Here is a 288,358-nt window from a genome sequence, read left to right as displayed (position 1 = left end):
TATTAAAAAATTAATAAATAGTTCAAGCCCATCGGGCTGACCCAGACCCGCCCCATGTATATAACAGGGCGGGTTTCGGCCTGGTAGCTAACGGGCCCGAGCCTAAAACCTTAACCCAAACCTGGCCTATGGCAGGCCAGGTCGTTTTGGCCCATCAAGCCACCGGGCCTGTTGCCCCACCCCTAGATGTACGCACACCGGGTTGTTTTAAATCTTAAAAGTACATGACATTAAATATTAGTTATATGACCAAAAATAAATTAACCATTTTTGTTTTGTTTAGACATTCATGATCAATCGAGAGATTAAAATGGAATTTCGTTAGATTAGATTACGTAGACAATCAAATTCAGTCTTTCTCCCTAACTGAAAGGTAATTTTAAAAATACAATAACTTGATTAAAGAAGTCAACTAATTATATTTCACATATTTCAGAAAAAAAAAATCAACAAGTAGATATTCCAATATTTCCCAAGTGAGCAGTTAAAATAAACGTTCATTACATAGATTGTCAAATCCCCAAAAACGCGATCAAGTTTCATGCCTAAGAACAAAGATAAATAATAACGGGGTCTGCGTGGTTGGTAGGAGCTGACAGTGTACGTCTCCCTGTGGCGGGACGTTGTAGGTTCAAAACCCCAATGGTAAGTTGAACAATAACTGGTGGGATCTGCCTAACCCTAACTTGACTTAAAAAAAAAAAAAGGAACAAGGATAAATAATTTCTTCTTTTTTCTCAAAAAAAAAAAAAAAAAAGTTGGTTATGTTTCACATCGTATGGACTTCAATCCCAAACAAGTTTGTTCTAGTTATGTTTTGCTTTTAAGCCATTTAGCATTTCTATCCAACATTTATCTAAATTAATGAAGTCATCAAACCCAACCGAGTTAAACTGATACCAAGTGAGCATATGGAACCCATGTCAGCGCACAAGCAGAGTAGACGAACCTTGTTCTCAAACTGATACCTAAGATTAGAGCTGGTAAATTAACGAGACTGAACATGGTTGTTTGCTGGTATAAAGCAAACCACAATTTGGGCTCAGTTCGTTAGATAAAAAAATAATTTTCTTTTGTTAAGAGGGTCCATAGTGAGAATTAAACCCCTGATCTCTTACCTACTAACATGACCATCGAACCAATTGGGCTAATATATATTTTATTAACATATAGCATTCGTAAATGTGATATAAAATGAGCCTAAACGTGCCAAGTCCAGCCGATGCAAACGGGTCGGATTCAGGATGTGGCTTTTGCAAATTTTGGCTGTCTGGGATCCGATCCGATCTGATCTGAGTCCTTAATGGATTTTCTGATCATAAATCCCAACCTATCCATCCATTTTTTTTTTCTTTTTTGAAAGAAAACAATCAAATCATTGGCATATAATCAGAATGTTACCAGATATATTTAGGGGACGAGATGTCACCCCAAGAAGCAGTATAATCGAAAATTAAAATGACACACGCAGCAAATCTTGGGAGATTAATCCAATTCGGGTCGGAATCCGGACATTTGAGCCTGCAACACTCTCAAGGACAACCTCCATTTTTGTTTGTATTGTCCACTCTCAAAAGATTTTAATCAATAAAAGGCCTACTTCTTTCCCATACTAGGCCCTAATGCATAGGCAAAATCTAAAACAATTTCTTACTAATCACAAAACTTAATGTCTTTATGTTTGTTAGCCTTTTCACAATGATCATTCAATTAACTTTGAAGTTTCATCAAAATAATAAGTTTTGGTGAAATTATATGTTTAAACTTAACAAAAAGCCCTTTTCTTAACACTAACAGATAAAACTATATTATAAAGTAAAAACTTAGCTAATTAAGATTAAGATTAAAACTTAGCTAATTAAGATTGAGATTAAAACTTTGGTTCTATCTGTTCGTAGGTAACGACATAAATGGCCCTCAATTTTTATTGGGCATACCATTAGTGACTACAAGCTAACAAGTAAAACAAACATAGCCAATTTACTCTTTACTTGACACTTTTGCCCATTTGCTGATTTTTTAGGTGACAATTTGCATATAACTTGAGTTTTCCAGCAGAAAACTTACATGGCGTTTGATTTTTTCAAGTGACACTTACATGACACCTGGTTTTTTTCAAGCGAAAACTTAGATAAGTGCTTGACCAAAGCATCTATTGTTTTAGTTGACAAACGCATAAAACTACCAAGAAAAAAATAATTTGTCATGTTTGACATACTTTGAGTAGTGAATTCACCATGTTTGACATATTTCTCTAGTGTCACCTAAAACAGAAAATGTTGTCAAAGTGCAAATATCGGCAATATGCATGAAGAATATTGTAAGTTTACATCCATGAACTATACTTATTTACTAATATTATGATAAATAGTAAGAATTAATAAAATTATTTTTTATAAAATATGTTATTACATTGATTACAACTATAAAATTATTATAAAGTTGGTTATATTTTATATAAATGAATGAATAATTAGCATATAGTTAATAAAATATTAAATATCATAAATGAAGTATTTAAATGCAATGTAGGTTCAAATAGAAAATAGAATAAAAAAACAATGTAGTTACATTAAATTTTGAAAATTGTCAATTTCATTCAATACCTTACATTAACAAATATATCAAATTTTCATTAAAAATTTATTTATTAAAAAACACCCAAAAAATGTATAAAAAACATGTTATTCAAATAAGGGAAACAAGTTTCCCAAATAAAGTAGGCTTTCCATGAGATGTGAAAAAAGTTTCTCACTCAACAGGATCGTGATGATGATTTTATAATAAAATTTGAAGATGTTAGGCATGTGATAAAACAACTTCTAATGAAATTATGAAAGAACTGAGAGCGATGATCTTCAGTTGTTTCATAATTGCATTTGAAGATGTTATATCACATGTCCAACAGATATATTGTTGTTCATGTAAATTTTTATTGGTCTTTCTATTTTACATATATAAAGTGTTTTCCCTTTACTTTGTTTCAACATTAACCACAATCAAGAGTCGATCAAGAGCATTAGAGTACCTAGGACAAGTGCAAGACTCTAACATGCTAAAGCACTTACTCTTCTTAATTGCATGAAAACCACTAAACTGATACATGCCATTCCTAATTTTCCAAGATATTTTCCTTTATAAACCGAGTGTTTAAATATAGGACACACCAAACACTGCTTTTAGTAATCGGTGGTGAACAATGTTTGTTAAACATGCTACAAAAGGCTTCTAATTTTTCACTCTCAAAAGGTTTTAATCAATAAAAGGTCTCCTCCATTAAAACCCACTTTTCTCATATTAAACCCTAATTTATGGGCAAAATTCAAAATAATCTCTCACTAATCGCAAACTTTAAGACTCTCTTTCCTCGAGTTTAACTTTTAAGTTCCATCAAAATAAGAAGTTTTGGTGAAATTATACGTTTCACTAAGAGATAAAGCCCAAATATAAAGTAAAACTTAGCTAGAATTGAGGTTAAAACTTTGGTTAAGTTTTTCCTTAATTTTTTTTTCTTGGGAAATGACATATATGACCCTTGATTTTATTGAAAATACCATTATTGACTGAAAACGAGAAAGTATAACATAGCCAATTTATTGTTTACTTGACACTTTTGCCTTTTTTCCACGGTAAAATTCAAGCAGCTGTTTTTTTTAGGTGGTATTTACATGTCGCTTGAGTTTTTCAAGAGACAACTTATATTGTGTTTGATTTTTTTCAGGTGACACTTACATGACACTTGGTTTTTTTCAAGCAACAACTTAAACAAGTACTTAACCAAGGCATCTATTGTTTAGGTGACAAAAGCATAAAACTATCAAGAAAAACTCAAGTGGCCATGTTTGACATATTTTGAGTAGTGAATTTGCCATGTTTGACACATTTCTCTCGTGTCAGCCAAAATAAGAAATAGTGTCAAAGTTCAAATATTGGCAATATGCAAGAAGAACATTGTAAGTTTACATGAACTATACTTCTTTACTAGTATTATGATAACTAGTAAGAATTAATAAAATCATTTCTTATAAAATATGTTATTACATTGATTACAACTATAAAACTATTACAAAGTTGGTTATATTTTATATAAATGCATGCATAATTAGCTTATAGTTAATAAAATGTTAAATATCATAAATATAGTATTTAAATGCAACATAGGTTTACATAAAATAAAAAGCAAAAAATAATGTAGTTACATTAAATTTTGAAATTTTGAAATTTCATCCAATACCATACATTTACACATATATCAAATTTTTATTAAAAAATTTATTTATTAGAAACATGCAAAAAAGATATAAAAAACATGCTATCCAAATAAGTGAAACGAGTTTATCATGTGATGTGAAACATGTTTCTCAGTCGATATGATCATGATAACAATTTTGTAATGCAATAAGATGGTGTTAGGCATGTGATCCAACATCTTCTAATGCAATTGTGAAACAATTGAGAGAGAGAGGGTCATGGTTTTTAGTTGTTTCATAATTGCATTAGAAGATGTCGTATCACATGCTTTATATATATATATATATATATAGCAGAATAAAATCCTTTCTAATGAAAACCCTCTCAAACGGAAATTTTTTGGTATTTTTTTGAAAATTCTGACTGTATAGATGTGTTCAACATAGTTGATTTACTATAAATTGATACTTGGATCATGAATTTTGATAGAAAAATGGTATTTGGAGACTCAAAAAATTATGAAAAATGTATGATGATGATTTTGAAACTTATAAAAGCATATTCATGCATCAAAATCAAATGCTCCAAGAACTGATTCCCATAAAAAAACATATAGATCACATTTTTACAAAAAAAACACTAGAAATCCAATAAAACGTTCATTGAGGATGTTTGTGAGGATTTTTCTTTGAGAAGGTTTTTATTTCCCTATATATATATATATATATATATATATATATATATATATATATATATATATATATATATATATATTGTTTTTATGTAAATTTTATTTGGTCTTTCTATTTGACATATATAAAGAGTTTTTCCTTTGTTTTTTTCAATATTAACCATAGCCGAGAGTGGACCAAGGATATTTGAGTATCTAAGACAAGTACAAGATTCTAACGTATTCTTAATGCACACTCTTTGTAATGGCATACAAACCACTAAACTAATACATGCCATTCAAATTTTTCCATGGAATTGTCCTTTATAAATCCTTTTGTGAGTATTTAAATCTAAGACACACCAAGCACTGATTTTGTCACTTGTAGTGAATAATGTTTGTGAAGAATGCTACCAAAAGGCTTCTAGTTTTTCACTCTTAAAAGGTTTTAATCAATAAAATGCCTACTCCTTTAACACATACTTTTCCCATATTAGGCCCTAATACATAGGCAAAATCCAAAATAATCTCACTAATCGCAAACCTTAAGTCTCTTTTTGTAAGCCTTCTCACAATGATCCCAGAGACTAACTTCCAAGTTTCTTTAAAATAAGAATTTTTGCTGAAACTATATGTTTAACCTTAACAAAAGCCCTTCTCCTAACACTAAAAGATAAAATCTTAATATAAAGTAAAACTTAGTTAGGATGGAGATTAAAACTTTGGGTTAAGGTTTTTTTTTCCTCAGGCAATAATGCAAATAGTCCTTGATTTTATTGGAAATACCATTACTAATTGCAAGCTAGAAAGTATAACAAACATGGCCTATTTACTGTTCACTCACTTGAGTTTTTTAGGAGACAACTTACATGGCATTTGATTTTTTTTTGAGGTGACAATTACACGGCACCTTGTTTTTTTCAAGCAACAACTTAGACAAGTGCTTGACCAAGGCATCTATTTTTTAAGGTGACAAAAGTGTAAAAGTATCAAGAAAAAATCAAGTGGCCATGTTTGACATATTTTGAATAGTGAATTCACTATGTTTGATATATTTTTCTATTGTCAACCAAAATAGGAATTTGTCAAAGTGAAAATATCGATAATATGCATGAAGAATATTATAAGTTACATGAACTATACTTTTTTACTAATATTATGATAAATGGGAAGAATTAATAAAATTATTTTTGATAAAATATGTTATTACATTAATTACAACTATCAAACTATTATAAAGTTGGTTATATTTTATATAAATGAATACATAATTAGCATATAGTTAATAAAATGTTAAATATCTTAAATAAAGTATTTAAAATACAACATAGCCTTAAATAAAATAAAAAATAATGTAACTACATTAAATTTTGAATTTTCTCAATTTCATTAAATACCTTACATTAACAAATATATCAAATTTTCATTAAAAAACATTTATTAGAAACATGCAAAAAATGTATAAAAATATATTATCTATATTGCATTAGGAGATGTATGAAACAACTGAAAATGCCGTATGGTGATGACTTATACTTGACATATATAAAGAGTTTTATCTTTGTTTTTTTCAACATTAACCATAGTCGAGAGTAGACCAAGGATATTTGAGTATCTGAGACAAGTACAAGAATATGATTACCTCATCAAGTTTATGGACATTGGTGTTGCATAGTAAATACCTCCTTAAATCTTCCCCATGGTTTGTTGAGCATCCAAACCTTGGTTCTTGAGGTTGGAAGAGCTTAATCAGGAGTATGCGAGTTCTTGAGATGGGTTCTCAATGGGAAGTGGGGGGATGAGAGCAGTATGGATTTTTGGTTTGATCCTTGGAAAGGGCAATACAACCTTAAAAGTTGCCTCACTGAACATAGATACCCTAATCTATATATTACACCAGGCCTCAAAATATCTGAGACAGTGTCAAAGGATTCTGACTTGATTTTTCTTCTTAATGCAGAAAACTCCAGCCAATTCCTTCTTTTTAGAGAGGCTATCGGGCGCATTCAGCTACTTTTGAGGAGGATAGAATCTACTAAACAAAAGAGGGTTGGAATGCTTATGTGGAGGGGGGGTGGGAGTTCATTGATGCTCTTCCTATCTGGTTTCAGAGCGCTCTCCTAATGCTGCCAATATCTTAAATAAAGTATTTAAAATGCAATATAGGCTTAAATAAAATAAAAAATAATATAATTACATTAAATTTTGAAATTTCATTCAATACCTTATATTACAAATATATCAATTTTTTATTAAAAAACATTTATTAGAAACATGCAAAAAATGTATAAAAATATATTATCTAAATTGCATTAGAAGATGTATAAAACAACTGAAAATGTCGTATGGTGATGATTTTCACATAGAGAGATGGTGATGATTTATACTTGACATATATAAAGAGTTTTTCCTTTGTTTTTTTCAGTATTAACCATAGCCAAGAGTGGACCAAGGATATTTGAGTATCTAAGACAAGTACAAGATTCTAACGTATTCTTAATGCACACTCTTTGTAATGGCATACAAATCACTAAACTAATACATGCCATTCAAATTTTTCCATGGAATTGTCCTTTATAAATCCTTTTGTGAGTATTTAAATCTAAGACACACCAAGCACTGATTTTGTCACTTGTAGTGAATAATGTTTGTGAAGAATGCTACCAAAAGGCTTCTAATTTTTCACTCTTAAAAGGTTTTAATCAATAAAATGCCTACTCCTTTAACACATACTTTTCCCATATTAGGCCCTAATGCATAGGCAAAATCCAAAATAATCTCACTAATAGCAAACCTTAAGTCTCTTTTTGTTAGCCTTCTCACAATGATCCTAGAGATTAACTTTCAAGTTTCATCAAAATAAGAAGTTTTGCTGAAACTATATTTTAATCTTAACAAAAGCCCTTCTCTTAACACTAAAAGACAAACTCTTACCACTAAAAGATAAAACCCTAATATAAAGTAAAACTTAGTTAGGATTGAGATTAAAACTTTGGGTTCAGTTTTTTTTTTCTTAGGCAATAATGCAGATAGTACTTGATTTTATTGGAAATACCATTATTGACTGCAAGTTAGAAAGTATAACATGCCCAATTTACTATTTACTCGCTTGAGTTTTTCAAACGACAACTTACATGGCATTTGTTTTTTTTTTAATATAACACTTACATAGCACCTGTTTTTTTTTAAACAACAACTTAGACAAGTACTTGACCACGACATCTATTTTTTAGGTGACAAAAGTGTAAAACTATTAAGAAAAAATCAAGTGGCCATGTTTGACATATTTTGAATAGTGAAGTCACCATGTTTGACATATTTTGAATAGTGAAGTCGCGATGTTTGATATATAATTCATGGATACATCTTTTGAGGAGAATTAGGGTATCCATCAATTTAGAAAATCACTTGTTACTTGTTTGGGCCTGTGTGAACCAATTGCTTGGGGTAAAATGAATACCCGATCTAAAATTCAGAAGCTCAAAATCCAATCTATCCTAGAGAAACCACTTCTGGAGAATCTCACGTATGGGATGCCACCCCATATGATGCAAAACAATATATTTGATGAGGATCCAAAAAAATAGACCCATACTCGCATCTCTGATGAGTCCATGGATGACCAAAAAAGGAGAAAGGCCCTGATGTTTTCTGAGTCTAGAACACGTCAATACCTTCATCAGTCTCATAAAGTCCCCTCATGCGGGTTACGAGACAGGTAGTTATAGCACGGATGAGTCTATCAAAAGATAAATCCCCCTGATATTATATTTTAAAGTTTGGTCTGAAGAACGGCACCCTCACCAATCTCATAAAGTTCCTTATGTGGGTTACGAGATGGACAACTCTAGCACAAGTGAGTTCACCAAGAAATAAACCCCCAGGACCTCGCATTTCAAAGCTCGCTCCAAAGAATATGGAAAAGATTGAGTAAGAGAGATTCAAGAAAGGTTAGGACAAGAACAAGCACAAGCTGAAAGAAGAGCCAGAAGAGCCCACGAATCAGAATATGAAATGGCACAGTTCAATACAGACACCAGAAGAAGGACCAAACAGACTCTAGAGTCATAAGTGGATAGAGAGTACAGTGAGTGGAGAGAGTCCCAAGTGTATGATGTGGATAGGAGAGTCCATAGGTCTAAGCCGACCCATCCAGTCCAAACCATGTCAACCAAGTCAGACCGAAAAATCAAATCACTGGAAGACATGGTCCAGAGCCTAACCTCAAGAATAAGATACATGAACATAGATCAAAGCAAATACTCCATGGATGAATTTCTACTGAAGGGATACGATGATGATACCCCTCTAAAATTCTTAAAGTTCAATGGAAAGAGGGACCCAAGGACTCACTTGTCTCTATTAATGAAAAGTATGGCAAAAAATCAAAACAACGATAGAAGGTTAATTAATTTGTTCTTTAGGAGTTTGAAAGGGGAGGCATTAAAATGGTTTGTCACCCTGAATATCCAAAATGTTAGGGAATTCAAAGAGGTCATCAGCTTGTTCATGGAACGGTTCCACTTTAATGTAGAGGCCCTTCCTACCATCAGCCAGTTGTACAATCTGAAACAAAAGAAAGAGGAAGGCGCCCAAGAGTTCATAAATAGATGGTTCTCTATGGTTAGTAGGATGAAGCAGCCGATCTCAGACTCTCATGCACTGGTCATCTTGATGGACAACTTCTCTCAACCTCTACTAAGCCTCATCAGCATGGCTCAGGTTGAAACCTATGTCGAATCCATCAAGAAGGCTACAACAGCAAAGATAACAACACATATAGGAAGTCAAACCCATCTAAAGGTCAGGTCAACACAATTTCATTTAAATTCTATAAGGCACATAAACTCTTATAAATGATTTTCTCTCAAATTCTTCAGAAAATATTTTCACAAATTACATCCATACATCATCTAGGTTTAGATTACATCATGGAAAGAGTTCACAGGGCCACACGTCCATCCCTTTTTCAATTCTATCTCAGAAAAATTGATTTTCTCAAAGTTACCTGGGTTTTCCTCAAAATCAATTTTTTCAAAACCCTTAGTTTTCAAGAAATTTTTAAATCTTTTCTAAGTTCAGTTCATGATTTTCTAAGTTTTTTTTTCTTTAAAAAATATTTTCCAAATATGAAAAATGATTTTCCAATCATCTCCTTTTTCCAAGAAATTTCCAAGAAACATGTTTCCATGTAGATCACATTGGTTTTATCCACAAAAAGTCTGGATTTTTTTTAAGAAAAAAGTGATTTCTACTCATTAGTTTTGTACCTTCGTTAGTAACCAATATTTACCCATATATGGCAATACATTTAAAAAGTTAACTGATATGAAGAATACATGAAAATAAAATGAAACATACCACTCCATATTGCAGTGTTTAAAGCAAAGCTTAAATATATTTTTATTAATAAAAGTAAGACTAAAGCCTTTTTTTTATAACCAAACAAAAACTACCAAAACCTCAAGGACGTGCACCCATGAGTTTCAAGCTCATGACGTCCTATCGGTAGAAACCTCATAGACAATGATGGAACTCGTCACTATATAGAATTTAGTTTTTATCCATTTTCTAAGTTCTTGCTAACATTTTCATAGACTAAGTTATCAAACTTAATTATTTTCTAAGTTGTTTTCCTTGATTAGAAGTTGTAGGAAATATTAGAATTCTTACAAGTTATAAACCTTCACTTTTTTTAATGATCTTTATATTCTTACCTTTCGAATTGCCTAAATAGGTTTTTTTTTCTTTTTCCTTTTTGGTTTTTAGTTTTAGACATAAGTTGAAGTTCTACTGATTTGGTTTCGGATCTAGTCTTAGGTGGTATTAAGCTCATAATAAATCTTGATCTATTGACTTAATAATTTGTATTTAATCAAGTTGGTCCGGACATGAGATTGAGTAGGCCTTGTTTGAATCTTTTAGGTTTAGATAGTGGTATTCAATTTCAATTTGTATAACTTAGTTGGATTTTACGAAGTTTGGGTTTTGATCACAATAAGACTCAACATGAACCAAGTTTTATTTTGTTTATGATATTAAAGTAGCTAAAGTCGCCATACATTATTATTTTTTCCAATTGAAACAAGTAAATGCATTTCCATGCACTAATTTTAAAATATTTAATTTTCTTTAATTATTAAATTACCAAAAAATGATGATGTATAATCAATATATGGAGATAAAGTGGTGATTTATAAAAAATATTATATTACAGAAACCGTTAACAAGATGATAAATGAAATATTATGAAAATGATTACTTAAAGACATTATATAAATTAAATGTCTAACAGTTTTTATAAAGTTGTCGAAATTGTTAAATAGAATGATAAAAACATTGTTTTGCATGTTTCTTTGAACTTCTTTGCAAAAAGTAGTGGTATGTATACATATATCACTGCATGCTCAAACTACATCTTACAAGGTTAATGTAGTAATTAACATCTTTTCTACCAAAAAGTTAATGAGACAATTTAATTAGCAAAAACTATAGAGAACATGTCATGATCAGCCAACGAGAGAGAGAGAGAGAGAGACCATGTGCGCTTTGTCTTCTTCCACCTGTGGGGCCTTATTCTATTCATCAGCTTGGTTAGGGACAAAGGGGCCAACTTTGTTTGAACCTGGAACGTCCCACCACAAGACGACGTACACTGACAGCTCCCACCAACCACGCGGAGCCGCCGTTGGTGACAAATGAGCTAACTTGACGTGTTGATTCTGCTGAAACTCAGAAATGCTAATTGGCTACTCTTTCTCAAGGGAGTAAATAGGGCAGGGCCCACCACCAGTTTTGTGGACATAAACTGGACAGCCGGTATCAGCCCATGGCCCAGCTTGTCTCCAGCTCATAAAAAATCTGGGCCAGGTTGGGCTCAAAAATCACAACCCAAGCCTGGGCCATTAGTGTCCGGCCTAGCTTGTTTGGTTGGAGCGGTTAATGCACGTCACCATGTGTTGGGACGTTGCAAGTTCAAAACCCAATGGTATGTTGTCTAACTGGTGGGTCTGCCTAACTTCAGCTTGCCTTTCAAAAGAAAGAAAGAAAGGAGCAATTAGTGCACGTCACCTTGTGGTGGGACATTGCAGGTTCTAAAACCCAATGGTATAACTGGATGGACAGGGCAGGCTCAATGGGTGGGTTTTATAAGGTTCAAAAAATCAATGGTCCAAAATCTTTAGAAATGTTTTAGGCTTTAAATATCATTTTTTCATCAAAAACACATGATTCAGGTGTGGATTCTTCGTAAATTGACCACGCCCAACACATTTATAGGGTCGATACTGAGAAAAACAATGCCAAAAGAGCAGAAAAAGCCATCAATCACATATCGCAAGCGCATAATGTTCAAGCACCTACACTATATATATATAGTGATTGGCAGTTGCTCACTCATTAGGTGCTAAATGAGTACGCTAAGTGGGGTTTTCAGTCTTTCATTTTATTTATATTTTTTACTATACCAATGTGATTTATACACTTGATTTTATAGGGATTAACTCTTGAAGTGTTCGATTTCAACCCATGGTAAGTTTTTATAAGGTTAAAAAAATCAGCGGTCTAAAATCTTTATAAATTTTTTAGGCTTCATATATCATTTTTCATAAAAAAACACATGATCCAAGTGTGGATTCCTAGTAAATCAATCATGCCCAACACCTTTTGGGGGTTGAAACTGCAAAAAAAAAAACTGGAATAGCAAAAAAACCATTAAGCACGTATCGCAAGCACCTACGCTATATATATAATGATTGGTAGTTGCTCACATGTTAGGTGCTAAATGTTGCATGGTCATATTTCAATAACTCACACAAGCATGTTGACAGTCATCAATTCAAGCATACACAACATTACAATGCATCACAAGATTTTTAATTATAAGCAGTTACATTATTATGCATGAACAAATAAATATGTGTGCACTTACATTGCATAACAGGAAGTCATTAATGCATGATTGACTTAATTAACTTTAATTAAGTTTTCTTTTTAAATAATGCACGTTATATCTATCTAAGTGTATAAACAATTTTAGGTTTTCACTTCTTATCCTCGTGGGTACTACATAGGCAATAACTTGGATAATGAATATGGCACAAGAGTGAATTCTTATAATTTGTGACTTCATTTTTGGCTGGACACTTTTCATCAGTCTTGGGTGTGGGATGACCGTTATCAAAAGCGAGTTTCCAACACCGTCACCTTAATGCATCAGACTTTCAATCATGAGTTTCTAACCATCTACCATGCGGCTACTGTGGAAGCTTCACTGATCTTCGAGGCTGGGAAGGAGCAATCTTTATTGCTCAAAAATAATATCAACAAAGCCAATAAGTACTGCTTACCGTCTCCTTATAAGCACCAATAGTTTCATGTCATATGGTTAACCTTTTAAATTTGTTAAGTCCATGCAGTTAATCTATGCATAATACAAATCTAATTAAAGATTTATGCCCCCTTCTGAGCTTATGAATGCACAGTTGCAATGCCAATCAATTAGTCATACACAATTGCATATTTTTAACATTTTAAATTTTAAACATACATTCATTAATAGACATTGTTCATATACAATTAGATGCATCCATACACATTCTCATTTAATACATGTTTCATTCATTTTGTTCACAATTTACAATAAGAAATGTACGTGCAACAAACACTTTATTCAGTTCATGCCCCCATATGGGCATTAAATACACACATAATATCAATGTTGAAATTGTATTTACAGTCTCAATAAATTCTTAGAAATGAATTTTGAATACCTTCTATGCATTGTATAAACTAGTGTTCTTATCCTTAGCCAGTTAGGCACTCCTTGGGACCCCAAACTAACATATTGTTCCAACTGTTCTAGTATTGTAGATAGCCTAAGAACAGAGCCTAGTTTTTCATAAAATGTAGAAAATTCTATCAGCTTTTCCATGCCAGAAATTGCTCATAAAAATTCTTCCATACAAGGGAGATACAACCAGTTTAGTGCCCGTCTATACTCTTTTGTTCTAACTATCATTGTTTTCTATCCAACCTGAGAACATATATTAAAATTTCATAGATTATGTAAAATTTTGTTAGCTTTTCAACGTAGAAAATCATTCATAAAAAAACTTCTCGGCGAGAGAGATACTAATGATTTACCGGACATGTGTCAGACCAGTTAAGCATAATAATGGATAAAGTACATTCGGGTGACCATAAATATGCAAACTGAATTAAAATTTTCACCCTAACAGCATATCATATATGATTAAATATAATTCATACATAAACAATACAAAACTTTTTGCAAATTGACCACAAATTCACATCCATTAAAATGGAAAAATGGTTTGTCATCCCAAAAATATTTTCCTCATAAAAGTTTTTAGTATTTATCATACACCATATACATTTATTTTAAACAATAATTATTTTCTATTTTTAACTTTCTTTTATTGACATTGTAGTTCATAATTGAGAGAGATAGCAACATAAATATCAGTTCATTCATGGTAATTAAGTAAACAGCCTTATCAGTTCATTCATGGTAATTAAGTAAACAGCCTGTACTGAGTCTGAAATTTTTGATCGAACACATGTTTTGATCGGTGCACCAGCATGAATATCCTCAACCCCGGATCAGTCTAGTTGTAAAACTGGTTAAGGATAAAAACTTGGACTGATTTAGGATTGATGGATATCAACCTAGAGTCTGATCTATAATCAGATCAGCCCCCTTTTGGGCTCTCGAACCGATTTTAATGACAGTTCTAGTCCATCCAGGGACTGATCTGTAAGTATAAACCTATAATCTTAATTTTTCTCAGAATTGGACAGTTCTAGTCCATCCACTGATCTGGATGGTTTATGAGGTTGATTAGAATTGATCCATACATGGATCAGTTTGGCACATCATCCCATACTCAATTTCGCAAAGATTTGTCTAACCCTTTTATCGATTTCTCCTTTTTTTTTCAATCATGCTTACACCCATACGATTTTTTTTCTTCGCTAGAGACTGAACCAACCCAACCTATGGGATCTGATCAACCCCTTCCTTTATTGAAAAAACTGATCCATAAAGGGTTTTTGCTCAAAATCTTTCATGCATCGAGTTTCGGGCCAATCGGCTATGCTTGATTTTGTCGAATAAGGCTATAATACATCAAAATCTATTTTTTTCTATTTTATAGCCCTTGTCCTAAAGCCTAATATATTCATGCATATATATATATCAAATTAGGTATCTAAATGCAACATAAATATGTAGCAAAAATTTTATATTATTACCGAGACCGATTGGGGTTTGAATCGAGTCATAGAAGCAGTTTTCAATTGTGAAAATCGTTTATATGTTAAGTATGATAGAACCAACAACAAATCCTCATATGAAATGGTTGATGCATGGTTTTACTTATTCAGCCTCAAAATATACTCGTGCATACGAGTTTCGATCTACAGGTAAAGGATAGAACCCCCTACCATGTTTCATCAAAATTGATAGGTGCGAACGTCGAAACGATTGGTTCAATGGCTCGATCTGCGTTACTCCTTCTATGTGTGGCTGCAACTCTTTGATAAGACTACCTTCAATGGAGGTTCAGACGTCCTACACCCAATGGAGACGGAAGAGAAGCAAGGGGGAAAAAGGGAAAAGGAGAGAGAATGAGTGAGAGAGAAAAAAAGCTAGAAATTTTCTAAAGGAGACCAATAAGGGGGGACATGAGCCCCTCCTTGGCTTTTTATAACTCTTCTCCTTGGCTTTTTATAACTCTTCTCCTCATTTCTAAAACCTTCCTGATTCCTCAAGTTCAAGCCCAAACTTTTAGAAAGATATTTTAACTAAGGTTTTTAACTTACACTTTAAAATTAAATTTCAGCATGAAGTGCGAGATAGGATGGGCCCACATAGGCGGATGGACCACCCTATGGACCTCTATCATTTTATTAAACTTAATTAATTTAAGTTTTCGATTCCATAAAATCTATATTTAATAATTTGTATTATTTTAGATTATGGATTTCAAATCTATATAAACTCAATTCTAATTTGATGAAATTACATCACTCACACACATCAAATTAAACCTAAATTCAACTAAAATCTTTTTTTACTTTATTTTGATGAAATTTGCCAAATATTCCATTAAAATTCTGATTTTTCATAAATTCAATTTTGAATGTGAATTTCACTGAAATCAACTTTAATTCTTTATAAAATATCTTTTAATATTCAACTTAGACAAATTTGTATTATTACATTTCTTTCTCATAAAAATTCTTATTACTATTATTTTATTCAGTAAAAAATGCTTTAAAATTTTACAAGTATTACATCTAAATTTAATTTAAATCTCAAATCCAATTTTACAAGCATTCAAATTACTATATAATTCAAATTTCAAATTGACATTCAATTTAATTATAGTTTAGATAAAAATTTAAATCAAATCTAAATCCAATTATAATATCTGAGATTTATTTATTAAATTTGAATTTAAATTTTAGAAATTGAAATTGAAATTGAAATTGAAATTCAATGAGACTCCAAATTTAAATTCCTCCTTAATTCAAATCTCGATTAGATTAAAACTCAAATTAAATTTCAATTAAGTCCAACTTAACTCCTGATTAATTTTAATAAAAACTTAAAACAATTTAAAATAAATTCCTAGTTCGTGATTCATTCCAAATCCAATTAAAGGTCGAATTATAATCAAATCTCACCTTAAGTTTGAATAATATTTTAACATTAAATTCACCTTTTTTCCTCATAAATATATCAAAAAATTATAGGGTTTACATCCTTTCCTCCTTAAAGAAATTCTGTCCATCCAGGAAATTTAACTAGGGTTATTTATCTACAAAATTTTGGGTATTTTATTTTTATCATTTATTTGCTTAATAACTATAGAAAATTTACAAGTATTACATTATTTTTTTTTCAAAAAATAAATTCATTCTCAAAATTCAATATCAAATTATTGAACCCGGGAAATTAAAAATATAAATTATCATGCTTCTATTATGCAGTATATTATATTAAATCTTCTATCATAATCAACATGAGTAATCACAAACATACATCATTAATCTGGTATATCAGAGTTTACTTTTAATGTTTATCCTTAGAAATTCATCATATCTTGAAAAGCAATTTTCACTCTAGTTCACCTGGTCTTGAGAATATATAACCTCACAGGGAGTCTCTACCCTAGTTGGATTACTTGATCTTAGATAATGCACTTCTTCATAGCGATTTACAGCTTCAGCGGGTTACCTGGTCTTGGATAATGCACCTCCTCACAACGATTTATTATCCTAACCAGATCACTCGATCTTGGACATGCACACCCTCACAAATATTTTTTTTGGAATAATTTCTTAATGGATCTATTGTCATACATGTATCAATACAATTGATCACTCCCATGGTCGATAGTCACCAATACGGGCACAAGTATGTATACAATTATTTAGCAAATCACATGATTTTAAGTTACCACTTTGGGGCACCAACACATATCAATTCAAATGACCGAACCCAAGGTTAGGGACACTATCCGGGCTTGAACATTCAATTGATCTCAAAAGGATCTATCACATTTTTCATTTCATGCATCACATCATAGGTTATAATCACATGCCACATCATATATCATAACATTTTAGTCATATCATTACATGCATGATATCGCTAACAGAATTTTAAGAACCATAGTTCAAAATTAACTTAAACATTTATCGCATGCATTCATAATTTTATATCATGTGGTGTTTAAATATAAAAAAGAAGCATATCCTCGTAAGCATCATAACATAGCTACAAAAGATATTGCATTTCATAAATTATACCTTAAAACATGCATAAATAAGACTTGTAATTTCATGTATGTGTACATAAATGTGTACATTCCCTAATAGAAAGCAATTATACCTCAACATATATAACTCCTATATATTTCAAGTTATGCACACAGGGTTCAAGTCATATATACGTTTTTCATACATGTATTCTTGAAAGCTCATAAACATACATAATGCATATAAATTTTCTATCAAAGAATAATAATATAAGTCAAGTTAAAAATTAGAACTTACTCATTGAGCGATGCTGGACTGTTGGACGAGTCATGAGCCAATATTTTTATTTCGCTCTGATGCCACTTTTGTAATGCCCTAAAATTTCAACCCAAAAATTTCAGACATTTTTTTTTCAAACAGCGAAAACAATATTTTTCTTTGGGTTAAACATTCTAAGAGGGTTACAATACGATCAAACATCTTAATTGAATTAAAATGTAAATAACATTCATTATGAAAATTTAATTCAATTTCAATAATTTAAAATTTATATCAGAGTATTTTCAATCCAAAATAACGATAATTATTTTTTTAAAACTATCTTCAAAAAGAAAAATATTGTTTCTTAATGCCGCCCAAGCATTCTGCATCTGCTCCACAATTATACATAACACTTTGCCTAAAATCTCATAAAAGAAGTCAGACTCGTGAAAGCCTGGTAGAGAATACTGATACAGGTAAACCAAAACTAGTATGTATGATCATATTTTGATAACTCACACAAGCATGCAGACAATCATCAATTCAAGCATATACAACAATACAATGCATCATAAGATTTTCAATCATAGATAGTCGAATTATTATGCATGAACAGATAAATATGCATGCACTTACTATTACAGAATAGGAGGTCGTTTATGCATAAGTGACTTAATTAACTTTAATTAGGTTTTCTTTTTAAGTGATACATGAAGATCATTTGCCTGAATTTGGATGATTTTGCTTTCTTATTTTTTTTTAATGAAAAGAAAGTGAAGGAAAAAGTTCATAATGTATTTTAGTATTTGATTGATGATTTGGGGTTTGTAACAATTTAAGTGTATTTTTTGTTTCTACTATTTAGGTTAAGCAAACATAAAATGTCATGTTGAGCAAATATAAGATGTTTGTGTCGAAGGATATAATGCACATTCTTACATTTTATTGATTATCGATGGAACTTTTTATTGTGCATTATTAAAATTGTTGTAATAATTTGAATTTTGGACTGTTTTCAATTGTATATGTCTACATATTTGAATTAAAGAGCAACCTCTATAATAAAAGTAAAACCTGAAATTTGAATTGAAGTTTGAATTGTTCTGTAATAGAAGAGTTTGGAGTGTTATATTTTTCTATAATAATTGAAGTGTTTTGAAGAGCAGATTCTGTAAGAACAGAAAAATTCACATGATTCCATGCCAATTTCTCAAGAATTGAGCAACTTTTCATATAACTATGCAGTTTTTTTATGAAAATTCACATGATTTCATGCACACTTTCTTCTAATTGAGTGAATTTCTATCAAACTATGCAGAAGTTCTATGCAAATTCTCATGATTCCATACGATTTTTTTTTAATTCTGTAAGTTTTTATGAAATTATGTAGAAGTTTTATGCAAATTTGCACTATTCCATGCAATTTTCATTCTAATTATGCAAATTTTTATCAAATAATGCAAAAGTTCTTTATAAATTTGTACTATTCTATGTGTGTTTTCTTCTAATTAAACAATTTTTCATCAAACTATGTAGAAGTTCTATGCAAATTCACATTATTCAATACGATTTTCCATCTAATTGAGTGAATTTTCATCAAACTATGCGAAAGTTCTATGAAAATTTGCATGATTCCATGCAAAAAAAAAAATTGTGCCAATAAAAATATACTTTTTTTTAAAAAGAGACTATTTATTATCAAATATATCAAAGTTAATAGCGATGGCATTTATCATCAGTTTTCTTAATATAACCGATGACATTTATCCTTGGCTATTTAAACATATATGACTTTTCAATATATATATATATATATATATATATATATATATATATATATATATATACGATAATAATTATTATTGAGTTTAATCTATACACGACGATATTTATTGTTGGCTTAAAATAATACAAGCAATAATAATACAGAGCAATGATATTTATCATTGGATATTTTTCACATATATGTTTTTTAATATAAATACGACAACAATTATCATTGCATTTAAGAGAGAACTGATGATAAATATCATTTGTGTTATTAAATATACTCGATGATATTTATCATCAAATTTAATTACTATAACTGGTAATAATATCTTCAGTGTTATTAAATATACTCAACGGTATTTATCATCAAATTTAATTACTATAATCGATGATATTTATCATCATCTATTTGAACATATATGATTTTTAAATATCTCTATGATGATAATTATCATTGACTTTAATTAGTATAGGCAATGATATTTATTGTCGGTTTTAATTAGTATAGCCGATGATAAATATTTTTGCCTTTAATTACTATTATCAATGACTTTCTAAAGCTGACTATTTTATAATGACTATATCATATCATTGAATTTATTTTTAGATACACGATGATATGTAAATATCATAAAAAGTAGTAGTATAAAAGATTTTTCATGCGATTTTCTTTTAATTGAGCAATTTTTCATCAAACTATGCGGAAGTTCTATGCAAATTTCTAAGATTCCATGCAAAAACTATGCCAGTAAAAATATAATTTTTTTTTTAAAGAGAGTATTTATTGTCAGCTATATCAAAGTTAATAACGATGACATTTATCGTCAGTTTTCTTAATATATTTGATGGCATTTATCGTCGGTTATTTGAACACATATGACTTTTTAATATATATATATATATGACAATAATTATTGTCGAATTTAATCTATACTCGATGATATTTATCATCGACTGAAAATAATACAGGCACTGATATTTATCATCGAATATTTTTGACATATATGTTTTTAATATAAATACAACAATAATTATCGTTACCTTTAAGAGAGAACCGATGATAAATATTGTTGACTTTATTTAGTACATGCGATGATATTTATCATATGTTTTAATTAGTATAGCGGACGATAAATATCGTTGCCTTTAATTACTATTATCGATGACATTAATCTAGAGCTAACTATTTTATATTGACTATATCATATCATTGAATTTATTTTTAGATACACATCGATATATAAATATCATAAAAAATAGTAATATAAACAATCGTAAAAAGCCAACGACGTAGGCAATGATATTTATCATTGTTTATGTTATTGGCTACCATAAATCATATATTGATGACAATAAATATAGGGCAATGACCAATTTTCTTGTAGTGTAACCTAATTAAGTAACCTAGATAATTTAGGAGAATAAATAATCTGACACATGTAGATCATCTTGAAAGTTGGGGAGGGGCACCTTGGGGACATCCCACACTATGGAGAGTCCTACTTTAATTCCATAAATTCATAATTAATTAAAATTCTTTAACTAGATAATAATTATAACTATTAACTACTTCAAAAAATTTTATGGAGATTCCAAATAAAATAGGAGATTTTTCAAGTAGGATGAACCCACCTAGGGGGGACGTCCCACCCTATTGATTTTTCACTTAATTAAAATTAGTTTTTTATTAATTAATTAAATAATTAATCAAATTCTGATTTGGGTCAAATCTATATTTCTAAATCCAAATCCACATACCTTCTAGATCCATTTTGGATCCATACTTGCTTGTTGGATCCCAATTGATACTTAATTAGATCCAAATTCAAATCTATTTACCCTTTAAATCTAATTTTAAATTCATGTAAATTTTAATTTTAATTATTTGAAATTCTAAATTTTCATTGAATTAAATTTTAATTAAAACTAATTTCACTCATGATTGACATGTATACTAAATTAAAAATTTCAATCAACTCCAATTCAGAATTTAGACATAAAAAATAATTTTATTGATTTAATAATTATTAAAAAATTGAGGGTATTAGAGAGGGGCACACAAAATAGGGAACAAGGGGGAAATGATGAGGCTTTGTGGCTGCGTGGCTAGGGCAGCAAAAATATCAGGTTGAGAGAGAGAGGTGTGTAATTAAGGGAGAGAGATCGGGTTACAAAGAGAAGGAAAGGGAAGACCAGGGGGTGTAGGGGTCGACCTCTAGCATCCTATCAGCCTCCTACATAGAGGGAGGAGCTTTCGACTGTGCTCAGCTTTGATGCAAGTTTTGCATTGTTGCTCGACTGAGAGGGAGACGAAGAGGAGAGTGAAAAGCGGGTCAAGGTTCGGAAAATTATTCTTTGTGGCACAATAGTTGAGGTGTGGCACGATACTGACCTGAATCGGCTATTTTTTAATAAATATAAAAATAGCTTAAAATTAATTTTTAATATTATTTTAATGGTTTTAACACGTCACATTTTGATTGACACATAATATTTTTTAATTATTTTTTGGCTGATTCAGAACGATACACTTAGTATCGCCGACACACCTGAATCATTGGCCAAACAATACAGGTCCGATTCCGATACTGACAACATTGTATTTAACCGCTTGGGGGTGGGCCATACAGCAGTGTCAATCTCCTTCAGGCTCTACCACCTGAACCGGGGTTTCCCCTTGACATCTGAAAAAGTGATGCGAGATCTTGATGATTTTCCGGGATGTTTCAAAGATCTCGTGTCAAGTTGTAGACAGTATAAAGCTCGTTCAATTATGACATGAAGGACATGTACAGTTTTGCTTTAGAGAGGCAAAGATGGCAACGTCTTGAATACTTCCAGATTCCAGTAACGATGAAATCAGTCATATCTTTGAGGGTGACTCGTGAAAATGAAATTGCCAAACAGTTTGTGTTCTGAATCACCAAAAAATCCTGCACACAAGTCAAATTTTGGCTATTTAAATGTCAATCTTCACTAAACAAATTAATGATATAGATCACATCTGTGAAGTTTGATTTGATCGAAACAACTTGGATCAATGAAATCCCAAGAAGAGTATGAAGATAGGGATGACATAGGAGATGGGTGGAACTGATTTTGCAAGAATAGATCGAGTTTGGACAAATTATTATTCATCAGCTGAAGTCATGACTGTTGGCATCAAATTTAACAAGCAGGGTGGAAGACGGAAGATGGTGAATGAAGATTATTTGCAAACCTTTGAATGGGCAAAAATCTGTTTTTACCTAGATTGCTTCAAGTTTAAATCTATATATGTTGCACAGAACACCCCCAGCATAGGCCCCCATGGGTGGGGGTTCTACCATGAGAGTTTTACACCGCTGGCATGATGGCCATGGGTATGGCAGGCTGAGCCAGTGCAACTAGGTCTTTGTGTCGGGTGCGGTTTCTACATGATATAAATCTTAAAAAACCATATATGTTAGCCAGACATGAGAGGGCTGCAGATATGTTAGCAGATGCAGAGTCAGAATTCCAAATTAGTGTGGGCACATATGTGTGTTTGCAAGTGCAAGCACAAGTGTGTTTATAAATAAATAAATATAGTAATGATAGGGTGCTCCCGGAGTACCTACTCCCACATAATAAATAAATAAAGTGTGTTTATAAATAAATAAATATAGTAATGAGCTCGTGGAGCACGTATCCCTGTGTGGGTTGCATCACTTAGCATCAGAATCTGGTGCGGTTGCAAAGACTTAGGTACCCTTTCCTGCTATGCTCGCCATGAAACGACAGTCACTCGTTACATGGATAATACCAAGCCAATAATATTACACAAGGGGAGAAGCTACGCCTGGCCACATAAATTGTATTCTGGTAAACAATTCACGTTGATCAGCTTTAGCAATGGTGGCTGGGTCCTTATGTCTCCTTATGAATATGTCATTCTGTTAGAGCCAGATTTGGCGCCATATTATAATGACAGAGAAACACAAAGCAAAAAACATGTCTATCCCTAATGATGAATGTGTGAAGCAAGGAAATCGTCCACATTTGCGGTCTTTTGCGTACTATATACATGTCAGAAACAATCTTTCACAAACACAAACTCCCATCCTTGCTTTGGAAAAGTACACAAGCAACCCCCAAGGCCACCCATGTAGACCATATTTTTGCTTGCAAATCAATACCCACGGCTTATCAAGTGTGGTGGTGACCATTCAAAGCCATTTTATAAGCAAGGATTTGTTTCACCTCCTCACCTCAAGGATGCTCACCCACTTAGTGCTAGTAATGGTTTTCCACAAAACAAAGTCCATCCTTACCTTTTGGTTCTTGCCAGACCAAATGAAAGTTTGGAATGTTCTATTGATCCACTTTATCATCTTGCTCCTGATTTGAAAGATTTGTAAAAAGTCCAAAATGAAGCTTACAAGCACGTACTTTACTAAGGTGTGAAACCAACCCATTTGTTCATTTTTGCTAGCACTTTTTCCTCAACTTCCTTTCAAAACCGATCTCTTGTGGCCCCATTGTGTAGTGGAAGACCAAGATATTTTAGGGGCAAGCTTTCAATAATGCATCCAAATAGGGTGGAGGCCAAGGTTGTCGTATGCTCGACATCATTGAATCACATGTGGTTGGATTTGAGGCCATTGATGTTTTAACCAGAGAGCTCCGAAAAAATACGCGGCAACACCCGCAGATTGGCGATGTTATCTTCGATAGCACAACAAAAAATAAGGATGTCATCAACAAATAGGATGTGAGAAAAAATTTGGAATTCCGGTAAGTCCACTCCATGGAACATGCCTATAGTTGATTGAATCATGCAAGAGCTTCCATGACGATAATGAAAAGCAGATGTGAGTGAGTCACCTTGTTGAAGCCCTCTATGAAGGTTAAAGAACGTACCTCACATATCGTTGAAGGTGATCTTGGATGAGATACAAAGGAGTTATTTCAACCAGCTTCTCCCAAAATTCATTTTCTCCATGCAAGCTATATATAAAAAAAATGCCATCTCACCATATCAAAAGCCTTGGTGACGCCCAATTTGAGCAAAAACGCCTTCTCTCGAGATGAGTGAATTGTATGTACAACTTCATGAGCAATGATAAAACCCTCATGAAACTTCCAACCCCTAATGAAATGGAATTGATTTTTGGATATGAGCTTTTTGCACCATTTGTTAGTGTAAAGGCCAGCGCCTTGGAGATGACTAATGCCTTGAGGAAGTTCATCATCTCATATGATGCCAAACATGTAGCAACTGAATATTTCAAAGCTTAAATGTAGTATTTTTTGATGTTCCATATCTTACCAAACAAGCATAGAAATACCAAGCAACGATTTTATTTTTCTCCTATAATAAAACACATGCAAAGCAACAATACTTTAATTATTTCACTACTAAACGGTCCCTTGGCAACGGTGGCACTATCTTTGCCAGCTTTTCTAACATTACAATAGAGGCACTGTATATACATTAAATGAATGTAATACAGAGCAAGCAGGCAGAGCCAGCGCAGCATGGTCCTAATCCCGTGGGAGGTTTTTCGATGTAAACATCCAAAGAAATACAGTAGACCCTTGTCATTTTATTCTCTTCTAGAAATCACTGACATGACATGATAAAGTAGATTTTTGGTTTTCTACTTTTACGACTTTTTTCCTTTCATGAAAAGCTGAGGCGCAGAAAGACAAGCACGATGGATTTAATAAGAATCGCTCCTTGAAAATAACAAAATGTTGTTTTTTATCAACCATTTTTTTAATAGCCAAAAATTCCTGCACATAAGCAGGATTTTAGTGATTTAAATGTCTGACTAAATAAAAGAGGTAGAGAATATCTATGGAGTCCGATTTAATCAAAATAACTTGCATTCATAAAATCTCAGATAGGGATGACATGGGGTTGAGTGAAACTGATCTTGACAATGGCAACACAAATGGGGGGCTCTCTTTCCTTGCAGGAAGGGATTCCCAAAACCAATGGAGACCCCCTCCCCTCAGCGGAATCATTACCCATTTTTTTTTTTTATGAAAGGCAAGCTGGGGTTAGGCAGACTCCTACCAGAACAACAGCCCCCCCATGTAGCAAAAAGATTCAATCTTGGGACATAGGACCCTGTTTACCACATGGGATACCACCTCCCTGGTAGAAACATTACCCATTGATGTGAAGGTGGGGGAATCTAATTAGCTTTATGCAGACCCCTCATTCCGTGGTTAGGGATTGTACTGGACCAGGGCCGAGGCAGGGGACAAGGTCTTCACCCCCCGTCTCAAAATTTTGCCCTCTATCACCACACAGGTTTTGATTTTAACTTTCATCCCTGCCTCCATATCAAAATTCTGACCACCACCACCCCCCTCCCCCCCCCCCCCCCATCTCTGCACCAGTTTTGATTTTAACCTCCATCCATGTTTCATGTCCTCCATCTTCAATTCAAATGGGGCAAGGTGGTATGGGGCCCCGGTTTCTCTCGATCCTCTGTCATCCCTAAAGAATAAGAGAAAGGTTTACTAATAGAGATCGGGGACAGGTCGGAGCGAGGTGGAGGAAAACGTAAGTCTATCCCCGCCTCTGTCTTGCACGGGTTTTAATTTTAACCTCCATCCTCGCCTTCATCCCCGTCTCATGTCCTCCATCACCTGTCCAAACAGGATGAGGCAGAGCAGAGCCCCATTTTCCCCTGGTCCACTGTCATCCCTATTTGTGATACACAAAAGCATACTTAGTGCTAGAAAACCTGCCTTGACTCGAGTCACATTGAGTCTTACCCTGAGTAATCACACTTTTGGTGTAAGTTAAACTTGATCAATCTGATCCAATAAATGTTTTTAGCATAGTTCATTTATTAAAATCACACTTTTGATCCAACTGTTTGACGTAAACTTTCTTTCAAATATTAAATTTCTGTGTATTGTTTATTTTTTATAATGCGGAACCTCACCGAAGCAAGAAAAACCCCAAAGAGGCACCACCCTGCCTTAGGTGACCCACCTATGAAAGCTACAGACACACCTATGTCCCAGAGTGATTTGATCTGATGCCTTCATCTCAGCACCCTCACAACTACGGCGCTGGCCATGTGGGCAGTGGTAAAAATTCTGTGCACGATCAACCATTGTTTTTTGCAGCTCTTAAAAAATAATGCTTATACAATGCAAACAATCAATCTAAAGCATGTTTTAACTAAATCCCAATCACCATCACCATTACGAGCCCAACTCTCATCTTCTCTAGAATTTCAACCGATGTCAAAACCTTTGAGCTTCCAAGCATAAACAGCACTTCCACCAACTAGAAACCAGCTAATAATGCCACCACAACACCTGTCTTCTCAGCAGGACAACATCAACATATTCTGCCAAAGAAACTCCAACCTTCCCAACCATCTCCATCTTTAATACCGAACCCATCCCCATGCACCAAACCAAACAGTTTTAAACTAAACGCAACCCATCATCTCCCCTGCCTGTTGAACTCAAACAAGTTGGGGTTCCCGCCAGTTCATCCCCGAGCCACAACTCTCCTTGAATCCTATGGTGGTGGTGCTGGTGGTGGTGGAAGTGATGGTGGTGGCTGACCAAGAAGATGATTGGTGTGGGTGGTCCCTGGTAAGAGATGGTCAGGTGGGTAATAAGAGAAAATTTTAATGAGGGTAAAATTAGTATATTTAAGAATTCATTAACTATGGTTAAAGTGGGATAATTACTATGAGTATGAATTTGAATAGCTAAAGATAAAACTAGGTGTGCTTTTGAATTACAAGGATTTTTAAGGATGAATCTGAATCATAAAAAGTATTCACACATGCTTAATTAACCTATTAAAAGTAATAAAATTTAACCATGGTTTTATTATATAAACAATTTATATCATAAATTTTCATTTTCACCAATTTTTATATTTTCTTCACGGGGATTTTCCGCGTGATGTAGATGGTTGTGTGGACTGGGGAGGGAGTTCTTGATAGGGCTACGATAACACGCGATTCAGATGTCATAGCACTTTTTTTTTCTTTGCTAACAAAACATGCATTGGTCTTAGGCTGCTTGGCATGCACGATACGCAAGGCAAAGTGACACATCATGTAGCTGCTAAATGCTAAATGCTAACTGCCATCCACATGGCATTTAAGGTGGACTATTATTTAATCTAGAAAAGTTTATACCGTTGGTTTTTAGTATATTGTAAAATTTTATTTATGCATAAAACAATTTTGAACCATTACTAAGTTTTCAACCAGGAATATTACATCCATAAGGTCAGATTTACAAAAAAACGCATGTATTTGATATATGAAAGGGGTTTGGATGGTTTGTATCTTCCTTGCATTGGATGAATTCTCTTTTCTCTCTCTCCTTTTATATATATATATATATATATATATATATATATATATATATATATATATATATATAAAACCATGCTGAATACATGAGATCAACTAATCTTTCTTTATGAGTTTTAGTTAGAGAGTTCCTTACCCATGAGGACAACAAATGATATATATATATATATATATATATATATATATATATATATATATATAGCATTTGTTGTTCTCATGAGTAAAGAACTTCCTAATTGAAACTCATATTGTTATCAAGCTTATGAATATGTCATTTCATATTTTTAGCATATTAGTCACATTGATATTATGTATCGAAGAATATGATTTCTTATCATACTGCATGACGTATAAGTTTGCTTACATGTATGAAAGAGTTTGACCCCGTTGTTATGGGATGCAGGTAATGAAGAAGCAGTCTCAGAGCTCGATGCGTGGTGGGGTCCTAATTCAAACCTTTCTAACTACGTTCTCGTTCTCGCAACCAACTATCAATTGTCTCATTTTAATGAAATATTTTATTAAATCTTTAATGATGTATAAACTTTGATTTATCTACGATGCATGAAATGATTTTTTATTTCTTATAGTTGGAACTCTGATTCAAGTATCTTTCTCATTTCTATAACCCGCTGGAATCGTCCAACTTTTCAAAACCCAAATTATTTTCGTTGTATTGTTTCAAAAAATAAAAATGTAGGATTAAAATTCTATATTTTTAAGTTAAAATTTTTGGGACGTTACAGCATTGATATCAGAGCAAGGTTAGAAAAATTGGTTCAAGCTTCACCGACATCAGCAATTGCATTGTAAGTTCATTATATGTCAAATAATTGTGACTTTATTGCTAAAGAACTCAATAGCTTGTTTATGTAAGATATTATGGGAAGACAAGTGCCATGAATATGCATTTTTCTCTTTATTTGAATTTAAAAAATAAATATATATAAATTGCATGTCTATTGTTTTCTTCTTGAAAGATGAAAAAAAGGTTGTTGTGATTAAAATGCTTTAGGCATGCATTTGAATGGATTGTTTTGAATTCATTTGTTCTGGTGAATGTGTGTGGTGAACCTACAATTCGTTTCTAATTACTATTAAAAAAATTCTAGGTGATTCAATATTCATATACGTGTTCCAAAGCTATAATTTTTTATTTGTTTTCAATATGCATATATGTATTATAATGTTGTCAAAAAGTTTTTAGAGTGATTCAATAAGAAAAAAAATTGTAGAGTTTTTAATATGCATATATATGTTCTAATGCTGTCAAAAAAATTATGTAGTATTTTTAATATGCACATATATATTCTAATACTATAAAAAAAATTAGAGTTTCTAATATGCATATATATGTTTTAATATTGTTAAAAAAATTCTATAGTATTTCTAATATGTATATATATGTTCTAATGCAGTTAAAAAAAATCCGTAGAGTTTCTAATATGCATATATTTGTTCTAATGTTGTCAAAAAAATTCAGTAGTGTTTCTAATATGTATATATATGTTCTAAAGCTGTCATAAAATTCTTTTAGTGTTTCTAATATGCATATATATATTTCAATACTGTAAAAAGAATTATGTAGAGTTTCTAATATGCATATATATGTTCTAATGCTATCTAATAAAATTTATAGTATTTCTAATATGAATATATATGTTTTAATATTGTCAAAAAAATTTGTTGAGTTTCTAATGTATATATATATATATATATATATATATATATATATATATATATATATATATATATATATATATATATATATATATATGTCCTAATGTTGTAAAAAAAATCTATAGTGTTTCAATACACTTATATGTATCTTATTGCTATCAAAATTTATTTTTAGTGTTTCAATGCATAGATATATATACTATGCTGTCAAAAAAAAATTGTAGTATTTCAATATACATATATGAGTTTTATTGCAGTAAAAAAAAAATCTATAGGATTTTAATACACTTATATGTATTCTATGTTGTAAAAAAAAAATAGTGTTTCTAATATGCATATATATATATATATATATATTCTAATGCTATCAAAAAAAAATTATATAGTTTCTAATATGCATATATGTGTTCTAATATTGTCAAAAAAAATTTATAGTATTTCTAATATGCATATATATGTTTTAATGCTGTCAAAAAAATTCTACAGAGCTTCTAATATCCATATATATGTTTTAATACTATAAAAAAATTAGTTGCATATATATATATATATATATATGTGTGTGTGTGTGTGTGTGTGTGTGTGTGTGTGTACTAATACTGTAAAAAAATTATTTGTAGAGTTTTTAATATACATATATATATTCTAATACTATCAAAAAAATTTGTAGTGTTTCTAATATGCATATATATGTCATAATGCTATAAAAAAAATCTATAGAGTTTCTAATATGCATATATATGTTCTAATGCTGTAAAAAAATTATAATGTTTAAATATACTTATATATATCATATTGCTATCAAAAAAAAATTGTAGTGTTTCAATGCATAGTTATGTATACTATGCTATCAAAAAAAAAATTTAGTGTTTAAATATGCATATATGAGTTTTATTACTATAAAAAAAATTATAGTATTTTGATACATTTATATGTATTCCATGCTATAAAAAGTTTATATAGTGTTTCTAATATGCATATATATATTTTAATGCTGTTAAAAAAATTTTGTAAAGTTTCTAATATGCATATATATATGTTCTAATGTTGTCAAAAATATTTTATAGTGTTTCTAATATGCATATATATGTTTTAATGCTTTCAAAAAAAATTATAGAATATCTAATATGAATATATATGTTCTAATATCGTAAAAAAAATTATTGTGTTTCATTAGACTTATATGTATCCTATTATTGTAAAAAAAAAAATATAGTGTTTTAATGTATAGATATGTGTTCTATGTTGTCAAAAAAAATCTATAGTATTTCAATATGCATATAATGAGTTTTATTGCTATAAAAACAAAATTCTATAGTGTTTTAATACACCTATATGAGTTCTATTGTTGTTAAAAAAAAATTATAGTGTTTCAATACATAGATATGTGTTTTATACTGACAAAAAAATTTCTGTAGTGTTTCAATATATATATATATATATATATGTGTGTGTGTGTGTGTGTGTGTGTGTGTGTGTGTGTGTGAGTTCTATTGTTGTAAAGAAAAAATTATAGTGTTTCAATGTTTAGATATGTGTTTTATGCTATCAAAACAAATTTTATAGTATTTCAATATGCATATGTGAGTTCTATTGTTGTCAAAAAAACATTCATAGTGTTTCAATACACTTATATGAGTTCTATTTCTGTCAAAAAAAAAGTAGTGTTTCAATGCATAGATATGTGTTCTATGTTGTCAAAAACAAAAAATATAGTGTTTCAATATGCATACATGAGTTTTATTGCTATCAAAAAAATTTCATAGTGTTTCAATACATTTATATGTATTTTATTATTGTGAAAAAAATTGTGCAGTGTTTCAATGTATAGATATGGGTTCTATGCTGTCAACAAAACAAAATCTGCAAAGTTTCAATACATAGACATATGTTTTATGTTATAAAAAAAAAATATGTAGTATTTTAATATGCATGTATGAGTTTTATTGTTGTCAATTTTTTTTCATAGTAGTTCAATACACTTATATGAGTTATATTTCTGTCAAAAAAATTTATAGTGTTTCAATGCATAGATATATGTTTTATGCTTTCAAAAAAATTCTTTTTAGTGTTTCAATATGCATATATGAGTTCTATTGTTGTCAAAAAAAAATTTGTAGTGTTTCAATATAGAGATATGTGTTATATGTTGTTTAAAAAGAAAGAATTTTACTGATATAATTTCATATGTTGACATGTATATTGATGCATAAAAGAAAAAATTATTTGTAATGTCTAATGTTGACCTGTACGTTGATACAGTGAAAAAAAATAATATAAGTACAAATATACATATGTATACATATGCAAAAAATATATATTATATATATACTTCAGCTATAAATTGCATGGTTGTCCTATATGTTGAAATAAGTAATATATATATATATATATATATATATATATATATTATGTGTATGTACACTTATAAGCTATGCATACTGATTTGATACGATTCATCATGTTGGTTGTTCACCTTTTTGGTTTCAAAAAATTGGCATGAACATCATGTGGTTTGTTAAAAAAAAACTACATATTTAGTTTTTATGTAATCATGGAAGATGAATTTAACCTAAAAAAAAAAGAAAATTTAATGATATTAGTTGATATAGAAAACTAGTTGATTAGTCGTATACATGAGCCTTAGTGGTCATGTATAATGTTTGGGACTCGTAAACTTAAAATTTATGAATGCTCTTAATTTCTTTTCCTATAGTGTGGACCTTGGAAAATAATTGTTTCATGTAAAAGCTTATTGTTAGGTGCAGTAAGGGCTCATAGTAAGGGCTCGTTGAGAGTGAAATGAGGTGTTTATACTAGTCTCGAGAGATGAATTATTTCTTACATTAGAAATTTTAGTGTGTTTTGTTGGGCAAGGTCATGAGTACGTGAAGGAAACGTTGAAAAACTAAAATTTTGCTAATAAATTTTAATTTAACATAAGCTAGATGCACATACTTTGATTACGCCCTGAAAGATGGGGTAACTTGTCACCTTGAATGATTCTTTATTCGTCTTGAGAGCAAGCTTACACCAACCCCATAAGATTATACTGAGTTGCCGACAAACTTCTTCTTAACTAGCAGTGACATATTTCTGTTGTGGGTTCCGCTTTGGTCACTAGGATGGACCAGTCCCCAACCACGGGGGCTTAGGGGATGATGACTCTTTTATTGAAGATCCAACTACGTATACTATCAGTAGTGCACTATAATTCAAGAAAAGAAACTCTTTTACGAAGGACTCTGGACCTTAGTGCTTGCAAACAGAGTTTTTGTGAGGTCTTAAAAAAATATCTAAATTACTCATGGTTGCCTATAGCAACATAAGGCAGTGGTGCCCTTGTGAAGATAATAATGTTATTGAAACCTCAGCTAATTGTTGTGTTCATTGATAAATAGCAAAAGATAAATCTAAATAATATATATATATATGTGCATGCATTTAAGGTCTGCATAGTTGGTTGAGTCACTTCTCGAGTTAGAGGTCTTATCAAGCCAAATCCTGTAGAGAGTCAGGTTTAAGTTTCATGCTTAGCCTTGGACTTTATTGTTATCTAGTTTGGCTTGGTAACCTACCCATGTCTGATATTGTGTAGTGGGTGGTCGTGTTTCTTGCTGGTACTTGTGGTTTGTCTCACCCCTACTTATTTTTTTTTCAAGTACTCACGAATAAGCGGACATGGCAGCGATAGATGCATTGAACTTGAGTATACCTAGAGTTGGATCGAGGATCCATTTCTTCCTAAGAATACTATGTGTTTTAGGGTTTTTATCAGAACTGTTATTAGATGTAAAATTTATAAAAAATCGGTAAGAGTTCACCCTTGAATTTTATAAACAATTAATGTATACATTAATGAAATGATTGTTTTGCTAAAACCATGGGTATGGCAGGCTGAGCCAGTGAGACCAAGTCTTCAATGGCAGCTGCGGTTTCTTAAAGTCATAGAAGGAAAAAAAAAGGTGGTAAATATTTTTAATTATTTAGAATTCTGTTTTCCGGTATAGTGGCAGTGGAGAACCTGTAACTTAAATATGATCATTTTCATGTGATTACATCATAATTTGATGGGAAAATGGTTATGTTAAATCCAGCTGTTTCTGCAAAACCAATCCCAACAGAAATCCAGTTTAGTGTTGCGTTAAAAGTTAAAAACATTAATTTCACATGACTCGTATTGGAGAGGGAAGAAGAGCTATCCTCTCAGCAGCAACTAGAGGTTGCCGCGTGCACCGTTTTGAGCCACGCCGGTGACGATTTCCACCCGTCACGTGAGTATGTAGTACTTTAATACACAAATCGTCCACGTTATGTGGTGAAGAATGAGCCAAGAAGGTTGTTCGGGCAGGGAAAAGAAAATATAAGCTACAATCGACTGTACTGTACTCTGTGATAGCAACCATTTTTGGTTGACGTTTTCATGATTTTTTTGTTAAATTATACGAATATAAATTTACACGGCTTGTTTGCTCTAAGGCGTGTTTTTGGATCGTTTATGATCTGTAAAACTATGCTGGAAGTGAGAGAAAGATGGGAAAAACATGGGTGAGAAAGAAAAAGTGCCAGATTTTTCAAGTATTCCTCCAAACTGGAGAAAAAATTTCTCATGAAAGATATTAAAACCCATGTAAAAGATTTCAGATTTCATGTTAGGAACACTTCTCTCATTTCTCAAAACCATTTTTTTTATGTTATGTAAATAAGTGAATTTTTCATAGATAGAAATTTTCATATGTAAAACTTTCTGTGTTTGTCTCTCTTCCAAACATAAAGCCTAAAAAAAATCAGCAGTTTACAAAACGTTAATATTTTGCGATGAAAAGCTTTATTTATTGGATTTCTGCTATAAAAAAACTTTTTTGGTTTTTTGCGATAAAAAGATTGGCGTAAGCTTTTATATGATGAATAGCGCTTCATGAAATGAATCATAAACGCATGGTGTGGGGTCCGATAGATCAGTTGAAAGTGACACGTGCGAGTTTACGATAAACGAGTGGTCTTTTGGGTTGGTGGGGTATTCACTTCTGGCATTTCAAGGAGTCCGGTCCTCCCTTTCCTTCCTGCCATTGTTTTTTTTTTTATTGAACCGAAACTTGTCCTGCATGACTGCAGTTACACCACGTCACACGTGGCTGTCATGAAGGTCTTTTGTTGCTTTCCGGGTTACAAGTGGCGACCGAAGGCGCACTCCAAACCAACATCATCTAATCCCCCACAGAGAAAAACCAAAGGGAAGGAGGAGATGGAGAACAAGACTGAGAATGGTCGTGGGCATGCAGTGACTGCAAAAGAAGAGGAAGAGGAAGAGAAGCAATGGAGGTTCAAGCCCAACAAGAAGCTCATGTTTGTGAACCAGCAGAGCATAAGAGGCGTCCTGGACGTCGTATCCTCAAATCTCAACGTTGAGGACGCGAGACCCGTCATCCCTCTGGGCCACGGCGACCCCTCGCCGTTCAAATCGTTCAAAACGACCACCACCGCCGAGGACGCAGTCATCGACTCCGTCCGCTCGGGCAAGTTCAATAGCTACCCCCCCAGCGTCGGCCTACTCCCTGCTCGAAGGTTGGTTTTGGTTCGTGGGAGCCAGCAAGCGCCACTTCAACTCACTCTCTCTCTCTCTCTCTTGTCATGTGATGCGTTGTTTTCGTTTTGTACTTGGGTTCTGAGTCCTGACGCCCATCTTCCTCTCCATTGCAAAGTTCTGTTTGCTCCTACTCAAAGCTGTTGTGGAACCCACATAAAGACCCTTTTCCTATTGATGTTTTGGGGTTTTTCTAATTTTTCATTTCTACAGAGAGATCTTTTTTTCATGGTTATGGTGTTATGTCTTGCTCGTTTCTTCTTCTTTCATCTGCTGCCTCTTACTTGGTTGGGGGATATTTTCAGGGCCGTTTCGGAGTATCTGTCTAAGGACCTCCCTTACAAGCTCTCCCCTGATGATGTCTTCCTCACGGTGGGGTGCTCCCAGGCCATCGAGGTCACCGTTCACGTCCTCGCCCGCCCCGGCGCCAACATCTTGCTGCCCAGGCCCGGCTTCCCCCTCTACGAAGCGAGGTGCGCCATCGGTGGCATCGAGGTCCGCCACTTCGACCTCCTTCCCGACCGGCATTGGGAGATCGACCTCGACGCTGTCGAGTCGCTCGCCGACGACAATACCGTCGCCATGGTCATCGTAAACCCGGTGAATCCTTGCGGCAATGTCTTCTCTCGACAGCATTTGGAGAAGGTATGCAGCTTCCCACTCTTTTCCCGACTACTCTGTCTTGGAGTTCCCCAATTTCGTTCGTGATGAATTTTTCCATTTTGGGTGTCGTTGATCTTTTTAGGTTGCTCATGTAGCGAGGAAACTGGGCATCGTTGTGATTGCGGATGAAGTCTATGCTCATCTGAATTTTGGAAGTAACCCCTTCGTTCCAATGGGAGCATTTGGATCCGTTGTTCCCGTGATTACCGTGGGTTCGATATCGAAGAGATGGGTGGTGCCCGGTTGGAGACTTGGGTGGCTTGTAACATGTGATCCGAATGGTGTTCTGAGGCAAAACAAGGTTGGTTACTATCACTATCTGCCTTTTTGGTGATTTAGCATCGACTCCCATTTGACGAAACAAGCCTGCTTTCACCATTGAATTTTGGACACAAGGATCATACTATAATTAGAACTCAACACATTTACACAATTGAGGAATTGTGATTCCTGTAAGAACCTTACTTGAAACTATTTAATTGGTTTGTGTTAAATATAAATAGTAATACTTTTTCTATAGCTTCTTTAAAATATAAAAAAGATGTGGTTAATTTTATGAAACTCAAACGTCCATTGGGTAATTCATCTAAAAAATATGTCTAAGCAAAGTGTTAAAATTTTGTCTTATCACAAGAACATTTGCACAATTATGTTCTTTTATAATTCATGAAACTTTTATGCTAAAGTTAATTTGTTATTTACTATTTATTTGTTTATTATGGTAATGTTCCAACTAATTTTGCCTTTCTATTTAGTGTATGATGTTCCTAAAACCTTTTACCTTTAGTACCACATATAATAGCCAAACTCTATAATTTTTTTTACCACAAAATTAAAAAGTTTATTTCTGATTACATGAATATTGTTTTAAGGTGAAAAAATTAGTTAGTTAATCTACTAGTGTCATAGTGAGACAATTTTGGCTCTTTTAACTTATGCATTCTAAAAGCTTTTTATCAAACGCTTCTTAGTTCCTTCTCAGATTACGCTGGTAGGCATAGAAAACCATCACTTCTTGCATTGCTTCTCGATTTCACTTCCTTCTTTGGCAACTTTGATCTGTCCTGGCCTTTATCGTGTTGTGGTTTATGCCATCACTACCATATGTTATAGAACCTGCTTGATTGGAAGGGAGTGATAACTGGTTACATTACTTTGTTATAGATGTATTTCAGTGATGTGGCTCATCACTCCTTGGAGTGATACAAAATGTAGCTTGATTGTGAAATGATACCTTTTCCTCTCTAACTACATCCCGTTCCATTTTACTTTCAGATTGTTGATTGCATAAAGAGCTACCTCAACGTGTCCTCTGATCCGGCAACCATAATGCAGGTTTACACCTCATGTTTATCCTAAGTCTTTTGTTTTGTGTGTCCACATGCTTATTCTTATTGTTAAATTTTTATCTTTTATATGTTTAGTTGTACATAACAGTGATTCATGGTCTATATCATTGTTCAATAAATGTTTTCTTTGCTGATAAATATTTTTGTTCCACTTATCAATAAATATATTCCAATTTAGCTTCTTGAGGTTTTTTATTATTTGATACATGCATGTTGATTGTCATTGCATACATCAGATTTTTCTGTTGGGAAATTTCAACTAAAGTATTTTTATGTACTAATTTAAAGGAAACTGTGTAGAGCTTTACAACTCAAACATTTGTCTAAACTTGGAATTCCTGAGTCTGTACTGTTTGCAATCTTATAAGTCAAAGAGGGTTTATTTGCATTGGAATCAACTGAATTGATCACTGAGACAACTTTCAGAACTTGAAGCCATATAATTGAATTTCATATTGGTTCAATGTTGTGGAATGTCACTGCCTGGGATTTTATTTTTCCCCCACATCAATATCTGTCATAGTTTTTGTCTGTGAAGCAAATTTTTTCATTTGACATTCTTGAAACTCGTATCTGTAGGAACCATAATTTTAAAATATCTACTTCACAAAGATGGAATTTCCATAGAATGTTACCAGATCTTGTTTTAAAAACTTGGATTTTTAAGCATACTATTTTGGGAGAAAAGGACATAAGTTTTAGTAAATAAATACAGGAGGTACTGTGAGGAATCGAATTGAGAATCATAACTCCCATCAAATCAAACATTGATAGAAGAATTCTGAAAAGCGAATATGGTAACTTAAGATTGTTATATAAGGATGCAACAGTTTCTTTGATCTTATCAGAGACTGTGATTCTGATGCAGTCCACTAAGTTGTATTATGGTTTACTTTTTTGGATATTTTTTCAAGCTTATGGATTGTCTTCTAAGAGGTTCTGTTTACTGAAAGTTGTCTGTGATTAACTGGTTTCTGGATTTCTATAACATTTGTTTAATTTTGTTCGATAAATTTTCAGTTTAGGGCTTCCATTTTCCTGTTCCTTGCAATCCACTGGAACATTTGATTATACAGAACAGAAGAAGACTCTTGTATTATTCTTAATATTATTGGGGATCACCTCTTTTAATCTTGTTTCTAATGCTGCTGATTTGCCATCATTATGATTGTTATTAGTGGAATTACTTGTGTAGAGAAGGTAGTAACAACAATATCTTATTGTTGCAAGTACTCTTGTTTGTACCAATCCTAGGGCTACAACTACTCGATGGAATATTCAACATATCCTATTTACTAGCTTTGTTGGCCAAAGTTAGGTGAACCTCCTTATTAGACTGTTGAAAAAACATTCTTTCTTCCTTATTAAACTTGTGAAGAAACATTCTTTCTTCATACATGAACCTTACAACTTCCTTTTTACTGTAAAGCATATCTAAAAACTAAATGGAACATCCCAAAAGGACATCAATGTTTGTATCCAGATTTTCTTAAATATATGCAAACTAAAGGGTATGTTACGCCATGTTGTTTGTGGTTCTTTATGTGTGTGTGTGTGTGTGTGTGTGTGTGTGTGTGTGCCCGCCCGCGCGCGTGCGTGTATGTTCAAACACATTGCCCTTGTGCATTTGTGTTATTGTGAAAAAATAATTTGAAACTTTGTTTACAGTGTGCTAGTATGCATTATCCTTCAAAAATTTGTCAATCTTTTTCTTCAAATATGGATCAGTCACATGGTTGGTGATCCATTTGATACTCAGCATTTGGATATATACACTTGAATATTTTATTGCTGAGATTTATATTTTAAATTTTATATTCCCGTAAAATGCTATCTTGCATTTGAAATTCCTCGATGGAATGCATGTTAACTATTAAATTGATCATCATCAATACTTGTCTGTTATTCTTGAATGGCAAGATTTGTGATATTTACAAGAGCAGATACCATTAGTCCATTACAGTACAAGCATGTACATGTTCTTGTTGTTCCTTTTAATACAACAACAACACAACAACAACTACGCCTTCATCCCAAAACAATTGGGGTCGGCGATATGAACCAAAAAGAAAATCATTCTGGGTCTTCCACATGAATCCTTCTCCTCCAATCATTTCTATCCAATGCCATGTCCTCGGTGAGGTTCAAAGCATTCATATCCTTTCCTATCACCTCCATCCATGTCTTCCTAGGCCTACCCCGACCTCTTTTAACTAATATATTTTCCCATTTCTCCATCCTTCTAACTGGGGCATCATTAGGCCTTCGCCGAATATGTCCAAACCACCGTAAACGATTCTCTCTCATCTTATTTTCAATGGGTGCAACGCCTACCTTCTTACGTATCTCCTCGTTCCGAATCTTATCTTTTATTGTATTTCCACACATCCATCTCAGCATACGCATCTCAGCTACACTCATTTTTTGAATATGATGTCTCTTGGTAGCCCAACATTCCGTACCATATAATAAAGCGGGCCTAATAGTCGTCCTATAACACTTTCCCTTCAACCGCAATGGCATTCTATGATCGCACAATACTTTAGTTGCACTTTTCCATTTCATCCACCCAACCTTTATCCTATGATTTATATCTCCATCAATTTCTCCATACTTTTGAATGATAGATCACAAATATTTGAAACAATCATCCACCGGTACTTCTTGCTCACCAAGCTTCACTACACTCTCATCACTACTTCGTTGCTTACTAAACCGGCATTCCATGTATTCTGTCTTACTCTTACTCAACTTAAAACCTCTTGCTTCCAATGTCTGTCTCCATAATTCTAACTTAGCATTAACCCCAGTTCTAGACTCATCAATCAAAACAATATCATCAGCAAACAACATACACCACGGCACATTTTCTTGAATTGATCTCGTAAGCTCATCCATCACTATAGCAAATAGGAAAGGGCTTAAAGCAGATCTTTGATGTAACCCAACCGTTATAGGAAAATTGGTTGTCACCCCTCCACAAGTGCGGACATTGGTTACTACTCCTTCATACATATCCTTAATTATACTAATGTACTTGAGAGAAACACTTTTCTTCATCATTGTCCACCAGAGAACGTCCCTAGGTACTCTATCGTATGCCTTCTCCAAATCAATAAAAACCATATGCAAATCTTTGTTCCTCTCTCTATTTCTCTCAATAAGTTGTCTAAGAAGATGTATAGCTTTTATAGTTGATCTTCCAGGCATAAAACCAAATTGATTCTCCGATATCATGACAATCTTCCTCAACCTAGACTCAATCACCCTCTCCCAAAGTTTCATAGTATAACTCATGAGTTTTATACTACGATAGTTTGTGCAATCTTGTATATCACCCTTATTCTTATATAGAGGCACCAAAGTACTCTTCCTCCACTCATTAGGCATCTTATTTGTCCGCCAAATCTTGTTAAAAAGATTTGTCAACCATTCTAAACCTTTCTCTCCCAAGCATTTTCAAGCCTCGATAGGTATACCATCTGGGCCAACTGCCCTTCTTGATTTCATTTTCTTCAAAGCCTTTGCAATTTTTTTCTTTTGAATCTTGCGCATGAAGTCACGATTCATCTCATGAAAAGGAATTGACAAGTCTCCAAGATCTTGAGCATGACTTTCATTAAATAGCTTATCAAACTAATCTTTCCATCTCTCCTTAATCTCCTCATCTTTGACTAAAACCCTTTGCGTTTCATCTTTGATACATCTAACCATACTCAGATCCCTCGATTTCTTATCTCTCATCTTTGCAAGCCTATAAATATCCTTCTCGCCCTCTTTGGTATCCAACTTGTCATAAACCTTCTTATATATCTTATCCCTCGCGTTCCGAACTACTTTTTTAGCTTCCTTCTTTGCTATCATATACTTCTTCAAATTCTCATTATCCTGACTCTTACTTAGATTTCTATAACACTCTCTTTTAACCTTAATAGCTAATTTGACATCCTCATTCCACCACGATGTATCCTTACCTAGCGGTGCACCGCCTTTAGACTCACCCAATACCTCCTTAGCCACCTTTCTCATGCCACCCGCTATCTTATTCCACATTGATTTTGAATCCTCCTCGAGACACCAATCAGCTTCCTTAACTACCTTCTTTACAAACATTCCTTGTTTAGCTCCTTTCAGTGCCCACCACTTAATTCTAGGATCTATCATATGTCTATCCCTTGTGTGGCATTGTCTAATTCTAAGATCTAAAATTAAGACTCTATGTAAATAATGCCCAAGGAAAATTGTAAATAATGTTTTTTTTCTTCGTTTGAGATCATTGCAGCCCCTTTTATATAGAAGAGTATAATATGGGCCTTAAAATAACCGCCTATTGTCCTGTGAACTTCAAGTAATGACAAGGACTCTATTGAGGTTGATCTAGGCCTATGACCGGCCTAGTTTTCTACAATTAGAAGCACTGCACATTGTTGCTGTGCTTGGAGTATGGTTAGAGACTGGTATGTGTAAAGTATATGAGAAGGAAAATTCAATGGTTGTTTCTTGAGATGGTTCAAGGGATGACTTTAAAAGAGATGGATACAATATTTTAGTTTCTTAGAGGCAATATATTATAGACTATAGCAGCAGCTGGAGGCATAATTATGAACTATGTCACATGGATACGGCTGAGGATACAGGGATACAACCATTTTTATGAAGTTTCCAACATGACCTGCATATAAGGAGATATGGAGAGGGAGTCAAAACTGGAGTATGTTTAGGGCATAAATTATAGAGTTGCAGAGTATTTATGTAAATACAACTTGAAAGAGAAAAACATAAAAAATTGTAAAAAGAGAACTAAGAGTAATTAATTACCAGAAAGTTTCCTTTTAAATTTTACAATATATGAATTGTTTTTTTCCCAATGGCAATAGAAGATGCTGGGATCTATGAATATAGAAGTTTCTAGCATGCCACCTAATGAAATTCTTGCTCCTTTTTCACCATGTAAATTATATAAATTTCTGATCTTATCATGATTCAAATTTAAAAAAAAATAAAATTTGTCCCTACATCAAATCAAGTGCTCCACATAATAAAACCAGTGGCCTAGATTCTTACCTACTGTACAGTGTCATTTAATTCATCGATGCTATTCTGAATCTCATTAACTTCAGTCTTCTAGACTACATGACATCCAAGGTTATCAACGTTCTTACTGGTCAAGTTGGTTCATGTACGTTGGTGCTTCAGGACATGGATACATTGAAAAGGTTCTACATCAGATGAGACAGAAATTGTTAGGGGTGAGAGTTTACATGTTTTGTTGGACAATGATTTTGAAGCTAGGGAAATAAAATTTTAGTCTAGATGCATTTGTTATTCAGGTCAAAATGATATGATCTTTTAGTTTGTAGCTCTTAAACTTTAGGTCAAGGCTGTCTTTTTTTTTTTTTGCGCGTGTATGTGTTTTTGACAAACCACTGAAATGGTACATTCATTAATGAAGATGAGCAAGTTGGACTTTGATTTTTTATTGCACTTGTGTATGTGAGAAGATGATATGAATGTATGGATCTAGCAATGATGGTTCATGGCTTAGGGAGCTTACTAAAATTACCTTTTCTAGGTGATGATTATATTGGCTGCATCCAGTAAAGAGAAATCTTTTTGTTACTATCTTTTTCTTGGAGGTTGATGTTTTCCTGTTACTTGATGATCCTGATAAGTATTCAATTTACCAGGCTGCAATTCCTAAAATTATTGAAGAAACAAGCAAGGATTTCTTTAACCAGACAGTCCAGCTATTAAAATTAGCAGCGGATATGTGCTTTGAAGCTATCCTGAAAATTGATTGCATTTATTGTCCACACAAACCTGAAGGATCAATGTTTGTAATGGTAAAAGCTGATTTTCCTTCAGGTTATTTGTTTCAAATGAAAACCATAAAAAAAATTTGTAATTTTTCTGTATGGCAGGTGAAGCTAGATACCCGTCATTTAGAGAACATACAAGATGATATGGATTTCTGTTCCAAATTTGCCAGAGAAGAATCGGTGATTGTATTGCCAGGTAACACTTAAAAAGATCATTCTTGGTTCTCTATTGGTTGCATATTATTGCCCTAGGCTACAAAAATAGATTTTGCAGGTAGTGCACTGGGTATGAGAGGATGGCTTCGGATCACCTTCGCCGTAGATCCTCCACTTCTGGAGGATGGACTTGCAAGGATGCATGCTTTCTGTCAGCGGCATAGGAAAAAATAAGGGAGAGCGGTGTCCTCTTGAATGGGGTGGCTAGGAGAAGTTCAACGGCTTGTTGCATCTCTCTCAAGCCAACAATGTTGTGATGTAGACATCAGGGATTGCTTGAGCTCATACTAGCCCCTTCAGCTGCTTCCTTCTTTATTGTCTGATATATAAACCTAGAAAAGTGAGATCATTAACTTCTCTTCTAAAGGAATGACTTATCGAATTATCAGTATTATAGATCCCTTTTCTTGCCCAAGTTTCTTATTCTTATGCCCTTCATGTTGCATTTCATCAGGCCTTAATGATATTTTATCCTTTATGTATTTATATCTTTTTTCGTGTTATACATAAAAATTGTGATGCATATTTACATCTATATTAAATTGGGCATTCCGTGATATCCAATCCATATATGGTATGGCATGAGGCACCTTGCCACTGATTGGTCAATTAAACAGTATTCTGCTTGTTCATGATTGCAGCAGTTATATTGGATAAAAGATGTTGAACCTGCATATTGTTGTAACTTTGCCCATCTCAAAGAATCAACATTGTTTCATGATTGCAGCAGCAATAGTCACAATATTAAAATCCAATGCATTTGAAAATGTATAAATCGAAAGCTTGAGCTGATAGCAGTAATTGATAATGGAAAAGCCTTCTATTCTGATTTTCAAATTTTGACGTCGTTTTGCTGAGATCATATCTAGGATTCAGAACGTGCATTAAACATTTTTTCAGCATGTTCTATTTTAGAGAGTGGGAATTTATTACCTGTTGCGTGCTGTCACATATAAAGATCTAGTAGCTTTCTAATTCTTTTTCATCTGTTTGTCAATTCTAATAAACCCCTTTTTTTACAAGTGTCTTCAAGATTAATATAAGCTTTATTTTTAAATTCCTTTCGTAGTCATCCTATTAACTAAAATTTAGTTGGTAAAAACTGTTAAAGATTTATCTACAGGCTATAATCAACTAAAATTTCAGAAAAAATTTAGTTGGTAAAAGCTGTTTTCTGTAACTAAAAGGAAATATGCTTGCAGTAGTCATCTTAGAAAAAATATCCCATAAATTTTTGTCGCATGTATAAATGTGGCAGTTTTTTTTTTGTGTTTTGCTAGGCCAAGGGAAAACCCTCTCATCACCGACTGCACATTGGCAGGTTTCTTTTTGCTCCAGCAGATGATGGGTGATCACATTAATTGGCAGCACCACCACAGTTCTCTGCTTGGCGATTGAATTGTGCACAATCATCGTATATCATTATTTTAACTAAGCGATTGTTATAAGTTGGGGATCAGTTGAATTGTCTTATTTGGATATCCCCTCTGACAACTTTTTCTGATAAATATCAAGGGCCTCTTAGGCCAACCTGAGATAACTTGAGTTAAATTATTTAAATGACAAAAATACCATGTTTTTAGACCAAAGGATGTATCCACCTCAAAAATACCCGAACCCATTAACGACTCAAAATGCAGCCCATAATGCAATAAACATACGGGTCTACAATCCTAGTCATACCCAGATGGTTGGGAGGCCGTTACGGGTTTGCTACTCCTGGAAATACGAACTATTTAAGTTTTGCGTTGCGAACCAATTTGTATTGCTTCTTCATTTGGGGGTGCTGCTTAATCAGCCAAATGGTTGATAGACAGAGTTCTCAGAAATAGCAATGCGTCGTCGTCCATCAGCAGAAAGCTAGTAATTTCTACTACTTCTTAACTAGCCAAAAGGAAGAGCCCCCTCACAATCCTGTTGTTTGATTGTACAAAATAAAATAAAGGAAACCCAATTTGTTGATAGATAGTGAGCTCAGAAACAGAAATACATGCATTTCACACCATCAGTGGACATACAAAGACAGTTGATCACTGCTTTCTGTCTGGTTCTTCCTCTGCAGTCTCAACTATAGCCAAGTCCCTGCTTTCAGCTTCACTTTGTGACTGGGAGCATTGCCGGTAAAACCGCAGTAGAACCACAAACACGAATGCTGCAGATATAAAAAAGAAAGAATTCCTTCACCATGTGCAGAATTGATCACGATTTAGTAGGACAGATGTGACGAAGTCTTTCTTTACTTTAGTTGATAATTCCAGGCGTAATTTGGACTATATTCGATTCATAAACATTACCAGCAAAAAAACGTGTTTTCATGCTCGAGAGATTCCAAAAGATTGTAGCTGCAGATGTTGCAAGAATTCTTTTATGGGCACATCCTGACCAAGTTTCCAGCATCCATGATCTGAAGTGCCCCACTGATGGATACAGAAAATAACAAGACATCAGCTCCACTTCTCAATCATGTAGAATACGCATGTGAATCAAGACAGAGAGATGTAATAGCTAACCTTGTCTGTGAAACTGCAGTGCATGACACGAGTACATTTTGGGGACAGTAAAGCTCAAGAAAAACCCTGCACTCATTTCATTACAGTTATGATGTATGAGATACAGTTTGACTTGACTAAGGTAGAAATGTTTCAGCACATAATAGACATGTTAAAGGATTCACAGCAAGTATGTTGAGTGCTACCTGTTGCAAGAAGCCTCCAGAAGGACAGAAGGTGGCCATATTCAGATGCAATAAACAGCACAGGGGCAACCTGCGAGAAGTAGGGATCTTACTAAGGTTAATATTTTTCTCATCTTTCTTTAGTACGGTTTGATAGGGGATCACAGTCATAGAGCTATGCTAGTTCATTTCATATAACAATGAATGGCGACGAAGGGCTCCTCAGAAGATACTTGGAGGGCTCCGTGAAATCCTGCTCAGGTAGGATTTCCTCCCTCTGTTTTTTTGCTGATTGTAAGAATTTAATCTAATTTTGGAAAAGTATCCGCCTCTGGAAAGTCCTAGACTAAAATCATCCTTGAGAGTCACCGATGGATTTAATTTAATCTAATTCAGTACGGTTCATGATCAAGACCTTCAGAGTCACGGATGGATCGCCGGAAAACAGCTCTCTAGTCTTGGAGATGATCACGTTTAACATTGGGACAACCATTTGGATTGCGTAAATTATATCCTCTTGCCTTACCACCACCTTGTTTCTTGATTCGCTAGTAACATGATCATCATCTTTGTCCCTGTATATCAGAAAACTCATGAACAAAGCAAAGCAGCACAAAAGAAACAAAAGAAGAGAGAAGAAACCTCACTGCAAGGCAAGGCATCTATGTTCATCTCTACCTTCTGGGAAATGAATCGTAGAAGAATGCCGTGGCCAAGAAGAGCAGTGCCAGCTGAGACGCAACTGATACAACACTGAGATATGGCAGAAACAAAAAGACTGAAGTCCCTAAACTTAATAGAATTCCATAAAACACTTTATATCGGATAAAGATTGAAACCTGAAGCTGATGCCCCTTGTAAAGCCAGAAGCCAAGAAACAAAGAGACCCCAAACCAAACCAAAGACTAGACTTTGCTACATCCTTCCACATGATCATTTCGTAAAACCATTGCCCCACTGAATTGATGTCATAACTACCCATTTCGCTTTTGTACACTTCTGCAGCAACAACAGAAAAATGTCATCCATTCAGGGAAGGGGGAAAAGGGGGGGAAAACTAAAAAGGTCATTTGCAATCTTTGGATGAAACCAGAATCCTGCAAACCTTTCCTTTCGTGCGTGCGCTGCATCGATTTTTTCAGATTCTGACCTTCGTGAGCGTCGGCATCACCAAATTCCTTCTCTTCTTTCTCGACTGCAGCTGTTGCTGCCGTCGTCGTCCTTCTTGATGCACGCCTGCTGCTTCTTTGCGCTAGAGGAGAAGGACAACCACTGGGGCCACAACCATTCTTGCATTTCTTCGGCCTCACAGGAGGCAAATCGAGGAGCAGGTCATCAATACAGAGTCTGGAGGGTATGATCATGGAGGAGGAGGACAGCCTTTCTGTCCTGTGTCTTGGTTTGCCAAGTGCTCCTCCTCTTCTGCTTCTTCTGGCGGAAGAGGAAGGTGAAAGAATGACAGCGGCTGCTGGTGGTGGTGGAAGTTGTGGTTGTTGGGTGTGAGGGGATGCATCGGCGACTGGTGAGGTGGGAGAAAGAGAAACTTTGGGCGTGGAATGAGGGGTGGGAGGCACAACATCGACAAGATGGGATGGTGGTTGTTGGAGGCTGAGTTGGGAGGCACAGGATGTGCCCTTGCTTCTCAGAGCCGCAGCCGGCGACGTGCGCGGTGGAGTTGCCATTGTCCTCTCCATTTCAGACATCATCATCGCCGGAGAGAGAAGGTGGTTGGGGAGTGATAAGAGGAAAAAGCCCGTACAATATAGCCGTTACAGTGGCTTTCCTCCCCTGCTAGTTCAAAATTTTAAACAGATGTCCTGTTTCCAACGGGCAACTGACAAATGTTGCCGTCCGTTGTCTCAGAGGAGAGAGAGGGCGGATACGTGTCCGACTTATATGTGAGTCCCACAAAAATTTAACTAGCCATGCTTCGTAGGAGACAATAACACATCGTGCAATGTAGGTAGGGTTCGGAAATGAGACAAGGGTGGGATTTGTGTTCGGCTTGTAAAGAGCTCGTTGGAACTCGATGGAATTGGCTCGACAAGCCAAACCCTAATAAACGGGTACCCGGCCCGGTTTGACTCGTATCGTTAACTAGTTACAAATGTGTTCTATGTATATTTTATACCATAGTAAAAAAACGGTTGTAGTGTTTGTCTTGCAAGAAATAAGCTTAGAGTTTCAATTCATGTTGCTTACAACTTTGAAATAATGCAATTATTATGTAAATAAACCAGTTTGAACTTCAATCAATAGGTTTAGAGTGCAAATTTTATTATTTTAATTTAAAAATATAATTTATTTTGCAAAATGAGCCATCTCGAGCCCGGTCTTACCATGAGCTCGAGCTTGAGTCGCTCGCCACGATAAATGAGCCATGCTTGAATACCCTCACTTTGGTTTGCTCGGCTCGTTTACCAGCCGTAAATGTAGGAATGCAAATAAGGACATGGGTCAGGTCAGGCTTGACCCAAAACTGGATTTGATTTCTGAAGGGTGTGCCTGATTCCAAATTTGGACACAACTAGGATCTAACAATAAAGATTCGGATCCACATAGAAAATGAGTTCATGTGACCCTAAATCCACAAAAAGTGGGTTGGACCCATTGCTTTTCAAGTACCAAAAAAGGGTTGGGTCAAACCCAATTCTGATTTGAACCTGACCATATATTTTTATCCAGTTCTGATCTGGATCTGAATAAATCTGAATATATTTGTCTGGATCTGACCCAGATTCAGTTCTGTTGTTTCCCATCAGGTCTGTCAATGGGTTGGGTTTGTTCGGGGTACCTGACATTATCTGAACCCGAATCCTCAGGTATGAGCATAAACAGTGTTGATAGGTTGACCCAAACCTGACCCGGGCAATATATGGGTCGGGTTTAGGTTATGATTTTTGCCAGGTACTTGATCTGAGCTAGCATTTTTACTAAGCACCGAATCCAATCCAAGTGTTTAATATGTATTTCAAGTAAAAGTAAACTTCTTAAGTTATACAGATCTGGGTTAGAGATTTCATTTTCAGGTCCGGTTCGCATAACCTGCCTGAGGAGCATTCTTTTTTTAATGTGTTTTAGGAACTAATCTTTTCTTTGCATTGGTCTCCAAAAATCTTTTTGGGGCTGCAATTGATGGGCTATTTAAGTAATTACCAAGCAGAGGATGAATGCATTAATACATATCTAGAAAAAAGATATCTAAAATTTTAATGTTATGGGTATCTTGAATTTTGAACCCGCTTTGACCCGATCCAAAAATATTTTGGTGACCATACAATGGGTTTGTGGTGTGCTCTTTTATCAAGTCTAGTTTTGTAATTTTTTTTTGTTTTTTGTGTTGGCTTAGAATTTTATGTCCTTTGTCATATATATATATATATAGTAACTTTCTTCTGAGAATTGGGTACGAGAGTTTCAAGTGTATTAGGGATTAGGGTATTGAGGGCTCTATATCTAATTTATCATGGGCATAGAATTTTTTGCAAACCCGCAATGCACTATACTGGCAGCCTAATGGTTAAAGGTCGTGCACCAACACTTTTCCTTGTGCTGATTCATTTCATTGGCTCTTTGTACCACCTTATGTGCAGCTGCTTAGCAGAAGCTCATCAAGCACATCTTCAAATGCATATTGTATCTAGTCCATGCTACTTAGTACATAATTGTTTCATATAAGCTATCACTTTCGAAAAGAGCACAAACTTGCCTTAGCCTTGCGTATCATGGAGTGTATTGTAACTCTATGTGCACACTACAACAATAAGACCTCGTCACTGAAGAAACAAGACCTTACGATACCCAATCCGAAGGCCAGTTGATGATTAAACATCATAGCAAAAAACACTACCCAAACTCATTCATCGGCACCTAGACATTCACTCGTCTAGCCCCGAATCACCATACTCTGTTAGAATCACTTAAAGTAATCCCTAGGAGAATTAGCCCTAACCCATACACATTTTGTGCATCCAAACACTATGCATGTGAAACTCCTGCAAGTCGAGAAGTCCTTAACCAAACCCCCTTTTGTATTTTCTTACATCTTGCTAATAGATTTTGCTCCTCCTTTTGCCAGTGGACGTAGGCTTGAGTGCCGAACACTCTGGTTTGCATAACATTTAATAATAAAGTTAGAAAAAGAAGTTGTTACAAGGGTTTTCATCATTGATGAAATGGGCAGCAATACCTGGTCTCTTTGGAGGTGAGAAAGTCAAGAAACTTGAATTTAAATTTGTAGCTGAGTGGTTAAAGGCACTGTAGGCACATATGCATGATATTAGATCAGATCCCCGAGCTTGAAAATGGGTTGCTTTTAATTGAAGCAACAAGTGAGGGAGATAACCGAAGATCATCAAAAGTAGGGGTGGCAAAACCTGACACGACCCGCCAACCCACCTCTTAGGCGGGTTTGGGTTGGGCTTAAACGAACTTGTTTAATAAACGGGTCGACCCGCCTAACCCGTTTATTAAACGGGTCGGGTTGGTGTTAGGGGTATGCCAACCCGCCAACCCAGCTGACCCGTTTAATAAACGGGTTAGGCGGGCGGGTCAACCCGCCAACCCGCCCGACAACCCGTTTACCCGACCCAACCAGTTTATTAACGGGTTGGCGGGTCGTGTTGGGTTACCCGTTTAATAAACGGGTCGGGTTTATGTTTGCCACAGCCGACCCGTTTAATAAACGGACCGGGTTTGGGTTGAGGTATGCTGATCCGCCAACCCGCCGGGTCGACCCGCCAACCCGACCCGATTGCCACCCCTAATCAAAAGTTGTTGTTGGCGTGTTGCAGGGCAAATGCTTATTGCAAATAGATGGAAGCTAAGGATACCCCTTAAGCTGGATATGTCGAATAGAGTTCCTATATGGATCAGACTTCCCGACTTGCCAATAGAGTTTTGGTTGAAGGATCTCATTGAGCAGGTTGCTGAATTTCTTCCAGGATTGTACATGAGAAATAATGCATTTCACATGCATATGATGTAAATCCAGGAACAAATTTACCAATAAAGCTACCCAACTACGAAATTATCTAAAAATATCTAATAATATCTAGAGAAAATTGAAAATTAAATGAAAATGCTAGATATAATAGGAAATTAACTGAAAACTTAAATCTAAAAATTATCTCATAATCCATCTCTCTGATGTGGACTCTTACCCCTCTTATATAACATAGATGAGATATTATAATCTTAGATGATTCAGGTTTCCTATCCGAATAATCATTAACTAGGAAAGCAAATTCTAATCTTACTAAACTGTTAAAATGGAATGTTGATCAATTACTTGGATCCAATATACATTACAAATGACCCATACAAGAAAATGCCTCTCAAATTATCCAACGAACACACGAATGTGTTGCTGCTGCACCTGCATCAGGATTGAAATTCCATTGAACTTCAAACTTGTTCTGTCAATTGACATAGAAGTTGAGGGAGGGAGAGTGCACCATCAAGTAATAGAATATGAAGGATATTTGAAGTTTTTCTCCAAATGTGGATCCACATATCATTCAGATGTTACATGTCCCTGATATAGCAAGAGCGTATTAAACTATCAACAAGAAGATGATAGATGGACACATGTACGGATTGCAAAATATAACCCAATGAAAAAAGTTAAGTCATAAGTCAACTCGATCTAATCGCTTTGCTGAATTTGTATCTGAAGAGAAGGATAAGTCCATTGAAGAAGCTCAAAGGGAGGAACACATGGAGAGGATGGATGCGGAGGATCATGTAGAACATAATATGCAAACACCGGATGTCCCACCAAGATTTGATTCAGTCAAGGTTGATAAATGATGTGGACCAAATCGTGGGAGAGCCCGACCCAGCTCCACGGGTCCAAAATATGTAAACGTGTCTAAGTGTGACTGATCTGGTCCTGGGATCCAAGCTCTAGTTGCTCCAAGTTGTGGGACCCACCCAAGAGATGCCGCAACAGCGTTGCAGCCACCTTAACTGTGTAGGACTCATCCTTGGGCACCCTCTCATATTTAATGAGGAAATTGAATGAAAGTGAAACTCACTTGGGACATCCTCTCTAGAAGATTGGAGGCACGCTATGAAGCACTCTCTTAAAAGTGACAGTCGACCCCACTGGTATACAATGGGTGTAGCATGTTTCAACATGACTGCTTATGGAATACAACTAAGTCTGCACCTAACTTGCGTTGTGCCGACTTCCTCCTACACTAGGCAAGAAGGCCATCATGACACAATCATTGAGCAACCACAAGAGGAAGAACAAAGAGAGTAGAGAAAGTGAATACACAAAACAAAAAAACCAAAGGTGTTTTAGACCAAGCACACACATGGTATAAATAGGTCTGAAGTGACGCATTAAGCATCCTTCCATAAACTCGCAAAATGGCTAGAGCATGCCTCTTTAATACCCAAGATGTTGAGGCACCTATTGGAATAAGGCGCATTCAAAACAGGAAGAAAAAGACTCTTGACCAAACAATCAAAGTTCCCAAACATTAAAAGCAGAAAGATGCACCCATTGAAAAATAAAATCATTTAATAATTTAAATGTCCTTTTTACAAGTTCAAAACAATAAAAAACTAATAGCCAATAGTCAAACTCAAAAACCAAGGACATGACTGTACCGAATCAAGCCGGGCCAAAGCCAAAGCCAAATTCAAGTCCAAAGCTAAAGCCAAATCTAAATACAAATGCAAATTCAAATTCAATATCGAAAATCTAAAGTCCAAAGTTCAAATTGGCAAGCCTCAGAGGGCATTGCACTTAAGACCAACTCTAGGCAATAAAAACCATATGAGCTTTTAAAAAATTATCAATATAAGACTAGACCTTTTTCAATGTAGTAAAGTTTACCTCCAAGAACATTTTTTAAAAAGCTTAGGAAAATAGGGACAAAATAAAGTTCAAAAGACATTATTCAAAAGTCATCATTTTGAACCAAATAACAGCAATCTTTCATATAGGTCAAAATTATGAAAAGAATTTTGAAGTTTTTCATAAAAGTCATGCATAAATGAAGGTACCTTTGGGGTTTGAAGCTTCACTTAGTATGTATGGATTTTCATAAACTAAGTGGCTTTCCCTTGAACTTAGCCCCCTGTAATAGACAACCTATGTCCATTCACACACATACTCCTTTTTTGGTCCTATGTGGTATCCTATTTCATGAGTGCTATAGAGACAACCTAACCTTATAGAATGGTACCAACACCTTCAAAATTGTATAAGTGAGTCTATCAAAACTGAAAACTAGTTTGAACTACTCTAGCTATTTTCCTGGCCTATGGAGCTCATTAAGAGACACAAGTCACACCCTTTAATCACAATTTTTGAGCACGAACATCGGAATAAGACTTAAAGATACTATTTGTCTTTATATACTTTTTAGTGCTCAATTGATAACTCCAATGACTTATTTTTTCTTATTGAGCCAAGAACTCAAATGACTGAATCACTTGGGTTTCTATAATAGATAATATCTTTGATAGGTTTTAATTGTATTCCCTTCAATGCTTTATATATAAAAACTTGGCTATCACAATGCATAAGGGGGCATCAACTTAATTTCCAATAGCTTTTCCAATAATAGATTCTTAAGCCATTTTGCTTCTATACTAGCATAAGCTAGTTCTATTAACTCAACTTTCATACTGGATTAGGTTATAATAGTTTGATTCTTCGATGCTCAGGACACTGCCCCATATCTATGGGTAAATACCCAACCACTCATGAATATAGAATCTTCTACATCTGAATTCTAATTAGCATTGTTGTATGGGTAATCTCATAAAAAAATCCTTAATTTAAAGTTCTATTTAGGTACTTCAGAACCCTACAAACAACATTCCAATGCTTAGGTCATGGATTGTAAGTGTATCTATTTAGCTTGCTTATGCAAAATGCTATGTCTAATCGTGTTTCATTCTTAGCACGCATAAGACTGCCAATGATAGTAGCATACCCAAGTTGAGAAATATCACTTCCAAGGTACTTAGACCATTTAACATTGAGATCAAAAGAGGTATCTACGAGTTTACAATTAAAGCAATTATATTTTTTAAACAATATGGTAGAGTCATATCATATCCAAAATCATGTTTAATTAGCTTAATGCCTAAAATCACATCACTAGGTTTCATATCTTTCATATCAAAATTAAAGGAAAGAAATTCTTTAGTGTAACGCCTCGAAATTTAACCCAAATTTTTAAGAATTTTTTTTTTGTTATAATAGCAGAAACATTCACTCTGTTGGGTTAAGTATTTTAGGCTCATCACATGAATCATCAGAGCAATAACATTCATTTTATTTCTAATAAATGTGGAATCCGAGTTTTGAATGACATAAATAACAAGAACTCAAACATTATCCTTAAATGACCCGAGAACAAAATAAATCAAACATCCTGATCAACACTTCATCCCGCAACCACTCTTGATAGTTTACTCCTCACCTGAAAATTGATAAAATAATAGGAATTAGTCTACAACTAGTCTAAGTAGGAGAATACCATGATTTTCGCAGATATACTAAGTAACAAGTATGCAAAGGGTTTGATTAATTACAAGCAGTAAAGCATGATACTAAGCATGACATAAGAAAATATACAACATGACTAACTACTGCACATCATAAATTTAAGTTTCTAACTAGCATGTATAAACACTAGCATGATCAAATCAACAATCATAGGTATAAAGGATTCATTTCATATTAAGTCAACTAATGACATGTTAAAGTGCAAGATTTACAACAAGTTACTCAATTTAATGTCTTTCTTGTACCAAGAAAACTGTAATAGAAGAGAACATTCAGAGGGTTTATTATGCGTTGGTATTTTATTAACCCGAACATTCTAACTGAAATTGAAATCCTAAAGGGACGGTTGATTAACTGAGAGAAACTCCTAAAGACCCAAACAACAGGATGCATCCCTAACTTATGCAAAGGAACATGGAGCTATCATCTAGGATAACATTGGTAGTCTGGGTCCCTTTAACTCTAGGAACTGGAGACCAATGAGCATTGTCGCTTGAAGCAAGAACACGTATCCCTAGAGTTGTGTACCACCTACCCTCTCCAAGGTAAGCCCGAATCTGAGTGGGTTGCTCTTCTTATAAATTTATGGTTTTCTATGTGTTCGGGTTTACCTTAATCTGAACCCAATCGCTCAAAGACACTGAAGTTCCCCAAAATTTGATTCCTACTATCGAAGTAGTAGATCCCCAACCATTCATACCATAGGAAGGTGTCTTAACCAAACTTTATCTATTTGATTATGCAGACCCACTCAGAGTACTCCAGTACCTTTAAACTTTCAAGCACAAAAGCCCTAGTACCTTTAAATCAATCAGGCTAAATTGAATTTTTAACTTATACATTTACCTCATAAATTTGAGGGTCAATATTGAATCCTCATTAACCTGGCTTGACAACTCGTATGCTAGCCTTAGATAGACCTGTAGGCTCGGTTATGAGTTCATCGTCTAGCCTCGCATGTTACGACAATGAAGTCGTACATGATACTTCAAGTACAAGGTTTTGATGATGAACAAGTGAATCGACTACATTTCAGCTAAGGCAATGAAGAAAGATGACAAGAATTGAAGAATTTGATGAAGAATCTTTGAAGACTAGTGTGTAAATGTAAAATTCATTAAAAGTCTTAGATTCTTGTAAGAGTCTTACTTAGAGTGCATATTTCGATTGCATTTCACCTAAAAAGTCTTTAGAAAAACTTTTTTAAAAGAACCCTTCATGAAAATCATTTTAAAAAATTTTTTACTTAATTTTTCATGTTTATTAGTCCACCAATAGACTCACCAGCCGACTAATCCTTTCACGCCAAATTTTCTAAGCAAAATGTCATTTTTGTCAAATTAGTCGACTGAAAGTTTTATCAGTTGACTGGACAGAATGTCTATTGTCTGGAAACTTTAGCAGCAGTTGACTAATGATTTTATCAGTCGACCGGACATAACATATATTTTCAGAAAAATTTAGCAGCAGTCGACTTAAGGATTTTTCAGTCTACTGATGATATTATCAGTCGACTAAGTTTCAAAACCTCAGATTTTCAAACGGCTTGATAAACACATTAGTCGACCGACGATAATTGTCAGTCTACTAATAATTAATTATCAATCGACTAACTAATGTTCCAGTCGACTAATTTTGTCATTTTTTTTTTGTAACTTTTAAAAGGCGTGTCTTTTCATTTTTCAAACATTTTGATTATTCAAAATGGACTGTTTTGGCACCCTTTCATACCCTCAACGTATGGAATCTTTCAACTATAAATATGAGTGCATTCTACACTAAAAAACAAATGAAAAACCAATTGAATTACATTGAGTTACAAAGATCAAAATCTTTGCTTTTCGCTCCTATTCATTCTCATATTTGTTTTCTCACTCACTTGATATTTTTCACTTCAATTTTTCACTCAAATTCCTTTGAGAGACAGTGAATTCGTGAGTTGAGTATTTCAACAGCATCAAAAGCCAATTGCATCTCATTTGCATTTATAAGAAGGTCTCATAGGTTGTTTGTAAGTTGTTACTTATTTCATTTTTCTGTAAAAGGAAAGAACTCCTTGGTTTAAAGGAGTTGTTTGCTTTCAGTAGGTGTGTTACTGAAAGTGGGACCAGATTTGGTTTATATGATCTTGTAGTTACACAAGATTGATAGTGGAAATCTCAAACTGGTTTTGCATGGAGACTGGATGTAGGTCGGGAAAGACCGAACCAGGATAAATTCTTGTGTTCTTTGTGTGATTGCTTTGTAAATCTCAAAATCCGTCAAAATTTCAAATACACTATTTAAAAGTACTATTCACCTCCCCTCTAGTGCTCATTGCCTCGATCCTATAACACTTTCATTTGGTATCAGAGTAGGTTAGCTATATTTTGATCTTACCATCATCTAGCATGACAACAACATCATCTCAGCACAAAGAAGAATGCTCCTATGTTCATCCTCCTCTCTTTGACGGAACAAACTATGGATACTAGAAAGTGAGAATGACAATATTCTTACAATCCATGGATCTCAAAATTTGAAGAGTTGTTTCAGAAAAGTACCAAATACCATCAACTGATTTCAATCAATGGACCAATGAAGAAAAGAAGACTGCTTCACTTAATGCCAAAGTTATGAATGCTTTGTATTGTGCCGTTGAAAAGGTAGAGTTCAATTGCATCTCTCAATGCTCTACAGAAAATGAAATCTGGCATACTCTTCTCGTGACTCACAAAGGTATGTCAAAGGTAAAGGAATCTAAAATTGCTTCTTTAGTTCATAAATTTGAATTGTTTAAAATAAAACAAAATGAATCTATATCGGACATGGTAATTAGAATGACCGATATTACTAACACTCTAAAATCCCTTGAAAAAGAATATTCATAAGTGGATTTAGTAAGAAAAATTCTAAGGTGTTTAACTCCTGAATGAGAGAGAAAAACCACAGCTATAGAGAAAGCAAATGATTTAAACACTCTCACTCTTGAAGATTTGATTGGTAACTTAATTGCATATGAAGTCCAACTTCAAGACAGACAAGAAGAAGAACCCAAGAAGAAATCTCTTGCTTTTAAGGCTACTTCTGACTCTGAAAATTCAGAAGAAGATGAAGATATTGCCCTCAATACAAGGCAATTCAAAAGATTCATCAAAAAGCTAAGATTTCAAAGAAAGGTAAAGAGAGCGGATTCTTCAAATCCTAATAAAGTCAAGTTCTTTAACTGCAAAAAGGCAGGACACATCAAGAAAGATTGTCATTTTCTCAAAATCAAGACCAAGGATCAATTCAAGAAGAAAAAGGCATTTCAAGCATGTTGGGATGATAGTGACTCCTCTTTCGATGAAGAATCAAATGAAAAAGTTGCCAACATGTGCTTTGTAGCACAAGAAGACTCGGTAAGTCAATTTGAGTATGATGATTTATTAGAAGCATTTAATAATTTATATGCTAAATTTAAGAGTCTAAGTTTTAAAAACAAAGAGTTAAAAACTTTAAATTCAACTCTTGACTCTCACAACAAAATGTTACTTCAAGAGATAAAAGATCTCAAAAAAAAAACTCTTGTCAAGCATTTGAGATAAAAGAAATTGGAATTAGAACCAATCTCTTACAAAAAGAAATAACTAGTATAAAAGAAAAATCAAATGATCTTTTTTCTATAGTGACCAAATTCATAAATGGACAAGAGAATCTAGAAAGACTTCTTGGTTCTCAAAGATGCTCGGTTAATAAAACCGGATTGGGATATAGCTTCTTTGATACTCAAAATAGACCAAATTATGTGGTGAAGAATCAAAGACAATATTCTCAACCATTTGTTCAAAGAACTAAATTTTCTAGTTATAATAGAAATGCATTTAATCATAGAACTTATAATGCTTATAAGCCTAGACATGATTACCCTAGAAATGCTAAATCTTTTTATAGAAAGAATATTTATTATCAAAGGAAACCAAAATCCAAATGAATATGGGTTCCTAAGACTAACTCTCATAAACCCAAAAATAGAAAAGAGTCAAATGCTTTGTCTTCTAATTTTATTGTAGGTACACAAAATAAGGAGCAAATGGATATTGGACAGCGGTTGTTCCAAACATATGACTGGAAGGCCGGAGTTATTTTTTATCCTTCAAAGTAAGGATGGAGGAACCTTCACCTTTGGTGACAATAACATGATTAAAGTAATCAGTATCGGTAACATTGGTTATACCTCTAAGCGAAGGAGAAGAAGTCATATTTCAAGAAGAACCATTAACAGAAGGGTATTTTTTTTATACAAATCATAAGTATTGGATCAATGAACATGTAAGGGTAAATTCAGCTTGATTATAAAAAAAGTAACAAATATATATATATATATATATATATATATGCAAAAAACCTAAGCATATTAAACCCTAAACGATAAATCTAATACCAAATATTAAATAAAACATGGGGTTACATAAATAAAACATCCAAAACAAGAAAACATACATAATACATTCACAACAAAAAACAAACAAAAACACTACAAGGCTATTAACAACTTATATATATATAAAAAAAGGAAGAAATTGGAAACAACACTAATACCGGAATAGAGAAAAAAAAACTAACTAGAAAAGTTGATGAGCATCTTTATGAAGCAAAAAAACTTTCACAAAAATCGTCACAAAGGTACAAGAAAAGGATTAGATTTCTATACGAAAAAAGGTTACCGCTCTTTCCATATACAAAGGCAAAAAAAAGAAAAAAAATGAATACAAATACCTATATATACACATAAATTTGCATGATAAAACAAAATCTTGCATCACTTGAAATTGATAGCATGCAAAAGTCCATGAATTTCACAAACTTTTCATGAATTCTGCATCAAAGGTAGACTTTTGCAATGACTAACGTGAAACTTTTGATGACATTTATACTCTAATCGCCTGTATATACATGTAAATTCGTATGCTAAAGCAGATGTGAATTTTGCAAAAGATGAATTTTACATCGACGAACAGACTTTCGCAACCACAAACGTGAAACTCTTGACAAAAATCACAAGGGATTTTCACAAAAGGTGTCATGATTTTTGTACTATTTATACAAAAACGTTATTTCTGAAAAAATATCATGTGAATTTCATTTTTAGTGAGATTTAGTGAGATTGAGCGTTGTTATGTAATGCGCAAAAATTGGTGAGTTATGCGAGTGCTAAAGTTTAAAAGGTCCTAAAAAAGTTGAGAACTTGTAAAATTGGTAATCAGACAGATTTTGGTAAATTATAGATTTCTTTTCAAAATGCATCAAATTTGTCATAAAGTACGATAATTTTTTATACTAGAAATCATAGTTTTAGGTTGCAGCTTCTCAATCTGACCTTATGGATGTACTCAACATAGTTTATTTGACAGAAATCTGGGATAATGATTTTTTGACCTATATAGGTTTTTTTAAGTTATGAAATTTTGATACAAAGGTCTTAAAACACAAACATGTATGCTATAATCACATGATCCAAAACTTGTTTTCTAGCAAATAATGTTTATAGATCATATCTATAGAGCCTGATCAACAAAAAAAAGTTCAAAATTTTTGAAAATCTAAAGCTTTTATTAGGTGAGAGTAGCTCAGCGAGCATCCTCTATCATTACAATAATATATATATATATATATATATATATATATATATATATATATATATATATATATATATATAAAAGAGGGAGAGAGAGAGAGAGGCTGGTTTGGGAAGTGGGGGCAGTGGCTGCGGCTGGTTTGGGAGGTGGGGGCAGTGGCTGCCCTTAAAAAGTTCTGTGGTGTTGGTTGATCGCCACATGCAAACTGATCTTAAGAAGACAAGAAGGCCTTCATCTTCTCAGTTTATTAACTCAAGCAGCTTTAGACGCCTTTGGTACTTGGAGCTAAAGTCAAGGGGAACTTAAATAGGTTTTAGAGAACGAGAACAAAACCAAGCTAAGCAAATTTACGAGTTTGCTCTTTGCCTTGTCCTTTACCCGGCTGTGCTGGAGCCCTTGGCCCCGCCCCTTGGGGTAAATACATAATTCCCAGAGAGAGAGAGAGAGAGAGAGGGCTGTTTTTTTTTGAAGGGAGAGAGAAGACCTGAGTTACCAGGCGCATGCATAATTATGTCAAACAGTTCAATGTCTACGTGGTCACGAGGCCCTGTCCACATACTGGCAGAGGAATCTAAAGAAGTTGTGGTTGGCAAGCAGCCTTGAGAGTAGGGTCACCCTCATCTCTCAACAGGATTTACCAACAAGTGCATAAATTTTAAGCTCTTTGGGATGATGGAACCTTGTTTCTCTTCCATTACTAGCAGTACACAGCAGCATCTCTGTTCCCCTCAATTTCACCATGATAGTGAGTAGCGACTCTCTATTTTGAGTGAGAGAAACTTCATTAATAATTGCTCATAGCGACTACTCGATCTGATAGAAAGAAGAAGAAGAAGGGGGGAAATAATTGGAGGCCCACCCAAGAAAAGCAAGTGAGAAGGGAAGAGATCGGTAGTGTGGAATGCTAGCGGTGTCGCCGTTAAGAAGGTCGGGGGATGAGAGAGAAAGAAACCACACGGAAGAAAGAGATGGAGGGGGAGAGGAGTACGATGAGAGCTATACTTGTTTGTTCCCTGCAGGGCTGGAGTTGAACGATTTCTTTCTCAGCATCGACGATGGAGATCTCCTGCCGGATCTGGAAATGGACCCGGAGATGCTCTCCGAGCTCCCCATTGACGGTCAGGATCTTGAGATGAGTGGTGCTTGTGAGGAGGATGGGTCTCAGAGGATGGAGGAGGCCATGCTGCTTGAACTTGAAGAATTTGAACAGAAGAGCAAAATCACCACGAATATAGAAGGCAGTGGCAGCTCTCTAAATGAAAAAGGGAAGGAGAGGGGTAGTGGCTCAAAGCGGAATTCTTCTAGAGAGAGAGAGGAGGGAGGAGGAAAGACAGAACAATCTAGAGTTCCTCAACCAGGCAAGAGAAAAGTTAAGGTAAGAAAATTAAAACCATCTTTTTCCTTTTTTCCTTTCCATCATATTTTTGCAGGACCAACAAGTAGGGGGGAAAGGGTTTGAGATATCTAAAAAGTTTTTAAGTGCATATAGGTGGATTGGACACCAGATCTTCACAGAAGGTTTGTACAAGCAGTGGAGCAGCTGGGAGTGGATAAAGCTGTGCCTTCAAGGATTCGGGAGCTCATGGGAATCGACAGCCTTACACGGCATAATATTGCAAGTCACCTTCAGGTCTCTCTCTCTCTCTCTCTCTCTCTCTCTCCTTTTTTTTTTTTGAAAAAAAAAAAAGATTTAGTCTAATTAAGCAGAATTCCTTGTTAAACTAGTTAAGCACTACACCAGCAGAATTCCTGTAGGATTTAGACCCGAGACCCCATTGCACAAGATGTCAAATGCATACGTTGAACCAAAACTAAAAAAATGGAACTGGAATGCTACAGGTTTATTAATAGAACTAATACCAAAGAAAGCTCAAGCAGCCTTTACTTTTATCAATGCCTAGAATGAGACATTTCGTGTGTTATTTAAAGGCCCCTTAGAATACAAAAAGAAGAAGGTTCTTGGGATCCATCAATCTTCATGGTTGCTGCTGCTGGCTTGTTTTTATTTCTTAATCGGGTGTTCTTTTCCGTTTCGCCGACAACATCAAATTAGCAAAAGAAAAAGTGGCATCGATTTATGGAATCTTTCTTGACAGAAGAAAATGGACTGGATAGGATAGCTTCTAGGAAAGATGCATGTACTGACCTGCAGCAGCTTTCAGAGACACGGGTTGTTGTATATGGGCCCTTAGATTAAAAACATGGCTTTGCTGTGAAAATCTATACCAACCAATATAAAAAGAAACTTGCAACAATGTCTCTAACATGATGCTTTTTGGATGTTTGTTTTTGTCTTTGGTAGAAATATAGGTCACATAGGAAACACTTGCGAGCAAGAGAGGCAGAAGCTGCGAATTGGACTCAGAGAAGGCAGGCAGCGTATGGGGGGAGTACAATGGGGTTGGGCTGCAAGAGAGAGGTGAACCCTTGGGTTGGTGTAGCGGCACCCGTGCCTTCTGTAGGTTTCCCTACCCCACCACCGCCTATACAGCCCTTTTTCAGGCCTCTGCATGTGTGGGGGCACCCCACCGTGGATGTGTGGCCAAAACATGTGGTTCACTCTCCTCCTCCATGGGCAATCCCACCAACTCCACTCCAAACGGACCCCAAGTTTTGGAACCACCGATGTGCTGTAAGTGCTCTCTCTCTCTCTCTCTCTCTCTCTCTCTCTCTCTCTCTCTCTCTCTCTCTCTCTCTCTCTCTCTCTCATTATGTCCGACTTCTATATCGACCTAGGCTTGTTTGAAACTTGCAGGCATCTCCTACTCCGGGAACGCATTTTTTCTCTCAGCCATTGCAGCTGGTACGGCTCCAGTAGCTTTCTATGTGTGTGCGTGTGTGGAATTGAGATCAGGTGCAATGTGATTGAACACTTTTAGTGTAATGCTGCACCTAATCATCCACCATCTTTGGGATACAGCCTTTCAGCCGTGGAGTCCAACAGCAGATGGTGGGTGATCAGGTACAGCTGCACACTTAAAGTGTGCAATCACATTGCACCTGATCTTCCCTCGTGTGTGCGTATTTCTGGTTTTGATGCACATACCTTATCAATGAGTTGAATCCGTGCTGCACCTGTGGATAGTCATAATAAATCAGACTGTTTATTTAATAGAAAAGGTCTCTTTATTTCGGAAAAGTAGAAAGTAGTTCTCACAGAAGCTACTCAGATGCGAAATTGCTGAAAAGTCATCTGTTTGGTAGTTGTTTTTTGGTGCTATATTTTTATTTATTTTTGAAATTGTCTCATCTTAATAAACTATGATAAATACATCTACACAGTTAGATCTGCTTAGCGCATAATGTTCAATGGAATTCTACTCATTGATACAAACTTAGTGGCACGATGTGTTTTTAGAGAGAGAGAAAATCCAATGCTGTCTTGCACTAATGTTTGATGATAAAAAAATTCAAGAACTATGATTTTTTGAAAGCACCCTATATATATGTTAATTGGAAATATGTGAACTGGAGTATGAACTAAGCATTTCTTACAAATTTTTTTTTTTAAATCAGACTTGCAGATGTGTTCCGCATGGACCGTTTGTTTGGAATCCACTATTAGGTCATGTATTTTTTTATGAAAAATGCAAATTTTGAATGGTTGAATATTTTGCAAAAGTTCTAAGCCGTTGATTTCAAGCCTTAAACGATCCTGCTTATGCATTGTAATCAGACGATCCAAGAGGTGGTCATGTCGATCACATTTGCATGTTGAACTTTAAGAAAAAAAACAAAAAACCAATGAAAATCTCAGTTCACACTCCAGTTTACATATTCCAGTGTGTGTGTGTGTCTATATATATATATATATATATATATATATATATATATATATATATATATATATATATATATATATATATATATAGGCTGTAGCAATGAATCCCAATCGTCGAACAAAGCACTAAACACACACTGAACGCTAATCTGGTACAAAAAACATATAGCAGCAGTTGTTGAAAACTGCTAAAGATCCTGGCGAAAAAAGAACATGTCCGACGTAACAGTCATTAGTGGCATTAGATAGTACCAATGAAGACCCCACAAATCACCACTAATTGTGGAGTGGCGATCACACATTCACTATGAGATAGAGTTGAATATGATTATCTGAGTGTGAACTAGGTATTTGTGACACTTTTTCATGAATTTGACCATGTAGATGCATTTGACATGGTTTGTTTGCTAGGGATCGATTGTCGGATCATGTTTTTTGACGAAATATATAATTTTTTTGAATGGCCAAATATTTACGAGAATTCTATGCTATTGATTTTCAAGCCTTAAAAGATCCTGCTTATGCATTATAATTGGTTGATCCGAGGGCTGGTCCCATAAAACTTAGCATGTAGATAACAACAGTATAGTGAGATTTAACAAGAAAGCTAAACAACTCATGAAAATCTTGGTGCATACGTGTGTATATATATATATATATATATATATATATATATATATATATATATATATATATATATATATATATATATGTGCTCAATTCACAAGAAGTTCACATATTTTAAGTTCTCTTATTCTAGTGACCACGTATGTATGTACATATATATTACACCCTTACAAAGTTTATCAATCATTAGGGCCCTTCCAAAGTCATAGCGTCTGGTGTTTTTTCATTGATATGAACTTCACAATTTACTAGGTAGTAAACATCATGCTCAGAGTATGTTATAATTGGGAAATCATCAGCAGTGGTTTTGCATTAAAATTTAATGATAAAATAATAATTTTTTAATTAAATGAATTCGATACAAAACATGTGTTTTTTGTTTTTATTATTTTAGTAAATAAACAATGATAAACACATCTACCAACTCAAATCAAGAAAAGCAAAACACACCTGAAACTATGATTTTTGAAGAGTCCTAATGAGTCATCTTTTAACTTTTTGGAAGAACCTAATATATAAACAACTAAGTAACTAACTAACTAACTAATTGAATAAATATATATATGGGCATTTATTTGCTACTATCGCCATTACCTACAAATGCCCTTTTTTATTTATTTTTTTGGTCGTTTCTCATGGAACAAACCTTACCAATGTGATTTACATGTTTCACTTGGTGGGAATCGGCTTTTGAATCGTCCAATTATGATAAGTATGTAAGTTTTTATATGGTTTTAAAAGTCAATGACCTACAATGTGTGATACTTTCTCGGGTCATAAAATCATATTTTTCATCGAAAAAAACATGATCCAAAATCCGCTTCCCTCTATTTTAAATTTGTTGAATCCATCCGTGGGGTTGGATTGGATCAAAACAACTTTCTTATGAGAGATCCAAAGGTGTTTGTATGTAATGACACCATTACTAAAACAATATCATACACATACATATATATATATATAGGAAAACTCGTAAGAGTGTTAAATGTTGGACACTTGTTAGACAAGCCTCGAGTGTTGATCTCATAAAATTAGCAGCAGTCACGATCACCACTAATTGTCTTTGCAAAAATTAATAAGTAGAGATGGTCGCAACCATCACTAATTGTCTTATTTCATTAAAAAAACCAGATGTTGTTGGTCTACACACAATCAATGACTGACGACCGTTCGTTAATAGTGGGCAATTTGCTCATCCACTATTACAGTCATTATATATAGGAAAATGGGAAGCTACCTGACGTCGTCCATGCCTGACCATACCCGATGGGTTTTTTTCAAAATATTTATATTTCTTTGAAATTCTAAACTTACTGATGTGTTCTACAAGCTTGTTTTCATAGGAATCACGTCTTGGATCATTTGATTCTGAGGTTTCACAGTCAATGGTCTATAATTTTTTAAAACTTTTGACGCTCTAAAAACCATTTTTTTCATCCAAAATGCATGATCCAAGAGTTTATTTTTAGTGAATCGATCATGCAGAACACATCGTTAAGGACAGATTTTAAAAGAAAAGCCCATAGGGTACAGGTCGGGTATATATATATATATATATATATATATATATATAGAGAGAGAGAGAGAGAGAGAGAGGTTCACCCCTTGTCCTCCCCTTTAAAATTTTGTATGTTAGATATGTTTTTTGGCAAATTTGATTGTATGAATGTAATCTTCTCAGTTGAAAACATGTGAATAGACTCTTGGATCAAACTTTTTGGTTGTATAGATAGGATTTTGCAGGGATGCAAAAATCAATAGTTTTGAAATTTCTGTAATGTTTGATGTTATAAAATCTTACCTACACATCAAAAAACTTTTATTCAAATGTTTAATCATATGTTTTCAACCACAAAGATCACATTTATATGGTCAAATTTGCCAAAAAATATATCTAACATATAGATTTTGAAAGGGCGGCCAAAAAAGCATAACTAAATCCATGCTTATATCAGTCCAAGGCACTACTAGAACAAGTAAAGGAAGTATGGTACTCAGTGCCTGCCCTTTTGATAGTTGGCATACCCTCCATCTAGAGACATACCTTATAATATCCATCTCTTATGAGCTTTAATCATTATTATGGAACACGACCCAGTGGTGTCGAAGGTAGCACATTGTCAGGGAGAAGCATTGGCAGTGAGTCTTTCACGGGCGTGAATAGTGTCGGCAGTGATTTGTGATGGGCACTTCTTTGCTCCTTTGTGACCCTAGTACTAATGTATGAGGGGCACAGATTAGGGATGGTAGTGGATCAGGGGAAAATGGGACCTTGCCTCGCCTCGTTCTGTTTGGACCAGGGATGGAGGACATGAAATGGGGATGGTGGCAATGATGAAGGTTATAATCAAAACCTGTGTGGGTATGGAGGCGGAGATGGACTTACGCTTTCCCTTGCCCCGCCTCGTCCCGACCCAATCTCCATTAGTAAACCTTTCTCTCCTTCTTTAGGAATGGTAGTGGATCGAGGGAAAATGGGGCCCCGCCCCACCTTGCCCCGTTTGGACCGGGGATAGAGGACATGAAACGGGGATGGAGGTTCAAATCAAAACCCTTGCGAGAATAGAAGAGGGTATGGAGGGCAGAATTTTGAGACGGGGTAGGGAGGGAGACCTTGTCCCCCCCCCCCCCCCCCCCCGCGCGCTCTACTGCTAGATGTCTTGATTGATCTCTTGACACAAGCACCTCCCGAGGTCACCCCAACCTTATCGATAATTTTGATTTTATTTACAAGAGAAATGAAGACAATTATAGTAGACATCGATGATGGAGGAGACTCACTCGGTGATCATAAAGTTTGCAGCCAAGTGTCAAGAGTACGCTTTTGTTAGTGTGTGTGTGTGTGTGTGTGTCTATATATATTGTGTGTGTGAGAGAGAGAGACAGAGAGATCTAAGCTATTTATATTCTACCATGCTCCGCTTAGGTTTGAAGAATTTAGTGCCTAAATTGGAGTTGATAATGTTGTCTTTCCTTTTAAATTTTTTGCCTTTAAGATCCTTATAAATTTAAATAGATGTATGTATGTATGTTAGCAACATCTCTTTGCCTAGTCGGTTTAAAATGCAAACTGTCCCAATTTCTGTAGCATATCTTACTCTACATGGGATATGATAATGTGTTAGTACTAGTTGACTCCTAATTATTCTGATATAATAATGTGTTAGTACTAGTTAACTCCTAATTATTCTTTGTACTGAACAGTATGCTTCTAACTTCTAAGCAAGTTAGTTTGTTATTCATTTAGTTTTAAATCATGTTTGTAGAGGTTTACTGCTCCACCAGTTCCAGGAATTCCACTTAAGCCTGATAACAACGTATCGGATGCACAGATACAATTCGATTTTCAACCGGTAAAGAAGTCCTTTTCTTATTTTTACTAATATTTTTTAATGCAATTTCATTTTTTGTGCTCTGCAAATGCATATTTTTTAGAACATTACACTCGATGCATTGTCAAGATTTTATTTTTTTAACTAATCAAGCTGAATGTCCCTTTTACGAATTACATTAGAATAAATGGGCAAGAAAATGCTTGATTAAGAATCCATATTTTTGAATTTCGGAGAATTTGCTAAATCTACTCTACAGGGAATGGCAGCAATATGGACAATCTTTATGAAAACATGCTGCGCCAATTAATGGGAGAGCAGATTAGGTGATCGGCCAAATCACCGATCTTTGGTGTTCGGAGATTGCCACTGTCTGTTCTCTTCATCAACACTGTACATTGCGTAAAGAAATCGGACCCACCATGGTGCAGCAGATCTAGTGATCGGGCACGAGTACTTTACAAAGTGTTTGTGCCACACAAAACACAGAAAATCGCTGCATGTATAGCAATTTTTTGTATAAAAGACAAAACACAGAAAATTGCTGCATGCACAGTGATTCTCTGTGTTTTGTGTCGCCCTATTAGTTTGCGAACTGTTCGGGCACGATCACTAACCACGTCAACACACACATGGTTCACATGACATCATCATCAGCCTCACTAACAGCCATTGACCTCTTAAATGGACGATGGGGATCTCAGAACACTGAAGGTCAGTAATTTAGTTGGCGGATGGCCTGATCTGCTCTCATGATATATATGCTTAGTTTACTACTTGCCCTGCTTCTGACATAGAAATGGAATGAGATCCAGTTATCTCTGATGTCATACGTCTATATCATATCCACTAGAGAATCTTACTATTATTTTAAGCTGTTTTGATCAAATCTGACCTCGTATATGTGATCTAGAAGGTTCTTTAGTGAAGATTGGTGTTTGAATTATTAGAATGCAACTTATATGTAATATTTTTCAATGAATCAAAAAGCAATGTTTTTTTAAAACACACAAATTTTATTATTTAAAAACGCTTTTTCATAAAAAAAAATACAATTTTAAGTTGATAAGCACGCTGTATCCTTTTATGTGTCAGATCTGATAAAAAGAAATGTGATTGCACACTTTTAGTGTACTGCTGCACCTGATCACCCGCCATCTTTGGGATACAGCTTGTCAGCTGTGGCTCCCAGTAGAAGATGGTGCGTGATGAGTTGCAGCGGCACCCTTAAAGTGCATAATCACATTGCACCTGATCTCAATTCGAGCACATATGTGTCGTTAACTTATACCGAGTGCCGCTAATTAGAATCTCAATATCTGGGGACTGCTTTCTTTGCAGAAAGCGGCTCCCGAGGCCTAACGAAAATTCTTGTTTGGGAGGTGTTCCTGCAAAATCCACTAATTTTCTGCTCGACACAAACACACCCTAACAAATTGGTTTTCTATGGGAAAAGTGTTATGCCAGGTTGGGATGTGGGTTGTGTTTTGAGCCATGTATTACTGCGTTAGTTTTCTGACGATGGTCTTATTCTTATCAGTCCAAGGAAACAATAGATGCAGCCATCGGTGATATCTTAGCGAAGCCATGGCAGCCGCTTCCCATTGGGTTGAAGCCACCGTGCTTGGAGAGCGTTCTATCGGAATTGCAGAGACAAGGAATATCAAAGCTGCCGCCAGCTTGTGGTTAGTCACATCGAACTCACGATGCCTAACAACCCAAATTCGACGACATGTCTTGTAGATATAACATCTTCTATCATGTTTTCTCTTTTTTCTCTTCGGCTTTCTTTTTTGTCTTCTTTTTTTTTTTTTGGCTTTCTGAATGTTCAGATCCTTGTACCTTTCCTGTAACAAGGCTTCATGGAGGTATAAGGCCATGGTGGAGTTTTTTTCTTCTTTGATAACCAGGAGAATCCAATGTTATAGTTAGGGCATTCGGACTAGCTGTGGGACCCATCAACAGGGTACAAGCCTGTCAGCTGTGGGGGCCTAACAGCAGATGGTGGGTGATGAGGTTAGGAAAACACTTTTTTGTGTGTGTGAATTTATAATTCGAAGAAACCACACCCAGCAAGAAGATCTGACCGTGCTGACTTAGCCTGCTATACCTACTATCATGGTGCCAGATGTGTGTAAAACTCCAAGGGCCTATGTAGTAGCCGCAACCACATTGCACCAAATCTCATTTCATTCCGTTATAAGCTGACAAGTGCTACATTGATTGTGATCTTGCTCTGTTGTCTAAGGAATAAAACTCCATTGGTATTCCCTCAAGCATAGTGACAAAAGTTAAAAACAGCAAAATCTCTAGAGTAAAATACTCGGGAGATTTTGAAATTTTTCATAAATCTTGCATTTTTTTGGGCAAAATCTCAGCAATAAAAAATAAATTAAAATTTTTTAAAAATAATTTTATAAGAAAATATAAATAAAACACATTTGAAAATGAAAATCTCGCGATAAATATCTGCTAAAATGGTAAATATCATGATATTTGTCATGGTTTGGAAATCTCGCAAGAAATTGCCATTTTAAAATTTCAGGCAATTTATCGCAATATTATCGCAAGAATTTTATAAATCTCGCGATATTTGTTACAGAGCCCTCATGTCCACTGGAGGTGGGTTTTATTGGTTTCGACCTTGCAATGAGGGATGCATGGACCATGTATCACAATATCCTTTAATTTGAATACCTTAAGACAACCCATTTAGCCAAGTGTACGGAGTGCTTATAAGCAAGCCATGTTGGGGTATTATATTCTGTTTTTACTTTAGAGAGAATTTTATTAATCAGATCCCAAGTAGGAAGAATGTTTGGGTGTTGTATTCTACCTTGTATTGTCAGAATCGACCTGAATCTGCCTGTATCGGCAGAAAATCGATATGATATTAACCTGGATCGGCTATTCTTTAATAAATGTAAATAATACATAAAATTAATTATTTTTATATTATTTTAATAGTTTTAACAGATGTCACGTTCTGATTGACATAAAATATTTTTAAATTGTTTTTTAGCCGATTCAAAATGTTTCACTTGAGAATCGGTATCGGCCAATTCACCAGAATCGTTGTTGTTGGCGAAACGATTCAGGGCCGATACCGATACTGACAACATTGATTATACCAATTATGCATAGTGACAAAAAATTTTAAATGATAAAATAATTATGACAGTTAGATTCTTGTGAGAAATTACCACTGCGGTGGTTACCCATGTGGTCAACGGTCCTGAGTCAAGCTGAAGACCTAAGATCGAATCCCACTTGCCCATGGGAGTTGCCGTGCTTTCATGGTTGGGGCAATTAAGGCTGGGTGTTCGATACTCAACCCGAAGTTTAACCTCGCAAGGAGGCCGGTCCATTAAGTGACTAGATACGAGTTGGGTCTCGATGAGGGTTCCTTCATCATAAAAAAAAATGTTGGCGGTTACAACAGCACATATTAGCAAAATAAATATATTAAAAAATATGGAACACAAATTTTAAAATATACATATGACCTTCTAGAAAAAACATAAATATGAAAATAAAATCACAATATTTTTATTAAAATAATAATATTATGTTATTTTGGAAATGCTTCAATATACATTTTGTCTGTTTATAAAAATATCGTGTTCTTTTGAGATATTTACATAGTATCACCAATGTTTGTCACTGACCCTCATGTTGTCCCGTAGAAGGGACAGGGGCCTCGAGTCCCATCCAATATGAAATTGGATCAGATAACGGCAGTACCCACTTGCTTCTTTGGATGACAAACAGGACAGGTTTTTTCTTATATATGTTCTAGTCCTATAATAACCTAGAGCAACGAGTTTTAGGTAGGGGTGGACAATGCGCTGGTCTGTACATAATCAGCCCATGGACCGGCTGGCCTAAGCCTGGTTTTTTGCTAGACCTAGATTTTAGTGACCCAGAGACAGGCTGGGTCAGCTTGGATACACACATATATATATAGAGAGAGAGAGAGAGAGCTTATGGTAGCACACACTTGATTTCCATAGATCTAAGCTTCCAAAACAAAATCTAACCATTAGATCATGTTTAACATATTTATTATTTTCATGTATTATCAAATATAATATTTTATATCATTTTTAAAATCGCCTACATTTACTGTCTTCTAAATGTAGGAATGCCAAAACATATTACTGTCTTCTAAACATATTACTGTCACTGTTTGTTCTCTAGTGGGAATGCCAAAACAAGCCTCATAGTTCCATTAATTTAGAACAAAATCCATATAAAGGGAGAATGTGTACATGACATGAAGAATGCTGTCTTTCAAATTGTGTGTTAGTTGCTTATGTTCTATGATAGAACTGTGAGCTTGTATTATTGAAGAATGAAACCAATATCTAGAACTTGGTCAGAAATAACACTAAAAATGAGTAGATGACGGTCTTCAAAATGACCTATAAATTCACTGTTTGTTTTGTAAAGGTCAATCTTAAACTCCAGTTATGTGGATTTATGATTTGGAATCAATATGTGTAACATAGTTATCTCAATAAAGTTGAACAGATCTCATGAGATTGATTGCATGCCGAATTTATTTTCAAGATATGCTCCACCTTCACACTATATCATGCATGACACTTAAGATTCACTTTTTCAATTATAGATGCGCAGAACCATGAAAAAGTTTCTTGAATACTACTAAAGAAGAAATGCAATTTATAAAGTATTTGAACATATAAAAGGTAACGGTTGATCATCACTATGTGCAAATTCCTGGATGGGGGTCAGCTCATATGTTTCAAGTTGAAGAGATGCCATGAATTTGATAATTGCAGGGTATGTCCCTTTCAAGTTAAAGAGATATCCGAGTTCGATAATCGTGCTATCAAGCATGTTCTTACAAGCTGAAATAGAAAATTGTCCAGTTCTGTAGGCAGCTTACAACAACCATTTCTTTTCTTTATATCTTAGAGCAACTTTGTTCTAAAGAATTTGATAGTATGATTAAGATTCTGTTTCTTATTGATGGGAAGAGCAAGCCTCATTGGTTAAGTGAAATCATGGTATGTGTTGACTGTGGGCTGCCTTGCGGTATTGCATGCAGGTCCTCTAAAATGGTAGTGTTGAAACTCTAAACATGGCCTAGCACTGCACATTGTGACAACATGCACTCTTATGCACTTGATGTGTTTCACAAAAGTTCAGCCACTTCGAGGATAGTGTCTTTCAATCTACTTCATGACGATATCCCTATCTACTACATAAGGCTCATATTCACCTCACATTATAACCACCAAGGAAATTACTGAATGCACTTGATGTTTATGTTCTTGTTTGCAACAAAGGTTAGATTGCACATGTTCCTTTTTAGATTTAACATCCAACTGAACATCCACACACAAAATGTAACAAGAAAAAACTTCATATTCACGCAGAATACATGAAAGAGATCAAATGATATGTAACTTTTGAAAATTATTTCATATTACAACTTGACATAGATTTAGTAGGTTCTTCTTCCTAATCGTGGTAGTCACCATAACCACCATGGCTATCTTGACATCCATATCCGCCACCACTGCCACGATCACCTGCATAGCCAGCTCCATCATTGTACCCACTAGCATTTACACAACCATAGACATAGCCACTGTTGGTGCCACTGCCATAGCCGTCGACTCTCTATGCATCTCCAACACAATAGCCTTCATTGTTGGAACATTGCCTGCAAGTAAAACACACAAGCCAACTGCTGCCAAATCAATCATAAATACCAACACTGAGTCTAATGGATCAAGAACTGGTTATAGCAAATCATTCAACCAATAAAATTCCTAATCAAAGTAGACATGGTATTTTTATTGACGAAAACTGAAACTCAACCTTATGAAACATTTATGCTGAATGAAAATGGAAAATGAGTATTGTACGAGTAACTTGACATGTTTTATGAAATGCTCTACAATTTTCAATATTCTTCCCATATTCAAAATCGCAAATAGCTAATTTTATAATGTCCTTTTTACCCTTTGCATGCGCAGAACTCATAAAGTTGCACGAAATGTCGCTTTCTTCGTCGGCTTCTACTCTCACTTAAAATGTGGTCTGCATGTTTTTTTTGGGGACTTCACGAAGTTTTCATAATAATATTTGCGAACATCCTATCAAACTTAAACAAAATGAGAAAGTATGTATATATTTTATGCAAATGTCTTCAAGTTCTCATATATTTTATATGGACTCCCTTAAGTCCGCATATGTTTTGATATCTAATGCAACTTTGGGCAGGTTACAATAACTCAAGTCCACATACACTAACACTAAGCAATAATTTACAAATTTAATATCATTTTAAACTTAAATAATTCAGAGTTTACATTTCAATAAACAAAAGACAAAGCAATCCAAAATTTATGCTAGATTTCTCAGAAAAGAAGAACATGATCATCCACTTGACACCACTGAGCAACCCTCCATCATCGTAGCTTAAGTGTTACCTATAAAATGTTAAAGTAGGGGTGTCAAACCATAACCTCAGTAGATTTCACCAACCACATAAAATGCAAATATCTCTCAAAGCAAGAAATAGGCATTGGCACAATTGCAGATATCAATCAAAGCATGAAACACAGTATATTAGGACATGCATAAATATTTTATCATAATCAATCATGCTTGCTGTTAATTTCAGAACAATTATGCTACAATGCACAAATCCAAAGTAAACCAATAAATTCATGCACAGACTGTCTCAAAATCAGTGATTCTACACTTAATGATTTGTTTCTCTTTTCTACCTCTGAAAGTACACTCTTAGATTCCTAACTCTGATTCAACTAATCTAATGAGGTGTCTGTTATGCCAAGTATTTTATTAGTCTCATCGATTAGAATCTGTGAATTCTCTTCAGAGTTTGTACTGGAGTGGTCCGCGACCGAGAGAATATATGTGGTCCATATAGAATCGATTTTTACTCTACAGAGATTCGGGACATACCACCTAGGTCACACGGTAATTCTGCCCCTTACAACCAAAGACTGATGACTAAAATAGATGCCTAGCTCTCCAAGGTGACAACGGTTAACTGGTCGTGTGCCCCACCACTCTCTTCAAAGTGGACCTAGGTTTGAATGGGTTATATGTATTATTCATTTATTAGGCTCATGAATTAATTTTAAGTCTTCTCAACACATAGGCTCACTAGCCCAATCTTCACTCAAAAAAATTATACAACACAAGGTTGTTTTAACTCATTTAAACAGCTCAAAGTTCAAACCCCATCTCTGGGTGACTTTGAACATGGCCTCCTTGAGGAAATTATGTGATTATATGCATGGTTGTCCAGCCTTTTATGTCCTTGGTACTTCGTAGGCACCCATGGGTTTCATCAAACCCAGGCTCACTCATGAGCTCTGTTTATGCTCATACCATACATTCTTTATTATCAAACATTTATCATATTATATGCACACATACCAACACAAAGGTTGCATACTCAATTCAATATTGAACGTGCCCCAATCAACAAACAACATGTGCATCCATTTATTTTTTCACAGTTCATGCCTTATGATGCATAGTACTCATTAACATATCTAACATATTCATGGTTGTCAATTATGATTGAACATGCAATGCATTCAGATAACATATTTATCAGTCCATAATCAAGTTTAAGCATCCATGATCATGCTGCAATAGTATAGAAAACAACTAGGTATTTACACATGGTAATATGTAAGTTGGGTCATTGTTAACCTGACTTTGGAAAATCCACCAAGACTCACATGATTTGATTTAACTCTCAAAATTTAACTGGGGTTTCCCTAACAGGTCAAAGACACAAGCCAAAAAATAGAACATTAAAGTCAGTTTTAATAAAATCAAGAAAATTCTAAGCTGAACCCTATTCAGAAAATTTTATAAACCAGTTTTTGTATTCTACAGAAAATCCACCAACTTTGAGAATTTTTTGGGACCTACTGTTAACTCTTTTTGCAAAACCCTTTTTACGAAGTCTTCCTCTGTATGTAAACTCTCACCCAGATTTTTTACAGAATTAAATAAGTAATTTTGATTTAGTTTTCTTGACTGTCAAAATAATTGGTTAAGATAACCCCGTAACTAGAGTCAAAAATAGTGTTTTATTAAAGAGGGCATAACTCCCTCAAAACATACTCAATCAGGACAAATAAAGAGGCTAAAGTCAATTCCCGGATGTGTACAATATCTCATTATTTTTATTTTCTTTTTTTAATTCATATTTTAGGAGATATAGATTTATTTCTAAAACTTATCACATTAGAAATGGGACAGTTTCGTAGTCAGTCCTGCTGTCAGGGTAAAAAACTTATGCTCTGCTGCAGAGTTCATTTTGGCATCAAAACTTACTCAAATAAGATACATAAGGGTTTTAAAATCAAGCCTCAGATGTGTAGAATATGATAGTGTCCTTATTTGTATTTATTAGACTCGTATTCACCGAGTTATCAAATTTTTTTTGAAACATGTTAGGTCCAAAACGTGAACAGCATAACAAAAAATTAATTATCACAATCCTTCATTAATCAATGTTAAATTTGGTTCAACATCTAAAAGTTCATTGATTATCATCAATCGATAAATTTTTCATAAAATTATCCTAAATAATATCTTATCATTGTTGAAAAACTCATAAAACTTGTGGGCTTTATAGTTTCTCCCCAACCTCTCATCAGATTAAGGTGATCTTGGTAGCAGTGGAAAGCTAATGTCCTTATCCGACTATTTCTTTTTCTTTTTTTAAATTTCAATGTAGGTCAGAAAATAACATATAACAAACGAAAAAGGCACAACCACCAATCTTATTCTATTTTAGTTTTTGAACTCAGAAACGGGAAACCTAGGTGGGTTTTCAATTCTGAGTCAAAACATGAAAGTTATAAGCATGTATTTCAGCTTTTCAACGACTATAAAAACACAAGTTTTTGACATTTGATCGGAGAGATACATATACAAGGATAGAGATTGTTTTACAATAAACAATCACACATTGGGGGGGGGGGTCGCATATATAAGAGGAAGTTCGCATGTACGAAGGGTGAAAAGGTCTTTTTAAATCTAAATATTTATTATTTTAAATATGAGGAGAATATAAAAAATTATAGGGTTTTTAGAGAAACACACCAAATTAGCTATGGTATGGTCATTTTTTCAGAATGAAAATATGGAAACTAATTTAAATAAAAATAAGATGCATGCTAGAAGATAAGTAACAACTTACTTTTAACAAATTCAAATGCACTCAATCAACTCAATTTCAAAGCAAATAATTTTCAAGATAACTTTCCAGTGATGCTGAGAAAACTCAATTGGTTTCATAACATAGTTTAAAATTTTCCAACAAACACAATCTGAGTATCAAATAACCACATCAACCATTAAGGCTAGAATGTCTCTTAAAATAGGCTTTGGAGCTTCAAGTGCTACAACGTGAAAATCGAAAGCTCTAATAATGTTCTCATGAGAAAAGGATCGAACTTCTACCTTGTCTAACAGGAACCACAATATAGAGGGACAACAAAGTAAAACATGAAACAGAAATTTGAAAACAAAATAAAGATATGGATGGGAATCAAGATGCGGTCAGGCAAAAGAAAACAAGGTCAGCTTCGCTAACTGGACCACCATCACAATAAAAGTACTTAATGAACTTCAAGTGTCTCAAGATAAATGAGCAAAATGAATGATGACCTTTAGCGCAGAAATTTTGTCACAAATGATCAATGGGATGCATAAAGAAACAAGGCTCAAGATCATGGAAAGTACCTATATTTCTCAAATTCATACACCGATAGCAAAATTCCATGGCATCCAACCAAAAATTAGAACAAAATACACATGCCTAATATGAAGTCAAGCATTTCTTCTTTTTCAAATTTTTTAAATTTTTGGTCCCCACCTAATATTAACTTGACCACCTAATAGAAAGTCTAGTTTTTTAAATTTTATTAAATTTTTTGTTAAGATTATATACGGAAAACCAATACAATATTTTCAAGTATTTCTTATTTTAAAAGAAGTTACATTTTTACCATGATATTAACATAATAAAAACACTTCTTTCGCAGATCAGCTTTTGTGTTTTATATTTTTTATGAATTTTATATAATTTTTGTTTTTTATATATAAATTTTTTTCCAAGAAAACTAAATTTTTCAAAATACTGCATATTTTTTTGTTTCACAGCTATTTTCTTAAGAATGAGATTTATGAATATACTTTACACAATACCAATGGTATTAAGATAAGAAGCTCAGCACCATCTCCTCAAGTCCGCATGAATAGGGCTAATGCCTAGGAGTGTGATAGGGAATAGGTCTAGTAAATTAACAAAATAGACTAGGTGAATTTGATATTAATGCATGTTATTCAAAATTTATATATATATATGACATTTTTATATTTTGCTACACGAATATTTACCCAAGGTTTGCTCCATAAATACCTTATTCTTCAATATTCTTGAAAGATTCACTCTCACTGGTACTTGTCCGAGAACGAGATTTGTGACATCGGTCTATACCATAGTGACTAACATAAATATTGCATTTTTTCGACCGTCAAAAGCTCGCAAGATTTTGAATTTTTTTTTTTAAATATCATGTTTTTTGGCAAAATCTTGGCAATAAAAAATAATTAATAATATACAGATTAATTTTTATATAAACAAATAAATAATTTTTTTAAATAGATGGTTTTTCATGATAAATAGCCATTAAAAACATAAATATCGTGTTCAAATTTCAAATCGCCATATTTATGTTTTGCTGAAAAATCATGATATTTTGAAAATATCACAAGAAATTACCGTTTTTAACTTTTAGGTAATTTCTTACGATATTATCACGAGATTTTCATAAATCTCGCGATATTTATCACAGATGTTTATACCATGTGTACAGATCTATGGATATATGCGTTCCAAAGCATGTGATGGTTCCTCAAGGTATCATTTTTGTTTTTTTATACAAAAATTACACGTGCGTGTTGCAAGATTGCTGAACAAATCAATCACAGGCGTTACATTGTGCTGCTTTCAAGATTTGCTTAAACACAGTTTCTTTACTTTTGAAAGAGTACAAGGAGTTTGTTAAAATATGTGCGTAGGAATAGGATGCTCATCCACAAATCAATCACAGCCGTTAGGCTCGGCTTGTTCAAGGATGGACTCCTTTTTCATGCTCGGCTCGTAAGAGAAGATGCAAACGGTTCGGATTTCGGATTCCAAAATATATTGGAGAGCTGGATCAATTTGGATTCGGGAGAACCAAAATTTGCACAATCCCATCCCTGAATCTGACACGTTTGCCACCCTACTCGTAAGCAGCTTGTTACAATCTATGCCAAACTTGAGCTCATTGCGAGATGACTTGTTTTCTACCAAAATTTGATTTTTGAAGTGTTCTTAGAATTTGATTGTGTGTATGCGCATGTGTGTTTTAATGAGACTACATGAGTTGATCGAGCCAAACACTCGGTGTTGACACTCAGCTTGAGTATTCTATATGAGCTACTCGTGACTCGGATACACAAGCTCACTTTATGAGTCTAGATGACTTAACGGGTGAGCCAAATGAGCTGAGCTCGTCTTGTTTGCCTGCTCTAATTGTGAAGCCAAATATACTTTTGGGGGTCTATTACTCAGGGTAAGACTTAACGGGTGGCTCGAGTCAAGGCAGGTTTCCCAGCATTAAGTGTGCTTTTGTGCAGCAAGGAAGGAGGGTCCGTGCTGAGCCTTCTTCTGCCCCGCCCCCACCCCCCATTTGTGTTGTCATTGCTGAAATCAGTTCCACTTGTCCCTTGTGTCATCACTATCTTTATACCCCTCTTTTTGTGCAATCATATTGCACCTGATCTGGACTCTTGGGATTTCTTTAATTTAAGTTATTTTGATCAAATCTGACTCTATATACATCTTTCATTAAGTGAAGATTGACATTTAAATCGCCAAAATCTTACTTTGAAAGGCAAGCTGGGGTCACCAGTTATTCAAAGCACCATTGGGTTTTGAACCAGCAACGTTTCACTACAAAAAGAAGTGAACTGATAGCTCTTACCAATCATTCAGGCCACCCATTGGTACCGAAATCCTACTTGTGGCCATTAAAAAACTACCGGTTGACAAAACACAACATTTGGTGATTTCCAATAATCGATTCTTATTAAATCAGCCATGCTGAATCCATCTGTTTCGTCAGATTTGTTCAAAACAATCTTGCATCATAAGAATTAAGAGAGGAGGTATGAATGAAGATGGGGGATGACAAAACACAACATTCGGATGATATCATATATGTCAGTGCCCTAAAAGGATTAAAGATATAAAAGTAGAAATCTATATGTCAGTGTTTTTCTAAAAGAAAGATTAAAAATGACAATGGTCTACTGTATTTCTTTCAATAATTATACGGATAATATGCTCACAGGTCCAGAGATCTAGCCGCGCTAGCTCTGCCTGCCTGCTGTACTGTATGCATTTAATGTATATACATGTATTGTCAGAAAAATATGATAATTGGAGATATTGTTGCTCTGCATGTGTTTTATTATAAGAGAAAAATAAAATTACTGTGTTTCTAGGCTTGTTTGGTAAGATATGGCCATCAAAAGTACTACATTTAATTAAGCTTGAAAGATTCGGTGGATACATGTTTGGCATCATATGAGATGGTGAACTTCCATAGGCTGGTCAGCTTGGTTTGTGTATTGCTAAAGTTGGTCGGTTAGGATTTTTACAATGATATTAACATGATAAAACACTTCTTTTGAAGATCAGCTTTTGTGTTTTATATTTTTATATGAATTTTATATAAGATTATGTTTTTATATATCAACTTTTTTACAAGAAAAACTAGATTTTTTAATATTTTGCAAATTTTTTCGTTTCACAGCTACTTTCCTAAGAACGAGATTTATGAATATACTTTACACAATACCAATGGTATTAAACTAAGAAAGATGTACGGTGCAAGGTCCACGGAGTAAATTAGCGATAGAAAAAGATTTACGGCTTCAATGAGAGTTATTCTCCACTGGATGGGGTCGCGTCCACACCCAAGCCTTTAAGGAGCACATCAGCGAAAGGCACCCGTGCACTTGGTGAGAGTTAAACCCGGGACAAAGGGGTCAGCACCTTCTACTCAAGCCCGCGTGAATAGGGCAAATGCCTAGGAGTGCTACGGAGTGTGATTGTGAATAGGGCTAGTAAATTAACAAAGTGAACTAGTTGAATTTGATATTAATGCATGTTATTCACAATTATATATATGACATTTTTATATTTTTGCCCAATGTTTTCTCCATAAAAACCTTATTTTTCATTACTCTTCAAAGATTCACTGTTGACTGTATCGGTATCTTCTCAGTATCATTTAGCCAACGATTCTGGGGAAATTGGCCGATACCGATATTCAAGTGAATCGTTCTGAATCGGTCAAAAATAATTTAAAAAATATTCCGTGTCAAACAGAATATGACACGTGTTAAAGCCATTAAATTAATAAGAAATATTAAAAAATTAATTGCAAGTATTTTTTACATTTAGTAAAAAGTAGTCAATTCAGGAGTAAAGCATATCGATCTGATACGTCCTATACGCACCGTTACCAGTGGCGGAGCCAGAAGTTTTTCGTTGAGTGGGCAGACTTCGGGTCTCGAGGACAATGCTATGGTCTTGAAGGACGATCCATTTATTAAGATCAGTGGCAGAGCCAAAAAAAAAATTTGCTAGAGGAACAATGTTCGTGGAGAGATAAAACTTAAATAAGCCTTTGAATTAAAATAACAATTGTTATAAACACAAACAACTAAATTTATAAACATAATAAGATAAAACCTTAAATTGTACTTTTAAACTAAAATAAAGATTGTTCACCTAAGAAATACAAACAACTAAATTCATGAAAATTTTACAATTGACATCTTCTATTTTTCATATTTTGAAAACAATTCATAATTGCATCATCACTGATGGTATCAAATGTCTCTTTTTCTATGTAAGTAATCAAAGCATCATTGATCCATTCATCTCCCATTCTATTACATAGTCGACTTTTGATATTGTTCATAGCTGAAAATGCTCTTTCAATACTTGTTGTTGCAACTGGCAAAGTTAATGCCAACTTAATCAATAGATACACATGAGAAAATACAATGTGCTTTTGAGTTGCTACCATCATCTCTGCTAACTGTGCTAAAGATTTTAAACTTGAAAACCTATGATCTCCAAATTTTATGGAGGCTTATGGGAAATATGACCCACAAGGCCTCAAGAATCAAATTTTTAGCAAGATTCTTAAAGTGAATACTATATATGATATTTTTCATTTAGTAATTTTGAAAACCTGATATGAGTGACCTGTGTGTTGAATGAAAACAAAGCATAGATATTTATTTGTCAAACTAAAATTAAATCGTGCCCAAAACTTTGTAAATTTTTTGCTTGACTGTTGGATATTAGTGGTAGAAAGGTGTAACTTGAGATGAATTAAAAAGATGATTGAACCTATAGAAAAGTGGTTCAAACAAGGAGCTCAATTAGGTCCTACCATAAATCACATCATATATCCAAGACAACACAAAGTGCACATCATACATCTCAGACCTACAAACAGCAGTTATTAAACCACACCAGAAGCATGTGCATGACAAAAAAATACATCTGATGAATTATCTTGGTGAAATTGATTACTGAATCAATTAAATTTCATCCTATACCTTATAGAAAACTCAGTATATCCCCTTTTTCAAATAATGTCCAAGTAAAATCTGTTAGTTTTCAGAAAAGAACAAACATGAAAGACATTGAAAGTAATAGGAAAATCAAAGGGTATTTGGAAACTGGTGGTGTTTGATTACCTTAGATTGAAAATAACAAAGTTTTTAAAATCTCAATGTGAAAAAATTTAGACCTCAAACTCTCATATTTGTAGTCAGGTGTGTGGGAACCCAACTCAAATACAATAGAGTTGAGGCAACTATGGTCAAAACCATTATATTGCTACTAAAATGATAATATCATGAAATTTTGAAAATATCATGATATTTCAAACTTTTGGTAAAATATTATGACATTTAGGGAACACCATAGAGCACACGTATAATACCTACATGCTTAACTCATTAATTTAAGATGGCCATTATAAACACTATTGTTACAATTAAAATAGCACTGCAGAGAAAGAGAGAGGTCATATTTCTAATATGATCATCTTTTTTAGAGGTTGGAACTACCTTAATAGAGATCCAATTAAACTCAACGGCAACAAATCCGCGAAACTGTTGACTGTGGTGGATCATCATGATGCCTCAATTCCCAAGTCCCGACTAGACGGTGTCAGCTAACAATCAACCATCGTAGATATGTCATACTAAATTGAGACACACAACACACACACGGATATAAAAAAGTCGATTTTTCTTCACATTATTATGACTCCACTCTCTCTCTCTCTCATATCCATCCCCTTACAACGAATTACCTGCAGGTGCTCCAAATCCTCCTTTTTCAGAGAAAGACATGCTCCAATTCTTATGCTTACCCTAAAAACTAAAGAATATAAGCGTGAAACTAAAAAATCAAGCAACAAAGAAAACAGAAAGACAAAGGACCATCTTCCAAAGTAGAGGAATATCAGGACAGAAACCATAAAGCTGAAAGCCAGATCCTACCAATTAAGCAGTCAGTTTGGTTAATATGTAGCTTTGCTCATCTAGGTTTAGTTATAGCACTAATCCGTTTAAAGTTGATTCATCCTTTGAGAGAGAGAGAGAGAGTTTGACCTTTCCTTTGATCTCAACTCCTCTATAAACACCTACACCTACCTTTTATCTCTCTTTCTCTCTGTTTTAATTCTTTCTCTCTCTCTAAAAAAAGGAAAATCATTCCTCTCTCATTTTTATAATATTCCATCCATTCTGTCCCCCTCCTCCCCAATTTACCTGAATCCACCCGTAGGCCTCCTCTGTTTCTCCCGTTTCACCACCACCCATCAAAACCCTAGAAAACCAAAACACCAAGAAATCACCCACGAGGAAGAGCAGTACACCCACACTCCAAAAATTTAATTCCCCCATTCAAACCCTAGGAAGATTTTAGGATATGGGTATTGGCAAAAACTGCAAGGGATCCATCACCAAGACCTCCTCCTCCCCTCCTGTTACCACATTTGGGTGTTTGAAGAAAGAAAAAGAAGAAGAAGAAGAAGAAGGGGAAGAGAGAGAGATACCGACCTGCTTTAAGCCTTCAACTGGCGGTCCGGCGGTCCGGCATGACGACGGACGGCAGTGTTTCACGTCAGCACCAGTGGTGGAGCCAGGGGTGGGCATGGGTGAAGCAGCAACACAAATGAAACAGTGAACAATCCCTAATTTTTTGAAAGGTCCCGACTACTGACTCGGTGGGCACCGAGTCGAGTTGACTCAGCCGAATCTCGAGCCGACTCGGTTTCTAATTCTGGGGTGGGCGACCTCCCACCCATGCCCACCCCTGGCTCCGCCACTGACCGTTACTCACAACACTGGTCTAGACCATGTGTACGGATCTATGGATATATGTGTACCAAAGCATGTGATGGTTCCTCAAAGTATCAATTTTTTTATACAAAAAGTGCACATGATCATATTTAAATCAAAGCAGGTTATATGTCTCCCCCCCCCCCTCCCCCCAAGACGGTCGTTAGCTATATCACATGTTCGGGGGTCCCAATGAGTGCCACGTATGTAAGCACATGTGGCTTGTATCCCCATGTTTGTCAGAATTAGTTAGCGTCAAAGTCTGGTGTGGTTGCAAAGACTTAAGTACCCTTTCCTCCATTGGTGCCATAAAAATGATGATTCTAGAAAAGGAAAGGTTACAAAGACTTAAGTACCCCGAAGATGGTTATTTAAGACCCAGTCCTTGCACTGTAGGATTATCCGAGAAAGGAATCCCCCCTGAAGAAGGCCATGAACATCAACCCTCTCTCACTCTCTCACTTCTCTTTCTGCCTCTGTGCACATCCAACACACGATCCTACACTGCTCCATCAAGCACCGACTGACCTGCACACTACCTCTGTGCACATCCAGCAGACGATCCTATATTGTAGCATGGTTCAACTTGATGAGTTGTGGAGCCTGATTCAGAGTTTTTTCCCTTACAGGAGGGGGGTCCGGGGGCTCCCCCCGGCATGGGTCCCTCTTTTAACTGTCGAAAAAGTGCAATAAAGTGTTTTGTTTGATCATGACGCTCATATGTTTCCTTCGGTTGTTTCTTGCTCGAGGTTTTCGTAACACCCTTTCCCGTGATTTTTTGTTTTTTTTTTTTGCTATGCGATTTTCGTAAATCGCTACTCGATTTAGTGATTTTCTAGGGTTTTTTTTACTACGTGATTTTCGTAAATCGCTACTTGATTTAGCAATTTTCTATTTTTTTTCGCTACTCGATTTAGAGATTTACGAAAATCGCATAGCGATTTCCCATTTATTTTCGCTATGCGATTTTCGTAAATCGCTACTTGATATAGCAATTTACGAAAATCGCATAGCAATTTGCCATTGATTTGGCGGGGAGGTGGGTCCTGTCATAGAGCACGGCGTCGGAGGTCGAGATGAGGACCTCGCAGTGCCAAGACTTGAGTGTGTGAACGCCTGTGTTGAGCAGCGTCAGAGTGGCCTGGAAGGCATAGCCCTGATCAGAAGTATTGTCGATGTAGGGGCAGACAGATTGTACTTTAAATATTCTGTTGTAAGTGTACTGGAGGAAGATTTTGTTGTAGGTGTCCCTCGAAGGCAGTGGAGGGGTCGCCGCTGTCGGTTGCCCACTGGACGAGGGCAGCATTCTGACCACTGCTAGCAGAAAGAGGACGACGATCACCATCGGATCGTCAGCTCTTTGCCTCCCTTAATACAGTGTTTCACGGAAAAGGAAAAAGAAGAAGATGACGACGAAAAGTTCAAACAGAAAAGAAAGAGATAGTGTTTCAGGTTTGTTTCGCTATTTGGACTTTGAAGAGTTAACATCATCCTCGAGTTTCTGGATGGAGGATATTTTTTTCCTTTTTTCGAACCGTCGTTTCCCTTTTTTTGAATGGAGGACTTTTTTATCATTTTTTCGAACCATCATTTCATGGCGAGAATAGCAAGAAAGGGTACTTAAGTCTTTGCAACTGCACCAGACTCCGACGCTAACTGATGCTGACAAGCATGGAGATAAGAGCCCCATGTGCTTACATACGTGGCGCTCATTGAAACCCCCCCCCCCCCGAACACACGATGTAGCTAACGGCCGTCTTCGGGGGAGAACACACGCCACCCTCTCTATTTAAATGATGGGATCCGTGTTATTTGCACTTAAAGTATATTGATATCAACCAGTCTACAAGTAAACCTGTTATACAATAACACCACCACCCCAAACCCCCTTTTATTTAAATACCATTGAGTCTCATCCTCACACCGCCATTGCCCTAGCTATTACCCCCATATCCCTCCTCTTCCCAAACAAAGTAAAGCTAACAGCTGAAATGAACATCAAGAGAGAGAGCTCTAAGGCTCTTGAAGCCAAGCTACCACACCCCAACCCACCCTCCTACTGACATCTTCCTCCCTCTTAGTCCCTTTGATACCGTTAGCATCGACACCCACATACCTATGTTGTATGCCTACAGACCACCCAACCCTCCAAACAAGCTCATCAAGCAAGGCCTGTGCGAGGCTCTAGCCGAGTACAGAGAATGGGTTGGCTGGCTCGTCTACGACGATGCAGGCCAGCGATGTATCCTCCTTAACGACGAAGATGTTCGCTTCATCGAAGCCACCTCAGAGTACCCTCTTGGCAACTTGGGCAATCCTTCTCCTGACTACCTGGACTTGCACCCACCCATCGACGGCATTGATGAGCTGGCCCAGGTGCAACTCACTATGTTCGCTTGTGGCTCCCTTGTAGTGGGCTTCACCATGCACCATATGATCGCCGACGGCTTCTCTACCAGCAATTTACTTGTTGCATGGGGCCGAGCCACGCGCGACCTTCCCATGGAACCTCTTCCCTTTCACGATCGCTCCATCTTCGTCCCCCGCAATCCTCCAAACTTCCAATTCGAACACCGTGGCGTTGAATGTGTCGAACGCCACGGTCGCAAACAGTACTCCATAATTGCAGACACCATCGTGGTGCACAAAGCACTTCTCTTCCGAGTTTCTGGTAAAACTCAAGACCAAGGTTCTGTTGACAGTCCATGTACCAAGCCTTACACTACATTTGAGTGCCTTATGGCTCACCTATGGAGGAAGATCGCTCGAGCAAGAGGGCTTGATGCTAAGGCGACCACCAAGATCAGCATTGCAGTGAACGGACGTGCAAGGATGACCAATCCTCCTGTGCATGTGAGTTACTTTGGCAACTTGGTGCTGTGGGCTTTGCCTCAATCTAAGGTGGAAGACCTCCTGATCAAGCCGATGAGCCATGCAGCTAGGCTCATACACGATGTCGTTGCGCATGTCAACAACGATTACTTCTGTTCATTTATCGACTTCTCGAGCTCGAAGGAGAAGATGGAAGGGCTGGTTACCTGCACAGATAAGAGTGAGATGGAGTTTTCTCCAGATTTTTTGGTGAATTGTTGGTTGAGGTTCCCTTTCTATGACTTGGATTTTGGTGCAGGTTGCCCTTATCTCTTAGTGCCTTCGTACTTGCCAATTGAATGGTTGATGATAATCTTCCCTTCCTTCACTGGCAAAGGAGATATCGATGCCCTTGTGTCCCTCTTTGAGAAGCAGATGGATTCCTTCAAAGATAACTACTATTCACTGGACTAGGACTCGGAAAATCAGAGTGTTTATCTTTATTAAACAATGCCCAAGATTTTAAGGGTTTTTATATCAAGATGGGAGTATTATCGATGTTTACATGTATGTAGGCAAGCTGTGATTAATGGGTTTGTAATTGCCTAATGAGATCTTGTCTTTGATGGGTTTTTATTTATGAAAAATACCCTTATTGTATGACAAATATGACATGTTTTTCGAAATGCCTCAAAATTTCTGCTATTCCCCCATGTCTAAAATCTTAAATACCCAACTTCATTATGACCATTTTAACCCTCACTTGTGCAGAACCGATAAAGTTCACATGATATAGCGCTTCGCTCCTTGGGTAATGAAATTGCCACTTAAAAAGAGTTCTGCAAGTTTTTTTTTATGGACATCACGACGGTTGCATAAAATTATGTATAAACTTCATGTTAATCTCGAACTTCAGAACATTGCACATAACTGACAAAGTTTGCACATGTCATGAAGTTTACATAAAATTATGTGCAAACCTCGTCCTACTCACAAACTTCGAAACATCGCACATACCTGGCAAAGTTCACACATTGGTCACGAAGTTCACATAAAATTGAGTGAAATAATTTAGTATAAAAATTAAAACACCATACCCCAAGAATCTTTTTGCATAAGTTTTTTGGGTTCTTTGTAGTTCCTAACTAGTGGTCCCCAACTTGCTTCCCGATGACAACTATTTTAGCGAGATTTCATTCTCGAGCATTCCAGAATCATCGATGGTGATTTTTTTTTGTAAGCACATATTTAGGTTGAACCAATTATTTTTTTTTTAAATTAACACAATTTTTTTTCATTTGTTTCGATGATTCGTATGCTCCTTTTTTATCCTTCAGTTCTGTTTTATAAATGGTGTAGATATCGTATAATAAACATGGTATGTTGGGCACAATGTTTGATTTTTTTATTGTTTCCTTAATTATTTGGGTTTTTGTCATATGTCTTTATTGCCCACATGTTTACTTATATTATCTATATTTGTATTATAAAAAAAAAAAAAAATTTTAATACGCTATGCAAACTGAGAAAACTATATCGAAGGGGTCCACACCCGAATCATCGTCTACTGTTAGAGTATAATAGAAAAAGCTAAAGAAAAAATTTATGAACTCGGTCATCCTTTGTACTATGAAACAAGGAACTTGCTTGACACGTGGATAGAGAGAGACACATCCAATGCCAAGAGTTTGTGTGTCTGATACTTTTTATGAGAAAATCACCCATCGTAAACTCAAAAAATTGCACTCAAATACTCAGCAAGAAATACAAAGAAAGATTGCCAAACAATAGCTAGTTGTTTCACAGTGGCCCATATCCAAAAAAGAATGTGTACAAAAAGTTGAAGGGTTTATGGTTGCAATCTTGTCTCCTATCCTAAAAGCATCTAAAGAGGGATAGGGTGACTCAGTGGTAAAGAAGAGTGACCCATAGTCTTACTCTGATGTTGTTATGGACATGAATGCTCAAATAGAAAAGGCCGGAGATACAGCCAGCTACAGTGGCAATGGTGAGATAAGGATGGAGGTACCTCACAAAGGGGAGGATGAGAAATCTAAGGTTGAAGTTAATGTGAACCATCCTCACAAAGTGGATATACCCTAGGGTCGTGTGACTAGATAGGATGCTAAGGGCAATTTTCAGGCTAAGCTAGAGAGTGTATTAAACAATCATAAGGGAGATTATCCCAACGAGTCCAATGTAACACCCCAAAATTTTAACTTGAATGGTATGTGTACTGATGCAACATGTCAGTAGTGGTGTTTGCTCTTAAGATATAAAGACACTACTTTTATGAGGAACAGTTTGAAGTATTTATTGATCATAAGAGCTTAAAGTATATGTTCTCCTAGAAATATCTGAACATGCAGCAAAGGTGATGGCTGAAGTTCATCAAGGTCTACGAGTTCACCATTTACTATCACTCGAGAAAGGTGAACGTAGTGGCAAACTATCTAAGTGGCAAGGCAGGTGGCACCTTGGCCAGTCTAGTTGGGATAGGATGAAGATTACTGAAATATTTTATAAAGTGGAAGCCTTTTGTCAACAAGCATGGGGCTATCAAGTTTTCTACTATGGTTGTCCAGCCCGAGATTGTTACAAGGATCTTTGCAGCTTAGAAGGAAGACCCTTAGTATAACCAGTTCAGGGCACTCGCTCAGCAAGAACTCCTCTTTTTGAATGAAAGAGGATGGTAGTGTATGGATGGACAAACGATTTTATGTGCCCAGTGACATGCTGTTAAGGGCAGAGTTGTTAGATGAGTCTTAGAAGACCAAGTATACCATACACTGTAGCAACATGAAAATGTTCCAGGACTTATATCATAAGTATTGGTAGAACTACATAAAGCGAGATGTGACCGAATATGTTTTGAGCCCTTCAGCAAATCAAGATTGAGTACTAAAGATTGAGAAAAATGTTGGAGCAGATAGAGATTCTGCAGTAAAAATGAGAGGATATCACGATGGACTTTGTGGTGGACTTACCTAGAGCCCGTAAGCAATACGATGCTATATGGGTGGTAGTAGATAGACTCACAAAATGGGCACACTTACTACCCATTCAAATCAGTCAATCCCTGTAGAGCATAGTTGATTTCTATGTCAAGGAGATTGTATGATTACATGCAGTTTATGTCTCGATCATCTCTTATTATGACCTATATTTTACCTCGCAGTTTTGGAGACAATTGCAGTAGCCTTTGGGTACTAAGTTGAAGTTTAGTACCACTTTTATCCCCAAACTAATGGTCGGTCTGAGAGGACCGTATAAACTCTAGAGAACATGTTATGAGTCTATATGTTAGAATAAAAGGGTGAGTGGGACGTGCACATAGTTTTGGTTGAGTGTGTGTATATTAATAGCTATGACACAAGTATTGGGATGGCTCCTTTTGAGGCATTGTACGGATGACCTTGCAGATCATCAGTGTACTGGGATGAGGTTGGTGAGCGAACAGTTGATTCCCCAATTGTTCTGCAGTACTACACTGAGCAAATACAGATGATACGTGACAAATTGTGTATTGTGCAATGTTGGTAGAAGAGCTACGCAGACCAAAGACATAGGAAACTTGCATTCGAGGTGGGAGATTTTATAATTATAAATGTATCCCCTACTAAGAGTATGTTCCAATTTAGAAAGAAGGGCAAGTTAAGTCCCAGGTTTGTTGACACTTTTGAAATATTAGAATGAGTTAGAGAGGCCACATACCGCATAAGACTACCTCCACATTATTCACATATCCATAATGTCGTCCACGTATTTATGTTGTGCAAATACGTTTATGATTCATCTCATATTATTTGCTATGAAGACAGATATTAAGGAAGATATAGGAGAAGCCGATAGAGATTTTGGATCGAAAGAAACAGGTGCTTAGGTCCAAAACCATTCTTCTTGTCAAAGTGTGTTGGAGACATCATGGCATCAAGGAATGTACATGAAAACTAGAGGCGAGTATGAAAAAAAATATTCCAATTTGTTTGATTAGACCTTGTACCAAATTTTGAGGACGAAATTCTTTTAAGAGGGTAGGATGTAGCACTTGTAATTTTTCTCTAATTTTAAATGAATAAAGATGTAGTTTTATTATCAATTTATACATGTAAATATTTAATTAAATTGTATTTGAATCTCATATAGTTTTTAATTTATGGATTTTGGATCTGCATCTAAACCTCATTATTTTGATTCAGTATGTGATTTGATTTAATTTATGGATTTGGATTCTTAATTAATTTGTGGAATTGGATTTAATTAGTGACATTTGAATCCAATCTCATTTGGATTGGACCCTAAGTGAGATGCCACCTAGGTGGGCCCCAATTGGACCCAATTGCCTATATGGCAATGTAAATAATTTAATTAAATAAAAACTCTAATAGGGTGGGACGTCCCCACCCCTCTCTTTAACATTTATTGAACTAAATATAACAAAGTTAAGAATAAAAAAAGAAAACAAATAAACAATACATAGTTTTCCCAAATAGGTGGGAGTCCTAATGGATTTGTAGACTTTATGAGAAGTCTCTTGGAAATTTTTTAGTATAATAAAAGTTGGACTCTCCCTTCCCACAGGAGTTGGAGAGAGAGAGAGAGAGTCCTCTTTCAATTGGGTAGAGGTGTAGAAGGAAGGAGAAGGAGGTTGGGGAGGGGGCTTATATTAAGTCCCGCTCACACACCCCTCTCATCTCTCTCTTAATTTTCTCTCTCTATTCACACCCCCTAGGAGAAGATTCTCGGTGGTGTAGCAGCCATTGAAAGTGGTTTTGGAGGGAGGAGAACACGGTGGCAGAATTGAAGTCATATTACGCCTACTGATTTTGGTATTCTACACGATTTTCAGGTAGGATTTCATTTACTTGTATGTGTTCATAGCACCAAGGGTGCATATGCATGTCGGATTAAATTTTTAGACTTGTATTTTGGATGTTCTCAATTTTGAACATGTGTTTGGACTGATATCCCATGATTTTGGAGGGCTACGATTCTCCGAATGGATTTTTAACAAAAATGTTTTCTCAGAAAAACCTTAAATCATGTTTGTTCTTCGTAAAAATCATGTTTGATATTTTTAAATCATGATGGATATGTATTTGATATGATCAACATGTATAAACTTTATTTAAATTGATATTTATGGTTTTAATTAAAACAAATTTTGAAAAAGATCGAAAAAACCCAAATAGTGAAAATCGTTTTGGGGATTCAGGGTTTCTTTTTTGAAACAATTGGGTTAATGGTTTTTTGTTGTTATGTTTCATGGTATGATTTATATACTATATGATCTTGACTGTATTCATATTAGATGCATGATTTTATGTATGACTGGATTTATTTTCATAAATAAATTCATATAGATCATACCAATTAGGGCTTATGAGAGCCTTTTTTAGAAAAGTATGATTTATATGAGTTTATTTATGATTTGTGTTCGATTGATTCAAAAACATCCTATAATTTATTCATTATGTTAGATCTGATATATATGTTTTTGATTTGTATTTGATTCAAAATTTATTTTTATTTTTTCAATACGTATTTCAAGTTATGTATGCTTGTCTTTTAAATAAACAGTTTATTATGTGTTTTGGTTTTGAGTTCATGCATTGGATTATTTTGTATACAGCATGAAATTATGTATATACATATTTAAACTAATATTGATCATATTATGATGAGTTGAACCATGAAAATCCTATTTATGTATTTTGTTTTGTGAAAAATATTGATTATACATGGTTTTCAGTGAAAATAACATGTCATGTTTTCAAGAGCAGTCTCAGAAGAAATTTTGGTATGATTTAAATTCTCAAAATTTAGAGAGAAGTTCGATTTAAATTAGCAAGTTTTTAACTTACACACCTTTTAAAAACTTTATCATATGCCCAAACGGTTTGGCTAAAAAATTTCAAATTTTAGAGAGAAGTTTTAGACTTATAGAGGAAGTCACAAAAAATATTTTGACACTGATTGAGGTTCGGATGAGAAAACATAGCCTACGAAAGTTAGAATAGAATTTTTGTCCTGACAAAAATTTTGTATTTGACTATGCTCTTGTTTATTTTGTTTATTTTATTTATTTTAATTTATACCATATTTATGACTGAAATTTTTATGCATATTAGATTATATGTTGATGAACTTTAAATAAAATTTTGAGTTGGTTCAAAAAACATAAAATTTTTAAAGCAATGCTTGTCCATGAACCTAAACAGGCAGTACTCTATAAATTTAATTCACAACTTGGATCGGGTTTCAGACATGTCCATTAATTTCTCTTATTTGTAAAGTTGATAAATTGATTCTTCTTCAAAGGGACTAAACCAGACAGCTCTATTCAAAGAATAAAAAAACTAGTTTTGGTAAATTATTTATTTCTCCCTACTCTGAACTCTGATTCAGTCAAGGTTTATGGTCGTGTTTAGCTAACACATCCGTTCATCGATTGTTAAATTTTTAGATTTTTTCTTGATGTAATTTGACTGTCATAGAATTTATACTGACTGATAAAATTCAGATGTTGCAGTTTCAAGTTGGAACTCTTGTGGTACATGTGTCCTGGTTTTAAAAGAGAACAAATTGGATAAGTCTTGGTTCTAGAACTGAGCCAGGTGGACACACTAATGGTTAGAGACGAGTGTGTATATTTTGAATGATATTTATGATGTGTCATTTTATGATTATGCATATGTTGAATGATATTTACACATTTAAATGCATGCATGATCTATTTATGTGCTTACATGACTATGATATGCAACGTATGTTATGATATGAGTTATGTGCATACATCATGATGATTTATTTTTATTGTTACATTCTATGATATATGAATTACATGATGCATGATTGATTGCTCTTGTATGAGCTCACAGTTCAAGAAACCGATTGATGGTTGAGAGCCCAAATTGATGTATTGCATATACTCATGTGGATGTACCCTGTGTGTGTATAGGACTATGAGGATGGGGTCAAATGATATTTGTGTTGTAAGGCATGTGTGTGGCATACAATCACATGAGATTCACTCAAATATGAGCACCAAATTATGAAAATATATTATTGACTTATAGCCTTAATTAAAGATAACCTCACATTGGACGATTCTTGGTACCTGAAAAGGGGTATAGAAATTTTTTAGATCTAGCATTCTAAGTCTATCTTAGAGAGGGCAGAGGGTACAAGCTTCTGAGACATTGCTTTATTTGAAGAGTGAGGTGTCTCCTTTGGTTCCCCAGACCCAAGGGTGAGGATGAATTAGACTACCGTATAGCCTTGGTGGTTGTTTCTTTGACTTGTAGAGTCTTTTCACAAGATCGATCATGTTTTATGCTAACATTAGGAGATTTTTTCTCAGTTATTAATCATTCTTCTTTTGAGTTGTCATTCAGTTAGTCATCTAGGTTATAATAAAATATATAGCATAATAAACACCCGAATAGTCTCGACCGGATGAAGAATTTCTTCTGAAGGTGTCTACAGGATTAAGCAAGATAAATAATTAATTAGATTATTATGATCATGATACATTATGCAGTTATATTTATTTTACTAGTTTTGTTGAAAGTATGCCAGTGATGTTATGATATTTAATGATAACATGATATGATAAGTGTTTTTTAAAATTAATTGTTGTTGAGATTCAGTTGAATGTCTGCTATTATGTGTGTGTTGTTATTGAATACATGCTTATGTATGCTTAGTGTTATATTTTTTAGGGTTTTTTCATTTTGATTTTTTATTATATAATTTATTTTGTGAATGCATGTTAATTCTATTTTTTTTCTTATATATGATTTAGAATTTAGGGTTTTATATTTTAATTCCTTATTTTTTAATCTATTTAGTGAGTGCATGTTAAATAAGATTTTTTTCTTATATATTATTTAAATTTTAAATTATTATTCATTTTTTAATAGATGAAGAAACCTAGACTAATATCATCACATACATCGATGTAAGAATCTAAAATGTCTGCTGAGTCTTTAAGTATTTGTTACATCATATTGACAATGCAATATTGTTTATGGTAACTAACAAATTATCGATGCATGTTTTTTAAATGCAGTAGCTAGGATGATGCTTGGGCTTCATTTTTTGTATGTATATTCTAAATATAGATATTTTGTAATTAATTTGATTTTAACATTTATTCTTTCAACAATATGTAAGATGCATATATTATTAATGTAGAAAAAAATATAAAATTTTAGAGATGATGAAATGATAGGTGCTAAAGGAATACGCTAGAGCTTGAAGAAACTTCAGGTTGAAGCTTAGGATAATCCACAAGAGCACATAATTGCACGTCCAACGAACACAATAGTTAAGTTGTGGCTAAGTAGTTATGGAATGAGCAACTACTACTTTCTCTCTATATATGTATATATATAGGGTACTTTGGGCGCACCTATCCCCACCTAATTGAAAGGCTAATTTTTCAAAATTCTTAAACTTTTTGTTGAGATTAATTATATACGGAAAAGTTACATTTTTACCATGATATTAACATGGTAAAAACACTTCTTTAGCAGATCAGCTTTTGTGAATTTTATATAATTTTTTTTATACATCAAGTTTTTTCCAAGATGAACTAGATTTTTTAAAATACTGCAAAAAAAATTGTTTCACAGCTATTTTCCTAAGAACGAGATTTATGAGTATACTTTACACAATACCAATGGTATTAAACTAAGAAAGATGTATGGTACAAGGTGCACCGAGTAAACAAGAGATCGAAGAATAATTACTGCTTGGATGAAAGTTACTCTCAACTTGGCCAGGCGCCACTGGATGGGGGTCACCGACACCCAAGCCGCTACGGAGCACATCAGTGAAAGCCATCCGTTCCCTTGGTGGGAGTTGAACCTGGCACAAAAGGTCCGCATGAATAGACCTAATGTCCACTGTATTTCTTTCAATAATTATACGGATAAACTGCTCACAGGACGAGAGATCCAGCCGCGCTGGCTGTGCTTGCCTGCCTGCTGTACTGTAAACATTTACATGTAATTTCAGAAAAACTCGTCCGTGATTGCATAACTGGCGAGCCAAGCCATTAGCAGCTGATTTAGCTTAAACGAGTAGAGCTCAAACACAAGATGTTCTGCTCAGTTTGACTTGGAAGAGCTCGCATATATATATATATATATATATATGTGTGTGTGTGTGTGTGATAGGGTGTTCCGGGAGCACCTACCCCCACCTAATAGAAGGTTTAATTTTTCAATTTTTTAAAGTTTTTTGTTGATATTATATTTAGAAACCAATAGAATGTTTTTCAAGTATTTTTTATTTTGAAAAAAGTTACATTTTTACCATGATAAAACACTTCTTTCGTAGGTCAGCTTTTGTGTTTTATATTTTTATATGAATTTTATATAAGATTTTGCTTTTATATATCAACTATTTTCCAAGAAAAAATAGATTTTTGAAAATACTGCAATTTTTTTCGTTTCATAGCTGCCTTCCTAAGAACGAGATTTATGAATATACTTTACACTTGGTGAGAGTTGAACCTGGGACAAAGGGGCCAGCACCTTCTCCTCAAGCCCGCGTGAATCGGACAAATGCCTAAGAGTGCTACGGAGTGGGATTGTGAATAGGGCTAGAAAATTAACAAAGTGAACTAGTTGAATTTGATATTAAAGCATGTTATTCACAATTATATATATGACATTTTTATATTTTGCTACACGGATATTTTCCCCATGTGTTCTCCATTAAAATCTTACCGAGAACGAGATTTGTGACATTGGTCTAGACCAATGTTGTCAGTGGTATCTGCCTTGTATCGTTTGGCCAACGATTCAGGTGAATCGGCTGATACCGATACTCAGGTGAATCATTTCTGAATCGGTCAAAAATAATTAAAAAACTATTCCATGGCAAACAATATATGACACATGTTAAAGCCATTAAATTAATAAAAATTATCAAAATTTTAATTTTAACTATTTTTTACATTTATTAAAAAGTAGCAAACTCAGGAGTGATTCGAGTGAAGCATATAGATCTGATACGTCCTATACAAGCCGTTACTGACAACACTGGTCTAGACCATGTGCACGGGTCTATGGATATATGCGTACCAAAGCATGTGATGATTCCTCAAAGTATCAGTTTTTTTAAAACAAAAAAGTGCACAATGATGGGATCAGTGTTATTTGCACCTAAAGCATATCGATATCAACCAGTCTACAATAAACCTCTTATACAATAACCAAGTAAAGCTCACAACTGAAATGAACATCAAGACAGAGAGTCTAGCTCTTGAAGCCAAGCTACCACACCCCACCCAACCCACCCTCCTACTGACATCTTCCTCCCTCTTAGTCCCTTTGATACCGAAGCAGGTTATATGCCCCCCCCCCGAAGATGCAGGTGTGTGTTCGGGAGTCCGAATGAGCGCCATGTATATTAGCATGTAGGGCTCTTATCCCCATGTGTGTCAGCATCACTTAGCGTCAGAGTCCAGTGCGGTTGCAAAGACTTAAGTACCCTTTCCCACCATTCTCGTCATGAAACGACGGTTCGAGAAAAGGATAAAAATGTCCATCCAAAAAAGGAAGGATGCCATGACACGATAATTTGAGAAAAGGACAAAAATGTCCTCATTCAGAAAAATGAGGATGATGTTAACTCTTCAAAGTCCAAACGTTTCGTTTTTGCCCTAAGCAGTAAATGATGCACCATCTGTTGTAACAAGAGTTCCCTTTGATGATGCACCCTTTGTTGTCGTCTGCTGCCGTCGGAACACCCTTTGTTGTCGTCTGCTACTGTCGGAGCAACCTTTGTCGTCGTCTACGCAGTGAGAGCATCGTTGTCACCATCAGCTGCATCTACCTTTTGAGTGTTTCTCCTCCACTATCGGATAACCAAAACTCATGTCATTTTGGTGAGTTTCGTCTAAGGTTTCGTTATGTGAACAAATTGATTTGCAAATCTGAATGTTAAATCTTACAACTTGTACTATTCATGCTAAATAACACCTATTTTTATACTAAAATAAATCGATTGTACCTATCCACCTTTTTGGCATCGAAAAATAGTTAGCATGATTTGTTCTTATAAAGGTCAAACATTACAACTATATGTACTTATGAAGGCTAAATTTCTATAATAAATTATATGTTGGAATGCAGCAATGATTTATAGATTTAATGTAGTAGCAATTTGTATGTTCAATGCAGTAGCGATTTATATGTTCGATGCAGAAACAATTTATACATTTGAAGAAGTAGATATGTGTATTTATGATTTATAAAGTTACTACGATTTGTACTTAAGTTTGCTAAATCGTACAGCAATGTTTAGTTATGAAGCCCAAATATTACAACGATACATACTTATGAAGGGTGTGATTTCTACAACGATTTGTAAGTTTGAAGCATGAACGATTTATACATTTAAATCAGTAGCAATTTGTATGTTTGAAGCAGCAACGATTTATATGTTCGATGCAGTAGCGATATGTATTTATGAAGTTATCTCGATTTATACTTAAGTTTGTTAAATCTTACAATGATGTTTAGTTATAAAGCCAAATATTACGACGATTTGTAATGTTGGTGACTGTGTAACGAATATGATAATTTGTAATAATATATACTTGGGGAGGCGGTTGTAACATATAATGATGCAGTTGAATGTATGTGTTGTGCAGGTTAGCAATTACTAAAATTGGTAAGACAAGAAAGCCCCCACTGTTCAATGGGATGACTCTTGAAGAAATTATTCGTCAGACCGATATGTATGAGCGTTATAAAACATACCAAAATATAATGAAGATTGAGAATGATAAAGATAGTGATAAGCATTGGAATTGTATAATGCGGAGCATTATCCATCAGATATTTAAGATGAAGGGCAAAGGAAGAAGGATGAGGAAGAACTAAAGATAAATAAAAAGAAGAAGGATGGTGAAGAGAAGAAAAAGCAAAGGAAGAAGGAGGAGGAGAATAAAAAGCAAAGGAAGAAAAGGCAAATGAAGAACGAGGAGGAGGAGGAGAGGGAAAGGCAAAGGAAGAAGGAGGAGGAGAATGTAAAGTAAAGAAAGAAAAGGCAAATAAAGAACGAGGAGGAAGAGTGAGAAAGACAAAAGAAGAATAAGGAGAAGGAGGAGGAGAGGGAAAGGCAAAGCAAGAATAAAGAGGAGGAGGAAGAGAAGGAAAGGCAATTGAAGGAGAAGAAAGAAGAGAAAAAAAGGCAATTGAAGAAGAAAAAGGAGAAGGAAGAAGAGAAGCAAAGGCAAATGATGAAGATGGAAGATGAAAAGCAAAGGAAGAAGCATCAGGACGAGGAAGAGAAGTAAAGGCAAAGGAAGGAGAAGGAAGACGAGGAAGAGAAGGAAACGCAAAGGAAGAAGAAAGAGCACGAGGAAGAGAAGAAAAGGCAAATGAAGGAGAAGGAGGATGAGGAAGATAAGGAAAGAGAAAGGAAGAAGCAAGAGGAGGAAGAGAAGGAAAAGGAAAAAGAAAGGAAAAAGTAGGAGTAGGAATTGAAGGAAATGGAAATGAAGGAAGTAGTAGAAAAGCAGAGGAGGGAGGCGAAGGAGTGAAGGAAGGAAGAAGTACAAAAGCAGAGGAGGGAGGCGGCGGAGTGAAGGAGAAATAAGAAAGGCAGAGGAGGAGGACAGAATGAATGGGGAACAAGATAGGCAAAGGAGGGAGGAGGTTGTGTAAATGATGGAGCAATAGGAAAGGCAGAGGTGGGAGGGAGGGGATGAAGAGGAGAAAAGCGTGATCAAGGCACATAAATCAATCTTGTCTGTTATGATTTATTGTCATAGGCATTATTATGTATAGCGATTATTGTGATAGCGATTACTATATATAGCGATTAATGTGATAGTGATTACTATGTATAGTGATTACTATGTATAATGATTATTGTGACCTATGTATAGTGATTACCGTAACAACGATTAGCATGTATAGTGATTACGTAAAGATTTACTGTGATATGTATTATTATGTATAACAATTACTGTGATAGCAATTACTATGTATAGCGATTACTGTGATAGTGATTACTATGTATAGCGATTATTGTGACCTATGTATAGCGATTAGTACGTATAATGATTACTTTGATATCAATTATTATATATACGATTACAATGATAGTGAATATGCAATGATTATTATATATAGTGATTATTGTATATAGTGACGTATAGAAGTACAAATGGAACTAATTTTGATTTGATTCGAATAATATGCTATTTTGTGCTATAGGGAGGTCAGAAGAGAAGTAAAGCACCAGGTGAAAAGCTTAGAGGCCGGTGTCAAAGGCCTATAGTTCTATCGTGATATGGATAGCTGAATGAATATCAGAAGGACCAATTGTGAAATATGCACTTCAGCGGCCTTCTAGACCAGCATTATTTTGAAATGTGCTGGAACACCATGACCCACCTGGTCAATAAGTGGAATCAAAAGACAAACACATTCCAGTTTGATTGTTTTAAGATCACTATGACCTTAGAAGATGTGGCATGAATTGCGGGTCTTAAGTGCCATGGAAGTGTTGTCCTAGCACGGGATTCAAACTATAACGCAAGGAACAAGTGCACGGCCCTTTTAGGAATGTCGATGGAGGATTGTGGTCAATGTATTTCTCGTGGAAGCAATTCTACATCGATGAAAGTTTCTTATTTTCGTAATAAATGGGAAGGTCGGTCTACTACATGTGCATCTGAAAGAGCTAACCAAGAGTTGTGTGGCTTCTTTCTTTATTTTTTTGGACTTACTTTATTTTTGAATTTGTCTGGTTCGAGGTTAAGTTACCTATGGATGCAGTTCTTAGAAGACTTAGATGAAGTCAACAACTATGGATAGGGTGCTACTATGCTCGCACACTTGTTCAGTCAACTTTACTGTGCGAGTAAGGGTACAAAAATCGTCAAAAGGGTTTTGGCCATTTGTCGAGGTAATTGTTTATTACATATTTGGTAGTTATAGACTAAGATCGTTGAAGGTTATAGTCTTACTAATATATTATTTTTATAGGCCTGGGCATGAGAGCATATTATTGCCTTGCGTCCTTAGTGTGGCCCTGCGATTTGTGGTTTTCCCAAGATCGGCCGGTGGGCTATAATAAATGTCAAGGAGGATAATGCTAAGTTCATTTTATATTGTTTGCAATTAAATGAGGTAAATAGTTTAAAATTGTTTATAAACATTTTAGCATTTATCATTCATTAATATAAATTGTTGTGAAATGTTTAGCATTCTTAAGTAGTCATCGCTGCAGGATTTTATCTTCGTTAATACAAATCGTTATCGTATTAATATTTAGCATTCATTAGTATAAATCGTTCTAATGTTTAACATTCTAAAGTAATGATCGTTGCAGGATTTTGTATTCCTTAGTACAAATCCTTATCGCTTTAGCATTTAACTTTCATTAGTGTAAATCATTGAAATGTTTAGCATTCTTAAGTAATCATCGATGCAGGATTTTGTCTTCGTTAGTACAAATCATTATCGCATTAGCATTTAGCATTCATTAGTATAAATCATTCTAATGGTTAACATTCTTAAGTAATGATCGCTACATGATTTTGTATTCTTTAGTATAAATCGTTATCGCTTTAGCATTTAACTTTCATTAGTGTAAATCATTGTAATCTTTAGCATTCTTAAGTAATGATTATTAAAGGATGCGTTCTTTGTTAGTATGAAGTGTTATCGCTTTAGCATTTAGCTTTCATTATTGTAAATCATTGTAATATGTAGCATTCATTATTGTAAATCATTTTAATACAAAGCACTCATTAGTAACAATCGTTGTAATATATTTAGCACTCGTTATTATAAATCATTTTAATATTTAACATTCATTAGCATGAATAATTATGTCTAAATCTAAACCATAATCTCCAATATACAGGTTGTGTGGAGACCGTATGGAGATGAGGAGGACGAGGACCAAGATGTTGTTGTTGAGGCTGTGCGACTGTCTGGCTGCAATATTTGGTTGTTTAGCAAATCTGAAGCCGAGTTGCAGAATGGTAGTCGAGTTCTTCTACAAGCTGACTTGAGACAGTCTACCTCAAAGCAGCCTCTGGAAGTAAGAAGGAAGGTGAATAGTGGTGGGGCCAGGAATGTGAATTGGCACGAACGCTTCAGGAAACAATTAGACAGCTGGAACAAAGGAGGTGTTCGTGCTATAGCATATGATTATAAAAACGACAATATGACCTCAACTATTTGAAAAAATATTGGGAACCCATGCATCAAAATCTGGAGATTAAGAAGAAGCAACGTAAAAATATTGGGAACCCATGTGTCCCGCCTATCCCCCAGCATGTCGTCTCCCAGCATAGAAAAAATGTCCATCGTGTCCCTCCGGCTACAACTATGATTCCCTCAGTTGCAGTACACGATAAGGAGCCAACACAACTCACAAAAAAGAAGGTAGTCTCCACCATAAGGTTAGAGATATTAGAAAGGGAGAATAAGGAGTTACAGAAGCAAGTGCAGAATTTGGGAAGACAAATGCAGTCACAATATAGTACATTGGTAGAGATGATTACCAGTGGTTTTAATAAGATCTAGGGAATCAAGAGGCCACCGAGAAAAGAGAGTCCACCAAGGAAAAGAAAGAGACGATTTGTATGTCATAGTCCATTTGAGTCATCAAGTGCCACTGAATAAACATTATGTGATTTTTGTATCCCGATAATTATTTGTTGTAATTCTATAATTCTTTGTTATAATTCTATAATTCTTTTTTGTAACGTGACATTCTATAAATGTATAATTTTTTTTAATAAGTGTAACACATGAGTGCTACTGAACGAATCATTGTAATGTTCGGCCTTCATAAAAAAAATTTGAATAAGTGTTTAGTGTTGTGTACTATGGAAATTATGATTTACTTTTATGAGTTGTCTTCCTATCAGGATTTACACAATGATTGATAAAAGGTTAAAACGATTTGTACGTTTAAAGGCTACGTGCTATCGCGATTTGCTTGATACCGATTGGCTTGCAACTAGTTATAATTCTTTGTTGTAGCATAACATTCAATAATTATATAGTTCTTTCTATAAGAGATCATGATTCGTTTTTTAAAGAAGAAGTGTTCTATGATTCATAAAAGGTGGAAAAGAAAAAAAAATGGCATGATGTTTAGACTTAGTAAAGTACAAATCGAGGTAACTTCAACTATATAAATCGAGGTAACTTCATAAATATAAATCGATTTCTTTCACAAAGACATATCGTTGTCGCAATAACTTCATAACTACAAATCGATGTGATTTACAACCGCATTTATTTACAAAAAATATTTGTATTTAGTTACAATACATCATGACCAATGGTTTGGCTTAGATACAATACATGACCATCATGGATATGGAATGAGTTTAGACTCAGATCAGGGTTTGGACCAAACCTATAAGAGATTTGGATCTATTTAAGACCCAAATAAATCTAATCTAATGTAAAAAGTATTTTAGATCCATTTAGAGACCAAATTGGATCCTACTAAAAAAATAAGATATCGAATCTACTTGAAGACTCAATTAGATCCCATTATGTAAATTAACATTTGGACCCATTTGGAGATCCAATTGCATTCCAATAAGTAAAAATGGCTTTTGGATCTACTTGAGACCTAAATGGATCTCATGAAGGTAAAATGAATTTATTTGGATTTGAATTCAATTCGAGACCCAAATAGATCCTACTTAAGAAAGGAAATTTTGGATTCACTTATGATCTAAATGAATCTTTTTAGTGTACTGTGAATTTCACTAGAATATAATAAGTTTTCAATCTATCTAAATTTCAAATAGATCCTACTTAAAATAATAGAATTTGGGTTCATTTGAGACACAAATAAATTTAATTAACATATATATATATGTAAATGTGTATCTCTCTCTCTATATATAATAGTTTAGATTGGGTTTTGATTTGATGAGAGCTAAATGGGTCTCACAACTAACCAAATCCAATCAATCCCCCACCTAAACCCATCAATTCAATCGAATACATCCCATCCCACCAAATCTGTTTGATTGTCCTATCGTGATTTGCCTTTACGAGCTTTGTCTATGTGAACGATATGTTCTATCACGATTTACACAATGATTGATTCATAAAAGGCGGAAAAGAAAATCAATAAACAAATCGACATGATGTTTAGACTTAGTAAAGTACAAATCGAGGTAACTTCAATGATACAAATCAATTTACAACTTGATACCGATTTACAAATCAAGGTAACAGTTGTAAATCGATATGAGTAAATGAAACGATGTTTTTTAATTCATGTGCAGTGTAATTTATTTATTTATTATATACTTTGCATGCAATTTTTGAAAACGAGCGGTATGTGAAACGACGTTTGATTTATAAATGAATGACACATCGCACAAGTTCAGAAGGGTGTTACTTTGCTTTGCTTCGTGAGTAAGGAACAAATGAACCAATGTTTCTTTTATAAACGACGTATTCTTGGGCCGAAGATATAACCTGCTTCATCGCAAAAGGGGTATCAATGGCGAGAAAGGAGATGACGACAACTATACGGCTAACGATGGTGAATCAGGCATATATTTTCTAAACCACGTGATGAGTTTCTTCAAAATTTGTCTCTTTTATGTCGTATATTTAATTTATTTTGTGTACTATAAAAAGGAATTGCAATATAATGTGACAGATCATTTATTGAATATTATGCTAATGTCAGTGGAACATCCACAAAAAAATGTGCCTTAAAACTTAGTAAAGAGCTCCAAGAGAACATCAATCGGTTGCAAGATGAATTTGCAGAATGAAACACTATAAGTAATTTTGTACATATGAAAATACTATAAGTTATACATTTACATATGCTATGGGTATGTATGTTAACACATGCATATTTGTTGCAAACAAACTATATACGATTTTATCATATATATTCAAAGAAACGCAACAACCAATACTAGACGCGTCGTCAGCCATTATTTCATGATATATCGGTTCGCTTATATGTTTATTATCTTTTTTTATTTACTCTTGTTGCTTCGTGTTTTAACCTTACTATTATCACTGTTTTGTTTAACAGAGTTTCGTCCACCGACATCCATACACCATTTGATTTCAAGATGGACTATAATGTTGGAGTAACGATGATCGTTGTGGAGACTTTTGATCAAGTGAAAAGGTAAGTGAAGAAATCTGTTGTCCAAGGTTTATGAGGCATAACAGTCCTAACATGTTTTGTACTATCGATTTGTAAGATATTATATGCTTTTAAGACAGTGTTTTGATTCTTAATATCGATTTGTATGCTGATTCTTAATATCGATTTCTAACCTATCAATAGAAATTTCCATATTGATTTATAAGATATTTTATTATCGATTTGCAGATATTGATTCCTACATTATGGCAATCTTTTGAGCATTGTGTTTTATACGTGATGGATTTACGAAAACAAAAACTATGGTGCTACAACTCATTAGACTTTGACATTGGTATACCACGTGGCATTACACATTTGGTAAGTTTCTATCTATAAGTGTAACATATCTTGTATTGTAGCCCAGAATTTACTTGCTTCTACATTAACCACATGTGGGATTCGTCAAAGACGTCTTGGGTGTCGACATTGGTGAGTGGAGGTTTCACTACGCACATGATGCTCCTTTACAAAATAATGTCGTCGATTATAGCGTATTTGTAATGAAGTATATTGAAGTAATATACAATGGACAAGAACCTGATTTTGACCCTATATGCTCTACACTTAAACATATTTTATTATCCTATATTATTAGGGACTCAATTTATATATTGGTCTCATATTACCTTTTTGTTGCAGGATGATATACCTGGATTCCGCACTAAACTATTGAAAAATTAATGGATTTTTTAATTACAAAAGATAAAAAACCCAACCGACAAGAATACCTAGAAGGCAATGAACGACGTGACCCCTCCAAGAGTAATATGATGTACATAGATTTGTAACAGATTTTATAGACTTTGTATATAAATTTTATAAGACTGTATACAAATTTTCTACGATTGTGTATACAAATTATGTAAATCTCTCTGAGTTGAAATAAAAATTCAAAAATTACCCCATCAGAGTGGGAAGGAACTTCATCCTACTCAAGAGAAGACTAGAGAGTCTAATGACAGACCTATTGACTAGTCGATCTCCCCTACCAGGCCCAAGGAAAGCGGGCAGGGCCCCTATGCCTTGTTCTTCGTATATTCCTAGCTCTCCTTTTCCTCAGGCTTTGAAAAAACTGAATGATTTTGGCAAGAAGAGGGCTAGAATGCCCTAAGCAGGAAGGCTACAGTCTCTTGTTTGATCAACCAAAGATGGAGACTAGTAGAAGAATTGATTGCATGACATCCATTCGTGGGTGAGTCAGGGCAAATTCAGTGTTTGAACTTGGGTGCACAACCTAAGTTGTTTTCTAGAATCACTCAATTGCAGAAGTCAGATGTGGAGTTCGATAAGTTTTTTATTACATCGATAAGGGCTGCTATCGACATCCAATTCCCCGCTCCCATGTTAGTAAATTACACCTTATGGCTTGCCATGATTGATTTTTTATTTAAAATCATATATATATATATATATATATATATATATATATATATATAATTTGTCATCGTCGTTGTCACTACCGATGTCGAAACTGCAGCATAACCATTAGAGTCCCTGCTATCACACGATAATGCCTCCAAGGAGTGATTTTCACCTTACAGAGCTACCAAGTGGGTCTCATCGGTGCCAGAGTTGTGATCGTTTGCTGATTCTCTAAGCGGGAAAACTATAGCCTCCTATTTGATTAGCCAGAGTTGGGGACTAGTAGAGGAATTGATTGCATGGCATCCATTCATGGGTGAGTCAAGGGAAATTTAATGTTCAGACTAGGGTGCATGACCGGATTTGTTTTCTAGAATCACCTAGTTGTAGAAGTCAGATGTGGAGTTCGATAAGTTTTTTATTATTTTGATAAGGGTTGCGACCGACATCCAGTGCCCCTCGCCCCTCCCATGTTGGTGAATTATACCTCACGGCTTGCCATGCTGGGTTTTTTATTTAAAATCATATATATATATATATATATTATTCAGTATAGCAATTTGTAGTGTCTTCCGCAAATCACTATAGCGATTTGTAGTTATTTGAGTTGCACAACACAAAAAAATAGGGTTTTGGTTTTTAGTTAAAATGGAGAATTAAATGACCATAGAAATCACTAAAATTTGACAAGAATAAACTAGACTCAATAACGAAGACACCACTTTTTACGGATTTGGAATATGACCTCCGGTTAGGGAGATATGACCCTGACAAGTTGATCTTAATTCAGGTAGCGATTTACGCCGTAAATCGTACAGTGATTTACTGAAAACACTATAAGTCACAATAGCGATTTATACATAATGATTTACTGAACAACACCACAAATCGCTATAGTGACTCATGAAATACACTAGTGTTATTCAGTAAGCCATCACGCGTAAATCGCTATTTGAATCAAGACCAACTTGTCAGGGGCGTATCTCTCTAACCGGAGATCGGATTTTCGATCCGTAAAAAGCGGCATCTTCGTTATTGAGTCTAGTTTGTTTATGCCAATTTTCAGCAATTTTTATGGTCATTTCATTCCTGTTTTTTGTCGAAAACTAAGACTCTATCACACTCTATATCGTTTGAGTTACTCAGGTTTTTAGTTCATTTTGCAAGAGTCATATCTCCCCAACGAGAGATCATTTTCCAAATCTGTACAAAGGGTTTTCTTTCTTTATTTGTCTATTTTATATCTAGAAATTTTTATAACTTTATATATTTATTTGATATTTCAAATCTGTAAAAAAATAGAACTGTTTTGTTTAATCAGGGTTAAATAAGATTAATCTATAATCAGTCCTGAATTTTAACAAATTTAAAATATTAAATATATATAAAAAGTTATAAAAATTTCTAGATATAAACTAGACACATATAGAAAGAAAATCTTTTTTACAGATTTGGAAAATGATCTCCCATTGAGGAGATATGACTCTCGCAAAATGAACTAAAAACATATGCAACTCAAATAATGCAGAATAATAGGGGTTTGGTTTTTAATCAAAATGGGAAAATAAATGACCATAAAAATTGTTGAACATTTACAGAAATAAACTAGATTCAATAAGAAAGACATCGCTTTTTACGGATTTGAAATCCGATTTCTGGTTACGGAGATATGCCTCCGACAAGTTGGTCCTAATTCAGGTAGCGATTTATGCCGTAAATCGCACAACGATTTACTGAAAATAGTATAAGTCACAATAGCGATTTACACATAATGATTTATTGACCACCACCACAAATCACTATAGTGACTCATGAAATACACTAGCGATTTGTAGTGTTATTCAGTAAGCCATCACACGTAAATCGCTATTTGAATCAAGACCAACTTGTCGGGGGCGTATCGCCCTAACCGGAGATCGGATTTCCGATCCGTAAAATGCGGCATCTTCGTTATTGAGTTTAGTTTATTTATGTCAATTTTTAGCAATTTTTATGGTCATTTTATACCTGTTTTTGGTCGAAAACTAAGACCCTGTCACACTCTATATCGTTTGAGTTACTTAGGTTTTTAGTTCTTTTTGCAAGAGTCGTATCTCTCCAACAGGAGATGATTTTCCAAATCTGTAAAAAGGGTTTTCTTTCTTTATTTTTCTATTTTATATCTGAAAAATTTTATAACTTTATATATTTATTTAATATTTTAAATCTGTAAAAAAATAGAACTGTTTTGTTTAATCATGGTTAAATAAGATTAATCTGTAACCAGTCCTGAATTTTAACAAATTTAAAATATCAAATATGTATAAAAAGTTATAAAAAATTTCAGATATAAACTAGACACATAAATAAAGAAAACCCTTTTTACAGATTTGGAAGATGATCTCTCATTGGGGAGATATGACTCTCGCGAAATGAACTAAAAACATGTGCAACTCAAATAATACAGAATAATAGGGGTCTGGTTTTTAATCAACATGGGAAAACAAATAACCATAAAAATTGCTGAAAATTGACAAAAATAAACTAGACTTAATAAAAAAGACACCGCTTTTTACGAATTTAAAATTCCTTCTTCGGTTAGGGAGATATGCCCCGACAAGTTGGTCCTAATTTAGGTAGCGATTTACGCTATAAATCGCACAACGATTTACTGAAAATACTGTAAGTCACAATAGCAATTTACACATAATGATTTACTGAACAACACCACAAATCGCTATAGTGTAGCGATTTGTAGTGTTATTCAGTAAGCCGTTACGCATAAATCGCTATTTGAATTAATACCAACTTGTCGGGGGCGTATCTCCCTAACCGAAGATCGAATTTACGATTCGTAAAAAGCGACATCTTCGTTATTGAGTCTAGTTTATTTTTATCAATTTTCAGCAATTTTTATGATAATTTCATACCTGTTTTTGGTCGAAAACTAAGACCCTGTCACACTCTATATTGTTTGAATTACTCAGGTTTTTAGTTCATTTTGCAAGAGTCATATCTCTCCAACGGGAGATCATTTTTCAAATCTGTAAAAAGGGTTTTCTTTCTTTATTTGTCTAGTTTATATCTGGAAATTTTTATAACTTTATATATTTATTTAATATTATAAATCTTTAAAAAATTGGAACTATTTTGTTTAATCATGGTTAAATAAGATTAATTTGTAACCAGTCCTAAATTTTAACAAATTTAAAATATCAAATATGTATAAAAAGTTATAAAATTTTTTAAATATAAACTAGACAAATAAAAAAAGAAAACCCTTTTTGCAGATTTGGAAAATGATCTCCCGTTGGAGAGATATGACTCTTGCAAAATGAACTAAAAACCTGTGCAACTCAAATAATGCAAAATAATTTGGGTCTGGTTTTTAATCAAAATGGGGAATGAAATGACCATAAAAATTGCTGAAAATTGTCAGAAATAAACTAGACTCAATAAGAAAGACACCGCTTTTTACGGATTTGAAATCCGATCTCTGTAACAGGTTTATTTTCTGAAATTGAACGGTAACTTTCAAAAGTCACCATCTTCAAACAAAAAAAAAAAACAGAAAAATCGTGGGAAAGGGTGTTACGAAAACCTTTAGCAAGAAACAACCGAAGGAAACATGAGCACCACGATTAAACAAAACACTATATTGCGTCGGGGGAAGCCCTCAAACCCCCTTCCTGTAAGGGCAAAATCTCTGAATCTGGCTGCACAACTTATTAAGTTGAACAGTGCTACCCACACCAGTGAGAGCCCCCAAACCCCCCTCCTGTAAGGCCAAAATCTCTGAATCAGGCTCCATAACTCATCAAGTTGAACCATGCTACAGGTCAGTCGATGCTTGATGGAGTAGTGTAGGATCGTCTGCTGGATATGCACAGAAGCAGAAAGAGAAGGGGGAGAGAGAGAGTTAATGTTCATGGCCTTCTCCAGGGGGAATTCCTTTCTCAGATAATCCTGCAGTGCAGGGACTTTCTGGATGGAAGACATGTTTGTTCTTTTTTTGAACCGTTTGTTTTCCTTTTTTTGAATGAAGATCATTTTTATCATTTTCTCAAACCATCGTTTTATGACAAGAATAGCAAGAAAGGGTACTTAAGTCTTTGAACAGCACCAGAGTCCGATACAAAGTTATGTCAACATACACGAAAATACGAGCCCCATGTGCGTAAATACCTGGCGCGCATTAGTTTCCTCGAACACAGACGTGTGAATCATCGGGGGAGAGCATACACCACGCTCCCATAAAAAACTATCATACGAAAAAGGAAAAAAAACCCTCTTGGCATCGGGAATCCCGTGCATGTTGAGGGCAGTAGCGTCATAGAGAACCGCCAAACCTATGCAGGAGGGAAATTGCAACTCTCCCGCAAGAAACCCGTTGCCTCGACCTTTTTCCTTCCCCCACGAGAGCGCGCGAGAGGGAGAAGGAGAGGGAGAAGGATGAAGGGTAGCAGCCCCTGAGATACAGCAACCTGCCGATTTCCCATTTCCTAGGTTCCTTTCTTGATCTGCAACGTCTCCCGCTGAGAAGATGGTATCGACTCCCATCCACTCCCATCGCAGCCTCCTTCTACTGAACGCAGCCCCTCCTCCCCTTCTCAAGCAATGCTTCAGCGTCGCCCCTCGCCGACCAGCATTGGCAGATCCTCTGCTTCCGTTCCCTTCTGTTGCAGTTCGCGGGAAATCTCGCTCCCTCCCTTCTGCACGCAATCTTCCCCGATCGTCGTCCCAAAGCGACCGAACGGTGTCCGCGGAGGCCATCGACGTCGACAACGACTCGTCACCGGACTCCACGGCGATCGTCGTCACCGCCACCAACCGAATCGGCCTTCTTCAGGTCATCACCCGCGTCTTCGGAGTCCTCGGCTTGACGATCGAAAGGGCGAGCGTCGATGAAATCCACAGCGATTCCGTTGTAAAGCGGTTCTGCGTGACGGATAGCCATGGAAAGAAGATCGAGGACCCCGAGAGCTTGAAGAGGATCGTGAAGGCGCTCGGGGATGCCATTCAGAACGAGCCGGTGAGGGTGACCGTGCCCCCGGTCTCGTCGGGCAGGTCCGCCAGGCAGCAGCAGCAACTGTTGAAGCTTAATTTGGGCCAGACAAGGCTGCCGAGGGCGGAATTGATGTTCGGGATGATGGATGGGTACCTCAAGAACGATCCCCTCAGCCTTCAGAAGGATATTCTAAACCATGTGGAGCACACGATTGCAAGATCGAGGTTCAGCTTTAACGACTTTGAAGCCTATCAAGTAAGCCTTTTCAATCAATGCAGATTTAGTTAATTTTAATCTCAGACTACGATTCCGCTTGTGCGCCGGTCACATCCTTTTCGCTTTTGCATTGACATGAGAATCAGCACAGATTTTGTCTCTCTGAATTTCATTCTACAGAAAAAAATTCTTTAACCAGCTTCATCTTTTCCTTGGTCTTATGCGCAATGTCTGGCGTGATCATTCAACAAAATGCAGCATTGTTTTCTTACTGTTGATGTTAAAACTTCAATTTTAGGCATTGTCGCATAGTGTGAGAGACCGGCTCATCGAGCGTTGGCACGATACTCAGCAGTACTTCAAGAGGAAAGATCCAAAGCGCGTGTACTTCCTTTCATTAGAATTTCTTATGGGTATGTCATAGCTGACTATGTGCACATTAGTATGAATTTCTGGTTATTATCAGCTTCATCTTCACATCCATGTCATGCCTTAGCTAAACTTATCATGATGATGCTCCATTCAAAGGAAAAAAATATATATTGTTTTTTGGTAGCTGATAATATAATGAAAATCTTGATTGTTCCGAAGAGGATACAAAAAACAGTTTAGTTGATGATATCAACTATTATATAATGGTTGTACAATGGATATCTGTATCCTGCCTGCCCATGTATTTGCATTAGAAGCACTATGCCATTAATTGGATCTATTCACTAGGCAATCTGACATTCTCCTAAGAGCTTTATTGCATTATTAATGTAAATTCTAGGCCTTGTATCAAAACTTGTCATTTGCTCTTGGATTAGGAATGCCAAAATCATCTACATATTTTAGGTGCACTTGTAAAATTGAGTAAAAACACATGCCGTTTGAAATTGGTATTCATGTCTGTCACAATTGGGTGAAAATATATTTTCCTTCCATTTTAAGAATCAAGCTGAGAGTTAAGACCCCCTTTGTATCATCATATCAATAAATATTTCCATTTGCATCATCACCCTCCCAATTAGGGATTCTATCCCCTACAACCTCACAAAGTTAACAAACATGTAGAAAAATGAAAAGTTGTTTGAATACATTGGAGAAATTCCAATTAAATCTGTTAAAAAATTTGTCAGTACCTTGCCTTTTCCCTTTTCTTTCACTATGGGTTGCAAAATTGCCATAATTGTCATTATAAGAGTTTTTTTCCACTCCCAAATGGGATGCAATAGCTTCAATGAGTTGATTCATGCCTTCGAGTTTTGAAGGTGTTCCTAGGTGTTGTATATCATACACTCCAACTTTTAAAAATTGCTCCTCTCTCCATCTAACTTTGATGTAATTTTCGAGGTTCTAGGTAGCGAATTAGTTTGGTCCATGAAGCAGCAGTAGGTCCTTTACCATCATTCTTTTGATTTCTCCCTCGAAACTCTTTGTTCCATCCTAAATGTCTATGCATTTATTTGCATGCATAATCTGCTGATGCTTCATCCTTTTTTTTGTTGGCATGATTTCTCATTGATCGTTGACCATATCTGTAGTCATCCATTTTTTCAAGATAGCAATATGGAGAAAACTTCAAAGCACCTCTGATCAATACAAATTATGCTCCACAAAGTCACCATTTAAGCATACCTTTCATTGATGTCCGTGCGACACAAAGTTTGTTAAACCTTCTTATTAGTGTTTAGCACACATTTGTTGCAAATCAACAATTAAGAAAATAGATGTATGTGAGTTTCATCTTGTTATTTACATAACATCTATTTGGTAATATGATCCCAATTCTTCTGCAGTGTCATGCTGTTTTACTTAGATGTAGACACAAGCGTCATTGTCAGGCACGGGTATGAAGTGTCAAACATGTTGATGCTTAAAAAAATTATACACAAACTTTATATGTGAACTTCAAACTGTGAAGAGGGAGACATTAATCATATTTAAACATGCTGATTTGTTTTGAATTTTTCACATTTCAGAGGATCCACTTTCTTTCTTAGTTATTTTCAGATTTCAGCCTCTCTAATAATTATATAATTAAGCAAGTTCATGTGCATCCAATTATCTGGAAAACAAGGATAATCATGGATAACACATTCCAGAGCACAATACACTTTTTCAGCTTATTGGGAATAAGTGGGTCCATGCAGGCAACCCCAAATGATGCTCTCTACTAATCTATATTGTTTAGAAAGAGTTCTTTAAATCCCCCAATGTAATGGGCTGTGCAAAATAAATATGACAGCTGTCTAGGTTCTTTACAATTTGTAAATATAATGCATGATTGGTACCAATATCATTTTCTTATGAGATATTTTTTTAATTTATTCTCTGGGACATTCAGGTCGCTCTTTGTCAAACAGTCTCATAAATTTGGGGATAAGAGATCAATATGCAGAAGCAGTAAGTCAACTTGGATTTGACTTTGAAGTGTTAGTGGAGCAGGTATGTAATCTTTCATCTTTTCCTTGTAGGTAGTCTTTGCTATATTGAGTTAATGTGTTCCTTGCAATAGCTGTGTAAAAAGAATTGCAAGCATCTTCCTTGTGGTAGTAGGTTCATGTAGATGGGTTTGTAAGTCCTAATGCAGTAATCATATTATAATTGGATGCTAAAATTATTCAAGTTAACATTAGAGAGTATAAGAAAAGGTATTAATAGGTATTCAAATCCTTATTTTGCAGTGCTTTCTACATCAAAGGGATGTAAAAGATACCTTTCTACATGGTGATTATTATATACTGTGAAGGAGACTCATTCAAAACAAGATATGCAATTCATTTTATGAATTAAAAGCAAGATTCTAGAGCTTGGTTTAAAATTTTCAGGCTAGATCAAATTGTGCTGTTTCATTAGAGGTCCCATTGTGCATTCTTTATTTATCAAATACTGACTCTGAGAGTCATGTAATTGTGGAATTGCAGTTTTACTTATCTATGTGGATGATATAGTTACTACAAGCTCCCTATGGGTAAAATTGTGAATATGAGTGATAATATGAAAAGCTAACTTAGTAATCAACCACATATATGCTTTTGGTTTACCACAAAAAAAATGAGGTGTGCATTTGAATTACCAATTATTTTGGGTATGAATCTGAATTATACAAAATTTTTATGTATATTTTTGTAAATACCCTTATAGTATATCAGGTCCAAAAATTATGAGGGCTTTGATGGATTTATCATGCACTAGATGCAATTTGTTTGAATAAAGATTGATAACATTGAGAATCCACTCGATTATGAAAAATGAAATTTGTGGTGTAGATATTCTCTACATCAAAGATTAAATTATGGCAGAATGCATCACTTAACCTTTCACAAAACACAGTAAATTGTACTGGAAGTGCCAAGGCTTGTTCCAAATATGCCATAGTTGTCCTTTTGGAACAAGATGGTTTGATGCCCTAGTATATCTAACGAACATAGATAACTTGCTTTGGATGAGGACTTGATGCAGAGTTGGAAGCCTTTTTAGTTTGACATTATCACTGTCTCAATTTATTCTTTTGGTAAGTAGTGCTACAGTCACATATATTGATCTCGGCTGTGTTTCAGCAAGGCAAAAGCTTTTCGCAGACCCTTACTAAGTTTTTAGAATATCAAACACATTATTATAAAGTTATAATAAGTTATGTACTTCCTTACATAACCATGAATCATACTACGATGATTCAAAATACAATACACACATTTTATGTGTATACTTTAATACACAAATCACATATAACAATATATGTAATCTGCACCGACTCTACACATCTTTTATATGTAGATCAAAGCACACAATATATGCCTACACCAGTATGTGCATATCGAACAACTAGTGCGTAAGAGTAGCATGTGCTTACTCTTACGACAATCAATCAATCATACAATTATGCAATATATCTCATTCAAGCATATATTCATATAATTATTGAATTGATGCATGCAACCATAATAATGTTCACATTGAAAAATTCATACCCACATTGAATTCAACATATAATTATGTATAAATAGAATTCAAACATGCAATCATGACTTACCTTATGCATGACCATAATTTCTTCACCTTTTAATAACATTGCTTTTGCTTTACATGCTATACTTGTGAACAATTGACATTAAATTCTATCATGCTAGCCAAGGGCACCACTCCAGGCGAGATATGGGTATTCAAGCCTCGCAAAGGGGTGTTCATTCAAACAATTTATATTTTTCATATTTTAATCTCACGGAGCACAAGAGGCCGTCACCAGAGTATAGAACACGTCGTCATGTCGTCCCTCAGATTGAAAAAAATCATAGCACACTACAATAAACGTACAACTATAGCTCAAACTCTACCATGTGTATCGGAGCAAAAGGACCCCTTAGACCGTCGTGGTAGGGTAAGGGTTCACATTTGACCCTCATTTGTTGAGAATGACTAACGGCTATGTTCGTAATTTTTCATGGGGGTCGGTGTAGCACCGACTCACATTTGACCCACTTGTTCGACCTTAATCGTACGAGCTAATGCCACCTCATTTTTCAGGCGTGATTATTAAGTGCAACTTTTTTTAGCTTTCGAGAACATTTTCTCAACTTTAAAAAGCTAAAAATATTAAAATATTTAAAACTAAAATAATGGGTTTTAAGTTTTAACATTATTAAATGTAAAGAAGCATAAACATTTTTAAAAAGATAAAGAACATGAAAAGCCAAAAAAAGTATAAATTTTAAAATATAGTGATAATGTCATACAATAATATCACAATCTTATGTGTTATTTTCTAATTGCTCATATTTTGAAATATCATGACATTTTCCCTTTTTAATTGTTGTATTTTTATTGAGACGGTATCATGTCATTTTCAAAATATCACCTTTATTTTTGACAATGTAGTTCACTACCATAAGGTCTGTGACTCTTGGCAATCTCAAATTTGAATGAAACTGAAGTAATACTATTATACAATAATGTCATGATATTATTGTGTTACTTTGAAAATTTCTTGATACTTTCCCTTTTTACTTGTTCTTTATTATTTCAAGATAATATCATGACATTTTCAAAATATCACCTATATTTTTGACAATGTATTATACTAAGTGGGTGCAACTCTTGGCCATCTCAATTTTGTTTTAAGTGGAACATGAGTTCTCAATCTGTAGCTCACTGAGATGGATTTAATTCACTGTGTTTTACTTATATCTGTTTGTGGAAGGAGAAATTACCAGTTCTCTAATCAAGAGAAAGGTTCCTCATTGTGAGCTTATATACACTTAGCTTATGCTGAAGGTCTTATGTGTTTATCGAAATGCACTGACGTATATTTCATATTTCCACATGTTTACCTTCTTATGTTAAATGCAGGAGGGAGATGCTGCGCTTGGTAATGGGGGCTTAGCTCGACTTTCAGCATGCTTAATGGATTCCTTGGCAACCTTGGACCTTCCAGCTTGGGGGTATGCCAATAGTTTTTAAAAAAAGTAATAACTATAATAAATATTTAAACCAAGTTCCAGCATCAGATGTAAAATATGTTGCTTTCTGAATCTAGCCATTTGATCCTGGCCAAGCATGAATCTCTTGCTAAATAGTAACCACTGACGTCCTCTTGTTTCTGCTTTTATTTCATGGTATCTGCAGGACTTGCTCATTGTGAAAACATGAACAATATCTAAGAAAATCTACACATTCCCTGGTAACATTTAAGAGGACAAAGACATTGTTATGGTTGAAAGCTTCCCTTCTCCATCTTTTGTAAAATAATTACTGATATCTCCTGGATTCTGTTCTGGGCCTCTCTCGTTACAAAAGCATGTCCAAGATTGAAGAAAATATATGCATTTTCTTGTGACGTTTTAATATATCCTAATAGAAAGTGGGGAGACATTAAGAGAGAGGAAAATTGTGCTATGGCTGAGACGTTTCCTTCCTCCCAAAAGTTGAGGGGATCCCACACATACCACTTGGTCACTGCCAACCACCATGAAGAAAGACTTAAGCTTGTGAATAAGAATGGATAAGAAGACTCCGGTGAAGTTCAACCTAGCAACAGGGACAAAGTCTCTAAACATTACCAATATATTTATGAGTTAAAATATTCTTGCTTCTTGAGCTAGTGTGGACTGCACTGTGTAAATCTAGTCATTTTGAACTATCCTTGGAGTTAACCATATTCTTCTCCTTTGGGGTGTCTCAGAATCATGCATCAAGCTTCTTTCTACTTAGAATGGAAACACCTCTTAAATGCATACATAATTCGATAGGTGGAGCTTGTTACAGTATATATATATACTTATTGTTTTGTGTATGTACATATATCTACATTAATATGTATATATATTTTTTGTTGTAATAAGTAAAATCCATTAGGGGTATTTTAGTAATTTCACATTATGTAATAGGCTGTGCCCATTAGGGCACAACAGTAAATTGTTTTTAGTTTTTTAGGTATTTTTTATTTTTATTGTACTTAAATGTCCTTTAGCCAAAAGCTAAACGGCATTTAAGCCTTTTTGATATAGTGGTTGGGACCTCCCCAACGACTCTATTTCTAGCAGTTGGGGAGGGTCCCAAGGTTCTCTCTCTTGCCTTTGTGTACATAAAAGGGTAGAACCCCTCTTGTATAGTTATTATGCTTGTTCTCAAGCACTCTCTCAATAGATTTTTTATATTTTTTATGTTGTCTCTCTTGCCCATAAGTGACATTGTGATTGTGATTGGATCTTGATTCTGGTCTCCATTTGTGTATGTTGTACTTGCCCATAAGAGGCACTTGTTTGTATTCATCATATTTCATTACATGGTATTAGAGCCTTGGTGCTCTTGGGTTGTAACTTGTCCATGAAGATCAAGAGAGAGGAACATCAATATGAGGAAGAGGATTGTGAGATTAGTGGAGCATTGGTCGTTGGTTGATGGTTATGCATTGGAACCATAACCGATTCTCACAAAAATGATTGTTAGAGCTGATGGTGAATCTAAGGAGGAAAGCCTTAAGGGAGTTGACAAAAAAAAGCTATGCTTGAATACAAAAAAGCCTATATGGAGTGGGAAGTTGGCCATGCCTATGTTTTTTCTTTCTTTATGGGTAGTATGCATGAGGATCCATGCTTCAATATTCTTAAATTTAAAAGAGCATATAAAGTTTGAGAATATGTTATGCAAACCTATACCCAAAAAGATGTTGCTCACAAGTGGGATCTTAAAAACAAAATGCATAGTTGCAAGGATGGAGATAAAATGGTGAGGGAATACCATAGTACCCTCAAAAGACATTGGAATCAATTGGCTAAGCTTGAGCCTATATGGGAGACACCTAAGACATGTTCGGCTGCATGTTTTAGAATCACTCTTCGGGCCTTGAGACAGTGATTCTAAAAGAAGCTTAAAATCTCATGTTCAATCGAACATGAGATTTAGGTCTTAGACCTGAATTTTAACAAGTTTGGGTCAATATCATTCATAGGGAAACACCTCTTCTCTTCGTGAAGTTTTAGCTCAAGTGTGTATGGAGGAGTCAATGTTGAAATCCATGTTCGATTCTAAAGAGATAAAAGATAATGTTTTGGCCGTTTCAAGATCGGGAGCCAATACAAATATTTACAAACCACTTCATTTTTCAAATCCTTATTACGGGAGACCTAGATATGATGACAACAATAAAAATAATATAATAACATGTGATAATTGTGGAGAATCGAGACACATTAAGCCCTATTGTCCTAAGTTCAAGGGAAGAGAAGACAAAAAGGTATCATCCGTGGAAACCTCTCATGAAGAAAGAAGTGGAACCAATAAAGATTCAAAATCTATTGAAACCATGTTCTCTGAAATCATAGAGGACCTTCATCCACTAATCAAGAACATCTCTCTTTCAGGAGCCGTGGTCTCTACATCTTCGCCTCTCGGTAAGGTTTCTTTGCTTTTAGATTTCGAAGCCTCATTTTATATGACTTCACATATTTCTTTGCTTAACGAATGTTGCACTAATTCAACTAAAAAAATAATGTTTTTACTGTTGATGAGTCTTCTCTTAATATAAAATACATTGAAAATTTCAAAAGTATTTCAATTTTTTTTTCAAAAATTAGATTTGTCCCAAAATTAAATTTAAACCTTCTCCCTGTTTCTCAAATTACCGACTATGGGTGTAGTATCTCCTTATCTAAGCAATATTGGGTGAAGCATCTTCAATCCGAGAAGTAGATTGAGGAAGCAAATAGCGAAGGAGATCTCAACCTATGTCACATGGGTGCGGCTGTGGGTGCGGGGATGCGACACTTTAAAAAAACATGGGTGCGTGAAAAAAAATCGGACCCGGGTCGGATTCGGATCCGACCCGGATCCAAACCCGTGCTTAATTAAAGCACGCAGGTAGGGTCCTCTCCCACGCGGAAGCAGATCAGGTCATGCTGAACATGAGTGTGAACATGAGCGTTTTTGCTCGTGCACACATCGTGGCCGTCTGTTTGCATTTTGGATGAATGCCACATAGTTTGTTGACTTTTTAGCTTTTTAAAATGCAAATCGGATGGCCACACAACATAACCTAATCTGCTTCCCCCTCCCCATGTTGCTCACTCTCTCTCCTCGCTCGCCTTCTCCCCCCACCGCAGGCTCCCGTTCGTTTTCCGGTCACCTGAAGCCGGCAAGCCCCACGTCCGGCGAGCCACCCGACGCCGGTCTCCGGCCCCCTTTCAGGTGAGCTCCCTCTCACCTCTCTCTTTCCTGGGTCTTCTTCTTCTTCTTTTTTTCATTTTTTTTTACATAGGGTCAGGTTGACGGCACCCGCACCCACACGCCCACCCGCACGCACACCCGCGTCGCGTCGACGTGGGTGCGGCACCTGGTTAGCCGAATCCCTGCGACATAGATCTCAACTACATGGATCACCTTTTGCTTCCAAAAAATAAAATATGGACATAGTTTTGTGGCATCAAAGACTAGGACATCCTAGTTTATCAAAGCTATCCCAGGTACCTGTTAAAAAGTATATATATAGTTATATATATGATATATATGTAATATATATATTATGTATACATACCTAAGTCACACAGACTCGGCTAGGGAGGCGCCGCACCCGAGTCGACACGCCCTGACACGGGTGCGGCTTCGGACACGGGCCAGACTCGGTCAACGAGTCGAGGCAACGAGTGGAGGCCTAGTCCGTCCTCGTTTTGGACTCGGTCAACGTTGATTGAGTCCAAAATTGTCTATTTTAGGGCAAAAAAAAGATCTTTTTATATATTTTTTAATATATATTCTCGGCTAGGGAGGTGTCGCACCCATGTCACATGGACTCGGCTAGGGAGGCGCCGCACCCGTGTCGCACCCGCACCTATGTGACATAGATACATACCAATGTATATACACGTAGTCTATGTCACAGGGATTCAGCTAGCAGGGTGCCGCACCCGCGGCGACGCGACTCGATGCGGGTGCGGTCAACTCGACCTTGGGTGCGTTGACCGCACCCAAGGTCATTTCGGTCCATTTTTGGATTTTTTTTATTTTTTTTGCCCTATGAAATGGGTTGCTTTAAAAAAAATTTCTTGGGGGGGGGGCTCCGCGCTGGGGGAACCCCCGGACCCCCCTTCTATATATATTTATATATATATTTATTTTTTGCCGCACCCCCGCACCCAAGGTTTTTAAAAGTGCCGCACCCCCGCATCCACACCCGCACCTGCACCCGCACTCATGTGACATAGCACATAGTATATATGTATATTATATATATTTATATAATATATATTTTATTTATTTTTCTTTTTAGTATCTAGTTCCATTTGAACTCGGCTTAAACTAGTTGACATATTGTTGACTAGTTTGAGAGCCGTTGGAGCTAGTCCAACAACTACAATAGAGCCGCTGGACTAGCTCCAATGACTCGCTTGTGCTTCTCTTAGCTTTGTTCCAAGCGCCCCTTTATGTGTATAAATAGGGTTCATCCCACTCCCATTGTATATGCTTTTTAAGCATTTTATGTGAAGTTAAATAAAGTTTATTCATTTTATTCTTGTGCCTTCTTATTTGTGCCCTTTTGTGGGTTTTGGTTAATGTTTCTTTAAAAGACACTTGGTTGCAAACATTTGTGTTCTTGTTGAAGACTTGTATTTCATTACATGGTATCAAAGCTTCGAAGCTCTTGGATCTTTTTTAAAGTTGTTGCCTCATTTTTTGTGCCTTTAAAGCAAGAAGAAGACTCTTTCTATGTTCGTGATTCAAGTCGTTTCGACATGCTGGCCACGTCCCGGCTGACACACAACAGATTTTCTTTCATTCGAGTCATCATCTCCATCATACGCGACATTGGACCTTTGTTGTCGGTGTCCTCCCGCTCCTTTCCGGTTATCGAATCGTTCCTCGCGTCTGGAGGCATGTTGCCGGCGATGGAGGATACCCGGTGCTCTGATACCATTCTGATGCAGTGAGGCAACCGTGATCGACCTTCACGTAATGGGTACCGGCATGGACACATTCCGGTGCAGCTAAAGGGGCGACACTGATACAATAATGGGGCTGACGTTGAGGCTACTCGATCAGCTCACAGACCACGTTCCTGGGTACCGATGTGTTGCAGCGAGGAGTCAGTGTCGTCCCGTTAACAGGTTGTCGTGGCTGCTCCTTTCAATGCACATTTGTGCATCATATAATAACGCAGGAACAACGTAAAGCAAAGAAAGGCTCGGTTTCACGTATCCAAACAACAGGGGATTAAAGGCTGGAAATGTTTACAACTTGATAATACTAACAGTGAAATGAAAAGCCACGACTAATAGAAAATCAACAAAGCAATGAAACTGATAAAAGAAAGAAAAACACAGTAAAGAACGTGCGGCTGAAGCAAAGGCAAGAAGCTTTTAAAAAAAAATCCAATAGTCTGCTGTAGGCTGAATGTGACAGAGCAACGACAAAATAATCGAACGGAAGCAAAGAAATAACAATGAAAGTAAATGAAAATGAGACCAACAATAGACGGGATAAAAAAATCAAAGGAAAGCTGCTGAAGAAAAAAAATGGCTGCTGCAATCTGAATATCCTCCCCCCTTCTACACGCAACCCTAGAGGGGGTTTTGAAGGCCTCATCTGGATTCGGGTCTCGGGTCCAGTCCTGGACCCAAGACAATCTCCGTTTGCTGCTGGATCTTGGTCGTCCGACCCTGTGTTCCTCGTGCTCGTCTGGAGTAGGTGCGCACGGGTGTCACTTCCTCACGCTTCGGTACCGTGAACTGGATCGGATCCACCACCTGGATCCGATCATCATTCCTCTGGTGCAAATCCGGTCCAAAGCCCGGGTCCTGCTGTATATGTTTGGGTCCATCCTGCCCTGCATCATTCTCCCCTGGTTGGAAAAAAGTCGACTCTGACGACTTGTCTCCACAATAAGCATTTAGATCAGACACATTAAATGTTGGAGAAAGGTGCCAATTTTCGGGTGGCCCAAGGAGGTAAGATCGGTCAAATAGGCCCGCTAGCCGAGGAAACTCGGTCTCCTTGGTGGGAATGAGAACTATCTTATGAGCCTTAAAGACAAATGTGTACGTGTTCCTACGACCATTATGGATGGTCTTACGGTCAAACTGTCAGGGACATCCCAAAAGGCTGTGACACGTGCTCATAGGGGCCACATCACACCACACTTCATCGTGGTAATGCTCCCCCATGGAGAATCGAACTAGACAACGCAAGGTGATGGGTACCTCGTTCCCTTTCTTGAACCATGCCATTTTATATAGTTGGGTCAATTTTTCCGTTTTTAGGTTTAAGGTGGATACCACACTCTCGGACACCATATTCTCGCACACCCCGGTATCAATGATAACATCACACGTGCGCCCCTCACAGTTGCACCGGGTTCTAAAAATATTATTCCGCAACCATTTCGTCGGGTCCGACTCTCGGGATGTGGTCAAGACATGACGGATGGTTAACAAATTTTCAAGACTGCCATCGAACTCTACGAATTTCATCTTGTCATCTCCCTCAATAGGCGACTCACCCTCGTTATCACTATCGGACCCAGACTCAACAATGCCCTCTGCTAGATGGGTGTTCTTACTCATGGTGGGACATTTGGACGCAATATGACCTAACTCTTGACACCTAAAACAACGAACGATGGACTCACTGGGCTTACCTTTGGATCTGGTGTGGTAAGTGGGTCCAGACTGATCGGGTTTGCTAGGGTCGACTCCTGGGGTGGACTTTGGGTCTTCTTTCCTAGGGGAGCTCGCCCCCTAGTTGGGAAACTCGACTTAGGTTGACTGGACTGATCACTACGGGGTGTCCTATGTTCCTGCCTACTTTTTAATTTCGCATCCACATTCATGGCATAACTACTTGCCTGATCTAATGACTCGACTGTGATACAAGTGAAGTCGTCAGAAATAGCAGGACGGAGACCAGAAACATACCTCGTGACCTGCTGGCGGGCGGTCTCCTCGATCTGCACTCGTAGGGAAAGACGATGGAACTTAGCAGTGTACTCTGCCACAGTACTGGTGCCGTGACGCAGGGTCAGGTACTCCTTATAGGCTCTCTCAGCGTGATCTGACTGCACGAACTTAGACTGCATCTCCTCCCAAGTCTGTACGCGCCCTAGTCCTTGCCGCTCTCTCGACCTCTGCAATTCAACCCACCAAGTTTGCGCTAGGCCTCTCAATCGAGTAGAGGCTAGGGAGACACGACGGTGCTCAACGACATCGTGGTAGTCAAAGAAGAACTGGACGACATATGACCAGTCGAAGAGCTGCTCCGCATCGAACCGACCTGCGAACCTTGGAAGTTCCAGCTTCACCTCGTACGTGGAGGGGCGCTCTGGTGCTCTCTGCTGACGGGCCTCCACCATGCCTGCGGGGAACTCATTCCAGAAGGCATCATCGTCCATCACGACCTCGTCTCCCTCACCACGATACTGTTCTCCTGGTAATTGATGCTGACGAACTCCGATAACCGGTGGTCGACGCTCTGGTGGTGCTGGTCCCTGCTAAATGACCGGTGGTCGACGCTCTGGTGGTGTTGGTCCCTGCTAAATCTGCATAGGAATCTCTCTGTCTAGCTCGCCAGTGAGCGGGCGCCATCTATGGCCGTCGTTGTGGCACCGGTATGACAGGTGGTTCTGCGATAGGTGGAAGGGTTGGTCAGGTCTCGGGCTCTAGGTGGGTAGGAATTGGATAGTATGGGTTTGGGTTATGGATCAGGTTAGGATAGTGGTATTGGGTCAGTTATGGTATTGGGTTTTGGATCTGGGATGGGTTAATGGGTTGGTTCTGGTTCGGGAATTGGGTCCGATTGGTATAATATTGGGTTGATTCGCCCGATTGGATATAGATCAGGTCTATCCCTAAACTACTCGTCGGACCCAGATTTGGATAGGTTGGATCGGAGATTGAGTTGTGGGGATAAAATGCTTGGTTTGAACTCGATCCACGATCCATATGATTATGGGTCTGGTTTTGACCCGGCTCAAATTCAAACTGGATCTCTGTCCGGGTCCGATATAGGCTTGGGTCGGTATGGGATCCAATTTGGGGTTGAAAAGAAATGGGTCAGGTCGGATTCGGAGCGAACCACGAACCAACCCCAGTTGGGTAGACTAGGTAGGGGTTTTCGGAGCTCGGACCCGCTTTCGGGGACCCAAAGGATGGTCCCCGAGACCCGGGCCTGGGTCTTGTAGTAACCGGGTCTGTCCGGACCCTCTCGGGTTCAGACCCCCCCACACGGGTCCCCTTGCCCCCGCTCGTAGATTCGCTACCAAATGGCCTCCATGCGTGGGTCAGGGGGAAGGGCCAGTTCCTTCCCGGGTCGAGTCAACACAACCGGGCCTGCAACAGGGCCCAACGTGCCGCTGGGGTCCTGCAGACCAGGACCGGACTGCGACAGGCCTACAGGGAGGCGTGGCCTGGACTGGGGCACACTCGGGTGCTGTGGAGTTCCAGCCAGGGGTCCCGAACAGATCTGACGTGTGCCCACAGTTAACGGATCAGGGTGGAGAGGGGGTACCAGGGACGCGGTGGTGACACCGTCAGGCTGACAGATCTGTTGGTCTGGATCGACTATCACAGCTTCGATGAGGGCGGCAACATCGTCGACCACTCCCGAACCCTTTTGATGTGTCGTCACCGTGTGCGGCTCCACCCGCGACTCGATGACCGCGATCCGAGTTTCAACCCCACCGAGTCGTTTCGACATGCTGGCCACGTCCCGGCTAACACGCAGCAGATTTTCTTCCATTCGAGTCATCATCTCCATCATACGCGACATTGGACCCTCGCTGCCGGTGTGCTCCCTCTCCTTTCCGGTTACCGAATCGTTCCTTGCGTCTGAAGGCATGTTGCCGGCGACAGAGGATACCTGGTGCTCTAATACCATTCTGATGCAGTGAGGCAACAGTGATCGACCTTCACGTAATGGGTACCGGCGTGGACACGTTCCGGTGCAGCTAAAGGGGTGACAATGATACAATAATGGGGTTGATGTTGAGGCTACTCGATCAGCACACAACCCACGTTCCTGGGTACCGATGTGCTGCAGGGAGGAATCGGTGTCGTCCCGCTAACAGGCTGCCGTGGCTGGTCCTTTCAATGCTCGTCTGGAGTAGGTGCGTAGGGGTGTCACTTGCCCACGCCTTGGTACCGTGAACTGGATCAGATCCACCACCTGGATCCGATCATCATTCCCCTGGTGCAAATCCGGTCCAAAGCCTAGGTCCTACTGTATGAGTCTGGGTCCATCCTGCCCTGCATCACAGTCATCACAAGGTTGTTCTTCCTACTAAGAACGTCAGCTACCTTGTTCAGAGTATCAGATTGATGGCTAATTGTGAAGGTGTACTCTTGCAAGAAACTGACCCACTTGGCATGACGAGCACTTAACTTCTTTTGACTATTCAGATACTTCAATGCCTCATGATCCATGTACAAGACAAACTCCTTATAAATGAGATAATGCCTCGAATAGCGAAGGGCTTGTACAACGGCATAAAACTCGACGTCATAAGTGGAATACTGGCACTTGGCCTGAGTTAGCTTCTCACTAAAGAAAGCAACAAGTCTGCGGTTCTGACTTAAGACGGCGCCAATTCCCACTTTAGAGGCAACGCACTCTACCTTAAAGACTGCACTAAAATAAGGAAGGGCTAATATAGGGGCGTTAGTCATTTTTTCTTTGATGATCGTAAAGGCCTTTCCCGCGGCAGGCGTCCAATGAAAACGAGTACCCTTGAGGCACTCCGTGATAGGGGCGATGAGGGTGCTGAAATTTTGCACGAAACGACAGTAGAAAGTGGCTAACCCGTGGAAACTACGGATCTCTCCTATGGTCTTTGTGGTAGGCCAATCTACGATCGCACGGACTTTCGCGGGATCTGCCTTAACTCCATCACATGACACAATAAAACCTAAGAACACGACACTGGATGTCATAAACTCACACTTTTTGGCATTGACGTACAACTTTTCGCTCCTTAAAATCTCTAGGACCTGACGTAGGTGAATCAAATGGTCCGACAAAGACGAGCTATAAATCAAGATATCATCAAAATACACAATGATAAACTTTCCTATACAGGGACGTAACACCTGGGTCATTATATTCATGAAAGTACTGTTAAATTATGTACATAATCATATAATGTAATATATATATTATATATATATGGTAATACATATACATATATTAATATATATGTATATGTATCTATTCAAATATATATATAAAATATATATTTCTATTTGTTTTGTCATAAGGGTAGTTTAGTCTTTTCCTTATTTTTGCGCACATTCACTTTTCGGATGTGATTGTAATTATTCTATTTTTATTTCTATTTTTCTTTTTGTTCTTTTTTATTTCTTTTTGTATGTGTACCAAAAAGGTACATTGGGGGGCCCACCAACATAGTCGTTGGGCCCTCTCCAACAGTCACATTTGTGACCGTTGGAGGGGCTCCAACGACTATGGGTGGAGCCCCTCCAAGGCCCCTTTAGTGGTGTTATAAATAGGGGTTCTCCCCTTTGTATTTCTTATGGCTTTGAGTCAAAGCCCAAGCTCTCAATAAATTGATTCCATTATTTTATGCCTTTGTGCATTTGTGAGTTATTTGTGGGTTGTGCTTTTTGTACACAAGTGTTCTAAAGTGTTCTTATTGTGCTTTCGTGGTGGGTTCAATATCAAGAATATTAAGGTCTTGATATTAGTATCTTGTTGGAGATACTTTCACATGGTATCAAAGCCACGTTGGAAGAAAGAAGATCGTGTATCTCGCCTCTTGTGAAGCACCTCGAAAATCGTGCCCTCAAGCTAGTGAAGTTTTTGAGTAAATCCCTTGCTCCGGGCAATATTTTAGAAGCAAGTTTTGTCAAGAAAAGGTTGAAAATCCGTCAAGGTACGCTTTATTTTTCATCTTCTCTTCTCCATAATGGGTGAAAAAGACTCCCACTTCTCCCTTGGTTTTAAACTTAGTGGTTCAAACCACCATGTTTGGGCCGGCAACATGGAAGCCCACATCAAAGGGAAAGGTCTTTGGGGTTATGTTCAAGGATCCATATCGGAACCCGAACCCAAGCTTTCTATTATAGAGAAAGGGGAAATCAAAATTCTTGAAGGAGAAGATAGACAAAAGGCCTTAGAAGAATATTTCAAAAGGCATGATGAGTGGGAAATGAAGAACTTCAAAATATTGTCTTGGATTTTTTCGTCCGTTGAAACCAAGATCAATGCCAACATCATCAAATTTAAAAGGGCCTCCGAAGCTTGGTTATACCTTGAAAAAATGTATACGTCAAGAGACTTGTCTCACAAATACTACCTCCAAAAGAAAGCCTTGACTCTTCAACAAAATGATTTATCTATTCGGGAATATTTTGCCGAATTATCATCTATTTGGGACGAGCTTGCTATGCTCGAACCAAAATGGAGTGGAGAAGCTATTGAGTTAAGGCACAAACAACTTGAGGAAGACGTTTCTTCAACTTCTTAAATGGTCTTAGACCCGAATTTGAGCAAATTCGGTCCTCCCTTCTATCGGCTTTTACCTCCCCATCTATTGAAGATGTCATCACCAAGCTAAGTGGTGAGGAAACACGTATGGGGATTAGTAAAAATAACCCAAGCATTCTTGCTACACCTTCTCAAAATGACTATGAAGTGGTCAATGCCGTGTCAAGACCCGGTAATAATTTGAAGACCTACAAACCGCCCCATTTCAAAAATCAAGGGCAAAATGATCGATATGGCAAGAGAGATTATAGCAAATTAACTTGCCATTTTTGCAAAGAACCGGGACATATCAAACCCAATTGTCCTAAATGGAAGAAATTCCTCGCCGCGGCTTTAGCATCCCAATCGGAGGAACGGCCTTCAACATCAAATGAACCTCTTTCGCTTCATCAAATTATGGATGCTCTTCAACCTCTTCTCAAAGGAGGCACTTCTGGAGCCGCCATGTCATCTTCTTCCTCCCTTGGTAAGACATCTTGGCTACTTGATTCTGGTGCTTCGTTTCATATGACTCCAAGTCATTGTTTTCTTTCTAATTATTCTGAAAATCGCCTTCCATCTTTTGTCTCAACCGCGGATGGAACCCCTCTTGAAATTAAAGGAATGGGCAATTTTGAAAAACAAGATTTTTTTATCCCAAAAATTCGTCTTATTCCAAAACTAAACTTAAATTTACTTTCCGTTTCTCAACTCTTGGACTATGGTTGCGATATAAAGTTCTCTTCTAATAAATGTTGGATACAGGATCGCCAGTCCGGGAAATTGATTGGGGAAGGCTCTAGGAGAGGAGACCTCTACTATGTTGATTTTCTTAAAATTCCCAAGAATCAATTTTGTAATGTTGCACAAAACAAAGATATTCATGTATGGCATAAGAGATTGGGTCATCCCAACATTGTTAAAATCTCTTATTATTGCCTTTTATTAAGCATCTTTGTAATGAAAATTTTGTTTGTAATGAATGTATTCTTGGAAAAATGAGAAGTCTTCCTTTTCTTCAAAGATCCATGTTTACAACAAAACCTTTTGAAATCGTTCACTCCGATGTATGGGGTCCAGCTCCGGTGATATCCAAGGGATGCTTTTCGTACTATGTTATCTTTGTGGATGATTTCACTAGGTTTAGTTGGATATATTTTCTTAAACATAAATATGAAGTTTTTTCAACTTTCAAAACATTTCATATGATGGTTTTAAATCAATTCAATGGAAATTTGAAAATTCTTAGAACCGATTCGGGTGGCGAATACCTTTCCAATGAATTTAAAAGCTATCTTGAAAACTATGGAATTCTTCATCAAAAGTCTTGTCCCAAAACCCCCCAACAAAATGGGTTGGCTGAACGGAAACATAGGCATATTATTGAGACCACACGAACTTTACTCATTTCTCAAAATATACCGAAAAAACTCTGGGCGGAGGCCGCTCTTACCTCTGTCTATCTCATAAATAGACTTCCATCTAAAAACTTGAACAAGATTTCCCCGTTTGAAAAATTATACGAAAAAGAACCTGATTATAGCAGGTTAAGGGTTTTTGGATGTAAATGTTTTGTCCTTACTGATAAAAATGACAAACTCTCCCCTAAGGCCATTCCTTGTGCCTTTCTTGGTTACTCTGAAACTCATAAAGGTTTTCGCTGTTATGATGTTAAGAGTGATAAACTTTATGTTTCCATAAATGTAAGCTTCTTGGAAAATGTTAGTGGTTTCGAAAAACTTGAAACTAATGATGAGAATATTGATTATTCTTTTTTGTTTGATTTATTAACTGAAGATGATGATACTATCGATGATGAAACAAATCAAAATGTTGAAACTCATACTGATCAACCCATTAATGAAGAACCACATAGAGATCCTATAACCTACTCTCATAGAGATAGGAGTACTTTTAGAAGTGCCCTCGAAAGATATGATAGTGAGTCTTCCCCTTCAAGTGAAGGAAATCTTCGTAGGACCGAAAGATCAAGAAAACCCCCTTCTAGGTTCATCTCATATGAGTCTTTTTCACCAAAATATAGAGCCTGTCTAAGCGCCATTCACTCGTACATAGAACCTAGGGATTTTGAGGAAGCACGAAAATACCCAGAATGGATAGTAGCTATGAACAATGAACTTGAAGCCCTAAAGAAAGCAAAAACCTGGAGTTTCAAGACCTTCCTAAAGATAAGAAAGCAATAGGTTGTAGATGGGTGTTTAAAGTCAAAACTAAGAGTGATGGGTCTCTTGAGAGATATAAGGCCCGCTTAGTTGCAAAAGGGTATGGTCAAAAATATGGGATTGATTATGAGGAGACTTTTGCCCCCGTTGCTCGGATGGTCACCGTCCGATGTCTTATAACTGTTGCTTCAATAAATAAATGGAACATCTATCAGATGGATGTTAAGAATGCGTTTTTAAACGGAGATCTAAACGAAGATCTAAACGAAGAAGTATATATGGATGCTCCTCCTGGAATGGAGTATCCTAAAGGGAAAGTGCTTCGTCTTCGGAAAGCACTGTATGGTTTAAAACAAGCTCCCAAAGCTTGGTATGATAGGTTTAACTCTGTGATGTTAGATAATGGTTTTTCATCATGCTTTACTGATACTGCTTTGTTTGTTAGAAAGTCTAATGCAGGGATTGTTATTCTGTTGCTATATGTGGATGACATGCTTATTACTGGGAGTGATTCTAAAGGGATTAAAAGCATAAAGTCCGTATTAAAGGATAAGTTTGAAATGTCTGATTTGGGTTTCTTAACTTATTTTTTGGGTATTGAGGTTGCATACTCTCATAGAGGGTATTTTTTGACTCAAACTAAGCTTGCATCTGAGATTATTGACAGGTCAGGTATTACAGATGATAAAGTTTGTGAAACTCCTGCTATAGTAGGAGCAAAAATGAAGATTGATGATGGTGTTCCTCTCTCCGATCCTACTCCCTACAGGCAACTAGTAGGCTCGTTGATGTATCTAAGTATCACCAGACCAGATATCTCACATGCGGTGCATACGGCAAGTCAATTTCAGCATGCACCAACTTCGGTTCACATGGGTGCTATCTTGCGTGTCGTGAGATACCTAAAGCACACTATTAATAAGGGAGTTTTTCTGTCTTCCTGTTCTGAGTTAAAATTAATTGCTTATACTGACTCTGATTGGGGAGGTGACCCAAATAACCGTCACTCCACCACTGGTTTTTTTGTGTATTCTTAGGAGATTCATTGATCTCATGGAGATGCAAGAAGCGGCAAAAGGTATCTCTATCATCAACTGAAGCTGAATATCGTGCCATGGCGACTACTACCATGGAAATTGTTTGGATTCATCAGTTGCTGGAGGATATGAGAATCAAAATTGAAGGGCCTACCAAGCTTTGCTGTGACAACAAAAGTGCGATTTATATTGCTAAAAATCACACTTTTCATGAGCGGACTAAACATATCGAGATGGACTGTCACTATGTTCGGGAGGCGTATCTCCAAGGAATCATTGACCTTCCATATGTCACGTCCGAGTATCAGTTGGCGGACTTCTTCACTAAAGCCTTATGTGCTCCGCGCTTCAACTTCCTTCTTAGCAAACTCTCGGTCATCCTGCCCTAAGTTTGAGGGGGGGTGTTAAATTATGTACATAATCATATAATGTAATATATATATTTTATATATATATGGTAATACATATACATATATTAATATATATGTATATGTATCTACTCAAATATATATATATATATATATAAAATATATATTTCTATTTGTTTTGTCATAAGGGTAGTTTAGTCTTTTCCTTATTTTTGCGCACATTCACTTTTCGGATGTGATTGTAATTATTCTATTTTTATTTTTATTTTTCTTTTTGTTCTTTTTTATTTCTTTTTGTATGTGTACCAAAAAGGTACCTTGGGGGGCCCACCAACATAGTCGTTGGGCCCTCTCCAACGGTCACATTTGTGACCGTTGGAGGGGCTCCAACGACTATGGGTGGAGCCCCTTTAGTGGTGTTATAAATAGGGGTTCTCCCCTTTGTATTTCTTCATGGCTTTGAGTCAAAGCCCAAGCTCTCAATAAATTGATTCCATTATTTTATGCCTTTGTGCATTTGTGAGTTATTTGTGGGTTGTGCTTTTTGTGCACAAGTGTTCTAAAGTGTTCTTATTGTGCTTTCGTGGTGGGTTCAATATCAAGAATATTAAGGTCTTGATATTAGTATCTTGTTGGAGATACTTTCACAAGTACTTGGGGCATTAGATAACCCAAAGGGCATGACTAACCACTCATACAACCCATCACGTGTCTTGAATGTCGTCTTCCACTCACCCCCCTCCCGAATACGAATCTGGTGATACCCACTTTTTAAATCTATTTTGGAGAAAATGAAAGCACCAAACAACATATCAAACATATCGTCTAAACGGGGGATGGGAAAACGGTATTTGACAGTGATGCGATTGATCGCTTGACTATCGACACACATGCGCATGGACCCATCTTTCTTAGGAGTGAGTAGGGCAGGCACAACGCAAGGGCTCACACTCTCGCGAATAAAGCCCTTCCGCAACAACTCCTGAACCTGCCTAAATAACTTGGCATGCTCGGATGAGTTCATGCGATACGTGGAGAGATTAGGAAGACTCGACCTTGGAACAAAATCAATAGCATGCTGCACAATTCACGTGGAAGGAAGGCCATGTGGGAGGTCTTCTGGCATAATGTCGCGAAACTCATCAATAAGGGGTGCAACGTCCGCGGGAACGAGCAAGGGCGTACTCGTCGACGGCTTAGCCACAAGAGCATAACAATAACCATCCTTCCGACAATGGTCCAAGAACGACTGGTAGGATAGACCTGCAAGTCGGGGAACTCGCTCAGGCTTATCCATCGTGGGAAACCCAGTCTCCTTGATGTGGAGAAGGACTATCTTATGGCCCTTGAATATGAACGAGTACGTGTTCTTACGGCCATCGTGAATGGTCTTGCGATCAAACTGCCAGGGACGTCCCAGAAGGATGTGACACGCGTGCATGGGGGCGACATCACACCACACCTCATCGTGGTAATGTTCTCCCATGGAAAACCGGACTAAACAACACTGGGTAATAGGAACCTCGTTTCCTTTCTTGAACTAGGCCATCTTGTAGGGTTGAGACAATTTCTCTGTTTTCAGGCTCAAGGTAGTCACGACACTCTCAGACACCATATTCTCGCATGCTCCGGTATCAATGATAACATCACATGCGTGACCCTCACAGTTGCACCGGGTTCTAAAAATATTATTCCTCAGCCATTTCGATGGGGCCGACTCTTGGGGTGCGGTCAACACATGACGGATGAACAATAAATTTTCGACATTACTGTCGAACTCTACAACTTCCCTCTCATCATCCCCCTCAATAAACGGCTCACCCTCACTCTCACTATCAGACGCCGACTCACCGACGCCCTCGACGAGATGTGTGCTCTTGCTCACGGCGGGGCACTTGGACGCAACATGACCTAACTCCTGACACCTAAAACAATGAATGGCAGGCTCACTGGGGTTGGCTCTGGATCTGGTGTGGTAAGCGAGGCCGGATTGATCGGGTTTGCTTGAGTCCTCCTTCCTAGGGGAGCTCGCTCCCCTGGTTGAGAAACTCGACTTGGGTCGACTAGACTGGTCACTACGGGTGGTCTGATATTCTTGCCTCCTCTTCAGCTTTTCCTCCACATTCATGACATAACTGCTTGTCTGGTCTATTGACTCGACTGTGATGCAACTAAAGTCATCAGAAATGGCAGAACGGAGACTAGAAATGTACCTTGTGACCTGCTGACGGGCGGTCTCCTCGATCTGCACTCGTAGAGAAAGACGTTGGAACTCAGCAGTGTACTCCGCCACAGTTCAGGTGTCCTGATGCAAGGTGAGGTACTCTTTGTAGGCTCGCTCGGCGTGATCTGACGGCACAAATTTGGATTGCATCAACCTCTGCATCTCTTCCCACGATCACACGCGCTCTAGGCCCTGCCGTTCCCGTGACCTCTGCAGCTCCAACCACCATGTCTGTGCAAGGCCTCTCAATTGAGTAGAGGCTAGGGAGACACAACGGTGCTCAGTTACATCGTGGTAGTCAAAGAAGAACTAGACGACATAGGACCAGTCGAAGAACTACTCCGCATCGAACCGACCTGCGAACTCTGGAAGCTCCAGCTTCACCCCGTACGTGGAGGGGCGCTCTGGTGCTCTCTGTTGTCGGGCCTCTACCATTCCTGCAGGATGCTCATTCCAGAAAGTGTCATCGTCCCACACTGCTTCATCATCGCGATTTTGCTCGCCTGGCTGCTGGTGCTGACGTACTCCGACGGTTGGTCGGCGCTCAGGTCGCGCTGGTTCCAACTGAATCTGTCTCGGTCTAGCTTGCCCGTGGAGGGGAGCCATCTGTGGTCGATGTTGTGGCACCGGGATGACAGGAGGTCCCAGGTAAGGTGGATAGGTTTATCGGGCTTCGTGCTCTAGGTGGGTAGGAGCGGGGTAATATGGGTCTGGATTAGGGGTTGGATTGGGATATGGGCAATGGATTGGTTTTGGTATTGGGTTTTTGATCGGGACTGGGTTAAAGGTTTGGGTCTGGTGAGAGTACCAGGATTGGGTGGTGTAATATTGGGATGAATCACCCGATTGGGTCTGGATCGGGTCTAATCCTAAACTACGTGTCCGATCCAGATTTGGATAGGTCGGATCGGGGATCGAATTGTGGGGATAAAAGGCCTGGTTTGAACTCGATCCACGATCCAGATGAGTATGGGTCTGGTCCTGACCCAGCTCAAATCCAAACTGGAGCTCCGTCCGGGTCCGATATGGGTTTGGGTCGGTAAGGAGTCCATTTTGAGGTTTAAAATTAATGGGTTGGGTCAGGTTCATGGCGACCCGCGAACCAAACCCAATTGGGTACGTCGGGTTAGGGGCATCGACACTCAGACCCGTTCCTGGGGACCCAAAGGGTGGTCCCCGAAATTCGGGCCCGGGTCCTGTATTCGCGAACTTGGGTCTGGACCCGGCCAGTGGTTTGCTGCCCTCTTGCTTCCACGCACAAATTCATAAAAAAGATTCGCCTTCCTGGGTCGGGCCGACACACCTGGGTCGACAGCCAGGCCCAGCGTGATGCTGGGACCCTGCTGGCGCGACCCACTCAATGGTGCAGTCCCAGTGGCTCGCACCCACGAGCCTGGACCCTCGGTAGGACCCAACGTGAAGCTGGGGCCCTGCAGAGTAGGTCTGGCATGCGGTGCAGCCACAGGGGCCTGCTGCAGTGAAAGAGGTACACCTGAGGGAAGGGGCGTACCTGCACTGGATCCTTGAGTCGGTTGGAGCGGAGGAGGCAGATCGGAATAGAGAGGGGGATCCGAAGTTGGGCCGTTGGATTGGGCAGGCTGAAAGTGCATCGGCTGACGACCCAGATCTGCCTCCTGCGTTTGGGTTGACGCCGCACGCCTCTCTCCCGGTGTTTCAAGGGCGCCTAGTCGATCTTCAATCCCATCCAGCCGTTTTGATATGCCAACTATTTCTTTGTTCATTCTTGACATGTTCTCCTCCATTCTGGTCATCATTTTCATCATACGCAGCATTGGACTCTCGCTGCCGGCATCCTCCTGCTCGTTTCCATTCGCCGGATCGCTCCTCACCTCTTGAACCATATTGCTGACGACGGAGGAGATGCTGGTGCTCTGATACCACTTTGATGCAGGGAGGATTCGGTGGTTACGTCACTTGGGTGTTGGTTTGAAGATCACAGCTCCCACGTCAGGTGTTGCTTAGAACCAGTCAATAAAAAAACAAAACCACCAAAGACGATGGCGTGTAATCTTTATTTCAAGAGTTTTCAAATGAACAATGGACTGAATCAAACGAATGAAGAAAACAACTAACTACAATATACGAGTCTAATCCAATGTAACTGTTAACAGAAGGAAAATCCAAAAACAGAAGAAAAAAGCTGCTGCAATATTGATCTATGCCGCACGAAACCCTAGGCACGGGTTTATAAAGATGTGAGTCGGACCCGGGTCTCGGGCCCAATCATGGACCCGAGACGTGGTTCGACTCCTCCCCCTGCTGGACCTGTGGCATTCGATTTTGCGTTCGTCTGGAGTAGGTACGCAGCACATCCTTGCATCGGGTCACCTTACCTGCGATCGGATCCAGCTCCTGGTCCGATCGTCCATTGTCTGAAGTGGATCGGGTTCCTGGGCCGAGACCGGGTCACGCGGTACAGACCCAGTCAGGTCCTGCCCTGCATCTGTTATTTCTGCTAGCATCTATGCATTAGACATCCTATCACTTCATGAAAATAGCATCTTATTTGATCTATTGAAAAACCAAAAAGCCTCTTGTAGACTGCAAATTTTGATGATAATATGTTTAGTCACTTTAGGTACATGGTGGTATTTCATGAGGATTCTGTACCATGATACTTTATGGTGGTATATACACTCTTGTTGGTATGGATCTAGCCACCAAATATAAGATTCTGACTATACAGGTGTCTTTAGCATGATTTACCATGTTAGTAGGTTTAATCATCTCCTATAAATTACGAGATATTGAAAATGCAACAGCTCACAATTTATGAAAAAGAAATAAAATTGGAGTCAAGTTTAATGTTTGAAAATAGTAAATATGTGATCTGAAAGTTAGTTTTTGCATCTGAAGATCAAATTTATATAAATCAACAGTGTTTACCAGTTACCACCATAAGCTATGGTGGTTTGGAATGAATATATATGTGTGTGTATAAGTATAAATATAAATATAAGTATATATATGTATCTATGTATATCTGTGTCTATGTATGTATGTATATGAAAAATTGGCTGAACTGCCCCGTTATGATTGTAACACAAGAAAATATCATCTATGTAACATTGGTTTTTTGTGGAACACAATTACTGAGACTATTTCAATATGTTAAGGCTTTTGCAGAATACTAACTACCTTTGATATTGAATGCACTGTATTTTGTTTTTGCAGTTATGGTTTGCGCTATCAATATGGTTTGTTCCGTCAGAGGATATTGGATGGATACCAGCATGAGCAACCAGATTTTTGGCTGAATTTTGGAAATCCTTGGGAGGTAGAGCGTGTTCATATCTCATACCCCGTTAAGGTGTGTTGTTAAATGGTACTCATATTTAGTTTATGTGATTTACCATTTTCAATGTCACATAGTTTGCACCTGCATGTTTATTCTGATTTGACTTTATGATTTAGTTCTATGGGAAAGTGGAGGAAGATCTTTTAGATGGGAGAAAGTTTAAAGTCTGGATTCCAGAAGAGATAGTAAGAATATATGTCTGGGTTTATGATATTTGGCAAATGGCTTGTTTTCTATTATTTAGTAAACCATGGCTGAAATAGATAAAAGTCATGGAAGTCTTGTATTTTGTAGGCAATAGTTGCTAACGTTCTTTCCATTGATAGGTGGAGGCTGTTTCTTATGACAACCCTATTCCAGGTTATGGAACAAGGAATACAATAAATCTTCGTCTTTGGGCAGCTAAACCAAGTGGCCAATATGATATGGTAAGTTGAGATATGTCCCTCTATGAACTGGTATAGATTCAGAGAATCACTTAATGAGTTCATTCTATAAAATATGTCTAGCACCGCTTTCCCCAATTATTACTTAGTTGATGAGTGCTGCTTTGCAATGTTGGACTACCTATGCTTCTGCCAAAAATGATAATGCATCTATTGCTACATGATATATCAGCTGCAACCATGTTAATATCATGAAACAACATTACTGGGAGAAGTTCTGTTATCAGGTAGTCATCCCCTATGGTACATATTCAAACTGCCTCTAGAAGCTTCATCATCTTTTTTGTTTTCTGATAAAAATGCCTGGGGTTCGACAGACCCTTTGTCACGTAGGTGCAGATGTGGGTGCAAAGGGTAAGCATGGGTGCAAGGATGTTACTTTGTGTGTGTGTGCACGGGTCAGACCAATGTCTAATCACATTCCCGGTCTGATAAGAACAGTCCTAGGTTTGACCCAGGTCTGATCAGTCTCAGATTAAAACCAGTTTGACCTTACGTCTGATTGGACCCAATATTGACTTAGGTCAGATCTAACCTGGTCTGACCAAACTCAGATCAAACCCAGGCTTTGATCAAACTTGGTTCCTATCAGACAGTCTGGCCAAACCCAGATGAGACGCAGGTTTGATCGAACTTGACTCTGAGAAGAAGACCAGGTTTAATTGAACGTGGGTCTTAGGCTCTAAGCATACAACACCCAGGTTCAGTCGAACCTGGGTCCAAGTAGAAGATACCCGAGTTCTATTGAACCAAGGACTGAGCAGACCACCCCCATGTTCAATCAAACCTGGGTCTAAGGCTCCAAGCACACCAGGCATAGGCTCTGTCAAACCTTGGGTGATCAGACCAAACCAGGTTCAACTGAACCTGGTCTGATCACAGGAGAGAGAGAGAGAGAGAGAGAGAGAGAGAGAGAGAGAGAGAGAGAGAGAGAGAGAGAGAGAGAGAGACTGTAAAGCCATCACTGAAGGTCATTGGCGGTTGCCAATCACTAGAAAAATAAAGCAAGAAGAAAAAAATACTTGCCAGATAGCAGTCATCAGAAAACAAGGAGAGGGTTAGGATCTCCGAACCTTGACCCTCTTCTATGCTTGAAAAAAAAAGCATGAAACAAAATTGCATTTGGTCAAGTTTGACCAAGTCCAAAATTAGGACAAATATACTCAGGTGTGGTTTGACTGCACCCAACCACTCTAGGGGGCACATCCCGCAACTGCACTCTGTCTGCACGGGTGCAACTTAGATGCACCATGTTACATAGAGCAGATCCATAGCTGTTTACTATAAAAATAGGCATTTAGTACATGAAAATACAGAGGGATTGGACAATGGGGGTGAGGGTAGGAAACAAAAGCAATCAAATGGATCTCCTCCTACATGTGAAGAGGCTTCTCTGTAAATGTGAGGTAATGCATTCCTAATCTTAAGCAAGTACTTCTATATTCTACAGAGAATTTGTGCTAGATGATTCCATCACTTAGACTAACTTTTGGTGGTGATAGCCATGAAAGATCTATTACCAGATATTACTGTGATGCCCCAAAGCTTGAGGTTAAATGAGAAGGGAAGAAAGTGGGGATGAGAAAGGAGGAGAAACATAGGGAAATTGAAGACAGAAGATTTTACTGTTATGTGTTATGGTAGGAGAGCCTAACAAATATTGGATCCCATTTCTCCCTTCATATCTTATCATACCCCCTCAACATGAAATGCTATTATACCTTGAGATAATTTCTGAGAGAAGATAGAGTTCACTGTTATGGTAGGAGAGCCAAACAAATATTGGATCCCCATTTCTCCATCCACATCTTGTAATGAAATGGCTTTGAATACATTAGGTTCAATAATGAACCAATACACATGCACATAAAGTGCGAATATACCCACGAAAGGGAAAAACACAAGCACATAATGTGCTAACCATGGTTGTCAGTTGAGGAAGCGGGAGCGGGAAGCGATACGGGAAGCGGGAGCGGGAAGCGAGGCACTTTCAAAATTTTAGGAAGCGGGGAAGCGTGGGACCACTTAGGAGCGATTCGGGAAGTGTCTCGGAAGCGACCTAGGAAGCGTCTCGGAAGCGACCTAGGAAGCGACCTAGGAAGCGAGGGGGAAGCGAAAAAAAAAATAAAAACAAAAAATAAAAAAATAAAAAAAAATTGAAAAAACAGGGAAAGCGTGGGGGAAGCGAGGGGGAAGCGTGATGGGAAGCGCGTCCCCCATTAAAGGGAAACGCGTCCCCCATTAAAGGGAAGCACGCTTCCCAAAAAAGGGGGACGATTCCCCCCACGCTTCGGAAGCGCGACGTTTCGCGCTTCCGAAGCGCGCTTCCCCTTTTAGCTAGGCGCTTCCGGTAACTCTGGTGCTAACCATGGTTGCCAGTTGAGGAAGCGGGAGCGGGAAACGATACGGGAAGCGGGAGCGGGAAGCGAGGCACTTTCAAAATTTTAGGAAGCGGGGAAGTGTGGGACCACTTAAGAGCGATTCGGGAAGTGTCTCGGAAGCGACCTAGGAAGCGTCTTGGAAGCGTCTCGGAAGCGAGGGGGAAGCGAAAAAAATAAAAATAAAAAAATAAAAAATACAAAAAATTGAAAAAACAGGGGAAGCGTGGGGGAAGCGTGATGGGAAGCGCGCTTCCCATTAAAGGGAAGCGCGCCCCCCATTAAAGGGAAGCGCGTCCCCCATTAAAGGGAAACACGTCCCTCATTAAAGGAAAGCGCGCTTCTCAAAAAAGGGGGACGCTTCCCCCCACGCTTCGGAAGCGCGACGTTTCGCGCTTCCGAAGCGCGCTTCCCCTTTTAGCTAGGCGCTTCCGGTAACTCTGGTGCTAACACATAAACCCATAAAAGGGGCAAATATGACTTAAAGTCATAAGTTGAATATTATTGAAGAAAAGGAAGAAGAGGGTAAAAACCCAATACAATGGAGCAAGAGCTCCTCCAAAGAGTGGTAAATACAAAGGGGAGAACCCCTATTTATACACTCTCAAAGGGACCACCTTGGGGGCTCCCAAAGGAGACGTTGGAGAGCCCCCAACGGTCACATTTGTGACCGTTGGGGGCTCCCAACGTCTCTATTGGGAGGCCCCCAATATGGTACGAAAAACAAAAATAAAAAACAGAAAATAAAAAAATATTACAATGCATATTCCAATTGGAATATGCGTAAAATGACAAATTACAAGAATACCCTTGAGGGTATTTTAGGAAGAGAAAATATATATATTTATATATATATATATATAAATAGAGATATGTATACATATATATATATGTATACGTATCTTTATATATATATAAATATATATATATATGTACATTTAAGGATTATATTTCAACATACATATATGTGTACGAGTACACATATTTTAACACCCCCCCCCCCCTCAAACTTTGCAGGGAAAACGAAAAGATTGAAAAAGGCGCAAGACTCCAAGAGGCTTCGGTAAGGATGCTATTGAAACTTGTAAATGCCTTCCTCCAATTGCCTTCTAATGGTGAACACATTTCCCGATCCATCCGGGGTACTTCCTTTTATCCTATCTCCAAGATTCTGTGGAATAACAACAAAGAACAAGTAAAGAATATCTTTGCACTTTACTCAAATGGAACATTCCTAACAAGATTAATCGAAACCATATTGGATGACTCACCCGCAAAACAATGGTGCAAAATTATAACTTATGCATAGAAATTTGAAGCACATGATGGGATAATTACTTTAGCATGAAAAGAAAATTTAAAAAACCAAAGTTTTAAAATCATATATCATGTTAAAGAGTGAGCGGAAACAAATTATGCGGAAATGAAATGCAAGAATGCATAATGCATTCATAAGGTCCAACATTGGACAAACACAACCCCATAATGGGGAATAACAAAATGGTCCACTAAGGGATACCACAATAAGCCTACGAAGAGGCATAAGTTACATATGCTTTATTGAATGAGGGCCTAAAAGGCCATAATGAGCATATGTATATACAATCATGAAATGAATTAACACTTAAAGGAATCATTAATGAACATGCTCCAAACATACTTTAGTCAAAATGAACACAAGGGTTCAAAAGTTTTTAAATTCATTTAAGAGGCAAAATAATGAGTGTTATTTGAGCAGAGAACCTTACACATTTAGGAAAATCTCACTCAAATGACAAAAAACTCATTTTGCATATCAAATACAAAAGTGGCAAAAAAACCCATAATCACTTAATATATAGATTAAATGCCAAAATATCAATTTGATTTTAAAATATGCATATCAAAGATATGATTCACTTGTATCTAAAAGAAAGCAACATATGAATGAAATTTCATAAATTTCAATAATAGTTCATCCCTTACAAGCAACTACCTCATTAGTCCTCTAAAAACCCATAAATCAAGAATAAATATAATGCCATTAAAGGCTAAAGGCACACACAAAGGTGTGCAAAAGAACCTCTTGTCTACATGTAATAATACTTGAAATGAGTGCATCAACGACAAGAACAAGAGAATACACGCCAACATAGACCAAAAGCATCTCTTGTCTACGTAAAAATACACTCAAGACCAAGTATGTTCAGCTACTAGAACAAGAGTATCAAGCCAACCATGGGCTAAAACACAATACATCTCTTGTCTACATAAGATGACACTTGAAATGAGTGAAAGAAGCCAACCATGGGCATACATCTCAGCGACTAGAACAAGGACACAAATGCCAACATAGGCTAAAATCACACACCATGGTGTGAATCAACGTGCCTTGTCTACATAATAACACTCAAGACAAGTGTGTTCAGCTACTAGACCAAGAGAACAAAAGCCAACAAAGGGCTATCAACACACAAAGGTGTAATAAGATTCTTGTCTACATATGATGACACTTAGATAAGAGTTATAAAAGGAGAAGACTTTTGAGGCAATAAAACTTGTAATGACAAACATATGAATAAAACCTTGAATCAATAGCACAATATTCTTCAAAAAGAATACCCATAACATTTTGGAATAAATGTGTGAATATACACACACCAAGAATACTTGTGCACAAAAGCACAAAACACAAGTGTGCAAGTGCACTCATAAGATTCATAAACAATAAAAGGTTGGGCAATAATCCTGAAAACCTTGATTTTAATATACCTTAAAACATTTAAGGTTTCAAAACACCATATATTCATCACATTTACATATAAATAAGAGCATCCATAAGATCAATGGCTAAAAGAGAAAAAATGAGTGACACACTCATAATTAGAGATCGTATAACAAATCATTTTAGAGTCCCAAGGTGCCAATAACTCACATCAACAACCATCTTTAATATGGCAAGTGGACAATCTAAAATGACATAACACAAGGTGCCCATAACTCACCTCAACAACCATCTCTAATATAACAATAAGGCCATAAAAGGATTGATGCATCATATAACAACTTGTGATGGATAAAATAAGTGCCATAAAAGGCAAAAATACCTTTGCAACAAACATAATGACATGAAGAAATCATCTTGGGATAACCAAGACAATCAAGCTTATAACAAAGGAATCACAAGAACCGTAACGGTTCACAAAGAGAGCTTTAACACAATACTCAAAGAAAGAATATTCAAAAGTACTTGAAAATTTATAGAATTGGGATTAAATCCCATACAACAAGTTTTAATATTCTTTGATTGTGATGAGATATGCGGAAACGAACAAAGTGCTATAAGCACTTACAATGTTTTATAATGATTAAACAAAAGTGTCAATATCTAAATTCATTATATTTTCACAAATAGAAATGTGCATAAAAGCTTCACAATGTAAAAATGTCTACGAAGAGACAATACACATGCAAGCACAAAAAGCTTTACAAAAGATGTGCACGAAGGCACTCATACAATACTTGAGCAAATACACACCAAGGTGTAAACAAACATGCACTAAGGCATGTATTTCATAGAAAAGAGGGAATGCATACAAGCACAAATATTTGAAAAACAAATGTGCACAAAATACAAAAAATACACAAAAGTGAGCAAGCATGCACTTTATAAAAAGCGCAATGCTTGAGATTCACAAACTTTAATTATGCAATTATATACTTGACAAATGCAATTTTAAGACAAAGAAGACCATATTACGGCCAACGTAGACATTTTTAGAGATATAAACAAGAGGTTTTGAAACCTTATGTGAAAAATACAAACCAACAAGTTTATAAAGTTGCATCATTAAAATTAATGAAATCTTTTATACCAAAAGATGCAATAGATACAATATGCATTCTATATATTGTGAGAAGTTCTTTTAAAAGATCTCTCCTAATGAACACAATGGTTCATACAACCTATTTATCACAAACAATTTTTCAAAATCCTTTAAATAACCCAACAACAATGAAAGACCTTTAGGAGTTCTTATAAATAGTTATCATTAACAAGAACTACTTAGGATTCATAAAAAAGTAAACAACAAAGATTTAGATGTGAGAGATTCTTATACAAGAATTATATCAATTTTTCACAAAAAAATGCACTAAAATCCATAAACAAGAGAGGAACTCAAAACAAATTAGGCTTTATATGAGAGTAAAGAGTTTTTAAACAAAGATCATTAATTTAGCAAGAAATCATATATAATTTTTAAAAGTTAATTTATAGGTCAATCATGAAATACTTATGTAAAAATCATAAATCCCACATAATTGAAGACAATTTTGAAAAACATAAATTACTATTCTATGTGATGAGTAATCGATAAACATATAAACAAGAATTATATATTTGAATAACAAACAAGTTTACCAAATTTAAAAGGAGATATTTTTAAAGTATACGAATACGCGAAATGTGAAAAGAAATGATTCAACACATGTACAAAGTATATGAAAAAAAAAATAGTTTCATAATGCATAATATGTTAAGAAAAGAGATACATACCGAAAACTTAAGAAAAAGAGAAGGACAATGAATACTTCACCATTTCTTGAGCAACACGCTTTTCGTTGCACCAAAAGACAACCCCATCGTGACCTTGCTCTGATACCATGTAATGAAATGACTTTGAATACATTAGGTTCAATAATGAACCAATACACATGCACATAAAGTGCGAATATACCCACTAAAGGGAAAAACACAAGCACATAATGTGCTAACACATAAACCCATAAAAGGGGCAAATATGACTTAAAGTCATAAGTTGAATATTATTGAAGAAAAGGAAGAAGAGGGTAAAAACCCAATACAATGGAGCAAGAGCTCCTCCAAAGAGTGGTAAATACAAAGGGGAGAGCCCCTATTTATACACTCTCAAAGGGACCACCTTGGGGGCTCCCAAAGGAGACGTTGGAGAGCCCCCAACGGTCACATTTGTGACCGTTGGGGGCTCCCAACGTCTCTATTGGGAGGCCCCCAATATGGTACGAAAAACAAAAATAAAAAACAGAAAATAAAAAAATATTACAATGCATATTCCAATTGGAATATGCGTAAAATGACAAATTACAAGAATACCCTTGAGGGTATTTTAGGAAGAGAAAATATATATATTTATATATATATATATAAAAATAGAGATATGTATACATATATATATGTATACGTATCTTTATATATATATATATAAATATATATATATATATGTACATTTAAGGATTATATTTCAACATACATATATGTGTACGAGTACACATATTTTAACACATCTTATCATAACCCTTCGACATAAAATGCTGTTCTACCTTGAGATAGTTTCCGAGAGAAGATAGGGTTCACTGTTATGGTAGGAGAGACAAAACAATATTGGGCCCAATATTTTGTTCATCTTATTAGAGACATTATGCCTCCTCTTAACATAAAATACTGTTTTATCCTGACATAGTTTCCTAACTGTATTCTAGCCTTTAAGACTGATCAACACAAAAATGTGACAAAATGTGAATATGAACCCATGACTAGTCACACAACAGGTTCAAATTAATCTTTCTTTAATTTTATGATCCAGCATTTTATCTCCTATGAAATGCTGCTTGCATTCCTTTAATCTACTTTAGGAGCTGAAAACCAGGTTCTTCCAAAGTTCATTTCCCTTGTTATGAGAAGCTCACATCCAAGGGTTTGAAAACATTTTGGGACATAGGACTTGTACTTCTATTAAACGACATTTACAGTTAGTAATGATGATCCCTGTAGGAACAAAACTGTAGTTGACCTATTTTAATTTCCTAGATAAGTCCACGTTATAAGAACATGCACATGATTAACATATAAATTACTCTCTTCTTTATATAATTCATAGATATTTTTTTATGCTAAAGTTGATGTCATTTTCTACTTATTGATTATTATTATTGTAAAGAACTAAAGTGTCTTCTATTGTAAGCAAAAGTCCATCAATAACCAAAGTGGACAAGTACAAAAGTGGTCACTATGGACATGCCCACAAAACTCACAAAGGGGATACACACAAAGAAGGCTCAAATAAAAAAAAGATATTTTATTGTTCACCTAAAATATGCAAGAAGCATTACAAGAATGAGGGGATTTATTGTTACGGACTCCCCAAATCATTCCCGAGAAGCCACCCCAACATCCGATCTAGAGGAGATGCCCAATTTATAGTCCTAATTCAGGTTGGGATTGTAGGATTCCAGCTAGGCTAGGACTCTGGACGACATCTAGCCTAGAGTCCCATCTAGGATGGGACACCCATTGTATTTTTAGCCTTTTTTCCCTCTTGTAAGTCTATAAATAGATGTACCTAGCTTAAGTATTTTTCAATGAAGTTTATTTAGAGATTTCTCTAATCTTCATTCTTGGTTCGTGTTCTTGTTCTTTGAGAGAACTTATTTTTTCCTCGCCTCTCTTTCATGCCCGTCATCAACTTGGAGGGAACACCTTTTCTCCTTCCCTTGCTGTCGAACCCTCATCTACTTCAAGCTCCTGTTGAGCCGACTAAGAGAGAACTTTCTCTCTCCTCAATGCTGCACGCCCATCGTGCTCGTGTGCGTGCCTCTCACTCGAGCCGTGCTTTATGCCCTCTGCTTGCCGAAATTCGTAGGACTGACCTCCCAGGGCTTGGGTCCTAACAGTGGTATCAAAACATCTGTCTTGGATCTTGTGGAGCCTTATCGATTTTCGTAAAGTGATCCAGAGTGCCCCCCCCCCCCCCCCCCAAGTCGTTGCTTTGTGATGCCCCACAAAGGGCCTAAGCCCTTCACAACTCTGCACGATAGATCCAATCGCAACCAACGGTGATCTGCATCAACCACAATGATCTACACGCTAGGATATCTTCTCTGATCGTTTCAAGGTGATCACATCAGCATCAGCATCAGGTTCTTCGATTCTCGTACTTACAAATTATTTTTTGAATTGTTAGAATCAGACCACTAGTGACTCCAATCCGACATTCGGAAGTAAAGCTAAATTCCTGCCTGTTCTTATGGATCAGTACTGGCCTGTATCCAAGTTCGGTTTTCAAAAATTAGTTTCGGTGATTTGACAGTCCTAAAAATCCTCCAAAAGTCACCCCAGGTAGCCTTATTTGTCCTAAATCTAACCCAATTTACATATCAGAAAAATCAGATCCTGATATGTAAATATCGCCATTTTACCGAAACCTATCAGATACATCATTTGGATCATGACGACCTAACATTTTTAAACTTCAAAAAATTCCCTAGGCCTGATCCTAAGCCATAAATCCTAAAATTTTTACCTTAGGTAACTACATCCATTAGCTTTCAAACCCAATTTACAAATCTCAAAAATTCGTTCGGATCACTGAGATTTGGTTCGACCTTTGATCCTTGTTCGAACCCAGAAAATCGAAGTGAACATGTAATGGCCTGGCCCAACTTGGAAATAATTTAATTTTGGTAGTACAAAAACCCTGAAAACCCCCAAAATTTCATTTTTCCATACCTGATACCTCTGACTAGAAGACCAAATCCAACGCCAACCTTGAACCCTAATGGATCCAGATATGTGTGCGGCTCTTGAAGATACGATGACAAAGATCTGATACCTCTTCCTTTTTCAAGGCTTCATGTCCATACAAGAATACACAAAGCAGTTTTATCACGTGATATCGAAGACCCATCCCTAGGAAACCATAAATAAGCAGATTACTCGGTATATTGATGAACTTGATTTTCGGATATTCAAGAAACATGCCTTGCATATTGAAAATGTACTTAATAAGGAAAAGGAAAAGCTTTTGGACACCCCTCAGCCTGCCCAAACCCAAGTAGATAAAACTCAATCGAGACCCAATCTAGACATCCCTCTCTTAGAACCCATCTAAGACTTTTCTTAAGATCCAAATCCAATTCAAGAAGATTTGGATATGAACTCGTCTTGAATCCAAATCTCCTATATTGGGCCCTCCTAAACCCACTGTGGACCCTCATTTCTTCATCCCTGAAAACCATAAACTGGACCTAAACTTGAGCTTGTTAAATCCAATCTCACCCCCCCCCCCCCCCCCCCATGTCAAATTTCCTAACTAAATCCAAACCCTTCTCAAACCCATATTATCCAACCCAAATGTGCTCCATACCTTCAACTTATCTTGACCATCAAGTTCCTTCAAAATTGATCTATATTTTGTCTCAACTAGCCACTCCAGATTTGTTTGACCCGTTCCACTTTGGAGGCCTCTCACATGACTTTGGTTGGTTCAGAAAGAATGTTCTTGGTTTCAGTATGCATGTTGGGGTACATCCTGCTTGGTTCATTCAGTTGATAGAGTAGCCTTGAGATCTAGTTCTATATTGTGGACCCATAACCCATAAGGTGGAACAAGATTGAAAAAGAAGATAACCGACTAGCAGCTCACTATTCAAAGTTCTCGCCTTGAGGGCAAGGCGAGCTTGAGAGGGGGTGGTTAGTTACAAACCGCCTCAAATTCATCCAGAGAAGCCACCCTAGAGTCCTCATTTAGGCTGGGACTCTGGAGGACGTCCAACCTAGAGTCCCATCTAGGCTGTGATGCATTTTGTATTTTTACCCTTTTTGTCTTCTTGTAAATCTATAAATAGATGTACCTAGCTTAAGTATTTTTTAATGATGTTTATTCAGAGATTTCTCTAAGCTTCGTTCTTGGTTCATGTTCTTGTTCTTGTTCTCTGAGAGAACGTAATTCTTTCTCGCCTCTCTTCCATGCCCGTCATCGACCTGGAGGGAATGCCTTTTCTCCCTCCCTTGCCGTCGACCTATAGTCCACTTCAAGCTTCCCTGTGTTGTCAGCATGGAGAGATGACTCTATCTCTCTCCTAACGTTGCACACCCCTCTTGCTCGTGGTGTGCGCCTCTCGCTCGAGTCGTGCTTCACGCACTCTGCTTGATGGAATCTGGAGGACCAACCTCCCTAGGGCTCGGATCCTAACATTTATCCCCTTTATATACACTCAAGAAGACTCAAATAGATTCATTGGAACTAGTCCAACTACATTATTTGTAGTCGTTGGACTAGCCCCAATGGCTAGTCAAAACTAGTCAACATTAGGTTACCTAGTCAAAAAGAAAGAAAAAATAAATAAATAAAAATATTTACGAGTAGTATTTAAATTATGAGAAACTGGAATATGTAAACTAGCAAAATATTTAAACTGGTATGAACCAAGATTTTCATCGGTTTTCTTGCAAATCTAACCTTGTAGATGCATTCGGCGTGGTCCATTTGCTTAGAATGAATTATTGGATCATCATAATCTGATCAAGAAATATGTTTTTTTATGCTTGTATATGTACGCAAATTTTGAGCCGTTGATTTTCAAGCCTTAGAAAATCCTTCTTATACATCATAATCAGATGATCCAAGAATTTGTTTTTGTAAAACCATGCATGGAGATCACATCCGTACGGTGAAATTTTAGAAAAAAATAAAAAACCTATTAAAATCTCGCTTCATACCAGTTTACATATTTTAGTTACCCTTTAAATATATATATATATATGTATGTACATTATATGTATTACAATTTAACACTCTCCCTCAAACTTACAGTAAAATATCTGAAAGTTTGCCAAGAAGAAGGTGAAATCTAGGAGCTGAGAGAAGTTTGGTGAAGAAGTCTGCCAATTGGTACTATGATCTGACATAAGGGAGATCAATGATGCCTCCAAAATATTTCTCTCGTACATTGTCATCCATCTCGATGTGCTTGGTTCTCTCATGACAATTATGGTTGCTAGCGATGTAAATAACACTCTTATTGTTACAGTACATCTTTGAAGCTCCTTGAATTTTGATTCCCATATCAGCCAATAATTTTCTTAGCCATACCACCTCCATTGTAGTAGTGGCCATGACCCAATATTCAGCTTTCGTTGAAAAAAGAGAAACATTCTATTGCTTTTTGCATCACCACAAGATTAAATATTCACCTAAGAAAACAAAGAAACCCATGGTTGAGTGCTTATTGTTGAGATCACCTCCCCAATCAGCATCTGTATAAGCAAGTCTAATGCAGATGAAGAAGACATAAACATGCGTCTAAAACTAGATTTTTTAAGATATCTAATAATACGCAAAACAATCCCCATATGAATAGATATGGGAGCATGATGAAATTGACTGGCTGTGTAAACATGTGCTATGTCTGGTCTAGTAATTGGCAAATAAAAGAGAGCTCCTATACGTTGTCGATAGGGTGTTGGGTTGTCAAGAGGCTCCCCATCATCAATTTTCATTTTGATATTTGTAACTTTGGGAGTATCAACTCTTATCATCCGTAATTTCAAACTTGAGATATCATAAGTAAATTTGGACTGAGATAATAGATATTCTCTAAGGAAATATGCAACTTCTATCCCTAGAAAGTATCTTAGAAAACCCAAATCAGTCATTTCAAAATCAATTTTAAGAACCTTTTTAATATTTCAATTCCCTGTTTGTCCCCTTCGAGTGATAATCATGTTGTCAATGTAGAAGAACAAAATGACTATACCTATATAGATTCCTTAACAAATAGAGCAGTGTTAGTTAAACAAGATCTAAAACCAATATCAAGCATAACTCTACCAAATCTATCATACCAAGCTTTGGGCGTTTGTTTCAAACCATACAATACCTTTTGTAGGCGAAGAGCCTTTCCCTGAGGAATGTCCATATCTGGGGTTGCCTCCATTTATACTTTTTTTATAAGATTTCCATTGAGAAAAACATTTTTAATATCCATTTGATATATGGACCAATTTTTAAGTAAAACAACTGCAATGAGGATTCTACGAGTAACAAGAGCAACATAATCTGTCATATTCTTGTAAATATCCTTTGACAACTAGTCTAGCTTTATATATTTCAAAAGTCCCATCACTCAGTTTTTATCTTGTATACCCACCTACAACTACAATTTTCTTTCCTTATAGAAGATTTTGTAGAGTCCAAGTTTGAATCATTTTTAATGCTTCTAATTCTACTTTCATGGTTTTAACCCATTCGTTTTTTTTGGCTTGACCATAAGATGAAGGTTCTACATAAGAATGAATTAAGGCTATGTATGCTTGGTATTTGAAGAAAAGAAGTCATATGATACAAATTTCGATGGAGGTTTTGATATTCTAGATAATCTCTAGTTTGTGGTTCATCTTCACTTTCAAAGTTAAAGTTTTTTTCAAGTGCACATGGAGGTTTTTGGTCTCCCCGACTAGAGTATTGCATACAAGTTTGATCATCATGGGATAGTTTTTCAAGAGGTACTATATCTCTTGATTCATTAACATTCTCAAGATCATACTCACAATCACAATCATCATCCTGTTTTGAAATAAGATGAACCAAAAAAGAATGCTAAGTTACTTCCTTAGATTGTTCCTTATGAAAGAAGATTTCCTTTTTAAAAAATGTCACATTTCTTGAAATATATTATTTTTCAATTTTAGAATCATAACACTTATATCCCTTTTGGTTGTCAACATAACTAAAGAAGGCACAAGAAATATAGGAGAAAATTTGCCACTTTTATTGGTTAAAACAAAACATTTGCAACAAAAAACTCTTAATATAAAATAATCGAGAGTGTGTTTAAAAAGTTTTTTAGCTGGAGAAATATTTTGTAAAAATGAGGATGACATCCTGTTTATAAGATAAACAATGGTCAAAACAACTTCTACCCAAAAAATCTTAGGCACATGGCTGTATTTTCCACAATGTGCCTATGTTTTCTTTCCTCTAAGCCATTTTGCTGTTGTGTGTGGGCAACATCTTTGATGTGTAATGCCATGTGAGTTAAGCTAATTTTTAAATTTATTAGACAAAAACTCTCCCCTTGAATCAGTACGAAATATGAAAATATCTTTATTAAATCTATTTTTAACCAAGTTATGAAAGTTTCAAAAATGTGAGAAAATTTCAGATTTATGTTTAAAGAAGAAAATTCAAGTATATCTAGTAAAGTCATCTATAAATATCACATAATATGCATATCCACCTTTTGATATAATTGGTGCTGGACCCCAAACCTTCGAATGAACTAACTCAAGTGGTGTAGACTATGTCACATGGGTGCGGGTGCGGGTGCGACACGGGTGTGGCACAATTTTAAAATTTTTGGACATGGGGACTCGGCAAAAAAAAAAAAAATATATATATATATATATATAAATTTATTTTATTTTTAAAATGCCACAGCACAGTCATAGACTGTGACTGTGCACAGTCACAGGCACAGTCCACAGCACTGTGACTGTGCACAGTCACAGTCTGTGCACAGTCTGTGACTGCAGCACAGTCACAGTCTGTGACTGCAGCACTGTCACAGCACTGTGCCTCTTTTTATATATATATTTTTTAAATAAAAAAATATAAAAAATGGTTTTTTTAGGGACATTTTTGGACTCGGTCAAAGTTGACTGAGTCCAAAATGTGGACAGACTCGGCCTCGACTCTTTGACCGAGTCCGACTCGGCGTTGACCGAGTCCAGGCCGAGTCCGAAGCCGCACCCGTGTCCGCACCCGTGTCGGGGCGTGTCTACTCGGGTGCGGTGCCTCCCTAGCCGAGTCCGTGTGACATAGGGTGTAGATGAAATAAAAGTTCTATCATTAAATGATAATCTCATCATTTTTTCAAGAATCTATTTTTTAGACATTACAACAACAAATATTGTTGGGTATCTTTAAAAAATCCATATAGTAGATACCTCCTTCTCTGTGGCCTTGCCCAATAAGCTTCCTTGAATGGCGATCCTGCACCCAACATTCATTTAAAGAGAAAAAGATATTATAGCAATAATTAGATATTTGAGAAGCATATAGAATATTTAAATTTAATTTGAGAATGTATCTTATTTTTGGGATAATTTTTTTGAAAGATTTTTCTCAAAATTTCCTATTCCTTTGATTTCAAAAAATGTACAATCGATAATGAATATATTTGACATACTTGAGTTGATATGACATTTAGATAAAATATCATGATTTGGGTTCATGTGAAAAGATGCACAAGAATCAAGGAGCCAAAAAATTTATCGGGGTTAGAGTAGGATGAGACCGCGACTCCAGTTGATGAAGATGGCCATCTAAGAAGAGGTTGGAGAGCTTCTACCAATTGAGATAAGGACTTAGCTATTCCAATGGATGAGTCTTGAGAGTTGTTAATGTTCGTAGTCTCTTGAGGTATTTCAGCCGTAACCACTTTGTTTTTCATATATTTTTCCCCCTTCGGCTTAGCTTAGGACGCATGGGTTTAATATGTCCCGGTTCATGACAATAATGACAAATAAATTTTCTTTTGTTATCATATTTATTTGCTTGTCTCCCAAAGTGAGGTGGTCTATAAGTATGAGCAAGGGTCCTAGGTTTTGAGATGGCCAACACAAATTTTTCATCATTTTTTGAGAGAATTTTTCTTCAATCTATTCTCTTCCCTACTTGGTTCCTCTATTGTTGATACAATAAGGGAACCTTTCCTCTATGCAAAAGAGCTCATTTGGTAGGGATTTAAATTCCGGCCTTAATCCATTCATAAATTGATAAAAATGTTGCACATCAAAAATGTCTGTAGCGAAGTTTCGATATCTTTGAGAGAATGCCACTTTGGTTTAAGAAGAGTCAACTCTTCCCAAAGTTCGGATAACTCGTTGTAGTATTCCTTAATGCTTTTGTTGCCTTGGGTCATGGTTCAAACTTTGTTTTGTAAGTTGCACACATGTGCAATATTCTTAAAGAAATACATGTTTTTGAGGTATTCTCAAGCTTTGTTAGCATGCTTGAATTTCGCAAGGCTAGAGCACTTTTTGATATCTACACCATTAATGAATAAAAACATAATGTTAGCATGTCCCACTCTCAACTCTTTTCATTTTTTCTTAGAATTAACTATGACCTTAGTTTTCTTACCATCTGAAAGAGTAACTTCTCGTTTTCTATCTTAGTGAGAACTAGTTTAAGCTCCGTGTCGGATCCATCCACTAATCCCCACAAACCTTTTCCGAAAATCTGGTGCTTCATAATTAAAGACCACATATGTTTGTATCGTTGAGTTTCATGGGCATGATGGTGGCACTTTCTTTGTCATCCATTCTTACAAGGAGAGAGAGAGAGCACTACATCGCAAATTTTGAGTAAGATCGACGAGCACATGAACCAACGAATTAAGCCAACTTCAAGAGAGCAATACTCTATCACACAAACACTTGAATGTGAATCACCAATGAGCAAGCAAGCTTGTATTGCAACCACCAACAAGTGCGTGAGAAGAACACAATCTCACGAGCCAATGAACAATACTATCTTCAAGTTCCAAGAGCAGGTCACTCTGATACCATCTAAAGAACCAAATAACCAAAGAACCTTCGATCATAAGCAAAAGTCCACCAATAACCAAAATGGACAGGCACAAAAGTGATCACTATAGACACACCCACAAATCCCATAAGGGAATACACACAAAGAAGACTCAAATAAAAAATAATATTTTATTGTTCACTTGAAATATTCAAGAAGCATTACAAGAATGAGGGGATTTATCCCCTTTATATACACTCAAAAAGATTCAAATATAGTCATTGGATCTAGTCCAACGGCTATATTTGTAGCTGTTGGACTATCCTCAATGGCTAGTCAAAACTAGTCAACATTAGGCTGACTAGTCAAAAAGAAAGAAAAAATAAAATAAAAATATTTACAAATATTTAAATTATATATACATATACATACATAGGTATGTATAGATATATATACATTATATATATATATACATACAATTTAACAATTATTATATTAGTGAATGGTACGGAATGTTGGGCTGCCAAGAGACATCATATTCAAAAAATGAGTGTAGCTGAGATGCGGATGCTTAGATGGATGTGTGGAAATACAATAAAAGATAAGATTCGGAACGAAGAGATACGTAAGAAGGTAGGTGTTGCACCCATTGAAAATAAGATGCGAGAGAATCGTTTACGGTGGTTTGGACATATTCGGCGAAGGCCTAATGATGCTCCAGTTAGAAGGTTGGAGAAATGGGAAAATATATTAGTTAAAAGAGGTCGGGGTAGGCCTAGGAAGACTTGGATGGAGATGATAGGAAAGGATATGAATGCTTTGAACCTCACCGAGGACATGGCGTTGGATAGAAATGATTGGAGGAAAAGGATTCATGTGGAAGACCCAAAATGAATTTCTTTTTTGGTTCATATCGCTGACCCCAATTGTTTTGGGATGAAGGCGTAGTTGTTGTTGTTGTTGTTGTATATTAGTGAATGGTGTTTTTTTGGTTAAATTTGAGTCATTCATACCAATTTTCATCTTTATGTCTAATAGACATTTGAATAGATTGATTCTATAATCATATGAGAAATACAAAACAATATTGTAATATTATGTGTAATTTTTTAAAATGCAACAATTTAGTTAATTAATTTTGGATGTAGTAGACATACCGTATAGTATGGTAATTTTGATTCTTTTTATTTGAATTTTAAAAATATTTAGACTACCTTTTAAACAATTCCCATTTACTTCCCACATACCACTTCACTTGGACCTAGAAAAATCTATCTTCTTGCTTTTGCTTCTTTTGTTGCTTCTCGACTCGTTGTGATAGATTCAAAATATCACCCATATTTGCTACCATGGATCAGATGTTGGTGCAGTAACTGCAGTTTCTTTCTCCTAACTGATCCATTTTTTTCTGGGATGTAGAAAGATGAACATTGATGGACAGTGACCTAAAACAACAGTAAAAACAGTGTTCTTTGGCATATACTGATTGGGATCTAAATGGAGAACCACATAGGAACTACCAAAAGTAATTTCTGTTGCTTCAAAAGCCAAATAAATCAACTGCAACTTGTCATAAATTTGATGCAGATAGGCAAATCCACTTTTAGATACCATAGCAGCTTGTCCCCTCATGTATGTATCTGAAAACTGCAAGGGAATAGCAGACATGGCATTGAACAAATGAATTGGCTACACATTAAATTTGCAAAATTTACAATCTTCTGTCTATGTATCATATGCTACTTTTCTTGTTACACCTAAATAACAAAGTCAACCGTGTACTTTATAACATTAATTTTGTAACTGGTAATATTCTGCAACCTGCCACACATTCTGGTAACACTACTGGCACGGAAGTACATATGAATTTCGGTTTAACAGAAAGATGATGGGAGATGTTGGGACAAAATCTGTCATTACTGAGAAGGGTGACAGGCAGTTGTTGAGCTTCGTTTTCAAATTTAGCAGATTGATTATGAAATAAATTTTGCCTATTTGTTCTCATTCTTTTGACTGCTGATGGCCCTCATCCTCTGGTTTCCTCCCTCTTCTCTTCATTATTGATTATTTCCTTTGCTGATTCAAGAATTTTCAACCTTTTCAGTTTTAATCCTTATTTAACTGGAGCACAAATTTATATAGGATACAATCATTTGGTAAGATTATGCCAATTAAATTCTAAATGCGCACTTATCTTTACTAAGTCAGAAATATGTTGGCATGTAGTCCTAAGGAGTGTTAACTATTTATTGGCGGCTTTGTCACTTATTAGTTTGTCATGCTGAATTATTTGTTTAACACATTTGACTTTGTGACTTTACTTATGTTGGTGTTCTTTGCACATCAATATGTTTGTGCTTTAATGTATGTTACATTTTATGCTAGGAATCGTTTAATACTGGTGATTATATCAATTCTATCATCGACAGGCAAAAGGCTGAAAATATAAGCAATGTTCTCTATCCTGATGATCGTACCTACCAGGTTCGTGGTAACTTCAATTGTAGTTTGATGTGCATGCATTTAATGTGCAACTTTATAATCACACACATTGCAAATCACCATATAATAAACCAATGAACATCTCGAATTTATGGATCAGTAATGAGGAAAATGTAAGACACTCTCAAATTGGGCAATGGCTGCAATATTACTATATGCTTTTATTCTTTTTCTTTCATCCTGCAATGCCTGAAAATTTTAGTATTGTGAGCATATTTTGAAGATACTTATGAGGGTCTCAACAAAAGGCTAACTTATGAATAGTACAGACTTGCATGCACAGTAATCAGAAAATATATCAAAAGCCACAAGTTAGAAGATGATGTACGGATGCAGTGATAACTGTCAATGCATTTTGTGTTATACTGGGTGACTGAACTCATATGGTAGGGCAAGGGCTTGCACTTAGAGACTTCAATATGTGACATATGGGCCCTAAGGCGTCAAATGTATATTTTAGTTATAGATCCAGACACATGATCATTTTTACAAGTCCAGGTGTAGAGTGCAAACATGTTTTCAGGAAATCCTGAATTGATTTGGTGCTCAGAAATGTACATGGGATTCAAGATTTTATCTGGGTATCTCCCTGCAAATACTGAAGCAAAATGAAGAAGATAAGAGGTACATCAGTCAGTATTGGCCTCTAATTATTCTCTAAGTTATGTTTGTTTCACTACAAATTTTCAAGGTTTTGTAAACCTTGGTGTCTCCATGCAGATATGCCTATCTACACTCGCCTATGATAAGAATGCACGATCCAACAATCTATTCCTAGCAAATTCACCATGCCAGCATCCAAACACATCTGCATTGCCGGATTTGCAGAAGTGTTGAAAATACCCAGTTCGCACAGTAGTTTAGTGTGTGTGTGTGTGTGTGTGTGTGTGTGTGTGTGTGTGTGTGTGTGTGAATATGATGTGTGTGTGGTTAACATTGGTCAGGTCGCCATTACATACAAATGAGTTTTTTTTCTTTCATAATTTCATTTTTTTCATTTTATCTCTTTTTCATGAAACTAACCTTACAGGTGTGATCTATATGGTTTGGTTAGTGGGAATCAACTCTTGCATAGCCTGATTAGGACACATAGGCACAATTTTATAAGCCTTGACAAATCAAAGCCCACAATGTGTGTTATTTTTCTCAGCTCATAAAATTGTGTTTTTTCCTCCATAAAGCATGATTCAAGAGCTGGTTCCTAGCATTTGAACCGTGCTGAATCCATCAATGAGGTCCAATTAGGTCGACATGACCCATGCCTACGATTTTTATCTCATTCAGATGGTCAGGTTGACATGACCAAATATTACCCGAAGGCATACACTCATACATTTATGTATATGTTATGGGATATCCTTGGATTTCATTGACTGCCTGGGTGTCCCTCTGTAGCTGCAGCATCTCGTTCTTATAGTGCTCTCGTTTCTACAACAGGGCATACTAATGGTGTTCTCATTGTGTTTGCATACCAAGGGTGTGAAAAGTTATTAGTCTATTCTTATCATTTTTGTCTTTTTGCCCTCTTTTGTACATACTTGTCCTTTTTGTATTTCTTAAGGTTTTTGTTTTAGAAAATTATGCTCGTAAAATAGGCTGAAATGAAAAAGAATCCCTAATTGTTCCCTCACCTGGATACCCGCTCCCTGTATCCCTGCTCAGCTCCTCCTGCCTTCACATGAGCATTTTTCTTAATGAAATTGTCTGTCATCCATACATTTTCATCATAGCAGCACTTGGCTGAAAGGCCAGGCTTGATCCTTGTAGGAGCTTGCATAAATGGTGCAAAGAATGATACTTGTCCACAGCATCCTTTATGGGAGATCTAAATGACATGGGATTTGAGTTCTGTTTTCGATCACATGCCAAGATAGCGAGCCTTTTCAGTAATCTTGGCCCGGAAACATGCCATTTCTTTGATATTTTTTCTTAATACCAGATAATTTAAAATGATGTTCTAAAACATTTTTATTAGCACGAGCATTATCTTTAACTAGGGGTGGCAATCGTGTCGGGTTGGAGGGTCGACCCGACGGGTTGGCGGGTCGACCCGACGGGTTGGCGGGTCGACCCGACGGGTTGGCGGGTCGACCCGACGGGTTGGCGGGTCGACCCGACGGGTTGGCGGGTCAGCATACCTCAACCCGAACCCGACCCGTTTATTAAACGGGTTGGCGGGTCAGCATACCTCAACCCGAACCCGACCCGTTTATTAAACGGGTCGGCTGTGGCAAACCCGAACCCGGCCCATTTAATAAATGGGTAACCCAACATTACCCGCCAACCCATTTAATAAATGGGTTGGGTCGGGTAAACGGGTTCTCAGGTTGGCGGGTCGGGTTGGCAGATGGGTTGGCGGGTTGACCCACCCGCCTAACCCGTTTATTAAACGGGTCAGCCGGGTTGGCGGGTTGGCATACCCCTAACACGAACCCGACCCGTTTAATAAACGGGTTAGGCGGGTCGACCCGTTTATTAAACGGGTTCATTTTTTCCAAACCCGAACCCGCCTAAGAGGCGGGTTGGCGGGTCGGGTCAGGTTTTGCCACCCCTATCTTTAACTGACCTGATCAACTTGTAATTGGTTGCTTGTGTTTTACTTAGAAGAAGCCATTTTGGGCCATTTGACTCTTTTCCAATGTCTATACCCCATAGTCACCTCTACACCATTGTTGACAGATGCACTGTGATCCTAGTTATTCAGTTGAAAGTTTGTGATGCTCTCTCTCTCTCTCTCACTTGTACTGTATCTGTCAATAGTCAATCTTTACCTGTTCTTTTTTGTTTTGTGATTCCTTGTTCTTTTCTTTAAGGACAGTGTGTTTCTGTTCTAATCTTGATAAATGTACTGCACCTTCTTTTTAGCCGAGCATCAATGCAACCTTAAGGCTTGAGGCTTCATGAGTGGAGACAACTTCTTTGCTTTTGTGTTTGAATTGTATTATTTAGCGAGATCATCACCCTTTCACTGTCATCTTTTAGGGGAAGGAGTTGAGGCTGAAGCAGCAGTATTTCTTTGTGTCAGCATCCTTACAAGACATAGTCAGGAGGTTCAAAGATTCACATACTGATTTTGATGAGTTTCCTAACAAGGTTGATCACTACAATACTCCTTTCAAAATACAAAGCCTTTGAATTCAGCTACTTTATGGATTTACTTTTTCATTTGCACTTTTTTTTAGAATAACATGGCAGATGTGTTTTCTTTTGTTTTCCCTGATTGAAGTGGTTGATGCTTTAGATGGACCATAGTCCTCTTAATCGTTTTAGTCCGTAAATGATGTTTTCATGCAGGTAGCTTTGCAGCTTAATGACACCCACCCTTCTCTTGCAATAGTTGAGCTAATGAGAATCTTGGTTGATGAGGAACATTTGGACTGGAATCGTGCTTGGAAAATTGTCTGCAAAGTATTTTCTATTACAATTCATAGTGTGCGAGCTGCGAGCCTTGAGAAAATCCCAGTTGATCTATTAGGCAGCCTTCTTCCGCGGCACTTGGAAGTATGTTACATAATTTCTTGTAATCTTCCTGCAAGTGTAATTATAAAGTTTATTGGCATCTGATTTTTACTGAAATTAATAACAATAACTTTCAGCAATTTTTTTTTACAAAAATCACATTAAGTTTGTTAATCTAGGTTTTGCTTTCAATGTTTGGTATCCAAAGTAAGCTTATTAAGCTGTTTCTGTTGAATATTTTGTACTTTTGTTGAATGTATATTTTTTGTTATTCTTCCAAGTGATCTAGAGATTTTCAAATAGGGTGATATAATTATCGACTGTGATCTTCATTTCTTAAAAGTTCTCTTCCTACCTCCATTAATTTATTAGTACTTCACATGATTTCACATATCACATACTAAATGAATACCTATATCACTTATAGTTTGCACTTGTTTCACACATCCCAAATACTTGAAACATTTGACATGACCGCTACTCGATTCCAATTTCCATAATTTTTCTCTGCTCTCAATTCCCACTCTGAAAACTATGATTTGACCTCCTTTTCTTCAAAAATTGCCCTTATCTGTACCCTAGATGCTCAAATCTTAGATCTAAGTTTCTGTCCTTTTAACTTTCACAAAACATCTTCCACCTTAGGCTTGCCACCTGCCCTATCTCATGAAAAATGCATCCAAACTCGAACAACTCACCACATACCTTGTGCATTTCATTTACAACTCTTCTATGTTGCAACTCATACCAAATCGGCCCCTTATTAGGGTCTTTTCGACTTGTAGACCTTAGAACACAAAAACACACACATAAAATATGGCAACAAAAAATTATTTAGAAAATTCACAACCCAAACCTCCATGGCCAAAACACTCGGGAAAAACTACCAAAAAAATCTAAAATACCATTTTAGTGGAAGCCAAAGTGCCCAACCCTAAATCTGCAATCATCTGGCCAAGGGTGTGTTAAAAAATAACATATATATGTATATACTTGAATATATATATATATATACTCTTCGTAATATAAGAGTATGTATATATATGTATATGTATATAAATATATATTTAAAGTATATACGTATATCTTTGTAATCTTTATTTTTCTGTATTTTTGTTTTATTTTTTTCTTTTTTTTTCTGTTTTGTCTTTTTCCCTAACAATCATAATGACTGTCACTGTGAAGTCATAATGTCTGTCAATGTACAATCAATAGTCGATATTTGACTGTTGACAAAGAGCTGTTGGGCTACTCCCAACAGCTCTAGTTAGAGCTGTTGGGAATAGCCCAACAACTCTTTCAAGTGAGCCAGCACTCTATAAATAAGGGTCATTTGTGCCCATTGTAATACACTTTTTGTAGAGGGTTTTACCCCTCAATAATATTCAGATTAACGTGCTTTTAAGCACTTTTTTTACATCTTTGTTGTGAAGCATTTATATGCTATTTTGTTATAGCATATTTGGTGGATGTATGTTTTGTCAAGTTATTTATTAAACTTGATTATTTGTGAGGCTTCTTTTCATGGTATCAAAGCTTGGTGTATGATCATCCGTGCATTGGTGGGCTGCCTCAAAAAGCGTGTTTATTCCTCTTCGTGGTGGTGATTTCTTTTTCTCTTCTAATTCACCATGGGTGAATTTTTTCCACACAATACAAGTAACTCCAAATTTATTCCGCCATTCAAACTTGAAGGGAGCAACTATAACATTTGGGCGGGACACTTGGAGACATTCATTAAGGGTCAAGGTTTGTGGGGATTCGTAAGAGGTACTATTCTTGAACCTACAATCAAAATTACATTAGGTGAAAATGGGGTTGAGACTAGTCTTGACGAAAGAGACAAAGCCATGGAAGAATACTACAAGAAATTGTATGAATGGGAAATGAAAAATGCAAAAATTCTTTCATGGATGCTAAGTGGCGTTGAGACAAAAATTGCCTCAAACCTATTATGCTACAAAAAGACAAATGAAGCATGAGAATATCTTAGAGGTATGTTTACCGAAAAGGATATGGCTTACAAGTATTATCTCCAAGAAAAAGTTAGAAATATCAAACAAGGAGATAAAAATGTAAGAGATTACTTTATGGAGTTATCTTCTATTTGGACCCAACTTGCCCAATTTGAACCCAAATGGGAAGGTAAGTGTATAAAAATGCGAAGAGTTCAAGTTGAAGAAGATAAACTCTTCGCTTTTCTCTATGGTTTGAGACCCGAGTTTGAACAAACAAGGTTCTCCTTGCTATCATCTTCATCACCTCCTCCTATTCATGAGATTCTCCCTAAGCTTGGTGGAGAAGAAACTAGGCTAAATATGAGTCAAAATGTTAGTGTACTTGCTACTTCTAGTAATGGCCAAGAAAAGGATTGTGCTGTAATGAGCCCGGTCATATTAGGCCTCAATGTCCTAAATACAAATACAGGCCTCAAGAAAAACGTGTTGTCGCTGTACCATCAAAACAAGATGAGGATACTCTGAATCTCAAAGATCTCACCAAATCATTATCTCAACTGACGTAGGCATTGCAACCATTGCTTAAATGGTCTACCTCAAGAGCGGCCATTGCATCCTCTTCTACCCCTGGTATGTGCTCTTGGCTTCTTGATTCAGGAGCTTCATTTCATATGACTCCACACAGGTCTGTTTTATCTGAATGTCAACCTAACTCAAATGCATCCTTTGTTTACACTACTGATGGCATTGCGTTGGAAATAGAGTGTGTTGGAATTTTTAAAAATGATGTCAAAACACCACAAATTTTATATTCCAAAAATAAGATTTATACCAAAACTTCATCTTAACCTACTTTTCGTTTCTCAAATCTCGGATCATGGATGTGATGTCATATTCTCATCAATAAATGTTGGGTGCAGGATCGCCAGTCTGAGAACTTGATTGGGAAAGGTTCTAGGCAAGGAGATCTTTATTATATGGATTTTCTTTGTATTCCAAAGAAATCATTTTGTAACATTGTCCAAACAAAAGATATACGGACTTGGCATCATAGACTTGGGCATCCATATATAAGAAAATTAAATTTTATACCTATTACCAAGAATCTTTGTAAAGATAATTTTGAATGTAAAGAATGTTTACTTGGTAAAATGACAACCTTGCCTTATGGTGAAAGAACTTTTTTCTCTTTAATGCCTTTTGAATTAGTCCATTTAGATGTGTGGGGTACTGCTCCCGTAGCCTCTAAAGGAGGATTCTCTTATTATGTTGTGTTTATCTATGACTTCACTAGATATTGTTGGATTTACTTTCTTAAATTTAAATCTGATTTATTTACAATCTTTAAGACGTTCCATAACATGATTAAAAATCAATTTGAAAGTAAGCTAAAAATTCTCAGAACTGACTCTAGAGGATAATACTTGTCAAATGAATTTAAACAATTTTTAGAAAATGAAGGAATTTTACATCAAAGATCGTGTCCTAGAACACCACAACAAAACGAAATTTCAGAAAGAAAACACAGACATATTGTGGAAACTGCAAGGACTCTTCCTATTGCTAAGAATGTTGCAAAAAATCTTTGGGCTGAAGCTTCATTAACCTCGGTATACCTTATAAACAAAATGCCTTCGTAAACTTTATCCAATGAAATTCCTTTTGAAAAATTATTCAAATATCAACCTGACTAGTAAAGACTAAGAATCTTCGGTTGTAAGTGTTATGTTTTAAATGATAAAGGAGATAAACTATCTTCTAAGGCTATTCCCTGTGCGTTCATTGGGTATTTTGAAACGCAAAAAGGATTTAAATGCTATGATATAAAAAATGATAAACTTCTAGTCCCGAGAAATGTTAATTTTGTTGAAAATGAAAGTGGATTTGAAGGAAACATATCGCAAGACATAAATTCTGATTACTCATTTTTATTTAAACTATTGTCTAATGATGAAAATATTTATGTAGAACCTCCTATTGAGAATAGAACAGTTAAACCAATAGTTTACACTAGAAAAAATTGAACCGTACTCGATGAAGGTACAAATCAAAGTAACCATGAAACATTAGAAATTTCCTTAGAACAAACCACTATTCGTAGATCTGAACGAATCTCAAGAATTCTAAATAAATTTGTGTCTTATGACTCATTTTCTCCTAAACATAGAGCATGTCTTTATAAAACCCGAAAAAATAATAATAACTTGGATTCGGGTCGGATCCGGACCCGACCTGGACCCAATGGAGGCACCGCCTCCCTCGCGCCTTTTAAAGACAACGAGGCAAAGGGGGGAGCTTCCCCTCTGCTCTCCTGTTCTCGCTCTCTCGTCTCTCTGTACTCACTCTCCCCTTTCACTTCGCGCCAGCAACCTCACCGCCACTGGCGACCCCCTCCGGCAAGCTCCTCTCTGGTGAGCTCCCTCCGGCGACCTCCAGGTACGCACCCTCGTTTTTATTCTCCTTTTCTTTCTGTCTCTCTCTCCCTCACTTCTTCGTTTGCGCAGGGAGGGGCTGGGCCACCTCTTTGCCTCCCTCGATCTCAAGGGAGGGGCAAAGCCCCCTCCTTGCCGCCTTAAATCGTAGGGGAGGGCCAGAGCCCCCCTTGCGATGTGTTTTGCGAGGGAGGGGCCCAACCCCCTCCCGATGCATCTGTTTGCAGGGGAGGGGTCAAGCCCCTCCCTGCGTGCCGTATTTGGCGGGAGAGGGGTCGGTCCCCCTCCCTGTGTCTCCTTTTGGTAGGGGAGGGGCCGAGCCCTCTCTGTGCTACCTGCCGCCAAGGGAGGGGTCGAACCCCCTCCTTGCACCATCTTTTAGCAGGGGAGGGGCCCGGCCTCCTCCCCGCTCCCTTTTACAGCAGGGGAGGGGTCGAGCCCCCTCCCTGCTCCCTCTTCTCTGGCGTCAGGCAGGGGCTTCGCCCCCTGCCTGTTCGCGTGTTCGTCAGGCAGGGGTCAGGCCCCTGCCTCTTTGCGTATTCGGCAAGCAGGGGCGAAGCCCCTTGCCTCGCCCTTTGTGGCTAACGGGCAAGGGCCTAGCTCCTACCTCTTTGCTTTTCGGCTGGCAGGGGCAGAGCCCCCTTCCTCTCCCCCGGCATTAGGCAGGGGCTTCGCCTCCTGCCTGCTCGCATAATCGCCAGGGAGGGGACAAGTCCCTGCCTCCTTGCATGCTCGACAGACAGGGGCGAAGTCCCCTACCTCCCCTTCGTTGTTGACAGGCAGGGGCTTTGCCCCTGCCTCTCCTCTACTTTGTCAGGCAGGGGCGCAACCCTACCGCTTTCTGAGGGCAGGGGTGCAACCCCCTGCCTCCTTGTAGTTTGCTGACAGCAGGGGCTCACAGCCCCTGCCCCCGCTTCTTGCTCTTATAGCAGGTGCGCAAGGGAACGATGCCCCTGCTTCCTTCACGTTAGGTCAGCGACAGTGCCCCCAACCTTTTTTTGGTGTTAGCTTGTTAAAACTGTCACTTTTGTAGCTCGTACAACGGATCCCGCTCGTGCTCCGTGACCCGAGCCATCAATCGTTTACACCCGCAGGCGCCAGCAAGCTTGCAACTCCCCAAGGTAGGGGAAGATTGCACGGAGGACTTGAACAATTAAATTGAGTTCAATTAACTAAAAAGGACAATTAAATAAATATATATGCATATATATATATTTATAAGAGTATACATTTAACTCAAGGACACGGTTTCGCGATCCATGTCCTTTACTTTCTGTCATGTCTTTCCTTTGCTGTCGCGCTTTGCGCCCAGGCTCTTGCATTTGCAAATGTTTCGTTACTGCCTTGCCATTGTAGATGACACTCAGGTTTTCGCTCATTGCATGTGCTATAAAGGCATCCTCGTGGAGGGTGAAAAGGCATTTACCACTATCCCTCTTGCGACAAGAGTTGAGTCGAGAGTTTAGCGATACATCCTCGTCTAAGAAGAGGGATCCCTAGCAGGGATCCTGGCTTTTCGAGTGAGCAGTCCTGCAAAGTAGACTTGAGATTTTAGGGAGTTGCGTAAAAGCATCAAAGACTGCCCAAATCGAAGCATTTGGAATGATGTGATTGACTGGTTCTGTTCGTCTATTCGACATATTTCGGGTAACTCCAAATTGGGGATTGAGCGAACTTCTTTGCGGGGGTTCTGTTGAGAAACCCGTATCTCGTCTATCGAGGCCGATATCGAGTCATGCGAGACATGTAGATACCTCGACAATGGATGAGATTCTAGAAAATCGCATGCTAAATGTTGGCAAAAGTTGTTGGCTCTTTCAAAAGATAAATAATGTCAAAAGTAAAGTTAGACAAACATTACATCTTTGTGAAACACTTCCGTTGAGGCTCCTATTGAAGAGCCATACCCCTTTCATCCTAGAGTACTTGTAGTCGTGCATTACACGCTAGTACTGCGATGATCGGATGAGACGGTTGTGCGACCTCGAACAGTGCTAAATGTACAATGCTGTAAACACATAAAAATTGGATCGCCTTTACAGGTAAGATACTCATTTGGTCAAAAGACCAGTGCATATAGAATGAGTCGTCAGTTAATTTACCCCTGTCGCACTCATTCGCCCTTGTGTTTCTGTCAAGGGAGAGGATGGATCAGTACAAAACTCCAATGAATAGGTTGTTAACAACCACCCCACGGGCAAAGATCCGGCCTCCCCAGTCATTAGAGTTAGGGGAAGGGACTACCATACATTATCCTAGGTGGTAGATCCCATGGACTTCTGCAGAAGTTGGATGCATCTGTTGCCAAGTACCTGCCTTTGGGGAATCCTCTCTCTGCTAAAGCCGTTCCCTTATGAGCGAACTCAACTAGCTATTCGAGTTATTGAAAATACATAGAATAACAGACGCTCGAACTAGTCTCAGTTGTTTCTACGATTTGTCTACGCGTACTCGCAGACCCGTAATATCGAAACATAAAGTCTGTTTACACTGGTTGATGGGTCATGAGACTTGCTTGTTGCGTGGTAGTTCACAACTTACGATCAAATGAATCGTCATGTTGCGTTTGACAGTTGCACTGCTTGCTTTGAATTGCTTACCTGCTTAACTGTATATCTGCTTTAAACTGCTTAGCATGTTGAGTTAAATACTCTTAATTCAGTTTCATGTAGTATCTCTTGTGAACCTACTAGTTTTTCGCGAAACTAACCCATTCTATGGGTACAGGTGATGATTAGGTATACCACGGGCGATGGCGCGATGGCAAGATAGCTTCAAGATTTCTTTTTCCTACTCTTAGCTCGCGTCCTGGACGTTTGTGGGTTTTGTCACGAATTTTCCTTTGAATATCCGAATTTTGTACTATTTGAAAACTTCTTTAAATGAAAGTGGCTTTTCCAAATGTTTTGCAAGTAACATGGATTGTGAGTTTTGGTTCTTTTAGCTAACGTGCTCAAAGTTGTCAGCTTGCCTTTCTGAATTTAACAAAAGAATAGTCTTCCGCTGATTTCATAAACAAACTCTGAAGGAAAGATATTTTTCTAGTCTCTTCCCTGTTTTTTGAAAGGTTCACAAGTTTGAAATTTTGGGGCATTACAGTCTTATAGCTATTCATTCAGATTTTTAACCCTCATGTTACAATGAAGCAAAAAATTTACGCGAATGGATAAAAGCTATGCATATAGAATTAGACGCTCTTAAAGAAGCTAATACTTGGGAAATTATAAACTTACCCATTGGAAGAAAGACTATAGGTTGTAGATGGTTTTTTAAAGTAAAAACCAAAAGTGATGGATCCTTGGAATGACATAAAGCCATGCTAGTTGCCAAAGGATATTCTCAGGAATACGGAGTTGATTATGAAAAAACTTTTGCTCCTGTTGCTAGGATGGTCACTGTTCGAATTCTTGTAGCTATTGTAGCTACTAAAAATTGGAATATATTCCAAATTGATGTTAAAAATGCTTTTTTAAATGAAAATCTCAATGAAGAAGTATACATGGATGTTCCACCTGGATTGATAATTCCTTCAGGTAAAGTGCTTAAATTAAAAAAGGCATTGTATGGCCTCAAACAAGCACCTAAAACTTGGTTTGATACTTTTAACAATGTTATTGCAGGATATGGTTTTAAATCATGTTATACTGATACAACGTTATTTATCAAGAATTCTTCTGTAGGTATTATAATTTTACTCTTATATGTTGATTACAGGTAGTGACAAAGAAGGAATCAAGAAAGTAAAACAGTTTTTGATTTTTTTTTTTGAAATGACAGATCTTGGGTTCCTAACATACTTTCTTGGTATAGAAGTATCATATTCTAACAGAGGGTACATATTGTCACAAACAAAGTTTGCTTCAGATATTATTGACAGGTCAGGACTATCAGATGATAAAGTTGTTGACACTCCAGAGACTGTTGGAATGACGATGCGAGGTGATGATGGAGTTCCTTTGGACAATCCAACTCCATTCAGACAACTCGTGGGGTCTCTTATGTATTTAAGTATTACAAGACCAGACATAGCATGATACATATAGCCAGTCAATTTCAACACGCTCCAATTTCAACTCATACGAGTGCAGTCATGAGAATTATCAAATACATTAGAGGCACAATAAATAAGGGAGTTTTTCTATCCTATTCTTCCTCCTTAGATCTTATTGCATACTTTGATGCTGATTGGGGAGGGGATCCAAATAATAGGAGATCAACAACTGGCTTTTGTGTGTTTCTATGCGAACCTTTGATTTCATGGAGGTGCAAGAAACAACAAAAGGTGTCGTTATCATCTACAGAAGCTGAATATAGAGCAATGATGACTATTACCATAGAAATCGTGTGGCTCAAGCAACTAATTTCAGATATGGGAATTCATCTTCAGAATCCTACAAGATTGTGCTGTGACAACCAGCGCTCTATATACATTGCTCAAAATCATACTTTTCATGAAAGAACTAATCATATAGATATGGACTGCCATTTCGTTCGTGAAGAATACTTAAAGAAGACTATTGATCCTTCCTATGTGACATCAGAATATCAACTTGCTGATTTCTTCACCAAGGCACTGTGCTCACCAAGATTCAACTTTTTACTTAACAAACTTTCGGTTATTTCACCATAAGTTTGAGGGAGACTGTTAGAAAATAACATATATATGTATATACTTTAATATATATATATATACATACTCTTCGTAATACAAGAGTATGTATATATATAAATATATATTTAAAGTATATACATATATCTTTGTAATCTTTATTTTTCTGTATTTTTGTTTTATTTTTTTTATTTTTTTTTCTGTTTTGTCTTTTTCCCTGACACTCATAATGACTGTCACTGTACAATCATAATGTCTGTCAATGTACAGTCAATAGTCAATATTTGACTGTTGACAAAGAGCTGTTGGGAGCTCTAATTAGAGCTGTTGGGAACAGCCCAACAGCTCTTTCAAGTGAGCCAACATTCTATAAATAAGGGCCATTTGTGCCCATTGTAATACACTTTTTGTATTGGGTTTTACCCCTCAATAATATTCAGATTAACGTGCTTTTAAGCACTCTTTTTACATCTTTGTCGTGAAACATTTATATGCTATTTTGTTCTAGCATATTTGGTGGATGTATGTTTTGTCAAGTTATTTTTTAAACTTTTTATTTGTGAGGCTTCTTTTCAGGGTGCTGCCTTGCTGATGTTAGCTACTGAGGCATGCCTTTTCAGCTCAGTCATTGTTTTCACTCTGATATCAATCTTGAATACTCGATCCTTGATGTCCTCTCTTGGTTAGCTGCGACAAAGAAATAAATGAAGGAAAGAAGAAGAAAAGAGGAGTGAGAAATGGAAGTAGTGTCACCCCAAAACCTGTAATTGGTCTAGTCTTGGGTGTTGTTCATATATTTGTATCCTGATCTTAAATAACCTGACAAAGCTACTATAACAAGAAAGGCAAGAACATGAACATTTACAATGCATTCTAACAATTCTATCTAATAATTCATCTTTCATTAAAATCTCCAATGCTAGATAAGATTCAATTGTGAGATATCATCATATCTTCTAAAAGATCAAACTAATATCTCCATCAAGGTTTAGATGCTTGACTTTCTTGTCGCTATCCTCGTTGAAATATCCTGTGAGCTCCTCTCTTTAAATTCTTGCTACTTTAAATCGGAATTCTCATTCTGAAAAACAATAATAACATTTAATGAGCTACATGTTCAGCAACCAACTAATTATAGCTTTAATAATTAGGTTTCTGAGGTTTATTAAAAAGAGACATTTTAAAAAAGACATTGTAAATGATCTTAAATCACTTTTGCAAACTTCATTTGAACAACAAAACCAGCTTTTTAAACTGTGGTACATATAAAAGCCAGTAAAATGGATCTTAAGACACTTTGTAAATCATTGTACAATTTTGCAAAACTTGCTTTTCAAATGAATACATATAAAAGATGATAAAACAGATCTTGAAATACTTTGCAAACTCATGAAACTTGCCTTCCAAATGTAGTACAATTATACAATTTATGATTGCATTAAACCTTTTAGAAAACATTTTTCTTTTAGATCCGATTCACATTCCCACCAAAGGTTCGAAGGGCTGATAAATCCCAATTTTAATTGGGCCGATAAAATCCATCCAAACCTATGTCACCTAGTTATGGGTGCGGACATGGGTGCGAAGGGTACGATACAACAATTCCAAAAGATGTGGGTACGGGGGAATGACTATATATATATATTAAATATCACATAAATACAAAATAAATTCAAAATAAACTGAATATAATCTAAATATATATGCTATATCTAAAATATATATTATATACTGAAAATATAAAGTTATAAATTGAAAATATAATTATAAATTGTAAATTGAATACAAACTTGTATGTACAAAGGGTAAAATGGCGTGTCCAAGTGTCGACTCACGTCGACACGGGGACACACATGTCAACACAGGTATGGAGGAAAAAATGGAGTGTTCGTGTGACATAGCTCCGTACTTCAATGGGCTGATAACATTGGCGGTGGCAGGTTCCACCACCCACTGGATATCCATTTGGGCCAAAGATCTCGTATCCCTTTCAGAAACTCCAATGGGCTGCTCAATGGTGGGAGATTCCACCTCGCATTGGCTATGTCAAAGGGCCACGTCATTTCCCAAGACTAGGTCAAGCCAATAATCCCAATGACAAGCCAAATGGGCCGATTGCCCTTTTCAAAAGAGGGCCATAAACCCTGATAAGGTTGTCGGGGGTCGATATACCATCCGACCGACTGTTCACTTACACTTATGTGAACTGATATTTAAATCCAAACACTTAAAATCAATAAGAACAACATTATGTCACAACAGAGGATTTTAAAAGCATTTGAAATAAATGAGTCAAATCCGATTTTTAAATAACACAATTTCAAATAAACTCAAAGATGATAAAATAACACAATTTTAAAAACAAAATATGAATGTTTTTTAGAATTTCGAGACACATCTAATGATATATTACCTGAATTTTGCTTGAATTTAACCCAAATTTCGCTCTATTTTAAAGGCCAAAAATAAAAAGTTTCACCAAATCTTAATTGACTTGTTTAGGTCTTGTCAATGGGTCTTGGGCTAAGCCCATACTCAGCTGACTTCACCTAAAAGCGAAGATTTCTATTGACTTTACGAAACATTTAGCCAATTTTTATGAAGTCTCAGAATTTAATATTATAGAAAAACACACGATATTACAAGTCTTGGGTATGAATTTAAATTGTTCATATTTGTATCCGGGTCTTAAATAACTCGACAAAGCTACTATAACAAGAAAGGCAAGAACATGAACATTTATAATGCATTCTAACAATTCTATCTAATAACTCATCTTTCATTAAAATCTCCGATACAAGACAAGATACAACTGGAAGATGTTCATCATATCTTCTAAAAGATCAAACTAATATCTCCACCGAGGTTCAGACATCTTCCTTGTCGCTATCCTTGTTGAAATATCCTATGAGCTTCTCTCTCTAAATTCTTGCTACTTTAAATCAGAATTTTCATTACGGAAAACAATAATAACATTTAATGGGCTACATGCTCAGTAAGCAACTAATTATAGCTTTAATAATTAGGTCTTTGAGGTTTTTTAAAAGACACATTTTCAAAATGCAAACTTCATTTGAACAATAAAACCAACTTTTCAAATTGCAGTACATATAAAATCCAGTAAAATAGATCTTAAGATACTTTGTAAATCACTATACAATTTTGCAAAATTTGCTTTTAACATATAAAAGACAATAAAACATATCTTGAAACACATTGTAAACCACTTTATAAACTCATGAAACTTGCCTTTCAAATGCACTACAGTTATACAATTTCTGATTACATTACACCGTTTAGAAAATAAATTTTCTTTTAGATCCAATTCACATTTCCACCAAAGGTCTAACGGGTTGACAAATACCAATTTTAATTGGGCCGATAACATTAGCGTGTAAAAATGTCTATGAAGAGACAATACACATACAAGCACTAATACTTCACAAAAGATGTGCACAAAGGCACTCAAAGAGCACTTGAACAAATACGTAAAAAGCGTAAAATAATGCAAACATGCACAAATGCATGTAATACGAACATATTGAATAAAGGGAGAGAAGCTTGAGACTCTCAAGCTATGTACCTACAAAAGGGGGGGAATGCCCTATTTATACACCTTAAGGGGGTCACCTTGGGGGCTCCCAAAAGGAGTCGTTGGGAGCCCCCAACGGTCACAATTGTGACCGTTGGGGGCTCCCCAACGACTCTTTTTCGGGAGCCATCCCAAGGTGGCACGAAATGCCATAAAAAAAGGAAATAAAAAAAAGAAAGAAAGAAAAGGAAAAAATAAAAGGAAAAGAGTACAAACATATTCCAAGTGGAATATGCATAAAATTTGGATTTACAAAAATACCCTTTTCGGGTATTATGATCCAAATAAATAGATATATATATTAGTATATATATAGATATGTATACATCTATGTCACACGGACTCGGCTCCAAGGTCGCCGCACCCGCATCGACATGCACGGACACGGGTGCGGCTCGGACTCGGTCAACCCTACCTTGGGTGCGGTCAACGCACCCATGGTGTTTATATATATACTAATATATATGTACATAAGGATTACATTTTTAACACCCCCCTCAAACTTACGGTGCGATAACCGCAAGAGTGCCCAAAGGAAAATGAAACCGAGGGGAGCAAAGCGCCTTAGTAAAGAAGTCCGCTAGTTGATATTCCGATGTCACATATGGAAGATCGATGATTTTCTTCAAATATTCTTTCCGAACATAATGACAGTCCATCTCTATATACTTTGTGCGCTCATGGAAGGTATGATTTTTGGCATTCTATATCGCGCTCTTATTGTCACAACATAACTTTGTCGGTTCTTGAATATGAACTCCCATATCTTCTAGCAGACGCTGAATCCATACTATTTTCATGATTGTGGAGGCCATGGTTCTATACTTAGCTTCGGTGGAGGACAAGGAAACCTTCTGTTGCTTTTTACACCTCCAAGAGACCAATGATTCACCTAAAAAGATACAAAAACCAGTGGTGGAGTGACAATTATTAGGTCACCTCCCCAATCAGAGTCAGTATATGCAATTAAATTTAAAGAAGAGGATGATGAAAGAAATACTCCATTATTTACTGTCCCCTTTATATATCTGATGATTCAGAGGACTGCGCTCATGTGCACTGATGTAGGAGCGTGTTGGAATTGACTGGCAATGTGGACTACATGAGATATATTGGCTCTAGTGATGCTAAGATACATCAATGACCCAACTAGTTGTCTGTAAGGAGTAGGATTATCCAAAATCACCCATCATCGATCTTCATCTTGGACCCTACAACCTCGGGTGTTTCACAAATTTTGTCGTCAGTAATACCTGACCTGTCAATTATCTCACAAGCAAGCTTAGTTTGGGATAAAAAATATCCTCTATGAGAAAAAGAAGCTTCAATGCCCAAAAAATATGTCAGAAACCTAAGTCTGACATCTCAAAATTTTCAGTTAGTGCAGACTTAATTTTTTTTAATTCCCTTGATATCATCACCCATGATTAACATGTCATCAACATATAAAAGCAAGATCACAATTCCTTCACCAGATTTCTTTACAAATAAGGCAGTGTCAGTATAACATGAGACAAATCCATTTTCTATCATTTAACTGTTAAATCGGTCATACCAAGTTTTGGGAGCTTGTTTTAGACTATAAAAAGCTTTTTGTAAACGGAGAACCTTACCATTAGGGCAATCCATGCCAGGAAGAGCAGTCATATAAACTTCTTCATTTGAATCCCCATTTAAGAAAGCATTCTTAATGTCCATTTGATAGATGTTCCATTTTTTAATTGAAGCGATGGTAATAAGGCATCTGACGGTAACCATCCGAGCGACGGGTGCAAACGTTTCATCATAGTCTACCCCATATTCTTGACCATATCTCTTAGCAACTAGACGTGCCTTATATCTCTCAAGAGACCCATCACTCTTGTTTTTACATTAAAAACCCACCTAGATCCTATACTTTTCTTTCCTTTAGGAAGATCCTGAAACTCCCATGTCCTGGCTTTTCTAAGGGCCCTTAGTTTGTTTTCCATGGCTTCTACCCATTCATTCATCTTTTGGGCTTCAAAATTTTTGGGCTCAATATATGAGTGAATGGCTCTAAGGCATGCTCTATGTTTGAGAGTAAAAGAATCATAGGATATGAATCTAGAGGGAGGTCTCCTATTTCTCTCAGTTCTTTGAAAACTTATTGTCTCATTAGGCTCACTATATTTTTCTATAGCACTTTTAAAAATGCTTTGGTCTCTATGTCTATATACAACAGGCTCTCTAGAAATTCGATCATCAGCCTCATGATAGGTGATAGGCTGAGGAGGATTGTCATTCTCTTCTACTTCATTTTCACTTGGTGTGAGTTCATCATCACTAATGTCATCATTTCTGGATAAAAGTTCAAATAAGAAAGCATAATCCATATTTTTCTCATGAGATTCAGAATTTTCAAATCCACTAACATTTTCTAGAAAACTTACATTTCTAGACACATATAGTTTATCATTTTTGACGTCGTAGCATCAAAATCTTTTTTGGGTCTCAGAATACCCAAGGAAGGCACATGGAATGGCTTTTTATCTGTCAGAATAAAGCATTTGCACCCAAAAACCCTTAACCTGCTATCATCAGGATCCCTTTTATATAAAATTTCAAATGGTGAAATTTTATCTAAATTTCTGGATGGAAGGCGGTTAATAAGATAAACAGATGCAAGAGCCGCTTTGGCTCAAAATCTTTTCAGGATGTTTTGAGAAATGAGCAGGGTTTTGGTTGTCTCAATAATGTGCCTATGTTTCCTTTCGACCAAACCATTTTGTTGGGGTGTTTTCCTATATTTCTCAAGGTAGCTTTTAAAATCATTTGAGAGATATTCTTCTCCAGAATCAGATCTAAAAATTTTCAGATTGGTATCAAATTGATTCTTAATCATCATATGCTAAGACTTAAATGTTGCAAAAACTTCATGTTTATATTTGAGAAAATATATCCAAGTAAATCTAGAGAAATCATCTACAAATATCACATAATAAGAGAACCCTCAATAGGTGCCGGTCTCCAAACATCCGAATGAATGAGTTCAAAAGGTTTCGTAGTAAACATGGATCTTTGATAATATGGCAAACTTCTCATTTTTCCAAGTATACAATCATTACAAATAAAAATTTTCTTACATAAATGTTTGGCAAAAGGAAGATACAAATTTTTTGTGATATTGGGGTGACCAAGTCATTTGTGCCATACATTAATGTCTTTGTGATGCATCACATTACAAAAAGAATATTTTGGAATTCGAAAAAAGTTCACATAATAGAGATCTCCTTTTCTAGAGCCTTCCCCAATCAACTTCTTAGACCGGCGATCCTGTATCCAACATTTATCAAATGAGAATTTTACATCACATTCATGGTTCGAGAGTTGAGAGACAGAAAGCAAGTTCAAATTTAGTTTTGGAATAAATGTGATTTTGGGAATAAAAAACCCTTTTTCTTCAAAAATTTCAGTGTCTTTAATTTCTAGAGAAGCGCCATCCGCAGTTGAAACAATTGATGGTGATGAATGTTTTAGAAAATCGGATAAAGAACATATGTTGGGAGACATATGAAAAGAGGCACCTGAATCTAAGAGCCAATGAGTCTTACCAGAAGAAGAAGAGGTAGATGTAGCTGCTCCAGAAATAGCTCCCTTAAGAAGTGGTTGAAGCACTTCCACGATTTGATGAAGAGAGAGAGGCCCATTTGAGGAAGTCAAATTATCTTCCTTTTGAGATGTAGTGGCCATGTCAAGTAGTTTCTTCCATTTAGGACAAATAGGTTTGATGTGCCCTGGTTCCTTACAAAAATGACACAAGTTTACTGTAGTCCCTTCTTCCTCCTTGACCACTTGATCCTTGATTTTGATTCTTGAAGTGAGGAGACTTATAAGTTCGTACATTGTTTTCCGGTCTTAAAACAACATTAACGACATCACTTTCTTCATTAGATGAAGTTGCTAGAACACTCAGATTGTTTTTGCTAGTATTCATACGTGTTTCCTCCCCACCTAGCTTTGTAATGACATCCTCAAGTGAGGGGGAAACGAAGGAGGAGAAAAGAAAAGACCGAATTTGCTCGAACTCGGGTCTAAGACCATTCAAAAAATTGAAAAAATGATCCTCTTCCAATTGTTTGTACCTAAGCTCAATGGCTTCTCCACTCCACTTAGGTTTGAGCATCGCGAGTTCATCCCATATAGATGACAATTCCGCAAAATATTCTCTTATGGACATTTCATTTTGTTGAAGGGTCAAAGCCCTTTTTTGGAGATAGTATTTGTGAGACAAGTCTTTTGACGTGTACATTTTTTCAAGATATTGCCAAGCTTCCGATGCTTTCTTGAACTTAATAATATTGACATTGATCTTAGTTTCAACCGATGACAAAATCCAAGAAAGAATCTTGAAAATTTTCATTCCTCATGTCTCTTGGAGTATTCTTCAAGAGCTCTATTTCTTTCTTTTCCTTCAAGGATTTTAATTTCACCTTTCTCTACAAAAGTAATCTTTGGTTCGGATTCCGGTATAGAACCAAGAACGTATCCCCGAAGACCTTTACCTTTTATGTGAGCTTCCATGTTCCCGGCCCAAACATGATAGTTTGAGCCATTCAACTTGAAATCAAGGGAGAAAGGAGAGTCTTTTTCGCCCATTAGAGAGAAGGGAGTAGATAAAAAATCACGTACCGCAATAAGATTTTAAATCTTACTTGTTGTAGGAGACTTCCAAAATATTGAATGAAGATAAGTCTTCATGCCAATCACCAAAACTTTAAAGGCACGCTTTTCGAGGCACTTGATCACACACCCTTCTTTCTTCAAACCAAGCTCTGACACCATATAAAAGTCTACGAAGAGACAATACACATACAAGCACTAATACTTCACAAAAGATGTGCACAAAGGCACTCAAAGGGCACTTGAACAAATACACAAAAAGCGTAAAATAATGCAAACATGCACAAATGCATGTAATACGAATATATTGAATAAAAGGAGAGAAGCTTGAGACTCTCAAGCTAAGTACCTACAAAAGGCGGGGAATGCCTCTATTTATACACCTTAAGGGGGTCACCTTGGGGGCTCCCAAAAGGAGTTGTTGGGAGCCCCCAACGGTCACAATTGTGACCGTCTTTTTCGGGAGCCATCCCAAGGTGGCACGAAATGCCATAAAAAAAGGAAATAAAAAATAAATAAAAAAAAAAGAAAAGGAAAAAATAAAAGGAAAAGAGTACAAACATATTCCAAGTGGAATATGCGTAAAATGTGGATTTACAGAAATACCCTTTTCGGGTATTATGATCCAAATAAATAAATATATATTAGTATATATATATATATATAGATATGTATACGTATCTTTATATATATACTAATATATACGTACATAAGGATTACATTTTTAACATAGTGGTGGTGGGTTCCACCACCCATTGGATATCTTATTGGGCCAAAGATCCCATATCCCTTTCAGAAACTCCAATGGACCGATCAGTGGTGGGGGATTCTACCTCCCATTGGCTACATCAATGGACCGCAGGATTTTCCAGGACTAAGTCAACTGGGCAAATAATCTCAATGACAAGCCAAATGGGCAGATTGCCCTTTCCAAAAGGGGTCTGTAAACACTGATAAGATTGTCAGGGGTCGATATACCATCTGGCCGGCAATCAACTTACACTTATGTGAACAAATATTTAAATCCAAACACTTAAAATTAATAAGCACAACATTCTTTCATAATAGAGGATTTCAAAAGCATTTAAAATTAACTTTCATTTGATTTTTAATGCCAAATCCAATTTTTAAATAACACGATTTCAAATAAACTCAAAGACGATAAAATAAAACCAAAACATTACCTAAAACAATAATTAAATTCATTGAGATATAGCTAATCACTTTTAAAGCAATTTAGGAAATCTGATGGCTTTTCAAAACAATTTAGAAAACCAGTTTAACTGAAACCTGATAGTTTTTCAAAACAATTTTTTGAAAACTAGTTTGACTTAAAAATTGTTGTAAAATAATATTTAATAACAATAAAACCTTTTGATGTTTGAAAAATCAATAACTTTTAGGAAACACAAAATCTGTAATAACTTTTAGGAAACACAAAATCTGTAATCAAATATTTTGTTGATGAGATTTACTTTCAAATTACGTAATTAAGAGGAAAAATGAACTTTTGAACATTTCAAACGAAAGCTATAAAGCACCTAATTCAATTGCTTGCAATAACTAATTGATCAAAACTATAATTTCATTATCAAAAAACTAATTCAGAAAGCCTATATCTAATTACAAAAATATGTTACTAATTACTGACATAAGTAACTTTAATTATAAAAACTAAAACTATTTGTTCAAATAATTAACTTAAGGCAAGCCTAATCCTAATGATCAAAACTATAATTACTTACAAAACTAAATTTTAGAAAATCTAATTACTAAAATTGAGACTATCACTTACCTAATAGCTGCGGTTGACATCTTCGCTCCTTAGTTCCTCGTGCCTCTGCTCTTTAGCTCCATGCCCCTCCCTTCTTTTCCCCTTTTCGATACCCCCTAGGGGTATTTATAAGGAGGTTAAGGCTGCAGAAGAGGCAGGGGGGCATGGGTAGGTCGGTTGGCATTGGTGTGTAATGACTATTTCATCCCTAGCCTTCTTTCTTATTTACATTGTCATTACATATAAATAAACAAATAGCCTCTATTTGAATACATTAAAAAGATCTAAAAATTCAAATTCTTGAAGGATAAAAAGTCAACTTTAGGATTCAAGTACAAATTTCAAAATTTTGCAGTTGGGTCTGAGATTGCGCCTCTTGAAATCCTAAGTATTTCTTTGGTCTTAAACTTTTTAAAATACTATTTTTACATATTATTACTTTTTCTCAAAATTCCAGGAGAAATTGTTTTATAATATAGTTATTAAAAATATTTTTCTGTTATGAGCACCTTTCACAACACTTGGACAGATAAGGACATGGAGTTGACTTTTATATAAATCATTATCTTCGGAGTAAGATTAGGGCCTATAATTTAGGAAAATAGGTTGGTATGTTACAGGAAGAGTTTGTAAAGAAAAAGGGTTGGGGTTAATTTGATCGACTCTCTCTTTTTATTAAGAGGCTACCAAAAACATTACATGAATGATGCTTTCTCTCTACATAAAATAAACTCTGCTTGACTTGGCCAACTCACAAAGGATGAAATTGTCCCTCACAACAGTAACCTCATATGTTCTGCACTAAAGAAATATAATGACATGTTATTCATAGTTTAGTGGATAAAGTAAAAGATGAAATAAAACAAAACTGCGAAGATTTCATTTGCTCATGATAAGTGTACAATAAGGCACTTATATTCTATAGGAGCAGTTTGTCAGCTTTATTAATTTTGTGCTAACAAATGCTTCAAAGGGATCTTCTCTTCCCAGTTGAGAAATCTTTTTTTTTTTTCGACAACACAATCTTCTTCGAAATCTTGAAGCTGACAGCAAGCTTTCACTTTCAAGGAAGTCAAATATAAATCAAAATCTAAGCATTTCAGAAGAAAGAATGAGTATAATGAAACTCTCCTGATCCCCTAAAAGAAACCAAAGTTTACCACAAACACCTTGGGATCCATCATAGGAGGTTAACTGATCGTTTAAGATTGAAGATGATGATCATTACCTTGGAGACTGTATTAGTGTGAACAGTGAGTTGTTTTGTGATTCTGATGACATAAACGTTATCTGGCATCAGAAATGACATCTAGCTTTTCTGATGTGATTAATTTGATCTAATTTGTTGAAATATGGCATTGAACAGGCGAGTATGCAGCCTCAGTTTATTTGAGCGGAACTCTTTCTCCACTTCCCATATAGAAACATGCATGTTGGAGTGCTGCCTTGCACAGTGCTCTTGTATATTGCAGTGGTAAATGCTAGTTGCCTGGACATTGTTCATCTGCTAATGACGGATTAATTAAACATGAATGAAAAGCTTCATGTTCAATTTCTCACATTTATCTGTGTATTTATTCAATGGGATCATTCTCACATCTGAATGTTTTTGTTTTAATTTTTTTCACCCATTTAATATTGTTGAATTTCCATTAATCTATGCTTTTGATTTTTTTTCAGCTAAGTCACAACCAGAAAAACCTGGTTGGATGTATGAGCGTTTTGTTCATGATTTTCTCTTGGTTCTTCATGCAGATCATATATGAAATAAACTTTTTTTTCTTGGAGGATCTGAAGAAGAGGTTTCCCTCTGATTTTGATCGTCTTTCTCGAATGTCAATCGTAGAGGAAGGTGCTGTGAAGGTAACACACACCATATCCTTGATTTAGTGCTCTGTATCTAATGTGATGGTTCTATGCCTTGTGCTGCAGCTGGTTGATGGTTGGGCAATGCTAGAAGGGATTTTTATTAAATGGACTTTCTAATACTCTTTTTTCATTTAAATTTGCATTTTTCTTATCTTAGGAATTTTCATTCACATGTTGGAAATTGTGAGCTTGTTAGATTGATTTGTGAGTAATCTCTTCTCCTTTACGGGCTTCACATTTATATTAGCCCATAGTTATGTTTTATGTTAGTGTTATTGCTGTTATTACTGAGTATTTCTGGTATTGTACCATGAAGTGGCATTTCTGTATATTTACTGACACCAGGGTTTAGAACCCTAATGTTAATAATATTACAGGAATATCAGGTTGTAATGAAATAGCGGAAAATAAAAAAACAATGCCACTAAGGGCTTTACAAGCTCGCAATCACAATGTGCACAAGCATAAGTCCATTATAAGACAAAACAATAGCCAACAAGGGGCAACAACACAAGCACTGAGTGCATATAAAACATTAAGGAACTAAATAGAAAAACGCAAAATGTAAAAAATATTCATCTTTATTGAGCATAAATGCTTAAGAGAAGCATTGGTTACAAGAGAGGGGTTTAACCCCTATTTATACACAAAGGGAGAGTATAGGGAGCTCCCAATAGAGTCGTCGGGAGCTCCCAATGGTCACAACTGTGACTGTTGGGGAGCCCCCAATGACTCTGTGGTCTTTTGACCATAGAGCCATGCCCTTTACAAAAAGGACATTAAATAAAAAGATAAAAAATAAATAAGAGAAAACTGTTCCTAATGAGCAGTACTGTTACATGAGTAAAATGACAAAAATACCCCTAGAGGGTATTTACCTATTATATATATATATATATATATATATATACACAACTTAACACAGGTCTCTTTTGGATCTGTCCTTTCACCAAAGGCTTCTGCACCTTCTTCCTCATCTTCCTTACTCCTTCCCTCTATGCATTCTCATGGTATCAGAATGGTTAAGTTGGGTCCAATAATTGATCGAGTGCTTTGGGAATACCTAATTAGGTTTTTTGTGAGAATGCTCATAGGAGAAAATAAACAGGAAATTTTGAGGTGTAATTAACTAAACACGGGAAAACATTTGTGTCATGCAAAATAGGGGATGAAGATGCATTAGCCAATTTTATGTTTTATACTTGGTATATGATCAGTAGATCTTGAGTCTATGACCCAATGTCTAGAGAGAAATTGATGATTACATTTATACCATTTCATGCATTGTAGGTCTTGAAAAATAAACCAGGTGTTTTTAAGAGAAGTTTTGGGACTTGTTGTGCATAGTAAGGGCATGATTGTCTTTTGCCCTGTTTTTGCATGTTGATGTCGGTAATATCTCATAAAAATCTTGACTTGTTTTAATTTTATGACTCTAATTTTTACCTAAAATAATAAATTTTTTGCTATTTGGATTAATATAATATATAATATTATTCATACTAGAGCTGACGCTAACTTTGGATCTGGATATGGATCATTCACCCGTTGGCCAAGATCCATGACCCATCCATGATAAGATAAATAAGTAATTATAATAATGATAAAAATAATAACTATAGCGTTAATATATATATATATTTATTTATAGTAGTTTAGTTAGAGCCAAGGCGAGTGCCAATACCACACTCAAACTGGCAATCTAAACTGACACAATAATGTGGTGCACACTATCACCTTAAACATGCCATAAGAAAGATAGGATGCATAAAAAGAAAATACTGCAATGGACTAAACCAAAGCTAAAAAGGCCACAAGAAGGCCAATGCCTTGAAAAAACAATTCCCAAATCGGGGTAGAAAACATGAGGGAAGGAAATTTGAAAAACAAAATTTTCAAATCAAACCATGTAATCAAGCTAAGCAAAGTTTTGGAAAAAAACTTTTGAAAACTCAAACATATTTAAGATTCACCAAGTGAATCAAAACAATGCACGAAAAGAATGTGCAAACACATGCGCACACAACCAAGGGAACATGAACTAAATTGAATTAAAAAAAGAGAGTTCAAAAAGAACCAAGAGAATATATGCATACATATAAATTATGCATAAATACATGCATACATATAAACTATACATATTCACAAGAGAATATATGCTCACAAAGAACCAAGAGCACAAAACATTAAGAAAATTCATAATAATTTTATTAAAAGAAAAGAAAATGATAATAATTTTATTAAAAGAAAAGAAAATGATAATAATTTTATTAAAACAAATGAAATCCAAACGCATTACCATAATCATAATACATTTGACTAAACCCAACAAATATATAGGGAAAAACAAGAGCAAGAGATAAAAAATAATAAAAAGTGTTGACATAATTTACAAGGCAACCTAACCATAATCACACACACACACACACACACACACACACACACACACACACACACACACACACTCCCTCTCTCTCTCTCAACTATGCAACAAAAAGATTGAGCATTATATAGTAAAAAACACCTAATGGCTAGTTTGACCATGGTTGCCAGTTGAGGAAGCGGGAGCGGGAAGCGATACGGGAAGCGGGAAGCGAGGTACTTTCAAAATTTTAGGAAGCAGGAAGCGTGGGACCACTTAGAAGTGAATCGGGAAGCGAACCGGAAGCGACCTAGGAAGCGAGGGGAAAGCGAAAAAAAGTAAAAGTAAAAATAAAAAATACAAAAAAATTTGAAAAAATGGGGGAAGCGTGATGGGAAGCGCACTTCCCATAAAAGGGAAGCACGCTTCCTATTTAAAAAGGGCGTTTCCCTGCGCGTTTCGGAAGCACGACGTTCTGCGCTTCTGAAGCGCGCTTCGGGGAAGCGCACTTCCCCACTTACCTAGGCGCTTCCGGTAACTCTGAGTTTGACTAGTCAAACTAGCCATTAGAGCTAGTCCCAACAGCTAATTTGATTATTCAAACTAGTTGTTAAAGCAAATTCCACTGGACAGTTTGACTAGTCAAACTAGCCGATAGAGAAAACCCCATCGACTAGTTAGTCATTCAATAAATGACCTAAAATAGAAAATAAAAAATACAAAAATAAAATATTTAGTCATTTCAATGATGTCCAAAAAAGAAATAAAAAACCTAATCTAACCTAAAGTGTACATAAAATATACTTAACCTAAATCCTAAAAGGTACACATAGGATATACTGAAACTAAAGATTAAAAACACAAAAAGTATACCTTTGGTATATCTTGAGTACAGGGATAAATAAAATAAAAATTAATACCTGTAAGTACACCTTCGTATACTTAGCTATGTACAACCAATACAATGATATATCTTAACAATTACATCTTGCTAATGCCATTGGCTTCTGCTTTAAGTCTCCAAATTCAGTGGTGAGAGTTCTTATTAGCTTCGATACCATGTTTATAAGCTTGAGAACAACTCTTAACACAGTTCTTTTATGGTTAAAAGATAGTTTTGGTGAGTAGAATAGGGAAAAATAGTTGAAAATAAGAAAAAATGAAGTGCAATGAGAGAACATGAGTTTGAGGGGAAATGCTAGTCGTAACCCATGACTATTCAAACCTTTTATTAAAGGTTATCGATAGGTATACAATGACAAAAATACCTTTGCAGTGATAAACATGCTCAGTCAACCCATTAAAGTTGGTCAGTTGCAACCTAGACCAAAATGACCGTCTTACAACAGGGCTAATTGTTTTAGGTTAGCAATTTTGTACAACAGGTTTAAAAATATCATTTAGGATCTTTCTTGCAAAAAGAATCTAAATATTATGGATGCATAATGAATTGGATCAAAAGGGGTTTGTACCCAAATGCCTAATGTGGATTGGATTAAATTTCATCGGTGGTGAAAATCTAAGTGTCTAGAAGATCCAAAAGTTCCAAATAAGGTTTTTGCATTTTCCTAACAAAACAACAGAGTTTCAAGAGAAATAATCTATTAACAACTGTAAATTCCTGCAATCAACCATGACAAATGATAACACATGGTCAGGTTGATGCACATTGGATTCAACAAGGTCGTAGTAATCATTCCAAGGAACAAGACCATTTTCCAACTATTTTTACAGGTGGTGGGCTTGAATGAACTTAAACTCAACTATATGAGCCAGGTAAAATTTAGGATCAGCAAAATGTACATTGCAACTAGTCAATCATTGACTCATAATGACTTTAAATAACTCTTAGTAAAGCATATGACTGGTAGACATGGCATGGGTCACCTGTGCTTACCAATGGGACAATAGTTGAGAGGTTTTCAACCTTCTAATGCTTATACAATGTGTTTAACCAAGTCATTTGTGGCCTACATTGTCACCACCAATATATCTGGGACTAGTTTTAAAATAATTGGCGACACATAGTTGCTTATTAGATTAGATGACTCTAATCTATGTGAAACATATTATTGAGGTAGCATAGTTAATGCCTCCATTTATGCTGCCAAATAATTAACCCGAATTATCAGAATAGGCAGATGAGGGAAAAATACTCTTGCACATATTCATTATTATCCTTCATTGCTTGCAACTAAGTGCACTAATGATGTCATTGTGAAATGAATTGAGCACATAGATGCACTAATATTGATGAAAACAAGAATCATTGACAATCAAAAGAATTGAAGAACATGCAAGCTCACAGTATTTTACTGCAATAATAGATAGTAAAAAAACATGTCATAAGATTAATGAAAATGATTTTTTATTAATTAAGGAAGAGGTATACAAGGGTAACACTATTTTCCTACAACAATTGCTTCTATAATTAAGCGATCCTTTGTATACTATTCCACCCAAACATTTTTTGTGGGGAGTTTGAGAACTTTACAATCTTATAATTAGTTTCCGAGTCTTCATAGTATTCTATGTTAGATCTTTAAATGTTCTCTCGTAAAATTTTAGACTGTATACTTCCCACGAATTATGTTTTCCTTTTTACTTTGAAACAGTTTCTTACTTCGATTTTTCCCTTTCGTTTTAGCATGTTCGCATGGCCAACCTATCAATTGTTTGCTGTCACACAGTAACTGGTGTCTCTCAGGTTCACTCAAAATTACTAAAGGGTGTTGTATTCAAGGTAACCAAAGACTTGGTTTTTGCTCATTAATATTAATTTTTGTCAACTTCATGTTTTCATTATGTACACATTTATATATGTTTGGATGATAGTGCGCTTGTGTGACAAATGCGAATCACGTTTGGGTTTTACCTGCAATAATAGTACAACTATGGGAGCAAAGTGTGTAGCCATATATATATATATATATATATATAACCATAAAGGATGACTAGAATATGTAAACCAGTGAAATATGTAACCCTAACACACCCATCCTCTCTCTCATCCATATTGGAGGACCACCACCACAGCGGGAGGTCGTCCTCTGGGGCAGCGAGGTGGCAGGGCGACACGGCAGTGGGAGGCCGTTTGGTGGGGCGGCCGTCCAGCGATGCTGAGAGGAAAGAGGGGCTGCGGGAGGCCGTCCGGTAGTGGGGCGACAGCGTGGTGGGAGGCCGTCTGATGGGACAGGTCAGAGGGAAGGCCAAAGGCGGGTGGCAGGGCAGTGGGAGGGTGGTAGAGGTGGCGGGAGGGGAAAGGGAAAATTAGAGAAAGAAGGGAAAAGATGGGTGTGTTAGGGTTACACAGTAACCATCCAATCTTCAGATCAAACGGTTCCTGTTGGTTCAACTAGTATATATATTTCACTGGTTTACATATTCTAGTTATCCTCACCCTAGAAGCTAAAAGAAGCATTGCACACTTATTATATCACAACATATCATTGTACTAAGGGCTTCAGAAGGATTAGGAATCCACATGCAAGCAGCATGTTGTAAGGGTTTGATGTTCATTTTTTTTTTTGGGGGGAGGGGGGGTTACTGAAATGAAATAAGCAAAACTACAATAGATGGCCACTAAGGGCTACAAGAAATCATAAATATGACCGTCCAACAACTAGTTTGACTGCTCCAATAGTCATATTGTCTGAAAAACAGAAAATAAAAAATAAAAAATAGAAAAACAACAAAATAAAAAAGCAAAAAGAAACAAAACAACCTCTACTAGGATGTCCCTATTACAATCTATGTCACAGGGATTCGGCTAGCAGGGTGCCGCACCCGCGTCGACGCGACTCGACGCGGGTGCGGGTGCGGCACCGGGTGCGGTCAACCCGACCCTGGGTGCATTGACCGCACTCAGGGTCATTTTGGTCCATTTTTTTGGATTTTTTTTTTAAAAAATTGCCTTATGAAATGGGTTGCGAAATTTTAAAAAAAAATTTCTGCTGACAGCTGACCGCGCAGCGGGACCCACCCCTTGCTGGATTTTGATTTTGATTTTGGCCTTGATAACTTTTGTGAGTTGCCTACTTCCAGATTCTTCACCTCTCCCCACCCCTTGCTGGATCCCTGCAGGTAGTGATGAGAGAATGAAAGGACGGAACAACGAAGCGGGGATGCCTGCTTGCTATTGCTGCTCTTGTTTTATAAAGGGGCACTTGTGTCCACAACATCTGACGAGCTTTGTTGGCATCCCATGCTATTTTATAAAGGATTTTCTCTCTCCATAATAAATGATAATGGTGGTGGTAGCTATTAGTATTCACTTTTCTCTTGACGAGATGAGTGCTCTAGCCGTAGCCTTGTGTAGACCTCTCTTTTCCACATGTCAAATCCAATAAATTTCTTTTAGCTGTCATCCAGAGTTCAGACGGGAGATCTGTGTGCAACTGTATATAAAATGAAATTTGAAGAACCCTAGGCAGTGGCGTGGCAGTGGAGCCTCGTGAAGACTCTCTCTCCAACAAACCACATCAAACCTTTAGCTTATATTTTTTTTTCGTGAAGACCAGGGAGCAGAACGCAGCAGGCTGGGTCGATCAGATTGCCAATCCTTTCGGTTCATCAATTTTGTCCCATTGCGCCAAAGTACACAACAAGCAGAACGCACCAGCAAAAAAAACTGGACCCCGACCCGCGCCGGGGGAACCCCCGGACCCCCTTCTATATATATATATATATATTACATTTTTGCCCCTGCCGCACCCCCGCACCCGGGGTTTTTGGAAGTGCTGAATCCTCGCACTCGCACCTGCACCCATGTGACATAGATTACAATAGAGGAAATGATCAAAATACCCCTGATATATATATATATATAAATATATTCATACATATAATCATATTTTAGCATTTGCATGTTGCAAGGGTTTGATGTTCTCTTTTGTTTATGCTAAACAATTTTATTGAGGTGTGTATATGAGCATAGTCTTTGATGTGTGATTTTACATAAGTCAAGATAATTTTTGAATTCATTTGATAAAAATTCTCCCCCTCAATTTGAGTGAAAGATAGACATGTTACTAAACCTATTCTTAACTAAGTTATGAAAATTTTGCAAGTGCAAAAAAACTCCAGAATTATGCCTAAGTTGTAAAACCTGGTAAAAAAAATTGTTTGGATCCGGACCCGGATCCGACCCGGGTGATAAGTCGGCTGCGTGCTTATAAAAGCACGCAGCCGCAAAGGGGGGAGGTCTCTCGAAACCCCCCTTCCCCTCTGCTCTCTCGTTCTCACTCTCACCACTTCTCTCTCCTCACCGCCTCTCACCCTCTGAGCTAGCGTCGGTGATCGAAGCTGTCGGCCACCACCTTCTCCCTCTTCTCTGTTGCGACCGGCGACCTTCGCTGACGGCCTCCAACCGCCATCCTCCTCGGTGTTGTCGTCAACCCCCCTGATCATCGCCTTTTTTCCTCTGTGTTTTCTGGTCACACCAGAGTCATCGTCGTCGTTCTTCTCCTCAGGTAAACCCCCCTCTCTTCCTTCTCGTTCTCCTTTTCGGTAGGGGGCTCCGCCCCCCTGTTGCTCCGTTTTTTTTCGGCAGGGGGCTCTGCCTCCCTATCGCTTGCTGTGTCAGCAGGGGGCTCCGCCGCCCTGCCGTTTGCCTTGTCGACAAGGGGCTCCGCCGCCCTGCCGTTTGCCTTGTCGACAAGGGGCTCCACTCCCCCTATCCCTCTTGTTTTGTCGACAGGGGGTTTCGCCCCCTGTCGTTTGTCTTGTCGACAAGGGGGCTTCGATCCCCCTGTCCCTCTTGTTTTGCTGGCAGGGGGTTCCGCCCCCTGTCGTTTGTCTTGTCGACAAGGGGGCTTCGATACCCCTGTCCCTTTTGTTTTGTTGGCAGGGGGCTCCGCCCACCTGCCATTTGTCTTGTCGACAGGAGGCTTCGCCTCCTCCTGCCGCTAGCTCTCTTTGGCAGGGGGACTCCCCCCCTGTCCCTCTCTTTGGTTCGACCGACAGGGGAGCAGAGTGTAAAACCAGTTAAAAAAAAAAAAATTTATCGGACCCGGGTCGGGTCCAGACCCGACCCGGATCCAACGTGTGCCAGCCCCTCGAAAACCCTTTTCGAGGGGACTGGCAGCCCGCAGGAGGAGGGGAGCCTCTGGCAACACAGGGGGCGGGCCCTGTGTGCGCCCCCTCCCTATTTAAAAGACGAGAGGGGAGGGCCTACGAGCCTCCCCCGACCCCCTCCCGACTCTCTCTCTCATCTCTCTCCCCTCTGCTCTCTCTTCCCCCGACTCCATCTCCCTCTCCCTTTGCCGACGCAAGCCAACCCCCCCCCCCCCCCCCTTCACGGCGCCACCCTCTCCGGCGAGCTCCCTCCTCGGCAACCACCTCCCCGGCATCCTCCCTTCTCTCCGGCAGCCGCAGGTGAGCCCCCTCCCTCACTGTCTCCTCTCATGTTACGGCAGGCAGGGGCCAAAGGCCCCTGCGACTGCCCCCCCCCCCCCCCCCCCCTCCTTCTGTTCACCTTCCGGCAGGGACCATTGGCCCCTGCCCCCTTTTTTTTTCAGTCCCGCAGGGGCCAATGGCCCCTCCCGCCTCTTAGATAGCCGCAGGGGGCCTTTGGCCCCTGCGCTCTCTCCCTTCTCTTATGGCAGGGGCCGATGGCCCCTACTCTTCCCCTTAAAAGAGAAGCAGGAGCCACTTTGGCTCCTGCCTCCCTTCTTTTGGGAAAAAAACCCAGCAGGGGCCATTTGGCCCCTGCTCCTCTTTTAACCGACAAGGGCCAGAGGCCCTTGTCTCTTTTTCTGGCGAGCAAGGGCTCGGCAGGGGCCTTTGGCCCCTGCACTCTCCCCTACCCTATTCATTTCATTGATAGGGGCCATCGGCCCCTCTCTTTTAAAGAAAAGCTGGGCTCCTGCCCCACTTTCTTTTAACACCCAGCAAGGGCCTCGAAGGCCCTTGCCCTCCTTTAGAAATCCGGCAGGGGCCGATGGCCCCTGCACCCATCTCCTTTAACGACATGGGTCATTGGACCCTACCCCGTTCTCTTTCGCAACGGTAGGGGCCAATGACCCCTGCATTGGATTGCGGATTAACTGAGTTTTCTCCCTATCTATATTTATTTTATGCATGCTAAACTACGTACTTTTGCAGTGTTACGCAACGGAGCCCGTTAGCGCCCCGCGAACTAAACCGACGATCACTTACGTTCGTAGACGGCTTCATTCTCGCAATACTCCAAGGTAGGAGAAGTTGCACAAGGACTTAAATAATTAAATCAAGCTTAAATAATTGATAATCGAAAGGACTTAATGATATATTTATATACTTATATGTATATAAGTACACTTTTAAATCAAGGACGCGGTTTCGCGATCCTTGTCCTTTGCTTTCGCATTTCAGTTTGCCGTCGCACTTTGCGCCCAGGCTTTTTACTTTCGTATTTACTACTTATTGTCTTTTAATTCAAGGACGCGGTTTCGCGGTCCTTGTCCTTTGCTTACGCACTTTCTGTTTCTGTTGCCGTCGCGCTTTGCGCCCAGGCTTTTGCTTTCATAGTTACTATTTACTGTCTTTTAATTCAAGGACGCGGTTTCGCGATCCTTGTCCCTTGCTTTCGCAGTTCCTGTTTGCCGTCGCGCTTCGCGCCCAGGCACTTTATTTTCGCATTATTATCTTTTGTTTCTTTTCCTTGCCATAGACTCAGAGTATTCGAGAGGAATACCTATTCCTCTTTTCACCCGATACGTTTTGGGAAAACCCTTGATCTGGAGCAAGACCAAGTTGTTGGGTGATAGGTTCCTTTGTGAAACCCATTTACCAAAACCAGTGTTGTGACTTACATAGCACCCAGACACTGCGTCATCGGATGTCAGATTCGAGAAAATCACATGCCTTATGTTGGCAAGATTGTGTGTGGTTTCGAAAGGTTTGATATGTTAAAATATATTTTAAAAAACATTATATCTTTGCGAAACACACTCTCGAGGCTCCTTTTAAGGACCTGTATCTCTTTTCTCGTAAGCGTACTTCTAAAACATGCGAGACATGTTAGTACTACGACGATTGGATGAGAGAGTCTTATGACCTCGATTAATGCTTAGTGCAGGTTGTTGAAAACACATATAAGAGTGGGATCGCCTTCATAGGCAAGATGCTCGTTTCGGTCTAATGGACCAGAGCATGAAGAATGAGGCAACGGCTAAGAAACCCCGTCGCGCTCAATTCAACCTTGCTTCGTCAAGAGAGAGGACGAAGGGTACCAACTCCGATAAACAGTCCATTTATGGCTTTCAAAAAGGGCAAAAGACCCGTTTTTCCCCAGTCATCGGAGGATAGGGGGAGGGATAGGGGCTACATAAGTTAGCCTAACACTTCTGCAGAAGTTGGATGCATCTCTATCAGGCCTTGGGGACTTACTCTCTCGACCATCGGTCGTCTCCATAGGAATAGGATTCAGTCAGACAACCGAGGTATATTAAAATACTTAACATAATGAACACTCGGTTTGGACTCGACTGTTTCGACTCACGTGCCATGTATGTACCCACATGGCCGGTTATCAAGTAATAATTAAATTGAGCATGCACACCTTTTCAGTTTGTTGTACTTAGCTTATTCCTTCAGTCTATCTGCTTAGTTTGCTCGTTACTACCTGCTGCATAAATTATCTATGCCTAATTTAGTTCTTTCTGTCTTTGTACTGTCCTGCTAGTTTTTCGCAAAACTAACCCATCTCATGGGTACAGGTGACGATTAGGTGCATCAGGCGATGGCGCGACTGCGAGATGATTTAAGGATCCACTGTTTCTGCTCGTAGTGCTTCTCTTGGACATTTTTGGTTTTTGATACGGTTTTCCCTCGAGGAAACCCAAATTTTGTACAAACTTGATACTCTCTTCAAATAGAAGGAATGGTTTCCTAAGTATTATTGCAGATCGTCCATGGTAAATCTTTGTTTTCTCGCTAACGTGTTCAAGGTTGTCAAACCCGTCCTTTTTCTTTTAAAAGAAATCGTTTCCGCTGATTTAGAAATAAACTCTGTAAAGAAAAGGAATTTTCCAACTATTTCAAGGAATTTATAAGGTTCGAAATTTTGGGGGCGTTACAACTTGGTATCAGAGCAGATCGAAACAGTGATTCTTGGTCATCGAGCATCCGCATCGCGCTGTAAGTAATTTAATTTCTCTTTTTCTATACTATTAGACTAGAGTATACCTTACATGAGTATTTGGGATTTTTCTTGTCCAAAGAAAATGAACCCTCCGGATGGTGAAAGATTGTGACGCAGAAGGGGCGCAAGAAGAACGCGCTGTCGTTCTGTGAGGGGCAGAAGCTCTGTGGTAGGAAGACTTGAGCATTCTTCTATCGGTTCAGATCATTGGACCAGCGGGCCGCCCCCTCCCACTTTTGCGGATTCTTGGGGCTTTACGCTTCCGGATACCTACCAGGCACCGCTAGCCGCGACATGGGCAGCAATGCACTTTCGGGAAGGAAGTCGTGTGCCAAATCATGTTTTAGTTAATCGACACACTTCTCGGGAATCCTCTGAAGCAGAATCCCCCTGACAAGCCCAGATGGGATGCAATTTCTGCGGCGAAGAAGGACATACGATGGATAATTGTCAACTCAGGGAAGCATACGATAGAAGGGGGACTGCAGCACAAGATCTGGAAGATACAGCATCCTCTGTCCAGGGTACTTATGACACACCATCGTGTGATGGACAAATATTACCCCTAGAGAGTGCTCAGGACATCGCTCGACCCACTCATATGCCTTCCCCCAACTCACCAATTTACACACCATCCCCAGACTCGCCACAGTATATATCAGATATTCCGGTAAACACTCCGGCTTCACCGCTATACATATCGGATTCCCCGGTGTACACACCAGCTCCACCGCTGTACATACCAGATTCTCCGGTGTACACTCCGGCTTCGCCGCCCTATGCACTGGATGCCTCACCACATTACTCCCCTACTACTCCTCTTCACGGGCAAGGAGTCCCGAATGAGGATTTGCATCCTTTTCCCCCTCTACGCGGGTTAAGGCGCACGGGTATCGCAAGAGAGTACTTGAGGAAGTACTCTCATCATCATCCCTAAAAGATATAAACTCGTTGGTTTGTGTACCCGTGGACAGTTTTTGTTTTAACTTTTTGTAAGTGCCCTCCTATACCAGCACTGCTGGGCTTTTGTAATCTCTATTACTCGAAAATATGATAAACTTTTTGATATTACTCTTCTCTTTCAAGTATTGACTCATGTATCAACTGGGTATTTTAAGGATGGTTCGAGGGTCGAACGAAGGTTCGTCTGACGAATGGTCAGATCAACGGGGATTCATCATGGAATCTTTGAGCGCATTGGCTAGCGCCATGCGAAATCAAGCGCACAACCAAGTATCTACCCCAGAACCAAGCCACCCTGCGGCAGTATCATATGAAAAGTTCTTAAAGCTCGATCCTCCAACCTTCGCAGGCAAGCCCGACCCCGATGCAGCTGAAAACTGGATTTTGGAAATAGAACGAGTTTTCCAAGTTTTGACAGTCCCAGAAGACAAGAAGACTATTTTCGGTACTTTCAGACTTTCGGGTGCCGCCCGCCATTGGTGGGACACGACTCGGAACATCCAGTTCTCAGCAGATTCGCTTATTCCTTGGGAGTCCTTCAAAAAAGCTTTCTTAGAGAACTATTTTCCTCCTCATGCTAGGGAGAGGAAAAAGGTGGAGTTCTTGGAACTTTGCCAAGGCTCGTCAAGTCTGGTGGACTACATCTCCAGGTTCCAGGAGTTGGAGCGTCATTGCCCCAACTTATTCGCTGATGATCGGGAGCGGGCGGGTAAATTCATCCGCGGATTAAAGGAAGGACTCCGACCAAGGGTCCTAAACAGCATGCCATCAACTCTCTCCGCAGCTGTTGCTGCAGCCACTCTCCTGACTGAGGATTGGGAACGCTCCAAGAGCACCCAAAGCAAGAAGCCACCCGTTGCGGGTAACGATCAAAAGAGATATCCCTCTGGCGGTCAAACAAAGCGACCACCCTCTTTCATAAACAAGGAAGGTGGAAGAAAGCCATATCCTCCTTCCAAACGTCAGCGTCCTCAGGGCAACCCTCCCGCCCGGCAGCAGGCGGGCGATGTCTGCCCCAAATGCGGACGACCTCACCCCGGGCAAGCATGCCCTCTTCTTACAGGCGGATGCCTGTACTGTGGCAAGATGGGCCACTTTGCACGCGAGTGCCACAAGAAGGCGGCTGACGACCTCAGAAGGAATAATGGAGCACCTCTGCTCCCCCGACCACCGTCGCAACCGCAACAACAGCAACATTCTTATCAGGCGCAACAACCACAGTCCAACGGCCAGAAGAAAGCACCGGAGCGCGTTTACACTGCCACGGTCGAACAGCTGACCAAGGGCGAGCTTGTGCAAGGTACCATCTTGATTGCTAACCAAGCAGCTTTCGTACTCTTTGATTGCGGTGCCACTCATTCTTTTATTTCTGTAAAATTTGCTGAACTCTTGCACGTACCTGTAAGTTCGTTAGATAATGCTCTCAACATCTATAACCCGATTGAGAAGAGCACTATTTGTGCGACCTACGTGCCAGCTTTAGACGTAGTCTTGGCAGATCGACATTATCCGGCTTGCACTATCCTTCTAGATATGACCGAATTTGACATCATCCTAGGCATGGATTGGCTGCACAAGTACCATGCCAAGATCTTTTGCCATGAAAGCAAAATTGTGTTATCTCCACCATGGATGCCTAAGGTGGAATTCAAGTTCGTGAAGGCGGTCCGTGCAAGCAAGATGATTTCTTCGCTAAAGGCACAACATTACCTGAGAAGGGGATGCACTGCCTTTTTAGTCAGTGTCGTCCAGTCCGAACCGACACTAGTTTCGATTAGAGATCTGGAGGGTGGTTCGGGATTTTCCAGACATCTTCCCAGAGGAGCTGCCAGGACTTCCCCCACCACGAGAGGTTGAATTCAACATCGAGTTGCTACCAGGTACTGCGCCAATTTCTAAAGCTCCATACCGTATGGCGCCAACCGAGCTCGAGGAACTCAAGAAGCAGCTACAGGAATTGATGGATCTAGGATTCATTCGCCCCAGTGTCTCGCCTTGGGGAGCTCCTGTTTTATTCGTTAAAAAGAAAGATGGATCATTGCGGTTGTGCATCGACTATCGAATGCTCAACCAGGCCACGATAAAGAATAAATATCCGTTACCGCGTATCGAAGATCTGTTCGATCAACTGCGGAATGCCAAGATTTTCTCAAAGATCGACCTTAGGTCAGGATACCATCAACTCAGAATTAAGAGAGATGAGATCTCCAAGACGGCTTTTCGAACCAGGTATGGGCATTTCGAGTTTACTGTCATGCCTTTTGGACTCACCAACGCTCCTGCAGCCTTCATGGACCTCATGAACCGTGTGTTTAAACCCTTTTTAGACACCTTCGTCATCGTGTTCATTGATGACATCCTGGTGTACTCAGAGACCTGGGATCAACATCGCGAACACCTGATCATCATTTTGGAAACCTTGCGGAAGGAGCGTTTGTTTGCTAAATTCTCTAAAAGCGAGTTTTGGTTTAAGGAGGTTATGTTTTTGGGGCATGTTATATCCGAGAAAGGCGTATCCGTAGATCTTGCAAAGGTGGAGGCCGTACTAAGCTGGCAGCAACCGAGGAATGTTCGTGACATCAGAAGCTTCCTTGGATTAGCTGGATATTATCGAAGATTTATCCAAGACTTTTCCAAAATCTCTCTGCCTATGACAAAGCTACTAAAGAAGGAGGCTAAGTTCGTGTGGGACGGTTCGTGCGAAAATAGTTTTCAGTTGCTGAAGGAACGACTTACTACCGCTCCTATTTTAGCCTTGCCTTCGGGACAAGGCGGCTTCGTAATTTATACTGACGCTTCCGGGACAGGCTTGGGCTGCGTCCTAATGCAGAATGGTAAGGTAATCGCCTACGCATCGCGTCAACTTAAGATTCATGAGAAGAATTATCCGACTCATGACTTGGAATTAGCGGCTGTGGTTTTCGCATTAAAGATTTGGCGACACTACTTGTACGGGGAACAATTCGAGGCTTTTACGGATCATAAGAGCCTCAAGTACTTGTTTTCACAGAAGGAGCTTAATATGAGGCAACAACGGTAGCTAGAATTTCTCAAAGATTACGATTTCACCCTTTCCTACCATCCAGGAAAGGCGAATGTGGTAGCTGATGCTCTCAGCCATAAGGCTTCTAGCATTTCCGTCAACCTATTATACGTTGGTTGGAAGTTGATTGAGGATTTGGTTTCCTGGAAACCGTTTGCAGTCTCATCAAATTCTATCAGTCTTTCTAATCTGATAGCTCAACCTGAGCTGTTAGCCAAGATCCTTGCTGGGCAAAAGACTGATGCGCAGTACGAGAAGTTGAAGGCTCGTACACAACAGACCGATACTCCTTTCCGACTTAAGGACGATGAAAGCATTTGGCTCAAAAATCGTCTTTGGGTCCCAAATGATCCCGTTTTGAGAGACGAAATTCTCGTAGAGGCCCATAAATCCAAATATACGATTCACCCGGGAGGCACGAAGATGTTCAAAGACTTGCAGCGCAGATATTGGTGGAGCGGAATGAAGCGAGAGGTGGCCGAATACATCTCTAAGTGTTTGACTTGCCAGCAGATTAAGATCGAGCATCAACGACCTGGCGGAGTGATGCAACAAATGGAGATCCCACAATGGAAGTGAGAAGACATCACTATGGACTTTATCGTCGGTTTGCCAAGGACACGAAGAAAGAACGATGCGATTTGGGTGATCGTTGATCGACTCACCAAATCGGCTCATTTCCTTCCTATCCGTATTAGTCAGTCCTTAGACAGTTTGGCGGATTTCTACATTCGTGAGATTGTGAGGTTGCACGGTGTTCCGGTATCTATCATCTCCGATCGTGATCCGAGGTTTACCTTGAGGTTTTGGGGACAACTTCAAATCGCGTTGGGTACGAATTTAAAGTTCAGTACCGCTTTTCACCCTCAGACTGACGGACAGTCTGAACGCACAATTCAGACTTTGGAGGACATGCTGCGTGCGTGCATGATGAACTGGAAGGGAGAATGAGATTCTCATACCAGTCTGGCCGAATTCGCGTACAACAACAGTTACCACGCTAGCATCGGGATGGCCCCTTACGAGGCCTTGTATGGAAAGCCCTGTCGTTCGCCTCTCTACTGGGACGAGGCTGGCGAGCGAAGGATGGAATCTCCTGTAGTGCTACAACACTACACTCAGCAGGTGCAGATGATACGAGAGCGACTCCGTACTGCACAGAGTCGGCAAAAAAGTTATGCAGATCGTCGTCGTCGAGAGCTCACCTTCTCGATAGGAGATATGGTTTTTGTTAAGGTATCTCCCACAAAGAGCGTTTTTCGTTTTGGGAAAAAGGGAAAGCTAAGCCCTAGATTTGTCGGACCGTTCGAGATCCTGGAACGGATTGGTGAAGCAGCTTATCGTGTGGCTTTACCTCCTCAGTACGCTCAGATCCATAACGTTTTTCACGTATCCATGCTTCGGAAATACGTTCACGACCCATCACACATCATCCATTATGATGATGTAGACATTCAGAAGGATTTGTCTTTTGAGGAAAGACCAGTCGAGATCGTTGATCGTCGAGATCAAGTGCTTCGATCTAAGACAATATCTCTTGTAAAGGTGCGTTGGAAGCACCATGGAATAGAGGAATGTACTTGGGAGCCTGACTCTGCTATTAGGGAGAAATACCCTGACTTGTACCTTGATCGTTAAGTTCAATTTAATTTCGAGGACGAAATTATTTTAAGGAGGGTTGGATGTAAAACCAGTTTAAAAAAAAAAAAATTTATCGGACCCGGGTCGGGTCCAGACCCGACCCGGATCCAACCTGTGCCAACCCCTCGAAAACCCTTTTCGAGGGGACTGGCAGCCCGCAGGAGGAGGGGAGCCTCCGGCGACACAGGGGGCGGGCCCTGTGTGCGCCCCCTCCCTATTTAAAAGACGAGAGGGGAGAGGGGAGGGCCTACGAGCCTCCCCCGACCCCCCCCCGACTCTCTCTCTCATCTCTCGTCTCTCTCCCCTCTGCTCTCTCTTCCCCCGACTCCATCTCCCTCTCCCTTTGCCGACGCAGGCCAACCCCCCCCCCCTTCACGGCGCCACCCTCTCCGGCGAGCTCCCTCCTCGGCAACCACCTCCCCGGCGTCCTCCCTTCTCTCCGGCAGCCGCAGGTGAGCCCCCTCCCTCACTGTCTCCTCTCCTGTTACGGCAGGCAGGGGCCAAAGGCCCCTGCGACTGCCCCCCCCCCCTCCCTCCTTCTGTTCACCTTCCGGCAGGGGCCATCGGCCCCTGCCCCCTTTTTTTTCAGTCCCGCAGGGGCCAATGGCCCCTGCCCCCCCTTTTTTTTTCTCCACGATCGACAAGGGCCATTGGCCCCTGCCGCCTCTTAGATAGCCACAGGGGGCCTTTGGCCCCTGCGCTCTCTCCCTTCTCTTCTGGCAGGGGCCGATAGGTCCCTGCCCTTCTCTTTTGGTAGGGGCCGATGGCCCCTACTCTTCCCCTTAAAAGAGAAGCAGGAGCCACTTTGGCTCCTGCCTCCCTTCTTTTGGGAAAAAAACCCAGCAGGGGCCATTTGGCCCCTGCTCCTCTTTTAACCGACAAGAGGCCCTTGTCTCTTTTTCTGGCGAGCAAGGGCTCGGCAGGGGCCTTTGGCCCCTGCACTCTCCCCCACCCTATTCATTTCATTGATAGGGGCCATCGACCCCTCTCTTTTAAAGAAAAGCTGGCAGGAGCCGAAGGCTCCTACCCCACCTTCTTTTAACACCCAGCAAGGGCCTCGAAGGCCCTTGCCCTCCTTTAGAAATCCGGCAGGGGCCGATGGCCCCTGCACCCATCTCCTTTAACGACATGGGTCATTGGACCCTACCCCGTTCTCTTTCGCAACGGTAGGGGCCAATGACCCCTGCATTGGATTGCGGATTAACTGAGTTTTCTCCCTATCTATATTTATTTTATGCATGCTAAACTACGTACTTTTGCAGTGTTACGCAACGGAGCCCGTTAGCGCCCCGCGAACTAAACCGACGATCACTTACGTTCGTAGACGGCTTCATTCTCGCAATACTCCAAGGTAGGAGAAGTTGCACAAGGACTTAAATAATTAAATCAAGCTTAAATAATTGATAATCGAAAGGACTTAATGATATATTTATATACTTATATGTATATAAGTACACTTTTAAATCAAGGACGCGGTTTCGCGATCCTTGTCCTTTGCTTTCGCATTTCAGTTTGCCGTCGCACTTTGCGCCCAGGCTTTTTACTTTCGTATTTACTACTTATTGTCTTTTAATTCAAGGACGCGGTTTCGCGGTCCTTGTCCTTTGCTTACGCACTTTCTGTTTCTGTTGCCGTCGCGCTTTGCGCCCAGGCTTTTGCTTTCATAGTTACTATTTACTGTCTTTTAATTCAAGGACGCGGTTTCGCGATCCTTGTCCCTTGCTTTCACAGTTCCTGTTTGCCGTCGCGCTTCGCGCCCAGGCACTTTCTTTTCGCATTATTATCTTTTGTTTCTTTTCCTTGCCATAGACTCAGAGTATTCGAGAGGAATACCTATTCCTCTTTTCACCCGATACGTTTTGGGAAAACCCTTGATCTGGAGCAAGACCAAGTTGTTGGGTGATAGGTTTCTTTGTGAAACCCATTTACCAAAACCAGTGTCGTGACTTACATAACACCCAGACACTGCGTCATCGGATGTCAGATTCGAGAAAATCACATGCCTGATGTTGGCAAGATTGTGTGTGGTTTCGAAAGGTTTGATATGTTAAAATATATTTTAAAAAACATTATATCTTTGCGAAACACACTCTCGAGGCTCCTATTAAGGACCTGTATCCCTTTTCTCGTAAGCGTACTTCTAAAACATGCGAGACATGTTAGTACTACGACGATTGGATGAGAGAGTCTTATGACCTCGATTAATGCTTAGTGCAGGTTGTTGAAAACACATATAAGAGTGGGATCGCCTTCATAGGCAAGATGCTCGTTTCGGTCTAATGGACCAGAGCATGAAGAATGAGGCAACGGCTAAGAAACCCCGTCGCGCTCAATTCAACCTTGCTTCGTCAAGAGAGAGGACGAAGGGTACCAACTCCGATAAACAGTCCATTTATGGCTTTCAAAAAGGGCAAAAGACCCGTTTTTCCCCAGTCATCGGAGGATAGGGGGAGGGATAGGGGCTACATAAGTTAGCCTAACACTTCTGCAGAAGTTGGATGCATCTCTATCAGGCCTTGGGGACTTACTCTCTCGACCATCGGTCGTCTCCATAGGAATAGGATTCAGTCAGACAACCGAGGTATATTAAAATACTTAACATAATGAACACTCGGTTTGGACTCGACTGTTTCGACTCACGTGCCATGTATGTACCCGCATGGCCGGTTATCAAGTAATAACTAAATTGAGCATGCATACCTTTTCAGTTTGTTGTACTTAGCTTATTCCTTCAGTCTAAATTATCTATGCCTAATTTAGTTCTTTCTGTCTTTGTACTGTTCTGCTAGTTTTTCGCAAAACTAACCCATCTCATGGGTACAGGTGACGATTAGGTGCATCAGGCGATGGCGCGACTGCGAGATGATTTAAGGATCCACTATTTCTGCTCGTAGTGCTTCTCCTGGACATTTTTGGTTTTTGATACAGTTTTCCCTTGAGGAAACCCAAATTTTGTACAAACTTGATACTCTCTTCAAATAGAAGGAATGGTTTCCTAAGTATTATTGCAGATCGTCCATGGTAAATCTTTGTTTTCTCGCTAACGTGCCCAAGGTTGTCAAACCCGTCATTTTTCTTTTAAAAGAAATCGTTTCCGCTGATTTAGAAATAAACTCTGTAAAGAAAATGAATTTTCCAACTATTTCAAAGAATTTATAAAGTTCGAAATTTTGGGGCGTTACACGGAGTCCCCTGTCATCGTCTCTTGTCAGTAGGGGGTCTCTCTCCCTTGCCTCTTGCCTTGTTCTGTCGACAGGGGGTCGAAGCCCCCTGCCGTCACCTCTTGTTGACAGGGGGCTCCCCCCTTGTTCCTCTCTTCTTTTCTTTTCCTGCGTTTTGTTTTGCAGACGAGGGCTCGTCCCCTGTCTCTGTTTCTTCTTGCAGGACAGGTCAGAGCCGTTGCTGTACTTTTCGCAGAAATGGCAGAAGGTCGTGCCCCCTAGTGCTATCTACTGTTTGGCATGAGGGGAGCAAGGCCCCCTGCCTTGATCTTGTGGGCTGCGCCCCTTGTCCTGTTTCCTGTTGAGGCAGGGAGATTCTGCTCCCTCCCCTGCCTTTTCTATCCTGGCAGGCAGGGAGCATGAGCTCCCTGCCTCTATGGATTTTTGTCGGCAAGAGTGAGGCCCCTGCCTCCTGCACCCTTGTAGGCAGGGTGCAGTGCCTCTGCCTTTGCATCTCTGATGTCTGGGAGCAGGCCTCCCTGCCTCTGCCACCGTTTGTCGCCCACATCCAGCAGGCCCTGACAGGGGCCCTTTACTGTTGCAACTGCCTTGCTGCCTTTGTCCCTCTTCTACGGGGAGCTGAGCTCCCTGCCTACCCTCGTATTTGGGGTCTGGTACCACTGCAGGTCTTACCGAACCCATTTTTTGTTTATATTATGGCATATTATTAACGTTCTAAGCATTGCAGCTCGTACGACGGATCCCGCTTGTGCTCCGCGGCCCGAGCCGTCAAACGTTTACACCCGCAGGCGCCAGCAAGCTTGCAACTCCCGAAGGTAGGGAAAGATTGCACAGAGGACTTGGACAATTGAATTGAGTTCAATTAATTAAAAAGGATAATTAAATAAATATATATGCATATATATATATATATATATATATATATATATATATATATATATATATATTTATACGAGTACGCATTTAACTCAAGGACGCGATTTTGCGATCATTGTCCTTTACTTTTTGTCATGTCTTTCCTTTGTCGTCGCGCTTTGCGCCCAGGCTCTTGCTTTTGCAAATGTTTTGTTACTGCCTTGCCATTGCTTTTCACTCATTGCATGTGCTATAAAGGCATCCTCATGGAGGATGCAAAGGCATTTACCTCTCTCTCTCTTGCGACAAGAGTTGAGTTGAGAGATTAGCGATACATCCTTGTCTAAGGAGAGGGATCCCTAGCTGGGATCCTGGCTCTTCGAGTACTCAGTCCTGCAGAGTAGACTTGAGATTTTAGGGAGCTGTGTAAAAGCATCAAAGACTGACCAAATCGAAGCATTTGGAAGAATGTGTTTTGGCTGGTTTTGTTCGTCTATTTGACATATCACGGGTAACGCCGAATTGGGGCTTGAGCAACTTTTTAGCGGGGGTTCTGTTGAGAAACCCGTATCCCGTCTATCGAGGCCGGTATCGAGTCATGCGAGGCATGTAGATACCCCGATAGCGGATGAGATTCTAAAAAATCCCATGCCAAATGCGACACAAGTTATTGACTGTTTTAAAAGATAAAGAATGTCAAAAGTAAAGTTTGACAAACATTACATATTTGTGAAATACTTCTGTTGAGGCTCCTATTGAGGCGCTATAGCCCTTTCATCCTAGAGTACTTGTAGTCGTGTACTACACACTAGTATTGCGATGATCGGATGAGATGGTCGTGCGACCTCGAATAGTGCTAAATGCACAATGTTGTAATCACATAAAATGGTGACTGATCGCCTTCATAGGCTAGATGCTCGAGTGGTTGAAAGACCACAACATAGAATGGGTCGTTAGTTAAGCAACACCTAACGCACCCATTCGCTTCTTATTGTCTGTAAAGGGAGAGGACGAAGCGGTACAAAACTCTAATGGACAGGTTGTTAACAACCACCCCACGGGCAAAGATCTGACCTCCCCAGTCATTGGAGTTAGGGGAAGGGACTACCAGACATTATCCTAGGTGGTAGATCCTATGGACTTCTGCAGAAGCTGGATGCATCCATTGCCACTTACCTGTCTTTGGGGAATCCTCTCTCGGCTAAAGCCGTCCCCTTAGGAGCGAACTCAACTAGCTATTCGGGTTATTGAAAATACATAGAATAACAGACGCCCAAACTAGTCTCAATTGTTTTTACGTTTTGCCTGCACGTACCCGCAGGCTAGTAATATCGAAACATAAAGTCTGTTCAAACTGGTTGATGGGTCATGAGACTTGCTTATTGCGTAGTAGTTCACAACTTAAACTGCTTACCTGTTTAACTGCATATCTGCTTTAAACTGCTTAGCATGTTGAGTTAAATACTCTTAATTCAGTTTTCTGTAGTATCTCTTGTGCACCTACTAGTTTTTCGCGAAACTAACCCATTCTATGGGTACAGGTGATGATTAGGTACACCACGGGCGATGGCGCGATGACAAGATGGCTTCAAGACTTTCTTTTTCCTTCTCTTAGCTCGTGTCTTGCACGTTTGTGGGTTTTGTCACGGGTTTTCCTTTGGATATCCGAATTTATACTATTTTTGAACTTCTTAAATGAAAGTGGCTTTTCCAAGTGTTTTGCAAGTAACATGGATTGTGCATTTTGGTTCTTTTAGCTAACGTGCCCAAAGTTGTCAGCTTGCCTTTCTGAATTTAACAAAAGAATAGTCTTTCGCTGATTTCATAAACAAACTCTGATGGACAGAGATTTTTTTCTAGTCTCTTGCCTGTTTTCTGAATGGTTCGAAAGTTTAAAATTTTGGGGCGTTACAGTAAATCAAAGTGTATCTAGCAAAATCATCCATAAATATGATATAAAAGGCATATCCACCATTTTTTATCATCGGTGCCAGAACAGAGTTACCGAAAGCTTAAGCATGCTTTCCGGAAACTTGCTTCGGAAGCGTGATACTCGCTTTTGAAACTTGATGAGAACCTCGATTCTCTTATGCTTCTCCTATGTTCCACACACTTCATCTATTCTTCTTATATGTTCTCTTACTCAACTTTTCTTGTTTTTTATGTATTTTTTGTCTCTTCTCACTCACTTTTATGTGTTTTCTCTAAATTGGTAGTAATCATTTTTAGATTTTGTTAAAAATTTAATTCTTACACTAAAAAATCATGAAATTTATTATTTGTCACTTTTATTTTAGTTTTTATTTGTATTTCATTTTGATTCCCATTCAATTCTTATATATATATATATATATTTATTTATTTATTCCTTGTTTCCCTCTTTCTATACATTTTAAAATGCATTGCTTCTCGCTTCGCTTCCCGTATTGTTTCCCGCTTTCGCTTCTTAGTCTGACAACCTTGTGTCGGACCCATATATCCAAATGAATCCATTCAAATGGGTCTAGAGGAAATAAAAGTTATTTCATTAAAAGGAAATGATTTCATTTTGCCAAGAATACAATCACTACAAGTAAAGTTCTCAACATTACAATTTTTTTTCAAACTTGAGAAATGAAAAATCTTTGCAACACTAAGATGTCCTAATCTTTTTGTGCCATAAATTTACATCTAGTTTTTGAATATTATAATAAGAGATTGTTTGGCATTTCAAAAAGTTCATGCAGTGAAGACCAGGGTTACCAAAAATGCTATAGGACTCCGGGCGCCGAAACGCGTTTTAGAAGCGCGAAACATGTCACTTTCGAAACGCACAAGGAAGCAACCCTTTTAAATGGGAAGCACACTTTCCACTCGCTTCACAATGTTAGGAAGTGAGTTTTCATTTTTGGGGGCTTGGATCCTTTAACATTTTTTTGCCTTATATCTGGAAAAGTCAATTCCTATTCGCTTCCCACTGGAATCCTTAGTCACTTCCCTCTTTGCTTTTGGTTCGCTTATAAGTTGTCCCGCCCTTCCCGCTTTCTAAAATTTTAGAAATGCCTCATTTTCTGCTTCCGCTTCTTGAATCACTTTCCGCTCCCACTTCCTTGGCTGACAACTCTGGTGAAGTCCTCTTTCTGTATGGCCTCCCCTAATCAACTTCCTTGATTGACAATCTTGCACGTAACAACCGTTTGATGAGAAAGAGACATTGCACCCATGGTGTAATATCGCATATTTTTTTTCATGATTTTAAAATCGATAAATATAAATTTTAAATTATATATTTATTTAAAATTGCTAAAATCATGGGAAAATATAGCATTTTATAGGTGACGTCAGTTGGGCCCAGAGCCCACTAACAAGACCTAGTTGATCAAATTATGATTTGAGATTTTTTTTGTTTTTAACCTTTAAATTCAAGCAAAAATCGAGCAAAATTCAGGTTAAATTCAAGAAAAATTCTGAGGCAAAAATCAGGTATGCACATCGTTAGATCCTCCTCGAAATATTGATCGCGTTGGTGGCCTATTTTTCCGAAATCGAATACGGTTGGCCCGAAAATTGCATTTTTAAAAAATGACCCACATCTATTTTTGAAATTTTCTGGATTGGATCGGACTGGATCCGCTCCGTTTGATCCAAGTTAATATGGATCTGGACCCAGTCCATGATCCATATTGACTAGGATATGGTCCAGGTAGGATCCTTGTGGATTTGGATCTTAGATCCAGATATGGATCCGAAATCCATCCATGGCCAATTTAAAACTTTAAAATCAACTTTCAATTTAAATTGGATGAGGTAGAGTTCTACGTTTTACCCCATAGAGGTCTTCTAGAGGGGAGCGACACCCTCTGGAATATTCTTTAGAATATTAAATAAAAGAATTAATAAAATAATTAATTAAAGAGATAATATCTAGAAGGTAGTGTAGAGTTCTACATGAAGTAGAACTCTAATTAATTAAGATTATCTGGAGGGGACGTCACCCCCTTCTAGATTAAATCAAATTAGAAAAAAAGATAAATATTATAAAGAGGGGTTGGTCTCTCGCTCTCTCTAGAACTTGTGTTGTAGAGAGGGAGACAATTAGAGAGAGAGAGTGAGATAGAGGAAAAAGAAAGGAGCAAAACTCGTGTGAGAGAGAGAGAGAAAGAAAGAAAGAAAAAAAAGAAGATTTTTTTTTGTTCTTCGTACATCTATCGATTTTTTCGATCTTCCGCTTTTCGATCAAGGTACGGGTTTCTCTCTAAGTTCTTACTGGCAAAAATAGGTATAAATCTGATTTTATGTATACATATTAGAGGAAAAAGAAATTCAGATTTTATGTATATATATATATATAAATACATAATGTCGAATACATATATATATATGCAGATTTATTCTTTTATGAAGGATGATTTCCATTATGCATCAAAAATTTGAATTATATCTGTTGATTTCTTGAATTCATGTATTTGAACATGTATATGCTATTTCATGTTCAGATTTGATGAATTTTCATCCAAGAATAGGCATGTCGATTTTCTCTTCTATTGTATATGCATAGCAAAAATACATATGATGCATATAAACACTTTTTTTTTATTTTATTGTTCATGCCATTGATTATATTTGTGAATATATACATGTTCATATGGATGATCATGCAAAGAGGCACATGTATTTAGGTGTATGGGTTTTATTAGATTTGCATATAAAGACATACATACAGTTTCAGATTCTACTCATACATGCTGAATATATGTTGTCATTTTTTTTATGGCCATACCTGTTGAATATATATATATACACATATATATATATATATATATATAGTCTTGTCAACTTTCTTGATCATACAGCTGAATATGTGCATACAACCCATGTGTGATAGAATTTTCTTTTAGCATGTTTTTGAAAATATTGTATGAATCAGATTTGTTTTGTTCATGCATATAAACAGATTTGTTGTGTTGACACATGCAGATCTGGATAGATCTGCCGAATTTCTCATATAGACAGATTTGGTTCCGATAATGTAACGCCCCAAAATTTCAAACTTTCATTCCTTTTAGAAAATAGGCAAGAGACTAGAAGAAATCTCTTTCTTTCAGAGTTGGTTTATGAAATCAGTGAAAGACTATTCTTTTGTTAAATTCAAAAAGGCAAGCTGACAACTTTGGAAACGTTAGCTAAAAGAACCAAAAGGCACGATCCATGCTACTTGCAAAACGTTTGGAAAAGCCACTATCCCAAGGAAAATCCGTTACAAAACCCAAAACGTCCAGGACGCGAGCTAAGAGCAGGAAGAAGAAAGTCTTGAAGCCATCTTGCCATCGCCCGTGGTGTACCTAATCATCACATGTACCCATAGAATGAGTTAGTTTCACGAAAAACTAGTAGGTGCACAAGAGAGACTACAAGAAACTGAATTAAGTACATTTAATTCAGCAGGTTACGCAGTTTAAAGCAGATATGCACTTAAACAGGTAAGCAGTTCAAGCAAGTAAGCAGTGCAGAACATGTAAGCAGTTCAAGCAAGTAAGCAATGCAACTGTCAAACACAGCATGACGATTCATTTGATCGTAAGTTGTGAACTACCACGCAAGCAAGTCTCAAAACCCATCAACCAGTGTGAATAGACTTTATATTTCAATATTAGTGGCCTGCGGGTACGTGCAGGCAAAACGTAGAAACAATTGAGACTAGTTTGGGCGTCTGTTATTCTATGTATTTTCAATAACCCGAATAAATAGCTGAGTCCGCTATTAAGGGGACGGTTTTAGCCGAAAGAGGATTCCCCAAAGACAGGTAAGTGGCAATGGATGCATCCAACTTTTGCAGAAGTCCATAGGATCTACCACCTAGGATAATGTCTGGTAATCCCTTCCCCTAACTCCAATGACTGGGGAGGTCAGATCTTTGCCCGTGGGGTGGTTGTTAACAACCTGTCCATTAGAGTTTTGTACTGCTCTGTCCTCTCCCTTGACAGACAACAAGAAGCGAATGGGTGCGTTAGGTGTTTGCTTAACTAACGACCCATCCTATGCTGTGGTCTTTCAACCACTCGAGCATCTAGCCTTTGAAGGCGATCAATCACCATTTAAGTGATTATAACATTGTGCATTTAGCACTATTCGAGATTGCACGACCGTCTCATCCGGTAATCGCAATACTAGTGTGTAGTGCACGACTAGAAGTACTCTAGGATGAAAGGGGTGTAGTTCCTCAATAGGAACCTCAACAGAAGTGTTTCACAAATATGTAATGTTTCTCAAACTTTACTTTTGATATTCTTTATCTTTTGAAACAGTCAGCAGCTTGTGCCAACATTTGGCATTCGATTTTCTAGAATCTCATCCGCTATCGGGATTTCTACATGCCTCGCATGACTCGATACCGGCCTCGATAGACGGGATACGGGTTTCTCAACAGAACCCCTGCTAAGAAGTTCGCTCGAGCCCCAATTCGAGGTTACCCGAGATATGTCGAAAAGACGAACAGTACCAACCAATCACATCCTTTCAAATGCTTCGATTTGGGCAGTCTTTGATGCTTTTGCGCATCTCTCTAAATCTCAAGTCTACTCTGCAGGACTACATACTCGAAGAGCCAGGATCCCTGCTAGGGATCCCTCTCCTTAGACAAGGCTGTATCGCTAAGCTCCTGACTCAACTCTTGTCGCAAGAGGGAGAGCGATAACTGCCTCTTGCATCCTCCACGAGGATGCCTCAAAAGCGCATGCAATGAGCGAAAACCTGAGCGTCATCAGCAATGGCAAGGCAGTAACAAAGCATTTGCAAAAGTAAGAGCCTGGACGCAAAGCGCGGCGGCAAAAAGTAAAACGTGACAGAAAGTAAAGAACAAGAATCGCGAAACCGCGTCCTTGAGTTAAATGTGTACTCGTATAAATATATATTTGTATATATATTTATTTAATTGTCCTTTTTCGTTAATTAAACTTAATTCAATTGTCCAAGTCCTCCGTGCAATCTTCCCCTACCTTAGAGAGTTGCAAGCTTGCTGGCGTCTGCGGGTGTAAACGATTGACGGGTCGCGAAGTGCGAGCGGGATCCGTCGTACGAGCTACAAAAACGACAATCTTAGCAAGCTTACACCAAAATAGAAGATCAGGGACACCGCCGCTGACCTAACGTAAAGGAAGCAGAGGCAGGGGGCATCGTGCCCTTGCGCACCTGCTATAAGCGCAAGAAGAAGGGGTAGGGTCTGTGAGCCCCTGCTGTCAGCAAATTACACGGAGGCAGGGGGTTGCACCCCTGCCCGCAGAAAGAGAGGGCAGGCAGGGTTGCGCCCCTGCCTGCCAAAGTAGAAGAGAGGCAGGGGCAAAGCCCCTGCCTGTCAACAACGAAGGGGAGGCAGGAGGATTCACCCCTGCTTGACAAACATGGAAAGAGGCAGGGGCTTTGCCCCTGCCTGATGAATACGTAAACATGTAGGGGGCAAAGCCCCTGCCTGATGCTAGAGAAGAGGGAGGCAGGGGGCCTTGCTTCTGCCTGTCAAAAAAACAACGGAGGTAGGGGCGATGCCCTTGCCTAAAGAGAGAAGAAGCACGGGGGGGGGGGCTCGACCCCTCCCTGTCGAAAAAGGGGTGCAGGGAGGGGCTCGACCCCCTCCCCTGTCGTAATAGAGAGCAAGGAGCAGGGTGGGGAGCTCGACCCCCTCCACTACCGGAAAAGAAGCAGGGAGGGGTTGGGCCCCTCCCCTGCCGTAACCAGAAGCAGGGAGGGGGCTCGACCCCTGGGGGCTCAGCCCCTCCCCTGCCGTAACAGGGAGCAGGGAGGGGGCTCGGCTTCCTCCCCTACCTACAAGGGTGCATGGAGAAAGAGAGATAAGGGGGAGAGAAAGGAAGGGGAGGATCCATACCTGGGGAGGCTGTCGAAGAGGAGCTCTGGGGCTGTCGGTGGTTCGTTGGCGAGCAAAAAACAAATGAGGGAGTGCGAGAGGCGGTCGGGGGAGAGACGAGAGAGCAAAGAGGGGAAAGGGAGGTTTCGAGAACCTCCCCCCCCCCCCCCCCCCCTTTTCCTCGCTGTCTTTAAAAGACTACGAGGGAGGCGGTGGCTCAGTTGGGTCCGGGTCGGGTCCGGATCCGACCCGAATCCAAGGTAATTTTTTTTTTTTTGAGTTTTATATCCTACACTCCTTAAAATAATTTTGTCCTCGAAATTTCTATTGCATTCATTGGTCAAAATACAAGTTAGGGTATTTTTTCCTGATACCAGACTCAGGCTCCCATATACATTTATTTATTCCATGGTGTTGCCAACGTACTTTTACAAGAGAAATCGTCTTCGATCTGAGCACTTGGTCTCGACGATCAACGATTGCCACAGGTCTTTCCTCGAACGTCAAGTCTTTTTGGATGTCCACATCATCGTAATGAATTATGTGCGATGGGTCGTGAACGTATCTTCTCAACATAGATACGTGGAAGACGTTGTAGATCTGAGCGTACTGAGGAGGCAGCGCAACACGGTAAGCCGCCTCATCGATCCGATCCAGTATCTCAAAAGGTCCGACGAATCGGGGACTCAGCTTTCCCTTCTTCCCGAACCGGAAAACGCTCTTTATAGGAGATACCTTAACAAAAACCTTATCTCCTGTTGAGAACACGAGCTCTCGACGTCGATGATCGGCGTAACACTTCTGCCGACTTTGCGCGGTACACAGACGTTCCCTGATCATCTGCACTTGCTGAGTATAGTGCTGTAGAACTATTGGTGAATCCTGCGTCCGTTCACCAACCTCGTCTCAGTAAACAGGTGATCGACAAGGCTTCCCGTATAAGGCTTCGTACGGGGCCATACCGATGCTCGCATGATAACTGTTATTGTACGCGAATTCTGCCAACCCGGTATGAGAGTCCCATTCTCCCTTCCAGTCCATCATGCAAGCTCGCAACATGTCCTCCAAAGTCTGAATCGTGCGTTCAGATTGTCTGTCGGTCTGAGGGTGGAAGGCAGTGCTGAATTTCAGTTTCGTGCCCAAGGCCAACTGCAGCTGCCCCTAAAGCCTGGAGGTGAACCTCAGGTCATGATCGGAGATGATTGACATAGGAACACCGTGCAATCTCACAATCTCCCTGACATAGAGGTCTGTCAAGCTGTCCATTGACTGACTGAGCCGTATAGGGAGGAAATGCGCCGATTTAGTGAGTCGATCGACGATCACCCAAATCGCATTGTGTTTCCTCCGCGTCCTCGGCAAACCGACGATGAAGTTCATCGTGATGTCCTCCCACTTTCATTGTGAAATCTCCATATGCTGCATCACTCCGCCCGGTCGCTAGTGCTCGATCTTAACCTGTTGGCAAGTCAAGCACTTTGAAACGTACTCAGCTACGTCTCGCTTGATTCTGCTCTACCAATACGTGCGCTGCAAATCTTTTAACATCTTCGTGCCGCCTGGGTGAATCGTGTACTTGGACTTGTGGGCTTCTGCGAGAATCTCATCTCTCAAAATAGGATCTTCTGGCACCCAGAGACGATCCTTACGCCATACACTTTCTTCCTTACTCAGACGGAAGGGGGTATCGGCCCGTTGCGCTAGAACCTTCAACTTTTCGTATTGTGCATCGATCTTCTGACTAACAAAGATCTTTGACAATAGCTCAGGTTGAGCTACCATGCTGGAAAGACTGATCGAATCTTGAGTGACCGCAAATGGTTTTCACGATATCAGATCCTCGATCAGCTTCTACCCAGCGAATAACAAGTTAACGGAAACGCTGAGAGACTTGCGGCTCAGAGCGTCTGCCACGGTATATAACTCAAATTTTGCTTCTGAAATTCACCCAAAAATAACCTGAATTTTGCTTGAATTTAAAGGTCAAAAATAAAACTTTTTCTCACGTTTTGAGTGGCTCGTTTAGGCCTTGACAATGAGACCTGGGCCAAGCCCAGATTCCAAAGCATCGGCCAAAAATCGAGAATCAAACGATTTAACTAAGTGTAAAAAATACACGATATTACAACTACTACCATGAAAATCGTGTGGCTCAAGCAACTAATTTCATATATGAGAATTTATCTTCAGAATCCTACAAGATTGTGCTGCGACAACAAAAGCTCTATATATATTGCTCGAAATCATACTTTTCATGAAAGAACTAAGCATATAGAGATGGATTGCCATTTTGTTCATGAAGAATATTTAAAAAAGACTATTGATCTTCCCTATGTGACATCCGAATATCAACTTGCTGATTTCTTCACCAAGGCACTGTGCTCACCAAGATTCAACTTTTTACTTAACAATTCACCATAAGTTTGAGGGAGACTGTTAGAAAATAACACACACACACACACACACACATATATATATATATATACATACTCTTCGTAATACAAATGTATATGTATATAAATATATATTTGAGGTCTTAAAGTATATACGTGTATCTTTGTAATCTTTATTTATTTTTCTATATTTTTGTTTTATTTCTCTTCTTTTTTGTCTTTTCCCTAACAGTCACTAGTTGACTGTCAGTGTACAGTCAACAATCAATATTTGACTGTTGACTGAGCTGTTGGGCTGTTCCCAATGGCTCTAATTAGAGCCGTTGGGAGTAGCCCAACAACTATCTCAAGTGAGCATGTACTTTATAAATAAGGGTCATTTGTGCCCATTGTAAAATATTTTTTATTGAGGGGTTTTCCTCTCAAGTATATTGAGATTGAAGTGCTTTTTATGCACTCTTTTTCATTTGTGTCGTGAAGCATTTATATGCTATTTTTTGTTCTAGCATATTCGGTGAATGTATGTATTATCAAGTTATTTGAAAACTTGATTATTTGTAAGTCTCTTCACAAGAGTGGCATCAAGATTCGGAGTTTCTCCAAACTTTGTTAGATATTTCGTTTATAAACCTAGTATCTAGTACTACTTTACTAAGCAGCACTGTTTGTAATAAATAACTTGTTTTTGTTTGCTTAAATGAAATATGTTGGTGGACAACGAGTGATTGGCTACATACCTGTGACCCGCCGGACATCTTCTAAAACCGACGACTAACTATCATCTATTTTCGCTGCTAGTCTTTTCTAAATTCCGTTATAAAGAAAAAAAAAAGAGATCCATGAAATTTGGACAAAGTATTGTTTTGAAAATCCGAGGCGTTAAAAAATTGGTATTAATTAAAGCCTAAGTTTAGGAAATACTAGTCGGATGACTAGTTCTAATTGCTAGTAATTCCTAGCTAAAATTCAGAAAAAAATAAAAAAATAAAAAAATATTTACAACAAAAATATATAGAGAATGTATACATGTACATACATACAAGTGTTACATTCCTTAACATTTATATCGTGAGATATTGTTAGATGATGTGTATCTTAAGGCTATGAATAATCAGTTTCAAGATAGTTCTGTGACCTGTCTGCTCCAAAGGTTGCTATATATATATATATATATAAAATGTATATAATTTATTTTAAGTGTGCTTCCAATGACATTTTTTGAAGTTGTCGATGTTGTGATGTTCTGTAGTGCACTTCTTCTTTTCTCACTCTACTGCATTTCATATTTAAAATCCACATTCAGTTTTCCTGATGGCCATGAGATGAATTTCTTTCTAGCCAGTCATAGATGCTTTTTTTTGCTAATCAACCCAAAAATGGGATTTTTCCCTTTTTTGTTGCAGGAATTTCATCAGCTTTGGCCTCAGAAATTTGACTATAAAACAAATGGAGTTACTCAGGTACATAAGGCTCTAATGTTATATATGATGTGACAAACTTCTGTAACTATCTTTAGACACCTGTTATTTGATATAGATGTTTATGTAAATTTTTTTGGACACCTGCGAGAGTTTATGGAAATGGAAAAGTGAGAGCACTCTATACTTGGAAGATAGTATTTGAAAGGAGTAAATGCTTCAAACTATGTTCAGTTCCTCAAATATCTTCAACCATTGCTAAAGTAGTTTGACCAAAGCCTTAGTGAGTGTAATGATTCCAAGATTTTTGTATCAGTTCTAGTGCCTATTCATTTAATTCTTGTAATATCGCGTATTTTCACACTTAGTTAAATTTGAGATTTCTCGAAAATTTGGCTAAGTTTGGGAGAAAAATCATTTTAACCTCGATTTTAGATTGATGTTTTTTAGTCTAGGCTTGACCCAGGTCTCATCGATGAGGTCGAGGCGAGCCAATCGAAGCGTGAGAAAGAGTTTTATTTTTTACCTTTAATTCAAGCGGAATTCGGGTTATTTTTGGGCAAAATTCAGAATTTGGTATTCGTGTAATATATCGTTGGATGCATCTCGTAATTTTGAGCACAACAATATTTTATTTTTCTCGATTCAGCCTATGGTTGGCTCGGAAATCACGTTTTTCTAAAAATTGAGCAGTTTGTCGAAACGGATCTGGAGTTGGATCGGGTTTGATCCAATGCCTATGATCCGAATTATTATGGATTTGGATCTTATTTAAGACCCACTTTAATCTGAATTTAATCCAGATCTTGATCCATTTTCATTTTGGGTATGAGTTTGGATTTTTGGATCTGGATCCGGATCCAAATCCAAGCCCCATGTTTTTTTCAGCTTTAAATTGAATATAAAGCTTTAATTTGGGGTTCAATAAGGTTAGGGAGCCTTCTGGGTTAATTTGATTATTTTTGGGTACCTTTAGATAATTTTAATTAATTATTAATTAATTAATATTAATTTTGGATTTTTATTTTAGGTCTGAGTAGGACTCCTTAAAAGAGTCCTTATTCTTACTTAAAGAGAGTTTTAAAAGAATTAGAAGCTTTTTTTTAAGAAAAGTCAACTTTGCAAGAGTTCCAAAAAAAAAAATTGGAATTTTTTTTCGGAAACTCTCTCCAGCCCTTTTAGAAAGGGCTGGAGAAGGGGGGAACGTCACCCCCTCTCCCTCACTTTGTAAGAAAAAAATAAAAAAACGAAAGGGGAAAGGAAAGAGAGAAAAGAGAAAGGAAGAAGGGAGAGAGGAGAGAGAGAAAGGAAAAGAGAGGGAAGAAGAAGAAGAAGAAGAAGAAGAAGGGGAGCCTTTTTCTCCAACAGCCCGTTTTCCACCATTGTTTTCCACTATTCTTCCAATTTTCAAAAAGGTACGGGTTTCTCTTTTGATTTTGAACGAGAAAAAGAGTACATATTCGTTTTCATTCAATATTTTAGTGAACCCGGTGGAAAAAGATTGAATATTGATATTCACTATTAGATCCATAGTTGAACTAAAGTTTTTTTTTCCTTTTCAAAACCTATTTCAAAAATAAAATAGCATATGTGTGTGTTCTTATGTGAGTTTTTCATATATGTATAAATATACATATCTAAACGTTTTAATATGCTATTGATCCATGGAGCTGGGCCGATCTGTCCTGTGTTAATCTGGGCAGATCTGGTCCAGATCTTGGGTTTGTAGTTCTGAAAAGAAACAGAGTTCAACGCAAATCTGATTTGTTAGAAAAAAAAATTATGAATATACAGCAGTAGGCTGTTTTGCTTTGGGTGTCATGGTCTGATCGGCAGACCAGCCGAGCCCTGCTCGGCTGGCCAGATCCGGTCAGACCTAGACCGTTGGGGTGCAGCCTCGTCAGGCCTGTTCATGACGGGCCTGACTCGGTTTTTGCAGGGCCCAGCCGGTGGGCTCAGCTGGGCAGCCTGCTGTATCTTCAAAAAAAAAAGAAAAAAATATGTTTTGTTTGTGATCCTCTATAGCATGTATTGAGGTATGCGTATGACTGTTTACCTTCTTTATAGTCACGTGGAATTGTGAATCAACATAAGTTTGACGTAATATATATATATACTATGTCACACGGACTCGGCTCCAAGGTCGCCGCACCCACATCGACACGCACGGACACGGGTGCGGCTCGGACTCGGTCAACCCGATCCTGGGTGCCGTCAACGCACCCAGGGTCATTTTGGTCCATTTTTTGAATTTTTTTTTTTAAATTTTCTGGGCTACAGAATTTAAGGAAAAAAACCCTGAATCAGGCTTCACAACTCATCACCTGTCCCCTAATGGGCACAACTTTGATCGAGTCTTATATATATATATATATATATATATATATATATATATATATATTTTTTTTTTTTTAAATATATATATATATAGCCGAGTCCCCGTATCCAAAATTTTTGAAATTGCGCCGCACCCGCACCCATGTGACATAGTATATATATATTTATATATAGATAGATAGATAGATATATTACCTGTATGATGCAGTTTAGCTTGTGTACACATTTAATGCCTGAGTTGAATCTGTATTTATAGGTGTACAGTGTTTGTTCAAAAAAAAAATCTGGTTTTCTAAAAACCCAGCACCCCTATTGCTGGCTGGGCAATCGGCCCTGACATGGCCCTGTCAGCTGGGCTGGTTGGTTAGGTGTTTCAAAAAAAAAACAGTTCTCGGCGATTGGCAGCCTGGTTGGGCACGGCCAATCCTGGCAGCACTCGTAATGTGCTGCCAGACTGGGCTGGATGAACACAGGTCTTGCTGGCTCGAAGGTCGGTTCTGCCAAGCCGGCTGGGCAGCAGTGTGTAACAGAAAAATAAATAAATAAATATATATATATATATATATATATATATATATATATATATATATATATATATATATATATTTGGAGGTCTCGGGGTCGGGTCACTGGACCAGCCGAGTTGGGCTCGGCTGGCCAGACCTGGCAGCGCCTTGACAGGCCTGCAGCTGGCCTGGCTTGGCCTGCCTGTTAAAATATGTTGATCCTTAAATGTACATATATATATTTATACATATATATATATATAAAGATACGTATACATATATATATATATATATGTATACATATCTCTATTTATATATATATATAAATATATATATATTTTATCTTCCTAAAATACCCTCAAGGGTATTCTTGTAAATTAGCATTTTACGCATATTCCAATTGGAATATGCATTGTAATTTTTGTTTTATTTTTATTCTTTGTTTTTTATATTTTTGGATTTCGTACCACATTGGGGGCCTCCCAAAAGTGACGTTGGGAGCCCCCAACGATCACAAATGTGACCGTTGGGGGCTCTCCAACGTCCCCTTTAGGAGCCCCCAAGGTGGTCCCTTTTCATACTTATAAATAGGGGATTTCCCCTTTGTATTTTGTATTCTTGAGGGAGCTTATGCTCCATTTGTAATGGGGTTTTTACCCCTTGTCCATTGTTTCTTCAATGATATGCAACTTATGACTTTATGTCATATTTTTCCCTTTTTATGGGTTTTATGGGTTAGCACATTATGTGCTTGTGTTGTTTCCCTTTAATGGGTATATTTGCACTTCACGTGCATATGTATGGGTTCATTATTGAACCCAATGTATTCCAACTCACTTTCTAACATGGTATCAGAGCAAGGTCACGATGGGGTTGTCCTTGGGTGCAACGGAAAGCGTGTCGCTCAAGAAATGGTGAAGTATTCATTGCTCTTCCTTTTTGTTTTGAAGTTATTCGATATGTATCCCTTTTCTTAAAGTATTATGCATTTGAAAATATGTTTCTTGCATATAGTTTGTTCGTTTAATGGTTATGATAGTTGAATTATGTCTTTTCACATTTCGTATACTCGTATATTTTAAAAATATCTCCCTCAAATTTGGTGAACTCGTTTGTTGTTCAAATATATAATTTGCGTCTATCTAACTACTCATCGCATATAATAGCAATTTATGTTTTTTAAAATTACCTTCAATTATGTGAGATTTATAATTCTTACATAAGTATCTCATGATTGACCTATAAGTTCATTTTTAAAATTATATATATGATTTCTTGCTAAAGTAATGATCTTTGCTTAAAATTTCTTAATTCTCATATGAACCCTAATTTGATTTGAGTTCCTCTTTTTTATTATGAATTTTAGTGCATTTTTTGAAAAATTTGATATAATCCTTATATGAAAATCTCTCACATCTAAAATCTTTGTTGAATCCTAAAGTAGTTCTTGTTAATGATAACTTATAAGAACTCCTAAAAGTTTTTCAATGTTTCTTTTTTGAAAAATTGTTTATGATAAACCATTAGGAAAGATTTTTTAAAAAGGAATTTCTCACACTACATAGAGTGCATAGTTCATCTATTGCATCCTTTTGGTATAAATGATTTCATTTTTCATCTTTATAAACTTGTTGGTTTGTATTTTTCATAAGGTTTCGAAACCTCTTAATAATATCTTTTAAAAATGCCTATATTGGCCATAATATGGTTTTCTTTGTCCTCAATTGCAATTGTTAAAGTTTGAGAATTTCAAGCATTGCTCTTTTTATAAAGTGCATACTTGCTCACTTTTGTTTATTTTTGTATTTTGTGCACATTTGTTTCTCAAATATTTGCGCTTGTATGCATTCCCTCTTTTTTATGAAATACATGCCTTAGTGCATGTTTGTTTACACCTTGGTGTGTATTTGTTCAAGTATTGTATGAGTGCCTTCGTGCACATCTTTTATAAAGCCTTTTGTGCTTACATGTGTATTGTCTCTTCGTAGACATTTTTGCATTATGGAGCCTTTATGCACATTTCTTTTTGTGAAAAATATAATGAATTTAGATATTGAGTCCTTTTTAAATCATTGTAAGTGCTTTTAGCACTTTGTATGTTTCCGCATATCTCATCACAATCAAAGGATTTTTTAAAATTGTTGTATGGGACTTAATCCCTAAATCTATAAATTTTTAAGTGTTTTAAATATTCTTTCCTTGAGTATTGTGTTAAAGCCTTCTTTGTGAACCATTACGGTTCTTATGATTTCTTTGATTAAAAGCTTGATTGTCTTGATGAATTCTTTATGTTGTTGTGTTTATTGCTTAATAAGTTTTTGGTATAAATGACTTGTTTGAAGATTAAGCATAATTTGTGTTTATGCAAAATTGTTGTTATAACGCACATTATTGATTATTGGACCTTTTTTTAATCGGTCCTCTTTTCTTTGAAAAATGATTCCTAAAGTGTTTATTGCCTTTTTGTGGCATTTATATTTGTCCATCACATGTTATTTACTGCATCATTGTTTTAGCCTTATTATTGTTTTATTAGAGATGTTTGTTGAGGTGAGTTATGGGCACCTCGTGTTATATCATTTTATTTTGTCCACCTTCCATATTATAGATGGTTGTTGAGGTGAGTTATGGGCACCTTGGGACTCTAAAATGATTTGTTGTATGATCTCTAATCATGAGTGTGTCACTCATTTTTTCTCTTATGGCCATTGATATTATGGATGCTTTTATGTAAATGTGATGGACATATGGTGTTTTAAAACCTTAAATGTTTTAAGGTATATTAAAATCAAGGTTTTGGGGTTTTTTGCCCAACCTTTTATTGTTTATGAATCATATGAGTGCATTTGCACATTTATGTTTTGTGCTCTTATGCACAAGTATTCTTGGTGTGTGTATGTTCACATATTTGTTCTCAAGAATTTTATTTTATCGATTATAGTATCTTGTTGAAGATATTTTTTACATGCATGTTATTGTTATGAGAATTCATTTTAAAAGGAGTATTGTTTTATTCGAGGTTTATTTTCATTACAAGTTTATTGCCTCAAAAGTCTTTTCCTTTTATGCCCATTATCTAAGTGTCATCATATGTAGACAAGAATTTTATTACACCTTCGTGTGTTTTTAGCCCTTTGTTGGCTTTTGCTCTCTTGGTCTAGTAGCTGAACACACTTGTCTTGAGTGTTTTTATATGTAGACAAGGCACGTTGATTCACACCATGGTGTGTGATTTTGAGCCTATGTTGGCGTTTGTGTCCTTGTTCTAGTCGCTTAAGATGTATGCCCATGGTTGGCTTATTTCACTCATTTCAAGTGCTATCATATGTAGACAAGAGATGTATTATGTTTTAGCCCATGGTTGGCTTATTACTCTTGTTCTATTAGCTGAACATACTTGATTTTAAGTGTATTTTTTACGTAGACAAGAGATACTTTTTAGTCCATGTTGGCATGTATTCTTTTGTTCTTGTCGTAGATGCACTTATTTCAAGTATTATTATATGTAGACAAGAGGTTCTTTTACACACCTTTGTGTGTGTCTTTGGCCTTTAATGGCTTTATGTTCTTGATCTAGTAGTTTATACACTTGATTTATGGGTTTTGAAGGACTAATGAGGAAGATGTTTGTAATGGATAAACTATTGTTGAAATTTGCAAAATTTCATTCATGACTTGTGTTTTTCAAGCAAATCATATTTTTGATATGCATATTAAGTGCTTATGGTTTTTGCCACCCTTATATGCAAAATGTGTATTAAGTATGTCTTTCATAAATGATTTTAAAACCTTGTGAACTCTTGGGTTTATTTTGCCTAAAGTATGCTTGGAGACTTTGTTTCTCTTGTTTGGCACTTCATTACATGTTTGAAGCATGTTTATTAATGAGTTCTTTGAGTATTAATTCATTTCATGATAAGTATATGCATATGCTCTTTATGGCCTTTTTGGGCCCTCATTCAATAATGTTTATGTATATCATGCATCTTCGTAGGCTTATTGTGGTGTCCCTTAGTGGACCATTTTGTTATTCCCCATTATGGGGTTATATTTGTCCAACGTTGGACCTTATGAATGCATTATGCATTCTTGCAATTTATTTCTGCATAATTTGCTTCCGCTCATTTTGTTTTAAACATGATATATGATTTTGAAACTCTGGTGTCATTTTTGTATAATTTGCATTTCTTCTAACCTGTGCTAGTTAGAAATGTTCCATTTGAATAAAAGTACAAAGATTTGTTTTACTTGTTTCTTTGTTGTTATTTCACAGGATCTTGGAGATAGGACAAAGAGAAGTACCCTGGATAGTTCGGGAAATTTGAAGACAATAGGAGGAAGGCCTTTTCAAGTTTCATTGCATCCTTGCCGGAGCCTCTTGGAGTCTTGCCCTTTGTTCAATCTTTTCGTTTCCCCGCAAAGATTGAGGGGGGGTGTTAAAATATGTTGATCCTTAAATGTACATATATATATTTATACATATATATATATAAAGATACGTATACATATATATATATATATATGTATACATATCTCTATTTATATATATATATAAATATATATATTTTATCTTCCTAAAATACCCTCAAGGGTATTCTTGTAAATTAGCATTTTACGCATATTCCAATTGGAATATGCATTGTAATTTTTGTTTTATTTTTATTCTTTGTTTTTTATATTTTTGGATTTCGTACCACATTGGGGGCCTCCCAAAAGTGACGTTGGGAGCCCCCAACGGTCACAAATGTGACCGTTGGGGGCTCTCCAACGTCCCCTTTGGGAGCCCCCAAGGTGGTCCCTTTTCATGCTTATAAATAGGGGATTTCCCCTTTGTATTTTGTATTCTTGAGGGAGCTTATGCTCTATTTGTAATGGGGTTTTTACCCCTTGTCCATTGTTTCTTCAATGATATGCAACTTATGACTTTATGTCATATTTTTCCCTTTTTATGGGTTTTATGGGTTAGCACATTATGTGCTTGTGTTGTTTCCCTTTAATGGGTATATTTGCACTTCACGTGCATATGTATGGGTTCATTATTGAACCCAATGTATTCCAACTCACTTTCTAACACTGTCAGGCCTGCTATGCTTGTAGGGGCCTAGCCGAGTGGGGTTCGGCTGAGCGAGTATCAATTTTTTTTTTATATATATATGTATAAAGTGGCTGCTGGCCTGAGTATGTATATTATTCCAAAGAGAGACATTACATGTACTGTTATGCATACGATTTGGGGGCTTGGGTCCTCACCAAGAGCTTGTGTTTTCAGTTGACAGGTTTTTCTTGATGGTATTTTAGACATGACAACCTTAGGAAAACTGGGGTAAATCTGATGAGTTGTTGCTTCCTTTGCTGGAATTCTGAGGAATCCTCATGAAATCTATTTGGGAGCTGCCCTTTTACTAACCTCTTACGTTTATTTTGGTATGACTCTATACATACTCTGGATGGAAGCTCAGACATCAGATCCTTCTTGCTGGCTAGGGCTATGTGAAGGAAAGGGAGAGACTGGTATAGAGTTTGGAGATGGTGGCTAGTCCAAATTTGGTGGGGAACTTGGTTGCAGCATTATGATTGTATTTTCATTGGGAACCTAGCCTGCCTAGCTGATTCACATCTCTGTGCAAAAATATGTTCTAATGTGGCCAGGGTAAGTGGCCTCAGACTGACACCTCCTGGCTGGGTCATACAGTTCTTCCGGGGTCTGATTGTCTATTTTGGTTTTTCTAGGTTGCATTTTTTTACTTTCTTTACTCTTCTTGCTGTATGGTGCCTTCTCTCACTCCCCTTTATGCTCCATAATAAGTTTTTGCTACTTAGCACTGATAATTAGGCGAGCATTGTTGATTTTGTCAAAGGTTTTGGGATATATTTTATTGACTAGCACTGAACTATTTTGCAACTTAATCATTATAATGTATTCTTCAGTATTTGAAGTACTTCAATTAGATTCAGCTCTTTCACTTACTGCATTTGTTTCTTCAGAGGCGTTGGATAGTAGTGAGTAATCCTAATCTATGCAATCTTATCACAAAGACACTTGGAACAGAAGCTTGGATTAATGATATAGATCTTCTTATGGGGTTACGCCAACATGCAGAGGATGTAAATCTGCAGAAAGAATGGAAAATGGTAGTTATTATCTGAGAAAAATTTGGTATAATGACTTTCTGTTACGGATGTTCCAATTGTGTTGTAAGGCCATGTGTCAAAATAATTTTTGCAGGTCCGGAAACTCAACAAAATGAGGCTTGCAGAGTATATCAAAACAATGTCTGGTTTGAAGGTCTTTTTTTGTTTCAAATCTTTGTTGAACTCTCCTTCCATTGTTCTCCCTCTGAAAGTCCCCTATGGTACTTAATATTTTGACCCTAAACACTTGATTTTAATTTTTCAGGTTAGTGTTGATGCAATGTTTGATGTACAAGTCAAACGGATACATGAGTATAAGAGACAATTGCTTAATGTCCTTGGCATTATCCATCGTTATGATTGTATCAAGGTTTTTTCTATTTTTGGTTCTATCATTGCTTGCCTATACAATTTAACTCTGATATGACAGTGCATGCTCTCCATTTACTAAGATATTGCATGTAAATAAGCAAATACCCCCTATTTGAATCCATTAAAATATTTAAAAATTAAAAAAATTGAAGTATAAAATGTCAATTTCAGGGTTTCATTACAAATTTAAGAATTTTGGGAATGGGTTCAAAATTGCATCTCTTAAAATCTTAAATATTTCTTTGGTCTTCTATTTTTAAAAATTCTATCTTTGCATATTGTTACTGTGTCAAAAGTCCGGGAGAAATTCTTTCATAATTTATTTATTAAAAATATTTTTCCGTCATGGGCACCTTTCACAACACTTGGACAGATAAGGACATAGGTTTCACTTTTATATAAATCACTATATTTAGACAAAATCATGATATTTTGAAAATATTATGATAAGATCAGTAAAATCAGGTAAGCCAATAATATCTGCAAAATATCGTACTATTTATCAAAATATCGCTAGATATGAAAATATCACGATTTTATCACGATATTTTCGTTTTAAGCCAACTTTTGTAGATTTTTTGTTTCTTTTGTATTTCAAATTTTCAAATACTTTCCAAACTTATTTCCTTATATTTTTGCAAGAAAAAATGATACAAAACCAAATATTTTCTCATCATTCTTATTATTTTTTATATTTTTTAACTCCCAAGATTTTCCCAAGAAAAACCAGTTTTTGAAAATCTCTCCTTGAAAAATTCATGCCGAGAAATTACCTTGAACGATATAGGTGACTATGATATATATATATATATATATATATATATATATATATATATATATGCACACCAATACACAGAATCACACCATTGTGTTTTTGAAGCTTTGCTGATGTGTTTTCAAATCTAGACCACATCAGTTGGTGCAATTGGTATTTGAACATCTGAATTATGAAGATCATGCAAGGCAGTGTTCCTCTGCTGAGCAAGTTAGCTGTTTCTTGAATGCTGTTATTCTTGTATGTAGATGAACCATAACAGCTTACAGTTAGGTAATAGAAGTTAGGACTGTTGCGTAAACAACATTTGGTGATACATTCTATAATTCAACATTTGGTGATACATTCTATAATTCTGGTGTTTCTAACTATATATCTTATTGCATTTTGATCATCTCACTAATTTGTGCTTCTGTTTTGCTTTTTGAATGTCAGTTATCTCTTTGATTTATTTTTGTAACAACAGATGGTGATTACTGCATTAAAGTATTTAAACAAAGTTCCTTAAAACATTGGAAAGAAATTATAACTTGCATATGGGACTTTTTTGTCAACAAGTTTAATAATTTTTGCATTGGAATTCCTCATGCTAATCTGGCATCTTCTCAAATTAAGTGTTGAATTTTATAGTAAGTCCAAGAAATCTCATTTCAGGTTGTCTTTGTTGATAAGCTATTTTGTTATCACAGAATATCAAAGCAGATGATAAAAGGAAGGTCGTTCCTCGTGTCTGCATTATAGGAGGAAAGGCAGCTCCTGGTTATGAAATGGCCAAGAAGATAATTAAACTCATCCATGCGGTCGCAGAAAAAATTAACAATGACAATGATATTGGTGATCTTCTTAAATTGGTTTGTCCAAAACAAGTCATAGTCATCTCATTATTGATTATTGTGTTCTACATTTTAGCAGAAGTCACTGTATATGTATGTGTGTGTGTGTGTGTCACCCATTGGCCTTTAAAAGAGATTATGTTTTTTATCTTATGCATTTTGATGTTGGCAGTGCTTTTGCTGTGATTTCCACGTGGTAGTAAATTATATTTCTGTTATGTGAATATGATACACTTCTTTTGTTAGGTGCTCTTGTCAGCATCTTTAGTCTTCCTTAGAATGGCATACTACTTTGTTTATTTGCAAATGTGTTTGTGTAAAGACAACGTTTCCATCTTGACCTTTAGGTATTAGGCTAGTTAAATATCTCTAAAAGTATGGAGTAAAATTCTCCCTTTTAACTTTTGAGTGCAATGTTTCAAGAAGAAATGGATATACAGTATGCTGCTATAAGCTATTATAAGAAGAGCAACCTACTTTGTTTATTTGCAAATGTGTTTGTGTAAAGACAACGTTTCCATCTTGACCTTTAGGTATTAGGCTAGTTAAATATCTCTAAAAGTATGGAGTAAAATTCTCCCTTTTAACTTTTGAGTGCAATGTTTCAAGAAGAAATGGATATACCGTATGCTGATACAACCAATAGAAGGTGAGAAAGAGGAAGAAGATGGCGTGTGGAATAGAGGATCAACCCATGATTTTGTTGTGGCTCCTCTTGTTTTCATTGCCTTTTAATATGATTACACTAGGGTATAGTAATTTACTTAAATACCCTTAATACAGAAAAATATAACACATGTAACAATAAAAGATTGGATCTCGGGTCCATCATGACCCAATCCACAATAATTGTTATTTTACAACATTCCCCCTTTAATCTGTACATACGGATTGGATCATGGACAGCTTGCTCTTTAAGAACCAGAACATTGCATTTGTAAGCCCTTTGGTAAAGATATATCCCAAGTTGGTTATTAGAATTAGCATACTTCGCTTCAATCTCCTTGTCCTCAATCTTCTCTCGAATAAAGTGTTAAACTATTTGAATATGTTTGGTTCTACCATGATGTACAAGATTTAACAATATCTTGACGGCACTTTGATTATCACAATATATAACAAAACAAGCAATCCTCTGATTGAGGGCAGATAAAATGTGTCTAATCCAAGTAACTTCTGCAGCAAGAGCAGCCATGGAATGATATTCCGCTTCAGCACTTGATCGAGCCATAGTACATTGCTTCTTCCTGTTCCAAGATACCAAGTTGCTGCCCAGAAATACACAATATCCTGAAATGGACCTCCACATATCAGGATCTTCAGCTCGGTCAGCATCAGTAAACCCAAAAATGATTAAAAGATCCCACTTATTTGAAACATATCGTATATCATCATTAAGGGTACCTTTAATCTACCTTAGGATACGTTTCATAGCCTTCATGTACCCTTCTCTCGAGTCATGCATAAATTGTGACACTTGACCAACTGCATATGCTTATCTATGATTGGTGATTCATGTACATGAATGTCTGGCCGATACATGTACATGAATCTGACCAGTAGATAATACTTTATGCATGGTCGGTACATGTACATGAATCTGACCAACTATGGTTATTTTATGATTGGTCGATCCATGTACATGAATCTGACCCGTGGTTGTATTTCCTAATGTGGGCGATGCATGTACATAAATATGATCATGTACATGAATCTGTCCAACAAGTTAATTTTCTACATAGCCAATTTGAGTACATGAATCTTACCATGTACACAAATTTGATCAGCACTTGAAAATTTCTGCATAGCCGATTTACGTACATGAAGATCATGTACATGAATATGATTGAAAAATGTATTTTTTTGACTTGATACATAAATCTGATCATAAACCGATCAGTTTTAAATTGTGCATATCATACACATAAATCTTAACATGATTAGATGTTTGCATGATTGTGATCATATGCATGTTTGGTTGATAATATGCATGAAATTGATTATGGATGGTGTGGTCTGCAAGCCTTCTATTCGCATGTGTTTGTGCTTGGCTAAATGTGCATTATTTTTGTGTTTTGAATGTTCATTGTGAATATGCTTGGAAAGTGTGTGCACTCATGTTCACTGAAATTTTGCAATTGACATAAATTAGTTATTGAGATATGTTAGTGGTTATATGTGAACCACTGTGGACCTATGTAGGCCAAGAGCAAGTGTTGCTCCAATGTTATTGATTTGTTTATGTATTGCAAAATAATTTATGAAAATTATTAGTTTTCTAAATTTAATTACACTGCTAAATTATGAGGGTCAGGGCCCGAAATGGTTTTTTATGTTGATTTGTTGGAGGTATTCAAAATTATTGGAGGAAATGACATGGACAATAATGTGAACTGTTGCAGTTGTGGATAATGTGTAGAAATAACACAATCACAAGGCATAAATGCCAGTAAGGTCTTCAAAGAGAACCCTCACAAAAACTTTTACAATAAATATTTTCATTAATGATTGTGATACACTAAGCATGTAAGGCACAAATCATTCAAGTGCAATGAGTGCATTCACAATAAACACCTCCCAAAAGGCAAGAACACAAGCCATAAATGGGCACAACAAGAGAGCACACAATAACATAATTTTTTAAAATAAATCCAACAATAAATTTGAAAAGCATTTAAAGGTTTAGCCTAAGTCACACAGACTCGGCTATAAGGTCGACGCACTCGCGTCGACACGCCCCGACACGGGTGCGGCTTCGAACACGGGGCGGACATGATCAACCAAGTGTCAAACTCGGTCAACGCACTGGGGCCGAGTCTATCCACATTTTGGACTCGGTCAACTTTGACTGAGTCTATTTTTATCAATTTTTAGGGCAAAAGACGTATAAAAACTAAAAAAAAATCAAACTTTTTATATATTTTTTAAATATATATATATAGCCGAGTCTTATTATTGTTATATATATATAGCCGTATCCCCTAATGGGCATAACTTTGACCGAATCTTATTATTGTTATATATATATATATTTAAAAAATATATATATATATATATACATATATATAGCCGTGTCCCCATGTCCAAAATTTTTGAAATTGCTCCGCACCCGTACTCGCACCCCTGTGACATAGGGTTTAGCTTTAAAAAATAACAAATAATTTTTCAAAGATAAGAAAATTAAGTATTTTCTCATGCATAATACATGAGATAGACAACTCAAAAAAATCATATATATATAAAGATTTAAGATATATATCGGGTCAAGATCTGCATTGAATCCAAGCCATAATCGATCACGATTCCTTCACAAAGCAAGATCTCGAACCAAAGAGTCCCAAGTCCCAAAGAAGAAAAATACCAAGAAATTTTTCTTGGCTTTATACCATGTAATGAAATCAAGTGGAAAGCAAACTATAATGTGCATAAGTACAAGAACAAGTTCTACAAAGGACAATACAAATGCCAAAGGCAATACAAATGCACCTAAGTGCATACAATGGCTACAAAGAGCCTAAATGTGCACAAATACGAGTCCACAAAGGGACAATAATACAAGGCAATCAATGGCAAATACATGAGATCATAAGAGGCACCAAAGAGCATACACAAAAGAACACAAAAAAACATAAAAAATATTAATCTTTATTGAGATAGAATGCTTATGAAAGCAATACTTCTAATGGGACAAGAGGTCCCTATTTATATACAATCAAGAGGGCCAAGAGGACCCATATAGTTGTTGGGAAAGGCTTCAACAGCTAGAAATATAGCTGTTGGAGATTTCCAACAGCTATATTCACTAAAAGACAGAACTGAATATAGCTGTTAGAGATTCCCAACAGCTATATTGACTAAAAGACAAAATTGCCCTTTACAAAAGTGTAAAGGACAGAATAAAAAAAAACGGCCAGTTCTGTCCCTAAAGGGCATAGCCCATTACATGTACAAAATGCCCACAATACCCCTAAAGGGTATTATCTATTACAAAGGGAAGTAAAACAATTTAAAATTATATAATATATACATATACACTCATATGTGAATATATATTATATACACTGATATATGAATATATATATATATATATATATATATGAATCAATACATTTTAACACTGGTCATGATGAAGTGGTCCAATGGTAGATGAAAGAAAAAATTGTATCTCCCTCATACTTGCACTAAATCACTTGGTTTGTGCTTATAAAATCATCTAAAAAATTGTCTTCTAACTGAAGCAAAAGGAACCAAACTGAATAGGGCTCTCATTCGGTCAATCCTCCAGCCTTGATGAAAGCTGTTGATGTCACTGGTGGCAACTCAAGTTCAAAAAAGTGTATCCCGCAGCCATAGCTGAGATTTGACACCATTTTAAAACTTAAATGGCTACATTTTGAAGGTGCTTAGAGAGAAAGCCAAGATAGAGAAATAAGATTAGGTTAGGTCATTAGCACGTGAAACAAAGAGGAGAGTAAGAGAGGAAAAGTAGGGAGAGTTAAGGCAGAAAATGATAATCTTCTCTTATTAATTGTATTGAGTTTTTTTACAAGAGATTAAAAAAATGTATACACAAATACCCTTAGAAATTCAAGTAATAACAAGAATTTGCAATGTAGGGCTAGAAAGACAAAATTGGCCTTGTATAGAAATGTTAATCACTAATATGATTACTACTCCCCTTGCAACAACTTGTTGGTCCCTATGGTGTATGTATGTATGTGTATCTATACATGTACTCACTCACTCACGAAGGAAGCCCATGTTCCTGTAAATGTCTTGGAAACATAATGCTTATTTAACATTTGACAAGGGATCCATTTTCAAGTATTCTATATATGTTCTGATAAGATTTTTAGATGATGATGATGATGACTATTATTGAGTAGATATTTTATGAGGAAATTTTGATTTATATTTTCACTACTATATTCAATTTTTCTAAGAGTAAATTATGAAAACCCAACTTATCACGTGTTTACATGTAAATTCTAACTTTTCAGCCCTTGCATTCAACTGCCTGGTTTTGCTTAATTCATTTCAAAGACCCAAGCCACAACCTGAAACTCGGTTTTTTCACCTTCACTGGTAAAACAATTCAGCCATATGTTCTTTTGCTAATGGACATTTTAGTCATGATATTTGACTAAAGCATGCCCACTTGATAGATGACAGGTGTTCTTTTGTGACAAGAATGGGAAATTCTGTAAATATGGGATATGTTAATGTGGAGGCATTTGTTTGTTATTTTGATGCTTGATTGAATTTTAAGATCTAGCTTTGAAATACCTTTATTTAACTATATCTTTAATTAAAAAAAGCTACATCTTTGTTCAAGGAATCTTTAGTGTGGAGTTTTCTTTTATTGCAAGTTTATTCTGAATATTAGCCAAAGTTAATTATTGTATGCATAAAGTTTCCTATGGTAATACTTATCAAGGTTGAATCTAATCTTTAAGATGTTCCTGCTAACACTGGGTACATTATTGAAATTATGCTGTTCAAGAGAGAATGTTAGGCGTTCAATTCAAATCCAGATGTTCATTTGGTTAACTGTTGTCATTTAATTTATTTCGTGAATTTGTTATGGCTAAAATCTCATAAGGGAGACTCCAAATAGAACTAGCTGTATTTTTCATTTCAATTTGATTTTGGGAATTGGTCATAATTTTCTTGGGTTTTTTAGTGGCCAGCAGGTTTCTTAATACAACACCATCCTTGGTCATCTAAGTATAAGCTAAGACTTCACAACTTTCAAAATCTACCCTAATTGAAACCTGTGGTTGGCTCTACTTCAGGTTAACTTGACAAGGTTTCAACTTTATCGACACCCAAAATTCATCAATTAAACTGAATGAACCTTTTTTTTTCTTGATATGAGAAACTTAATAGAAAAAAGCAAAAGTTCTATTGTTTGGTATTAGAAGGCAAATGATAATTTTGATGTATTGCTGATATACATGTGCTGCTCTTTTTTTAATTGTTTTTGTTCTACCTTGCATTTATTTGTTTGATTTATCTTATTTTTTTTACTCATTTTCGACATGCTTATAATTTATTCTTCCGTGCAGGTCTTTGTTCCAGATTACAATGTTTCTGTAGCTGAATTAGTGATACCTGGAAGCGACCTTTCACAACATTTAAGGTTGTACTCAAATACAATGCTATCATGGGGATATCTGTACACCCTCATTCTCCTTCATTGATTCTCTTTGGAGCTTCACTTACCCCATTGGGTTCCATAATTTTTCTTGTTTCAACAGATGTCATAGTTTCCATAGTCTTAAAAGTAGTTCGGGGAAAGTGCTTATAAATGAATATGTACAAAATCCTTAAGCCCCATTTCTTCAACAAAATGGTGAGAAAATAACCCATTTCATTGGAAAACTGGCATTTTCTTATCTGTGAGATAAACATTTGGAATGTGACCAACAGTCAATTTTCTGTTGATCGCTTTCCTATGAACATACCTTCCTCACTAGAGAAAGAATTTCCACCTCTATTTCCTCGCCTGATAGGAACAAGGGACTTTGATGTGAAACAATTTTTGACTTTCCCATCTGAAAACAAATGGGCTCTTAGGGGATATATATTGTATGATAACATAATGAAATCTCTGAAAAATGCAATTTGAGAAATTTGATTGTTAGTTTCTTTGTTTCCAACATTGACTTGTTATAAGGTCTATGATTGTGAAGTAAGCTTCCTAGGATATGTACTCTCTTTGACTACTTTTGGACGAAACATAGTTGAAATCTAGATTTCCTAATTGTTTAACCTATTTGCGAGCATCTGAAATGCATTGTCTCAGAATTTTTATTTACTAGTCGCCTTTTAACGGTCTTTCCATAAAAGTGATGCAGATTCCATCCTCTCCATCACTCCAGTCTCCTGCTTGTTCTTTCATGTCAAGGGTCTACTTAGCTTAACCATTTCTTGATTTATTGTCCAAGTCTTTCTTGCTTACTATGTAACTAGAACTGGTTATGTTCCATCTTGTATGATTTCTAACCTGCATTTCATGATTTCTTCCTTGATTGGTACATGGATTTATTGTTTTCCATTGTTAAAAAATTAAAATCATCTCTTCTAGATCCTTTCAGTCTTCTCCAGTCAATATGGATGGATAATTGTTATTCTTCTGGAGTTGTTTCTTTTGGATGTGTTGTAGTCAGTGTTGTGAAAAGCGTTGAGGCGTAGCGAGGTGCTCCACCAATGTAATATCGCGTATTTTCATACTGTCATTTTATGAGATTTTCGAAAATTTATCCAAGTCTGGGAGAAAAATCGTTTGAGCCTCAATTTTAGATCAATGCTTTTAAGTCTGGGCTTGGCCCAGGTGTCATCGACATGGTCGAGACGAGCCAATCGAAATGTGAGAAAAAGTTTTATTTTCGACCTTTAAATTCAAGCGAAATTCGAGCAAAATTCGGGTCATTTTTGGGCGAAATTCAGAATTTGATATTCGTGTTATATGTCGTTGGATGCATCTCGGAATTCTGAGCGCAATGATATTTTACTTTTCTAAATTCGGGCTGCGGTTGGCTCGAAAATCACATTTTTCCAAAAAATGAGCAGTTTGTCAAAATAGATCCAGAGTTGGATCGGGTTTGAACCGATGCATATGATCCGAATTATTATGGATTTGGATCTTATTTAAGACCTACTTTAATCTGGATCTAATCCATATCTTGGTCTATTTTCGTTTTGGGTATGGGTTTGGATTTTGGATCCAAATACAAATCCAATGCACAACATTTTTACAAGCTTTAAATTCAGTCAGGGGCTTTAAATTGGAGTTAATTAAGTATAAAAAGTCTTCCTAGTCAATTTGACTATTTTTGGAAGCTTTTAAACAATTAATAATTAATAAATACAAAAAAATAATTATTTAATTATTTAATTTTTATTAATTCTGAGTTTGAAATTAGGGCTGATTAGGGTTCCTAAGATGGGTCCTCATACTTACCTATAAAGAGCTAAGAGGGTTTAAGAAGGACTCTCAAAAAAAAAAATTGGAAAGTTTTAGAAAAGTAAAAAAAAAATTAAGTTTGGAATTTTTGAAAAGAAGGAAGGTGAGAGAGGGTCTCAAGGGGGAAACCCTCCCTCTCCATCCCATCTAAAGAGGTCTGGAGAAGGGTCCTCTCCCTCACTTTATAAAAAAAAAAATTTAAGAAAAGGGGAAAGAAAGAAAGAGAGATAGAAAAAGAAGGGAAGAAGAAGAAGAAGGGGGGGATTCAACCTTCTCCAACCATCAAATCCACCTTCCACCATCGTTTTTTTCATCTCGGATTCATGGTACGGGTTCCTCTCTTGTTTCGGATGAGTAAAAGAGCATGGATTTGTATTCCATGCAATATTTTCAATAAAAATCCATGAGAAAGAGTAAATCTGAATATTTACTCTAAGATTCATGGTGGAAATCAAAGTATTTCTTTCTTTTCGAAATTTATTTTGGAACAAAATCATACGTGAGAGTGTATGTATATATATATATATATATATATATATATATATATATATATATATATAATAGGATGCAAATCTATTGTTTTAACGTTTTAAAAAGAAAAGTGGGCTGTGATTTGCACATAGATGCATCTTTTTTATGCGTATTTGCTGGTTATGATCGTTTTTATGCTAAAACAGAATGTTCGTTGATGTTAAATCAATACGCTAAGGTGTTCGTCCATGGCAAATATATTCTTTCAAACAAAAGGAAACAAATCTGTGCCTGCCTCAACGTGAACTTATATGCATATGCCTACCTAAATTTAAATCTGTACTTGTTTATAATTTAAAGGTGAATATGCGTGGACATGTGTATTTGGGTTGGGAAATTGACCCGGCCGACTGGGGTCAGCTGGGTGGGTTTGGCTGCGTGCCAGACCCAGCCGACTGGGTTACGTATATATAAAAAAAATGTGTTGGTGCTGGATTTTGTTTTACAAAAGAAAAAAAATCATGTTCAAGCGTGTTGTGTGTGTGAGAAATAGATTTATAAGGCTGATATCGGCATGCCAAATCAATTATGTATACATGTTAGAAGGATGAACGTTTGCGTATACATCGCAGCAAAAATGTGAATACGCATAAGTATGCATGTCCAATGAAACTCTGATTTACATATATATAAAACAATATATATAGTTTTATAGATGTTTTGTCAGCATCAGCAGGGTCAGATCCAGGCCCTGCCAGCCCAGTCGATCGGCTGGGCTGGTGCAGGCCTGGTAAGTCCTGCCAGGCTAGCCGATGGGCTGACAGGTTGTGCTGAAAAAAATAGAGTTGCTATGTTTTCAAAAAAAAAAATATAGGTATAATTTTTGTTGGGTTTCCTGGTGGCCAGGCCAGCCGAACCTGGCCTGACATGTCAGGTCCTGCCAGGCTTAGCTGGGGTCTGGCCGGGTCAGACCAGACCCGGTCTTGTGCTGGGTGGGCACCTGGCAGCCCAGCCGAGTGGCTCGGCTGGGCATGCTGGGCCCTTGCCTTCCCAGTCCAGACTTCGGCTGGACTGATACATGACCTGCCAGCCTCGTGCCAGGTCTGCCCAAGTCAGACCCAGCTGATTGGCTTCTGCTGGGCCTGAACCGAACCCCATCGGCTGGGAGCAGTTGATTCTTTTTTAGAATCTTTTGTTTACAGAATTAAAATTTAAATGCTACCTTTAAGTATCATTACATGTCTAGATTTTGACTAGATATATATCGAATTGATACATGGTAAATTCCTTTTAGCTTATGCATATTTCTTATGCATGATTGAGCTTAAATGGAAACACATGATTTGCATGTTAATTTCCAGATTGATTATATGCATTAGACTTGGCTGCATACATATAAAAGAATTTAAAATTTCACATGCTTGTACACTTGTATATCATGCTTAAGAGTGTTAAAATATGTAATCTCATGTAATTTTCTTTTTTCTTTAGTTAGTATTTGGTTTAGTTATTTCTAGTTGAAACCTAACTAGAACTAGCTAAATCAGTCCATTTTAGGACTCTTATAACCTTCACCTTTTGACTAGTCAAAAAGGTGCAGCCACAAGGGAGCTAGACTCCCAACGGCTCTAATAGAGCCGTTGGGAGTCCAAAGACTCCCTTGAGGCTCCTCTTCCCTTCCCTATAAATATGGGGACTAATCCCCTTTGTAATTCATTCCTTTTGTATGGGATATTATCCCAATTCATTAAATTTATTTATTTCATGTTTGTATACCCATTTTCGGGTAGTTTATGTTCTTGAGTTCTCTTTGTGAACCTTTGTGGTTCTTGTGGTGTATTTGTGAGAACTTGTTGAGAGATATTTTTGTAGTGTATTTTCACTTCCTTACATGGTATCAAAGCAAGGTCGGTGAACGTGCATTGGTAAGCATGCCATTCAAGTATTCTTCAAGAAAGTGGTCTTTTTGAAGAATTTATCGTGTGTAGCCTTGAAAAGCTTGGAAAGCTACCTATTTTCGCTCTTTGTGGTAAAAGTATTCCCCTTGTTTTTCTCCTTCCCCTCTCATTCTCAAGCTTGTAAAATGGATGACAACGATAATGTCATCATTAAGCCCATAAAACTCAATGATTCAAACTATGTAACATGGGCTTCAATCATGAAGCATCTCATTTGGGGAAAGGGTCTATGGGGCTTAGTTGATGGAACCGATGAGGAACCTAAACTAATTCTCACTAAAGAAGGAGAAAGAGAAGTACCTCTTTCGGAGGTAGAAAAAATTAAGGCCTTCTCCACGTATGAGAAACATTGGAAAGAATGGAGAATGGGTCACGCCAAGATCATGTCTTGGCTAATTTCTAGTGTAGATATTGTAATGAAGAGGGGCGGAAGCACCAATAAAGCAAACCACTCTTTAAGAGTGATCTTAAGAACCAAGAACACACACACTAAAAGTGTATACAAAAACTCCACAAAAGGAAAAATGACTTAAAGTCATAAGTTGAATATTATTGAAGAAGAAAGAAGAGGGTAAAACCCAATGCCTATACAAGAGAAAACCTCCTCTATTTATAGAGGAGGAAACCAAATGAGAGGGACCACAAGGGGCTCCCATCTAGTCGTTGGGAGCCCCAACGGTGACCGTTGGGGCCCCAACGACAAGATGGGTGGGGCCCCTTGTGGTCTTACAAAAAGTAAAACAAAAAAAGAAAAAGAAAAAAGAAAAAGTAGAAAAAGAAGAGAAAAGGAAAAGAGAAGGATTACATATGGATTTACGAAAATACCCCTATCGGGTATTTGGAGAAAAAAAGAAAGATATGTATATATATACATATATGTATATATATACGTAAGTATATATATATAAGTATATGTATATATATATATATATATATATATATATATTTATATATACATAATTTAACACGCCCCCTCAAACTTTATGGGGAGAAGACCGAAAGTTTGCTAAGAAAAAACATAAATCGTGGAGTTGGGAGCGCTTTGGTGAAGAAGTCAGACAGCTGATATTCTGAAGTAACGTATGGCAATGTGATAGTTCCTCTGAGATATTCGTCTCGAACATAATGGCAATCCATTTTGATATGCTTTGTCCTCTCGTGAAAAGTATAATTGCTTGCAATGTAGATTGCACTTTTGTTATCACAGCAGAGCTTGGTGGGAGAGGAAATGAGGACGCCCATGTCGCCAAGGAGACTTCTGAGCCATACGATTTTCATAGTTGTCATTGCCATGGCCCGATATTCAGCTTCAGTGGATGATAGTGAGACCTTTTACTGCTTTTTGCATCTCCACGAAATGAGAGATTCACCTAAAAAAATGCAAAGACCAGTAGTTGAGATACGATCATTGGGATTTCCTCCCCAGTCAGCATCAGTAAAAGCAGTTAATTCAAGAGATGAGGAAGAGGATAAGAAGAGTCCCTTGGAGATGGTATTTTTGATATATCGCACAATTCTCATTACGGCCGCCATATGAACTGAAGTGGGTGCATGCTGAAACTGGCTTGCAGCATGAACCGCATGAGCTATATCTGGACGGGTGATGGATAAATAGGTGAGAGATCCAATTAATTGACGATAGGGGGTTGGATCCTCAAGTAGAACACCATCCTCAAGTCTCAGTTTTGCATTGATAACTTCGGGAGTCTCAACTTTCTTTTCATCAGATATTCCTGACTTGGTACAAATGTCTGCTACTAATTTCATTTGAGATAGAATGTATCCTCGTGAGGAGTAAGCCACTTCAATTCTTAAAAAATATCTCAAGAATCCAAGGTCAGACATATCAAAAGTTTCTTTTAAAATAGACTTCACATCATTTACCTCTTTTTTGTCACTCTCAGTGATGATCATATCATCAACATACAACAGAAGAATAACAATGAAATCACCTGTCTTCTTAACAAAAGAGCAGTGTCAGTATAGCAAGAAGTAAATCCTAAATTGTTTAACACATTACTAAACTTGTCATACCAAGCTTTAGGAGCTTGCTTAAGTCCATGTAAGGCCTTTTTTAATTTTAAAATTTTACCATTTAAATTCATACCCGTAGGTGGTTCCATATAAACTTCTTCATTTAAATTTCCATTTAAAAAAACATTTTTGATATCAAGTTGAAAAATTGGCCATTTTTTTATAGAGGTTATTGCAATAAGAGCTCGAACAATAGTCATTCTAGCAACAGGGGCAAAAGTTTCATCATAATCTACCCCATACTCTTGGGCGTATCCTTTGGCCATTAACCGAGCCTTATATCTTTCCATAGAGCCATCACTCTTAGTTTTTACTTTAAAAACCCATCTACATCCAATGGGTTTCTTGCCATTGGGTGGATCAATGATTTCCTAAGTTTGTGCCTTTTTAAGTGCATTAAGTTCAAGTTCCATTGCTTCATTTCAATGAGCATATTGTTTAGCATCATTATAATGAGATGGTTCATGGAATGAGTGAAGGGCTAGCAAACATGCCCGAAAATTTGGAGAAAAAGAATCATAAGATACAAATCTATTTGGTATTTTAGAAATACGATTTGATCTTCTTTGAGAGGATTCCTCAGTCGACTCATTTTGAGAGAATTTTTCAAGGGCACAACGAGGATTACTTTCATTCCTTCTAGAATAGACTTGCATTTGCCTTGGTACATTTTCTTCTAAATTTTGGTCATCATTTGGTGGTTCAAAATGATCCTCTACGAGAGATTCACTAGATTCATCATGATCATCTATGACGTTTTCTTAAGGTAACAAGTCAAATAAAAAAGAATAATCAATATTTTCATTAGGCTTATGCGAAAAACCATTTTCTTCTTCTAAGAATGTGACATCTTTTGAGATATAAAGTTTGTTTTTGACTATGTCAAAACATCGATAGCCTTTTTGTTTTTCGCCATATCCTAAGAAAATACATTCAATTGCCCTAGGAGAAAGTTTATCATTTTTGTGAGTTAGAACAAAGCATTTACATCCGAAAATTCTTAGTCTTTTATAATCGGGAGACATTGTAAAGTTTTTCAAATGGAGAAAGATTTTTCAAAGAAGATGAAGGGGTTCTATTGATAAGATATGTTGAGGTTAGAACCGCTTCGGCCCAAAAAGACTTTGGAATATTTTTTGAAATCAATAAAGTTCTTGTGGTTTCGATTATGTGTCTATGCTTTCTTTCCGCAAGACCATTTTGTTGCGGAGTGTTTGGACAAGAACGTTGATGACAAATTCCATTTTCTTTCAAGTAGATTTGAAATTCATTTGACATGTATTCGCCTCCCGAATCGGATCTAAGAATTGATAGATTTCCTAAAAATTGTTTTTTAACCATTGCATGGAATTCTTTAAAGAAGGAGAAAACTTCGGATTTGCGACTTAAGAAGTAAATCCATGTAAATCGAGTGAAGTCATCAATAAAGACCACATAGTACGAAAATCCTCCTTTGGATAAAATAGGGGAAGGTCCCCATACATCGGAATGAACAAGTTCAAAAGGTCGAGTGGTGAAATAACTTCTTTGAGGAAATGGAATAGCTTTAGATTTCCCAAAAATGCAATCTTTACAAGTCATGTGTTTGTCTTTACAAGTATTGTTCAAAAAAGAAAAAAAAGACATCTTTACAAAATTTGGATGACCAAGTCTCTCATGCCAAATTTCAATACTTTTGTCCTTTATAAGATTGCAAAATGACTTCGGTGGTAGAGTCAAAAAGTCCATAAAATAAATATCACCCCTTCTATGGCCTTGCCCAATCAGCTTCCCTGACTGGAGATCCTGCACGGTGCAATCTTTAGGTGAGAAAGAGACTTGGCATCCATGATCGGTGATTTGGGAAACGGAAAAAAGATTTAGATTAATTTTTGGAACGACTCTTACTTTAGGAACGAAAAAGTTTTGAGAAGTTTTAAAATCAAGTGTTCCAATACTTTCAATTTTTAAAGATGTCCCATCGGCCGTTGAAACATAAGAAGATATGGGTTCGAAAAAAACATTAGAAAGAGAGTTTTTATGAGATGTCATATGAAAAGAAGCACCGAAGTCTAGTATCCACATACCTGGAGGAGATGAAGAATAGGCGATGGCGGCTCCGGATGTTGAAGATGAAGAAGTCTTGAGAAGATGTTGGAGAACTTCGGAGATATGATTAAGAATTTCTTTGATATCTCCTTCTTTGACACTTTCTTCTTCTTTCTTTGTAGAATTTTCTCCAACCGCGGCCACTTTTCTCTTAAGCTTTGGGCAAACCGGTTTAATGTGTCTCGGTTCATTACAATAGTGACAAATCACTCCCTTTCTATATCCATTATTTTTGTTAAAATGGGGAGGTCTATATGCTTTAACATTTGATCCGGGCCTAGTAACAGCCAAAACTTCATCACTCTTAATACTTAGGCCAAGTCGAGTTTCTTCTTGGCATACTTCGGCTTCTATGAAGAAGGGATGCCCTAACTTGTTCAAATTCCGGTCGAAGACCATGAAGAAATTGGAAAAAATGCTCATTTTCAATTTGTTCTCTTCTCAACTCAATATCTTCCGGAGCCACCCATTTAGGCTTAAGAAGAACAAGCTCATCCCAAAGAGGGGTTAAAGAGCTAAAGTAGTCACGGACACTCATATCCGCTTGTTTAGTGGAACGAATTATTTCTTGACAAAAAAATTGTCTAGTTAGATCCTTTTGGGTATACATACCCTTGAGAAAGAACCATGCCTCATTGGCTCTCCTAAATTTAGCAATGTTGGCACAATTTTTGAGGTCCACATTGTTCATAAACCATGCCAAAATTTTGGCATGGTTACTTTCCCAATCCTCAACTTTGGATTGGTGGTCATTGATAGCTTTGATGTGTTCATCGCCATCTAAAGCTTTTTCAACCCCACTTTCAATTTTAGTGAGAACAAGAGAGGGTTCGGGAGTAGTTCCCATAACAAAACCCCAAAGTTTCTTACCTCTTAGATGATTTTCCATAGCGGAGGCCCACATAAGGTAATTGGATCCATTGAGCTTAAAAGAAAGCTCTACTTTAGAATCATGTTCCATAGGTATCGAATAGTCTTCCTTTCTTCAAAAGCTTGAGAGGCACACGTCCCAAGATAACAAAAAGAAGAGAAGCCCGATCACCAACCTTGCTCTGATACCATGTAATGAAGAGGGGCGGAAGCACCAATAAAGCAAACCACTCTTTAAGAGTGATCTTAAGAACCAAGAACACACACACTAAAAGTGTATACAAAACCTCCACAAAAGGAAAAATGACTTAAAGTCATAAGTTGAATATTATTGAAGAAGAAAGAAGAGGGTAAAACCCAATGCCTATACAAGAGAAAACCTCCTCTATTTATAGAGGAGGAAACCAAATGAGAGGGACCACAAGGGGCTCCCATCTAGTCGTTGGGAGCCCTAACGGTCATAGACCGTTGGGGCCCCAACGACAAGATGGGTGGGGCCCCTTGTGGTCTTACAAAAAGTAAAACAAAAAAAGAAAAAGTAGAAAAAGAAAAGGAAAAGAGAAGGATTACATAGGGATTTACGAAAATACCCCTATCGGGTATTTGGAGAAAAAAAGAAAGATATGTATATATATACATATATCTATATATATACTGATATATATACGTAAGTATATATATATAAGTATATGTATATATATATATATATTTATATATACATAATTTAACAGATATAAAGAAGTGTTCAAGTCGCAAAATTTGAACACGCTAATGATGCGTGGGAGTATCTTAAGAGAATGTATTCTCTTAAAGATATTGCTCACTTATGTAATTTGCAAGAAAAAGTTTGAAGTATGGTTCAAGGGGAAAAGAGTATTAGAGAGTACTACAATAGCTTATCTGAGCTATGGAAAGAATTGACTCTTCTTGAATCAAAGTTGCATTGTCCACAAGACATTGAGCTTCGCCAGAATCAAGTAAATGCAGTGCATTTCTTTCAATTTATCAATGGGTTGAGATCCGAATTTGAATCAACCAAGTCCGCTCTTCTACATCGAGGAAAGGTTCTCTCTATTGAAGATACAATTGAAGAGCTAAGTATGGAAGAAAATAGACTCAAGAAACGACTCGCCAAAAGTGATGATGATACAGTTTTAGCTGTATCTAGACTCGGTAATCACATTCGCACGTACAAACCTCCACATGTTGGGAGGACAAACAATAAAAGGCAAGGCGACGATTTTGAAAAAAGAAAATATATTTGCTATTACTGTCATGAACCGAGACACGTTAAAACTTATTGTAACGCCCCAAAATCGTGGACTTGAAACCTTTTATGAAAAAGGTTGAAAGCTTTGAAATCGGTTATTTATTAGAGTTCGAAACAGGAGTTCAGCGGAAGATCATGTTTGAAATAGCAAGTCCCTAGACCTTGGGCGCATTACAACGCAAATGCAAACTTCCCCTTACAAACCGATTTGCAACTCGTATATATATTTTATTGAAATGCAAAGAAGAACAAGGTTTTGATAACACAGTTTTTGTAATCCAGAGTTTTAATCAAAAGAGATGCTTTCAAAGAAACTTTATACCACATCTATCAAAATGTCCTCAGGAGCGCAACGTCAGGAAAGGGGCCTTGCCTTGAACGCATCACGTCATCGTGCCATCGCAAACTGTATAACCTGTTCACCACCTGCCCATGAAATGGGTCAGTCTCACAACAGACTAGTAGGGGTGCAAAAGACAATAAAGAACAAAGGCTGCAATAAGCAAGATAATCGCTAGGTCAAGCAGGAAAAGCAAGACTAACAGATCTGACCAAACGTGTTGTAGAGTAAGCAAAGCTCTAGTAAAGCAAACAGCTACATACAAGAGCAGTGAGGACCATAGTACTAAAGAAGCAACTATATCAATCCAACAGTTCACATCAATTGAATAAGACAAGCATTCATAACGTTGCTCGCAATATATACAATTACTATTAGATGGTTCAGTCTATCGGCAAGTGACTACGTTAATCGTAAGGTACAAGCTATTGCATCACAAACAATTCATAAGCTACACATGATAAGCAATCATACGGTAGCAGTTATATCACAAAAATGTAAATGTAAGCAGCTTATAAGACAAGCGGCTACATCAGTCCTAGTTGCCACCAGTTCACATCAATCATAAGAGACGCAAGCCAACGAATAAGCATTTAACTAGTATGAGAAGCTAGTTATTACGTAGCAAAGACTGCGTAAGCAGTTTAACCAACTAGAGTAACGCCTTGTCAGGCGTGCATAGCTCAACGAGTAGCGTACCGAACTACCGAGCTAATAAGTAAGCAAGCAAGCAATTCACATCACAACACGCATATCTCATAACCATGTGTGTGAGTTATATCTTGTCTCATTATGAGTCCGCCATTGTGGGTACGCACAAGGCAAAACGTAGAAACAGCCGGAATCGATTCAGGGGTCCATTATGCTATGTATCTTATTATACCCCGAATGACTGACTGAGTCCGCTCCTAAGGGGACGGTCAATGACCAAGAGAGTAAATCTCCAAAGGCAAACAAAGGGCCCATGGATGCGCATCCGAACTTTTGCAGAAGTGGCCTGAAGTATTTCCCCTAACCTTCGATGACTGGGGAAGCCGGACCTTTGCCCGTAATAGTCATTAATAGCCTGTCCATCGGAGTTTTGTACCATCCATCCTCTCTCTTGATGAACCGTCCCGAATGAGCACGACGGAAGGTTTTCTTAACTGTCGTCCCATTCTACATGCTCTGGTCCTTCGACCCACTCGAGCATCTTGCCTGTGAAGGCTCATAGTTATCATTATGTGAATTACACGCGCCATTGCGCGTTCAAGGCAACCACACACCTCTCATCCTACTCACCGCAGTACGCAACGTACCTGTTCAAAAGTACAACTACGATGAAAGGGGTCAACCCATAGCGAGAGTAGAAACATCGCTCTTGTGATCTCAAACACATGACATTGCACGATCGAGGTAGACATAGACCTCTCATCCTACTCATCGTAGTATGCAACGTACCTGTTCAAAAGTACAACTACGATGAGAGGGGCATGGATCTCTCAAAAGCAATCCATCAACAATAATCTCGTGAAAGAAGTGCGCCAACTATCTTGGTTGGACCAGAAGGCCTAGAAACTAGGTCTCGCATCAGTGATGATGCGACAACGATCTAACAGGTTCCTTAGTAGAACCTTTGCCTAACTCGTGCACCTGCCCCTAAACATGGATATCCGAGTCGTATCGGATACGTGAACTGAAGTTGTAACACACCTCTCCCAAATACATCGATTTGAGAGATCCAACTGCTATCTCTGCTTTACAAAGCTATACATTCTTGAAAATAGGTTTGCACCTAAGACCATCATCTTTGGAGAACCGAAGTGCAGAAGTGTGTGTCGTGGCCTTTAAGACAAGTGAAACGATATACACTATACACTCGAAGCTGCACTCAGGGAGTGCAAGCTGACAAAGGGCAAACCCGTGTACATACTAACACAATGTTAAATCGAGGGGCAAGACTCGATGAGCGAAGCTGCACCGCGAGGGTAGAACGCTAGAGCTACACACGAGGTATGAAATCATACGTCGATCATCGAAACACATAAGCAGACAACTATGTAAGCAACTCACGAGGTATGAGATCCTATACTGACTAAGCAAGTGTAAAGGACGACTCACGAGGCATGGGGTTGTACCTCGATTAAACGATAAGCGTAAGCAAGTAAAAAAGCATACGACAGAGATAAGAATACATACATGAGCAAAGCATATACACGAAGTGCGGTAGCAAGGTAAAGACGCACACATACAAAAGTGTGACAGCCAGCATCACAGCAATAGAAAAGTAAAGTACGAAGAGTAAAGCAAGTAGCAAGGCCATGGCGCATAAAGCGCGGGGCAACAAGTAAATGCAAGAAAGTAAAGTGTGAGAACGTAAAGGAGGACCGGGATTGTATCCTGGAGAACAAGGCAGACATATACAAGTAAATGCCATGGCGCAAAGCGCGGGGCAGCAGGAAAGTAAAGTATGAGAAAGTAGAGAGGACAAAGATCGCGAAACTGCGTCCTTTAGTTAAAATACATGAAATGTGAAGACAGGAATGGAAAGCCTAGGCACATATAGCGTGGCGGCAACAGAAAGGAAAGTGCGAGAAAGTAAAGAGGACAAGGATCGCGAAACCGCGTCCTTGAAGGTAAAGACATACGTATATATATTATACGTATACATATATCATCCTCTTTTAGTTATCTTTCCTTATTTTAGCATTTATCCGTTCATTGTCTTTTTACGCAAGAATCCCCTACCTTGAGGGGTTGCGGGTCCTCGTATGCCAGCGGCGTAGGTAAGCGCAAGCTCGAGCCACGAAGGCGAGCTGGATCCACCGTTCAACCGACGATGCTTAGAACATTAGTATATGTCGTAATATAAACGAGAAACGGGTCTGGTAAGACATGCAGTGGTACCGGACCCTAAACACGAGAGCAGGCAGGGAGCTCAGCTCCTTGCAGAAGAGGGACAAAGGCAGCAAGGCCTCCTGCCTGCAGGAGGCAGAGGCAGGAACTCTGCATCCCGCAGACAAGGGTGCCAGAGGCAGGGGCCTCAGCCCTGCTGGCAAAAAGCAGCAGAGGCAGGGCCTGCCAGAACAGAGAAGGGCAGGGGAGGGAGCAGAGGCTCCCCGTCACACCTGCCACAACAAGACAGGGGGGACACCCCTTGTCGGAACGCAAATTAGGACAGGGGTGCAACCCCCCTGCGGGAAAACGAGATAGGCAGGGGCTCTGCCTCTGTCGACAGCAAGAACAAGGCAGGGGGCAAAGTCCCTTACCAGTGAACAAGCACGATATAGGGGGCAAGCCCCCCGCTCGAAAACATAAAAAAGACAGGGGGGGCTTCACCCCCCGCTGGGAAACCAAAGGAGGCAGGGGGAGGCGAAGCCCCCTGCCGACAAAGCTAATGGCAGGGGGACGGAGCCCCCTGCCGGCACAACAAGAACGACAGGGGGAAGCGGAGCCCCCTGCCGACAAAGCGAATGGCAGGGGGACGGCGCCCCCTGCCGGCACAACAAGAAGGGCAGGGGGACGGAGCCCCCCTACGTCGGCAAGAGGCGACGACAGGGGGCTCAGCCTCCCTGTCGACCGACTCCTCACAAAGGAGAAAAAGAAGAGAAGAGGGTTTTTACCTCGGAAGACCGCAGCAACGGGGGAAGTCGCCGGCAAGCGACTCCGGAATGCGAGCACAGACGAGAGCAGCAGCGGACGTCGGCTGAGCTGCCTCGGCAAGGGTGGCGATGGTCAGGAACAGAGGGTGCCTGACGGCAGCGATCGTCGGGAACCACAACAACCACAGCAGAGAGGGAACAACAACGGTGTTGTCGCCGGCAGCTGCTGTCGTCAGGCGGTCGTCGGAGGTCACCGCTCACAGCAAAAAGAGGGAGAAGGTGGCCGCCGACGGGAGGCAGAGCAAAGGTCTCTGACAGGAGATCACCGGCGAACGATGGCCGCTAGTGTCAGGCGATCGTCCGCACGATCGTCGGCGGTTGCAGAGGAAGGGGAAGAAGCAGATGCGTTGCCGGAGCTCGGAGGGTTGGCTACGATCGTCGGCGTCCCGCGACACAAGGAATGAAAGGGGTCTGAGGCGACAGCAGCGAGGAGATGGCGACGATCGCCGACAGTCGAAGGTTCTGGCGCAGCCAACGAAGTTGCAGGGGAAACAGGAGGTGGTGGGTCGCCGAAGCTTGGAGGCTGCCGTAAGTGTCGATCACCGGCTGTCGAAGGTCGCCGACGGCTGCCGTCGATGTCTGCAGCAGCCGAGACAAGGGTGGTGGCCGGCGGCGAGTCGCCGGCGTCGGTGGCCGCACGGAGGGACGGAGACAGGAGAGGAGAGAGAAGGGGCGAGGGGTTCTGCCCCTCGCCCGAGACGCCTGTGACTTTTTAAATTCACAGGCTTCTCGATCGTTCGAGAAGCCGAGTTCGGGCTCGGGTCCGGGTCCGACACGACGGACCAACCTTGACACGTGTCCGACGCGTGCAGGGACACGGATTTTTTTTTTAACAGGCTTTTACACTTACTGTCCAAAGTTGAAGAGACCTTACGAGAAGAAGGTAGCTTCCGTTGAATCAACAAAAGAATCAAATGAGACATCCATTGGAAACATGTTCCTAATTCAGCTGGTGGAGGCTCTACAACCTCTTCTTAAAGGATCTTCTTCCTCTGCCGGAGCTGCTGCTTCTTCTGTTGGCATCTCCGATCCAGGTAAAACCCTATGGCTCCTTGACTCTGGTGCTTCCTTTCACATGACACCAAATTTAAAGTTACTGTCACACTGTTATAACTCAAGTGGATCGAATGTTTTGACTGTGGATGGAACAACTCTTGAAATAAAAGGAATAGGAAATTTCAAAAATAGCTCTCAAAACTCAAAAGGATTTTGTGTTCAAAAAATTAGATATATACCTAAACTTAATCTAAACCTCTTATCTGTTTCACAATTAACTGATCATGGGTGTAATGTTTCCTTCTCTTCTCATGATTGTCGAGTACAGGATCATCAGTCAGGGAAGCTGATTGGGGAAGGCCATAGAGAAGGAGAGAGAGGGAGAGGTGAGAGATAGGGAGAGTGAATGAGTAAGAGGGCTGAGAGAATGAGATTCCCGTATGGTGCCTTCTTTTTCTTTTTTTTTTCATAACTTAGGGAAAAATCAATCAGCCCCTAAGTTTCTAATGAGAGAGGATTAATGGGAGATGAGAGGTGGAGAGAATCCACCGTGAGAGCCTTCTTGTTAGGGGAATTAGAAAGAAGGAAAAGGAATAAGAAGGGAGGAGGGAAAGAAGAAAGGAAAGAAAGAGGAAAGAAGGAAAGAAAGAAAGAAAAGGAAAGAAAAAGAAGAGAATGGAGGAAGAAGGAAGAGGAAGAAGGGTCATACGTGAATGACAAAGAGGGAAAGAAAAGGAAGAAAGAAGAAGAAGAAAGAAAGAAAAAGAAAGAAAAGAAGAAGAAAAGAAGGAAAAGAAAGAAGGAGAAGGAAAATAAGAAAGGAAAGAAAAGAAAGAAGGAGAAGGAAAGAAGAATGGAAAAAAAAATAATAATAAAAATAAAAAGGAAAAAGGGGGAGAGGGGGGTCGACCCCTCTTGTGGGTCCTACACTTCATAAAATAAAAAATGAAAACATAAAAGAAAAACAAAAATAAGAAGGTTTTCTTTTTTTATTATTATTATTATTAAAAAGAAATGCAAATGGATAAGCCATCTCAGAGTGGGCCCATTTTTCAATTTTGAAATTCATTTTGAAGATCATAGGGGTAGAATGGTCCTTTTAGAAAATTTCCGAACAAAGTGAGCTATTTTTGGCAGTTTTTGAAATGAGCTCGGAATTTGAAGTTCAATACCCCGTTGCGAAGCAAATCCAGTTTAGAATTTAAAAATTTGAGTTTGAAAGAAATCCAGATTGTTTTTCTCGAGAAAATATTTCCAAATTTAGAATCCTCGGGGTAAAAATGTCAATTTTGAAAACCTAGGGTTTGAAATTGATTTCTGAAAACTTTTAAAACTCAATCTGGATTGGAATTTGTAAAACTGGAGTTCTGGATCTCGAAAATGAAATGAAATGTTATGAAATGCTGAGAAATGATATGAAATGATGAAAAATGGTATGAAATGCCATGCGAAATGCTAACCCTGAATGAAGAAATTTGGATATTGGACCCCAATCGACAGTTGTACGAGTTCAAAAAGTGATAATTTTGATAAAAATCGCAAAATAGTTCAAGAAATGGTTTTCGGGCTCTACTGGGCCAGAGTGACTGAAAATTGGGGTTTAAACTGATTTGAACTAAAATGAACTGGATTGAGCTGGGTTTTAGGGTTTCAAAACTCAAATGAACTGACAAGACACTGACTCGACTGAACTCCCGGACTGAATTTCAAGAAAAACTGTCATTTTTAGAGAAATGGCGAGAAATGGTCACTGGAGTAAAGTGAATTACGAACACGAGCTGGGTTTGAGCTGAAACAAAGATCAGTAATACTGAGATGAACTAAAATTGAAGCTCGAACACTAGTTCAATTGACTGAACTCAGTTCAATTTCAGCTGAAAGAGCTGAAACGGGCTAGAATGGGCTCCTGGACACTTGGAAATGGTTTTGAACTGAAACTGGAGCACTTGAACTCCTGGTGAGCTCAAGCTAAACTCAGGGGAATAGGATTGACTGGGAATGACCGACTCAGAGACAATTGGCTTGGATTTGAGTGAGAAATGAGCTCATTTCTGAAGAAATGATCCCATTTTGGCAGGAATTGTCAGAAATGAAAATGGTCTGTTCATCATGAGCTCAGGTGAGCTAGAAATGACTAACATTCTTAACTGTTCTGAATTGACCAATGAGCTTGGTTGACTCCGAATGACTGGGGTCCGGGATGACCTAGGGGTAAAATGGTAATTTTCCTAATGAAAGTGGGTAAAATGGTAATTTTCTGACACAAACTTGGGGTTGGACTCCTACACTGACCTAACAGGGTTGGCACTGCACGAGGGGTGTGTTTGAAAATGAATGAGGGAAATTTGGGGTCTTTACAATATGGCTTTATCATGGATCCAAATTAATCATACCTCATTTAGATTATTTCGGTTTTGGTCAGTTGACTTTCCTAAACCCTGTAGACTAGGCCAAGACTTTATTATTAGAGAAAGTGTATATATTGGATCAGTTTCTAACCTCAGTTGGATCATTTTTTCCCCTAGATTGGGTCTCTGCAATCAATATTTGCATGCATGTGTTTCTTATTTAAGTTATTTTTTGGTATATTGAGCTTGGTTTAGGTAGGTTAAACATGAGTTTGCCAAAGAGGGAAGTGGAATCGAGAAGCGATGCAGGAAGTGGAAGCGAGATAGGAGGGATTTATAAGTACACATGAAAGGAGAAGTGAGAAGTTAATAGGAAACATTTAAGAAGTGAATTATAAAGTTTTGTAAAATTTCATAACATTTTTATCAACTATAGACAATATATTACCATTTAACTAAGCTTTACTCTTCACTCTAATTAAAATAGATGAAAATATGGTGGTGTATGTAAAGATTCAAAGAGTCTCCAATCACTAACCAAGAGTCCACCAACTCCAACTTGAGTGGATAGCCACAAAAGTGTTCTCTAAAGAACAAATTCACAAATCCCACAAAGGAAACCACAAAAGTGTTCCTTAAGGAACACACTCACAAATCCGACAAAGGAGATTCACACAATAAGGCACACAATAAAAAATATAATTTATTCAATGAAATAAGTGTGTAAAAGCATAACTTTACAAAGGGGAGAACATCCCTATTTATACACAATAAGGAGAAGAGAGAGAGAGCATAACAAGTGGGAGAGAGACCTCCCAATGGCTATAATTCTAGTCATTGGGGTCAAGGTCCAATCAGTTTGACTTGTCCTCAATTATATATTATATATATTTATATATGATATATATATATAGTATATTACAAAATAGATATATACATATACATATATACTATGCCATATACAGAAATATATATGTACAATTTAACAATGTAATTATCAGAATCACAACTCATTGATTATGTAAATATATTGTTTTTTAGTGAAAAGTCAATTTTTATGTTGAAAAACTGATGTGAGTTTCAGAACTACTTGGGGCATGTTTGGTTCGATCATATGAGATTCATTTCCTAATACACTTTAGAAAGTGAATCTCATTTGAACAGTACTCAAAAAACAATCAAACATAAAATTTGGTTTGCACAGAACTGTTAAATTATGTTACGAAACCTTGTAATCTTATATATTTTATATATATAAAGGATGATACACATATATATATATATATATGATATATATATATATATATGTATCTATCCATTTATATATATAAAATATATATTTTCTTATTTTAGTTGTAGGGGTAGTTTAGTCATTTCCACTGGTTTACGCACATTCACTTTTATGAATGTGATTGTAACTTATTTTTTATTTTTCCTTTTTCTTTTATTCTTTATTTCTTTTCTTTTAAGTACCAAAAGGTACCTTGGGGGGCCCACTCAAATAGACGTTGGGCCCCTCCAACGTCTATGAGTGGAGCCCCTCCAAGGCTCCTTTTGGTTGTTATAAATAGGGGCTCTCCCCTTTGTATTTATATATGGCTTTGGGTCAAAGCCCAAGCTTTCAATAAAGCCTTTTATTCTTTTAGTGCATTTGTGAGATTGATTTGTGCTTTTGTGCACAAGTCTTCTAAGTGTTCTTATTATGCATGTGTGCACGTATTTGTTATCAAGAATATTAAGGTCTTGATCTTAGTATCTTATTGAGGATACTTTCATAAGAACCCCATAAGAAAACTCATAAAAAGTGAGTTGGTACAGAATCCCAAAAGTGAGATTTAGTAAGTAAATCTCATTTGTGTGAGATTCACTTTCTCATGAGGTCTCGTGAGATTTGAAATCTTGTGAGATTTTGAAAGTGAATCTCTTTTTAACAGTGTTTTTACCTTTCAAAAACACAACCAAATGTACCCTTAGTTTCTATCTTTTGAAGCAGCTTCCCAACATAGGTAGAAGCTTATGGTAACCATGGTTTGGTGCTTAAACTAATACATGGCATACAGCTGAAACTACCATAAATTCTTAAACTACGTGTTTTTTCTTTTGGGAAAATGGATGTTTCGTCCAGAGCACTTTGGGTATTGTATTGTGGTTTGCATTTCTAGTATAAAATCATTTTTAGTTCAAAAGAACCTACCTCAGTGTACCAAGGTTTTTGTGCATTTATTACCATATCCACACCAGAAAACCTAGTGACCATGGTCTCATGCAGAGGACTGATTTGTACCAAATAAAAGAAAGTAAAATATAATTGAGGAAAGTTATGCAATTGAAATTTGTATATTTTACCTGTATGTATGTTGGAAGTTTCTCGATCTTTATCTTTATTCTGCTGAGCATCTCAAATGCGAAGGAGAAAATGATAAAAATGGTGCGAGGATGTGCAGCAAGACATCTATGAAAAACTGGGAAAAATATCATTTTTATTCCCATATATAGGTATAGATAAGATTTCCCTCCGAAAAATAACAAAGGTATATATAAGCTATTTTGCACACTTACGTTTTTCACTCATTTAAAGGGGACCCGCAGATTAATTTTGTTTAACCACAGGGGAAAAGCCCAGTACCTGAAGATCTATCCTGGTTCTGAGCACCACAAACAAGGTCCTTTCCTTTTCTTTTTTTTATTTTCTTTTTCTTTTAAGATATGAAAGACTTTCTTTTGACTCCTGTTTTTTGAGAGTAGGAGTTGTAACCTGCATATGTCTACTGACAACCGTCTCGAGATAAGGAGAGATGAGCATTAAGGAATATTATAATGCTCTTTCTTTTTTGGGATGAATTGGCTCTTCTAGAACCAAAATGGCATTGTCCCCAAGATGTAGAACTCCGCGAAAAACAAATTAGAATAAAGCATTTCTACAAATTTGTTAACGGGCTTAGACCCGAATTTAAGGGGACCAAGTTGGCTCGCCTTCATAGAGGAGGTGTACCAACCATAGTCGAAACTCTTGAACAGTTAACTATGGAAGAAAATAGGTTGAAGAAACCATCCGCCTCAAAGGATGAATAATCTGTGCTTGCTATGTCAAAGCCCGGTAACTACATTAGGAATTATAAATCTCTTCACTTTATGAAAAATGAGAATGGAAGAAACTCCAATAGCTATGAAAGAAGTCAAAGCGATAAAAGAAGTGATCATAAATACAAAAATGATGGCAAAATTACATGCTACCATTGTTATGAATCGAGACACATCAAGCCTTTTTGTCCCAAAAGAAGGAAAGATCATAGAGATGATAAAAGGGTTGCTTCGGTGGGAACATCTTTTGAAAAAAATGATGTAGACGACTCTAAATGCATCGGCTCATTATCTTTGGCGCAACTAATTGAGGCATTGCAACTAATGTTCAAAACTCAAGCTTCTTCCTTCTCGGGAGTGGCCGTATCCACAAGTGGTGACCCTAGTAAGACTTCTTGAATAAACTAATGGAGGCACTACAACCAATGTTCAAAACTCAAGCTTCTTCCTTCTCGGGAGCAGTCGTATCCACAAGTGGTGTCCCTAGTAAGACTTCTTGGATCCTTGACTCCAGTGCCTCTTTCCATATGACTTCAAATGAGTCAATATTATCCGCATGTCATACTAATCCAAATAACTTTTATGTTTCAACCTCCGACGGAACGTCTTTAAAAATCAAAAGTTTTGGGTTTTTTTAAAAAACAACCAACCTTTCACGTACCAAATATTAGAGTAGTACCAAAATTGAATTTAAATATTTTATTTGTTTCTCAAATTACGGATCATGGATGTAAAGTCTTGTTTTCATCTAACGATTGTTTAATACAGGATCTCCAGTCTGGGAAGCCGATTGGGCGAGGCCATAGAAGAGGAGATCTCTATGTTATGGACAATCTTGAGTTATCAAAACATATTTTTTTTAATTTTTTGGAAAAAAAAATATAGAAAATTGGCACAAAAGATTAAGACATCCTAGTGTGTCCAAATTACACTTGTTTCCATTTTTTATAAGTTATAAAGAATGAGATTTTGTTTGTAAAGATTGCATTCTTGATAAAATGAAGTCTTTACCCTTTGGGCCAAGACATTTTATATCTAAAAATCCATTTGAGTTAGTACATTCGGATATGTGGGGACCGGCTTTGGTTGTATCCAAAGGAGGTGTATCTTATTATGTTGTGTTTGTGGATGATTATAGTAGGCACTCTTGGATATTTTTTTAAAACAAAAATTTGAAGTATTTTATTGTTTTAAAATTTTTTATTGCTATACAAAGATTCAATTTAAAACCAATATTCAAATCTTTAGAACCGATTCTAGGGGAGAATTTGTGTCAAAAGAGTTCAAAAATTACCTTGGCTTACATGGGATTATTCATCAAAAATCTTGTCCGTATACTCCTCAATAAAATGGACTAGCCGAAATGAAGCATAGATATATTATTGAGACTACTAGAACACTTATATCAAGAAATGTTCCAAAAAAAAATTGGTCCGAAGTCGCCCTTACGGCAGTTTATTTGATAAATAGAATACCTTCAAAAAACATTGAAAATGTCTCTCCTATTGAAAAATTACTTAAAACATCCCCCAATTATAAAAGGTTAAGAGTCTTTGGGTCTAAATGTTTTGTCCTTACCAATAAGAATGACAAACTTTTCTCAAAAGCAATTCCGTGTGTTTTTTTAGGCTATGATGAAAATCAAAAGGGATATAGATGTTATGACATTGAAAAAAATAAATTATATCTTTCAAGAAATGTTACTTTTATTGAAAACGAAAATGGGTTTAGCAAAGAAAAAATCCAAGAGAATTGTGATTATTCATTTCTTTTTGACCTTGTCAATGAACATGAAAGATGTGAAAACATTCATGATGTGCATGAGAGTGACAATGAAGACACTCATGATGCAAATGAGAATGTGAATGAGGGTCTTGACATATGAGTGTTGTAATGAGAATTATTAGATATATTAAGAATTCTATCAATTATGGATTATTTCTATCATCCTTTTCCTCGTTAGAAGTCATTGCATATTCTGATTCTGACCGGAGGGGTAGGGATGTGAATGATAGATGCTCAACCACTGGTTCTTGTGTTTTTGTATGTGATTATCTAATTTAGTGATGCAATAAGCAACAGAAGGTGTCCCTCTCTTCCACTGAAGCTGAGTATCGTGCCATTGGCAACAACTACGTCTGAGTTAGTATGGTTGAGACAATTACTAGAGAATTTGGGAGTTCGCATTGCAGAACCCTCAAGATTATGCTGTGACAACAAGAGCGTTGTATACATTGCAAGCAATCATATATTCCATGAGAGGACAAAACATATTGAAATGGATTGCCACGTTCGTGAAGAATTCCTGAGGAAGACCATCACATTGCCTTACGTTCCATCTGAGTATCAACTAGCAAACTTCTTCACTAAAATGCTCTCGTCACCTAGATTTCACTTCTTACTTGACAACCGATATATATATATATACATATATATATATACATATATATATATAAACCGAAATACCCATCAGAGGTATTTTCAATCATTGTAATAGGCATCAGCCCATTAGGGGCTGACTGTTAGAAATCTACCTGTACCTGCGTTGAGAAAGAGAGAGGGAGAGAGACGAAACGATGGAGTCCACCAGTACCTGTGTTGAGAAAGGGAGAGAGAGAGACGAAGAGTCGAAAACAAGAGGTGAGCGACTGTCACGATTTCAATGTGAAATCGTGACCTAAACTATTCATTTATAACTTAATTACAAAGGTATGGATCCGGGTCTGGTGTATCTAGACCCGATTAAACATAACGTATATGGTACACTATTTTTTACATGGATCGGGTCGGATCCCGGATTGGATTCTTTTGCACCTTTTTCACCCCCCCTCAAGTTGATCATGGTTTTGGACCATGAACAACTTGCCTTTAAGCATCCAAAAACGATCCTTGGTTAACCCTTTGGTAAATATGTCTGCAACTTGTCTTTCAGTACTGATGAATTCAGGCTCAATCTCTTTTTCTTCAACCTTCTGTCTCACAAAGTGTTGGTCAGTTTCAATGTGCTTAGCACGACTGTGATGTACTGGATTGAATGACATGTTGATAGCACTTTGGTTGTCACATAACAAGGTAGTGTGAGAGATCTTTTCTCCTACTTCAGTTAGTAGATGCCTGATCCATGTGACTTCGGCAGTAGCAGCAGCCATGGATCTATACTCAGCCTCAGTGCTTGATCTAGCGATAGCCTTTTGTTTTCTACTGCTCCAAGAGACTAAATTTCTTCCAATGTAGACACAATATCCTGATGTAGATCTTCGTTCGTCAGGATCTCCTGCCCAGTCTGCATCGCAGTATAGAGTAAGTTCGTGCTCATCTTTGTCATATGCCTGTGGTGAATATATTAATCCATCCCCAATAGTCCCTTTCAGATATCTAAGGATTCTCTTGACCGCTTCCATATGTCCAGTACGTTGCGCATGCATAAATTGAGACACTTGATTGACTGAATAAACGATGTTAGGTCTAGTGAATGTGAGGTACTGTAATATTCCTATTATGCTTCGATATCTGGTGGGGTTATCACACAGATCTCCATCATCGGCGCTAAGTTTTTGATGAAGCACACTCGAAGTTCCTAGAGGTTTGCAGTCTTTCATACCTGCCTTGCTGAGAACGTCTACGATGTACTTATGTTGAGTGAGTGTCAAACCATGAGTCTGATTATCAACTTCTACACCAAGAAAATAACGTAGAACTCCAAGATCTTTCATTTTGAACCTTTGGCCTAGCAAGCCTTTTACTTCTTGACTGTGAGCGGTAGAGTTTTCTGTGATGATAATATCATCGACATAAATTAATAATAGAGTAGTCACAGTCTGACTTCTAAAAATAAATAATGAGTGGTCCAGCATGGAACGTGAAAATCCATGTTTCTGAATCTCTAGCGAGAAGCTATCAAACCAAGAGCGAGATGCTTGTTTCAGACCATAGATAGCTCTGTTTAGCTTGCACACATGGGTTTTACAATTTTGTTCTTGATATCCAGGGGGTTGCTCCATGTATACTTCCTCCTTCAAATCTCCATGCAAGAATGCATTTTTTACATCGAGCTGACTCAGCTTCCATCCATGTTTAACAGCCAGAGAAATAATAATTCGAATTGTTCCCATTCTTACAACCGGACTAAAGTCTCATCATAATCTTGCCTTGCTTCTTAGGTGAATCCTTTTGCCACAAGCCTTGCCTTATATCGTTCAATGGTTCCATCTGGCTTGTACTTTATTTTGTAGACCCATTTACATCCGACAACATTTTTGTCAGATGGTCTGGGAACAACTTCCCAGGTTCCACATTCATGTAAGGCTTGCATTTCATCATTCATGGCTTCTACCCATTTGGTAGAGGAGGCTGCCTGATAGTACATAATGGGCTCATCTTCCTTATTGAGTGCAGTTAAAAAGAGTTGAAGATCCAAGGAGAAGTTGTTATAGCTAACCCACCTGTCAATGGGATGTCGTATGCGGTTTGATTTTCTGACCTCAAGAGTATGAGAAGGAGTTGGATTGGCGACTGGGACATGATCTGAATGGCTTGATATTGTCGGTCTCTGTCTAGAGTAGACAATGCCTTTGTATCTGCCCGGTACTTCCTCTGAATTCTGTGATCCCAACGTCCCAATGTTTTCAAACATCTCTTCTTCTTGTTGCACGCAATCTGAGGGAGATGCTTCATTGGAGTCAGCAAAAAGCTCTGAACTCAGCCAAGGATAGTAAACTTCAGTTGGCATGTTCGTTGCGTCAGCTCTGTCATCAAAGTTTTGTTCATCAAAGACAACATTTCTTGAGATTCTGATACGTTTGTTGGTGGGATCATAACACCTATATCCTTTGTAGTCATCTGCATATCCCACAAACCTACACTTCTGGGCCTTATCCTGAAACTTGTTTCTCAGAGACTGATCAATATACACATAGCAGACACATCCAAAAACACGCAGATCATGATAACTAGGATGAGCTCCAAAAAGACAGTGATAAGGAGACTTATTTTCCAGAACAACCATGGGCAGTCTATTTATCACATGCACGACAGAATGGAAAGCTTCTGTCCAGAGGTTGATGGGAAGATTGCTGTCATGAAGCATACTCATGGCACTTTCAATGATATGTCTATGTTTTCGTTCAGCAATTCCATTTTGTTGAGGAGTGTGAGGGCAGGACACCCTTCTTCCTATTCCGTTATTTCGAAGGAAAGAAATAAAATCACAAGATGAGAATTCCCCACCTCCATCACATTGAAAAAATTGAATGGACTCAGAGAATTGATTTTTGACCAAGGAAAGAAAATTTTGAAACAAGGAGAAGACTTCTGACTTATTTTTTATGAAATATATCCAAGTGTATCGAGAATAACTATCAACAAAGATTAGGTAGTATCTGCTTCCAGATCCAGAGACAATTGGGGCGGGTCCCCATACATCAGAACAAATAATCTCAAAAGGTTTTGAAGCTCTCTTATTAATTGAATGAAAAGGCAATACATGACTCTTGCATGAAAGACAACTGGAACACTTATGACTGCTCTCATCCAAATTGAGACTTTCTTTTGAAATGAGATTATTAGAGACAAGTTTTTCAATAAAATGACCCCCACAATGTCCTAATCGACTATGCCATAAGAATGGCTTATTACATTCAGAAATACTAAAAACATTAGCATAAAAGGGTGAACATGACTCTAATGAAGGCTTCGAATTCAGAAGAACAGGGCGGACAACATGACATGGAGCTTCTTCAAAGACATACATATTGCCTCGTCTCTTTCCTTCAGCGAATGTTTCCCTCGTGCGTAGGTCCTTGATCTGCACAGAAGAGGGGGTAAATTCAACTGAAGCATTATTATCATCAATAAGTTTGGAAACAGAGACAATATTTTTCTTGATGTCAGGGGCATGAAGGACGTCAGAAAGAGTAAGAGTAGAATATGACATGGGAATAACAGTTTTTCCGAAATGAGAAACAGGATGGTGGGATCCATTTCCAGTGACAATCTTACTTTTTCCAAAATAAGGAATAGGGTTAGAAATTTTACCTGCATCGCCTGTCACATGAGTCGCTGCCCCTGAGTCGACAAACCAAGTGCCTTCGTCATTCTGCTTCAATTTCAACTCTGACAAGGCAGATATCAGCAGATCTTTAATCTCTCCACTGTCTCTGGTATTTGTGAATCTCCTTTTGGTTTCTGTCTGTGGAGCCTTTCCTTTATTTTCTGGATTATGCCAGCAGTTCGCCTTGATATGCCCCTTTTTGTTACAAAGGAAGCAAGTAGGGATGGATCTTGGTCCTTGCGCATTAGCTAACATGTTTGGAGTGGGAAGCAGACCACGCCCTCCGTATCCACTTCGCCCTTGGCCTCCTCGTCCCCGTCCTTTACCATAAATCACGCCTGTGGCAAAAACTTCTTGAGAATTTAGGTGAATGTGGGTTTCTTCAGAGAATCCCTTCAGAGTCATTTCATACTGGATCAATTTGGCTCGTAGCGCGTCAAAGTTAGGAAGAACAGGAAGGCACAATAGTGATGTGACTATCATATTGTAGTCAGATCCCAATCCACTCAGAGTTTGTTGCACCATGTCATTGTCACTTACGGCACATCCTATAACTGCAAGCTGATCTGTAATGGTCTTTATCTTGTTCAAATATTCCATGATGGTCATGGAGCCTTTTCTTAACAGCTGAAATGCCCTTTTCAAAAAAACCATCCTTGCTTGAGAAACCTGCGAATACGTCTGAACCAGTCGTTCCTAGAGTTGTAGTGTTGTACAATTGTCAGGAATGGCAACAAGGACCTCTTGAGACGGGGTTGAGGTGATGTATGCAACAACTGATTGATCTTTCTTTTCCCAATTGAGAAATTCTATATTTTTGACATACACGATCGAACTCACTCCTTGATCATCTTTCTCTTCTCTCGGAACAAATTCTGGTGGGACTGGGGTGGTTCCATCCAGGTGACCTAAGAGACCTTGACTCCTTATAAAAGGAATGATTTGTTTCTTCCAAATCAAGAAGTTTGAGGTATTCAACTTTTCAGAAACGAGTTGATTGAGAAAACTTGAAGAAATATGTGATTGGGAGGAATAAGGATCCATAGAGAATGAAATTCAGCAAGAGTGTTCACGAAATGCTCAATCTTTTTTTTTTTTTTTTACGGCTGTCAGATTCAGAGAATAGAGAGGATGTTAGGTTCAGAGAATAGAGAGACTGAACCCCTCTGTTTGCACTCTAGAAAATTGATATTGAAACTTTCCCACGTTAAATATATTTTCAAACAGATAACAAAGGGAAACAGGAAAGGGAACTTCACGGCAAATATATTTGAATATGTAGAAATATATGCGTGAAGGGGATTGGGCAAACGATAGCAATATAAAAAAAATCACGCAGGCAATATATAAAAAAACTGAAATGGTGCCCTCGATAGGTCTGTGGGGTTTTTGCGATCTGGGTTCACGTGAACAGGATTCACGTGAATCTCAGATTCAAAGTAAAGCAAGCCCACGCGATGTGGGTACACAGAAAAAAAAAAACAGAAAGGGGATTTGCGATCTGGGTTCACGTGAACAGGAGTCACGTGAATCTCAGATTCAAGAGAGAGAAGCAAGCCCACGCGATGTGGGTACACAGAAAAAAAAAAACAGGAAGGGGATTTGCGATTTGGGTTCACGTGAACAGGAGTCACGTGAATCTCATATTCAAGAGAGAGAAGCAAGCCCACGCGATGTGGGTACACAGAAAAAAACAAGAAAGGGAGATGAGGAGAGAACGAGAGAAGGAAGAAGAAAATAGTAGAAAAGAAGGGAAAAACCTCAAAACTCCGATGGTCGCACCTGCCGGAAACCTCCTTTTCCTTTTTTTGCCCTTAGACAGATCTCTGCTTTGATACCATGTTAGAAATCTACCTGTACCTGCGTTGAGAAAGAGAGAGGGAGAGAGACGAAACGATGGAGTCCACCAGTACCTGCGTTGAGAAAGGGAGAGAGAGAGAGACGAAGAGTCGAAAACAAGAGGTGAGCGACTGTCACGATTTCAATGTGAAATCGTGACCTAAACTATTCATTTATAACTTAATTACAAAGGTATGGATCCGGGTCTGGTGTATTCAGACCCGATTAAACATAACGTATATGGTACACTATTTTTTACATGGATCGGGTCGGATCCCGGATTGGATTCTTTTGCACCTTTTTCACTGACCACCTTTTTATTTTTATTCATTTATTTTTTGTACTTTCTTTTTTGTAATGACTGCTCCCTATGGTCACAAATAGCCCAACAGCTAGTTTGGGCTGCTCCCTTGTGGCCTCTTGTATTATAAATAGGCCCTTTAAGGCTTTTATATTTTCAAGTCTCAAGAGAGTTTCCTATGCAATAACAAGAATATTTTGACCCTTGTGAGGGTGGTGTGGCTTATTCAATCAAGTGAATATGCATAATGTCCTCTTATTGTAGAATTTGCATTCTTGGAAGTATCACTTTATACAGCTCTTGAATTTCATTTGTGTCTCATCCGATACTTTTGGGTTCTGTTTTGGCAGCACGGCTGGGCATGAAGCATCAGGAACCAGCTGTATGAAATTTTTGATGAATGGCTGTTTACTTTTAGCAACAGCTGATGGCTCAACATGCGAAATTATTGAAGAGATAGGAGAAGATAACATGGTAAGTATTGTCCCATAAAAGCAGACCATCAAGAGTTGATTCTTTAATTGGGTATATTCTAAATTTGAACTTGTAGTGCTGTTCTCGCTTTTTTAACTAATTTTGTATAAGCTTACATGTTATAAATATTTTTTAGCAAAAGCTGTTTGTGAATGTACGTGTGTGCTGAATTGTGTGGAAGAAAAAATGTAAGCAGCAAGCACACTTTTAGACTTCTGTATGAAATTTCTGCATGTTATCTTTCATCATGTCCTCAAGCAAGCTTGTTTAACACTGAATTATCTTCCAGATGGATGTGTTGTCTCTTTGGTGGTTATGCTTGGCCGTTGAATATTATCATGCCAACAGAATTCAAATTTTTGTTTTCTTTGTGCAGTTCATATTTGGTGCCAAAGTTCATGAAGTCCCTGCTTTAAGAGAAAAGAAGCGTGGTCTTCAACCACCTCTTCAATTTGCACGTGTGGTCAGGTATGTGTATTAGCTTTGCCGCCTTGTGAGCCTTTATTTAGATCAACTAAACTTAATGTTTATTTTACTGACATTCATTGCACCTTGTGTTCAATCAGACCAGCTGAATTTATTATGATGCATCAGTATTAAGATTGTTTATGGTCCAGCTTCTTTTGCTTAAGATTGGTTAAAATTTTCACTATGGGTTCATTTACATGTCATGTTATAGGAGAAACATGTATAGTTTCTCTTTAAATTTCACAACAATATCCCATCAACTCACCAAAAATCAGCATCATGCCCTCAACTCTCGTAGAACAAATGCTTAATCTTCATAAATGTATAGAAATCACTAACTTGATGTTTTTCAACGCATGACTGTCCAAGGATGGTCCGAGATGGATATTTTGGCCACAAGGATTACTTCAAGTCATTATGCGACAGTGTGGATGATATTGGTGGTGATTTCTATCTCCTTGGATATGACTTCATGAGCTATCTTGAAGCACAGGTGAATTCATGTTCTTTTCTGTGTTTATGCGCATTGCATGTTCTTGCATGTGCATATGTTTGTAAGTGCACAGGCGCATTCACACACACAGAAACAAGCCTGCATGTGTGTGGAAAGCATGGATAAGAATGATGTTTTATTTTCTGGTTTCTGAAATTGCCTGGGGCGCATTAACAGGCTGCAGCTGATAAGGCATTTGTTGATCAAGACAAGTGGACAAAGATGAGCATTTTGAGCACAGCAGGATCTGGTAAATTCAGCAGCGACAGAACAGTTGCTGAATATGCAGAGAAGACATGGAATATTCAGTCTTGCAGGTGTCCTTTTTGATGAAGAAAAGCTCATGGAGAGAGATTTCCCTGAGCTTCAGCACAAGTCATAAAAGAAAGCCTTCTCAGCAACATGATCTAGAGGCTACTTGAGGAAAGGATTTACAATGGAGAGAGAGAGAGAGAGAGAGATTTCCTTTGCTTCAGCACAAGTAAGAAAAGAAAGCCTTCTCAGCAACATGATCTAGAGCTACCTACTTGAGGAACGGACTTACAATGCTACTGATGGTATACTCAGTGGTTGAAGTTGAGGTCAAGCATCTCTCTCTCTCTCTCTCTCTCTCTCTCTCTCTCTCTCTCTCTCTCTCTCTCTCTCTCTCTCTCTCTCTCTCTCTCTCTCTCAGGCACACACAATGGGTTTTCCAAGCTTGAAAATCATTGTTCAGAATGGACTACTATTCTCGTTCTCTTTTAATTTTGAATTCTGCTGGTGTGATTTCTGGTCCTTGGTTGATCTCATCTTGGAAAGATGAACTGTTCATATTCACAAGGGTATTCCTAGAGGCACATTTCATGCAATGCACCAGCAACATATTTTCAAGCACAAAGGATGTAAAGTTGTGCTATGATTTTTCTCATCTATATTAGATCCTTTTGGGGGATGACTAAATTATTAAGTAGAAAGGTCATATAATGTGCTATCCTCCTCTCTTCTTGTAACTCTACATATGAATATAGAAAAGAGTAAACTAGCTTTTGTTTTTTGCAAAAGTTAGTTTTCTTTTCATTATTATTATAACTTTAAAGCTTCCTTTCCAAGAAGCTCACTGGAGGAGAGTGTTGATTACATAGATATATGCTCCAAAAGAAAAATCTAAACCTTGGATCATCTTTGGCATGTTCTATTTATTCAATTATTAAAGTTGATTCAAACATGATGTTTTATGTCACTTTTAAACCACCCTCAACTTCATGAATTGTGAGATATTGATTTTTCACCGTGTCAAAAATGAAATCTTATGGTGAATTAGACATTATAAAACCTTCTAACATAGTAAATAAACTATGTTAAACACATGCTAAATATGGTTGGATCTGATATTTGGTGGTTTGATCTGCAAACAAGAGTGTGTACCACTGCACGGTACATAGTATTGCACCACCTTATTGAAAGTTTTTGTTTTACCTGTACCTGTATTGAGAAAGAGAGAAAACAGAGGGAGAGAGAGAGAGAGAGAAGAGAAGAACCCAAAGAGGTGATTGCGGCTGTCACGATTTCTTAAAAGAAATCGTGACCTAAAGCTGTATATTTATAACTTACATTACAAAAGTATTGGATCGGGTCCAGTGTATCTAGACCTGAATAAAAGGAAACTATACATGGCTCGGGTCTTAATGTACCCAGACTATACACAAGTATCACATGAATCGGATCCGGATCGGGTCCTAACATTTTTCCACCTTTTTCACCTCCCCTCAAGTTGATCATGGTTATGGACCATGAACAACTTGCCTTTAAGCATCCAAAAATGATCCTTTGTTAACCCTTTGGTAAATAAGTCTGCAATTTGTCTTTCAGTATTGACGAACTCAGGCTCAATCTCTTTTTCTTCAACTTTCTGTCTCACAAAGTGTTGGTCGATCTCAATGTGTTTAGCACGACTGTGATGTAGAGGATTGAATGACATGTTGATAGCACTTTGGTTGTCACATAGCAAGGTAGTGTGGGAGATCTTTTCTCCTACTTCAGTTAGTAGATGCCTGATCCATGTGGCTTCGGCAGTAACAGCAGTCATAGATCTATATTCAGCCTCTTGATCTAGCGATAGCCTTTTATTTTCTATTGCTCTAAGAGACTAAATTTCATTCAATGAAGACACAATATCCTAATGTAGATCTTCGTTCATCAGGATCTCCTGTGATCATGTCCAGTCTGCATCATAATATGATTTCGTGCTCATCTTTGCCATATGACTGTGGTGAGTATATCAATTCATCCCTAATAGTCTCTTTCATATATCTAAGGATCCTCTTAACAGCTTTCATATGTCCAGTACGTGTGCATGCATAAATTGAGACACTTGATTGACTGAATAAACAATATCAGACCTAGTGAATGTGAGGTATTGTAACATTCCTATTATGCTTCGATACTTGGTGGGGTCATCACACAGATCTCCATCATGAGCGCTAAGTTTTTGGTGAAGCACACTCGGAGTTCTTAGAGGTTTGCAGTCTTTCATGCATGTCTTGCTGAGAACGTCTACGGTGTACTTGTGTTGAGTGAGTGTCAAGCCATGAGCCTGGTTATCAACTTCTACACCAGAAAAATAACGTAGAACTCTAAGATCTTTCATTTTAAACCTCTGACCTAGTAAGTCTTTTACTTCTTGGATGTGAGCCGCAGAGTTTCCTGTGATGACAATATCATCGACATAAATTAATAACAGAGTGGTCATAGTCTGACTTTTAAAAATAAATAATGAGTGGTCCAGCATGGAACGTGAAAATCCATGTTTTTGAATCTCTAGCGAGAAGCTATCAAACCAAGAGCGAGATGCTTGCTTCAGATCATAGATAGCTCTTTTTAACCTGCACACATGAGTTTTACAATTTTGTTCTTGATATTCAGGGGGTGTTTTATGTATACTTCTTCCTTCAAGTCCCCATGCAAGAATGCATTTTTCATATCAAGCTGACTCAACTTCTATCCATGTTCAACAGCCAGAAAAATAATAATTCGAATTGTTTTCATTCTTACAACCAGACTAAAGGTCTCATCATAGTCTTGCCTTGCTTCTTGAGTGAATCCTTTTGCCACAAGCCTTGCCTTGTATCGTTCAATGGTTTTATCTGGCTTGTACTTTATTTTGTAGAACCATTTACATCCGACAACATTTTTATCAGGTGGTCTGGGAACAACTTCTCAGGTCCCACATTCATGCAAGGCTTGCATTTCATCATTCATAGCTTCTACCCACTTGGTAGAAGTGGTTACCTGGTAGTACATAATGGGCTCATCTTCCTTATTGAGGGCAGTTAAAAAGAGTTGAAGATCCAAGGAGAAGTTGTTATAGCTTACCCACCTGTCAATGGGATGTCGTATGCGGTCTGATTTTTTTACCTCAAGAGTATGGGAAGGAGTCGGATTGCCGACTAAGACATGATTTGAATGGCTTGATGTTGTCGGTCTCTGTCTAGAATAGACAACGCCTTTGTATCTGCCCGGTACTTCCTCTGTATTCTGTGGTCCTGACATCCCAGTGTTCTCAACCATTTCTTCTTCTTGTTGCACGCAGTCTGAGGAACGTGCTTCATTGGAGCCAGCAAAAAGTTTTGAACTTAACCAAGGATAGTAAACTTCAGTTGGCATATTCGTTGCATCAGCTTTATCATCAAAATTTTGTTCATCAAAGGCAACATTTCTTGAGATTCTGATATGTTTGTTGGTGTGATCATAACACCTATATTCTTTGTAGTCATCTACATATCCCACAAAGCTACACTTCTGGGCCTTGTCCCGAAACTTGTTTCTCAGGGATTGGTCAATATGCACATAGCAAACACATCCAAAAAACACGCAGACCATGATAACTAGGATGAGCTCCAAAAAGACAGTGATAAGGAGACTTATTTTCCAGAACAACCATGGGCAGTTTATTTATCACATGCACGGCAGAATGGAAGGCTTTTGTCCATAGGTTGATGAGAAGATTACTGTCATGAAGCATACTCATGGTACTTTCAACGATATGTCTATGTTTTCATTCAGCAATTTTATTTTGTTGAGGAGTGTGAGGGCAAGACATCCTTCTTTCTATTTCGTTATTTCGAAGAAAAGAAATAAAATCACGGGATGAGAATTCTCCACCTCCATCACATTGGAAAAATTGAATAGACTCATAGAATTGATTTTTGACCAAGGAAAGAAAATTTTGAAACAAGGAGAAAACTTTTGACTTATTTTTTATGAAATATATCCAAGTGTATCGAGAATAACTATCAACAAAGATTAAGTAGTATCTGCTTCCAGATTTAGAGACAATTGGGGCGGGTTCCCATACATCAGAACAAATAATCTCAAAAGATTTTGAAGCTCTCTTATTAAGGGAATGGAAAGGCAATACATGACTCTTGCATGAAAGACAACTGAAACACTTATGACTGCTTTCATCCCCATTGAGACTTTCTTTTGGAATAAGATTATTAGAGACAAGTTTCTCAATAAAATGACTCCCACAATGTCCTAATCGACTATGCCATAAGAATGGTTTATTACATTCAGAGATACTAAAAACACTGGCAGAAGAGGATGAACCCGACTCTAATGAAGGCTTCAAAATCAGGTGAGCAGGGCGGAGAGCATGACATGGAGCTTCTTCAAAGACATACATATTGCCTCGTCTCTTTCCTTCAGCGAATGTTTTCCTCGTGCGTAGGTCCTTGACCTGCACAGAGAAGGGAGTGAATTCAACTGAAGCATTATTATCATCAATAAGTTTGGAGACGGAGACAATATTTTTCTTAATGTCAGGAGCATGAAGAACGTCAGAAAGAGTAAGAGTGGAATGTGACATGGGAATGACAGTTTTTCCAACATGAGAAACAGGATGGTAGGATCCATCTCCAGTGACAATCTTACTTTTTCCAAAATAAGGAATAGGGTTAGAAATTTTACCTGCATCGTCGGTCACATGAGTTGTTGCCCCTGAGTCGACAAACCATGTGCCTTCATCACTTTGCTTCAATTTTAACTCTGACAAGGCAGATATCAGCAAATCTTTAATCTTCACTGTCTCTGGTATTTGTGAACTTTTGGTTTCTGTCTGTGGACCCTTTCCTTTATTCTCTAGATTATGCCAACAATTCGCCTTGATATGCCACTTTTTGTTACAAAGAAAGCAAGTAGGGATGGATCTTGGTCCCTGCGCATGAGCTAACATGTTTGGAGTGGGAAGCAGACCACACCCTCCGTGTCCACTTCGCCCTTGTCTTCCTCGTCCCTATCCTCTAGCATAAGTCACTCTTGTGGCCAAAACTTGTTGAGTATTTGGATGATTGTGAGTTTCTTCAGAGAATCCCTTCAGAGTCATTTCATACTGGATCAATTTGGCTCGTAGCTCATCGAAGGTAGGAAGAACAGGAAGGCACAGTAGTAAAGTGACTATCATATTGTAGTCAGATCCCAATTCACTCAGAGTTTGTTGCACCATGTCATTGTCACTAACGGCACACCCTATAACTGCAAGCTGATCTCTGATGATCTTTATCTTGTTCAAATATTTCATGATGGTCATGAAATCTTTTCTTAGCAACTAAAATTCCTTTTTTATAAAAACCACCCTTGCTTGAGAAACCTGCGAATACGTCTGAACCAGTCGTTCTCAGAGTTGTAGCGTTTAGGAATGGCAACAAGGATCTCTTGAGACAGAGTTGATGTGATGTATGCAACAACTGATTGATCTTTCATTTTCCAATTGAGAAATTTAACATTTTTGACATACACAATGAAACTCACCCCTTGATCATCTTTTTCTTCTCTCGGGACAAATTCTGGTGGGACTGAAGTGGTTCCATCCAGGTGACCTAAGAGACCTTGACTCCTTATGAAAGGGATAATTTGTCTCTTCCAAATCAAGAAATTTAAGGTATTCAACTTTTCAGAAACAAGCTGGTTGAGAAAACTTGAAGAAAGATTTGATTGAGAGTGATAAGAATCCATTGAGAATGAGAATCAACAAGAGTATCCACGAAAATTTCAACCCTCTTACCTTTTTTTTTTTGAGAAACAGAGGGTCGTAGGCTGTCAGAATCAGAGAATACAGGAACTGATATTTAACGTGTGAAAACTGATATTTAACATGTGAAAAACACCTTCACACGTTAAATATACCTCTCCTTTTTGATAAGTGTAGAAATGAATAATCAAAGGATAAATTGCACAGTAAAGCAGTAAGAAATCATGGGAAACACTGTAGTATTCGAATATGCAGAGATAGACATGGAAAAGGTAGGGCAAAAGAAGATCAAACAATTAATAAAAGTAACTCTCGTGAATGGGTTCATGTGAATCGGTTCACGTGAAATCCTGTAACCCTTTTTTTTATGCACGATCTGGGTTCACGTGAATAGGTTTCATGTGAATCACAGATTCACAAAAGTAGACCCACGCGAGGTGTGAGTACACAGGGGATTTCAAAGAAAAATAGACAGAAGAGGATAGATAAAGAAGAAAAGAGATGAAGAAGAACAGAAGGGAAGTAAGAGAGGAACGAAAAACCTCAGATTTCTGATCGTCGCCTCTGCCGGAATTTTTTCTTCTTCAGCCTTTAGGTGGATCTATGCTCTGATACCATGAAAGTTTTTGTTTTACATGTACTTGTATTGAGAAAGAGATAAAAGAGTGGGAGAGAGAGAGACGAAGAGAAGAACCCAAAGAGGTTATTGCGGCTGTCACGATTTCTGAAAAGAAATTGTGACCTAAAGCTGTATATTTAGAACTTACATTATAGAAGTATTGGACCGGGTCTGGTGTATTCAGCCCTGAATAAAAGGAGACTATACATGGCTCGGGTCTTAATGTACCCAGACTATACACAAGTATCACATGGATCGGATCCGGATTTGGTCCTAACACTTTTCCACCTTTTTCACTTATGTTTTCCAAGAAAATTTTAGGGTAGCAAACATTATCTAGAATTTCTCTTAGACTTGAACTCATAGTTGATGATAGAACTAGAATAGAAATTTTTGTTTCATGCTTACACGGGCCCATATCCTTTCTTTTTTATCCATCTCTAATTTTGATCTTTCTCCTCAATTTGATATTATGGTGCCAGTATAGATAGAAATTTTGTTATGATCCAATCCTGTACTATAATAAATACTTGGACTTTGCAATATTTGATTGATGACAATTTTGTAAATTTCATTTACTATAGAAGTTCCTGAGGAATTCATTAGAGGAATGTTTCCAAGCAATATGGTTTGTTCTTGCATATTTCTACCGGTTCTTCAAATTAACCCTGCAGGTACATATAACTTAGAGGAATATGTAATTGATTCATACACAACATCTCCTTTTATCAAAGGTTCCACCAATTGATATGATTCCCCAAATAACTGAAATTCAATTTCTTGATTTGCATTCTCAATTTTTTTGAAATTGATGAAGTTCTTCCATCAAGCCCGATCAATGAACCTCCCTCAAATTGGATATGACTAAATCTAGGTATTGTAAACATTCCCTCGTCTCTACCATCATGGAGCATCTTAAGTTTTCCATTTTTTGAAAAAATCTCATTATTGGCTCACTATTTACCAAACCGTACGGACAGATGGAATGTATATTCCGTTTATTAAATCACATGAAATTTTATTTTATCCAACCTCACACACACACACGTGTGTGTGTGTGTATATATATATATATGGAATGTATGAACGGAGGGAGGGAGAAGGAGAATTTTGTACTACAATTCGAGCAACATATGCAAATGTAAATGACTTGATCGAAACATTCATGGAAACAAATTGGATTCTACCATTGATACCATACCTATTGAATCTTATTAGAGAATATAAAAAGATTGGTCTATTCGATCCAATTTCTATATTTATGATCTACCTTTTATCTATCAATTATGATATTATGATCATGTTGGGAATCAGAAAAATGAATTGATTCTGGATTTAATTTGTTCTATATTATATAAATAATAGAGAGACAACAGATTAATCAGGAACATTAGAAAAATCTGAGTGGCTTTTATTTTAGCACTTAACTCGATGATTCCGTTGTTTAAAAGATGATTCACAGAAATGAGAGATATATTTCGACCATTTCATTTTAGTTATTAGTAAAATACGATTGCAGTACGTAAGAGGAGTTTTATCAATGAAGTATCTAGCTAGCCCATCTTTTATCACAGTTCCACTTGGACATATATCTCTTTTGTGCTATATCATGAATTTCTATTTCAAATGGATCATGATTCACCATAAGTGTTATCTTCCTGTTTGGGGTTTACTTTACATAGACACAGTTGTTATTATAATTAATTGGAATTGAAATGGATTGAGATTGATTTGTCATGTATCAATTTGATTTATTTTCTTATGACATTAAGGTAAGGCACTTGAAGATCCAAAGAACCATTCGTAAATTCGCATTCGTTCAATAGTTAATGGTTTCAACTAAGTATTCAATGGCTCTAAGTGAAAATTGCTTCTTTATTTTCTTTTTCTTTCAATGCAATCACTAAAAAATGAAGTTTCTAGGTCTTATTGTTTTGAGATATTATAGAATAGAATCAATCTAAGAAAATGATCTCAACTAGATGAAGAGTAAGTTGGGTAAAAAGATGGATAAGGAAAACGGGGTTGAAAGATGCAAATCTAATAAAAACCAATGATTCGTGATTCAATAACCCTATCCAAAAAAGAGTATTTATGCCCATTTATTTTTTGTCGACATGGCTTAGTGGTAATGCAGGAGACTATAAATCCTTTCTCCTTAATTCAAATTCTGGTGTTGCCTAATCAACACAACAAATGGCTCAAAATCCTACTTTGTTTATTTGATATCCACATAAATAAAGAGAAGATGCGTACGAACGAGATACCCAACAATAAAAAGAAAAATGATTGAATAGAGGAACTTTAGAACATTTGGTGTTCTCAAATGTGTCTATTTCAATGGAACGAGTGATTCATTATTTCAATGAATCATTTTTTTGGGCAGAAGAAGATTTTGTAAATAATTACTTAAAATCTCACTTATTATATTTCATTGTGGAAGAATCACCCACAATGGAATCTGAAAAATTGACCATGATATATCTGATCCATGCGTAATATCATAAAAAAATTATACAAATTTGTGATTGCTACTTAGTATCGATAATGTGTCTAAAAAAGTATATAAAAGGATGAAATTTATATATTTGCACCCTGCTGAAATAAAGAATCATGTCATATACGTTTGGAACAGATTCCATAAATCTTTCTCCATAATTTTGAAATTCAATAGGATTGGATTAATTGAATCGTGAAGATACTAAATCGGATTATAATATCATGAATAACAATATCTGATCTATCAAATCAATTCATTGTATAACATAGGAAGATCTTTTGCCCATACCAAATCAAAAAATTCCATTCTTGACCCACAACCAAGAATCCTTTTGAATTTTTCATATTTTTCTACTCTTTTGTTCCTTTCTATAACCCATTGTCCTCATTCATTATAGAATGATATCATATGAATGGGGTTCCACCAGTATTTCATTTCATCATATATTCATATGAAAACAAATTAAGTTCTAAGCTAAGTTTTTTGTGATAATCTAATCTTCTTGAAAGACAGAGAAAATGAGAAAAAAAAAAGATTATTCATTTTATTTTTTATTTTTCACCCCCAGAATAGAAGGATAGGATCTTGATTGATCTTTTGTATATGTATCATCCTTCTTTGTTTGAGATGTATAAATTGAGAATCAAGTGTGCAATTTGGGCGAGATAAAGAGATTGTTCTCAATCTAATTAGTAATTGATCTTCCCTTGCCCAATGAGAGATGTAAAATAAGGATCCTTCCATCAAAAATTAGATCCTGCTCTTTGTCTCCCCCTCTTCGTAGAGGGTGGAGAGATGAATCAATCGATTTATAGGATCCCAGGGCGGGACAGGATTGACACAGCTTGAACGCGCAACTTTCGCCTTGACAGGGCAGTGCTTTGACCAATTGAACTACAATCCCAGGAAAATGAGGTGTACGACTTACATTATTATTTATCTTGATTTTATATTTCATATTTTATTTCCTCGAACTATAACCATATAAATGGATCATATATAAAAAAAATAGATCATAATCGACACTTGGATGTGTGTATGTGTGTGTGCATTTGAGAGAGAAAGAGGCTTCGATTTTGCAACAGCAGAAAGCGTTTCTGCAACAGCAGAAACGAAAGTGAGGATGCAAATAGTGAAAATAAACACAAAGAAGAGCTGTTTTTCGGCGTAGTGTGAGGCGTCGGCAGCGGTTTGGTCACTGACCGGCACGGTGTAGGAGGCTCCCGTAAAGGGGTTTTTCCATTCTTCTTCCCTCAACGTATTCCTCTTGTGCTGCAACCCAACCCCCACTGCGAGCATCCAACCACTATCTTGTGAGGCCATTCCACACTTTTTCCTTACCTTTCTCACGAGTGGAACCAGGAGGGGTTGAGATTTTCGTAAATCGACATTCGTAGGCATAGTGGATTTGGGGATTTCGTAGATTTCTGAAAGGCTTAGGGATTCTCATTCAATGTTTTGGGTGTAAATCAAGGGGGGTCGCCTGAACCAAAGCAGGGCACAATCTGAAACCCTCGACTACTGAATACTCTCTCTCTCTCTCTCTTTGGGTCGCCGAAACCTAGGTTGCCGACTAACAGTGAAGCAAAACCCTCGACTAATGGTTACTCTCTCTTTTCGGGGTCGCCTGAACCAGAGCAGGGACGCAATCTGAAACCTTCGACTACCGGATACTCTCTCTCTCTCTCTTTGGGTCACCGGAACCTGGGTCGTCGGAGGCAGACGAAGCTCGTCGGTGCCTTCCCCCAACCCTCAAACCCGATTAACTGCTCTCTCTCTCTCTCTCTCTCTCTCTCTCTCTCTCTCTCTCTCTCTCTCTCTCTCTCTCTCTCCTCTCTCTCGTGCGCGCGCGCGCAGGAAGCTCGTCGAAACCTGGGTCGTCGGAGGTAGACGAAGCTCCCACCGCACATCTATCTATCTCTCAGCGGCAGGGAGGGGGTTTTCACGCTTTGGGAGATCCGACACGGGCGACGGAGGAAGCCCTCATCGATGAGCGACGATTCAATGTATTTTTAAGTACTTTCGCCAAATTCTCCTTTTGTTGGCATTTTCATGTTGTTTCTTTTCAAAAAAAAAACTTGCTTTTTATACATTTTTAGGCCGTGTTTTTTTATCATGTGCATAATTGTTTAGTTATACATTGTCTGTCCCAAGCCCGGATAACTGAGGAGGGTTATGGTAGGCCAGTGACAGCCAGCGTAAAAACTTAGTCACGCCCTATGAATATGAACCAATATGCGAATTTCGTTGGGGCGTTCCCTACTAAGCGACACTTTGTACTCTATAGGCCTGGAGGCAGTGATAAGTGGGCAAGGGTAGCTAGGACATTGCCCAGAAGCGATGCGTCAAACCGGCACCCGGGGGTGGGGTCAAATAGGCAAGGGTTCCCGCACTTTGTTGGACGGGTGAGGGTAAAAAAGATAGTTCAAGACCATACAATTAGGTTAGCCACTTGGAACATAGGGTCTTTAACCGGTAAGTTGGTAGAGTTAGTAGATGTTATGTGTAGGAGAAAGATTGATATTTTATGTTTCCAAGAGACCAAATGGGTAGGTGAGAAAGCAAAAGTGATACAACCTTGGGGATATAAGATTTGGTATACAGGAATACATAGGAATAGGAATGGAGTTGGGATTGTTATTAGTCGTGAGTTTATAGATAATGTAGTTGAGGTCTGGAGGAAGGGGGATAGGATTATACTTATTAGATTAGTAGTAGGTACGGATATTATTAATTTTATTAGTGTTTATGCACCTCAAGTCGGTTTAGACGATTCCATAAAGCGTCAATTTTGGGAAGATTTAGACAGAGTAGTACAAGGGATATCTCATGGAGAAAAGATTTTCATCGGCGGAGACCTTAATGGATATGTAGGCATTAGTAGGGATGGTTTTGAGAGTATCCATGGAGGCTATGGTATAGGAGAAAGAAACGAAAGTGGAGAAAGGATTTTAGATTTTGGTTTGTCCTATGATTTGATCTTAGCCAACACGTGGTTTAGGAAGAGGGAGTCTCACCTAGTAACATTTAAAAGTGGGGTTAATAAGAGTCAGATAGATTTTTTCCTACTCAGAAAGAGAGATAGGGGTTGTTGCATTGATTGTAAGGTTATACCGGGAGAAAGTGTAGCTACACATCATAGAGTCTTAATTTTAGATCTTAAAATTAAAAAATGCCACAAAAGGGATTGACATAGGATAGATCCTAGAATTAAGTGGTGGGCACTGAAAGGAGCTAAACAAGGAATGTTTGTAGAACAGGTAGCTAAGGAAGCTAATTGGTGTCTTGAGAAGGATGCAGAATCAATGTGGAATAAGATAGCGGGTTGCATGCGAAAGGTGGCGAAGGAGGTTTTGGGTGAGTCTAAAGGCGGTGCACCGCTAGGTAAGGATATATCATGGTGGAACGAAGATGTCAAATTAGCTATTAAGGTTAAAAGAGAGTGTTATAGAAATCTAAGAGTCGTGATAATGAGAATTTTGAGAAGTATATGGTAGCAAAGAAGGAAGCTAAAAAAGTAGTTCGAAACGCGAGGGATAAGGTATATAAGGAGGTCTATAACAAGTTAGATACCAAGGAAGGCGAAAAGGATATTTATAGGCTTGCAAAGATGAGAGATATGAAATCGAGGGATCTGGGTATGGTTAGATGTATCAAAGATGAAACGCAAAGGGTTTTAGTTAAAGATGAGGAGATTAAGGAAAGATGGAAAGATTATTTTGATAAGCTATTTAATGGAAGGCATGCCCAGGATCTTGGAGACTTCTCCATTCCTTTTCATGAGATGAATCGTGACTTCATGCGCAAGATTCAAAAGAAAGAAATTGCAGAGGCTTTGAAGAAAATACAATCCAAAAAGGCAGTTGGCCCGGATGGTATACCTATCGAGGCTTGGAAATGCTTGGGGGAGAAAGGTTTAGTATGGTTGGCAAATCTTTTTAATAAAATTTGGTGGACAAATAAGATGCCTAATGAGTGGCGGAAGAGTACTTTGGTGCCTCTCTATAAGAATAAGGGTGATATACAAGATTGCACGAACTATCGTGGTATAAAACTCATGAGTCATACTATGAAACTTTGGGAGAGGGTGATTGAGTATAGGTTGAGGAAGGTTGCCATGATATCGGAGATTCAATTTGGTTTTATGCCTAGAAGATCAACTATGGAAGCTATACATCTTCTTAGACAACTTATTGAGAGATATAGAAAGGGGAACAAAGATTTGCATATGGTTTTTATTGATTTGGAGAAGGCATACGATAGAGTACTTAGGGATGTTCTCTGGTGGACAATGATGAAGAAAGGTATCTCTCTCAAGTACATTAGTGTAATTAAAGATATGTATGAAGGAGTAGAAACCAATGTCCGCACTTGTGGAGGGGTGACAAACAATTTTCCTATAACGGTTGGGTTACATCAAGGATCTGTATTAAGTCATTTCCTTTTTGCTATAGTGATAGATGAACTTACGAGATCAATTCAAGAAAATGTGTCGTGGTGTATGTTGTTTGCTGATGATATTGTTTTGATTGATGAGTCTAGAGCTGGGGTTAATGCTAAGTTAGAATTATGGAGACAGACTTTGGAAGCAAGAGGTTTTACGTTGAGTAAGAGTAAGATAGAATATATGGAATGTGGGTTTAGTAAGCAACGAAGTAGTGATGAGAGTGTAGTGAAGCTTGATGAGCAACAAATAGCGGTGGATGACTGTTTCAAATATTTGAGATCTATCATTCAAAAGAATGGAGAAATTGATGGAGATGTAAATCATAGGATTAAGCTTGGGTGGATGAAATGGAAAAGTGCAACTGGAGTGTTGTGCGATCGTAGAATGCCATTGCGGTTGAAGGGAAAGTTTTATAGGACGACAATTAGACCCGCTTTACTATATGGTACGGAATGTTGGGCTGCCAAGAGACATCATTTTCAAAAAATGAGTGTAACTGAGATGCGTATGCTTCGATGGATGTGTGGAAATACACTAAAAGATAAGATTCGGAACGAGGAAATATGTAAGAAGGTCGGCGTTGTATCCATTGAAAATAAGATGAGGGAGAATCGTTTACGATGGTTTGGGCATATTCGGCGAAGGCCTAATGATGCTCCGGTTAGAAGGATGGAGAAATGGAAAAATCGTTTAGCTAAAAGAGGTTGGGGTAGGCCTAAGAAGACTTGGATGGAGATGATAAGAAAGGATATGAATGCTTTGAACCTCACCGAGGACATGACATTGGATAGAAATGATTGGAGGAGAAGGATTCATGTGGAGGACCCAAAATGATTTTCCTTTTGGTTCATATCGCCGACCCCAATTGTTTGGGATGAAGGCGTTGTTGTTGTATAATCGACACTTGGAACGGATATATAAATATACATATCCACATAGATAGAAGAGAAGATGGATAGTAATACCAAAGCAATCTTTGGTTATTGCCAACTTCACTAACAATCCATCTTTTCTTTCTCCCTACCAACAACAATAGTAGCTCATTAACCTTTAAGTTAAGGATCAACAACTCTAACAGCATTTGAGTTCGCGTAGAGACGAGGCACTTCTCCTTTATCTCACCACCTCTGTATAGAGTTAGGTTTTCTTTTTTCATAATTTAAGGCTATGCGCCTTTCACTCAAGTTGCTCATTAACCTTTAGGTTAAGGAACAACAACTCTAACAACATTCGAGTCCACGTAGGGACATGGGCACTGCTCCCTCTATCTCACCACCTTTGTATGGAGTTAGGTTTTCTTTTTTCATAATCTAAGGCTACGCGCCTTTCACTCACGTTGCTCAGCCAAGTAGGTGGGGTTCACAGGGGGAAGACCCCTTAGTCAACAAAAAAGCCTAGGCCCAAAGGCCTAATCATCTAAGCTGAAGCGAGTCACTCGAGCGTAAGCTAAAAAAAATTAACAATTTTTTTTTATAGTGCAACCCTTTGTTGGGAATTCTCGAAAGGAGAGTGCCCAACAAAGAGCCTTTACTTGATTACTAAGCTATCCGTATTGTTCCAAATATGGCAAAATGAAGGAAAATTTATGGACCAACCCCATCGTTTCCACCTCATAAAAACTACAAGATCACCCCAAGGATGCCTTCAGCATCCAGGGGTCACAAACCGACCATATTCCCTATTGAATAAGTGGAACACATTAGCTATCTGCTCTCTGGTTGTTCTTAAAACCAGCTTTCCTAAGACAAGACCAAAAAGGCGGGCGGAAAAAGGGGGAGAGCTCCCCGTTCTTGGTTCTACTAGAGTTGGATACTCTTGGGAAATGAAAACCTACCTAATAGAAAACCTTCAAAACCTATACAATAACAAACATTTATCGAATTTTTGGTGGTTTTTTCAAATTTCTGACCTTACATATGTGTTCAGCATGATTGATTTACTAGAAATCAACATTTGGACCATGCATTTTGGATGGAAAAAACGATATTTGGAGCCTCAAAATTTTATGAAATTGTAGACAATTGATTTTTAAAACCTTATAAAAACATATCCATCCATCGAAATCAAATGCTCGAAGAACTCGTTCCTATAAAAAAAATGCGCATAGATCACATCTGTAAGTTCAGAATTTTGAAAAGACACTGAAAATACAATAAATGTTTGTTATTAGGTAGGTTTGAGAGGTTTTCTATTGGGTAGGTTTTCATTCCCCTATATATATTGGTAGCTGCCTGCCACTTTCTTGCTAATTGACGGCGAATGCGCACGTGTTGTCCATCGCACGTGCCTCTCACGCATGTGTGAAAAGTCCTTTAATGATGATTTGGAAGCGTCGTAAAGGACTTCATTGGCACTTTTGTGTGGCGCTAAAGGCCCTTTTAAATAATGCTTATATATATAAGGCTTAACATGGACGCACACCTGTTGCTGATACAAAAAAAATGACCTTTAGCCGCTGCTAAAGGTTGTTTTTGCTCCACACGTCAAGACCACCACTAAAACCCCTAAAATCACAGAAAAAAATACAATCGGACATTCTGAGGACGTCCGATGTTTGTTTGATGGAAGGGCGCCCACCGTTGGTAAGGCGAGAGACTATAAATCCTTTCTCCTCAATTCAAATTCTGGTGTTGCCTAATCAACACAACAAATTACACAAAATCTTACTTTGTTTATTTGATATCCACATAGATAAAGAGAAGATGCGTACGAACGAGATACCCAACAATAAAAAGGAAAATAATTGAATAGAGAAACTTTAGAACATTTGGTGTTCTCAAATGTTTCCATTTCAATGGAACGAGTGATTCATTATTTCAATGAATCATATCTTTGGGCAGAAGAAGATTTTGTAAATAATTACTTGAAATCTCACTTATCAGATTCCATTGTGGAAGAATCGCCTACAATGGAATCTGGAAAATTGACCATGATATATCTGATCCATGCGTAATATCATAAAAAAATGATACAAATTTGTGGTTGCTACTTAGCATCGACAATGGGTCTAAAAAAGTATCTAAAAGGATGAAATTTATATATTTGCACTCTGCTGAAATAAAGAACCATGTCATATACGTTTGAAACAGATTCCATAAATCTTTCTCCATAATTTTGGAATTCAATAGGATTGGATTAATTGAATCTTGAAGATACTGAATCGGATTATAATATCATGAATAACATTATCTGATCTATCAAATCAATTCATCGTCAAGAATTGAATAGTATAACATAGGAAGATCTTTTGTCTATACCGAATCAAAAAATTCCATTCTTGACCCACAACCAAGAATCCTTTTGAATTTCTCATATTTTTCTACTCTTTCGTTCTTTTCTATAACCCGTCGTCCTCATTCATTATAGAATATCATATGAATGGGGTTCAACCAGGATTCCATTCATTATTTATACAAACAGTAGAAGTGAACTGGAAAACAAATTAAGTTCTAAGCTAAGTTTTTGTGATAATCTAATCTTCTTGAAAGACAGAGAAAATGAGAAAAAAAAGATTATTCATTCTATTTTTTATTTTTCACCCCTAGAATAGAAGGATACGATCTTGATTGATCTTTTGTATATGTATCATCCTTCCTTGTTTGAGACGTATAAATTGAGAATCAAGTGTGCAATTTGGGCGAGATAAAGAGATTGTTCTCAATCTAATTAGTAATTGAGCTTCCCTTGCCCAATGAAAAATGTGAAATAAGGATCCTTCCATCGGAAATTAGATCATGCACTTTGTCTCCCCCTCTTCGCAGAAAGTGGAGAGATGAATCAATCAATTCATAGGATCCCAAGATGGGACAAGACTGACACAGCTTGAACCTGCAACTTTCGCCTTGACAGGGCGGTGCTTTGACCAATTGAACTACAATCCCAGGAAAATGAGGTGTACGACTTACATTATTATTTATCTTGATTTTATATTTTATTTTTTATTTCCTCGAACTATAACCATATAAATGGATCATATATAAAAGAAAATAGATCATAATCGACACTTGGAACGGATATATAAATATACATATCCACGTAGATAGAAGAGAAGATGGATAGTAATACCAAAGCAATCTTTGGTTATTGCCAAATTCACTAACAATCCATCTTTTCTTTCTCCCTACCAACAACAATAGTAGCTCATTAACCTTTAAGTTAAGGATCAACAACTCTAACAGCATTTGAGTTCGCGTAGAGACGAGGCACTTCTCCTTTATCTCACCACCTGTGTATAGAGTTAGGTTTTCTTTTTTCATAATCTAAGGCTATGTGCCTTTCATTCAAGTTGCTCATTAACCTTTAGGTTAAGGAACAACAACTCTAACAACATTCGAGTCCACGTAGGGAGAAGGGCACTGCTCCCTCTATCTCACCACCTTTGTATGGAGTTAGGTTTTCCTTTTTCATAATCTAAGGCTACGCGCCTTTCACTCAAGTTGCTCAGCCAAGTAGGTGGGGTTCACAGGGCGAAGACCCCTCAGTCAACAAAAAAGCCTAGGCTCAAAGGCCTAATCAATTAAGCTGAAGCGAGGCCCCCAAGCGTAAGCTAAAAAAAATTAACAAATTTTTTTATAGTGCAACCCTTTGTTGGGAATTCTCGAAAGGAGAGTGCCCAACAAAGAGCCTTTACTTGATTACTAAGCTATCTGTATTGTTCCAAATATGGCAAAATAAAGGAAAATCCATGGACCGACCCCATCGTCTCCACCCCATAAAAACTACAAGATCACCCCAAGGATGCCTTCAGGGGTCACAAACCGACCATATACCCTATTGAATAAGTGGAACGCATTAGCTATCTGCTCTCTGGTTGTTCTTAAAACCAGCATTCCTAAGACAAGACCAAAAAGGCGGGCGGAAAAAGGGGGAGAGCTCCACGTTCTTGGTTCTACTAGAGTTGGATACTCTTGGGAAATGAAAACCTTCCAAACCTATACAATAACAAACATTTATCGAATTTTTGGTGGTTTTTTCAAATTTCTGACCTTACATATGTGTTCAGCATGATTGATTTACTAGAAATCAACATTTGGACCATGCATTTTGGATGGAAAAAATGATATTTGGAGCCTCAAAATTTTATGAAATTGTAGGCCATTGGTTTTTAAAACCTTATAAAAACATATCCATGCATCGAAATCAAATGCTCGAAAAACTCATTTCTATAAAAAAATTACGCATAGATCACATCTGTAAGGTTAGAATTTTGAAAAGACACCGAAAATCCAATAAATGTTTGTTATTAAGTAGGTTTGAGGGGTTTTCTATTGGGTAGGTTTTCATTCCCTTATATATATTGGTGGTTGCCTGCCACTTTCTTGCTAATTGATGGCGAGTGCGCATGTGCTGTCCATCGCACGTGCATCTCACGCATGTGTGAAAAGTCCTTTAATGGTGATTTGAAAGTGTCGTAAAGGACTTCATTGGCACTTTTGTGTGGCGCTAATGGCCCTTTTAAATAATGCCTATATATATATGGCTTAACGTGGACGCACACCTGCTGCTGATACAAAAAAAATTACCTTTAGCCGCTGCTAAAGGTTGTTTTTGCTCGGCACGTCAAGACCACCACTAAAGCCCCTAAAATCACAGAAAAAAATACAATCGGACATTCTGAGCACGTCCGATGTTTGTTTGACAGAAGGGCGCCCACCGTTAGTGTGTATATATATATATATATATATATATATATATATATATATATATATATATATATATATATATATGTGTGTGTGTGTGTGTGTGTGTGGGTGTTTCTTAGAACACCCAAAACACAGGTCGAATGGATTTGTGTTGCTGATCACACGCTATCAGTGGCACAAAAGGGGCCCGGGTCCAGAGGCCCACCATCATCTTCACCGCTACCACGTTCGTGGGCTTCAGTGGTGCCCGACTCTACTAATCATGGAGTAGGCTTCAAACCTACCAGCTAGTCTAAGCAACCTCCCATCTGTGTTGGGAAGGTTGAGGGGCGTCCTCGTGATGATTTCTGCTTCATGTTACTCTAACATGTTTGTGCCTTGTCAAGTTTTGATGATTGTTGGTTTTCAAGGAGGATTATCCAAAAGCAGATGGAATAAATTAATGTGGCTAGTTCTCTTTCTCTCTATTCCTTTGGTTAGAAAATTAGGTTTTTTTTATTTTCAGTTATACTAAATTTATGGTTTTTTAAAGAAGTAAGGTATTGATTTGAACTTTTTTGAATGATATAAATGTTTAATTAAGGGTTCAAATTTTTTTTGTGTTCTTTTTCTTAGAAATTATCTGATAATAACATGAATGTTTTGATTTTAATGGTTTTATTTGATTTTTTTTAGCATGATGTATGATGCGTGTTAAGGTTTTTGTTTTTTTTAGTTTATTTTTTAAATAGCATAAATGTTTAGTTAAGTTTTTAAATTGGCATGTAATGAATGTTCAATTTTAATTAGAATATTAGGAATTTTATTTTTTTTAATGAACATAAATCCATGAACTTTTCATATATTAGGGTATTGGTTAGCATTTTTTCAAATGATGCAAATGTTTATTTACAATTTTTGGGTTTTTTGTGTTGTTTTTTATATATCGTTAAGCAACATTTTATTAATGAATGCTTGATTCTGGTTATTACTTATTAAACCCCTAAATCTTTGATTTTTTTTAGAATTTAAGTTTTTTATTTGCTTTCTTAAGTGCCATGAATATTTAATTAAGCATTTTTTGTCTTTTTTTATTTCAATCAACATTAAACATGATTTTTTAATACTTTTTATGTTTCTTTTTCACTTAACATATTTATGAATCATGTTCTTATATTCATGGTTTTGATTTGTTTTTTATTAGTAGCAAATCCTTTGCAGCCTATGGCATTTATCTTGACACTGACTACAGGCTCCGATCATCCTCCTATTGTGATATAATTCAATCACTCTGCCAATGAGATTTGCCGAGTGTTCTGGTGATTTCAATGCCAAATCTTGTTGGGGTTTCAGAGACCTTATTCGGCATGGTAGTCTCATGGAAATTCAAGATGGCATTGGGGTGCTACACTTGGACCAATGCGAGCTGGACTGGTGGGGTGCTACACTTGGACCAATGTGAGCTGGACAGGTGTTTCGTTACTCCAACTTGGTTATCCAAGTACTGGTCCCAATAACGTTGTTAAGACCTTACCCAGATGAAAGGCGGATCATAACCCCATTATTTTTCATGTGTTTAAGACTGCCTATCAGGGTATAAACCATTTATATTCCTCAAGTTTTGGCTTTTACATAATGAGTGCAGGGAGATAGTCGAATCTTGTTGGCATATCAAAGTGAGAGGTGCAACATGAAGCCAGTGTTATTCAAGCTTAATGAAGTTTGTAGTAAGCTCCACACTTGGAATCGAGATGTTCTTGGCTGGGTTCAAAATAAAGTGAGCCAACCACAAGAGCAACAGTCCCGACCTCAATCTTCCTTGGTGGCGGGTGATCTTGAGGCCATCAATAAGGAAATCCAGCTTCGGGAGTCTCACAGCAGCACTTGATGAAGAAGGGATCATGTAGCAGAAAAAATAGGGCCTCGGATGAAGGAAGGACATACGAATTTGGCGTTCTTTCACGCTCCAGTTCGAGGGAGAAGGCAACGTAATAACATCATCTCCATTGAGCATGAAGGTGCTGTCCTTACTGAATTTTCGCAAATCCAAGAGGTTGGTCATGATTTCCTCTCAAGATCCTTTCCAAAAAGTGTAACAGGTGTTGGAGATTTACTACTCTTTGTCTTGATCATGGAACCAAAGCTTTGAGGCGTGCAGCAATGGTGTACCCCACCAGGATTGAACCCGGGTATAGTATGCTTGAACACAAGCTCGCTTTCGAGATACAACCAGGATTACATCTCTCGTGCAAAACTAACCTTTCTTGGCATTGGGTAGGTTAGTCACCATGACACAGTTACCCTGAATAACTTCACAATCAAAGAGAGAAGGAAAGCGACATGAAAGAAGGGAGAGCATAAAGAAGAGACTTGTCTTTGTATATTCTCTGTAAGGCAACTGAGTATACCAAACCAAATAGTGCAAGGTAACTCGCCCATTATGGGCAGCCACTGTCCCGATATGGGTGCCACTAGTGTCCCAGCATGAGCAATCACCATCCCAACATGAGTGCCACGTGTCACTCACATCCTATCATGGGCAGCCACCGTTCCAATATGGGTGTCATGTGTCACTTACGTCTCATCATGCTTACATGTAGAGGCTATCCAAATATGATAGGTGTCGCCTCCCAGCAAAGTCACAAAGTTCGTTAGACTACCTTGGTCAACCATAAAAACCTTTTTGAAAAAACCTTTAAAGAGAGAAATTTATAAGGTAAAAAAATGTCCAAAACAAGTGGCGAGAAAAGAAACATAAGCCAAGAATAAGTCTGGGTTCGGGTTTGGGTTCAAATCCAAATGATTAATAATTAATGATTAATAAAAGTTTATTAGACAAGCCCAAGATCTAATGCTTTTGAAGGTGTTTTCTTCTAAGGCAACTCTTTTCATTTTAAACTTTTGGAGTTTTTCAATAATGATCAATATGAGAATAACCATTTTCATATAGTGGGTTGTTTCCTCCAAAAAGCTTTCTCAAACAACTTGACAAAAGAAAGAGTTATTTTGCCAAAAACTTTGATTCCAAATAGATATATTTTGAGCCAAATAACAATAATCTCTTACATGGGTCAAAATATAGGATTGAAGGGAAGAACAAAGTTTTACATGAAAGTTATATGCATAAATGAAGGTACCTTTCGGTTTGAATCTACACTTAGTGTGAACAAGATTCAGACAGTCTCATAAACTAATTAGCTAGCCGATTTAAACTTAGTCTCTGATGTGGACTTTTTAGGCTCAGACACACATATACTCCTTTCAAGTAACTATATATGTCATCAATATATAATGGATGTGTTTGTTTAAGGTCTTAAGCAATATCCCCAACATCAATCTTATAAAAGGCAACCCACACCTTCACACTTATAAAGGTGAGTTTGTCAAAAGTAAAAACCTTTTTAAACCACTTTAGCCAATCGGGCATAGAGATCTCATTAAACACTTATATAGGTGAGTGTGTCAAAAGTAAAAATTGGGTGAAGGACGGAGATACGAATTTGGCATTCTTTCATGCTCCAGTTTGAGGTAGAAGGCAACGTAATAAGAATATCTCCATTGAGCATCAAGGTGTTGCCCTTAGTGAATTTTTGCAAATCCAAGATGTTGGTCATGATTTCCTATTAAAGATCCTTTCCAAAAAGTGTGACAAGTGTTGGAGATTTAGTACTCTCTGTCTTGATCGTGGAACCAAAGCTTGGAGGCGTGCAACAATGGTGTTGTCTTGAAAGCGACAGTTACCCCACCAAAATTGAACCTGGGTGCAGTATGGTCGAACACAATCTCGCTTTCAAGATACAACTAAGCTTGCATCTCTCGTGTAATACTAACCTCTCCTGGCACTGGGTAGGTTAGTCACCACGACACAGTTACCCTGAACAACTTCACAATGAGAGAGAGAAGGAGAGCGACATGAAAGAAGGGAGAGCAGAAAGAAGAGACATGTCTCTGTATATTCTTTGTAAGGCAGTTGGATATGCCAAACCGAATAGTGTAAGGTAATTCGGCCATTTTGGGTGGCCACCATCCCGATATGGGTGTCATGTCTCACTAGTGTCCCATCATGAGCAATCACCATCCCAACATGAGTGCCACGTCACTGCATCCCATCATGGGCGGCCACCATTCCAAAATGGGTGTCATGTGTCACTTACGTCTCATCATACTTAAACATAGAGACTATCTAAATAGGATAGGTGTTGCCTCACAGAAAAGTCACAAAGGACATTTGACTGCCTTGGTCAAACATAAAAACCTTTTTGAAAAAAACTTTAAAGAGAAATTTGTATAATGTAAAAAAAATGTCCAAAACAAGTGGCGAGAAAAGAAAGATAGCCCAAGACCAAGGTTGAGTCTGGTTTCGGGTCCAAATCTAAATGATTAATGATTAATAATTAATTATTAATAAAAGTTTATTAAACAAGCCCAAGATTTAATGCCCTTTAGGGAGTTTCCCACTAACATAACTCTTCTCATTTTAAACTTTTGGTGTTTTTAAATAATGATCAATATGGGAATAAACATTTTCATAAAATTGGTTCATTTTTCCAAAATGCTTTCTCACTCACAAATCGACACTAGAAAATACATAATATCTTACAATTTGATATACAATAATTTATCATAATATATTACAAATTGATATTAACAAACAAAATAATATCTCACAAATCGATATACATGTTACTACAACTGCGATTTGCGTTACATTGCATATACTGAGTGAATGAACGATACCGGATGGGCTAGAGACCCTTGCTCGCATTTGTAACCAAACATTTTTGTCAACAGATCCCACCGCCTTACAAATATCTTCAAGTTTCCAACTGTCGAAATGATAAAATCTACGTGCAATAACAAAACAAAGCTTTAATGATACTCACGATGATATACGTTCTTCAACAATAGCATGATGACATGGAAAGGTACTGAACACGCTTTAATGGCACTTGTTGAAATGTTTGTGTGTCATTGCTTTTGTCCATATTGCTTAACAAAAATGAAGAAGAAGAGAAGACTGTAAAAAGAGATGGCCAATAAATCCTCCTATGACGCCCACCAATGATCGAACCAGTCGTTTGATTTATAGTTATCTCCATGAGGTAGGAACGAACCCAAAAAAGTTTTCTATCTAACACAAGGTAGGAACGAGAAGACGGCCATGTATTGTAGCATAAGCTAAAAACAAAGGCGGAACGTGCAAATCTATTTACGGGGAGCGAGAGGATATTTTTGTTCAACGCATATCTATCTTACGGAAGGACATTTAAGTAAAAAACATATTTACTTTTTTTATATGCTATTTTATTATAAAGTCATTGTAGCAACATTGGCATATGAATTATTGTGAGTCTCAAGACATTCTTCCGTACATACCGAAATACTCAAATTTGTGTTCTTGGGAGAACACACAACACCCTCTCCACTGCCATCCCTAGTGATGTTTCTGTCCTTTTCATTTTGTCTTCTTCCTACTGAAATTTCATCTTGTTCCCAGGCTACTCATTGATGCCTAATGACTTTTTTTTTTCTTTTAAAAAATTCCATTTAGGAGCCAACTTTTGCCCAAGTACGAGCCACATGTTTCCTTAGAAACCGTCAAAGAAGGGCCTGTATTTATTATAAGTCAAATTATAACAATTCCCTTTATCATTAAAAGTTTACACCAATGTTGTCAGTACCAGTCGATACTGATATTCATGGGAATCATAATATGACACATGTTAAAAAATACTTTTTATATTTTTTATGTTTATTAAAAATAGCTGATTTAGGCTTTCAGCGTATCAATTTTCTGTCGATACAATGTGTATCGACTGATACACCGATACTGATAGCATTGATTTACACTGTTACTTTTTCTTTTTCTTTTTAAGATAAAGTGCTTTTAAGTTTTCAAGAAACCAAAAGGACTCCCAATATGATGGTTGTTGATAGGGATGGGAATGGACCGGGGGAAAATGGGGTTCCATTGGAACCCGCCCCATTTGGGGTGGGGATGGAGGACATGAAACCCCCGTGCAGAATGGATTTATTTTTGTACTTGACAAAAGAAAGGATTATTTTGCCAAAAAACTTGATTCCAAAGAGATATATTTTAAGCCAAATAACAACAATCCCCTACATGGGTCAAAATATAGGATAGAAAAAAAGAACGAAGTTTTACATGAAAGTTATATGAATAAATGAAGGTACCTTTCGGTTTAAACCTACACTTAGTGTGAACAAGATTGAGACATTCTCATAAACTAATTAGCTAGCCGCTTTGAACTTGGTCTCTAATGTGGACTTTCTCAGTCACACATATACTCTTTTCAAGTAACTATATATGTCATCAATATATAATGAATGCATTTATTTAAGGTCTTATGCGTATCTCATTTTATGAGTGCTCTAGAAACAACCTTAATCTTATAAAAGGCAACCCATACCTTCACACTTATATAGGTGAGTGTGTCAAAAGTAAAAATTGGGTGAAGGAAGGAGATACGAATTTGGTGTTCTTTCATGCTCCAGTTTGAGGGAGAAGGAAACGTCATAACATCTACATTTAGAATGAAGGTGATGTCCTTACTGATTTTTCGCAAATCCAAGAGGTTGGTCATGATTTCCTCTCAAGGATCCTTTCCAAAAAGTGTGGCACGTGTTGGAGATTTAGTACTCTCTATCTTG

The 288,358-nt window shown here is 37.5% G+C and overlaps 5 protein-coding genes across 9 annotated transcripts; 4 read left to right on the top strand and 1 right to left on the bottom strand.

Annotated features, from left to right (window-relative positions):
• Positions 1-34,877: 34,877 nt before the first annotated feature.
• LOC149814598 (nicotianamine aminotransferase 1-like) lies at positions 34,878-43,737 on the top strand. 2 transcript variants are annotated; one of them, XM_089989784.1, is made up of 7 exons: positions 34,878-35,256; positions 35,581-35,920; positions 36,021-36,239; positions 37,214-37,273; positions 42,975-43,130; positions 43,209-43,302; positions 43,381-43,737. In XM_089989784.1, exons 1-7 carry the CDS (start codon positions 34,937-34,939, stop codon positions 43,494-43,496), a joined length of 1,305 nt encoding a protein of 434 aa, XP_089845910.1. In that variant the 5' UTR covers positions 34,878-34,936; the 3' UTR covers positions 43,497-43,737. The 2 variants fall into 2 exon arrangements, with proteins under 2 accessions (XP_089845910.1, XP_089845911.1); XM_089989785.1 differs by lacking the exon at positions 42,975-43,130 and having other exon boundaries at positions 34,879-35,256.
• Positions 43,738-45,262: 1,525 nt separating this feature from the next.
• Positions 45,263-47,036, bottom strand: LOC149814597 (reticulon-like protein B17). The gene is made up of 5 exons (XM_089990400.1): positions 46,798-47,036; positions 46,412-46,638; positions 46,018-46,087; positions 45,833-45,898; positions 45,263-45,739 (listed from the first exon to the last, which is right to left on the bottom strand). The coding sequence occupies exons 1-5, from the start codon at positions 46,976-46,978 to the stop codon at positions 45,564-45,566; spliced, it is 720 nt and encodes a 239-aa protein (XP_089846526.1). The 5' UTR covers positions 46,979-47,036; the 3' UTR covers positions 45,263-45,563.
• A 13,775-nt stretch (positions 47,037-60,811) lies between these two features.
• Positions 60,812-69,772, top strand: LOC149814596 (putative transcription factor GLK1). The gene is made up of 6 exons (XM_089989157.1): positions 60,812-61,504; positions 61,619-61,759; positions 62,432-62,761; positions 62,885-62,932; positions 67,804-67,890; positions 69,410-69,772. The coding sequence occupies exons 1-6, from the start codon at positions 61,031-61,033 to the stop codon at positions 69,557-69,559; spliced, it is 1,230 nt and encodes a 409-aa protein (XP_089845283.1). The 5' UTR covers positions 60,812-61,030; the 3' UTR covers positions 69,560-69,772.
• Positions 69,773-86,511: 16,739 nt separating this feature from the next.
• LOC149814595 (agmatine coumaroyltransferase-2-like) lies at positions 86,512-87,678 on the top strand. The gene has a single exon (XM_089990399.1). The coding sequence runs from the start codon at positions 86,512-86,514 to the stop codon at positions 87,676-87,678; it is 1,167 nt and encodes a 388-aa protein (XP_089846525.1).
• A 23,395-nt stretch (positions 87,679-111,073) lies between these two features.
• Positions 111,074-283,388, top strand: LOC149814594 (uncharacterized). 4 transcript variants are annotated; one of them, XR_016427977.1, is made up of 23 exons: positions 111,074-112,003; positions 112,263-112,377; positions 114,294-114,394; positions 117,296-117,387; positions 137,919-138,054; positions 138,159-138,227; positions 138,369-138,470; positions 157,582-157,680; positions 160,681-160,791; positions 160,993-161,199; positions 181,919-182,026; positions 187,042-187,137; positions 214,833-214,889; positions 223,676-223,822; positions 223,917-223,976; positions 224,088-224,192; positions 225,659-225,820; positions 231,871-231,944; positions 261,408-261,531; positions 261,908-261,999; positions 262,369-262,492; positions 262,670-263,073; positions 283,332-283,388. XR_016427977.1 is itself a non-coding variant. In XM_089989535.1 (22 exons), exons 1-22 carry the CDS (start codon positions 111,284-111,286, stop codon positions 262,820-262,822), a joined length of 3,054 nt encoding a protein of 1,017 aa, XP_089845661.1. In that variant the 5' UTR covers positions 111,074-111,283; the 3' UTR covers positions 262,823-263,689. The 4 variants fall into 4 exon arrangements, 3 of the variants coding, with proteins under 3 accessions (XP_089845661.1, XP_089845662.1, XP_089845663.1); XM_089989535.1 differs by lacking the exon at positions 283,332-283,388 and having other exon boundaries at positions 262,670-263,689; XM_089989536.1 differs by lacking the exons at positions 224,088-224,192; positions 283,332-283,388 and having other exon boundaries at positions 262,670-263,689.
• The last annotated feature ends 4,970 nt before the right edge of the window (positions 283,389-288,358 follow it).

The sequence above is a fragment of the Nuphar pumila genome, chromosome 15, assembly GCF_984573655.1.
Source record: "Nuphar pumila chromosome 15, dmNupPumi1.hap1.1, whole genome shotgun sequence".
Classification (NCBI taxonomy): domain Eukaryota; kingdom Viridiplantae; phylum Streptophyta; class Magnoliopsida; order Nymphaeales; family Nymphaeaceae; genus Nuphar; species Nuphar pumila.
Note: the sequence above shows the minus strand (reverse complement) of the source record. Positions and strands in the feature narration are given on the sequence as shown.

Excerpts from the sequence above, each read along its gene's own strand:
- LOC149814598 (XM_089989784.1), top strand. The coding sequence starts at position 34,937 with ATGGAGAACAAGACTGAGAATGGTCGTGGGCATGCAGTGACTGCAAAA. Across the intron at positions 35,257-35,580 it reads GGCCTACTCCCTGCTCGAAG|GGCCGTTTCGGAGTATCTGT; the intron begins GTTGGTTTTGGT and ends GGATATTTTCAG. Across the intron at positions 35,921-36,020 it reads CTCGACAGCATTTGGAGAAG|GTTGCTCATGTAGCGAGGAA; the intron begins GTATGCAGCTTC and ends TGATCTTTTTAG.
- LOC149814597 (XM_089990400.1), bottom strand. The coding sequence starts at position 46,978 with ATGGGTAGTTATGACATCAATTCAGTGGGGCAATGGTTTTACGAAATG. Across the intron at positions 46,639-46,797 it reads TATAAAGTGTTTTATGGAAT|GTTTCTTCTCTCTTCTTTTG; the intron begins TCTATTAAGTTT and ends CCTTGCAGTGAG. Across the intron at positions 45,740-45,832 it reads ACTGCAGTTTCACAGACAAG|TGGGGCACTTCAGATCATGG; the intron begins GTTAGCTATTAC and ends TGTATCCATCAG.
- LOC149814596 (XM_089989157.1), top strand. The coding sequence starts at position 61,031 with ATGCTAGCGGTGTCGCCGTTAAGAAGGTCGGGGGATGAGAGAGAAAGA. Across the intron at positions 61,505-61,618 it reads CAGGCAAGAGAAAAGTTAAG|GTGGATTGGACACCAGATCT; the intron begins GTAAGAAAATTA and ends AAGTGCATATAG. Across the intron at positions 62,933-67,803 it reads TCTCTCAGCCATTGCAGCTG|AGGTTTACTGCTCCACCAGT; the intron begins GTACGGCTCCAG and ends TCATGTTTGTAG.
- LOC149814595 (XM_089990399.1), top strand. The coding sequence starts at position 86,512 with ATGTTGTATGCCTACAGACCACCCAACCCTCCAAACAAGCTCATCAAG.
- LOC149814594 (XM_089989535.1), top strand. The coding sequence starts at position 111,284 with ATGGTATCGACTCCCATCCACTCCCATCGCAGCCTCCTTCTACTGAAC. Across the intron at positions 138,228-138,368 it reads TCTGGATTCCAGAAGAGATA|GTGGAGGCTGTTTCTTATGA; the intron begins GTAAGAATATAT and ends TTCCATTGATAG. Across the intron at positions 182,027-187,041 it reads TAGAGGAAGGTGCTGTGAAG|CATGTTCGCATGGCCAACCT; the intron begins GTAACACACACC and ends CTTTCGTTTTAG.